Source organism: Abramis brama, assembly GCF_963993115.1.
Source record: "Abramis brama genome assembly, chromosome: 5".
NCBI lineage: Eukaryota > Metazoa > Chordata > Actinopteri > Cypriniformes > Leuciscidae > Abramis > Abramis brama.
The window spans coordinates 40,429,137-40,717,494 of record NC_139967.1 but is presented as its reverse complement, the minus strand read 5'-3'; the positions used below and the strand labels follow the sequence as shown (position 1 = coordinate 40,717,494).

General features: G+C 40.5%; 1 protein-coding gene across 1 annotated transcript; it reads left to right on the top strand.

Moving 5' to 3' along the window:
- The first annotated feature begins 86,476 nt into the window (after positions 1-86,476).
- Positions 86,477-247,165, top strand: drd2b (dopamine receptor D2b). The gene is made up of 8 exons (XM_084113240.1): positions 86,477-86,515; positions 168,951-169,257; positions 223,285-223,394; positions 223,897-224,033; positions 225,433-225,632; positions 227,216-227,302; positions 245,450-245,795; positions 245,898-247,165. The coding sequence occupies exons 2-8, from the start codon at positions 168,979-168,981 to the stop codon at positions 246,092-246,094; spliced, it is 1,356 nt and encodes a 451-aa protein (XP_083969366.1). The 5' UTR covers positions 86,477-86,515; positions 168,951-168,978; the 3' UTR covers positions 246,095-247,165.
- The last annotated feature ends 41,193 nt before the right edge of the window (positions 247,166-288,358 follow it).

The window sequence follows — 288,358 nt, the reverse complement described above, 5'->3', positions numbered from 1 at the left end:
CACTCCAACCGATGCTTTCAGCTGCCCAGGAAAGCATGGCCGTCAGCTCTGGATCTGACTCGACTAATGCTGGCAACTCCCGAGGGAGGCAACGCAGCCGAATCCTCATTTCCAAAGGAATCAAGCCCGCCTTGTGATGCTGTGAGTGACATGAAAACACTGGGTCCCCGAGAGGAACCAGGCACACACTCTTGGCTCTATAACTGCATGTTGCCAGCGTACTTCCTTATATACCTACGAGGTGGGGCGGAGTTCTACTGTGCAAATTCTGCAGACCCATGGCATTTTCTTGCCATTGACTCCTTTTGTATTCTCGAAGGTGAGAGGCTTTCTAAGCAAAACCCCATTCGTCGTCACAACATACTGTAACTCGTAGTGACCATGAAAGGGAACTCAACTTTCTTTTATTCCAAAAGCAGTTGTAAAGATAAAGATTAAAGCATAAATTCAATGTCACTACAAACTACAACAGAACAGTAATTCATATGGCTTTCATAAATGACTACTGGACAGTTATTTAAACCAACTTTTACTACTACCTTAAATTTGAAATTTTCCCATTTTGTTAATTGACAGAATGGAATAGGTTCTGGTAAAACATTTTTTAATTGATTTCAACATAATGTTTTCTGAATAGATCAAAATCTTCTTTTATTCAGATCTTTGTGTAGTTTGAAGCCACATTTCATACTATGCTTTTTTAGACTACGCAGACTTTTTTTTTAGATGATAATTAATAATGTCATTATTAATGAGTGTTTTTAAGATCTGATAATCTAAAGTTGTCATCATATCCTGGCCATCAAAACTATATATTGTCCAATCTGGCTACAGTCATTGTGTTTTGCCCTTTGCAACCCATTTTTTACTTCCATAATGCAATATTTTCAAGTGAAACAAGATATTTCATAAGAATAAATGCTTATTCAAATGACTCAATTATTTTGATTTAAGATCACAAAGGCATTTATTTCTCTATATAAAATGCACAGATTAATTACTCACAATAAGACTAGGAACATTTATAAATGAAATAAGAGTTAGTATTGGGGATAGTGCATTGGGTTGCCAATTGATCCAATTTAAAATTGGGGTCATGAAGCAAAAACAGTTGAGAACCACTGATCTATGTGACAGTCCCAGAGAATTTTCCATCCTAGGAAAGCGAACCCATTAAAGGAATATCGCTGAAAAGGAATTACCAAGAAAATTTCATTCCATGAATCAGTCAAATAAATAGATTTAATCTCAAGCTCTGTGGAATTCATACGTTACAGAACCGAGGCAGCATGGAGCTTAGCTTTCTCCTTGAGTCAATAAAAACTTAATAGTTATTCAAACAAACATGCTACTGCCTTTTCCCAGTAAATGGACCCGTCTTGGTCAATTATTCTTTGATTTCTCTGCCCCCATTGCATGAAATGGTGTTGTCTGGACCCATGAAAGGCAGAGAATTGATTTTTGTTGTAATTTTTCTTCAAGATTTTCTTCTCCAAATAGTTATGGGAATTTTAAAATGGTTACAGTACAGTACAATTGACCTTTTAGGAAAGAACAGTGAAAGAGCAATTGTGTGATGTATTAACATTTTAAATGATTTGTCAGTGCCATTCATGTAAACAACTATGCACAAGAGTTATTATTCAGGAAAGCTGGATATAAGCTACGATATAGTGGAGGGGGGAATCATAATTCTCACAAGAAATTAGATATTTCCAGTGCCAATTATATATTTCCAGGGAAGGGAAAACATAATTCTTGCAAGAACTTTGATATTTTGTGCCATGGGGGAGGGGAAAACATAATATAGGGGAGGAGCAAATGTATGAAAGCTACCACAGAAGCCTTATTAACCATTTCTCTTTGTGCTCTGTGAGCTCTCTCTTTATGCTCCTTCTCAATTGAAAATGACCTCTTAGCAAAGGTTTTCTGTCAATTAGATTTTGTCATAGTTCTTTGAAAGTGATAGTGACAAAGGAGAACGTATCTGAAATAGACGATAATGTCGAGGAGGACCCTTATTATGATATCTCATATGAGCTATGAGCATATCTCCTCAGATGAGCATGAGACTCCTAGTGTTGACCCTCATGTTGTCTAGCAGATAAATTACCTTCCAAAAATGGAACGTTATTATGGTCCCACTTCCCACTTGAATGACAGGGTACAGCTGTGGCCAAATTAGAAATTTTTGCTGCTTCAGTTGACTTAAATCTTTGGGGAAAAAATTATATTCTGGGGGTTTAAATTGCTGGGGTCATTTGCTCAATTGCTGAATTGCTGACCCCAGCTGTGGCCAAATTAGAAATTTTTGCTGCTTCAGTTGTTATGATGTTGATTCAAATTTTTCTAGATTATTGTGCAGAGTGATCAGAGGCATTTTACATAATTTCAAAAAGCTTTATCACAAAACCCCAAATTTCACTGTTTTTGTCCTTGGCACCAAATTACCAGCTAACATCATTTTACTAATCATATCATCAGCACATGATTGCTATAAAAGGAAGGTTCCAATCATTGTGTTCTTCTGTTAGCAATGGTTTCCTCCAAAGAAAGATGGAGGATCATCTTTGCATCAAAATGGCCTCACATGTAAGGAAATAGCTGCAAAGAATTTTGGAACGTTATTAGAAAAAATGGAACGCAAAGAAAAAATGGAACGTTATTATGGTCCCACTTCCCACTTGAATGACAGGGTACAGCTGTGGCCAAATTAGAAATTTTTGCTGCTTCAGTTGTTATGATGTTGATTCAAATTTTTCTAGATTATTGTGCAGAGTGATCAGAGGCATTTTACATAATTTCAAAAAGCTTTATCACAAAACCCCAAATTTCACTGTTTTTGTCCTTGGCACCAAATTACCAGCTAACATCATTTTACTAATCATATCATCAGCACATGATTGCTATAAAAGGAAGGTTCCAATCATTGTGTTCTTCTGTTAGCAATGGTTTCCTCCAAAGAAAGATGGAGGATCATCTTTGCATCAAAATGGCCTCACATGTAAGGAAATAGCTGCAAAGAATTTTGCACCTGAAAGAACCATTTACCAGATCATCAAGAGCTTCAAGAATAGAGGTTCGGCTGCAGTGAAGAAGGCTTTAGGATGTCCCAAAGTGTCCAGCAAGTACCAGGAACTTCTCCTGAGGAATCAGCCAGGGAATCGTGTCACCACCAGTGCAGAACTGCTCAATATTGGCAGCAGGGGGGTGTGAGAGCATCTGCACACACAGCGAGGTCAAGACTTTTGGACAACGACCTGGTGTCAAGAAGGGCAGCGAAGAAGCCACTTCTCTCCAATAAAAACATCAAAGATTGACTGAAATTCTGCAGGAAGTACAAGAATTGGACTGGTGCAAAGTTATTGTATCTGATGACGCATCCTTCTGACTGTTTGGAACATCTGCACTGTAAACCCCAATAAGGTCATAGTACTCAAAACTTTTGTAGAAACCGATTACATAATAACTTTTGAGGTAACTAACTTAATTTTTTTAAGTTCTATTTTTTAAAAAGTTACAATCTAATCAAACTTAAAAAATTTGATTTAATTTTTATTTTTTTTAAGTGCACCGTGCTTAAAAATATTAACACTCAAAATGTTTTAATTTTTTGATACTTAATTATTTTGATCTAATGGAACTTAAATAGAAATATATTAACTCAAAATATACTTTATAACCCACAAGCAAGTTAAAACTACGGTACAAAAAAAAAAACTTCAGCTGTACATTTTCTTTTTTCTTTTTATTCAGTCTTTAAATTGTTTAATACAAACATGTCAGAAATTACTAGTAAAATTACCTCTGAAATGACTCCGCGTTTTAAACAATATAATTAGGAACTGAGGATCTTAAAATGCTTAATGTAAAACGCATGGCCTACATTTTTTAAAACAGCATTAGTAACAGCCATCAAAGTGCAAATGGAATAAGTAAAAAAATAAAAGAGAATAAAAAAAAGTAAATAAATAAATAAAACATATCAAAACAAAACCAAGACATCAAATCTGTCCTGTTAGTAAAAACCTATAAAAACAAAATATAAAAAAGGCACATCTCACATCATTTTAGGATTTAGAGCACCAAGTTGGTGTACAACCAATAATTATAAACAACAGCAGCTACGTTAGATTTTGTAGGCAAGACATAAACCGCCAAATGTAAACAGTTCCAAATGCTTTGACTAACAACAACAACAAACTATATTGTTTGTTCAACAACAAACTATAAATAAAGTGACCATACTGGGAACCCCAAAAACACAACATGTAGGCAAGAAAATACAAGTGTATTTTCTTGTAAACAACTCTTAAGTTAGCCTACTATTTCATTAACAGGTCATTTTTGAGACTCAGTAGGCAGGGTTTAAGTGGTTTACCATCATCAAGACCCATTATGATTTTCTGGATGAATGTAAAAGTGTTAATGAGTTTCTTGGGATAGTCCAGATGTAATGCATACATCAACCCAAGCAACAATGCAAATGCATCAGCCAAGTTAGGGATATCACTCATCACAACATCGTCTTCCACAACAATAGAGATGCTTGTAGGACTGAAATGCACTGGATCTGCAGTCTCTTCTTTCAATATTTGGAGTTAGTTGGTCCTGTCGGCACAGATAAAACAATCAATATGAAACCAGTCAATTTATGCAATCAACCTCTTTACATTAATGATACAAAATATGATACAAAATTTCAAGTGTTAATATAACTTACCGATAAATTTGCTCCTTGGTGACAATGTAGGTCTGCAGACATGCACACAAAAACAGACAGCAAGATATTTAATTTTGATTGATTTACTCAAGTACAGAAAAAGCTCAAATAATTGTCAAAGACTGTGTTTTATAGACACTATTACAACCCACTTTGCAAAAAAACAATCGAAGTCTTCAGTGTCCTTGCATTCACTGCTGACTGCCTAAAATAGCCTAACTAATCTAGACCAGGGAAAGCAGTGAGGCACTTTATGACCAAGAGTACAAATAATGTTATCAGATTTCAAAATACAGGTGGGATCTTATGTGCTTTATGCTTTGATGTTATGAAATCACACAAAGTATTGTCTGTTTCCGCTCTTCCTATACTTTTAACCCTTGTGTTATGTTGTGGGTCAAATTGACCCGTTTAGATTTTATAGTTGTTGGAAATACTGGTTAACCCTTTTTTTTCTTGATATTTTGTGACACTCTCTCATTTATCATCATGAACTTGCATGCAAAGTTTCAACATGCTGGTGTTTTTTGACATATACAAACAAAATTACTATTACATTCGTGATGTTCCGGGTCAATTTGACCCGCATTGGATTCAATACAATTCCTCAAAAATAACACTATGGAAAAACAACAAAGATTCAGGTATAAACTGTAAACTTTTAAAATCAACTTTTGTCATATGTTCCAATAAATATATATATGAAGATATGATTTAATGAAAATGTTTTTAAACCATTTTTAAATAAACAGTATGCTGACTTGGTTTGCATATACATTTTGTAAACTTTTTTTTTTTTTTGCTTTGCTCAGAAAATCATAAATGAACAATTAAATGGAGCTGAAAATGAAAACAGAATGAAAATATTTAGTTTTGTAAACTCATTTCATAAAGTAAAGAAGTTACTTCTGACATGATGAGCACACAGCAAGTGTGTGCTTTTCTACATATGAATTTCTTGCACCCACAGAAAATGGAGTGAACACAGATGATAGGGAAAAACAGAAGAGATGCGAGGTGTGCCCATCCAAGCGTGACAGCAAAACCAGCACCATGTGTGTGAAGTGCAAGAAATACATATGAATTTACGAAATGAGATTATTTTTAATGAGTTTAGTTTATGTTTTATTATACAGCTACATTTATTTGCTTAATTAATTTGTTCTTAAAAAAAGTTTAAAAAAAAAAAATGTACATGCAAAACAAGTCAGCATACTGTTTTTTTTCAACTACTTTTTTAAAAAAAGGTTAAAAAACAGTTTCATTAAATATATTTGGAATATTTGACAAATGTTCACATTAAAAGTTTACAGTCTGAACATGAATCTTTGTTGTTTTTCATAGCGTGATTTTTGAGGAATTTTATTAAATCCAATGCGGATCATAAAGGGAGTGCACAGAATTCCAACATAACAGGAGAGTTAAATGAATTGTCTGACAACACAGAAACCATTTTGTTACACTTAAGAGGGTGGCTAACTTGTTATTCACAAATAATAGCAAAAGAGATATTGTATGGCTAGATTTATATTCTAATCTGAATTTGGCGCCAAATTAAATAAACGGTGAAAAATAGGTTACAGCCTAAATTAACATTTGAGGTAGGCCTACCTTGATTTTGGCGGATGATCACTCTACTCCTTACACTTCGACCTATAATGAAAAAAAAAAACGTTTTTAAATGTTTAATAAAAACTTGCAGAGTTCATTCGGTTACAATTATGTCTATAACCTTAACTTTGTTTGAGTAAAAGTTAAAGCTAACAGCCACTAGCTCATTTGGGTGCATATAGAAATAACATCTCATTGAACTTGCCAGAGCTGGGTGCTTAACACAAAGAGCAGCAACACACTAAAAAACCGCAATGACTATCGTTTCTGAAAAGAATTATTGACTAACGTTAGCATTATTGCCTTGACACGACATTAACAGTAAACTTACACATTATATTACCTTGTCACTAGCACGCGGGCTGACGGTGACGTTAATCGCGCACGTGCGCGCCAACGTGAAGCTCCGCGCTTAAAAAAAAAAACTAATCTAGGCTAACAGTCAAATATCACAGAGCGCTTAACACAAACAGCAGCAACACACTCAAAAACAGAAGGACTATCGCTTGCTGCAAATGGTTATTGACTAACGTTAGTTACATTATTGCCCTGCCACGACATTAACAGTGCACAGGACGGTCATCGCGCCCGCGCCAACTTAAATAGTCAAATATTAGTCTAACAGTCAAATATCATGTGTAACATGATATTGTTACAATATGACAACAAGCAAAGTAGTTTTAAAGTGTTTTGGTTTACTTACGAGTTATTTCATGCTTGATAAACCAGCAGCTCCACTTCGCTCGAGAGGGTAGCCATCTTGAATAGATTTTTCAGATAACGTCAGCTAGGTCCGCACGTCGTGACGTCATATCACGTGATCGACAGTAGACTTAAAAATAGTGAGTGAACCAGCGGGGTTCACTCAGAAATGCTGAGGTACACAACCATAAAAATACATTTTTGTTCATAGACAGTAATAGTTTAAAGGTGGATTAACTCAGCAAGAGCTTTTAACTGTAGTGACCTCAGTCCTTATAAGCTAGTAGTACTGTTCGGGCTTACAGTGTGGAAAATCGATTGTCCAGAGAAGAAAAGGTGAACGCTACCATGAGTCCTGTGTCATGCCAACAATGAGGCATCCTGAGACTATCAATGGGAGTGTCAAATTGACCCCAAACCTTGATAAAAGGGGTGGGGGTTTGGTGGTGTTTTATTTAAAGAGCTATTTAAGTAGTCAACAAAGAAACATTAAGTACCTGACTTAAATCTTTGGGGAAAAAATTATATTCTGGGGGTTTAAATTGCTGGGGTCATTTGCTCAATTGCTGAATTGCTGACCCCAGTGGGTAAAAAATGTTGGTAGATTTGAGGGTAACAGGAAGGTTAATCAGTAGCCAGTGGAGAGAGGTCACAATTGGAGTTATATGGTCTCTCTTCTTAGTATTTGTCAGCAGTCTGGCCGCAGCATTTTGAACTAGTTGTAACCTCGACAAGGATGACTGCACACCCCTGCATATAACGCATTACAGTAGTCCAATAACTTTAAGATCATTCTTCGATAAAACTAACTTCAATTTTGCAATCCTCCTCAATTGAAAGAAACTTGTAGCGTCTGGATGAAATCACGATGACTTATTCATTCTAAACTTCAGAAAGCTTTTAACCTATTGGACTCATTCATGTAAATCACAGTCCTAGTGCCAATGAGTCTGGATCACATTGCTCCATTGACACGTTAGTGTCATGGTAGAAATTAAACAGAAACACCTCCAAACTCCTTCGTGAGCTTCAAACAAATCATAATCACCTCAAATCCCCTCTCATGGCAAGCAAGAAGTGAATGGACCTCTCAGAAATGCTCCAATACACATACACAAACATTCTTTGCATTTAACTCAGAATATAAGTCATTCCAAAATGTATATGATATATTCCTGTGTGTATGTACTGTATGTTTCCCACCTCATATTAGCCTAGTTATGACTTTCTAGTTGTGTTAGTTGAACCTTAATTGCTTGTATTCAAGCATAAGAATGTATCTCTACTTTTGTATCTTCCAGGCATATCTTTCTTGGTACCGAATTAAACCTCTCGGTTTGCCTTAGCTAAATATATATAGTAGGTTATAATAAAATGTATTATATTATGTTTATTATCCTTTGGAGTAGAAATGACAAATTCTGACACCGTCATAAACCATGAAAATTAGGCTGTCAGAAGGAGACAAAGGAACTCTCTCCCGCTCAAAGTTTTCTGAGTGTTATTGGTCAGTTCACCCAAAAAAAAGGTGTGGACTAAGCTTTCCTTAAAGGACGATGACAGTGGCTCATCTTCTCTCTCTGAGTTTTGTTTTGTGTCTTACCTCCATTTCTTAGCTTTTTGTTTTAGTCTTATCTCCGGCTTCTTGCCTCGTTTTAGTCTTGTGCTCATTCATTTCTATCTCCGAGTGAAATGGACTTGCATTTCCGGCAACTTTGCTTACAAGTAAACCGTTTGAACTTCCCGCGAACGACACATGGTCCGGAAGAACCGAGAGAGCTTCAAACTCAGGACCCAGCAAGGATCATCACACACACACGGATTCTTGCTCAGCACCCAAAGATCCATGCAAGCAATATTTCTATCGACATTTAAATGTGTTTAAGATTATCTGCCCCTGCTTTAAGGTGATTTGATTCTTTGCTGACTCTAACTGTTTGTGATATTTTGCCATTCTGTGATCTGCTCTTTCTTTATTTATTTACTGTTGTTATTCTGTTTATATATTCTTTGTTTAAAGGGGTCATATAATGGTACATGCACTTTTACAAGTTGATTGTACTGAAATGTGTGTTGGCAGTGCCTGTACACAACCATCATATAATGATAAAAATCCATCCAGTGTTTTTTTTTTAAATCTCCTTATATGTTTTCCCCTGTCTCAAATAGAGCCGTCTGACCGTGTGACGTCACACGGTCGGACGCCCCTCCCACGACTGTTAATTGACAGCAGCGTTTCAACACAGACCCGCCCTGAGCGAGCTGTCATCATAGTCTGCCATTGTTGATACACTGGAGTAGAATGGCGTCTAAGCAGTTGTGGTGTTCTGTTCTTGGGTGTAATAATGAACACAGCAATCATTTTGAGGTTCCTAAATCCGAACCGCTGAAGACGCAGTGGCTGAGTTTTGTTTTCGAAGGGAATATTCCCCACGATCAACGTCAATGATTTCATGTTTGAAACATAAAACATTTTCGTACTGCACTGGACATAAACATACATTACAACAAATTCTTAGGTGTCCTTCAACTACTGCTAGAAACATTCCTTCCGTGACCTCATGTCAGTGCTTCAGCCCTGACAGTTGTACCTAACACTGCATAGATAACGTTACGCATCACTGACAAGCCTACATTTACCGAAAGAAAGTTTTTCATGACCATTACCCAGCAAACACATTTACGTTGTGGCAACGTCTGTGGCACGTTGCATTTCTGCTATGGCAACATCGCTGTCTACGTGCTCGCAACATTGTAACAATGTAGAATTGTAAGACACGACAGGGCTATAGCAACGTTGTTGCGCGACATTCAGCAACTGAGAGATGACGTTCTGACAATTTTTTGTTTTTATGCTAGATAGGCCTATAAATATCCCCCATTTAGCATTTTATGTTTTGAGGTTAATTTTTAATTAGTCAGATGCTAGATAATTATATAGTTTTTTTTTTTTTTTTTATATTGTTTATCCTTATTATTATTTAATGGGGCTATCAGTAGATTAGCCTAATTATAATCAACAACTGCAAGTGTACACTTTGAAGAGTAAAAATTACAGAAGGTTACGTTAATTCAACTTTATTAAAACTAACTGCATATGTGGTAATCAAATTGCACTTCCAAAAGTCATACATTTGTGAAAAAAAGAAGAAAAAAAAACTAAATAAATGAATATACAAATTTCTTTTAAGTATAATAAATAAAACATAAAAAGCAAAGATCAGAACATTTAATGAACAAAACCGGTTCTGTACATGGCAGACAGTAGTCGAAAGCCGGACGATAAAGTTCGGTAAACGGAATCAGTCCAGGAAACATCCACAAATCCAGAGGAGCAAAGAAATGAATGAGACTAAATAGCAGACAAATAAAATGAAAAACTAAACAGTGCAAGCGAGGCTACATTAGTCACATTAGAAAATGAAGTTGTAGGTTGTGTTTAAATAATTACGTATCTTATTTAGCTGAGGTAAATAAAACGCAATACTCACGTATCCTTGCTCGATGAAGAACGAGACAACACAATGAGCCCAACGGGCGGTTGAAATTTAAAAGGCTGATTTTCGCGCTTCCGGGCAGTGACGAGTACATATGTAGTCCAGTGGTTACCAAGACACCGTTGGCACAACCTTAAGCAATAGCCCTGGGGTGCGTTTCCCGAAAGCATCGTTAGCCAACTATGGTCGCAAGTTCATCGCAATGTCCATTGAACTCTATTGGTAACGACGGAACTTGCGACCATAGTTGGCTAACGATGCTTTCGGGAAACGCACCCCTGAACGGTGGTTTAATGTCAACATTGTGACAACGCTGTAACAACCTTCACCACACAACGTATTTATAGCAACCTTTTGGCCATGTTGATAAAACGTTGTTAGAAGGCTGGGTACGTTGTGCCAACGTTCTGTGTTTGCTGGGTAGCTGTAACATCAATCTGTCAATGAACTAACGTATACATCAGTAAACACATAGCGTTCGTATCTCACTACTCTACCCTGCCAGTAGACTTGTAGTCAAGACCGCCTAAACCGAGACCAAGACACTACCAAGACCAGAGGGTATCGAGACCAAGACAAGACCAAGACCGAGACCAAGACAGACCAAGTCAAGACCAAGACCAAGTCGAGACCAAGACCGAGACCAAGTCGAGACCGGAGGGAAAAAAAACAGACTAGTGTTGAAGCTAAGCAATAACTTGTATGAATTCAAGAACAGCAGCATAGGGTTCAGCCGCAGTTTACATTCAATACATATTAGACGGTATTACTTCAACTACACAGGCAGAACAATACAGAGACAGACCATGTCATGTGTGTGACTGTGAGCTCACTGTAAATGTTTTTGCAGACTGGGTGAGATCAACTATGTGTAGCAATTGCATGACGGCTGTTACTGCACTATTAGAGGACTGAGACTCCCTTAACTTTTGTGTACTGTTGAGGACTGACATGACTGGTACTGACTGGTTCATCTGACAAAACATCAAACACCTCCAACACCATCTTGCTCCTCCAACAACTGTCTAAAGAATGAGAAATATGTAACCAATTGAAATTATACTTAATGTGTAGATGAAATTGTAACATCAAATTAAAGATACACAATTATAAACTTGGATTAGGCCTAATGTTTAGTCAACACAACGGAGATATGCAGATGATATTTAAAAGACCATTTATTTAGTCTAACACCATCTTAAATATACTGTAATCAAACAACACACACACGCACGACACAAATTCATCTAAGCAAATGCCTGCCTATCTCTGCCGATTTCAGAGTCTCCAAATGAATCCATTCTGCAACTTTTAAATACATAATAAAATGTTTAAAAACGAAATTATAGGCTTAAGTGCAGGATCCGAAATTTGGTCGTTTAATTTGTCGCTGTGGTTACACATACACACACACACACATACGTTGGCGGTGCACTCAAAGTCATCTGTCAGTTGTGCAGTTACCCAAAATCTCCTGAATGAAGTTAAAACCCATCATGTCACTGATATGTGTTTTTTAAACCAAGTGATCAAAGTGCTCGTTGCCGCTGCGATCAGTGGCGCGGATAGTGTTTTCTCGTGTGGCTCGAGCACACGCCACACTGTCTTCACTCGGACGCGCGCTACTTGTTCCGTTGCGGATAATAATGTTGCATTATCGAACGTTGTGTCGTCGTGGATATTGTAGTATTGTATTATTGCTAAATCCCCCGACCACTATGTCGGTCTGAGACAGCGAGACCTAGACAAGACCGAGAGGTCCGAGACCAAGACAAGACCAAGACCAAAGACCGTCAAGGCCGTGACAAGACCGAGACCACGTAAAAGTGGTCTCGAGACCGGTCTCGAGACCAAGACCGGTCTCGAGACATACATCACTACCTGCCAGTACAAACAAAGATAGATCAAAGTGACATTACGTTAACCAACCATTCAGAAACGTCCTGTTCGAGCCTTAATTGTCGAACTTCTTCGGGCCGTCATCTTGTTCCGGGTCCGACTCCGGTTCAAATTGATACGGTTGCACAGATGTGTCCTCAGAGACTCCCGCTGCGATTCTTTCTCCAAAATATACCCTCAACTGTTGTCAAGGCAACACTCCACGTGTGTTGTGTCAAAACACCCCACAGAACAGAGGATCCCCAATGCCATCCAAGATGTTCATGTCTTTCTTTCTTCAGTGGAAAATAAATTAAGTTTGAGGAAAACATTTCAGGATTTTTCTCCATACAATGGACTTCAGCGGTAACCAAATTGTTGAAGTCCAAATCAATGCAGTTTCAAAGGGCTTTGAGAAATAAGGGTCTTTCTCACAAGGCCGAATGTAAAATTTTTAAACATTATTGATTCCTTTAACCCTAAAACCGTATTCTGGACAAATGTGGGCAAAATAATTTTGATTTATTTTTAAAAAATACTTCCCTTGATCTGAGCGGTACAAGACACTTTTCCTAAGTTTGCCTCCTGAACACACACAATTTTTTTTGACTCAATTCTACAATGTTAAGTGGGTGAAAAAAAAAAATCCTTAATCTTGTATTTGGGTCAAAAATGGGCACCCATAGAAATGAATGGGAAAAAGTGAAAGTGAAAGTGACAGTGAAAGTGAAAGTGAAAGTAATGTAATTTAGAGCAAAAACTGCATTCTTCTTGTTTTTTTGTAAAAATAAATCAATAGATCCAATACAATGCATATCTAACATACACACAAATGAAGGGCTGATCCTGTACAACATTCTCATCATGCCAAAAACTCACACTCAAAAAAATAAGCATAATTTACATAGAAAATATGTTACTTTTTGAAGTAAATAAATTCAAAAATACCCCCAAAATAAAAAAAACACACCATAAATGGATAGACAAAATTTTATCGAAGACAGTGATATAACATTTATAATAAATAAAAAATAGGGTCACATCTGAGTCCTCTGTGCCCACATTTGTCCACAATTAAAGAATTAAGGGCTATAAAGTGAATACGGTTTGAGGGCTACCTTTTCACAATGTATAACTGGCCCTACTCATCAGCATGGTCACACTCTTGATTTGGTCCTTTGCATGGGTATTTCTGTGTGTAATGTACAGATCTTAGATCATTATTTTTCTGACCATAAGCCTATTGTTTTTAATATTACCCTCTTATGTGGTCTCCCGGAAAAACAGCCTGTTGCTTATTACTCTCATGTGATTACAGTCAGTGACTTTTCATCAGCATTTTATACTCATTCATTAATTGACACTATTGAATCTCCATCTGTTTCAGTGGGTCCAGAAGAATTGATTATCTGTTCAATGATGCTTGTTCTGATATCCTTGACCATGTTGCCCCATACAAATTAAGGAGACATAAGACAAAAACCCAGCCATGGTTAAATGAAAATACTCGGTTACTTAGACGGGAGTGTAGGAGAGCAGAACGGGAACAGAAATGGCAAAAAGATAAGCTTCAGGTATCTTACGAGGTTCTAAGAGAGTGTCTATGCAAATATGAAAAAGCAGTGAAAACATCAAGAGCGGAACATTTTTCAGGGATAATTGCACAAAATGCGCACGGACTGTGCTATTTTCATTGTATATGCTTCCTCTTGGATCTATTTTTAAGAAATATAGTATTTCGTATCATTTTTATGCTGATGACACCCAGATGTATCTGCCCATCCGCAATTCACTTTTTGAGTGTCTAAAATATGTAAAATGCTGGATGAATAATAACTTTCTCCAGTTAAATAAGGAAAAAACAGAAATTATTATATTTGGCCCTAATAGCTGTGCAAATAATATAGATGAAAACCTAGGTCCTCTGTCATCCAATCTGAATACACATGTTAAGAATCTGGGTTTTATCTTTGACACAGAATTAAAGTTTGATAAACATCAATTCAGTGGTGAAGAATAGTTTCTTTCAATTGCGAAATATCGCTAAGCTTAAATCTATCCTATCTTTCAGTGATCTGGAAAAAGTAATTCATGCTTTTATTTCATCGCGTCTTGATTACTGCAATGTTCTGTATCTGGGTGTAAGTCAGTCTTCTCTGTCATGTCTTCAGAGAGTACAAAATGCGGCAGCAAGGTTGCTGACAAATACAAAAAAGAGGGATCATATATCCCCTATTATGGCCTCGTTACACTGGCTTCCAGTTCATTTTAGAATAAAGTACAAGTTGTATACTTTTAAATCTCTGCATGGACTGGCACCAAAATATGTTTCTGAACTTATACATTTTAGTTGCTCACAGAGATCTCTGAGATCCCAAAATCAGCTGCTCCTTGAAATTCCTCGGTCATGCTTAAAAACGCCTCGGTTACGACTGTAACCTCGGTTCCCTGAAGAGGGAACGAGCGTTGCGTCGAGATTGACGCTATGGGGAACGCTTTGCGTGATGACGTCTTGAAGCACATGTAAAATCAGTCCAATGGTGTGGCGGAACATCAGAGGCGGGTGACGTCACGTACCAGGAAGCTATAAAGCCTGCCCGAAAACAGAAAACGAAAGCTTCGTAAAGTCTGAAGTCGTCGCTGACAGGCATGAAGGAGATATGGCAAGGTGACGCAACGCTCGTTCCCTCTTCAGGGAACCGAGGTTACAGTCGTTACCGAGGCGTTCCCTTTCAAGGGAACTCGCGTTGCGTCGAGATTGACGCTATGGGGAACGTCTATACCAACGCCACCATAGCTACAAATGTCTGTCCTGTGTGAAATCGAGTGAGCAGCACTAGGAAGACAAAACCTGAGACCCTGGAGCAGAGTCTAAGTCCAAAGAGTAAAACCTGACGAAGGTGTGCGGTGAGGACCAACCTGCCGCATCACAAACGTCCTGTAAAGACACTCCTGATATAAGGGCCTTAGAGGCCGCCATACTCCTTGTAGAGTGCGACCGGACAGCCATAGGAGAAGGCTGCCCGGCCGCCTCATAAGCAAGTGAAATAGCCTCAACCACCCACTTGCTCATTCTTTGCTTAGACACTGGAAATCCCTTGTTAGGGGACCCAAAGCATACAAACAATTGATCACTTTTACGCCACAGGGCAGCTCTGTGGACATAAGCGTCTAACGCCTGGACTGGGCAAAGCAAATTATTCGCCTCCTGGTCCGCATTTCGAAAGGGAGGAGGACAGAAGGCCTGCAGTACAATAGGTCTAGCCACATTAGTGGGGACCTTGGGGATATAACCCGGTCTTGGATGCAAAAAAGCTTTAACCATACCCGGTGCAAACTCTAAGCATTGCGGAGCAACCGACAATGCTTGAAGATCCCCTATTCTCTTGAGGGAAGAAATAGCTAGAAGGAACAGAGCTTTCAATGTCAAGAACTTCTCCGGAACCTCCTCAATAGGCTCAAAGGGGGCCAGGGAAAGGCCTTGCAGCGCAATGGACAAATCCCATGGTGGCACCCTAGAGCGAACTGCAGGCCTCAGCCTCCAGGTGCCACGAAGGAAACGAGATACCAAGGGGTCTTTCCCCACAGACATTCCACCCAAAGGAATGTGGTAAGCACCTATGGCCGCCACATAAACCTTTAAAGTGGACGGGGTCAGACCTGCAGTGAACCGGTCCTGCAGGAACTCCAGCATTGTACCAATTGGGCAGTTAACTGGGTCCAACCGACGGTCACTACACCAAGAAGTGAATACTCTCCACTTTAGGGCATAAAGTTTCCTCGTGGAGGGAGCTCTGGACTGTAGAATGGTCTCAACAACCTCAGTTGAGAGACCTGACTCTATGAGCTGGGCCCCCTCAGAGGCCAAGCCCACAGGTTCCACAGTTCTGGTCGGGGGTGTAAAATCGAGCCCTCCGCTTGGGACAGATGGTCCCTCCTGACGGGTAGCTCCAGAGGAGGCACAAGGTCGGGAAACCATACTCTGCCCGGCCAGCGTGGGGCTATAAGAAGCAGGCAAACCCGGTCCCTGCAAACTCTCTCCAGAACTCCCGGGAGCAGAGCAACTGGGGGAAAGGCGTACAGACGTAGCCTCGGCCATGTCTGTACCATAGCATCCAGTCCCAGAGGAGCTGGATGCGTGAGGGAGAACCAAAGTGGACAGTGAGACGTCTCTCGAGACGCAAACAGATCCACTTGTGCTTGGCCAAACTCCCTCCATATCAGCTCCACCACCTCGGGGTGGAGCCTCCATTCCCCGGGCCTCAGCCCCTGTCTCGACAGAGTGTCTGCTCCTATATTCTGGACCCCGGGGATGTAAGCTGCCCTGAGTGACAACAGCTTCCCCTGGGACCACAAGAGGATATGGCGTGCCAGATTGCATAATGGACGCGAGCGCAAACCCCCTTGGTGATAGATATAGGCGACTACCGACGTGTTGTCCGTATGTACTAGGACATGGTGTCCCCTGAGATCTGTGATAAAGCTCCTCAGAGCCCGGAAGACAGCTAACATCTCTAGGCGATTGATATGCCAAGAACGATGATGGTCTTCCCACAGACCTTGAGATGAGCGACCCTCTAGGATCGCTCCCCAACCCGTGAGGGAAGCATCCGTCGTTAGCAGTTTGCGACGACAAGGAGCTCCCAACACTGGGCCCTGGGACAGGAACCAAGGTTTCTTCCACATAACCTTGATTGTGCGAAATGGGTTGCCCCTCGGGGAAAACCCCCTGGTCCTGAGCCACCACTGCAGGGGCCTCATGTGCAGCAGTCCAAAAGGTATGACGTTGGAAGCTGCTGCCATGAGACCCAACAGTCTCTGGAACTGTTTGACAGTGAGTAGCTGGCCTAGCTTTACACTTTTCACAGCTGCAAGGATGGACTCTATACGTGGCGGTGACAGGCGCGCCTGCATCGACACTGAATCCCAAACCACGCCTAAGAAAGTGGTCCTCTGAAGTGGAGAAAGCACACTCTTCTTGGCGTTCAGCCGTAACCCCAACTCTTTCATATGGGCGAGAACGACATCTCGATGTCGAACCGCCATCTGATGCGACTGAGCTAAAATCAACCAATCGTCGATGTAGTTCATGATGCGAATACCATGATTTCACCAAATGCGTGGAGCTGCATCCACGCATTTGGTGAAAGTGCAGGGTGATAAAGCTAGGCCGAATGGAAGAACTCGATATTGGTATGCTTTGCCCCCGAAAGCAAACCTCAGGAACTTCCAATGACACAGACGGATGGAAATATGGAAATATGCGTCCTTGAGATCTATCGTGACAAACCAGTCCTCGGACCTGATCTGTGGCACGATTTGTCTCAATGTTAACATTTTGAACTTGAGCTGCATGACTGACTCGTTCAGAACTCGAAGATCTAAAATGGGACGCAATCTCCCGTCCTTCTTTGGAACTATGAAATACCGGCTGTAAAACCCAGTTTCCCTGTTGGAGGGAGGTACATATTCTATGGCCCCTTTCTCTAACAGAGTGTTTACTTCCTGTTCCATAACCAGAACCTGCTCGGGGCCCACCACTGTGGGTAGGACCCCCATAAACTGAGGTGGGCTTTTCTTGAATTGTATTTGATACCCTTTTTCTACGGTCTGCAGGACCCAACGAGAAACATTTGGCAGCAGCTTCCATGCTGTCAAAGATTCTACTAGAGGTACCAGCCTCTCGAGACTGGTTTCTGGATTTTGTTGCTGTTGAGTAGTCGGTTCGGCGCCCTGTAACGGCGCACCGGCAGGGAACGACTGAATGGACTGCTCTAACACCCTCCTCAGAGGGGGCGGGCATCCCGAGGCCACTACGTTTCCGGGTGATCCTTGAGATATGTGCTCGCCGGAGACCGCTGCGCCCTGAAACACCGGAGGCGGCAGGGTTGGCAGAACGGTCCCCTGAGGGCACCGAAGAGAGACGGGCACCGTAAAAAGAGGTGTTAACCGCTCTGCTTCGGGGGGGACTACCCTCATTTGTCCTGAGCCCTCGGACATCAGGACTTTTTCCCAGCAGCCTTCTTGGCGGTAATAACGGTCCGCAGATCCGTCTTACCCCTCGAAGACTGCTGGGTTTGAGAGTGCCCTCCGTGTCCCCGTGATTTTTGTGGGGGAGCACGGGAGGACACGCTCTGTTTTTGAGTGGCACGATGTTCAGCGCTCTTTTTAGATGAGTGAGGCTGCTCCTGCTCAGCAGCCTCATAGAAAGAACGGCGGGGGAGAAGTTTTTGAAGTGCGGCTACCTGCTTAGAAGCTTCTTGAGACTTAACTACAGCACTATTAATCAGTGCATCTCCAAATAATCCTGAAGTAGAAACAGGTGCATCCAAAAGAAAATGTTTTTCTTTGTCCTTTATGTCGCTGAGATTGAGCCACAGATGCCTCTCAGTGGCCACCAGGGCTGCCATAGAGCGGCCGATGGATTTAGCCGTCTCCTTGGTGGCCCTGAGAGACAAATCTGTGGCCCTACGCAGTTCGGACACCACTTCGGGACCAATCCCCCCGCCCTCATCTAAATCACCCAGCAATTCTGCCTGGTATGCTTGCATTAGAGACATTGTATGTAAACACGCTGCAGCTTGACCAGCGGCGGAATATGCTTTATTGATCAGGGAAGATGTGAATCTGACTGGCTTGGTGGGTAACACAGGAGCCTTCAGGGAAGATGCCGTTGCTGGAGAGAGATAGCTCGCAAGCGTCTCCTCCACCTTCGGCATCTCCCCATAACCATGCTCTTTATAATTGGAAATAGTGGAGTAGTGTGATGTTTGTGCACTGTAAACTCTGTATGACATGGGTTTCCCCCACGATCTCGACACCTCGGTGTGGAGATCGGGGAAAAACGGAAGGCTTCTGCGCTGAGGCTCTGCACGAGATGGCAGGAAACGTTTGTCGAGCTTGCTCTTCGAGCGAACGTCCTGCCTATCTTCTGGCCACTCAATTGATAGTCTCTCGACAGCTCTTGTCACTACATCGAGTAATTCTTCAAACGCATGAGACTGAGGTGGCGAATCCTCAGACTCAGCGTCAACACTAACAACGTCCAACTCCTCAGAGCTGGACAATTGCAGTGTTGGTGCCTCCATCGGGGGGGGAAGAAACCGCAGCGCGTGCTTCCACACCCTGATGTACTAACAGTGAAATTAACGCGAGAATGTGCGCTCCTCCACGCCAATTTCATGTCTGGCGTACGTACATTTCTCATTGTTTTGTCCGTTGGCGACTCTTACAGGCAATGAAGTGAAGTTGCAAACATTACACAACGAATTGTTCTACAAGTCTATCGCACCACCACCTGTGGGAACCATTGCTATTAATTTGCAATTTATAAAATAATTGACATATATTGTCACACGAGCCTTATGGGAATATTCTATCAATTATGCAATTAAGTAAGAACACATAAAAGCATATGCAAATTGATACAATCCTTAGTCAATGGCAATGCCAGCTTTGGTTTAATGTCCACCTTTATATCAGACCATTTCTTTTTAAGGTAATTTAGGGTAGACTGTGTACAGTTGAGACATGTGTAGATAGTTGAGACACCTTAAATAACTTGCGTTCGCAGCAAGCACAGGTTGTGATTTTTGCTGTGCACGTGCGTATCAGTGTCCTCTTTGTTTGTGGGAAATTTGAACAGCGGACGCATCTCCGATCCGAAGTTATCGGGAAAAGATTTTTTTTCTAAGATATGACGTTCACTTCACCATGCACTCTACACAATGAATAGCTTATTATCCTTATGTGACTGTTAAACGTAACTGGTATCACCACAAACGTTATTCTGTGCCCTAAAAACTGGCATATTTCAAGGTATTGTGTCATGCAAGGTAATTGCAAAATCTAGAGAAATGTGCGAGGTGGCCAGCGGGGGATAGTTGAGACATGTACCAACTGTACCCCCGATAGAGCTCTATTAGGAAACACACTGTTTAGTTGTTCAGCCAGCAATCACTTTTATGTAGCCAGCATAGGACGCAAATGAAAATAAAATTAGAATTTGTGATATTTAAACTGTGTATTATTAATAAATATTGTTACATATCTTGTTCCTGCTTTATACATTTTAACCAGTGCTAATTTAAATAAAATGAATGAATATAAATGGATGAATAAACAAAAATGTTGCCCAATCGTTATTTTCTTTATTTGTCTTTATTTTTTATATTTACAATGAATGGTAGTTACCTTCACATCATTAGAAATGGGTGTCTCAACTGTACCATGCACTGTCTCAACTGTACCACATATTGGTACAGTTGAGACAAGGTTGAGACAAAAAGCACCTTATTTTTATTAGCTAATTGTGGAAAATATAAACTACTTGTGGGTATTATTGATTGATAATATCTTAGTCTACAAGCTAATCAAATGTTTTTGTGTGAAAAATCAAAACGCAAAAAGTGTCTCAACTGTACTCAGTCTACTCTACAGTGCGACTTTCAGATCCCACCGCATTGACGGCATCAGCCACACTCTCCCACTCATATTTTTTCCTTTTGTTATTAATTCCGGAGGACAAAGTTCCAAATATATATATATATATATTTTCATTTCTACCTCCGATAGTAGCACCTCCAATTCACTTTCTGTAAAGTTTCGTTTCTTGCCGCCATTTTCTTACTGCTTTCTTTTGCCAAAGTGGAGTCATTACCATATTTAAATTAATTTAATTAAGGGAGGAGACTGGGTGGGGCGTTGTGCTCGTGCATGTGCGCTCAATTTTACGTTAACTGGGATGTACAAACAGAATATGCGTGGGATCCTTCGTACGCAGAGATTCATACATCTGGGGTTTTTTGTGCATACGCACATTTACAGCTTTGTCCGTACGCAATGTTTTAGTATGAATTCAACGCAAGTCTTTGTACATGAGGCCCCAGGTCTGAGATCGACGCCGTGCCTCGGCAGCGGCGGGACCAGAGCCCTGGGGAACGCGATCCTGGTTAAATAGAGCCAGGCGGGATCAGAGCGTACGCAATGGAAGCGCGTCGCAATGCACACAGCCAGCACCCTCGAGTGCTGACTGGGCATGCTCTTCACCCAAACAGACAACACAAAGAGTGTGAGTGTCCCCACCCGTTAAATAACGCGGGCAGGGGTGAACACACACTCTAAACTGCTGCTGCTTACTCGCCATACTGAATATATATATATAATATAGACAGACAACACCAAATAACGGGACAGTTCACAAAGAGCGCTACTGAAGACTCAGAAAGCTTTCGTTTTCTGTTTTCGGGCAGGCTTTATAGCTTCCTGGTACGTGACGTCACCCGCCTCTGACGTTCCGCCACACCATTGGACTGATTTTACATGTGCTTCAAGACGTCATCACGCAAAGCGTTCCCCATAGCGTCAATCTCGACGCAACGCGAGTTCCCTTGAAAGGGAACTAAAGGAGATCGTGCTTTCTCAGTCGCTGCTCCTAAGTTGTGGAATGGGTTACCAATGTTTATCAGATCCTCTACTTCTGTAACCATGTTTAAAACTCATCTTAAGACATATTTGTTTGATGAGGCCTTTGCTACTTTGTAAGGACCGTTAGGCTGTGATTTTATGTTTATATTAGTATTATTATTATTTATTTTTTCATTTTTATATTGTATTATTTCAATAATATAAAACTAATAAAACTTTCTTTGTATTTTACTGTTTTATCTAATCCGTTTGAAATTGTACAGCACTTTGGTACACACTGTGTTTTTTAAGGTGCTTTATAAATAAACATTGATTTTATTTTATTTTATTTTATTTGATTCACTCCATTCATCCGGGACCACAATCAATTACCACAATAATAGAATTGGGGCGCTGCAAAGACACTCAATAACAGATTGGTTTGTCAACTCCACAGTTTGCGACAAAGGAAATTCCTTCCTCACTTGAACATGGACCCCTGCACATGTACCTCTTCTCCTGGTGCTATGGCGTTTCTTTTTTCTCTTTGGTTGGTTTGGCAGACACCAAAACTGTGACTGTTAGGACAGCGAATGCCAAGAATATTCATCCCCTTCAGCACTCCGATCTCCATAAATTCTCTAAAAAAGTATTTGTCTTTTCATAATAAATTCTAAGTCAGGGTAAGAAAGGGACCCAACGTTTTCATATACAGCTCATGACGTCTTCACGCATTCATAACATGCAATATTCAACATGAGTTCTATCCATTCATCATACGAGGAAGGCGTGCCTGACTTCCAGTGTCTCAGAATGACATCCATAAACCATATCTAAACGACACCATAGCATCTGTTGCCGAGGCATATGCATATCTTCCAGGATAATACCCAACATACACAGAGCAGGGTTCTTGTATAATAACAGATTAAGGGCCCTATCTTGCACCCAGCGCAACTGACTTTGTACACCGACACGTTTCATTCCTATTTTGCACCCGACGCACAGCGGACTTTTCCCTCGGCAGACGCATGTCGGTAAATTAGTAACCTATTACAGAAATGTGCTTCAAATAGCACAGACCATAACGGAAATGTTTCAAGGGGACCCCAACAAGTGACAAACCTGACTGGGACATGGTTATTGTTCAATGTGTACTCACCAGTGGTGTTGTCGATGATGTAAAAGGGGAGTTCCCTTTCCCTTTTTTTTCGCGTTGTGTCGAGATTCAAGCTATGGGAACGCACTGCGTGATTGCGTCGTGAAGCACTTGTGAAATCAGTCCAATGGTGTATAGGCAGGTGACATCACATGGCAGGAAGCTATAAAGCGCACCCAGACCAAACATTGTCAGCTTCTGTGTCTTCAGCAAGCGCTCTGTGTGAAACTGTCTCTGTCTATTTATTGTTGTTTGTCCACAAGCATATTATATATCTCTGATATTATATATCACAAGCATATTATATAATAGTAGTATAATGGCAAGCAAACAACATTTTGGACCGTGTGTTTCTCCCTGCCCTCGCTTCATTACAAGTTTATGTGTTGTTTGTTTGGGAGTGGAGCATGCACAGTCAGCTCTAGTAAAAGGGGGCTGACAGTGTTCATTCTAATTCCTGACATGTTACATATGCGCTATTGAGAAGAAAGTCAATAAATATTATTTGGTCTGGATCTTGCGTTTGCTGAGGCCTCGGCAAACGCACGATCTAAGCCATTATATTCTTATTGCAAAGATGCAGACCCATAATCTACGCGCTGCCTATGCAAACACACAATCTGAGCCATTAGATTCTTATTGCAAACCCGTAATCTACACGCTGCCTCGGCAAACGTGAGATCCAAGCCACTAGACTCTTATGCAGCCCCACTGCCAATGGTGCCAGAGCTCTGAGGGCAGTCCCCTCTGGGAGGAAGTGGTTCTCATCTCATTCCATTCTGCCAACCCTGCCACCTCGTATGCTCGGGGCGCAGTGGTCTCCAGCGAGACTGTGAGGAAAAGGTCAGGCCAACGAGGGCAGATTTACATGTGATAAATGCAGGGAGATAGTAAAGCTGACGGGGAAGATTTCAGAACTAGAGACACGCATCCAAATTTTAATCGAAGTTAATTGTAAGAGTGCAAGGGCTTTAGATACTGCTTTGGATGCGACTAGCTTAGTGAACTCTGTACACTGTTCGGTTCCAGCTGAAGTAGAACCCATGCAGCAGGGCAATTGGGTGACGGTGAGACGCTGTAGTCGCGGGACAAAACACCGCTCTTCCGTTCTGATTACAACATCAAACAGATTCTCCCCACTCAGCGAAACACACACTGAGAATTTTGTTGATTGTGCCCTAGTTATTGGCGATTCTATTACACGGAACTTGAAAATAGAGACACCAGCCACCATAGTCACATGTTTGCCGGGAGCCAGAGTGCCTGACATCAAAGCAAATTTAAAAGTGCTGTCTAATGCTAATAGTAAAATCTCTTTTTTTAAAAGATAAAAGATTATTATTCACGTCGGCACTAATGATGTTAGACTCCGCCAGTCGGAGATCACAAAAATTAACATTAAAGAGGTGTGTGAGCTTGCAAGTACGATGTCAGGCACTGTAATTTGCTCTGGCCCCCTTCCTGTTCGCAGGAGTGATGAGATAGTTAGTAGATTGTATTCACTTAATGGCTTGCTGTCTAACTGGTGTCCGCGTAATAACATAGAATTCATAGACAATTGGAAAAGTTTTTGGGGCAGACCTGACCTGTTGAAAAGAGATGGTATTCATCCCTCCTGGGATGGTGCTGTTCTTCTCTCTAGTAATATGGCACATAGTCTTAGAGCTCAAACATGACAATCTGGGGCTCAGGTCAGGAAGCAGCAGCCCGTTCTCATCCCAAGGCGTCATATACTGACGCTTTTGACATTTCGTCTACATCGAACACACATGGCACCCTTTAGCGTCAATATGAGACGCAGATAGATATGGGCCAGAAGGCACCTCCTAGCGGTCTAACCCTAACCCTACCCCAGACCTAAACCTACCCATAACTGAACAAAGCTCTGTGCGTGTCATATTGACGCTAAAGGGTGCCATGTGCGTTCGATGTAGACGAAATGTCAAAAGCGTCAGTATATGACGCCCTAGGATGAGAATGCGTTGGAAGCAGACAGACTGGCTTAACCGACCTTAGCTTAGCTGTCTCACGTCACCAAGGTCACATAAATCCCATCACATAGAGCCTCTTTCACCTAGAGGTCATCATATAGAGACTGTGTCTGTTCCCCGAATTAGGACATACAAAAAACTCCTAAACCCATTCAAGGGTAAAAATTTAATTGATGTTCAACAAATAAAAAAACAGATATAATACGGATGAACAAATGATAAAGCTCGGGTTGCTGAATATTCGATTCCTTACTTCAAAAGCACTTATTGTTAATGATAGGATTACAGACTATAACCTAGATGTGCTGTGTTTGACAGAAACCTGGCTAAAACCAGACAATTATATTACTTTAAATGAGTCCACCCTGCAAGATTACCGTTATAAACATGAACCTCGTCTGAAAGGCAAAGGGGGAGGTGTTGCTGTAATTTATAGTAATATCTTCAGAATTACTGAGAAGTCTTGTTTTAAATATAATTCTTTTGAAGTGTTGTTGCTAAATGTAACACTATCTAGTGTAAGTGATAAATCACGTTTAACATTTGTGCTGGCTACTGTATATAGGTGACCAGGGCACCATACAAACTTTATCAAAGAATTTGCTGATTTTCTATCAGAGTTAGTACTGGCTGCAAATAAAGTACTAACTGTTGGTGAATTTAATATACATGTAGATAACGAAAAAGATGCATTGGGATTGGCATTTAAAAACATTCTGAACTCTATTGGAGTTAGACAACATGTGTCAGGACCTACTCATTCTCGAAATCATACTCTAGATCTAATATTATCACATGGAATAGATGTTGATGCCGTTGAAATTCTGCAGCAGAGCGATGACATCTCAGATCATTATTTAGTCTCGTGTAAACTTCATTTAGCCAAGGCTGCAAAGTCGACTCTGTTCTACAAATATGTTAGACCTATCACTTCTGCCACTAAAGATTGCTTTATCAGTAATCTTCCTGATCGGTTTCATCATGATTCTCAGCATCCCAGATAGCTTAGAAGAACTAGATATTGTGACAGAAACTCTTAACTCTCTCTTTTCCAGCACTTTAGACACAGTTGCTCCTTTGCGCTTAAAGAAGATTAAAGAAAATAGTCCAATGCCGTGGTACAGCGAGCACACTCAGGCCCTTAAGAGAGCAGCCAGAAAAATGGATTGCAACTGGAAGAAGACAAAACTAGAGGTGTTTCGCATTTCATGGAAAGACAGTTCGATTGCATACAGAAAGGCCTTAAAAGCTGCTAGATCTGCTTATTTTTCAAACCTATTAGAAGAAAATAAACAAAACCCTAGGTATTTATTTGAAATTGTGGCTAGACTAACGAAAAATAAATCATCATGATATGATTAAACCGCTTGTTAAAAAACTGCAACTTGATCGTACAGAATTAGTCAATTACAGGCCGATCTCGAATCTACCTTTTCTGTCAAAGATACTAGAAAAGGCAGTATTCTCACAACTATGTTCCTTTCTAGAAAGAAATGATATCTGTGAGGATTTCCAGTCAGGATTTAGACCGTACCATAGTACCGAGACTGCTCTCATAAGAGTCACAAATGATTTGCTCCTATCATCTGATCGTGGTTGTATCTCACTATTAGTGTTACTCGATCTTAGTGCTGCATTTGACACTATCGACCATAACATTCTTTTAAATAGACTCGAAAATTATGTTGGCATTAGTGGAATTGCACTAGCATGGTTTAAATCATACTTATCTGACCGTTATCAGTTTGTAGCAGTAAATTAAGAGATGTCTTATCGAAGTTCAGTATGGCGTACCACAAGGCTCAGTACTAGGACCACTGCTGTTCACTCTGTACATGCTACCATTAGGAGATATCATTAGGAAATATGGCATTAGTTTTCACTGTTATGCTGATGATACTCGGCTCTATATTTCTTCACGCCCCGACAAAACTTACCAATTCACAAAATTAACGGAATGCATAGCTGATATAAAAAACTGGATAAATAGTAATTTTCTACTACTAAATTCTGAAAAAACAGAGATTCTAATTATTGGACAAAAAACTTCCACACGTAATAATCTAGAATACTGTTTAACACTTGATGGCTGCTCTGTTAAGTCTTCATCGTCGGTTAGGAACCTGGGTGTGCTCTTTGATACCAATCTTTCATTTGAAAGATTGTGTCTAGTATCTGTAAAACCGCATTTTTCCATCTTAAAATTATATCTAAATTACGCCATATGCTCTCAATGACATATGCGGAACAATTAGTTCATGCGTTCATGACCTCAAGGCTAGATTATTGTAATGCTCTACTGGGTGGTTGTCCTGCACGCTTAATAAACAAACTACAGCTGGTCCAAAACGCAGCAGCTCGAGTTCTTACCAGAACCAGGAAGTATGACTATATTAGCCCAGTCTGTCAACACTGCATTGTGCAATGCACACTGCAAATGCCTATTAAACATCGCATACATTTTAAAATATTGCTGATTACTTACAAAGCACTAAATGGTTTAGCTCCGCAGTACTTGAGCGAGCTCTTAACGCATTATAATCCTTCACGTATATTGCGATCTCAAAATTCCGGCCAGTTAATAATACCTAGAATATCAAAATCGACTGCTGGCGGTAGATCCTTCTCCTATTTAGCACCAAAACTTTGGAACAGTCTTCCTACCATTGTCCGGGAAGCAGACACACTCTGTCAGTTCAAAGCTAGACGAAAAACACATCCCTTTGACCTAGCATACACATAACACATTATAGACTTCTATAATTCCATATTAGGCTGCATAAGCATTAAGTCTATGTAGAGAGAATGGTGTCGTCTTAGCGGCCCCTAATTTTATAACAAATGATCGTTGCGACGGAAGCGAATAAATCAAAACTAACTTTAGCTGGAAAATAACTTTATTAAAGAACCACTATAAAGCCAAACCAATCTCTATTACCTTAAATTATACGTTTATCTCTGTAAAGCTGCTTTGAAACAATCTACATTGTTAAAAGCGCTATATAAATGAGGATGACTTGACTTGACTTGACCGTGGTGGGCCCCAAGCAGGTTCGGGTAATGGAACAAGAAGTGAAAACCCTGTCGGAGAAAGTGGCCATAGAATATGTACCCCCCCTCCAACAGGGAAACCGGGTTCTACAGTCGGTATTTCATAGTTCCAAAGAAGGATGGGGGATTGCATCTCATTTTGCATCTGCAAAGTCAGTCATGCAGGTAAAATTCAAAATGTTAACCTTGAGACAACTCGTGCCACAGATTAGATCCAAGGACTGGTTTGTCACAATATATCTCAAGGACACATACTTCCATACATCCATCCTTTCATATCATAGGAAATTCCTGAGATATGCTTTCGGGGGCAAAGGGTGCCCCCTAACAAAGGGTCCCCTGCATCTAAGCAGAGAATGAGCAAGTGGGTGGTCGAGGCTATCTAACTTGCTTATGAATCGGTCAGACAGCCTTTACCTATGGCTGTCCATTCCCACTCTACTAGGAGTATGGCAGCCTCCAAGGCCCTTATGTCAGGAGTTGCTCTCCAAGATGTCGGTAATGCGGCAGGTTGGTCCTCACCGCACATATTTCTAAGGTTCTACTCTTTGGACATAGACTCTACACCAGGATCCCAGGTGCTCTCGTCCTAGAGCTGCTCCTCGCGATTTCACACAGGACAGACTTACTTCAGACTTTTACGAAGCTAGCGCTGCTTTGTATTGGGCAGGCTTTACAGTTTCCTGGTTTGTGATGTCACCCGCCTCTGGCGTTTCTCGTCCCCTCTTCGGGGAACTGAGGTTACAATCTCTGTAACGAATTCACTGGAGGCAAGTTGAGATGAGGACCCAAACGCAAATTTAAATATCAAACATAAAACAAACACAAAACAAAAGCATGACCAGGCATGGAAAACTCTAAACTAAAACAGGAACACAAAACCAAGACTAGAAAACAAGAAACCGGATCTGGGACATAGAACAAACAATACTCAACCAGGACACAGGGCAAACATGAGGGCTTAAATACATAGAGTAATTACAAGACAAAGAACACCTGTGAACAATGATCAGACTATTAACCAATGACAAGACACAGAAACATGACAATGACAAGAAACAAAACCCAAACCGTGACAATCGTAACAGAGGCATTTTGTGGTGTGTTCGTTGTCACTCAAAAATTTGTTTATTTTTAATTATTAAAAAATGCTATTATTTGATAAGAAAAAGTGAATTGTATTTTATTGACAAAATATTTAATTGTGTCTAGTATATTATTTTATTTGATCAGATAACATTTTAAGCTGTCATATGGTCATGTTACAATGTTATCACATTTCACTTCCATTATTTCGGGGTAAATTAAGAAGAAAAAAAAAAATACACTGGATTAACAAAACAAAACCACATAATTGTACTAGACATGTGGGAAATTAATGTGGGAAAAAATAAATACTCTGAACCCTAAGTGGATTTACACAAAATGAGAAAGTTTTGTCATGCTGTCTAGCCCATCTCAAAGCAAGCTCCTGGTCACGATAATAACGTCACAGTCACACTGGCTTGCACTGGCTTACCCGCTAAAGGCTTTTGGTCAGAGAGAGCAATGTGCTCTGTCCAACGGTGGTGGGCTTGTAAATACTTCAACCATTGCATCAGCAAGCAGTTCTGAAACAAATACGGTGGGGTCTTAGCCATCCTCGTTCCCCTCAGGTGCATTCAGGATATACAGATTAGATCTGTGCGATCTATTCTCCAGATCATCTAGACTCTCCAATAGCAAACTGTTTTGAGCCTTAAGGGAGCTGGATTGTAGATTCGGGATCATGTCTATGTTCCCACAGCCCTATGTTCCCACAAATGGCCTACCCCTGACCCCACCCCTAAACCTACCCGTAACTGGGGTTTAGACAAATCGTAAAAAAAAAAAAATCTTAGAAATGTGGGAACATAGGGCTGTGGGAACATAAGGCTGACCCCGTAGATTCAGCCACAATGAGACATTTAAGATTTTCACCTGCAATGGTTTCTGTTGATGTCAGTCGACTCTGAAAGGAGTTGTCGCATCCACCGAGGTTTAAAGTGGTTTTAAGTTTAGTATCAGGGCAGCAATGTCCTTCTTGAGAATTTCCGGTTTAGCTAGTTCAGAAATAAGTTGCATCATGGACAGAGAGTCAATGTATATATAAAGGAAAAAAAAAATCGTAAGATTGTCTATTCAGCTGCGTTCTCCCACATCACCACACCAGAAGTCTAAAATGGCACTTCTACAGGAGTGATAGGCCTGTGACTCATTGGAGTGGGACACAGGAGCCCATTAGAGGTCAATAAAAATGAAGTTATCATCCAGCAGAAGGAGCAGCTCTGCTCTCAGGGGTCAGTTGGACAAATGAATCGCATTATTCCTTCAAACAAGAACCACCTCAGATATAAAGCACATGCTTAAAAGATATGTGATGCTGGCTGTTTTTCTTTGAGTGTGCTGGCTTGTCATTCTTCCATTTCATTTTAAGAAGAATCAGTGACATATGGAGAATGCTGGATAGGAGGTTTCTTACCAGAGTAAAGGAATTCAAGTTTGCCATCTTTTAAATCCTTCAATATTTTTTAATGCACAGAAGCGCAGTGGCTTTGAGCTTGTCACACTTGTTTACCCCTGAAGTCGAGCATATCTCTGGAGGCCTCAATTGTGCAAGTTTGCAGGATTGTATTGTGATGCTTTTATTACTATGGTGGGAAAACATGTTGAGTATTGTCTGAAAAGATGCTGACATCTGAAATATGAACCAAAGAATAGAAGGTATACGCACAAAGAGCTGCCCTTGCAACATCCTTCTTCAGGTCACTTAATAGTTTTAACAGAACAAAGAATTAACCTTGCCGTAGGTACATGCTAGTATTTTTATCTGAGCCAGAAGAGTATGATGTAAGACAGCAAAAATGGGTACATAGCCATTTTCTGGGTTTCTGGAAATGGGGCAACAACTACTTCCCAATCATATAGGCCTGAAGCTATGTGGGGCTCTTATACAGAAACAAGAACATGATTGTGTGCCGGGGAGTATAAGGGACATTTTCTGTTGCCTGAAACCTGTACCTCAGAGTCAAGCATTTGTCATTACGACATGTCACCCATTAAAGTTAATAAAAGGGGTGTGGCCTAGACAAAAAAAAAAAATTATAGTAAGAACAATAAACCCACATAACTACATCTGGTAACACTATGTTTTACAGTGTCCTTGTTATACGTTACATGTACTTATTGTAGTGATAACAGTAAAGTATGCGTAATTGTATGCAACTAACCCTAAACCAAAACCTTAAGTACATGTTGTTAGTTCATATTACTCGGTACTGAACAGTATAATTACACTTTAACAAAGATACCTTAAAATAAGCAGTAATCCTACATTTGAATTCCAGTTAATGAAAAAATATGATTTCTTTTACTTATATTTACACAGTGTCACAACTAAGTGTGTTTGTTACCCAAAGTAAACCTCTACGGCATTTGCAACAGACTTGCTTTCCGCTCACTGATCTCTCTATATATGTAACAGTTTACAAAGGTTTATTTTGTAAACTACATTAGTTAACGTGAACCAGCAATGATCAATATTTCTACAGCATTTATTAGTCTTACCTCCTGTTTCACAGACAAGGCTTAATCCTAGTCCCAGACTAAAATGCATGTTTGAGCTGTTTTAACTGAAAGTAACTTCCACTGAAATATCTTAAAATTTTGATTAAATATGCCACTCTCAAATCCTATAATATGAATTTAGTCGTTCATCTGCTCAGAGCGTGTAGTTGGGAATTACGATATTTCAGACTCCTCTTGACTGGAACATAAATACACAAAGTAAACGAGGAACTTAAAGTCGTGCTGTAGTCAATAATTTTATCCCTTAAAACTCATATTTGAAATTTTTTATTTCAAAACGTAATTACATATTTCAATGTTTATTCCTGTAAAAAAAAAAAATCATGCCTTAAAATAACTTGAATGTAACTCTACACCCTTGCCTCATTTAGTATATGCGATTCTATGAATATGCAAATGAGCCCTTCCACCACTCACTCACACCAGCTCAGAGATCCACTCGTTGACGTCAGAAAGACCAGCGATTTCAAACCGCGATTTTGAGACTGTCTTTGGTTCACTGCAGTTTTAAGGAGAAAATACTCAGCAATGGTGCTGACTTATGAATTTACACATGGTTTGCCTTAAAGCATAGACACCACATAGACATATAACAACATTAAAAGCTTGATTTCACCACAGGGGGACTGTGGTACAGACACACGTAAGACTAATTGTTAAATATGGAAATCACAATTTCCGGAAATTAATACAGTGAAAATTTAAAAGATGTAACAGAATACAAACTATAAGTATTTGAATGGATCAAACTAAAGTATATGAAAACAAAATAAAAGATAATGCCATTATATTATATTATATTATATTATATTATATTATATTATATTATATTATATTATATTATATTATATTATATTATAGTACTCCAATTGTAAAACATTTATTCTTCTAACTTGACTTGGATGAAAGTGAACCACAAGCAGCTTAATTGCACAACTGAGAAACAGGTATGCAGTTCAGTAAAAAAGTTGCAGTATCAGGAGAAGAATAAACTTGAATCTTTGATTCTTTCACCAGCTGCAGACGGAGACTGGGAGAATGAAAACAGGAGATGAGAAGACAGGATACACAGGTAAGGAGTAGATACAGGAGATCACTGGAGAATCGTAGTAGTAAAAGCTGGAGAAACATGGAAGCGGGTTTGTGAGCCTTAAATTCCCAAAACGAGGCCAGATACAGACTGAAATGTGAGTCTTCTTTTTATAGTGGAGTGAATTGGAGTGATAATGACTGACAATTGTGGTATAGACTGGAGAGTTTGATGGCTGTATGGGTGGAGTGGTGGAGCCTGGTGACAGGATAGGTCTTATTTAACTTAAAAAAATAAATAATAATAATAATAATAAAAAAACACCAGAATAAAGACTGAAAAGCATTAAACTGACATATTTTTTTGTTTAGTTATTTAGTTTTATTACAATAGAAGTAGAGTATCATCGTATGTACTGTCACGAGTGGTTGCATGCAAACAGACGAAGATGAAGAGTAAAGTCAAGTTCCAACATAAAGTTTAATGACAAAAGGCAGAGCAACACACTAAATGTAAGCGTGACTGAACACTGAAATACTGTGAAGGTCTTGACTCAAACAAGCTAATTAATGACGTGCACTTGAACAGAATGAACTAATAACAGTAACCATAGAAACAAAGGAGTGGCATCAAACAAAGGAACGCATAAGATGAATGAAAACAAAGATGGACTAAGATTAATTAGTCCATGAGAACTAAAACAAACTGAACATGACTGTGACGTACATTCTAAAAAATATAAAATATATATATTTATTTAATATATATATATATATATATATATATATATATATATTAATAATTTTGTGGCTTTGTAAATATTACAACAATAAATTAAATTAAATTATCTGAATATCATTTAAGTGGTCACAAAAATAAATTAGTATTTGACTAACAAATTACATTTTTGGGAATGGAGAAATTTGGTTTAGAAAAACGTTTTTTAGAGTGTACCCCATTAGCATCTAGCCCATACAGTATTTACATACAGAATTTAAAAAATGGAGCATGTGTCTGGTTACTATGTGAGAACCAGTGTTATTTTTGTGTCAATGATGCTGACTTCATGTTTTTATCTGGACACAAACACAGGCTAGATATGAATTTTAGCAGAGGGGACACTGCATCAGTAAATATTGAGCTCTAAACAGCCATGAGAATATAGACAGCTTGGTACTATTTTGTTCTCTCCTATGAGGAATAAAACAAAGGTCACACTTTATATTAGGGGGCTTTATACTTATTGTGATCATTTTGTATTGTAAAACACTTCTACTGGGGTTGGATACGGCTGAGACCCTATGGCCAGCCTCTGCGCCATAGTGGCGTGATGAACTGATCTTCAAGCAAAAGGAACTGGATAAATATCTGAATGTTACCAATCCCGATCTGAATTCTGACTTGTGATGCAGCCTGAATCATGACACAGTTGTTGTTCGTTGGCCAGAGGAGAACTGGCCCACTGATTGAGCCTGGTTTCTCCCAAGGTTTTTTCTCCATTCTGTCACCTGATGGAGTTTGATGAACACCTCCACGTTTTCCCTATTTAAATACAGTTACACAAGTAGTTACACGACCAAGTAGTAAAAAGTCACGTTGGTTCTAATGACAGAAGTGAAAGGGAGATGATTTTTCAGGAGTGACTTTTTACTGCGCCGAGTCGAAGTGCTCCCAAGTGCTATTCCGCCATACATTATAGTTATCCTTTTTACCCGCTTAGAAAAGCGCCACGTTTTATTTTGTGTCACCATACTTGGTCGTGTAACTACTCGTGTAACTGTATTTAAATAGGGAAAACGTGGAGGTGTTTGGTCGCTTCTAACTTCATCTCTGTTTGGACCCTAATGAATGAACTGGGATAAGCTAAGTGCTATCAAAGTGTCGCCGCGCCAGAGCGATTGAGTGCACGCACTGAGACGAGAGAGGTATGTATCAACTCGTCTTAGTTAAGGGAATAACATAGTTTAATATGAAATAACGGTGAAGTATCCCTTTAAGCTGACAACAGTAAGGGAAGGGTAAACCTTGTAATTATAGATGGAATTACAGAAATATATGACATATGTAATTATATGCAAGTATTTTTTTGATGTTAGTGTAAAAACTTGTTTGTACATTCTTTGTATAAAATTATTAATTTAAATGTTAGTTAAGGACACCTAATATAAAGTGGGACTGAAATAACCCATGAACAGCCTAAAGCTCTAGTACCAGGTCAAAGACTGCAAGTTCAACAAATGGAGAAATCAGTGAATAAATGTGAGCCTGCATGGTTTTTAAAAAAACAGCACTGATTATGAAATAAAGAAAGTGGGTAAAATGTATACGTATAACCAGCAAAATTCTACTACTTCTTATATAGGGTCTCAAATATAGTGGCTAAATCTAAAATAATAAAACAGCTCTTCACTTACTGCTTGTATAAGATAGATTGCTGCACAATTGTAATATTGTGTGAAAAAGCTCTTTTGGATTCTCCGCACAGGCCGTGGCTGGAACATCTGGCCTGCTGAACATTATCAGATACTCACCGAGCCCTCTATAATGAAAGGCATTATCAGTTGATCACAACATGTTCTGTATAGAGGGACAGCACCTACACATACCCCATCTCTCAGGGTGTCTTAGCAACTGGGATTGCATCCAAGTCACATGACATAGTTTAAAAAAAGGCAGCGTCATTAGTCCAGTCAAACTCAGCTGCACAGCTTGAAAACCAGAATCTGTAGACTTTGTATTTACAGGGGATTTAAAGGTGTTCAGAAGCATGATGCTTTTGTTATTAAATCTCATATGTAATTGTTTTGCATTTTCTTCCCACTATGACCACTTTTACTCCAAGTGTTTGATAACTGGAGAAGAACAAAATGCAATTTCCAAACCGGATTTACCCTGACTGGACCACAATCATGTTACCTTTATTATAATTCTGCTTACGTTTCTGGATTAAACAGATGAAACCTGTCATGAAAGAAAACAAAATGAAAACAAAATGATTATAGGACTTGTAGGAACTGTTGCAATGATCATTATTTCCATTCAACTTCAGCACTGACCTACTTTTATTTTTTAAGTTTTTTATTTTTTTAACTTTTTAATCTAACATCCCTAAAACCAGTTTTTTTTTTCTTGTTTTTTTTTTTTGGTGCAAAATATAATTTCTTTTATTTTTTCTGTTATACTGTATACTTATTTTGCAGTGAAATGTTGCCTGGATATGTTTTGAAGCATTTGCATTACAAATAAGTTTAAAGCAAAAACTTATAAGAAAAAAAACATTTTAATAAAAACTATTGGACAGTTTTTAGCATCTGAATAATACAAAATGTGATTTTTCATATTTCATGGACAATGCTGAACATGGCTTTGTGACATTAAAAACTGAAACTCTCTTTATTATCAGTAACCTTCCACTCAGGCAAATTACCGTGATGAAGTCAGCTGGAATGTGAGGTTATGACTCAGCATTAACTTTCCTACTGTTCACCTTACACAGCATGTGTTCCCCATTCAAATTCACAAGAACACAACATAAGTAGGTACAGAAGGGAGAAATGTGGAGACACCATCAGTGCTCAGGCCAAAGGTCATGTAATAAGCAGATGGTTGACTTCCAACTCACACAGCACAGTGTGAACATAACTTTATCAAAATACTTTAATCATTGTCATCAAAGTGATGACTCAATATAGAAGGACATGCACCAATCAGTGAAAGGGGAGCTCACATTTTAAAATGCCTCAAAGCTCAGACGCACTACCACGGACTCCAGAATACAACCATTGTCTGCATGCAAAGGATAGATGAATCAGTGAGAGCTGCATAGGGAAAGCTTGTTGGAACGTATTGTATTGAAATTTTGTCAGGATTGTTTAACACCCTTATTTCATTTTGATTTTCAGTGAATTACAAAGAGCTGCCAAACAGCTGCTGTTTTGTCTCCAATTTACTTTGCAGTAATAAAGAAAGCCCTCGAGGAAATACTATAACTGACTGAGAGGTTTGTTTTGGCTTAGGAGAGCTGATTTACTGCTTTGCAGTTGCAGATTATTCATGTTGTTCTCTCAAAGCCAAAATACAAAAGTGTCCACTGTGAATTAATGATTTTAATATGATACATGGTAAATCTTGGAACTCAGAGAGTTTTAAGCCAACATGAATGCTGACTGTAAAGCAGACAAAGCAGGATAGCTACAAGCATGCTGGCACGCACAACAGGGGTTCTGTAAAAAAAAAAAAAAAAGTGAGAGCAGCTTTAATAATACAATTATGGGTGTACAATGCATGTGACAATTCCATCAAATGTGGTGAAACACAAAGAAGCCTCTCCTGAGAGCTCTATCGGTATAAGATGTAACACTGTAAAATTTAAAACACTGGAAGCATACAATAGAACAATAGAAGACAGGAAGTTCCCAAACATTTTTTTTTTCTAGCACTTTCATATTGAGATCTTTTAAAATTACTTTGTAGACAACATCAAACATATATTTTGCAATTATAGCGTGGTTTGTTTATTCTTCTTTGGTTGACCATTGGATATTATAATATCACTTTTTGTGCAGTCTTCCTCTGGTGCGAACGTGTGTGACTAAGAAGGCCTTTTCTGGATGTTCACACTCTGGGACAATAAGGGCAGGGAAATGATGTTGTCGGTGGAGCAGTTGTAGGATTTTTTTTCAGTTGTCTGGCAGCCATGGCTTTTTCTCATTGACAGTGTTCAAACATTCTGTAGGCCTGGTTGGTTACTGCATGCCGGCTGGGTCTGTCCTTGGCTCTGGATTCCAGTTCTGCCACAGGGAAGTAAAAATACTTCTGACTATTTATGATACGCTATGTAACCCTTTTTAGGATGACCATTACTCCTATGGCCTTGAGACAGGATGCGGGAACTGTCCATGCATATAACATGGCCTTTCCAGTTAAGTGGTGCCTTCATGGTCATGGCCTTGATACTGACCAGGCTGGCTCTGTCCAGAACCTCTAGATTTGTCACTCTGTCCTGCGATTTGATGCCCATAACTGAGTGCACAATCATCAGCAAACAGTGCATCAAGGATCAGCCGTTTATTTGTCTTGGATTTGGCATTTAGTCTTCGAAAATAGAAGAGGAAGCCATCCAGTCTGTATCACAGGTACACTTCTCTCTCGAGTCCTTGTAGATCGTGTGCCAGGACACAAGTGAAGAACAAGTTGAAGAGGATGGAAGCAAGCACACATCCTTGTTTCACCCTGTTTGAAATGTCAAACAGAAGTGAAATGCAGCCATTTGTCATCCTATCGTGGAAAATGCGGATCAGATTTGTGAACTTTCTGTGGCACCCAAGCTTTGCAAGAATGGCCCATAGCGGCTTAGATATCCTTATGCTGCTCGATGCATTATTCCTGGATATGCCTGACTGTGAAGATCATGCCGACACTGCTTCACCCAGGTCTAAATCCATACTGAGATTTTTTTAAAAAGTTGTTCAGCCTGCTGAGGATCAATCTTGCAAGATTCTTCCCAGCAATTGACAGAAATGAGATGTCTCTGTAGTTGCCACAGTCAGCCTTGTTCCCAGCCTTATAGTCAGCCTTATTTTTAAAGATGGATATAATTGTGGCATCTTTGAATTCTTGTGGCATGATTTCCTCATCCCAGAAGCTGGTCAGAATGTCATTGAATGTGCAGAACATTTCTGGGCTTGTCGTTTTGAAGAGCTCAGTTTTGAAGAGTAATAATTTGTCACTCGTTGGTGTGGACTTGGACAATGGAGTCAAGGTTCTCATACATTTCTTTCCTTCACATCTTTGCTGCTGGTCAGTATAGGGGCATAAGCACTGATGACTGTTATGTGACTAGTATTGGTTAATTGGAAGCAAATCTTCATAAGCTGCTCATTGATGCCAGTAAGGAAATCAGGCAGCAGGTGAAGGAGCTTGGACCGAATGGCAAAGCCAACCTCATGGATTCTACCCTTGTTGTTCGCCTTCTAGAAGAGTGTGTAACCTCCCTTAGGTTCGCAGATGGATCTTTCCTTTGCAAGACGAGTTTCACTGAGAGCAGTGATGTCAATGTTATATTGAGCAAGTTATCTGGCTATAAGTGCTATCCTTCTTTGGGGTCTGAGTGTGTTGTCTCTAGAGGTGGATAGTAACAAAGTGAATTTACTCCTTTACATTTACTTGAATGTTTTTATTTTTTATTTTATTTTTACTTTAAAGAGTAGATGTGGGTACTTTTACTTTAACTCAAGTACATTTCTAATGAATTACTTTTATTTAGTTACGCTGGGCGACTTTCCTCTTACTTTATTTTAATGCAAAAAAATGTTAAGAAATGCATAGTTTATTCCAAGCACGCTATCTCTTTTTTTTCTGGGGCATGAGCGATGTCCCATTCACAAATGAATCACTCTTTTGAGTCAATTCTGTTCAAAGACTTGATCAAACAAGTTGACAAAACTGTCTAAATTAGTTTCATGAATCAGTTTGAAGTATATGTTCAGATCCCTTTCGAGGGAACTCGCACTGCGTCGGTAACGACTGTGATGGATTTTTTAATGAATAAAATAGTATATCAAACTAATCATAATTCTAACATCTATCCTTACTTCTCCTTTAGGCCTAACATTCTACCACTTGAACAAAATGTACTCTGAAGTTTGTGTTGAAACCAGTGGAAAATTCTGAGATGCTGGCTAGACAATATCAAAAATATAACAGTCTACAATAGTCTCATGACATATGGAGTAATCAACTGAACTTCTAACCTTTTCCTCTTCCAACCTTTTGCACATGAAGAACCAATCAAATTGTAGGGAAATTATGTAATATATCATGTCACTTTTGCTATGCTCATATTCGATAAAAACTGTTGTATTCTTTTTGCTGGTGGGATTCTCTCTGATATTTGTCTGAGATCCTCCGGCCGTGATCAAAACATATTCGAAGACATTGTCTGAAGTCTGTCTGGTTATTATTGCTCTGCAGCAAGTTAGTTAGATGTGGTTGCTGGTGCAAATAAAGTGAAATAATAATAATAATAGGCCTAATAATAATAAGAATAATAAGAATACACGTCAAAGAAAATCTCACCGGCTGGTTGATCAGCCCCTTGTGCCGCCGTCCCCTCCTCTCTGAAGTGGGCTATCTGACGTCTGGCCAGCTGAAAGATGTCATCCCTCTCGGCATTGGTGATCATCCTTAACTGACTGAACTTCGGCCATAAGAATATGGCCAGTTTGTGAAGTGGCTGGATGTGGACTTTCTTCATTATCCACTCAAGGTGTCGTTGGCGGATAATTGCTTGGGAAGGAGTGTCCGACACATCTGTCTGGCAATGGTGTTTCAGTTTGTGTAGCAAGGGCACAACGAGGTTTAGTGTTGGGTATTTATCCCCCTCCAACTCCCTTTGTGCGTCGTAGAACGGGCGCAGAAATTGCACTAGGAAGGCCAGCACATCTGGGGATACATTGTGTAGTCGCTGGCTCTCACCACGGCTCTGAAATATCTCCTGTAATTCAGCGTAGACTGACTCAATTGACTCCAGGGTGAGAAATACGGTGCTATATCTGGTTTCTGCCATCTGTTTGACAGTTTTTGACAACCGGCTTGTCAGACCTGACTACTTTAAATAGCGGACTAAAACCTTGGCGGCCTGCAGGGTCTCTGCTACTTCTGGGACTGTTTCTGCAAGCTCATCTGGGTTCAAGGCATGCCGGAGGACAGTGTTGTACAAGTGGTATTGACAGTCCAGGCGCCGGTATGGGCGGAGAGCAGCAACATAATTAGCCCCCTGATCAGTTAGACCCAGACAATATTATTCATCACTGACGCATCAAATCCAAGGACTGAGACTAATTGCTGCTGCAACTCTTTTTGGATATTGTCTGCTGTTTTGGCCTCGTTTGGGAAGCTTGTTGTGGTGAGTACCCTGCTCTTCATGTCATATTGTGTTGTGACATAGTGACATGTGATTGACATGTAGCTTATCTTACGGTGATCATCCGTCCACATGTCAGTTGTCATGCCCACATTTATCAACGGCATGACATGACCCCCTTGATTTCTTCAACCACGTCCCCTCTCTTAGCAGTCGCCATTTCTTTGCACTTTTGGGAGATTATGGTGGGGTCAGGGAGTAAACTTGTTGCTGACAAATGGCCGTGGGTTGCGCCTACATTTATTAGCTCTTGCGCTAAATGGATGAAACCGTTCCCTGCTACCGTTTCAAATGGCTGAATGTCCATAAAACAGAAATTCACGCATCTCACCCCAGAGAGCAGCTTCAGGGGATCAAGAACGCATCTCGAATGATACCCAATATCAGCCTTGAGAGACTGGTTCCCTTAGTAGAATATTTTGAAGAATGGCAAAACCTGCCGAATATTTCTCCTTGGGTCCTGCCAACAATAGAGAAAGGTTACAGGCTGCAGTTCGATTTCCACCAACCGAAATTCAGCGGGGTGGTGTGGACTGCAGTCGACCCAGAGCAGGGTCGGGTATTGGAACAGGAAGTAAACTCCCTGCTGGTAAAGGAGGCTATATAACATGTTCCTCCACCAGACAGGGAGTCCAGGTTCTACAGCTGCTACTTAATAGTTCCTGAGAAGGATGGGGGCTGTGTCCAATTTTAGATCTAAGGCACTTGAATCGTTCTCTGAGGAGATTCAGGTTCAAGATGCTCACTATTCCCATCATCGTGAGTCAGATCAAGATTGGTTTGTCACGATAGATCTAAAGGAGGTATACTTCCACAAATCCATCCTTTCATCTCACAGGAGGTTCCTGAGGTTTGCTTTCGGCGGCGAAGCATTCCAATATCGGGTTTTTCTTTTCGGCCTTGTTCTCTCCCCTCGCACCTTCACCAAGTGCATGAATGCAGCTCCAGCCCCGCTGAGGCTTCAGGGCATCCGGGTGCTAAATTATATCAAACACTGGCTCATTCTGGCCCAGTCACAGGAGCTGGCAGTTCAACATCAAGATGTCGTGCTTGGCAAAAGTGTGTTGGCACCCGTCCAGAGAACTACGTTTCTGGGTGTGGTGTGGGACTCGACTACGATGTGGGCACAAATGTCTCCCACACGTATCGAGTCCATCCTGGCCAGGGTGACCAGGATAAAGCTAGGCCAGGCCATCACTGTGAAACATTTTCAGAGGTTGTTAGGGCTCATGGCAGCTGCGTCCAACGTGATACCATTTGGCCTGCTGCACAGAGGGCCCTGCAGTGGTGGTTAAAAACCAAGGGGTTTTCCTCGAGGGGGAACCCCTTTCCGCATGATCAGGCTTATGCACAGATACATTTGTTTCCTATATATGTGAAAGAAACACCTCGAATGACACAAATTAATTTCTTACATATTTGAGAAAAAAATGCTGCCATCTTTGTGAAAAGAAGCAGTCTACTTGTAAGTGAGATGACATGCTGGATGAGTAGAAGCAGTGACAAGTCACAATTAGCTTCAGTCATGCCTCAACACCACTGACAGCAGTGTTCCTCTTGGCCGCCTGGCCTGAAAAGAGAAGGAAGGCAAAAGGGACAATGATTTGAAAGGAAGATTCTTTATTACAATCCCTATAGGACAGGAACTGTTAGATGCTGCTAATTATAGACACCCTCATTTTTTTTATTTTATTTTTTTTACCTGAGAGATTAATCTTAAAAAAGAAAGAAAAGAGACATCTCAAATCACTTTAAACCATTTGCCTGATCCAAAATAATTTTGTCTAGCTACTGCACAGCACTTTCAAGAATATGAGAACTTAGTGTGGAAAATGAAGGGTGCCTGACCTTCTGTTATATGCTGTTTTTCATTCTCTTCAAAGTTATTTTCTCCCTCATGACTAAAGCTGAGGGGACAGAGACATTACAGGATTACAATGAAGGTCAAGGAATATTTCGTTTGCTCAGCTCAGTCTATTGTTCTATATCTCTGTGCCAATCCGCCATGAAGATGTATTTAATACAGTAGAGTGACTTGTGGTGGACTTCTGAAATGCGGGGGCAAAATCTCCCCTCTCTGCATTTTTTTTTTTCAATCCAATTTCAATTCATGCTCCATTTCCATGTGATGTTCCATTTCCAGATCCATGTTAAAGGCATATCAAACCCAATTTACATTTCTTTATCAACAAGCAACCATCTCAGTCTGTACAATCCTTACACAGCCGCTATGATGTATATGGAAAAGTGAAACTTGAAGATTCTTCAAAAAATGCTACTTTCATTTAAAAGAGAGTTTGGGATGAACTATCCGTTTAAATTAATTTAAATCACATTTTCTCTGATCTCAATTCATGTCTATGAACTGATCCCAAGTCAGCTTTCTCCCTGGCTCAACAATGAGCTAACTGACAATACTGAGATTATCTCTGCTCTTCAGCACTCAGTCTTCCATTATGTTTTCCATTAACAAAACCCCCTAGATTCACTCCAGCCATCATCCATATCTATCAGCAACAATATCTCATTTTGCTCTTTACCTGTCATTACATCAAGCTGAACTACAACCAAAGAGTCTTTACAATGTATTAACCACCTTAGACATGGCTGTTTTTTTGTTTTAATATATTCCCTTAGCTGCCGCTGTCCAACATGATTGATCTGCTCTGTGAGCAGAGTAGCCTTTACTCTTTTGAAGGGCAACACAGCTTGTAGCAGACTTTGGGGAAAACAGTAAATATATTACGCAGATGTGTTACAGGAGATATACAGTTCATCATCTTGTCACACTCAAAATCTTACGTAAATAATACATGGGAGCATGTGGAAAGATGTCCATTATTCTAAGTTGAGATAAGAGTGTCAGTGGCGTGCACAGACCTCTTTAGGGGCGGGGGCAGAAGGACCAAAAAGACAATAATTATTACTTCAAATAACAATTAAATTACAGAATTTAAATGCAATTATTTATTAAATAAATCACCTGTATTTAAAGCAGTACCTTTCTGTTGTGTTTTAAAATATTTTAATGACTTCCTCACAATTAATTGGAATCCCTTACGAAAAAAAAAGTATACTTCAAGTTCATTTTATGAAGTATACTTGAGTAATGTTCAAGTATATTTTTAAGTATACTTTATGTAGTAAGTATACTAATGTCAATATGTACTAGTAGTAAACTTGTAAGTGTACTATTTTAATACCGCTTGGGACTAAATTGGCCCACTTGAAGTATATAAAAGTATATGTTTAAGTGTACTATAAGTGTAACAGTAGTAAACTTTAAGTGCACAACTAGTTCATAATTATGTTTCTCATTTGTACTGCAAGTGAACTTATGAGTATACTAGTAGTTTACTATTTTAATACTTGTAGCAACTTTGAAGTATACTCTCAGTAAACTACTAGTTTAGTAGTTTTATACTACAAGTTTTCTTTTAATGTACTCTCAGTAAACTACCAATTTAGTAGTTTTATACTACAAGTTTTCTTTTAATGTACTCTGAGTAAACTACTAGTTTAGTAGTTTTATACTACAAGTTTTCTTTAAGTGAACTTAACATCATGCTTATAGTTTACCATTTATATATTATTTTTACTCTTTTAGTGTACTCTCAGTAAACTACTAGTTTAGTAGTTTTATTCTACAAGTTTTCTTTAAGTGAACTTAACATTATACTTATAGTTTACTATTTATATACAATTTTTGCAGTTGCAGTAGGCCTACAGTATACTACTATATTCAAATGTTATTTTTTATACTTGAAAAATACCTTTAACTCTACTTTAATTTTAAAAACATTTTATTAGCTTCATGCATCCTTTTTTATCAACACTCGAATGTCAGTAAGTTTCATAAAGAAAGGCAACATTTTGTTAAAATGTTGAGAAAATAGTTGAGAAAATCACATTTTTGTCAAAGACTACGCCTTGATCAGATCCAGAACGATGATCAAAACACAGGTGGAGTAGATCGAGTCCAACACCCCCAAAGCTTCACAGTCGTTTTCTCTTCATGGGTTAGGCCTATGCTTCATTTCATTTGGAAACATTTAGCAGTTTTGATTTACAAGCTGTTTAATGTTTGATGATCACATTATTTTACATTTGAGTGAGGATTCTTCTATCACATGGTTCAGCTTCTTCTTCTCCTGTGTTTTGATCCAGAGATTCTGTACTAGAAGATGTGTCATAGCGCCCCCTACCGTATAACAGTGAAAACATGGATAGCTGGAAAATTCAGTCAATGGTGGGGAAAAGTTTAATTAAAGTAAATATGTACACTACCAGTGAACTAGCCTACACAAAAATTCAGATACGCAGAATTAGAAACATATCTGTTTTATATCAACATTTTAATCAATATTTTCAAACAAAGTTTCATAAGACTGTATATGAAAAACAATGTAAAAAAAAGTATATTTAATAGGCTACTCGATCAAAAGAGTTAACACAACTACAAGCCAAGTATACTTTGAATTTTTTTTTAAATTTTAAGTATATCTCGATCAAAAGATTGTGTACAAGTATAGGCCAAATATACTTGGACTTTTCTCTCAGTATAAGTCAAGTACACTTAAGTGTAATTAAGTATATTTTTGAGAAGTATATAAAATGTAGACTGAAAGTATGCTTTCTTCTTTTTAGTTGAAAAGAAGTATACTAGTAGAACACTTGAATAAACTTATTTTCCATGCTTATTTTATTTACTCTATAAGCTATTCCACCCGAAAGTTCGTTACTATATAAAGCTGAACATGTTAGTTTATAAGACGTTATGTAATATTATGTTTTTAAAAAAGTATTTAATAAGCTACTCAATCAAAATAGTAAACACAAGTACAAGCCAAGAATACTTAGAATACTTAATTATACTTTTAAGTATATCTCGATCAACAAGTATAGGCCAAATATACTTAGATGTTTCTGTCAGTATAAGTCAAGTATACTTAAGTGCAATTTGAAGTATATTTCTGAGAAGTACATAAAGTATATTTCTGAGAAGTATATAAAAAGTAGACTGAAAGTATACTTTCTTATTTTTAGTTTAAAAGAAGTATACTAATAGAACACTTGAATAAACTTCTTTTTCGTAAGGGATATCTTGCTTGATGGAGAGCAGTAGTAGGTCAGAGAGCCTCTCTTCATTACAAAGACTTCGAAGATTGGATTTCTCAAGATTTAACTTTGAAAATGACCGTTCAACTGTAGATGTGGAGACAGGTAATGTTGCATATATTTTAAGGAGTTGAGAAAGAGAGGGGAAAACAGACTCAGGGCCCTATCTTGCACCCAGCGCAATTGACTTTGTACACCGACGCATGTTTCATTCCTATTTTGCACCCGACGCACAGCGGACTTTTCCCTCGGCAGATGCACGTCGGTAAATTAGGAAATGAACTTGTGCTCCCAGGGGAGGTTCAGCGAAAAGAGGAGGTGTGTTCCGGCGCAAATGTTCCCTGGCGCTATTTTCCAGTTCCAGAAACAATTCCGCCACAGACCAGGAAAAACCTAGTCTAAAGTCAGTGGCACGTTTTCAGTGGCGCGTTCAGATGCTATTTTAAGGGCTCATGCTTGGCCATAATGTAGCGTGTGCACAACGCGCATACACTTTGCTTCTCTCATCTACACAGATGCAGCAGTTGACATTTTTGCAAACCATACATAATTACAAGGAAAAATATTCCACACGAGGGAAATCATTGTGGTGTCCATGAAGATGTGAAATAATAGGCATAAATCTAGCTTACACATTTACCCAAATTATTATACGCCTGTTTAACCAAAGCTTATTTGAGTGGGTTTCTCCCATCCCCATACATTGTCACTTCTCTGTCTTTTACGGCCCTGACGAGAACGTCGGTCTCCTCAGCTGTGAACCGCTCCTGGTGTGCGCCTGGCAAATCCGCCGTTATAATAGCAATTCGCCATGGAACAAGCACTCCTGCTTTTAAAGGGAATGTGAGATGATGCTGTGATTGGTTTATTGCACGTTACGCCCAAACCACACCTATGAGTAATGTAGCTACTTCAGACCAACCCATTTTAGATTTGCGTCGGGTGCAAGAGTAATTTATCCCGCCGGTATAATAGCAACAGCGGCCGAGATCCGCCCCCAAAGTTACTTGCGTTTCGCGTTTGATACTTGCGTTTCAGATCGTTAAAATAGGGCCCTCAGTCTCATTGTCTTTTAGGCACTTTAGCATTTCCTGCACATTGCTTTTGGGGAAGAAGTAGGATACATAAAACACTTTAAAGGGATATTTCATGATTCATGAGGTGTATTTAAATTGGGTCATTTATGTCATAGAAATGTTAAATTATTTTAGAAGTTGGTGCCTTCTAGACTGAGAAAATGTATTTTTGGCTCATGTGGATGAAAGACAACAACTCCCAGAATGCACTTGCTTCGCTGTCCTACGAGGCCACTCCCAAGCTATGCCTACCGGTTACAGAGGGCAGTATCGTAAGAAATTATCCAACTAGGCTACTAGTTGACTCAAAACTGAAAAGACTCTCGTCTCAGGGGGACATGAGGGAGGGAAGCACGGTCATTCGAAAATACTACCGGGTTTCTACTGATACAAAGCTTAATGCCAGGGCTGGAAACGTGGCATGGCGGGCCTGGGTCGTGGAGCGGGTAGACCTGGGCCGTGGAGCATGGGCGGACCTGGGCCGTGGAGTGTGGGCGGTGCCGGCAATGAAGGAAGCCAGGGCGGCACCGGCAATGCAATGGGCCAGGGCGGAGCCGGCAGTACAGGGGGGCCAGGCCTCCCTGGCCTTAATCAGGTACCTACTGCTGCCCCCAAAAAAATTCTTGGGACGAGACTCTGGCGTGGCGGCCATCTCGGATGTGGATGTGGTAATATTTCACTGGCATGGCGGCCATCTCGAGACGTGGCGGCCATCTGGAGACGTGGCGGCACTCTGGCGTGGCGGCCACTTCAGGATGAGACTCTGGCGTGGCGGCCATCTTGGGTGAGGGATCACGGGCTGGAGCCGATGTGTGAACCGACACACACACATCATAGCTGTGACGACTATCATAAGTGCTGTATCATCCTGCTGGCCATCTTGTCCGAAGACACGGGCATGGCTGACATGACGTGAACAGTCTCTGGCTTGGCAGGCATGACGTGAAGAGACTCAGGCTTTGCAGGCATGACATGAAGAGACTATGACACATGACAAAGACATGAAACATGACCAAAACGTTACATAAACTGTGTAAGCCTTTGAGGATAATGTTAGTTGAACTGTTATCCTTTCCTTTGAATCATCTGATCATCTCTTGAGTAATGGTATCCAAAAATGTGTAGTATACCCTTGTTAGGTAGAACTCCTCCAAATTATCAGGGTGATGGTCTTCTCCTGTTGACTTAGAACTGTACTTATACCTTGCAGGTATTTTTCTGGGTCTTGTCTCACCAGGTATTTTGTCAGCAAACTCAATTCCAGCAACCTCAGCCTTCTCCTTTGCTTTTTCAAACACAATCTTGAATTCACTTTCTGTCCTCAGTTCCTGAAGCCTTTTTAGCACTCCTTCCACCACTGTGTATGACACTGCCAGATCCACATCTTTACATTGAAGAGCAGCTGATGCAACAGCAGTCTCCTGAAACACTGTCCCTGACCTCCCATAAGCATCAAGGGACCCCCCATAAAGTCCAAAAAAATTACCTTGGGGGTCCCCCAGTTTTTCATTAAAAATAAATACGCCATAAAGTGCGTATCATATGCACGTGAAAACTGCGTATAATGAGGATAGTGATGGGGGACCTAAACGCCAGGGTGGGAAACAGCAACACAGAACACGACAGGGTGATGGGAATGGACGGTTGCAGTGTCATGAATGAGAATGGGGAGAGGTTAGCAGAGTTTTGCACCATGCATGACCTCGTCATTGGGGGAACCCTGTTCCAACACAAGGTCATTCACAAGCTAACATGGTCCTCTCCAAATGGAAAGGATCAAAATCAAAATCTCATGATAAATTGCACTTGGAGACGCTCCTTACTTGATGTCAAGGTCAAATGAGGAGTTGACGTTGATAGTGATCATCACCTGGTCACAGATGTGCTGAGAATGAAGCTTAGGAAAACAGGGAGCAGAAAGACAGCCAGAAAGCAATTAGATGTCGGAAAGCTACATGACACCAAGGTCAGAGTTTATTTTGTGCTACAACTAAAGAACAGATTTCAGGCATTAGCAGATATGTTGGATCATACAGAGCCAAAATCAGATGATATCAACACTATGTGGGAATAGACCAAAGCAGCCTATGTGAAGACCAGTGAAGCCTGTCTTGGATACAAGCACAAGGAAAAGAAGGAATTGTTAAGTGATGACACATGGCAAACTGTAGAAAATAGAAGGGCTGTAACCCTCTGAGGTCGGCAAACGATTTTCTTCACATTGTAGCACAATAGACTTAAATTACTTCATCATTTATACAGAAAAAAAAGATATGAAAAAAGAATCTGTGATATGTCTACTTTTGTATGTGTCCACTTACAATCAAATCAAAACACTGTGCTGTGGCGAGGTCGAGGTCCGTGGGAGGACGGCGCGAGGCCGGTGGCGTGATTGATAATGAGCGACACGTGCGCGACGCACCGTTCTTGTATCTCTCACGGAGGAGCGGAAGCATAAAAGGAGGAGCGACGACAGTGGTGATCGAGAGAGGAACAGGCCTGTACTTATGTTGTGTTTTATTTTATTGTGACAGCCGTCATCCATGAGGGGCTGCTGTCTTTTACTTTCGTTTTGTATTTGTTTTATTTATATCATTAAATGTTTGAATGTTTGCCAGTTCCCGCCTCCTTCTTCCCATAACAACATACCTCGTTGCATGTGCTTTTGTAAAATAAAGAAAATAAACAGGGTGTGCCTCTCCGTCTCGGTGAACTTTTTTTTCTTGAGCACGTCTTTAAACTGAAACAAAACTCAGCGAATACTTGTCACACATTTATGAGCCATATATCTTTATAAACATTTAAGTGTGTACTTTTAAATGATCGGATTCAAACTGAAAACAAATATTCTCTGTTTAAGTAATTTGTATAAAACCAACAAGATGTCCAGTTTCTCAAACCCTTGCTCATTAGTTTTAATTTGACCATGCCCACGCGCGCAAAAAGAGATTGACATGCAAATCTCCACATGAAGGAACGCGAACACGCTCATTACCTCAAACACAAAGCACCAAACTTCATCAGTCTCTGCTTTTTGTCGAGTTTGGAAGACACACTGTGAGCTTACATTGGATTTACCTCAGAAGAAGAAGAACGCGATTTGAGGACAAGAAAGATATAAGGTAAGAAATTCTTAGTTATATTAATGTTATTGTTGCATAAACTTCACATTGCAGTTGAACTGTTGCTAGATATATGGTGAATATTATAATATTTAGCCCCATGTTTACTGTTAAATACTGTGTTTGTGGATATCTGCTCAAACGTAGATATGTATAATATGGTAATCATTATATTTCATATTTTGGAGCGTGCTGTGCGTTTGAATGTTTCATATTCAAAACGTGCTGTGCGTTTGAAAAGCAAAATGCACCAAACATTAGGCTTCATGTTGTTGAAAACTTTTTCTTCATCGAAGCAAGAAACCAGGAGACGTTTGGATCACGTTCAAGAATTTATTCTTTATTGAGGACTTCACGTTGAAGTGGCTGCAGGTCTTCCAAAATCAGTCTGACTAACGTAACTTTACATGGTTTCTTTATAGGCATTTCAGTGGGCTGTCCCTAAAGGTGCTGAACTTATACACAGCCTTTAGGGATGACTACTGCTAAAAACAATAGAGGCAATTACCCCCAACTGAGCTGATGGTACCCCCCAAATTTTATAAATAACACATGGTCACGAGAACGAAGACTTTGTAACATTCACATATAGTTCAACTCTGAGTAGGAAGATTAAAGACTTCCCCAAAAGGTATAAACAACAAATGGTCACGAGAACGAAGACTTTGTAACATTCACATATAGTTCAACTCTGAGTAGGAAGATTAAAGACTTCCCCAAAAGGTATAAACAACAAATGGTCACGAGAGCTAAGACTATGTAACCTTCACACACAGTTCAACACTTAGTTGGAAGATCAAAGACTAACAAAACCCCTGACTATTACAAGGTTTAGACAGCTGACTTAAAGCTGACTTGCATTAAAGAGTAAATTAAATTTGATATTCCACAATGTTTTTACTCTAATCTCATTTCATAACATCATAACGAATAGAAACATTTGAAGTAACATATGATAATCAATATATTTTTCTCTAGCGTAGTTGTTACTGAAGTGCTCCTTTTTAACAATATATAGGCTGCTATAGGTTATTGTTATTATTATTATTTTATGCAGCACTGCGCGTAGCCTATGACTACAAGGCACAACAAACCTGGTGTTCATTATATATTGTTGGAAACATTTGTGTGTGTATTCTGTGAATTTTAAAAAGCAATTTTAACCAGAAAAATCTAAAATCTATTCCCAAAATCATGTAGCCCTATAGTTTCTCTTGATATCAGCATGTTCACAGTTTTTTTTGTTTTTTTTTTGTTTTGTTTTTTGCCCCAGATGCCCCACTGATGAGTCCTGCTGACTTCAACATTCACATGAGTCTCTGTACATGAACATGGTAAAGTGAAAATCAAACACATTGGAAATGAAAGGTATGTACAATGTTTTTAGGAATGTCACAAAGGTCTCTGTCTTTTGATCATTGTTTTCAATAGTGTGCTTTTTTGTCATTTGTTGTGTATCTTTGGATTATGTTGTGTTGTAAATAAATCCAAACAATCAAAAAGCCATTATTTTTTAAATCTCCTCATTCTTTGTGCAAGGTTGCTAAGAATGATAGTGCCTGATAGCACCTAATAGGGCCATTAGGGGAGGGTTTTTGTCTTTCTCAGATGTGAAAAGCCATAAATATTCAGGATGTGTTTACGCCTACTCGCATAAAGCTTTCTTACACAAAACACGTCTTACAAATTTTAAATCAATATATTGTCTTATCTGAATGAGCAGTCAGGATGATTTTCACATAGTTTTGAAGCAAATATTCTAGGCTATGTGATACAATTTTCAAAAGTTGTGTGAAGAAATAATCAGTATGGGTTTCATGACCTTATTTCAGTGACAATTTTTTTAGTTTTTTTCACAAACCACGCATAAATGTCATTATCTCAAAACTACAAACTTTTACATACATGCTGCTGACATATTATTGTAGCAGAGTTTGTGCTAAATACAGTGTAATCAGACTTTAGCCATGAAAATGTCACAAGTAACAGAAATAAGCACAAATGTCAGAGCATGTCAGAACACCTCCAGGGCCAGAAAACACCTCAGACCCCAGAGGGTTAACGTGCGCTTTGTGGTCACGGTATCGCTGGCGATACCAGCTCACTTTTTTTCTTATCAGTACAAAAGAGAGTCTAAATCGTCGGTTGATTTTGATTTTACATGTAAGTTTTATACATCAATCAAAACACTTAAATGTCTTCTTTTATTTGTGTACACTCATAATAAAAACAAAATGTTGTGTTTTTCGTAAAATAAAGAAAATAAACATGATGCGCGTTCTGCCGTCTCTCTCAATGTGAAACTTCTGGCCCTGTCAGAACACCTCCAGGGCCAGAAAACACCTCAGACCCCAGAGGGTTAACGTGCGCTTTGTGGTCACGGTATCGCTGGCGATACCAGCTCACTTTTTTTCTTATCAGTACAAAAGAGAGTCTAAATCGTCGGTTGATTTTGATTTTACATGTAAGTTTTATACATCAATCAAAACACTTAAATGTCTTCTTTTATTTGTGTACAGTCATAATAAAAACAAAATGTTGTGTTTTTCGTAAAATAAAGAAAATAAACATGATGCGCGTTCTGCCGTCTCTCTCAATGTGAAACTCATTCTGAAACGTGACAGAAAATGACCTGTAACTCAGCGAATGTTTGTCACACAGACTTGAAACGCATGTCTATACAACGCTTGGAGTCTCTATTTTTAAAGTCTGTAAATTATATAAAAAACAAATATTCTCTGTTTAAGTAATCTGTATGAAAGCAGCGACATGTACAGTTTCTCAAATGCTTCCTCATTAACTCTAATGTGACCACGCCCACGCACGCACGAGCGATTGACATGCAAATGATCCACGCGGAACGCAGACCTGTAAACGCCCTCATCACCTCAAAACAAAGAATTAGAGACTTCGGTAATCGGTAACTTACTCCTCTGCTTTTCATCGAGTTTGGAAGACTGTTGTGTGCTGTGCTGTGCTGTTTCACTTGGATTTACCTCAGAAGAACTAGAAGAACGCGATTTGAAGATGAGAAGATTTTTAAGGTAAGACATGTTAACCTGGTGGTGCCAAATTAAAATGTATGTTATGAAATGAGATTGAAGTATAAACATGAACTAAGCCTAATATTGTACATGTATATGTATCTATAAATAGACAACATGTTGAAATGTGAACTAGACTGGTAGGCAATACATGTCCGACACAAGGATGTTTTTATATAAAACACAGCATGATAAAAGTAGGCTAGTATGAGTGTATACTATGGTGAATATTATAATGTTTAGAACCGTGTTTACTGTTAAATACTGTGTTTATGGATATCTGCTGAAACATAGATGTATAACAATAATTAGTTTAATAGTTTTGAGCAGCTTGATCGCTTCAGTAAACGTTATCTGCATGCGTTTGGAAAGCAAAATGCGCCAAACAATCGGCATCATTTTTTTTTTTACTCCAAATGTTTATTTTCGTTATGACATTATGAAATGAGATTGAAGTAACATATGATTATCAATATATGTTTCTCTAGTGCAGTGAAGTGTTGAAGTATTCCTTTTTAACGATTTATAGGCTATTATTATTATTATTTTATGCAGCACAGTAGGCTACATAGCTTATGCCTAAGGCACAACAAACCTGGTGTTCATTTTATATATATATATATATATATATATATATATATATATATATGTGTGTGTGTGTGTGTGTGTGTGTGTGTGTTCTGTACATTTTAAAAAGCAATTTTAACCTGAAAAATCTAAAATGTATTCCCCAAATCATGTTTGTGGATATCTGCTCAAACGTAGATATATAGTAACCATAATGTTTTATATTTGAGCGCGATCACGTTTGAATGTATCATATTTTGGATCGCGATCGCGTTTGAAAAGCAAAATTCACCAAACGGCTTCATGTTTTTACTATTATCTCATTTCATATCATCATAACGAATGGAAACATTTGAAGTAACATGATAATCAATATATTTTTCTCTAGCTTAGTTGTTACTGAAATCTTTTGGAAGATTTATAGGCTGCTATAGGTTATTGTTATTATTATTTTATCCAGCACTGCGCATAGCCTATGCCTACAAGGCACAACAAACCTGGTGTTCATTATATTATATATTGTTGGAAACATTTGTGTGTGTGTGTGTGTGTGTATTCTGTGAATTTTAAAAAGCAATTTTAACCAGAAAAATCTAAAATGTATTCCCCAAATCGTGCAGGCCTTTCTCTTGATATCAGTATGTTCACTTTTTTTTTTTTTTCAGGGCCCAGATGCCACTGAGTTTTGTATTTTCACAAACCACGCATAAATGTCATTATCTCAAAACTACAAACTTTTACATACATGCTGCTGATATATTATTGTAGCAGAGTTTGTGCTGAATACAGTGTAATTAGACTTTAGCCATGAAAATGTCACAAGTAACAGAAATAACCACAAATGTCAGAGCATGTCAGAACACCTCCAGGGCCCAGAAAACAGCTCAGACCCCAGAGGGTTAATTAAATAAAATGTAGTAATCTCACCATAATAGCCCAATAGCGTCCAATAGCGTCTTTCAGTGCTTATGCCCACTGCCATAGTGGCCGGGCCTGGGTCCTTGGGCAAGGCCACAAATGCGGATTACCCCAGGTCTCCCGAGCTGGTTTCCAGAACTGCTGGTTCACCCTAGACTCCCGAGCTGCCAGATATGCCATGGTCTCCCAAACTACCAGCTCCACCCTGGTCTCCTGAACTGCCGGATTCGCCCTGGTCTCCCAAACTGCCGGCTCCGCCCTGGAGTCTTCAATACCTGCCTGCACCTCTAATGCTTACCCTCTAGTCTAGACTCCCTCTACACAACCCACCCCACCCCCCACCCCCCACCCCCCCGCTTGGATCATCTACACCACGAGGACGTGCCTAGCGGGAGGGGGGAGTACTGTCACAGATCTGCCAATATTATATTATATAGTATATAATTGAACTATAAGACTGTATCCTCACTGTTGCCTATTTCACCCAATGGTGTACTGACAGTCATCTCGATCCCTTGACACACCAAAAACTCTACATCAGTGGCCAGTCAGTAGAAATTGTCAACAGTTTACCTTGGCGTTGGTTTGGATAATAATTTGAGTTTTGACCATCACATCACAGACATCCATAGACACTGCCAACAAAGACTATTTGTCATACGTAAACTCAGGATTCTCTCAGTCAAACCACACATCTTGCTTCTTTTGTACCAAAGTATCATTGAACCCATTCTCTTGTATTGTGCCTGCTATTTCACCATGCTCTCTCTCACCAATAGAAACATGCTCCTTAAAATCACTAAAACTTCCTCAAAAATAATTGGTCTTCCCACTCCCAACTTGTCGGCTCTCATTGACACTGCTACCATTCGTAGAGCATACACCATAATACAAAATCTCAGCCACCCTCTCCACTCATGCTTCACCCTTCTGCCCTCATGCCGTAGATACAGACAGCTACCCCATAAAAAAACAAGCCTAGGGAAAAGTTATGTACTCTCAGCTATAAGAGCGTTAAATTGACAGAATGCGTAATATTTTACAATTTTACTGTTGTGTTGATGGTGCCATTTTTGTGCAATATGTCTATTTTTATGTGTACAATAATATGTGTATTCTGTGTAGTATGTGCATATGCATGTACAATGTTGCTCCTGGTATAGTCTGTGAAAACAAATTTACTCTATCGAGGACAATAAATAATGCATCTGGAATCTGGAAGACAGAGGATCTTTGTGTCAAAAAATCAGAATTGGACTTGTACAAAAAAGGAAAGATTGTCATTGACAAAAAGCCAAATCAATCAACAAGGCTTTCTGTATCTTAGTCGAAGTCTCTTCACAGTTATTACTGAGATAAATTAAAAAAAAAAAAAACGATTTGAGTGGTGCTGTGACACCTGTTGTTTTGTCCCTCATGGTAAGAATGCTATAAAGTCTAGATTACTACAGTCACTCCCTATGCCAAGCCGTCATTTTAAATGGAGTTACATGTCATCTCATTAAATCCATCTGTTTCAGAAGCTCTAAAAGAATATGTTTCTCATGCCAACAGATGAGAAAAGATCTACATAGGAAAAGAAAGAGTTGGGAGATTCATGATAACTGCAATAATCATGAATACTTGCAAGTATTCACTCTATCCTTGAGGTTTTTCTTTTATTTTTATTCACAGTTCAACAATCAACAGTGCATTTTATGTTCAGACTATTAGTGACTTTGCTATAGATTTCTGATATAACTTTTGTGATCAGTTTTGATTTGTTTTAAGAGTCGTCTATTGACAGCATCTCTTTATTTGCTGTAGAAACATTAATGTGAATAATGGCACAGTGTATTACTGTTAAGAGTCAAAATATATCTACATCATACTGAGAACAAACATGCTTTATTGCTTGAGATGGTATCCATTTCCAGTGACACGATTCACGATTATCTTTTTCTGAGGTCTTCCAGAATTCAATAAAAGTCATTTTCAGCAGTACAACCGGAGATCAACTACGAGTTACTGTTTTGACTGCTTTGAAATTGGAAAAAGAAAGAATCCAGATAAATAGAATGTAATACATCATGTAGACAGAAGTGTTATCATGGGAAAGACTTCAGCATCGCAAGTCAAGAATGAACTTTCAAAGATTAAGAATTGTACAATGTTGCCCAAATCTATATTGAATGCTTGTTTTGAAGCCAACAGAAGTGCAGAAGGTTTTGTGGTGCTACAGTGGAACACTGCGTTAAAGCTATGGCTCTACATATTTGTGTTGTGTAGGTCACAGTAGTAACTGTCTATTCTGAAATCTCATATTTATGTGCTTTGTTGTGTTTACCTCTGACCCTTCTCTAAGGCAAACCCATAATGAAAAATAGAAATCTACAACTGTCAATTATGATAAAACATTTAATGAGCAACATGTTATGCAGGATTTCACCATTACAATTTAATTAGCTAGTAGTTGTTCCCTGTCGATCACATCATGTTTAGTATTCAACATTAGTTTGTACAACAGAGAGTTTAAAACTACACATAAAAAAATGATTTGCTCTTGAATTTTTTAGTGACATCACAGTTTCTCTCTGCATAAATGTCTGACATAAGTTTAAGCATCCTATTTAATTTAAATAAATCAATAAAAAAAAAAAAAAATCACCTATATCAACATATAACCAATATCAACATCTCTAAAACAATTCATCACTACATTCAGTTCACATTCTTTTGTCCATTTATTTTATTCAAAAATAATATACCCCTTCAGCATTTTGTTCACCTTTTAGTGTTGATCTGTCAGTCATTCTAGACAATGAACACAAAACATCTTGGCCTGACCCATACATTTCTTCAGAACTTGTCAGACATCACCCTGTTTTGCATGAGTATTCTCATCTTTCAACATATGTTTTGTATTGGTTGAGCTCAAGGACAAATTACATTGGCCATGTCACATTGGAACCAATCAGATGGAGAAAAGGTTGAGGTGCATGACGAAAACATCACAAATGTGCTTAGTTGTATTGAATGTGAACTTAGTGTACTTCAAATCTTACAAAAACATTTTAAAAACTGTTTAAAGTTAGTATATTTTAAATGTACTAAATTGCATCATCATCATTACAAATGTGTGATTACTAAGATTTCAATACATGATGTTATTGACATGTTTCAATAGAAATGATTTTAGTTTACCATAAATGTTTGTTAGCACATTCAGCAATGCACTTTAACCATATTTCAAAGACAATAGAAGTAATTATGAAAAAAAAAAAAACATATAAAGATGTACTTAAGTCCTACATCATGAGTCAAAAAAACCCTCTTAAGGTCAATTAGTTTAATTTAATATAAATTAAATCTATAATCCATTTTAATTTATTTTTAATTAACATGCAATTAAGTGTCCGACAATATGCAGTTTACAATTACATACAGTGGGGAGAACAAGTATTTGATACACTGCCGATTTTGCAGGTTTTCCCACTTACAAAGCATGTAGAAGTCTGTAAGTTTTATCATAGGTACTCTTCAACTGTGAGTGACGGAATCTAAAACAAAAATCCAGAAAATCACATTGTATGATTTTTAAGTAATTAATTTGCATTTTATTGCATGACATAAGTATTTGATACATCAGAAAAGCAGAACTTAATATTTGGTACAGAAACCTTTGTTTGCAATTACAGAAATCATATGTTTCCTGTGGTTCTTGACCAGGTTTGCACACACTGCAGCAGGGATTTTGGCCCACTCCTCCATACAGACCTTCTCCAGATCCTTCAGGTTTCGGGGCTGTCGCTGGGCAATACGGACTTTCAGCTCCCTCCAAAGATTTTCTATTGGGTTCAGGTCTGGAGACTGGCTAGGCCACTCCAGGACCTTGAGATGCTTCTTACGGAGCCACTCCTTAGTTGCCCTAGCTGTGTGTTTCGGGTCGTTGTCATGCTGGAAGACCCAGCCACGACCCATCTTCAATGCTCTTACTGAGGGAAGGAGGTTGTTGGCCAAGATCTCGCGATACATGGCCCCATCCATCCTCCCCTCAATACGGTGCAGTCGTCCTGTCCCCTTTGCAGAAAAGCATCCCCAAAGAATGATGTTTCCACCTCCATGCTTCACGGTTGGGATGGTGTTCTTGGGGTTGTACTCATCCTTCTTCTTCCTCCAAACATGGCGAGTGGAGTTTAGACCAAAAAGCTCTATTTTTGTCTCATCAGACCACATGACCTTCTCCCATTCCTCCTCTGGATCATCCAGATGGTCATTGGCAAACTTCAGACGGGCCTGGACATGCGCTGGCTTGAGCAGGGGGACCTTGCGTGCGCTGCAGGATTTTAATCCATGACGGCGTAGTGTGTTACTAATGGTTTTCTTTGAGACTGTGGTCCCAGCTCTCTTCAGGTCATTGACCAGGTCCTGCCATGTAGTTCTGGGCTGATCCCTCACCTTCCTCATGATCATTGATGCCCCACGAGGTGAGATCTTGCATGGTGCCCCAGACCGAGGGAGATTGACCGTCATCTTGAACTTCTCCCATTTTCTAATAATTGCGCCAACAGTTGTTGCCTTCTCACCAAGCTGCTTGCCTATTGTCCTGTAGCCCATCCCAGCCCTGTGCAGGTCTACAATTTTATCCCTGATGTCCTTACACAGCTCTCTGGTCTTGGCCATTGTGGAGAGGTTGGAGTCTGTTTGATTGAGTGTGTGGACAGGTGTCTTTTATACAGGTAAGGAGCTCAAACAGGTGCAGTTAATACAGGTAATGAGTGGAGAACAGGAGGGCTTCTTAAAGAAAAACTAACAGGTCTGTGAGAGCTGGAATTCTTACTGGTTGGTAGGTGATCAAATACTTATGTCATGCAATAAAATGCTAATTAATTATTTAAAAATCATACAATGTGATTTTCTGGATTCTTTTAGATTCTGTCTCTCACAGTTGAAGTGTACCTGTGATCAAAATTACAGACCTCTACATGCTTTGCCGACCTGCAAAATCGTCAGTTTATCAAATACTTGTTCTCCCCACTGTATATTTGGTTAAACTTTATTTTAAGGTGTCTTTGTTACAGTGTAATTATACTAATTAACTATATGAACTTATAGTGTATTTACACAAGAAAGTCCTGGTAATATAAGGTAATTACATGGGTTAAGGTTAGGTTTAGGGGTAGGTTCAGGGTTATTATCCTAGTTATTACCCAGTTCTTTTAATTGCTATAATAAGTACATAGTATGTACATGCAGAACAGGACTGTCAAATAAAGTGCTACTGGATTAGGATTAGGTTTGGTTTGGGGTTAGTTGCATGTAATTATGCATAATTTATAGTAATTACTATAGAAACTATATGTTATGTGTAACAAGGACACTGTCAAATAAAGTGTTACCGTATATTTTCTAAAGTATATATTAGGTTAAACTTTATTTTAAGGTGACGTAGTTACATTGTACTCACTTAAATAAGTACTGAGTAATATTAATTAACTACATGTACTTACTATAAAGATACTTGTAATTATGCATAATTTACTGTTATTACTAGTAAGTACATTTTGTAACATGTAACTACGACACCTTAAAATAAAGTTTTACCATATATTGTATCAATATATTATATCCATGCTCTTTTAAATGCTGAAAATATTAAACATGCAAACTTTTTAGTGCTTATTTTCTGATTTTTATGTTGATGTCCATTGGGAGACTTGATCTTATCCTCTTAACCCTCAGGTGCTCCTCATTTATCTTCCCGGTCAGAAGTGACCGGACACCTAAAAATTAAACTTCCTCCACCCCAGTAAAACGAATGCAATTTATTTTTGTTCAATAATATTTTTTCTTTTGTATTTTGTATTTTGAGAGGATTTGATGGTACTTATTAATATTTATGCAATATTTATGGTTAGTTTTTGCAAATGAAAATAATAAAAAAAATGTTTTTTTCTAATTTTTTAAAATATTTTTTTCAATTAATGCAGTATTTCAGATTAATATAGAGACTAGGGGCCCTATTTTAACGATCTGAAATGGAAGTATCAAACACGAAATGCAAGTAACTTTGTGGGCGGATCTCGGGCGCTGTTGCTATTATACCGGCGGGATAAATGACTTTTGCACCCGACGCAAATCTAAAATGGGTTGGTCTGAAGTAGCTACATTACTCATAGGTGTGGTTTGGGTGTAACGTGAAATAAACCAATCAGAGCATCATCTCACATTCCCTTTAAGAGCAGGAGCGCTTGTTCCATGGCAAATTGCTATTATAACGGCGGATTTGTCAGGCACACGCCAGGAGCGGTTCACAGCCGAGGAGACCGACGTTCTTGTCAGGGCCGTAAAAGACAGAGAGGTGACATTGTATGGGGATGGCAGAAACCCACCCAAATAAGCTTCGGTTAAACAGGCGTATAATAATTTGGGTAAATGTGTAAGCAAGATTTATGCCTATTATTTCACATCTTCATGGACACCACAATGATTTCCCTCGTCTGGAATATTTTTCCTTGTAATTATGTATGGTTTGCAAAAATGTCAACTGCTGCATCTGTGTAGATGAGAGAAGCAAAGTGTATGTGCATTGTGCACACGCTACATTATGGCCAAGCATGTGCCCTTAAAATAGCATCTGAACGCGCCACTGAAAACGCACCACTGACTTTAGACTAGGTTTTTCCTGGCCTGTGGCGGAATTGTTTTCTGGAACTGCAAAATAGCACCAGGGAACATTTGCGCCGGAACACGCCTCCTCTTTTCCCTGAACCACCCCCGGAGAGCAAGTTCATTACCTAATTTACGTCTGTGGAGGGAAAAGTCCGCTGTGCGTCGGGTGCAAAATAGGAATGATACATGTGTCGGTGTACAAAGTCAATTGTGCTGGGTGCAAGATAGGGCCCTGGGCCTTTAAAAAAAAAAATTGAAGTCAGATTAGCGCCATCTGTTGATAGAAAATAAAATAAAACATGTCGTTCCATGGTGTTACCTGTATTTTATTTTATCCTTTATTTTACCAGGATAATCCCATTGAGATATAAAATATCTTCTTCCAGGGAGTCCTGGCCAAAATGGCAGCACAAAAAGTTTCACATAAACAACATACAGTACAAACATAAAACTTAGAATCTTACATAAAATTGTATCCAGCACTCAAAAAATAACAACAAAAGCTACTTAACAAAACATGCACACCTTTCCTTTAAATTGGTCAGTAGGCTAAGAGATTTTTAAAAATCTGCCTAACAATGCCTTAGCAATAAACATCAACGTGTATTTTTCTCCTTTGAAACAAAGAAGTCCAACCCATCAATTCGTACAAGGTACAATGATAGCGTAAGGCAGCATGGTATACACAATCTAACTTTTTTAGAGAAGATGAACTTGCATGCATATAAATCACATCACCGTAATCTAATACGGAGAGGAAACAAATTTGAATAATTCTCTTTCTTGCTTCAAAAGGAAAACATTTCTTTAAACGAAAGAGGAAACCCAGTTTTGGTCTAAGCTTTTTCAAGAGATTTTCAATATGTACATTAAAAACAAGTTTTTCATCTAGCCATATGCCTAAGTATTTATAACAATTTACTCTATCTATACAGTCCCCTTCTAAAGTTAAAATCGGGCAACCTGTTTTGATGGAACCACGGGTGAAAAGCATATCATTTTTTTTTTTTTTTTTTTTTTTTTTTTTTTTGTGTGTGTGTGTGTTTAAAACCAATTTCAAACTTGACAATGACAGTTGCAAAGACCGAAAAGAATCTTGCAGAAACTCTATGGCTTGGTTCAAAGAATGTGCTACTGTGTTAATCAGCATATAGATGAATTCTAGCTGGGGTTATCCCACAACCTATGTCATTGATATAAATAGAAAATACAATTGGTGCTAAAACAGAACCCTGTGGGACACCTTTTTTAATTGTTTGTTCTGCTGAAATAAAATTTTCATCTGAGACACATTGAGTTCTTTCAGATAAGTAATTATTAAACCAATTTAGAGCTGTTTCACTAAAACCCACACAGCTAAGTCTCTGCAACAGTAGTTTATGATCTAGAGAATCAAATGCTTTGGAGAGATCTACAAATAAAGCTGCACAATGCTGTTTACTATCCAAACATTTAATAATATCATTTGTGACCATCATGGCTGCTGTTATAGTACTGTGACCTGATCTAAAGCCTGATTGAAATTCATTTAAAATTTTATTTTCAGTTATAAACTGTTTTACTTGATCATTTATAAAAGATTCAAATACTTTTGCCATCACTGACAACCTTGAAATCGGACGGTAATTATTCATCTCAGATGGATCACCACCTTTTAACAAAGGTAGAATCATAGCCGATTTCCATGCACGGGGAATAACATTTGAATTTAAACTTAAATTTAAAATTGAAGTGATGGGCTCTGTTATAAGCTCTGCAGCAATTTTTAAAAAGTAAGACTCTATTTTATCAGACCCCGCTGATTTTTTACAATCCAAGTTTGATAAATCTTTATAAACTTGTGTAGCTAAAATAGGAGTAAAAGTGAACAGCTGAGAACAACACAAAGCGTTTTCCACATTGCCTTCTATATTATGTTCCTTTAAATTACTAAAATCTGTAGTTAAGTCAGCAGTGATAAAATGGTTGTTAAAGGCCTATTACAATATTTTATTTGTCCCGGATTACACTCTCATTTATTTTTAAACAGTCCGGCAGACTGGTGGAGGGTTGTTTTTTTTTACCACAAATTGACTGGGTCAACTTCCAGAAATTAATCGGATTGTTCAAATTTTCATTCATCATATTTATGTAATATTCACATTTAGATTTTTTTTTTTTTACCAATTTTGTACAATTATTTCTTATTGTCCTATAAATTACCCAGTCCATATTATTATTTGTTTTCTTTGCTTTAGCCCATGCATCATCTCTATTTTTTATAAGAGAAGATATTGACTCATTAAACCAGGGATTATCTGTACTTCTTACTCTAAACCTTTTAAAAGGTGCATGTTTGTCACATATAGTCAAAAAAGTACATTTAAAATACTCCCATGCTATATCAACATCGGGTATCTGTGAAACAACATATAAATCACTATTATAAATATCTTGCAAAAAGGCTTGATCGTTAAAATGTTTAAATTGTCGTTTTAAGATAAAACGTGGTTTACTCTTTGGAATCCTGCAATTCCTTACACATACTATTGCACAATGATCACTAACATCATTACAAAAAACTCCAACCGCAGAGAATCTATGAGGAGCATTAGTTAAAATAACATCAAGTATAGCTCTCTATGGAGAGGCTTGTGAATTCTCTAGTTGTTTTTGGACAAAATTACTTACTTTTAAGATGGGATCTGAATGTATTTTTTTTTAAAATTCTCAAATAATACTTTTTTTCAAGGTTTATAAAAAAAATAAAAAATACATTTTGATGTGAAGTATACACGTTTTGTCACGATCCACACTCGGGAAGAAGGGAAAGATCCAAGGGTGCAGTATGAAATGTTTAATAGGGAAATCCTTACTCACAAACAGTCCAGGCAGGGGTCAAAACCAAAGAAGCAATCCAACAAGAACAATACAAACAGACAAGAACAGAACTCTGAAGTGGCATGATACATACAACAAGGACTCCGTAACAAACACTAAACAGGCAGGGTATTTATACACAGGGAAATGACAATGATAATGGGAAACAGGCTGAGTGCAATGATCAGTGATAAGGGACAGCTGAGTGCAATGAAAAGACAAGGATCATGGGGAATGTAGTTCAAGAGTGTGCTGGACACCGTGAGGAAGGAGGACATCTAGTGGTGACCCAAAGAACATAAACCAGACACTGTGACATAACCCCCCCTCTACGGAGTGGCTCCCAGACACTCCAAGACAGGACACGGAACAAAACAAGAGTTCAGGAGGGAGGTGGCACGGTGGAGGATCAGGGGGAGGGACGGGGGGCCAGGTCCATGAAGGGAAACAGAAACAGGGGGTAACAGACTCAAGGGGGCCAGGGTGACACAGACAGTACATCGGGGGAACAGGGCGAAGCAAACAGTCCATCCGGTGGCTGGGGCGAAACGAACAGTCCATCGGGCAGCCGGGGCAAAGCGAACAGTCCATCCGGCGGCCGGGGCGGAGACGACCCCTCGGGCGGCCAGGGCGGAGACTTTCCCTCGGGCGGCCAGGGTGGAGACCTTCCCTCGGGCGGCCAGGGTGGAATCAACAGTCCATCGGGCGGCCAGGGCGGAGACTTTCCCTCGGGCGGCCAGGGTGGAATCAACAGTCCATCGGGCGGCCAGGGCGGAGACTTTCCCTCGGGCGGCCAGGGCGGTGAAGACCCCTCGGGCGGCCATGGCTCAGGAACTGGAACTGGCACCAATGGCTCAGGCACTGGAACTGGCACCACCGGAACTGGCACTGGAACTGGCACTGGAACTGGCACCACCGGAACTGGCACTGGAACTGGCACCACCGGAACTGGCACTGGAACTGGCACCACAGGCTCAGGAACCGACACGGGCTCCGGCTCAGGAACCGACACGGGCTCCGGCTCAGGAACCGACACGGGCTCCGGCTCAGGAACCGACACGGGCTCCGGCTCAGGAACCGACACGGGCTCCGGCTCAGGAACCGACACTGTGGGTCCAAAAGGCATCTCCAGGATTCTGGCCAAACGCTCGAAGTAATCTGACAATGTCCCAGACGCCACCGGCTCAGGAACCGGAACAGACACTGGCTCGACGGCGGCCATCTTGTCAGGGAACACAGGCTCGGCAGACGTGACGTGAACACTCTCGGCGGCGGCCAGCTTGTCTGAAGACACAGGCTCGGCAGACGTGACGTGAACAGTCTCTGGCTGGGCAGACATGACGTGAACAGACTCGGCGGCGGCCATCTTGTCCAAAGACACCGGCTCGGCAGGCGTGACGTGAACAGTCTTGGCACTCTCCAGGATCTGATATAGCCTTTCGAAGTACTCCAACAGAGTTTCAGCTGCCTTGTCTATCTTAGACTGCACGGGGACCTCAGAGACTGGGACCACCGGACTCGGGACCACCGGAACAGGGACCACCAGAACAGGGACCACCAGAACAGGGACCACCAGAACAGGGACCACCGGAACAGGGACCACCGGAACAGGGACCACCGGAACAGGGACCACCGACCTCGGGACCACCGACCTCTGGACCACTGGAACTGGGCTGGAAACCACCAACCCAGGGTCGAAGAGGGGCCAGAGTGGAGAGTGGTGTTGGTCTTTCTCTTGTCCACCTCCTCTAGTGCGGCCTCCACGGGTCCCGCGAAAAATGACCAATCGGGTCCCCTCAAAACCTTGCCCCCTCAAAACCTTGCCCCCTCTCCCGCTCGGTGGCTGGGGAAGAGGCACTGGTAAACATACTGCTGGATCTTGACATGACGGAGTCCTTCTGTCACGATCCACACTCGGGAAGAAGGGAAAGATCCAAGGGTGCAGTATGAAATGTTTAATAGGGAAATCCTTACTCACAAATAGTGTTGTTTTTGGCGGCATGTTTTAATTTTAGTTTTAGTCTAGTCTTTGTGTCAGGCTGTCATTTTAGTTTTTATTAGTTTTAGTCACATTCATACTCTTTTTAGTCTAGTCAAGTTTTAGTCGACGAAAACTGATGACATTTTAGTCTAGTTTTAGTCAACGAAAACTGATGACATTTAGTCTAGTTTTAGTCGACGAAAACTGATGACATTTTAGTCTAGTTTTAGTCAATGAAAATTGTATTTTAGTCTCTTTTTAGTAATGCGATTCTATTTAACCCAGTCAATATAGAATTTCAAACAAGGCTATCTTATAGGCTATTTAGTAGGCCTATATTTAGGGCTGTGACGGTGGCAGGTTTTTTTTTTTACCACCGCGGTAATGGACCAACTACCGGCGGTGAGAGAGAGAATATAGGGCACTATATGTCACTTTGAGTGATTTATTGCCCTTAAGCCCCGCCCCCTTTTGGCCGTGGGAATATTCCCACGCTTGCCCCGCCCCCTTCTACCACCCACCTACCCACCTCCGGACAAGTCACGTGACCGTGAGAATTTTCCCACGCTTGCTCCTCCCACTTCTGGACATGTCATGTGACCGTAGGAAAATCGGACTTACGCCACACCTCCTTTTGGGTTGAACATCTGAAGCGTGGGAAAATTCCCACGCTCAGTAGTTCTAAACAGTGTATATTAAAACTTTTTAAAGAAATGTACAATAAACAGTCAGAGATGAGATCAGTGTTTTTATTAAAGAAGACAGATGTAATTTCATTATTACTGTCCATAGTGTCCATCACTTTTAAAACATTAATGAAATAAGTTAAAATTAATTTTTTCTATAAAAAGAGTTATTAAAAAATTAGTTAGTGTCATTTCAAGATGTTAAAACATTATCTTAAAGCTATCAAAATGTGTCAGTATCAAAACATCTAAAACAACATTTTAAAATGTTAAAACATTGAAAAATCAATGTTCAGTCATTTACAGTTAAGAGAGTTTTTTCATTACAAAAAGATCATTTTTAAAAAATGTTGACCCGTAAGCATTTATCTTTTACGCATTATTTGTAAAATTTTACATTTTACATAAAATATCTTTAAAAAAGTGTCTCAAACACATCATAATATTAAAAACAAGTATTAAAAGCCGAAAGCTGTACTTTCACAATAACATTGTGTTTAAAGATGTATAAACGTTGTATAAAGTTAAAATACACGTCTTTAGTGTTCATACATTGTAAAATGTTAAAACATTATCTCAAACCTATCAAAATCTATTAGTATTAAAACATCTAAAACAACATTTTATGTTAAAACATAAACCGTGGGAAATTTCCCCACGATCCACATTAAAACATCTAAAACAACATGTATTAAAATTATACCGAGCAAATAGATCTATTTTCTAATACATTTGAAGAAAAGTTGTACATTCACAATTACATAGTGTTTAAAGGTGTATGAAACATTGTTTAAAGTTTAAATTATATTTTCTTAAAGATATCTAAATGTGTTATAACATAGTATTAAAACATCTAAAACAACATTTTATGTTAAAACATAAATGTTAAAACATTGAAAATCAATGTTCAGTCATTTACAGAAGAGTATAACGAGTTTTTCATTACAAAAAGATAATTTTTAAAACAAGTTTTTTTTTCATTACAAAAAGATAATTTTTTAAAAATGTAGATCCATAATCATTTAACTTTCACACATTATTTATAAAATGTTACATTTTACATAAAATACCTTTAAAAGTGTGTATTTTCTTAAAGATATAAAAAATGTGTTAGCATTAAAACATCTAAAACAACATTTTATGTTAAAACATAAATGTTAAAACATTGAAAATCAATGTTCAGTCATTTACAGAAAAATATAACAAGTTAAGAGAGTTTTTCATTACAAAAAGATCATTTTTTTAAAAATGTTGATCCATAATCATTTAACTTTCACACATTATTTATAAAACGTTACATTTTACATAAAGTATCTTTAAAAGTGTATATTTTTGTCCATCACTTTTAAAACATTAATGAAATAAGTTAAAATTGCTTTTTTCTCTAAAAGAGTTATTAAAAATGAGTTAGCTATTTTAAGATGTTAAAATCAATAATTTACAGAAAAGTAAATGTATCCATCCACACATTATGTGTAAAATGCTACATTTAATATAAAATATCTTTAAAAGTGTCTCAAACACATATTAAAACCACACCATGTTAAAAATCACAGTATCTAAAAAATAGCCTTACGTTTTTGTAAATCCGTTTGTTGAAAGAGAGCCAAAAGGTATATCCAAAGGTATATTCCACATGAAATGTATATCCGTAATGTATATCCAAAAGGTATATCCAAGACCAAAGGTTTATCCAACAACAAGGATATATCCAAGACCAGAGGTATATCCAAACATATATCCAAAAGGTATATCCAAGACCAAAGGTTTAGAGATTTTAATTCCAAAAGTCACAAAGTCTCGTGAGGAGCTCAATGAAGCACGTCCACACGGTTACATCCCAAAAGTTAGACTGACCTCTGTGACATCTGTCCAGTAGCCACAGGTAGACCACTCCCACAGACCGTGGGAATATTCCTGCGCTTGTCACGCCCCTTCTACCCCCCTACCTCCCACATCCGGACAGGTCATGTGACCACGGAAATTTTTCCCACGATCCATAATAAAATAACTTTAACTGTAATAAAATGATACAGTCCTTTAAAATACAAAAGCTAGTATTTAAAACGCTAGGCCTATCAGAAAAATGTGAACAAGCTAGAATGTCTTTTTTACGAATACAGATTTTAAAACAAGTTCCATTTGATACATCACTCATCGTATAGGTAGACGCATGAACGGGTATAGATCATGTGTAAACACGTGTCTCAGTCCACCTAACACTAAATAATATTTATAAAAAATAATAGTTGTTTAAAGTTTAAGTTAATTCATGTTTTAGTTAAGTTATATTCACTAACTTACTGATTTATTCACTCTTTGATAAGATAATCCACCTATCCCGGTGGAGTAAAAAATAAATAATGATTCTGTTCAAAACTATGTGCTTTTAACTTTAAAACGTAAACGGTAGGCAAACATTTTCCACACATTTAAACAATGTTTCAAACGTGAGCATTTAACATATCGAACAACATCAGTTACAAAATACGTAAAACGAATAGTTTTTAAGCAAACTTTTTAACAATACGACTTCCTACTAAGTTTTGTTTAGTTTTTAGCTAAAATATATCCTTCACTGTCCACAAAACACCCATGCGCACGGAAAGCATAACGTGAATGTGAAATCCTGTCTGTGAAGCCAAGTCTACGTTAGTAAAAAATCCAATAATCAAAACAATGTTTTAAATTGTGTGCGTTTTATTTAATTTAGTTATTAATCCAGTATTAGATCTTTCTAGCCTAATATTGTTTGATGTGTTAAGCCTAGATAACAAGACATATTACATAGCCTACATGACGTGCTCGTGAAAAGTAATATTTATGTAATCTTTGTGAGATCATATCCACGAACACAGAACTCGGTGCTTGGTGATACACTTTACTAAAAGAAAATATTATGGAAGTATACCCTTTTAACTAACATTTCAACATCCTGCACAAATTAAAGAAACATATGAACTAAGATAAACAGATAATGGAATGTTCACAATCTACAGTATATTAGTTATACTTCTACTTAGCGTGTGTGTAAATAGTCGTGCTTAAATCTTTGGATGTATTTTTTACACATCAACATATTTGTCACACCGTAAGTACCATGGTTTTGTACAGCTATACGGGAATCACACACGTCCATACATCTGTGTAAGATTCAAAAGACCAAATCACTAGAAAAGAGGGCTGAAAAGCATAGTTTACGATAAATACACAAAGCTTGCAAATGGTTACGCTGTTCCACATTTTGTATTCTGAATGTACAGAACTTAAGCAATATAATTTTGTATTGTTTAATATTATTAATTGGAATTGTTATAGAGTTACGGTTAGGATTTGACTTATGGTTAGTTACTTGTAACGTAATTTACTGTTATTACTATAGTAAGTAAATGTAGTAACGTATAAATATGTCACCTTAAAATAAACCGTTACCACTGATTCTTAAAAGAATCAACTTTTCTTTTTGTTATAACTGACAAACCGGAGAATGACCATTCAAAAGACCAAATCATTAGGGGTAACAACAAACAGATCCCATTGTGATAAGTGACCCTTCAGTTCAGCGTCTGAGTCGAAATGACATATACATTAGAGGTCCAAGATGGGGTCCAGACTCCTCCCACTAACACACCTCTCAAAACTGAGAGGTCAATTTCGATTTAAGGATGTCCTAAAATGACATCACTCATCCGGGATTACCCCTCCCTCAGTGTGACAAAGTTTAAAAAGGGAATGCAAACATGTCGAGAGTCTAAAGATACTTCTGATTTTGCATACCAGACAACCTGCAATGGCTACTGCTGCACCGAAAACACCTGAAAAAAGCATCGATGTAGCTATGGATGATTTGACTCTAGCTCCACGAAAAAAACGGGAAACGCATGGCCCCTGCTTAACGCGATTTCTTCACGAGCCGGCGGATCGTGTGGAATATACATTCCGCCTATCTGAAGGACGTGCGTGTACGTATGTTTATGACAAAATCAACAGAGAAGTCAGACTGGTTAACGTGGATAATGACGAGAGATTCACCACGAATGCCACGAATGATCCGGACTTAATATTCACAGAAAGAGATTGGATTTTATTCTATTCAAAAGTATGGCCGGACTTGCAGGAAGGTATGGATACGCCTCTTTTTATCGGTGAGTGGAGTGGATTAACCATGGGTACTAGATACCGAATTTTGGCTGACCAAATACATAAGCACTCAGAAGACTATATTTTCATACTTTGTAGCGATTTTGGGAGTTATCCAGAATTCACATGGCCTATATCTGAAAAAGATCATTTAAAATTATATGATCTGAAATTCATGTTCCAATGGAGAGATCTACCTGTGATGGATGGGATTTTTTCCAAGATCAATCAGTTTTTCCAGTGGACCAATGCGTATGAGCGTTACACGAACATTAAGGTGAAGCTCTTCCATCCCGAGTGGGATGTCCCATGTAGGAGGGGCTCCCAAATAACTCCACCCACGATCTACAAACATTAAGAAACTACTCTCCGGGGCTATCTGACTCAGGATACTGGTTCTCCTTCTTCAACGTCTCAACCGTTGGGAACTACTGACGGATACGTACCAACTGGATTACTGACTGCAGCAATGGATTACCGGATGCAGCAAATGGATATCCGCAGAAAAACATCGAATGGTGAAATAAATTCTGCAGCTACTGAACTTGGATGTCATAATTTGGCATTCCCCAAAACTATGGAGTTGCAACACCTGGCCAGAGAGCGAGGCCTCGTCACAACTGTCGATGAGTTGAGCGGATGCCTCGGGATTCACAGGCCATAGGATTATCAAGGTTATTTTGGGTATCATTCTGGAAATGTAATTTTTGTGTGGATAATAGACTATATAATTTGTCAATGTAACCTACTTTTTTAAAAATGCATGAATAAATGTACCTTTGTTTGGACAATATATAATATGTCCTTGAGTGTTTTGTAAAATGATTAAAAATGTTTGTAAAATAATTTTATATTTTAGATGAATACATCATGGAGAAGAATCTTGAAATGTCTGTGAAATTTGTTTGTTTTTTTTGTGTGTGATATAATTCACATTATACATGTTTTTAACTTTCTACTTACATTCTAATAAAAGAAAAAATCATTTTTGTTGTTTGGAAATGTTTTGTAACTTTTATGTAGTGAAAAAAAAAATTTTCTTGGTGACTTTTATATTGTGAAATAAAAAATGTTTTATGACTTTTATATTCTGAAATAAAAATTTTTTTGGTGACTTTTATATTCTGAAATAAAAAATGTTTGTGACTTTTATATTCTGAAATAAAAATAATGTACAACTTTGTAACATAATTCTTATTGATTGAAATCTGACTGTATTGACATGTCTGAACTAATAAAGATATTTGACTATCCTTCGAATTCTTGTGTTTTGTGGATGTAAAGATAGATTAAAACAGATAGTGTTACAGGATTATATGACGTAAGATTATCAGATCTGTCTGTATACATGCATTCTCTAAAGAGAATGTCAATATTAAATATATTCAAACTATTATTGATATTTTCTTGAAATGTGGATGGACGAGGTGTTACGAAATAAATCCTTGTCTGAAGTAACTAAGACCTTTTTAATATAACCTACCTGTAAAGTTACAAACAGATAGGGTGCAGAGTTTTTAATAAACGCATATATTCCTAGTGGGCAATACATGTATCTTTTTCAAACATAATTAATGTATTTTCATTGTGTGAATCAGATTTAAGAAGGCACAACGACTACACTTGTATGGTTCTATTTTACCATAGCAAATCGTCACCCTATAAATCCTATAACATTTTGAACAGAATTTTACATTTTACTTTTGTCGGGTGCTTGTGATTTTTTATGTGAATTGTAACAGAAAACATTTATCTGGGACAATCAGAGCATTTTGTTTTGTTCAATGTAAAATAATAATAATAAAAACATATTCAGAGTAGTGATCATCGTCATTTATTAAAGAAGATAGTTGTAATTTCATTGCGTTAAAATACATCAGTCTTATAGCATTTCATTCATTATGTAAAATGTTAAAACACCAATGAAATAAGTTAACACTAGAACTGCCGGAATTCCATAACAACTAGAACGACCATAGACCTATTTTTAGTCTGCATCACAGAGACGCCGCGTGACTGTGACGTATGCCAACAAAGTACCGCGAGAGCTGCACTGCTACGGTTTCAGGGATGAACGTCATGTTTCCCGGAAACGGTGTGCACCGGTGATCAGTGCGAGATGCATGGCGGTTAGAAATGGGTCCGAGTGCGGTCAGCCTTGCTCTGATGTCATGCTGACGTATGTCAAAAATCACCCACGAGCGCAAGGCTCACCTGGCGGATTCTGAAGCCGCGCGCAGTTGCTCTCCACCGACTGCGCTGATCAAAAGCATGATGGGAAATCACTTACTGACGACACATCTTGATGTTCATTGGTTTAAACAACCGTGATGTATTGTTCTCTTTTAAAATGTTTGATTTTAATAAAACTCTGATATCATGTTTTATGTGTATACGTTATGCGGTAATATTCCCAAACTATCTCAGTGCGATCTCTATGGTTATGCAATGTAATTTTTATTAAAAAAAAAAAAAAAAAAAAAAAAAAATGTCTGTAATAAAGAAAAAGACTGATAAACATGTTTTTGGAATGGAATTAAATAAGTAGGCTACTTTCGGTGTCTTGCTCATTATATTTATTTTCATATAAAAGCAACAGAACTTAAATACAACTTCAAAAGCTTCATGCCGTTTAGGACAGTCCTGTTAGTCTACAATTGAATACGTTGTAAACCTTTCACAACATGCATCACTATACAGTAGACACACACACACACACACACACACACGTCCACTTGGCGACAGAATATCTACAAAGGTGTTATCGCATCACTAACACACACACACACACACACACACACACACATATGCACGCACACATACGCTAACAAAAGATAAGAGGTTGATGATAGATTAAAGGTAGATAGCTAATCGAAAAGTGTGTAAAATAAGATGTACGCTACCAACATTCTTATTTATTTGTACTACTTCAGTTCATTTTACACTATTTCAAATTATATCTGTATCATTTAGATTGGGCCTTTTTAATATAGGGGTGCACGGTTGACAACCTAACGCTGATGTTAGTTGTAACACGTTTGTTTTAAATACTTCAGCACATGTTTGGATGACAAAATTTGTGTACTAGTTGCCATATCAACATCATATAGAAAAATACCAGCGTTTTTTTTTCGGAAGATGTCCATAGACACTTTATTAAACCATAGCAAAGGTAAATTTCTTACTTAACCTAATTTTCATTTCTATTTTTGTGTTTTATTTAAAATAAGACAAATCTGAACATGTTTTATTCTCCTAGATGTTATTTAACAGTTGAGATAGTTATTTAATGCTTCGGTAACTACCTGAAGACACTAGCAGAGTTTAAAACCCAGTTGCGCAGTCGTTTTTATTAATTTTATTGAGAAAACGTGAGAAGAGGTGAATAAAGACTGAAAGTCAATGTTCAGGAATTAATAAATATTTATTTGTTTTGAACTATGATATATAGATGTGTTTTCAAGTGTTTGTAGTCAAAACTCAAAATGAGTTTATATTTAATTATTAAAAATGTTTTTTAATTGTATTTTATTTAGAAAATATTTAGTTTGTTTTGTATATTTTTTATTAGATCAGATAAGATTTTAGAAAAGAAAGAGAAAAAGTATATAGCCTACTGTATTAATAAAACAAAACCATATAATCGTACTAGACATGTGGTAAATTAATGTGGGAAAAATAAATACTCTGAGCCGTTTTACACAAACTGGGAAACCCTCCAGCTCATCCCCACAATTATAAATGTTTTAATACCAGTTGTTTTTATTTCTGATTATTTGTGCACCCTTTTTTATGTAGAGTATCGACTACCCATATGAAATCTACCAAATAAACTTATGTTATGTGATGGCGTCATATTTAAAAGTTTAGAGCAATGAGTTTTTAAGGATTTTTAAACACACACACACACACACACACGCGCAATTGGCGACAATGCGTCTACGTTGGTGTTATTTTCCCTTGTGTTAGCATTCACATATCTTATTTTTTCTCTTTTGCCAGATTTGTGTGAATTAGATTATTACAGATCTTATTAAACGAGATGAGATCAGCTCCGTCATATGTTTTTTCTAGTTATACAATCAGCTTTCAGAATCTCTACCACCTACAGAGATAGACTCCCTTTGAAAATGTGGCGGGAAAAAAGGTGTTTTAAAATGGTTGTACAGCCTTTAAATGAGGTTGTCTAAATCATTTACGGAACTCTATGCGAGCGAAACAGTCGTCGAATCGTAAGTTAGCCTACATCATGTCTGGAAATCAGTGCAATGGAGAAGCTTCACCGGATCAGTCCTTTGATGAAGATTTATCACAAATTCTGGACGAGATTTGTAAGTATTTTCAACAAAAGGTTTATTAATTTTTTATGGAATGAATTTGTCAGTAACCTAGGCCTAATATATCTTTGTTCGGTGATCAGATGACAGTTCATTCCCCGACGGTGTTTTACCCAGCGAATTTTTTCAAGGTGAGGGTTTATTTTTTAGTATCATTTTTCTTAACTTTTTTAAAAAAGAAAAAAACTTACACTCTTTACAATAATTCGACAGATATCTCAGAGGACATAGCTGCTCACAACACTATCAGCACTATCAGTGCTATGCTGCCATTGGCTGATGCTCCCGATGTGTTATTAGTGGATTATGGATACGAGGACATCTCACCATGTTCTAGTCCCACACAATATGTCTGTGGACAATCAGATCATTCTCCGCCGGCTGAATGCAGTCCTGATAGGTTATACGAACCTGATCAGGTACCCTCAAGCAGCTACGGACCAATAACTTCTAGCGACGGCACAAATTTCCGTGTACCCCGAAGAGGTGTGAAACGCCTCCGCGATGTCTATGGGGAATACGATGCGAATAATGATAACCAATTACACTATCCTGACGAAGGTACATTATATTTATGGTATTTATTTTTGTCTTATCATAATATTTTATTCATTGAATTTTAAAATAATAAATGTTATCTTCCAGAACAAAACATTCCTGTAGACCAACTGTGCACATCTGATTACCACGAGGCGTTTGGAGATGCTTATAGAAAACGGATCGTGGGTTCACATTACCTGTGTTCCAGTCCCAGTGTAAACTCATCGGAATATACCGGTAAGTCACTATACATTTTATTGTATTTTATCTATTAAACATTTCATATAATAAATTATCTTTATGTTTGATCCTAGAACAAAATTACGCCGAAAGAGAATTGGAAATATTCTTGGACTCCCAGGCGGCCGTGTTGTGTCAAGTCGACGATTCTGTGTCGGAATCGCCAAACTCCGATGAGGATAACTCTGTACGGAACGATACCCCGTTATTCGGCGAACGAGATCTTCACAGACAGAGTTATGATACATTACGTAGTATTAATAGAAATGTTTTGGGTATTTTAGGTCACGTAACACAACCATTAACCTACGAGCAGATGGAGGAGATTACATCAGAGTCCCAAAGAGACATCGTAACGATTCTTCATAGAATGTTAGATCGACAAAATCAGCACACAAATGAGTTAAGGAACAGTGTTGAATTTTTTGGGGTCTGCCATGGGCAATTATTGGACGAAAACAGACAAGCACACAATGAATTATTAACCGTTCGTCAGGAGATTGAACAGGTGAGAAGCGATCAACAAGTGTTAACAATTGCATTGTCATTAATTTCTGAACGACTAAACGTTGTTCAACGAGTGTTGAGAGAATTATCCTTTTATGGGAAGATAAAATTTGATTGTTATTTTTAAAACAAACCCAATTTATTGATGTTATTTCCTTATGAATTTTGTACGTTACGTATATACGTGACTGTATTTCTACTACATTTTACTGTGTGTAGACATTATTGGTAGTCTAATATTAGACTACTTGTGACGATGTACATTTTAAATAAAACAACCCGAACATGTATTCTAAAAGACTATACCCATTTAGTGGATAAAGTATCATTAAAATGTTATTTAGGCTACATTCGTTACCATCTGTTCAGTTATATTCAGTTCTAGGATTTTGTTGAGTTTTACGTGTTCCTAATTGTCACCACTTATCTGTCATCATGGGAACATACACCGTCATTACACTACAGCAATGTGTTTAAGACCCAGCATATGTTATGTTTATTGATCGGTATATCATGTGTGCTTAACTGTGTATGTTACATACCGTTTGTCCTTCTGCCAGATTATTGTTAATAAACCTTGTGTTGAAATATATTTGTCTACCTTCCAGTTTGTCAGTTATAACAAAAAGAAAAGTTGATTCTTTTAAGAATCAGTGGTAACGGTTTATTTTAAGGTGACATATTTATACGTTACTACATTTACTTACTATAGTAATAACAGTAAATTACGTTACAAGTAACTAACCATAAGTCAAATCCTAACCGTAACTCTATAACAATTCCAATTAATAATATTAAACAATACAAAATTATATTGCTTAAGTTCTGTACATTCAGAATACAAAATGTGGAACAACGTAACCATTTGCAAGCTTTGTGTATTTATCGTAAACTATATATGCTTTTCAGCCCTCTTTTCTAGTGATTTGGTCTTTTGAATCTTACACAAATGTATGGACGTGTGTGATTCCCGTATAGCTGTACAAAACCATGGTACTTATGGTGTGACAAATATGTTGATGTGTAAAAAATACATCCAAAGATTTAAGCACGACTATTTACACAAACGCTAAGTAGAAGTATAACTAATATACTGTAGATTGTGAACATTCCATTATCTGTTTATCTTAGTTCATATGTTTCTTTAATTTGTGCAGGATGTTGAAATGTTAGTTAAAAGGGTATACTTCCATAATATTTTCTTTTAGTAAAGTGTATCACCAAGCACCGAGTTCTGTGTTCGTGGATATGATCTCACAAAGATTACATAAATATTACTTTTCACGAGCACGTCATGTATGTAATATGTCTTGTTATCTAGGCTTAACACATCAAACAATATTAGGCTAGAAAGATCTAATACTGGATTAATAACTAAATTAAATAAAACGCACCCAATTTAAAACATTGTTTTGATTATTGGATTTTTTACTAACGTAGACTTGGCTTCACAGATCGGATTTCACATTCATGTTATGCTTTCCGTGCGCATGGGTGTTTTGTGGACAGTGAAGGATATATTTTAGCTAAAAACTAAACAAAACTTAGTAGGAAGTCGTATTGTTAAAAAGTTTGCTTAAAAACTATTCGTTTTACGTATTTTTTAACTGATGTTGTTCGATATGTTAAATGCTCACGTTTGAAACATTGTTTAAATGTGTGGAAAATGTTTGCCTACCGTTTACGTTTTAAAGTTAAAAGCACATAGTTTTGAACAGAATCATTTTTTTTTACTCCACCGGGATAGGTGGATTATCTTATCAAAGAGTGAATAAATCAGTAAGTTAGTGAATATAACTTAACTAAAACATGAATTAACTTAAACTTTAAACAACTATTATTTTTTATAAATATTATTTAGTGTTAGGTGGACTGAGACACGTGTTTACACATGATCTATACCCGTTCATGCGTCTACCTATACGATGAGTGATGTATCAAATGGAACTTGTTTTAAAATATGTATTCGTAAAAAAGACATTCTAGCTTGTTCACATTTTTCTGATAGGCCTAGCGTTTTAAATACTAGCTTTTGTATTTTAAAGGACTGTATCATTTTATTACAGTTAAAGTTATTTTATTATGGATCGTGGGAAAAATTTCCGTGGTCACATGACCTGTCCGGAGGTGGGAGGTAGGGGGGTAGAAGGGGCGTGACAAGCGCAGGAATATTCCCACGGTCTGTGGGAGTGGTCTACCTGTGGCTACTGGACAGATGTCACAGAGGTCAGTCTAACTTTTGGGATGTAACCGTGTGGACGTGCTTCATTGAGCTCCTCACGAGACTTTGTGACTTTTGGAATTAAAATCTCTAAACCTTTGGTCTTGGATATACCTTTTGGATATATGTTTGGATATACCTCTGGTCATGGATATATCCTTGTTGTTGGATAAACCTTTGGTCTTGGATATACCTTTTGGATATACATTACGGATATACATTTCATGTGGAATATACACTTGTTCTTCTTTCAACAAATGGCATGTAAAAAGCGTAAGACTTTTTAACAATGTTTTAAACTAGTTTGTGTTTTATGTAACAGTTTTACAAATACTGTGTGGATGGATACATTTACTTTTCTGTAAATTATTGATTTTAACATCTTAAAATAGCTAACTCATTTTTAATAACTCTTTTAGAGAAAAATGCAATTTTAACTTATTTCATTAATGTTTTAAAAGTGATGGACAAAAATATACACTTTTAAAGATACTTTATGTAAAATGTAACGTTTTATAAATAATGTGTGAAAGTTAAATGATTATGGATCAACATTTTTAAAAAATTATCTTTTTGTAATGAAAAAAATTGTTATATTTTTCTGTAAATGACTGAACATTGATTTTCAATGTTTTAACATTTATGTTTTAACATAAAATGTTGTTTTAGATGTTTTAATACTATGTTATAACACATTTAGATATCTTTAAGAAAATATAATTTAAACTTTAAACAATGTTTCATACACCTTTAAACACTATGTAATTGTGAATGTACAACTTTTCTTCAAATGTATTAGAAAATAGATCTATTTGCTCGGTATAATTTTAATACATGTTGTTTTAGATGTTTTAATGTGGATCGTGGGGAAATTTCCCACGGTTTATGTTTTAACATAAAATGTTGTTTTAGATGTTTTAATACTAATAGATTTTGATAGGTTTGAGATAATGTTTTAACATTTTACAATGTATGAACACTAAAGACGTGTATTTTAACTTTATACAACGTTTATACATCTTTAAACACAATGTTATTGTGAAAGTACAGCTTTCGGCTTTTAATACTTGTTTTTAATATTATGATGTGTTTGAGACACTTTTTTAAAGATATTTTATGTAAAATGTAAAATTTTACAAATAATGCGTAAAAGATAAATGCTTACGGGTCAACATTTTTTAAAAATGATCTTTTTGTAATGAAAAAACTCTCTTAACTGTAAATGACTGAACATTGATTTTTCAATGTTTTAACATTTTAAAATGTTGTTTTAGATGTTTTGATACTGACACATTTTGATAGCTTTAAGATAATGTTTTAACATCTTGAAATGACACTAACTAATTTTTTAATAACTCTTTTTATAGAAAAAATTAATTTTAACTTATTTCATTAATGTTTTAAAAGTGATGGACACTATGGACAGTAATAATGAAATTACATCTGTCTTCTTTAATAAAAACACTGATCTCATCTCTGACTGTTTATTGTACATTTCTTTAAAAAGTTTTAATATACACTGTTTAGAACTACTGAGCGTGGGAATTTTCCCACGCTTCAGATGTTCAACCCAAAAGGAGGTGTGGCGTAAGTCCGATTTTCCTACGGTCACATGACATGTCCAGAAGTGGGAGGAGCAAGCGTGGGAAAATTCTCACGGTCACGTGACTTGTCCGGAGGTGGGTAGGTGGGTGGTAGAAGGGGGCGGGGCAAGCGTGGGAATATTCCCACGGTCAAAAGGGGGCGTGGCTTAAGGGCAATAAATCACTCAAAGTGACATATAGTGCCCTATATTCTCTCTCTGCAGTGGTTGGGGGGTTATAAAAAAATAAAAAAAACTTGTTTTATATTTCCACACAAAGACGCGTGATATACACTCTGCGCTTTGAGAGGGATGTGGGACACGAGCAGGAAAACACGAAGATATCGATCTCTTTATGATATCTTCGTGTTTTCTACTTGATGTAAATTGGTTTGAAGAGCGAATTTTATCCTCCACAAGGGCGAAATATTTAGGCTATGTTTGAGATTGCGCTGCCAGAGAAAGTGAAACTAAAAATCACCCGCGCGTGTGAAACGCGCTTTACAGCTAAACTCGCGCCCTATGTCTAATATAACAAGCACTGTGTTAAAAAGAATTTGACATGCAAATGTAGGCTATCTGTCCTACAGCGTTTTTCTACTTTACCACAGTAAAGAATACGAATATAATAGGCCTAATTAAAAGCGAACCAAGAAACGTTTATAATACCTTTAGAAAATGGGTGAGTGACACGAGAGAAGATTTGGGAAAAGAAACAAGATATTCCATGCAGGGATGAGTCACGATTTTTGGATATTCGATTAGTTTATTTAATTATAGAATATTGAATAGGTTGTGTGATATTCTCAATAAAATCTCCATGTTCTGGCGCTGAAGCGACGTGTTCATGTAACCAGAGACGCTGCCAATAACATACAGCTTTCACAAAGAACCGGCAAAAGTAATGATATGAATGTGTCAAATATATGAATGAGACATTTTAATAGAATAACTAATGGAGTAATATATTGTTAAATTCGCTGATAATCGGGTGACCAGATCGCAATCCAGAATTTAAAGCCGACAAAGCTATGGGTTCACGCACAACTCTCTCATTCGTCGTGACGTTATAACATTTCGTCTCGTCTCGTTTTGGTCAACGAAAATGAAGAGACATTTTAGCATAGTTTTTATTTTTTAAACCACATTTAGTCTCGTTTTTATTCGTCAACGATATTGCATTATGCATGTATTTTAGTCATCGTCACATGACCATGCATTTACGTCTAGTCTCGTCTCGTTTTCGTCAGGTGATAACGGTTCGTTGACGACAATATTTCGTCATAATTTTCGTTGACGAAAGCAACACTACTCACAAACAGTCCAGGCAGGGGTCAAAACCAAAGAAGCAATCCAACAAGAACAATACAAACAGACAGACAAGAACAGAACTCTGAAGTGGCATGATACATACAACAAGGACTCCGTAACAAACACTAAACAGGCAGGGTATTTATACACAGGGAAATGACAATGATAATGGGAAACAGGCTGAGTGCAATGATCAGTGATAAGGGACAGCTGAGTGCAATGAAAAGACAAGGATCATGGGGAATGTAGTTCAAGAGTGTGCTGGACACCGTGAGGAAGGAGGACATCTAGTGGTGACCCAAAGAACATAAACCAGACACTGTGACACGTTTTTGCATTATTATTACTACAGTCAAACCTGAATACAGAGAATATATATATATATATATATATATATACATTTATATATATATATATATATATATATATATATATATATATATATATTATAATTATTAATTATGTTATGTTTTTCACTATTGATGTTTTAGAGTTTCACCCCTTCATTGCTGAGCACTTTTTTTTTTTGTCAATTTCCCATTCATTTCCTATGGTCGGTCATTTTTAACTGAAGAGCAAAAGTGTGACAATTTTGTTTATGACCACTTAGCCTGCTCGAATCATGCCCTCAATTTTTTTGTGTGTGTTCACATTCCTAATACCATAAAAGTCACCAAGTTTCGTAATATTCTGATGAAGCTGTGATTTAAAAAAATTCAAAACTGTTTTTTTATTTATTTTTTTTATCACAATTCATTAGTGTATGTATATAAGTGTGTTTGTATGTGTGAGTGGGTGTGTCTGTTTTGCAATCTTGATGTTTAAGAGTGTCACCCCTTTATTGTTGAGCACTTTTCTTTCTGCATAGTGGCTGATTTGTAGAGATTTTTTGTGTTTTTATCAATTTCCCATTCATTTCCTACACTGTAAAAAATGATTTCGCATTTTAGTTGTTTCAATGTAATTTTGTAAGTTGATACAACTTGTGGTTTCTGAATTTGTTAATTCAACTTAACATGTTAAGTTTTCACTGTCTCAACTAGTCTGCAAGTTGACATAACTAGAGTATTTGCCGCCTCAACTTAAAAACATATGCTGAACCAGTAAGGTTAGTTCTCATTTTTTATCGCGAGATGAGATCAATAAAACTTAACTGAGTCAAAGCAAAAAAATAACTAAAAAATGTAAGTTGAGTGAACAAATTTTTTTTTACAGTGTATGGTCGGTCATTTTTGACCGAAGAGCACAAAAGGGACAATTTTTTTTACGACCACTTAGCCTGCTCAAATCATGCCCTCATTTTTTTTTGTGTGTTCACATTCCGAATGCCATAATAGTCACCAAGTTTCGTACCATTCCGATTAAGCTGTGATTTTTAAAAATTCAAAACAGAAAATTTTTCGGTCAGAAGTGACCGAATAGCACAATGGGAGTCTTTTGTTTGCACTTGCATTATTGACTACTTTACATGAGTGCTGTCCATAGTGCTGAATAGTATGAGTTTTGCATGACCAAACTTTTAAGGGATAGTTCACCCAGAAATTAAAATTCTGTCTCACACTCATCTTCCAAACCTGTACTTTATTTCTTCCGTTGAACACAAAAAGAGATGTTTAGCATATTGTCAAAGCTGCTCTCTTCCATAGAGTAGAAGTGAAGTTTGAGCTCCATAAAGCACTATAAAGTTTGGGTAGGCTCAGTTGTAACGAGGTACAGTTTTAACACTGTGAATATTTATCTTCTTTTACAAGTTCAAACTGCCATCACAGGCAAATTGGCATTAGAAACCTCTGCCTGTGTGTAACCATCGAAACGCATCGTCCACTTACCTGCGTTGAGTTTGACAGACAAGGCTAAAGCCTGGTCCCAGACAAAAATGCATTTTTTAGCTGTTTTAAATTAAAGCAACTTGCATTGACATATTTAAAAATATGTCACTGCTATTGATTTGTCTCAGGATGCATACCAGTAAATGTCCTAATTGAACTAAATCCTAATCCTGGCTTAATCTAATTCCTGTCTGAGAAACCAGGTCATAAAGCCACAAAAATACTCAACAGATATGCATCATTACAGTTTGAAAACAATTAAAGTATAAATTTCAGGTTACTTCACCTATTAACATGCATGTCTAAACTTGCTCCCGGAGGGTCACTATACTGCAGAATTTAGCTCTAATCCTAATTAAACACACCTGAACCTAATCAATGTCTTCAGGATTACTAGTAACTTCTAGAATACATGGATCAGCCGTGGTCTCCACTTCATGGCTCTGGCCTGTCTTTCCTCTCCCTACTTCTATACACATCCTTCTCCCTCTTCTATTACCTTTTGTTATTCCTTGTGGCATCATGAGCCACGCTTTAAATGTGGGGATTATGTTTTTGGGTCTTTGTGTTTCATTTGAGCTTTTAGTTTGTAGCATTGTCCTGTTTCTTTCTTTTTCATTGATACATTTAAGGGAAAATCTTGCAATTTGGAGATATTCCAATTTACTATTTTACATGTTGGGATGAGAGAAATATTGTAAGTAGTATTAAAAGAGATCTATATCATTATCATCTATTTAACCTCTTTAGGACAGTTTTAAGCAAGGACAAATCCAGATGTGAAGATGCAGAACATGGTGTCCCATGAGAAGCATTAACAGTCTCTAAATTAGAGTGACACATTAAATGACATTGAATCATCCAAAATTACCATGAACTTGTTTTCTTCTCTTCATAGAAAACAACCTTGAACAGTTATAGCATCTGACAGGAGTCTCATTCATATTTTAATCTGATACGGTACAAGGTTAATTTTTTAAGCTATTTTTTCTCCACACAAAATTGCACTCTGGGGATTTTCCAGTGCTGGAGAAAGAGGAAGTGGTGAAAGGATGTCCACTCAAGCCAATATTCCAGCTGTGGCAAATTGGTACTAGAAAAGTTTGACTCTGAAGCCTGTGTTTTGTGACATGAATAGCATGGGTTTCATACTGTGAATGTTATTTTAGTGGTTTATTCCCAGCAGGCTTAATAATTAATCTTATACTTTTGGTATGTATGCCAGAATCTCATTATAATCTTCTGCAAAATGAAGTAGCCTGGTGAAAATGTAAGTAGCGCCTAAATTGTATAATTAAGTCAATTCAATACAATATTTGCACATTGCTTTTTACAATACATGTAGTACAGGAACAGTGGTTTACAAACCCCCCAGTCAGCAAGCCAAAGCCGATATCGGAATGTGAAAAAAAAAAAAAAAAAAAAAAACTCTCTGAGATGTTAAGTAGAGCCAAGAAACCATGGAAGGAGCCGACACAATTAATCAACCTATTTACATTAAATAATTCTGTAATTCTACTTAGCCTGACAGTATTACAGTATTTGAAACTGAAGAGTAATTTCTCTTATTAAAGGATATCAGTCAGATTTAGCAAGAATATATTAAGAACAAAAAATATCAATTTCAGTGATCCATAGAGTGTGCCAGAGGATACACAATGCCCGCATGCATAGTATGAATTTTGCATGATGGAATGGGAACACTGCATGGGCCCTGATTATATTCCGGGCATGCTGTGGATGAATACAAATCAAAATGTAACCAGCAATCATCCTACACAAAAAAACACAATCCATGAATGCAAAGTGTGCTTTCTAGATGTGATATAAACACCGGTGCATATTTGTGACAGGAGATACAGGGCTGTGTTTACAGTATCACTTCCAGCACCCCCTCAAGGTACCCGCCCGTGTGCATTGATAGCTACACCACAGCATGATGATTCACTGTGTGTGTGTGTGTGTGTGTGTGTGTGTGTGTGTGTGTGTGTGTGTGTGTGTGTGTGTGTATGTGTGTCCTTAAAGCAAAATAATTATGTGGGTCAAAGGAAGGAAATTGTTGTAAAGGTATAGGCAGTTTTACAAAAAGACAGATGATGGCAATAATGTGTAACAATACAGCAATAATCTGCCAAGATACCCATAGTGAAGCTTCACTATTTGAAAGTCACTAGAAAAGAGTTAGAAAAGGCTTCATTCATTTGAACGAGAAAAAAAAAAAAAATACATAGACTGTATAATGCTAAAATGCTGTTGATTCTTTAGTATTCCTTTGTTCAGTCATCTTTAATAGCCTAATAGTTTTTAACATTATTCATTTTATTTATAGTAGAAGATACCACATGAAGCATGTTTAAACTTAAAAGGGGAGTGACAAATGAACCAGTGGACTACCTATCTTTTTATGCAGTGATTTTAACCAAATAGTGTCTGCGTGATTTTTAGTGGATGTATGAAGCATTGTACCACCGGAGTAGGCAAGTTCAACACATTACCTCAACTCATTACCTATGAACATGATTCACTAGCCATAGGCTACTGTTTGTCCACCAGAAAGTGTCACAAATACATTTTGCCTTCATTTAAAACAATATATTTGTTCTAAACTTCTTTATTAGAAAAGTGTGCTTGTGCTATAATAATGTGTCACATGGTTTGATATTTGCCTAATGCAAAGGCATTCTTGCTTATTTTTCAGTGTATTTTAGGTGTCCGAAAAAGTGTTTAGGGGTCACTGTACTTTATACAGTATTTTGTTCTGGAACTGGGTTTGTATCGTAGGCTACTTAGTGTTCATTCATTGGATCCTCTGGGCATTTCAACACGCGCTTGTGTTGAGATCAGTCAACTCCGCCTCCTACCTGCCACGCGCTCACAGTTAGGCTACTGCTTCTGCATCTGAGCGCGCTGCACCCGGCATTCGCGCTCTTCTGCTGACAACACGTACTTAATGTAACTATTTTAAACTGCTAATTAAAGTGAGATATAAGACTAGATCTAATACATTTTGTCCAGTACTAGAGAGACCATCACGTTTTATTTAGTCAAGTAAAATTCTTTAGCATCGTCAATAGAGGGAACACTGAACGAACTGGCATAAACGAGTATGGACAGTTTCCATAGCGGGGAAAATATGCTAAACATCAAGAAGTTGTGGATATAAACGCACAGAAGAACAGAGCTCATTCCTAATATCCTATGGCTTGAAGGTGAGGTGCATGTTTTACACAAAACTATTGGATTTATTTAATCTTTGATTGAAATCAGTGATATTAATTACCTTTTTAGGAAAGTGTTTGTCACTGCTTCTCAGTTTGTACAAACATTAGGCTAGTTGGTATTGACTAACGTTTGGCTGTAATAGGCTAATTAAAAATGTTTATACATTTTTTGCTCTCATTACTTCAGCAATTGATGTAACGCTCGAGTGCACTGTCACATTTACGGGGAATAAAACAGCTGTGGTTGCCAGAAATTCTGGTATTATTGGATGGCATGTGGTGCCTGTATATTTAACAGTTCAAAACCACATATAACGTTTATTGCAATAGTAATATACCAACCTGCTCGAACTACTAAAATCTGTGTCTTATCCTACCGCTAAACACTATTATGCCATAATAAATAACTTATAATAAATAAGGTTAACTAAACCTCAGAAAATGTAACTCAAACAACCAAATGAAAATAAAAACAACAAGAATAATATTTAAATATAAATATTATTAATATTATTAAAATTGTTTAAATTATTTTGCTTTTTCACTTAAAAAAAAATATTTTAACAATGCTTCAAAACTAGGCTACATGTAGGCTATTGCCTTTTTGAACGTAGAAGCCTATAGATTTTCCACAGGAATTTATATAGCTGTTCATACTTTTTACTTCCAAAACCACAATACTTTACTGTATTTTACAGGAAAATTCCATTTATTGTCTGTTAAATCAACAATTTTGTATGTTAAAGTAACTTATTAACAGGTTTTAATTTTAGCATTTTTAAATAGTTTTTCAATTACAATTATGAACATTCTTCAAACAGTATATGTTGCAAGTGGTATTGAGTAAATATATGTGTGGGTACAACACAGATTAAACATTGTTTAATAAACAGTCAAGTGAAGAGCACCTTATGTGAACCCTCAAATTTCTCCAAGAGGTTTTCCAGAAGGAAAAAGACACATTCGGAAGTCTGCTGTTTATTGATTTACAATTACGTAATCTTCATATCACATATTCTGAGATCTACCGAGCTGCCTAACCTTAGACAGTTGGCAAAGTGAGCCAATTGGCTGCCAAGAATAATCTGTGCTAAATCACTTACATTCAGTCAGTATGGTGGTGTTCATGTTCACGGAGTGCTGGTCTGTGTACAGATCATAGTAGTATTCTGTAGTACCTGCTGGTTTTAATATTCATCTCTGCAAGTGTGGAATGTGTGAAATTGACTCAGTTTGACATAAGGGTAGAAAATATTATGAATGGAATGGTCTGTATCCACTACAAAATTGATCTCTCGGTTAGAATGACCATGTAGCCTATTGAAGAATTCAAAGAATGCCATTAAGCGTAAAGCACACAAGAAATACTTTTATAAGGAAAAATGAAAGTGACTGAAAATTTCTGTGGAAGACTTTCTTCCCTTGGGGCTTCTTGCGTGAAGAGGTGTGGCCCTGAGAGCATTTTCTTGACATTTCCATGGAGGAAGAGGCAGACACCACAGACTGCCCTTTTGTTATTTAACAGAGCCTGTTTTTAGGAGCTTGTAGAACAGGGGGCAGTGTTTCACAAGAGCTTTCAACAAGAAAACATTAAACCTTTGAGAACAAGAAAAATAGGTAATGAACCTTATTACCAGTAATCCGTGATAGTTAGTTAAATTGATAAAAAATCTTCCTGGTGTTGATGCAAGTTTCAGCTAGAATTAAAGATATAGCAACAAATACCAGAGGCGGTTGACCATTCTGTGTATCTCCATTCCAGATGCTGGGCTCTGACTGCAACATTTTGTATTTGCTTTTTGTGCACAGACTGAAAATACACCCATGTATTTCTCTGATTTTATGAGAGGCAAACAAATAAAAGTCTCTGATTTTATGATCTTTCTTTGGAAGTGCAGCGCATTATGGTCTAAATATATTTGGTAGCAGATGGTGGGATAGACATTATTAATGCTGAACACAAGGCGCCCCTGAAATTGGTGTCTCGGAAATGTCACCACTGTGGCATTTAATGTGTTTAATGGTTACAACAGTACAACTCACAATAGGTTGCTATTTAAGCACTATAATGAAAGTGTAACAAATGTCACAGTGGGCAAGACTATGCCCTTATACCTTTATGTAATCCAGGACATGACATCTAACTCGTAGGAAGACCAAATTTAATGTATTCATTTTTGACTCAGACAAAATCTTTCATGACATTTCTAGCTTTGTTTACCTTGCTGCCCACTATGTGATTCTGCTTAATTTAGAAGACAGGGCAGAGACATAAGGGGCTTTAGACCATGAATAATGTTATGGATCATAACCATAGGCAAACTTAAATAAATACTGTCTCTAAAATGTGCATGCTTCAGCAAAAGCAGGCCCAGTTGGAAAGTCGTTCAGACATTTTTACAACTATTTTAAACCCAAAACTATGATGCACATTTCTGGAAGAAACTTCTCCAGAGTTTATGTCTAGGATGTACAGCTCTAAAGTTACATTGGAAGAAATTTTGAATACAGAATAAAGTATAATTCTAATTATTATTTTAATCAAAACTTAATAATTGTTATGATAATTGAATTGCTTATTAATAATAAATGTGTCATTATTCACTGAAATCAAATACAACACTATTAAACACGTCAATGCAGATTTGACATCAGTGACATTTGATAAGTCCGTGGCACAGGCAGAGTGACGACTGACCAAGGTGAAGCTGGAGGGACGACGGAGCCTGGTGGAGCCGTAAGGACGATGGTCCCAGGTTGAGCCAAGGGAGGCAGAAGCCAACGTCATGCCGACTGGTTGACGAGCCGAGGTGGAGCTGGAGACTGGAAGACCCTAGGCAGATCCACGAAGCAAAGTGGAGTTAGAGAAGGAGCCAAGGGATTGAAGGGAACCAGCAGAGGTGGGCCCAAGGAACTGGCTGCCATTGGTAGAGGAGGTGGAAGAGGGAGGCTGGGCGGGATCATTGGAGACGCAGGAGACTTGGAGCTGGGCAGAACCAGTGGAGACACAGAAGACTTGGAGCTGGGCAGGACCAGTGGATACACAATTGACATGGAACTGGGTGGAACCAGCAGAGACCAGGAACCAGGAGACTACAGGGATAATCTTCTTCCAAATCCTCATCAAAAATGACAAAGGCCAGCTTCAGCTCACCCTCAGCGGCGGGAGTGTGGGCGGGGCTTCCACTAGCACACCCACTGGTACTGACAATGTTGCCGGCTCTCACACCTGGTCAGACTCTTGTTTGTGCCCTGGCTCCAGGGCAATGATCATCTAAGACTTTGTTTCTAGTGCTGGCATTGCGGCAGTCTTAGGCTCCATGTCTGCGGTGGGCTCAGGTGTTTCGTCTGTTAGAACGAAAGGAAGGTGACGGCTTGCTGGGTCCGGAGTGGGGCAGGTGATGTCCTCCTCAGCGGGGCAAATGAACGGGGACCTGTTTTTCACCAGCACCCACTCCACATACACAGCAAAATCCCACGAGGACCATTCACAATCATGCCTTGGACAGCTCACTTAGGCTGGTGTGGAAAAATATGCAAAGCAAGTGATCCGGATAGTGGGTAAGGCAGGCCAGATCTAAAAAGTTCCTTGTGTGGTCCTCAAGTGAGTGCTATCCTTGCTCCAAACAGAGCAACTGGACAGCTGGTAATTGTTTTTTAAAGAAAAAAACGCTGCAGAAATGTGTAGGCTCTGTGTTCTGTAATGAAGTGTGATTGTAATGAGCACACAATGATCAGAGAATTTAACAAACAAAGTTTTTGAAATCCAAAAGGAACATTTTAATTTAAGTGTTCTGAAGAAACATGATTACTTGTTTGATTTGTTTGTATGATTTAACAGGTTTAGGCTTAGGCACATTCATAGAGCACATCAAGGCCTGGTTTCACAGACAGACAGAGGAGTAGGAGTAGACCTTAGTTAAATTAAGACATTTAAGTAGCTTGTATACATGTGCCTTAGAAAAAAAAAAAAAAGAAAAAAGAAAAAAAAACATTACTGGTGGTCATCTTGAGACAAAACAATATTTTAAGATATGTCACTGCAAGTTGCTTTCAGTTAAGACAGATCAAACATGCATTTTAGTCTGGGACTAGATTTAAGCATTGTCTGTGAAACCGGGCACAAATATGGTAAACAGAAATTCAAACGTGTATGCTTGACACTAAAGAACAAACCTTATTGATTTTTGTGAAATGAAAGTCTTTTGAATAGCATGAGAGTGAATTAATTTTCATTTCTAAGGGTCAACAAATTCTTTTGTTATTTACTCACTCTCATGTTGAGTAAACATTTTTTTTTTTTTCACTTTGTATGGTGTCATTGGGATTTAGCCACACTTAAAAAAACGGTAACATCTAAATTAACTGATTTTATTCAAGTCAAAATCAGGTAGATATAGCTCTTTAAAGTAACAAATGTAGGTTACCACATTTTGCAGTGCATTACATGAAGTTGTTTGGTCTTCTGGTAAGTTGTTAGAGAAAGCACTGATCACATTTAGCTATGACCTTTAACTAACAAACTTGACAAACAAAAGAAAAATGCTTCATACATATGTGTCCACTAAAGACTTGATTAATGGCTCACATCTGTTACATGTTAATGGTATGTTGTTAATTACCTCAGGTCGCATTCATCATCATGTCCTCATGTTTTTAATATGGATGAACTTTACACACTGCCTGCCCTGGATAAATAAATTCTGCCTTTGGCCTTGATGATTTAACATGCTGTACAAAATTGTCTAAAACGGCCTTCAATATATCAGGTTGCTCTAGTTGTCAGCCAACTGTTATATTAAAATCACCCTAAAACACTGGCCAGGAAGCCATCAGGGGTGTTCCAGCCCCACATCATCATCATCCGTTTCATGCCGCTTCCCATACTGCCATGGCAGGAGAGCTCTTGCTTTACCCTTGAGGCTTGGAGACACCCTCCTATATTGGAAACAGGCACGGGCTGCTCAAGACATGGTTGTTAGGATACACACTGGAAAAAAGGCCACTCCAAAAATAAGCAAAAAAATAATAATACAAGATATTTTTGCTTGTAATAAGCAAAAAAATCTGCCAATGGAACAAGTAAAAATTCTCTTGGTAAGATTTCTTGAAATAAGACATTATTATTTAAGCCTTACAAGATATGGGTGATCTTGAAATTAGCTGGGAAAACTCATTTTTAGCTATATTTTACTAGTATTGTGATGTTTTTTGTCTCATAATAAGCTTGTCATGCTCAAAAATAGTATTTTCCCCTCAAAAGTAGCATTTTGTTTTGTCATCCTGTTTGTTTCAAGTGTATTTAACTAATTTTTAGTTCTATAATTGTTACACTGTTCTAGATTTAAGTCACCACCAACTTGAAATAAGATTGGAAACTGGCATTTTTGAGACAAAATGTCTTGAAATTAGCATTCCTGACTCGTATTAGGCAGTGCTCTTTTGCCATAATAAGCCATAATTTACCATCCTGTCATCATCTCAAGTGTATTTACCTTATTATAAGCTCAACAAAAGTAATACTGTTCTAGATTCAAGACATTTTACCTAACGTTACTAGATTCAAGACATTAACTAACGTTACTGTTTACTAGACAGAAAAAGTAAAAAATAGACTTGCATTTAACCATTTTTTTTTATTATTTAAACAGCAAAAAGTCCCAGAGGACTGCATAAAAGGGAAACAGCTTCATTTTTCTCAACATTATGGCTCACAGTATTTATGGAACTGCAATATGAAAACATAGTAGAACATTTTATAGATTATAAATGTAAGATCCCTTAACCCTACTCCCACACCTAAACATACCCATTTTATAGACAATATTAAAAGGATAAAACGTAATGGACATAATGTGTAGGGAAATGGCAGTTTTATTAACAATACAGCATTAAAAGATTATAGTTTGAGCCACTAATCCTACCCCTACCCCTAACCATTTCTTAAAACTACGTAACGTTAGGCTACAATTATAAAGAAAAACAACAGACATAACATTACACGTTTAATCACAATAATTTATTTAGTGAGAAAATGTCAAAGCCGGTACCAAAATGTGTCGCAGTCCTCCTGGCAATATATAATAGTTTTGTATGAGTTAGCGTTACAGAGCAGAATTGAAGTTATTAATCCATGAAAACGTTAATCCGGTTTCGGTTCGCTCACGCTGTTCGCTCTGTGAAGGCGCGCGCGCTTCTCCATTTCAAATGTAGTACACCAATTTAAACACGGCATGTCGCAATCTGTGACGAAGCATGCGAGAGCCAATGAGCGTTTGATATCTCTGCAGTAAAACATGTCGTAACGCTTCGGGCGCAATTTTTGAATTTTAATTCACCACGAGCGCGGGATGCCAGGATTTGACGTTTACGGTCTCTGCTGAGAAATGATGAAGATCACTGGATAAAGGGCTGAATTTGGATCTGTTTCTTGCAAACAACGCATGGATTCTAAAGATTTGGATTACACCAAGCTAATAAAATTGATGTCTTTTGTGAATTTATGTTGTGTTTTAGTGTATTATGGGTCTGGAGAAAACGCCTTTTGTGTCTCACGGTAAATAAACCAAATATTACAAAATGGTTAAACGATTAAAGAAGGTATTTTTAAGGTTTTAAAGTGTATTCTTGTTTAACACCATGTAGTCTAATCCTCCAAAACGAGTTTGCAGCAGAAGGCATGAACAGAGCGAAATGTTATTATTTATGAGTAATGTTAAACTATTAATAAATGCGGCTGAAAATTTAATTGATAAGACAATTGAATGCAATAGAGTCAAAACCACGATTTTAATATGCATAAGTTAAATAGGAATACATACAAAATTGTACGTCGGTAAAGTTGTTTATACGTAAATAAATTACGTTTTTTTGCTGTCAATACGTAAATATTATACATACTCACTGTACTCTGCATTGTGAGTTGTTGTGAGTTGGGCATGTTGACCTGCAGTTTTCAATAAAGCAGATTTGTTGTCTCAATTCAAGTCAAGTCTGTTTCTTGAAACAATACGATTCATCTTTTACAAATAACACAGCAGCTTAAAAACCTTATGACATGTCAAAAAAGCTTGTTTCATCTGAGATATGACTCAAAACAAGATATTTTCAAGACAGTTTCACTTAAGATATTCAAGATGCACTGTCTAAAAACAAGCTCCTTTATCTCACTTAAATCTTGGTTTTTAGGTGATTTTGTCTTATATTAAGTGTGATGGGATATTTTGACTAGAAATTAGAAAAATATACTTGGCAAGATTTTGAGTTTTTGCAGTGCAGCATGGGCTTACAGTCCTAATGAGCTCATCTGAGGCTTGTTATGGTGCTTCTCCACTGCTGCTCTCCAAGAAGCAGACGTTTCCACCGTTTCCCTAATGGTTGCTTCAGAATGAGTGAGTGCTGGAACAGACATAACTGGAACACTGGAATAATGTGGGTTTGACACACAGCGATAGTTTCGTCGATGTTATCTAACAAACGTTGCTCTGTGTGTTTATTTAATTCAGATTATGTGGAGAAGCGCCTTTGTTCTAGTAAACCTTTGATTACCTGAGGGTGGAGCAGACACTCCAGACTGTGGCCTTTGGAATCAATTTATTTTTTATTTTTCATCATGAAATGCCAGAGTAGTAATTTTAGGCCAAAGCATAAAAATTAAATCACAAATCCTTGAAAGTGAATTTTCAATTATGTTAAAAGAAAATGACTTTTCATTGCATTTTGTTGTTTGTTTGTTTGATTATTTTAAAAGCTCAGAATATTATTATTGATGAGTTTTTGTATCAAACTGCAAACTTTTCTTTAAAATTGAGTCCTGAAAGATTAAGGGATTTTACAAGGATTTTTTTCTGTGGAAATCTGCTCTTAGATTTTTCAACATTTGTCAAATCTCTTGACACACTGTATGGAATTACGTCAAGGTCAATTTGAGCCTATAGTTATAGTAAGTAGTTTCACAATAGAAATCTTTTCTCTACAGGGTTCACAAACACACCATAGCAATTGCAATGTACATTGTTATACATATGAAAATGCTTCCTGTTTTTCCGCATAAATGAATGTTTCAGTACGGTAAGACAACATTTGCATACATTTGAATGTGATCGTCTCTCTCTCTCTCTCTCTCTCTCTCTCTCTCTCTCTCTCTCTCTCTCTTATTTCTGTGATTTTAATATTTTATTTTATTTTATTTTTTTTATTACAATGTGTGTTTATCTGAAATATAAATAGGTTTAATCATTAAATCCTTTTCCTGGGGCTTAACCAATGTTATCTGTTATGTATAGCTGTTATTGAATTACCCTTAAAAGCATTGTTTAAAGATATTTTTGCATGACAAGATATTAGATCAAAATCTGTGTTTTTAAATATTCATATTGCCTTACCTTTCTGCACAACAATTGATGGTACCCAAAGGTAAAAAAATAAATAAAAAATTGCACTATATTATACTGCATAATGACCATTATCATAATTTTGTGATTCCACCAGCTTGTTCAGTGGGGGGAAAAAAAGAAAAAAAATATTATATTAACCTTTATATCAAGGCTGCTGGGGTGAATCCAGCAAAGCACTGTCTTTTTCTGTCCTAGTAACTTAATCCAGCAAGGACATTCAGGGGAAATGGCATGGTCACTTTTTTATTTTATTTTTATTTTTTTATCAGAAACACTGCTGCCCATACAGTATTAAATGGAAGTTTTAAACTTAGAGATTAAGAAAATTGCTTATTGATTTGGACTTTTCAGTACTGATAGTCCCCGTTTATCTATCTGACAGGACTTTTTAGATTACACTTACAATCTAAAGTTTAGAAGGTCAGTTGTACAGTTATAGAAATATAGTTTGGTATGATTTAGGGCTGATTGATTATTCTTTAGTTTATGTAACCGGTCCTACTCGACCTGCCCCGAGCAGGATTTGAACTGTGGTCTTTGGTGTGGGAGGCAGGCGCTCTAAAGACCGCAGCCTCTAGCATCAGTTGCTAGAGCACCACTTGAGATCAGGAGACCCTAAACCTTACTTCCATCCGGGTCACGACACCAAATGTAACCCATCCTACTCGACCCGCTCTGAGCGGGATTCAAACCGTGGTCATGGCGTGGGAGACAGGCGTTCTAACAAGGCGGCTAAAGACTGCAGCCTCTAGCGTCAGTTGCTAGAGCGCCTCTTGAAATCAGGGGAGAGAGGCTTACACGCACAGCTCTTACTGGCCTACGACAGGTCCATTTAGTTTGACAAAATATATGCTTTAATATTTTTTATTTTTTTCGCATGTAAATATCATGGCACAATTATAATCTCATACTTCCAACAGCTTGTTCAATAAAAAGATATTTACATTAACCCTCTGTGTCGAGGTTGCTAGAGTGCATCTGGCAATTTCTCAACCATTTTGGAAAACAATTCACTTCAAGATCACATGGAAGCAGAGAACTAGAGAGTCATTATGTCTGTGTAACGTGCAGGGTCAGCAAGGGTGACGTCTCTTATATTGAATCAAACTGACTGTTTGTAGTTAAATGTTAGGATTTCCACCTTTTCACACAGGTCACTTTGCTTCATTTTATGTTCAGCTACAGCTCCATGTTAAACTGTAGCAGCGAAAGGAGAAATTCAGAATATGTCTATGGGATGAATTCTATAATTAACCATCCAGCAGTATGAATGCAGTCATACTTCCATGTATTGTAGAAATGGCCATAGATGGATTTAATTTGATGGAGGAGCAGATGGTTTTTCAAATTTAATTTCAATATCAATTGGTTGAAAGGACCCATTTTCAATATCCATTTCTCTAGTTTCTCATCATATATTATAGTGGTATGGGTGCAATATTGTATCTTTCTCTTAAAATATAAGACCTCCTCCCTCTTTTTTTCTTTTTCTAGGTTGCTTTTGAAGTCTGCATGCTTTTTTAGAGCTGTACTGCATCCATATGTGTTTCTTTTTTGTGCGTGGAGATTTAGATTGAATTCATATATTTATGCACAGACCTTTTTATATCTCTGTGTTTGTGTGTTTGAAGTACAAAGTGTATCAGCTAAACACTGGAAAAACCACTCCCTATCCTTCATCAAGGTTTAGCACCTGCAGAATTATCCTTTCTGTGTATCTCGATACGGTGAATTTTGCCTTGTCATTTCAATTGGGAAAGACTGCCAGTCAAGAGCCTTAAACATTGAATGTACTGGTAACTTAATCTACCTAGGACATACAGGGGGAAATGGTGCTGTTAGTTGGTTTTCAGAAACACTTTGCTTACTGTACAGCATTTATAAGAGTGTTTTTATACTCAAAGATTAAAAAAATGCTTATTGATTTTGATTTTTCAGTACTGATAGCCTTCATTTATATCTAGCCTTATAGAAAACTGAAATGTACTGTAGATAAAAAATTCAGATGTGATCCTCCCTAAGATTCATATTGAATAAGTAGATGTAAATTAATGACAAACATCTTTGAAACAAACAAACAAACAAAGCATGTTGAACTGCACTAAAAAAAAAAAACTAAAAAAAAAACTATGCATTAACAGTGCACAAAAGAAGATATTTTGAAGAATTCCCTTTGACTTCTGTTCTTTTTTAGTGCATACAACTAAAGTCAGTGGGATACTTTGCTTTGCTTAGGAGACCACAAGACAATTTGGAATGCACACAATACACTGAATAATTAAAATACAATAACCAGAGGTAGACCCAGTGCATTCTAGATATCAGTGATATAGAACCTGACAGTGTCAACTCTGGTATAACTTAAGGCACTATGAAATGTCCAGAGTCAAGGTTAATCTGTTTGGTGACCTTCCATATAAGGACACATTCTTGTTGAGGTAAAAGGTTGTGTGTCAGACAAGGTGATACATTTCATACTGCAGCTTGCTCTTACAGTATATACTACAGATGTACTATTAATGACTTAAATACATTGCTGCAGGTACAAATTGCTACAGTTTCTATGTGAAGTGTTCACTAGTGGTGCTGAAAACTGAAGTTTACTCCAATCAAGATTAGACTCCAATCTGTTACTCACAAAAAGCTATCATATGGATTCAGAATACCTGGAAATAGCACACAAGTCATTTGAAAAAGAGCAGCCCGAGGGTGAGCTGTATACATATGTTGTTGTGAACTTTTTAAGGGCTTCCTATAGCTGTACAAATGGAGCATAGCACTACCAACAACATGGTCATGACATCGACTCCCAGATCGCATAGAATGAAACTTGAATATTCTGTAAGTGGCTTAAATGCATCAGAAAATGCTGCACTCTCCTCTGAGGTTGAATTTTGGATCTAAAATTAGATTTGAATCCAGGTAGGGATAGGTTTAAGGTTATGGGGCAAAGCATAGATAGATAGATAGATAGATAGATAGATAGATAGATAGATAGATAGATAGATAGAATTTTAAAGTGAAGATTGTAATGACTATGGTAACTATGACATCTATAAAATTAATATTGCATTACTCATTTGTTCCTGTGTAGTTATTCCTTAATGATGGAACAGTATTCTAAAGTGTTACTGGATCAGCTTTTTAAAATCTTATTAAAGCCTCATTTTGAAACTCGCATGTGTACAGCAATTTATACATTTAGCAACCTATTTCGGGTATTGTAAAAACGTATATGAATGAATGAATTAAAGAATGAATGAATGAAGTTGCTTTAGAGATTTATTTTTTGCTGACAGCTTCCCACCTTGTCCTGAGTAACAGCTTGAATGGCTGTTAGATAGAAAATGAAACATTGTCTGAAGAATGTCTCGGTTGAATGGAGTTGTTAAATTATTGAATGGTTATGATTTCTAGCATGTCATTCTACACCCAATATACAATTGAAGATTAGTTGTTCATGCTTCCCTTGAATATTTCTCATCTTGGTCTGGTAATTTAAGATTGGGAAAAAATGTAATGCTCCTCCTGTGAAACAGGCATTGTCAGTGAATTGGCTGCCTGAATATATTTGTGCTAAATTACCTGGCTATAGCTTTTAAAGGGAAAATTGACTCTTGGTTAAATATATAAGGTGTGATGTTTTGTGGTGTTACATTACTTTAAGTACTCTCTTTACTCTGGCCCTCCTTCACTCCGCCATGGAATTAGGTGTGTTCCGGAACAGGGACGGTGGGACAACAACAAATCGGTTGTAAAAGGATATCGTCGGCATCAAGGATGAACAAAGTGGTAGTGGTCTTTCTAACAGAGGAGCAACTTGTTGCAAAACTTATCAAAAGTGGTGTCGTGATTAATGGAAGGATTTGTCCAATAATTCCACCGGCAACGTTAACATCTAAGGTAATTATCTCAAATGTGCCGCCGTTTATCCCTGATGAAGTTATTGAGAGAGAACTCATTAGGTTCGGAAGAATTGCCAGCCCGATAAAAGCCATATCACTGGGTTGTAAAAGTTCTGAATTAAAACATGTTATGTCGTTTCGAAAACAAGTTTTCATGTTTTTGAAAGAGCCAACATTGGATCGTTTCGCGTTTCGTAATGAAGGTAAGACGTTTATGCTTCAACTGTTGGATTTAAATGTTTTGAATTTGGTGACGTTGGTCACAAACAGTTTGCTTGTCCTCAAAAAGTTCAAGTGAATACTAATGAGGAGAACAATGTTGACAAGGTAACGTTAGAATGTGCAGAGAATGAGTTTTGTTGGAGAGAATACTCAAATTGAATGAACTGAAACAGTGACTGAGCAGGCCATAGCTGAAGTACATGAGTGTGATAATGAAGGGATTGAGGTTCAGGAAATTGTTGTACAAGATGAAAATCAGTCTGTAGAAGTATAAGATATTATTGATGAGAATGTTTTGAGTTCTGAGATTGCGAGTACAAGTGGAGTATGGATGCTTACATATGAGAAAATGCAAAATACTGTGGTAGGCCTACTAGAGGATGAAAGTAAAGTAGAAATGAGGGATGATGATACATTATCTCAAATGTCAGGTGTTTCTGAAACGTGAAAATGATTTTCTGGATAAGACATTTGGAAGAATGGTAGAAATTAGAGATTTTTTTTCCGGACAGTGAAAAGTTTGTGAAATCGGTGGTCAAATTGCAGCGAACTATTGGAATGGATGAATTGAATGAAAAAAAGAGGTTTCGATTGAGGAAAATGCTTACAAAACTAAGAAAGCGTAAAGGTACGTCTTCAAACAAATAGAAAAATGAGTCTGCTGCACTGGGTGTTCCCTTTCGTAAAGGAATTCACACTGCGTCGAAACGCATTCAATCAATCAATCAATTTTTATTTATAAAGCGCTTTACAACAACCAAAGTTGATCAAAGCGCTGGACAGAGACAAAAATAATGGCAAAAAAAATAAATGAGTGAAATACAAAACAATACAATAAAATAAAATACAACACATCTATAAAATCATTATGCTAATCAGTTGTCCATCAGGTGTCAAAGGCTGACCTAAAGAGATGGTGCTTCAGCCTGGCCTTGAACAGGGGCAGGTCCATGATGGAGCGTAATTCCAGGGGCAGAACGTTCCAGAGTTTTGGCCCCGCTACCGCAAAGGCGCGATCACCCCACTTTTTGCACCTGGACCGTGGGACCACCAGCAGATGTTGTTCAGAGGAGCGCAGGGCTCTGCTGGGCTGGTAGGGGGTCAGCATGTTACACAGATAAAGAGGTGCAAGGCCATGGATGGAGCAGAAAACAAACAGTAGGATCTTAAACTGGATTCTGAACTCGACCGGGAGCCAGTGGAGAGAGTACAGGACAGGAGTGATGTGGTCATGTTTACGGGTGTTGGTAAGAAACCGGGCTGCTGCATTCTGCACAAGCTGTAGACGGTGCAGAGAGGCCTGATTTAACACGATGTAGAGGGCATTGCAGTAGTCCAAGCGTGAACTAATAAAAGCGTGGATTGTTTTCTCAAGGTCACTATGGCTGAGAAATGGTTTGACTTTGGCCAATCGACGAAGCTGGAAGAAACTTGCCCTGATCACAGAGTCTACCTGTTTATCGAGCTTCAGACTGCTGTCCAAAATCACTCCAAGATTCCTGACTACAAGACTGAGGTGGGTGGTCAGAGGTGCAAGATCGGGAGCTGCCTTTGTTGAACTAGAGGCATCAAAGAGGATAAATTCAGTCTTTGATTCATTTAGACAGAGGAAATTTTGTGACAGCCAATGTTTAATGTCATGCAGACATGTCTGGAAGGACTGTGTGTCTGGGAAGTTCTGGGCAACTGGCAGATAGATTTGTACATCGTCTGCATACAGATGGAAAGAGACATTATGCCGGGATATCACAGAACCTAAGGGGAGCATGTACAAGGAAAATAAAGCAGGGCCGAGCATGGAACCCTGTGGCACACCAGAGGAAAATGGGGCTGGAGAGGAAGAGAGATCATTGATCATCACAGAAAAAGTTCTATCTGCTAAATATGACTTGAACCACTGCAGCACGGGTCCTTGAAGGCCCACCTGCTGGGCCAGACGGGTCAGGAGGATAGAATGGTCCACCGTATCAAATGCTGCAGTAAGGTCCAGCATTACCAACAGCACAGGTTTTTTAGCGTCCAAGGATAGCAGGATGTCGTTCTGCACTTTTAACAGTGCAGATTCTGTGCTGTGGCGTGCCCTGAAACCGGATTGAAATTTTTCAAAAATGTGGTTTTGATCCAAAAATGATTGAAGTTGTATGAAGACGAGCTTTTCCAGAACTTTAGAGAGAAAAGGCAGATGGGACACTGGTCTGAAATTTGAGAGAACTGATGGGTCAAGATTAGGTTTTTTGATTAGTGGCCTGACCACAGCCTGCTTAAAAACAGTTGGGACAGACCCTGAGCTAAGGCTGGCATTGAAAAAAGAGAGAAGACATGGTCCTACTGTGTCAAAAACCTGTTTAAGCACTCTAGATGGAACAATGTCCAGGGAATAGTTGGTAGATCTCAGCTTCTGGACAACTTTGGAGAGCTGAACGAGTGACACTGGCTCAAACACATCAAAAACAGCAGGAGGAGAAGGTGGTGGTAGGTGCACGTATGAACCAACAGCTATACTGCTGTTTAAACTCTGTCTAACTGAGGCCACTTTATCAATAAAGTAATGGAGAAACTCGTCACAGGTTGATTTAGATACATTTTCAAACACGTTAACAGATGGATTTGTAACAGACTGAATTGTACTAAACAAGACTTGGGGCCGATTACAGCTATTGGAAATGACATTTGAGAGGTATTTACATTTGGCTTCTTTAACAGCATTTTGATAGTCAGAAAGACAGACTCTCAGAATACCCAGGGACACATGCAGCTTGTCCTTTTTCCACCTCCGTTCAGCCTGTCTGCAGCGCCTCCTCAGGGCGCGTGTGGTGTCATTCAACCAGCAATCTGGTTTAGGTTTGATGGACCTCAGCTTCAAGGGTGCAACTGAGTCCAAAATCTCTGAACAGGTGGAATAAAAAGAAGAGATGAATTCCTCAGGGCACAGAGGTGGACTTTCGCAAAGGGCATGAAAACCTGAATTCATGAAGGCAGTAGCAAATTCATCAGCTGTAGTAGAAGTGATGATACGGCGGCTACAAGCTGGGGCAAGGGATTTTGCTGGAGGTGAGGGAGGCGTGAAATCAAATATAATGGGGAAGTGGTCTGAAATGCAAATGTCCAATATTTCTATGTTTAATATTGGGAGGCCATGTGAAATTATGAGGTCTAGCGTGTGACCATGTTTGTGTGTGGGAGCATTCACTGACTGAGTTAGGTCAAAGGAGGTTAGCAGGTTTTGAAAATCATTAACTAATTGACTGGATGGACAGCAAACATGAATATTTAAGTCCCCACAAATAAGAAAATTATTATATTTTGGCATTACATCAGCAAGAAAAACAGTAAATTCAGAAATGAAATCCTTATTATATTTAGGAGGGCGATATAGAACAGCACACAGTGTGGGGGGTGTGTCAATTGTATCAGGAATAACTGCAGTTCAAAGCTACTGTAGTTCTTACATGGGATGGAGCGACAGTTTATGTTCTTCTGATTGTACACTGTGGCAAGCCCGCCTCCACGGCTTGTCACTCTCGGAGTATTCAGGAAAGAATAGCCAGGGGGGAGGAGCTCAGAAAAAGCGCTGTTGTCACCTGGTTTGATCCAGGTCTCCGTCAGAAAGAAGACATCTAACTCGCGAGTGGAGATGAAGTCATTCAGGACAAACGTCTTGTTTGTGACTGAGCGAGCGTTCAACAGAGCTGCACGCACCGGTCTGTTGTTTCCAGTCTGGCGAGGAACTGCACGGCTGAGAGGGAGATTCTCTTTCACGCTGCCCTGCCGGTGGATCCGTGCAGGCCGGCGAAGAGTAAGCGGACAGCAGGTGTCTGGGAGAACCGGTGGGAGCCATCGGCAGCTGTACTGTAGAAAGCGATGTAGATCAAACCCTCCATAACCTTCGGATATATTCTTGAAGCAGCCGGAAACACCCATGTTGACAGAACAAGATGCCAGGTATTCTTTGATTTTTACATGAAAACCGCCTCTCTTTCCTCGTCTCCTGCGTCTCCCGTTGCAAGGCAGCGGACAAATAGGACGCCACAGATAGACCGGCACGGAAGCTAGGAATGGCGGTAGATTTGAATCCCCGGCAAATCCAGGCAAATTGGTGGTCATATTACCGCGTATTTGTAACAGTGTCAGGCGGTCGTACACAAATATCGATGACACATTGCGGATGAAAACATGGATTAGCACAATGATCGCTAGCAAACATAACGGAAAAGGACGGCGTACCAAACACAGCGGCGCCATCTTGCACAGGAAGTTACACAAGCATTGTGGAATGCGTCAGGCGTGACAGGTGTCTGAAACTGCTATCGAATCATGGCAATGCTATTGACCTGCGACAGCCCATGATGTCATCATCGTGCAACCCGGAAATATAAAAGGGGCGCCTTGCAAACATAACATTCAACTTTTTCGACTTCAAGGACTGTTCTGTTTGTAAACGCTGAAGGATTGTTTTCAGAAGTGTGCTGACCCGTGGCCAAGATATTTGACGCTGAGTGACACATATGAACTGTGCTTTTTCTGTCTGGGTGAAGAGCACGCACAGGCGGTTCTCAAGGGAGCCGCCTTTGCAAACTTTGAGCGTTTTTCTCTTAGAACGCTCCACTCTCGTCAGGCCCTCTTCTCGAGTGAGGAGGGCTCAGCATATGGACCTCGTGGTTCAGGTCTTGCTCGTGCTGAGGCAGAGCAGCGACTTGCATCATGGGGTTCCCAGAAAGACCTTGCCGATTGCCTTGAGATGGGTGTAAACCTCTCAGACGATTCGACGGCTGATGAGAGTGAGCTGCAGGTGGATGAGGAAGACTATTCTCCTACTGTTCCTGCAGCGAGTGCTTTTCAGGATAAGCAGGAGATGGCTGATGAGGGTGATAATCAGGTAGATCCTGAACCCTCTCAGCCACCCTGCCCCGTGAATGCTGAGCTGGTGGATGTTATGGAACGCGCCGCTGGCAGGCTGCAGCTACCGTGACAGCGCATTAGAGGATAGACCACTCGCGTCAGGCTTGACGATCGGTTTCTCCCCGACCATAGACCACCAGCTCAGCTTTACGAGATGTTTGCGAACTATCTCACGTCTGGGCGGGCGTTGACACTGAGACCTCCAAACCTGCCATCCAAACCACTGAAGACTACAGCATGTTTGAATGACAGAGCATACATGGTAGCGGGTCAGGCCGGTGCTGCCCTGCACAACATGGTGGTGTTGCAGGCATACCAGGCCGACCTGCTACGGGATCTCGACCAGGGGGCAGGGATGTCCGCTGAGGCTGTTGCTGAGCTGCGCTGCACCACAGATCTTGCTCTCCGGGCTACTAAACATACTGCCGCCGCGATCGGTTGGCCCATCTGTGGTTAAACCTGGCTGACATCGGGGAAAAAGAGAAGGCCTTTCTCCTCGACTCGCTGGTTTCGCCCTCTGAACTTTTTGGCACCTCCGTGGAGGCGGTGGTTGGAAAGTTCAGGGAGGTGAAGGCATGCCTAGCTGCTTTCAGGACTTGCATACTGCTGAGATCCTGGCCCTTCACGGTCCGAGGATCATAGACAGGGCCAGAGAGCCAGCGTCACCTCTCGTGTGCCCCCTCCATGGAGGAGCAGGTCGCAGAAGATGCGTGACTCCCGCAAGAAGAGAGACCTGAGGTAGAGCTTAGATTCTCTGCCCGGGCTGATATTTCGGACTCCGGCCGGGCCGGGCCCTTGATCAAGCATTTGTGTTACAAAATGCAACACGTCACGTGTCATGCACAGCATCTCCTCCACTCGCACGCATCACACCGGGATAATAGGATGCAAGCCGGGATAATAGGCTTTAAAAATATATATATATATATATTTAAAAAAATATTCTATATTCTAAAACCTTGTTGAATTATAGAGTAGCCTAGTAGGCCTACTCCTCGTAGGCCATCCAAAGGTCATTCTTGTTCATTTTCTGTGTTCATCATTGTTCACGTTTTTTTTCTTTTCTTTTTTTTTTCCGTTTCTTCATTCGGATCCATTTGCGATCCATTCCATTCTGAATAAACAAACAATGCAGTTTACATGCTTGGTCCTTGTTGCATTATTCATTATCCGTGAACTTGATAAATGTTGGAGATATGTTTTACTATGCACAAATAAATGCCTTTCAACTTATGTGTGCAAAATTCAGAATTAAATGAATGTTCAAATTTCAATTCAATTCAATTCAAATTTATTTGTATAGCGCTTTTCACAATACATATTGTTTCAAAGCAGCTTTACAGAAAGTGCATTTCAGAAATGTACATAGAAAAATACAGTTAGTTAATCATGTATTAATTTAGGGCATAGACATATCACCAGCGTCGAGTCGTCTCTTCACAGGCGTCGAATCATCTCTTCACAGGCTTCGAGTCGTCTCTGCACGGGTGTTGGGGCATCTGTAGTTTCCATGGGAGGCTGGATACAAACTGGAGCTGACAATCTGTATTTACCTCGGGACTATCTGTCACGACATGCACACACAGGGAATTAGAGATCCAAAAGCAGTGTTTTATTAAAGGGTAATCCGTACTCACAACCAGTCCAGGCAAAGGTCATAATCCAAAAGGCAATCCAAAAACATAAAAGATAAACACTAGAAACAGGCTCGAAATAACAACGGAAGTGTGGGGACAATATACAAGGACTCCGTGACAAACACTGAAACAGACAGGGTATATATACACAAGTGCTAACAAGGTGATGAGAAACAGCTGTAAGGCAATGAACAATCAGTGACAGACAGGATCATGGGAATTGTAGTGAGAATGCATAGACACCGTGAAAACTGAGGACCTCTAGTGTTTAACCCAGGGAACCACCAGACACTGTGACATAACCCCTCCTCTACGGAGCAGCTACCAGATGCTCCACGACAGAAAACAAAACTCGACAAAAGTCCAGGAGGGAGGTGGAACTGTGGGGGATTAGGGGGAGGGACGGAGGGCCAGGACCATGGGAGGGAATGGACACAGGGGATGACAGTTCATGGGGCGGCCTGGGCGGAGACGACCCTTCAGGCGACCAGGGCGGAACAGATAGTCCATCGGGCGGTCTGGGCGGAGACGACCCTTCAGGTGGCCAGGGTGGAGCAGGTAGTCCATCGGGCGGCCAGGGCGGAGACGACCCCTCGGGCGGCTACGGCGGCGACGACCCTTCAGGCGGCCATGGCACAGGAACAGACACCGGCTCAGGAACTGGAACAGACAGACACTCGGCGGCGGCCATCTTGTCCGAAGACCCAGGCTCGGCAGGCGTGACGTGAACAGGCTCGGCGGCAGCCATCTTGTCCGAAGACACAGGCTCGGCAGACGTGACGTGAACAATCTCTGTGGCGGCCATCTTGTCTGAAGACACAGGCTCGGCAGACGTGACGTGAACAATCTCTGTGGCGGCCATCTTGTCTGAAGACACAGGCTCGACAGACGTGATGTGAACAGGCTCGGCAGACGTGACGTGAACAGTCTCTGTGGCGGCCATCTTGTCCGAAGACACAGGCTCAGGAACAGTCTCTGGCTGGGCAGACGTAACGTGAACAGTCTCAGGATCAGCAGAACTCATCTGCTTCCTCCATGCCTGCAGAACTGCCACTACATAAAAAAGGAACACAGCCTTCCTGGCCATGGCAGGACTGATGATGGGGAGTTCTGGGACAACCTCCGGGAAGACAGCGGGCCGTTCGGGGACGACCTCCAGGGAGACAGCGGGCCGTTCGGGGACGACCTCCAGGGAGACAGCGGGCTGTTCGGGGACGACCTCCAGGGAGACAGCGGGCTGTTCGGGGACGTCAGGAGTGCAGGAAGCTCTCCCTCTCCTTCTCCTCTGCCGCCTCTGATAGCGACAGGCAGGCTCTGGACTGGATGGGATCGGCGGCGGATGGAAGTCTGGGCTGGATCTCACCACCTCAGGTTCCATGAAGGATCGAGGTGGAGAGTGATACCTGGACTCCCCTCTAGTACCTCCTCTTCTATGACCTCCGCGGGTCCCAGAAAATTTTGCCAGCCGGGTTCCCTCGAACGACTCTCTGGGATGATCTGAAGGGGGTGTGGAAGCTTTCTTCAAATCAGCTTCCTCAGTCAATCGGGCCCACAGTGCAAAACACTCAAAGATGTTCATACGAGGAGGAATCTCTTTAGGTTGAGAATTCCCCCTCTGCTGTTTCCTCCCCTTCTCAGTGGCTGGAGATTTTGGAGACGTAGCCTAGAATATTTGCTCTAAAACTATGTGAAAATCACCCTGACTGCTCATTCAGATAAGACAATATATTGATTTAAAATTTTTACAACGGGTTTTGTGTGAGAAAGCTCTATGCGGAAGGTCATTAATATGTAAGCTTTTCAAAATACAAAATATGTGGGGCATCTGGTCCCTGTAAAAAAAAAAACAATAAAAAAACACCTGTGAACATACTGATATCAAGAGAAACTATAGGGCTGCATGATTTTGGGAATAGATTTTAGATTTTTCTGGTTAAAATTGCTTTTTAAAATTCACAGAATACACACACACACACACACACAAATGTTTCCAACAATATATAATATAATGAACACCAGGTTTGTTGTGCCTTGTAGGCATAAGCTATGCGCAGTGCTGGATAAAATAATAATAACAATAACCTATAGCAGTATAAATCTTCCAAAAGATTTCAGTAACAACTAAGCTAGAGAAAAATATATTGATTATCATGTTACTTCAAATGTTTCCATTCGTTATGATGATATGAAATGAGATAATAGTAAAAACATGAAGCCGTTTGGTGCGTTTTGCTTTCATCCAAAATATGATACATTCAAACGCGATCGCGCTGCAAAATATGATACATTCAAACGCGATCGCGATCCAAAATATGATACATTCAAACGCGATCGCGCTCAAATATAAAACATTATGGTTACCATATACATATCTACGTTTGAGCAGATATCCACAAACACAGTAACAGTAAACACGGGTCTAAATATTATAATATTCCCCATATATCTAGCAACAGTTCAACTGCAACGTGACATTTATGCAACAATAACAAACTAATATGTAAGAATTTCTTACCTTAAATCTTTCTTGTCTTCAAATCGCGTTCTTCTTCTTCTGAGGTAAATCCAATGTAAGCTCATGCGCGTCTTTCAAACTCGACGAAAAGTGAAGTGAAGTGTTTTGGTGTTTTGTTGTTGAGGTAATGAGCGAGTTCGCATTCCATGTGGAGATTTGCATGTGAATCTCTTTTGCGCGAGTGGGCGTGGCCAAATTAAATATAATGAGCAAGCGTTTGAGAAGCTGGACATCTTGTTGGTTTTATACAAATTACTTAAACAGAGAATATTTGTTTTCGTTTTGAATCTGATCATTTAAAAGTACACACTTAAATGTTTATAAAGGTATATGGCTCATAAATGTGTGACAAGTATTCGCTGAGTTTTGTTTCAGTTTATAGATGTGCTCAAGAAAAAAAAGTTCACCGCAACGGAGAGGCAGAACGCACACCCTGTTTATTTTCTTTATTTTACAAAAGCACAATGTTTTGATTTGATTGTAAGTGGACACATACAAAAGTAGAAATATCACAGATTCTTTTTTTATATTTCTTTTTTCTGTATGACCATAAATGACGGAGTAATTTAAGTTTATAGTGCTACAATGTGGAGAAAATCCAGCAAAACGCGCCCGCGCGTTTGCCGACCTCAGAGGGTTAAATACCCAGGAGCTAAACCATTTAGGGATTTATATTTATCTGAATTTAATAGCAGAAAATTACACATCATCCAGTATTTTATATCTTTAACACACTCTGTCAATTTAGATAATTTATTGTTTTCATCTGGTCGTGATGAAATATATAATTGAGTGTCATCAACATAACAGTGGAAATTAATTCCATGTTTTGTAGTCTATCTAAGAGTATTTTGTGATCTATAGTGTCGAACGCAGCACTAAGATCGAGTAAAACTAGTATTGAGATACAGCCTTGGTCAGAAGCTAGAAGTAAATCATTTGTAATTTTAACGAGCGTAGTTTCTGTGCTATGATGCGGTCTGAATCCTGACTGAAATTTTTCATAGATATCATTTTCTTGCAAGAAAGAGCACAATTGAGCGGACACAACTTTTTCTAGTATTTTAGACATAAATGGAAGATTTGAAATGGGTCTGTAATTTGCTAGATTATTATGATCTAATTGTGGTTTCTTAATAAGAGGTTTTATAACTGCCAACTTGAATATTCTTGGAACATGACCTAAAGATAAAGACGAGTTAATAATATTTAGAAGAGGCTCTTCCACTACAGGTAACACTTCTTTCAGTAGTTTAGTGGGTATTGGATCTAATAAACATGTTGTTGGTTTAGATGCAATGATAAATTTATTTAGCTCTTCCTGTCCTATAGTTGTAAAGCGCTGTAGTTTTTCTTGAGGGGCGATAATTGAGGCTGAATCATAAGACACCATTAAAGATTGTACATTTACAATTGTGTTTCTGATGCTTTCTATTTTCTCAGTGAAGAAATTCATAAAATCATTACTACTAAACTGTAACGGAATATTTTGCTCAGGTGATGTCTGTTTATGTGTTAGTCTAGCCACGGTGTTAAATAAAAACCTTGGATTATTTTGGTTATTTTCTATTAGTTTGCGGAGATGCTCAGCCCTGGCTGCTTTTAGGGCCTTTTTATAACGTGACATACTGTCTTTCCACGCGATTCTAAAGACCTCTAAATTAGTTTGTTTCCATTTACGCTCTAAATTACGAGTTTCTCTCTTGATAACATGCGTAGCACTGTTGTACCATGGTGCTTTAGTTTTCTCTCTAACCTTTTTTAATCTAATTGGTGCAACAATGTTTAATGTACTAGAGAAAATGGTGCTCATAGTGCTAGTCATTTCCTCTAGTTCATCTGTTTGTTTGGGTTCACTGAGCAGCTGAGATGGATCAGGTAAGCTATTTGAGAATCTATCTATAGTTGTTAGAAGGATTGTTCTGCCTGGTCGATAACGTGGCGCAACGTGACAAATTTCAGCAGTACGTAGTATGCAAGTGACCATGATCAGTGACTTCATCACTTTGCGGTATAATATCTATATCGGTTGGATTGGTTCCATGTGATATAATTAAATCTAGCGTATGATTAAGACGATGAGTGGGACCAGTGACGTTTTGCTTGACCCCAAAGGAGTTTAATAAATCTGTAAATGCAGCCCCTAACGCATCATTTGTGTTATCTACGTGTATGTTAAAATCTCCAACAATTAATGCTTTATCGACATTGACCAATAGATCTGAGAGAAAGTCTGCAAACTCTTTTAAGAAATCAGCATAGGGCCCTGAAGGTCTATATACAGTAGCCAAGGCTAGAGATAATAGGGATTTCTTTCTTACATCTAAGAGAGTAACATTTAGCACAAGTACTTCAAACGAATTAAACCTGTGACCTGTTTTCTGAGTAACATTAAGAATATCTCTATAGATTGATGCAACACCGCCGCCACAACCTATCAGACGGGGCTCATGCTTATAACAGTATCCTGGAGAAGTAGACTCATTAAGACCGAAATAATCATTTGGTTTAAGCCAGGTTTCAGTAAGGCAAAGTACATCGAAACTATTATCTGTGACCATTTCATTTACAATAACCACCTTAGGTGTGAGCGATCTAATGTTAAGAAGACCTAGCTTTATAAATTGTTTTTGTTCACTAATATTGAGATTTTCTGGTTTAATCACAATTAGATTTTTCCTGGATCCTACAGTAGATTTAATGTTTGACCTCACTAAACGAGGAATAGACACAGTTTCAATATAATGTTCTACATTGGTACTTATATCAATTAAGTTTGGACAGCAAAGAGTGTGATTTGGACTTTGACTTACTAGTCATATGGTGTGTAACGTCTTGGAGATGTTGTCCGACAGAAGAGCCGCTCCGATTCTGCTGGGGTGAAGGCCATCAGCATGGAAGAGCCTAGGTCGCTCCCAGAACAGATTCCAATTATTTACAAAGAGCAGTCTCTGTTCATTACACCATGACATTAACCATTCATTTAGAGCAAATAATCTACTGAACCTTTCATGTCCTAGTCGGTACGTGGGAAGCGGTCCAGACATGATGATCGTTGTTTCAGGCGATGTGCTGCGTACCGTCTCGATCAGGCTCCTGTAGTCCTTCTTCAGAACCTCCGTCTGCCGCAGCCTGATGTCGTTCGTTCCCGCGTGCAGCACGACAGCTCCGACGCGCTTGTCACTGTTCAGGATCTCGGGGACCTGCGCAGCTACATCGAGAACACGAGCACCAGGAAAGCAGTGAGTGCGCACTTTACCTTTACCTGAGGTAGCATGGACATGCCGGACGATGGAACTACCGATGATCACAGCGTTGCGTTCCGTCTCACGTAGAGGGGAGAAGCGGTTCCGGGTGGAGATCTCGAAGGCCGGGAGGAGCGGAGAGGTCCTTGCTCTGGTCCTGGCTCGCGTCTTCCGCTGTGGAATCACCCAGGGTCCATGGTGTTGTGTCAGTGCCAGAGTGAACGAAACCAGGGATGATCGCGTCCTGGCTGCTCGGGTCCTGTGCAGAGAAACACACGGAGTAGACGAGGTCGGAGTCAAAAGGTTACTAACCACTGACTTGTGAGCATCGGCGCGTGATGTTTCAAGCGCGGATCGCCGATCTCGCAGCTCGGCCTGCCTCTCTAGTAGGTCGCGGATCTGCTTCTCCACGGACTCAAGGTGTCCTCACCTGCACTCAAAGGTAACGTTAGACACACATCCGTTATATTCTATATATAGCAGATGTGCTATAATGGCGAATTATAGCTTTCAGTGATACGGGTGTAAATAAGACGATCGATAGGCGCAACCACGCGTGCAATGCTAGCGGGCTAAGGCTAGTAGTGGAAGTTCGGAAGGTTGGATATAAGTAGCAATATCAGAGCGATCCGATTGTTTTTTAAAGAGAACAGTATTCCAGATATGTTCACACGCTATAAAAATGAAAATGTTCGTTTGTAAAAGAGTGTAAAGAAGAAAATCAAGGTTTCTGAATTAATTTGACGGAGCTCCAAACACAACAACGCACTCAGTCACCGAAATGTGCAGAAATTTTTACAAATAGGGAGTCTGTAGGCCTACTATATGCGGTGTAGCCATTAAATAAGCGCATTTAGTTTCATATTTGTTAAAATATTATAATGTTATTTTTTCCATCTATGTTGATTATGGAGTGGGTCAGGAGACATGGATATTGAGACATGGAATGGGTCAGACATGATTTTGACCACCTCTTAATGACGTGGTCAAAATCATGTCTGACCCACTCCATGTCTCCCGATATATTGTGCATCCTATCTTACTCATGCTGTTCACTTTTCATAATCAACATAGATGGAAAAAAATAACATTATAATATTTTAACAAATATGATTTGTTTTGTAGAAATAATTTCTTTCAAGTGAATTTCATTTGTATAAATTGTATCTGAATTTTAATCAATTTTTCATCAACCAGTTGCCTGTATTTAATAAATAAGAAGCAAATATAGCAGACAATATAATCATGACATGGAGGCGCCGGCGTGCCGCGGTCACTTGCATTGCACGTGAACTGGAGCACATCTCATCATAAATTAACCAAAACTCAGTGTATGCCTCACAGACATGAAAAATGTATCTAAAGAAAGCTTGAAATGTCTTTAAATGAAACAATTCAAAATTAAAAGAAATAGGCTACTAGGCGCATTCACTATGGAGATGGCGAACGTCAACTTCATCTTTGCAGTTGACACTGACAGAAACACTATTTATTAATAAAAATCAATGCATGCATGTCACCGGATTTACAAATGCACATCTTGCTTGTTGCACGGACACATATTAAGTCAAAATAACGAGATATTATGTTGAAATAACATTATTAATAATAATACATCTTTAAGAATATTTGATTGAATGCTGAATGTTGTGCTTGGTCAATTTAATAAAATTAATACTTGTGATAGTATTATCACATTAATAATTGTGATAATTAAAATTGAATATTAAATATTAAGTGGCCAATGTTTGCTCATTTATTAATAGTATGTATATATCAGGGGTGCCCAATCCTGCTCCTGCCGATCAACTGTCCTGCACAGTTCATCTCCAACCCTAATCAAACACACCTGAAGCAACCAATTAACGTCTTCAGGATCACTTGAAAATTAAAGGCAGGTGTGTTTGATTAGGGTTGGAGATGAACTGTGTAGGACAGTTGATCGGCAGGAGCAGGATTGGGCACCCCTGGTATATATAATATATCTAGCACCCCCTCAGCACCTGCGTTAAAAATTATCTGGCACCGCCCCTGGTTATAACGGCCCACTGTAATATTGACAAAAATGGGTTTAAATCGGGCTCGGGCTCATAATTACAGTTTTGTGTCGGGCTGGTCCGGGCTAGGACACAACGTGCACGGGCACGGGTTGGGTCGGGCTTGATTTTTTGGGCCCGATCTAAGCTCTAACTTGAGGGAGGTGATCCAGCACAAATGCACGCAGCGTCGGTGATAGATCATCTCCCTGGAGGGCGTTACATCTCAGCCCTCTCCTCTCTTCCCGACTCCCCGTTTCTTACATCAGGCCTGGGGCGGGGCCTGTGATGAGAACAATGTTCTGATGGCCCGCCTTGGCTTGGTTAGTGAGAGTGCCTCTTTCAGGTATTTAAAGTGGTAGACCCCATGTTCATAGAGAACCGTCTGGTGAGTCTTCACTCCGCACGCTGCAGGTGAGCTGAGTGGTCTTCTTTAAGAATTTTTTTATTTGTTTTTTGTGTGCAACTAACACTAAAATGTATTTCTCTACAGACCTTTTGTACCCTGTGTAGAGTTATGGGGTCATGTTATTGTACATTAAGGTAAGGTAAAGTAAACTTGGATATTAGGGCCCTGAAGTTCCCCTGTTAGGTGGCTAGAACGATATAAAGAAGCACCAATTATATGTGCATCTTTTGAGAGTATGTGATGGCTTCCTTTTTGTGTATACACGGAGTGTGCCATCGCTCATTCTAGTTGTAAGGAACTATATTAATAGCTTAGGCTTCCTCTCATGATGAGAGCTTTTTGAGGCCACCGCACATTCACATAAATGGAATGTTAGCGGAGCGCTAAGTGGCAGAAAGCCATTCTAGAAAGAATGGAAAAAATGGTTTTGTAGTGTAGACTGATGCTGGAGTTTCAGATAGATCTTATGTCCGTCTGACATTGTTTGGTCCTGAGTACATCGCTCCCCTGAGCTCTGTTTAGATTTTCATACAGGCTGAGCGTTTTTTGCAGCCCTCATATGAGACATTTCTGTCTTGAGGCTGTGGCTCCTCCGAGCCCTGAGGCAGATCTATGCTTACAGGCTGGCCCTCACCAGGGTCTCCGTAGTAGCTGGCCTAGGCTATACTAGGGATATTGGAGGCATTCTGCTAAAGCATTTCTGCCTCTGGCCCTTCACTATGTGAATGTAGGCTATGTGTTTAAGCATCCCTATATGACAGCATCCTCCCATGGTGGGAGTCGTTCGGCCAAGGCCCGCCCCCTTCTCTGCAATCGGGGGTGAGAAAAGTACTGTAGGTTGGTGCAGAGGCATGAGTAGTAAAGACCTAGGGTTAGCCCAGATAGCATGTAACCATTGAAACAATGTTGAGTCAGTGTTGATGCGTCAACGCTGATTACATTGAAATGACGTTAGAAAGTGATGTTGTTTTACCATCACTCTTGCACCCTCAGTTAATATTGAAATAATGTTCAGATTTCAATCACAAATCAATGGTGTTAATATTGCTTCAACATTACAAAGTGATGTTGTTTCAATGTCACTTTTGCACCCTCGGTTAATATTGAAATAATGTTCAGATTTCAATCACAAATCAATGGTGTTAATATTGCTTCAACATTACAAAGTGATGTTGTTTTTGCATCACTTTTGCACCCTCAGTTAATGCTGAAGCAATGTTGAGATTTCAACCAAAAATCAACGGTAATAGTATTGATTCAACATTACAAAGTGATTTTTTATCAACATCACTTTTGCACCCTCAGTTAATGTTGAAACTGTTGAACAAAAAATCAATAGTAATGCTAATGAATCAACATTACACTATGATTGATTCTACATCACGATGCTGAATCAATACTGAAATTAACACAAATAATCAATGGTAATATTGAATCAACGTTACACTAAGATGTTGAATCTACATCACTGCTATTAAATCAACACTGAAATTAACTAAAATAAATCGATGTTAATATTATTGAATCAACGTTACACTATGATGTTGAATCTACATCACTGCTGTTGAATCAACACTGAAATTAACAGAAATAATCTTTGGTAATATGGTTTGATCAATGTTACAATGTGATGCTGATTCTGTTGAAACACAGAAAATACAACTGAAAAGGAATGTCAACCAATTTTGCCATCTGATGTACTAAGTTAATGTTGAAACAACATTAATATTTCAACTACACTTCAATGACGCGTCAAATTCCTGACCAAAAATTTGGCAAAAACCTTTTAAAATATAAATGACACATTTCCAGCAGTTGAGTTAATTTATTTTATTCAATCAATCAATGACACAAATATATTAAAAGATCATTCTTTAAAAAAGAAAGGGGGAGAAATAGGACAAAAGCATTTCAACCTTTAAAAATAAAATTGGCTTCAGAAGTCTGATGTCATAACTACAGGTGGTCCAACGGTTCAGGTTTTTAAAAATCTGTCATACATCAGACTACTGCCTCTTTTCCTTTGGGTTCTCTGAAATCTGAAAAAGAAAGCATGATGTTACTCGAGAACAAGTCAATTCAGTTGCCACATTCAAGAATGTTAATATACTAAACACAATACGATTCACTTTTTAAAAAAAGTTGCTGAACACAAAATATTCTAACTATGATTAAAGTATTGTTAAATTCTGATTATTTCATTTATTTTTCTAAAATCTATTAATGCTTCAATATCAAAAGAAATCACTATGGCAGGGGTGTCCGATTTTATCTCCAGCCCTAATTAAACACACCTGAAGCAGCTAATCAAGCTAATCAAGGTCATTAGGATCAATGGAAACTTCCAGGCAGGTGTTGGAGCTAAACTCATGACTTCATGAAGAGGAACAACCACAAATAGTAATATCAAGGATGAGATTTGGACATACAAGATTAAACGGTACACTTTATAAAATGGGTAAACATGATACGGGAAGGTGTACATTTTGTGGGCAAGAAGAAACTGTGGAACATGTTATGATATACTGTCAGAAATACGAGTTTGAAAGAAGGATTTTAATAGAAAAATTAAGAAAAATAAAAATGCAATTTATACTAGGGGATATTTTACAAAATAAATCTGGAAATGAATGTTATAGTTTTATTTTTCAGTATCTTAGAATAAATAATTTGTATGAGAGGATATAAAATGTCATTTTGATCCACACTCCATACCAGTTGGTGGCGGTAATACACCATTTTGTTGCTTGTCAACCGCCAATAAAACCTTAAGAAGAAGAAGAAGAAGAGGAACAACCACTTATGAGCTATAACCATTAACTATATCTCAGTTCATTTTCTGTGAAACTACATAGCGTTCAAGTAACAAGTTTATCTTGTAGAATAAAAGAACTTAGGTTTTTTCAATGAAAATTTCTTTAAAGGGATGGTTCAGCCCGTAATGAAAATTCTGTCATCATTTACTCACCCTCAAGTTGTTCCAAACCTGTATGAGTTTCTTTCTTCTGTTGAACACAAAAGAAGATATTTTAAAGAATGTTGGTAACCAGAAAGTTGACGGTGGCCATTGATTTCCATAGTAGAAAATAAATACCATGGAAGTCAATGGCTACCATCAACTGTCTGGATGCCAACATTCTTCACTCTATCTTCTTTTGTGTGCAGCAGAAGAAAGAAATTCATACAGGTTTGGAACAACTTGAGGGTGAGTAAATGACGACAGAATTTTCATTTCGGGCTGAACTATCCCTTTAAAGCTGCAGATTCACCTTATGTAGACCTTAATCTCTTTAAATATAACAAAATAGCCATGTCAGTCACTTTCTTAATAAACACAAGATGTTTTTTGTTATTGTGTTTCAGTGGAAACAAGTTAAACTGATTGGAAATCAGTTACATTTCTCAAATTTAATACAGATTCAGGAATATGAATGATTACCTGATTAAGCAGTGATAAGGCACAGGATATCATCAAGTCCCAGGTCAGGTGATTATGCTGTCGACAACAACTCGGTGTATAATCAATGTCAGCATTATCTGGAGGGGGGTGCTTTTTTTTTATTGTCCATCTTCGTCAGCCTTCATTCCTACTAAAGGAGCAATGTGCTCTGCATGCAAACACTGATGGATGCAAGACATGGGCTATGTTTGCAGTGTAACTTTCTTGCTTATGTTCATGTCTCCTGCACTTCAAGAAATGTGTTAAATGACGTTAGAACTTTATTCAGGAAATTCGTAATAAACTTTACTAAAGCAATGTGCATTTAAGTATGTAGATGCACCATTGTTTGAAACTGTGCTAGAGAAGTCATTTAAGTATGTCAGGTGCTTCAACAAACAAGACTTCTGTATAGGATGCACCTATGTTTTCTCTCTAATGAGGAAGCGTTACACTACTGAGAAGTGCGCATGCAAAACCAAAATGGGCGTTTACCAATCAGTGGCCAATTTCAAACTACAATAAATGTTTTTCAACCATTTTTCAACAGACTTGCTAAACCAAGTCCCCAATGGATTAGAGCAAATCAGGTAAAGCGGTTGAAAATGCCCATTGTGGTTTGAAAACGCCCCACTGATAGAGAAACACCCACCTAGTGTTCTGCAGAGATACATGCCTGAATGATCTTGTGCTCATCAACTACAAATCACTGTTAGTTCAATGTCACTGTCTCCACCCATGTGTGCTGTTGGCTTTCATTAAAATTTCAATGCTGATCCAACACACTTTAAACACTGAAACAATCTCAACCAAAATTATGGTTTGGATCAAAACTCAACATTGTATCAATGTTCCCATGCTATCTGTGCGATTTATTTCAACACTTTACTTACTTTGAAAATTAATGTATGTTAGTAGATTTAGTAACAATAAATAAAATGCAAGTAAAAAGCATGCTAAAAACAGAAATACATTATATGCACCATTGTTTGAAACTCGGAGAGTTCATGCATGTCAAACACACAAGACTTCCGTATAGGATGCACCTTGTGTTTTCTCTCTAATAAGGAAGCATCAATTAACTACTGAGAAGCCCACATGCAAAACCAAAATGGGCGTATACCAATTAGTGCCAATTTTCAAACTATAATTGGTGTTTTTCAACCATTTTCAAAAGACTTGCTAAAATCATGAGGGCCCACCCCTAAACCAAACCCCCAATGTATTAGAGCAAATGAGGTAACACCATTGAAAGTGCCCATCATGAACTGAAACGCCCCACTGATTGGGAAACACCCAGTAGTGTTTTGCACAGATACATGCCTGCAAGATATTGTGCTCATAAACTAAGACTCACTGTTAGTTCAATGTCACTGTCTTCACCCATGTGTGCTGTTCACTTTCATCAACATTTCAATGCTGATCCAACACACTTTAAACACTGAAATTTTGATGTCAACCAAAATGATGGTTTGGATCAAAACTCAATATTGAATCAATGTTACCATGCTGTCTGGGTAGGCCTTCAATAAGGCCTCCCCGGTACAATATGTCTTTTTTGAACAGGGTTTAGGCCGTCTTTCACCTCACTAAGAGACTGATTTGTTGTTTGCCCGACTCCGCTGTGCAGAACTAGTATATGGGCCACCAGAATAAGCTCCACTCAGCTCGCTGAGCTACCTGCTCGAGCAATGGGTTGTAGGTGGGTGGCTTGCAATCAAGCCCCACTTCCCTAGGCTGGGCACAGATAAGGTTCTGTTACCCCTAGAGCCACTGGTAGGGCCGAACCCTGTTGAATCTCAGGGTTAGGTGGTGGTACTCCCCTGTTGATACAGGGTAGGTAGTGAGTACCCCACTCTCAGTTCTGTATTATTCTGTATTATTCTACCTCACCCTTGTGAAAAAAAAGTGCACTTTAGTGTACTTTTATAAAGTGTACTTATTATACAAATAATATACTTTAAATGTATACACTTAAGTGTGACTTAAATGCAATGTTTTCGGTGCACTGAATGCACATTAAGTATAATTGATTTCAAATATATCACATATTAAGTTGAAATAAAATGCAATAAGTTGTCATTAAGAGTGATTTTTTGGTACCACTTAAGTACAACTTTAATACAACTTTATATTTATTCATAATTGCTTCTAGTGTCTTTAAAATTGATTTAAAGTGCACTGACAAGCAATTAATGTGAACTAAAATATACTTTAATGTCAGTTAACAATACACTTAAGTGTGAATTAAATGTAATGTTTTCACCGCTTAAGTGCATTTTATTTGTATTTAATTTCAAATGTATCACAAATTAAGTTCATATTAAATGCAATTAGTTGAACTTTTGAATGCTTTTTTTAAACATAAATGGGACTTTAATACATATTAATAAGTACTTTCATAATTGCAAAAAGTGTTTTTTAAAATATAGTTAAAGTGTAGTTTAATGAACTGACAAGCAATTAATGTGAACTAAAATATACTTTAATGTCAGTTAACAATACACTTAAATGTGAATTAAGTATAATGTTTTCAACAAACGTATTGCATATTATATGTAATTGATTTGAATACGCATATGACCCGGAGGGGGGCTGTGTATGGAAAAACACTGGGGTGTCCAGCCCGCAGGGTGTAATGTTTCAACCCCAGGGGTGGCAAGGTAGCTTGCCAAGGGAAAGACACATGCTCGAGAGAGGCTTACAGTGGAAATACACATGTGGGGGTCGCCCAGAGGGGGAACCATGCACATGGAGGCACCTGGCCAACGCGAAAGCTGCCGGAGGCATAACTCTGGCGTTGATGTCAACCAGTGATGCGCGGGTCAATGTATAAACAACCCGCACCCGACCGACGTTTTCAACTAACCCGCCCGCAACTCGGACCGCAAAAAAAGAAAAAGAAAATATTGTACCCGACCCGCTCTGCTCACTCATTCATTCCGTAGGGTCGCTCGCTCAACCCAGAATGGCCTGCTGGTTCGAAAATATGTGGAATAAGGGTTGCCTCCGACAATTTATTTATTTTTTATTTATTTTCTAGTCGACTAGTAGTTGTTCATTTAAGCCATTCGTGGACAAATCACCCCTTTATATTAACTGAATTACTTAAATAGGCTATAGCCTACAGGATAATAAGCGTTATGACCGCACGCATAAAGCTTGCCACAAAGAACCGGTTAAAGTAAAGATTATGAATGTGTCTAAATTAGCAAGGAGACATTTAATTGTTTAGTAATAAACTAGTGTTTTCTGTGTCGCTGCAAAGATGAAGTTGACGATTCGGACTCGCCATGAACGCCAGAGAGAAATGCACATTTCATATGGATTACATAATCAGAGAGTAGCCTATTTATTTTCGTTTGAATATTTTCGTTTAAAAGTAGACATTTCAAGCTTTCTGTAATATATAGCCTATATTTCTCAAATCTGTGAGGCACAAGCTGAGTTTCGGCGCCCTCCAGTTCACATGCAATGCAAGTGATCGTGCCTGCGCCTTATTACATTGCCTGCTATATATTTGCTTCTTATTCATTAAATACAGGCAATTGATTGATAAAACATTGATCAAAATTAAGATACAATTTATACAAAACGAAAATCTTTTAAAAAGAGTTTTCTATAAAACAAAACTTAATGAAGTCGTCAAAATCATGTTTTACCAAAAACAGCGCCGTTGCTAGGAGGGCGCCAGCGCCAGGTCAGGCCTTCCTGGTGGCATTTCGGGTGAGTATGTTCCCCTGAATAGTGACTGGCTAGAGCTCCTTCGGGTTACTTAGCCACATTCCCTAGAAGGGACCCCTTCTAATTTGAAGCTGTGGTTCCAGGCCCTTGAGCAGGCCCAGGAAGGCCTTTCGGTAAACAATGTTTATGGAAATTTTCCTGTGAGGCTTATAGCTTGGGATATGACCATAGGGAATGCTGTCACTGACAGCCCAGTGTGACCTGAGAGTGAGTGTTTTTAGCGTTTTATTTGAATTTGCTGGTTCTGACAGTTGTCACTGCCACTTGGCATGCACTTCCCTAAGCATGGTGATGTTGGTATATCGTTTCCCAATGCGTTTCAATACCGTGTGAGTTCCCTTTCAAAAGGGAACGTCTAGGTTACGACTGTAACCTCTGTTCCCTTAGAACAGGGAAAGAGACACTGCCTCTCCTTGCCATGCCTCGGGGCCTGCCTACCAAACAGTCCCTTCAGACGATAAGGTGAATGTCATGTTTGCAAGGCGCCCCTTTTATACTTCCAGGTCGCACGATGATGACATCATGGGCTGTCGCAGGTCAATAGGATTACCATGATTCGATAGCAGTTTCAGATGTCTGTCACACCTGAAGCGTTCCCCAATGCGTTTCAACGCAGTGTCTCGTTCCCTGTTCTCAGGGAACAGAGGTTACAGTCGTAACCTAGACGTTTTTTCTCTCCTATCTTTTTCTGCTCGTTGCTGTCATTTTTCCTTTTATTAAAATTATGCTTATGAGAATAGGCTCTTTTAAAAATGGAGTGAGAGATCCAACTAAAAGGGCAGTACTATCAGAATTTATAACAGTTAGGAATATTGATATAGTAATGTTACAAGAGACTCATTCTGATAGGTGTAATGAAATAGAATGGGGTTTATGGTGGGAGGGGAAGTATACACTCAGTCATGGGTCAAATACTAGTGCTGGCGTTGCTGTTCTATTTTCAAAACAATTAACTGTTGATATTTTAAAAATTGAAGAAGTAGTAACTGGGAGAGCATTATTTGTTCATGCAGAAGTTGAAGGAATAACTTTTTTATTTATCAATGTTCATGCACCAAATGTTGGCTCAGAGCGGGTTGAACTACTTTTGAATATTGAGAGTCACATTTCGAATTATAATAAAAATATTTGTATAATTATGGCTGGAGACTGGAACTGTACTGAAGATTTTGAAGTTGACAGGACTGGTGAAGAACCTCATTTTCAATCAGTTGTAGTACTTTCTAAGGTGATTCAAGAACATGATTTGAGTGATGTCTGGAGAAATAGAAATAACGGGATAAAACAGTATACATTTATCAAAGTAAATAACAATTGAAGTTAAGGGGGCTAGCTTAGACAGGTTTTATACAAGTAAATCTTTTAATACTAGAGTGATGGATGCTGCTTTCATTCCTAGTGGTTTCTCTGACCACCATATGGTAACTATAGATATAAACAATAAAACAACTTTTAGATCACAGTTTTATTGGCATTTTAATAGGAAATTATTAAATAATAAGCTTTTTTGTGAGAGTTCTACTCATCTTTGGGAAAATGGAGGTTACAGAAAAATAATTATGAGATGAAAAGTCAATGGTGGAAGGTTGGAAAGGTGCATATCAAATTATTCTGTCAAAGTTATGAGTCTCAAATTTCACTTAAAGTTAAAGAAACAGTTAAAAATTTGCAATGTGAAAGAGGAGAAATGGAAAAGATGTTGATGGACAATGAAGAAGGGATCAATAAAAGTGGTGAATTAAGTAAAAAGAAGCTATAATTGAAACATCTATTGCAAGAGCAAGTTAAAAGTGGTTTAATAAGGTCACGGTTTTGTTCAATTTAGGATATGCATGCTCATAGCACTTATTTCTTTAAATTGGAGTGAAATGTGGTGCAACATAATCCTATGCTTTATTTAAAATGTCCAGATGGGATAATTACGGACAATCCAAGATAAATGCGAAAAATTGCAGTTGACTTACTCTGGACTTTTTAATGCTGGACAATGTGATGAGGACAATGCCACAGACATCTTTCAAAATCTTCCTAAATTGCAACCTAAACAGAAAGAAACTTTGGACTGCGACATTACTTTAAGAGAGCTCACAGATGCAGTTGAACAACTTTCATTGGGACGTTCGCCTGGGATTGATGGAATCACCACAGATTTCTGTCGTCATTTCTGGAACATTTAGGGACAAGATTTCTATGAAGTAACAAAAGAGTGTTTTGCAAATGGTTGTCTTCCAAACAGCTGTAGACGAGCAGTATTATCCGTGTTACCTAAAAAAGGGGATTTAGGTTTTTTGAAGAATTGGAGACCTGTTTCTCTTTTATGTACGGATTACAAAATTTTGACCAAATTTTTGGCAAAAAGGTTGAAACGCTATCTGGACACAATTATTCATAGTGATCAGACTTATTGTGTACCCGAGTGATTTATTATAGATAATCTGTTTATTTTAAGAGGTGCTATTTATTTGAGTTTTAAAGAGAATATTAATATGTTTTTTCATCATGATAGATCAGGAAAAAGCCTTTGGTAGGGTGGACCATGGATATCTTTTCAAAGTTTTGAGTGCCTTTGGTTTTGGTGATAAGTTTATTTCTTGGATAAAACTGTTATATTGTGATGTTTCTGTACTGGTGAAGGTGGGAGCAGGGTTGAGTGCCTCAATCCCTGTAAAAAGAGGAATCAGACAAGGGTGCCCACTCTCTGGTCAATTATACATCATTGCCATTGAACCATTATTAAGTCAAGTAAAGTTACCTTCATTTATATAGCGCTTTTAACAATATGGACTGTTTCAAAGCAGCTTTACAGTGATAAAAGGAAATTAAATTGATAGGAAATCAAAGTAACAGAAATTGTTTTGGCTTTACAGCAGCTCTAGAATAAAGTTATTGTCCAGCTAAAGTTAGTTTTGATCGATTCACTTCCATTGCAAAGATCATTATTTATTAACTTAGGGGCCACTTACACAACACCGTTCTAACAGAAAACACTTAACGTGCTCCGGCCCGCTCATTCACAGAATTATTTATTGCTTCCAAGTAGCCATGTGAACCGGAACTATTTTGACAACGTTTTATCTGTACAGAGGTAAAGGGAAGGAGAAGGGGGCCTTCACAGGGGAGAGACTAGTTGACACTTCAGGACTGCGTTGTCGTCGTGTCCAGGCGCAGGTCCTTCATCAGATCTGGATACGGCCTGGATCCGGCAGACTGCGGTAAACCTCGGGATAAACAGAGAGACTAATATTAGCGTAGACGCCATTTCTCTTATGATGTAACGAGTACATTGGGTTTCATGGGGAGTGTTCCCCGTTCTGACTGAGCTAATCTATGCAGCCTAACATTGAATTATAGAAGTTTATAATGTGTTATGTGTATGCTAGGTCAGAGAGACTAATATTAGCGTAGACGTCATTTCTCTTATGATGTAACGAGTACATTGGGTTTCATGGGGAGTGTTCCCCGTTCTGACTGAGCTAATCTATGCAGCCTAACATTGAATTATAGAAGTTTATAATGTGTTATGTGTATGCTAGGTCAAATAGATGTGTTTTTAGTCTAGATTTGAACTGACAGAGTGTGTCTGCTTCCTGGACAATGTTAGTGTTATGTACCCTGCGATTATTAAAGGGGTATTGGGAATAACATTAACTGTCGGAGTTTGACTCCGTACCAATGTAAATGCAGGCAAAGAAGACCACAGCTCTAAAGGCAATCAAGACGTGTTTATTTACAAAAATATAGTGGGAAGAACCCATAAACCAAACCAACTTACAATGATATTTACAGGAAAGAAAATAACAAAAAGGTACCCAGGCAAGGGAAAAGAAGAAGGGAATTGGGCGGCAATCAAATAAATGAAATAATCAAAACATAACCCTCTAACTCATAAATCAGTACTAAACTGACTAAAAAAGAAAAAGAAAAGAAAAATCTTCAGTATCCGAAGATACCCTATAAACTATACTCACTAAATCCAAACAAAAATACAACAAGTGATGCACGCCCCTAACCCACACTGTTAAAAAAATCTGTAGAAATTACAGTATTATTGGCAGCTACTTGCCAGTAACTTACTGTAGATTTAAATTGATGTTATTTACTGGCAACAGTTTGTTCAAAGTTAAATGAACATTAAACATTAACAAGTCTTTATCTTTACAGAATAAAACTAAAATAACAGCCTCATGCAAAGCATTCTGGGAACCAAAATCTGAAGGAAAAAAACAGAAAAAGGTTGATGAAGATTTCTGGTTCCCAGAATGCTTTGCATTAGGTTGTTATTTTATAGTTTTATTCTGTAAAGACAAAGACTTGTTAATGTTTAATGTTCATTTAACTTTGAGCAAACTGTTGTCAGTAAATAACATCGATTTAAATCTACAGTAAGTTACTGGCAAACATCTGCAAAACTACAGCAAATTTTTTACAGTGTAGTGTTTCTAACACAATAACGAACAACACAAAACGGCACTAGCCGTAACAGTTAGGAAGACTGTTCCAGAGTTTTGGTGCTAATTAGGAAAAGGATCTACCGCCAAAAGGATCTACCGCTTCTATTAAGAAGAATGAGAAGAGATGTTAACCCTTTCGCATGTACGATCACACCGGTGTGATCAGTCTAGGTTGGTCCCTGGAGCGTACGATCACACCGGTGTGATTAGAACGGTCAGTACATCCCAGGGGGGGGGGGGGGGGGGTCTTCTAAATTTCAGGAGAAAAACTGGGAGGGACTGCTGGAGAAGGTGGTTGCCCGATTATCTTGATGACGAAGGCTGTTACCACAACTATCTTATAAGGGGAGAGTTTTGGTCATTAATAATTTGGCTGCTTCCACATGGCATAAGCTAATGGTGGTTGAACTGCCAGAAGAATTGATGGTTTCTATACAAAAGACACTAGTAGATTTCTTCTGGAATGGTCAACACTGGATTCGTGCTGGGCAACTTTATTTGCCTCCGTGTGAAGGAGGACAAGGTTTGATCGATATTAAGAGCAGAATTCAAGCTTTCAGATTGATTTCGACACAAAAACTGTTGTGTAGAAAATAATTGACATGGACTCGTACAGCAGGTGCAATTCTGCAAAGAGCAGAGGGGTTGGAATATGATGTACATCTTTTCTAAAGAGATGGACCTGACAGAGACTAATGGAGCATGGGATACAACTTTCAAAATTAAAAGAGTTTTCGAGATCCCTAAAAACTTGGGCTTTGGGTATTATTCAAACAGTTGTTTGAATGCTTATCTTCGCGTGTCTGCTTCATCTATACCATTGGTTGGATATCGAACTGTTACTGTGACTATTTTTCCTGTTATAACAACTGATCTTGTACACGTCAAACGCTGCAGATATATACAGTTAATAAAAAAAAAGAATGAACCATCGTTGTGCAACAAACAACACGTGAGCCGCACCAGACGAGTAGATTCGCCCGTCCAATCCAGCAATTGAGGATTTGGTGAAACTTTTTCTGAATGCATTTTTATAGGTGTAAAGTATAGAATGTCAAAAAAGACAATATTTTGTCTCCTGAACTATGTTATGGGCATAGCAAATGTTGAAGGCGTTAATTTTAAATAGATTAAAAATTGAGTTTGCTTATTATGACTTGGGAGGAGATTTAATGACTTTTACAGAAAAGTGGTGTGTAATAGAAGTTTTATGTTGTATTTATGAGGAACAGCTTATTTTAAATTTTTAAAAGAATGTCTTTTAACCCTCTACTGCATAGCGTTGCCCCCAGGCAACGGAAAGTTTTCTTAAGCCCTATGTTCAGTACATTTTTCTTTAAATGATTGCAACCAATTACAATGTTTGAAAAAGTATCAAAGAACAGTCCAATAAGGTTTGGGAGTCACTATCAAGCACCATTTGAAGGCGGGACGTCCTTTTCTGACACATGGTCACTGGAGCACATGGTGTGAGATGAAAGCAAGATTATTTGCTTTAGTAATCTTATTTAAAATGACATGAACTGTACATAAAAAATATGTGTGTGTGTATGAAGGTGTAGAGAAGCCTTTTGGCAGGTTTTGTGAAGTTTTTTTTATTTTGCATGTTCACAAATTCAGTTTTTCTTTTTGTTGCCTCAGGGCAACGTTGTGCGATAAGGGGTACTTTTCAAGGATGTCTTGGACAATACCTCACAATGGCAAATAATGTGTTACAAGTAGGGAAGATGTAGGGTTCCTGGGTGCACAGGAACACCCAAAGTCACCAAAGTGACACCAATGTGCAGCATCCACCTGGATGATGCGAAGGCAGCCATATTGCACCAGAACGCCCACAACACACCAGCTTATTGGTGGAGAGGAGACTCTGCTCTAATTCATCCCAAAGGTGTTCTATCAGGTTGAGGTCAGGACTGGTGCGCAGTCATGTTAGAACAGAAAGGGGCCATCTACAAACTGTTCCCACAAAGTTGGGAGCATGAAATTGTCCAAATTGTCTTGGTATGCTAAAGCATTAGGAGTTCCTTTCACTGGACCTAAGGGGCAAAGCCCAACCCCTGAAAAACAACCCCACACCCTAATCCCCCCCTCCACCAAACAACCCCACACCATAATCCCCCCTCTACAAAACTTTACACTTGGCACAATGCAGTCAGGCAAGTACCGTTTTCCTGGCAGCCACCAAACCCAGACTCGTCCATTGGATTGCCAGTCAGAGAAGCGTGATTGGTCACTCCAGAGTCCAGTGGCGGCGTGCTTTACACCACTGCATCCCACGCTTTGCATTGCACTTGGTGATGTAAGGCTTGGAAGCAGCTGCTCAGCCATGGAAACTCATTCCATGAAGCTCTCTACAAATTTTGGAGGTCTGTAGCTATTGACTCTGCAGAAAGTTGGCGACTTCTGTGCGCCTCAGCATGTACTGACCCCACTCTGTCGCCTGTTTGCTGTTGTTCCCAATTGCTTCCACTTTGTTATAATACCACTAACAGTTGACCGTGGAATATTTTGTAGTGAGGAAATTTCACGAATGGACTTATTGTACAGGTGGCAACCTATCACCGCGCTTGAATTCACTGAGCGCCTTAGAATGTTTGTTGCCTAGGTTCTTGATTTTATACAATTGTGGCCATGGAAGTGATTGGAACACCTGAATTCAATGATTTGGAGGGGTGTCCCAATACTTTTGTCAATATACAGTAGTGTATATGGGGATGATTAGGATACATGAAGTACATGATATGACATGACGCACTACATGATACAAACTTATGTCTGTATCAAATATTTTTCAATAAATCAATAAAATGTTCCCAAATGAGCCAAGAAATGATATGGAATAATTTTTATCATGTGCCATCAAAATGCATGCAGTAGAGGGTTAAAAACATTTGTACTAAAAGGTTATGAGAGAATGTGATATGAATGAGCAATTTATTGAATAAACAATGACATATTGAACAGGAATCGTATTTAATAAAGATGTTTTAAACCTCTCTTCTCTTCTATATTGGTATTAAATTGGCTATATTATGATTACAATTAAGCTTTGATATTAATATTTAAATCAGCATTTAAATGGTCAAGAAGTGAAACAGCTTAACCTTTACAGTTTTTTTTTTTTTTTTTTTTTTTTTTTCGCTTTGGTACTATTTTCACAAGTAAGGTGTACATTTTCAAAACTTAGTACAAAAATCCAAACTGATCACACTTGTAAAACAGCTAGTCATTCTTTAAAAACCTGATCCCATGCTTTCATTACAGTTATACACATTTCAGTCCACATATTTATTGTTTCAAACACAAGATTATTGTAATATGTAATGAGAACATTTGGTTTAAATCAACACCATGTAGTTTTTCAGCCTTCATAATATATTTCCAAGACTCTTGTGATGGTACATCGACTTACAATAGGTTGAATGACACATCTGCCATAGCCTGACGGGGTCTGTATCACTTTTACTGGCACTACGGAACTTCGGGGTTTGGGTAGTAACCCGAGCACAAAAAGAACTACAAAATTCTACTGCTTTACGGCATACCTCACTTCCCCCTCAACCCCCACCCCCCATTTCCTCAAATTCGGACGTGAGAGCCCAACTAGCGTTTGTTTCCCGGCTGGTATAGCATGTGTATGTTGTTGTCATGGCCGAAGCAGCAACGAAACCGAAGAAGGCAAAGGTTTTGTCGGAGGAGACTAGGAAGAGAAAAAGGGAGAGTGACAAAATCAAAGGCTGGAAGAGGATCAATATTGGTCCAGCGTTCGCTCCCTGGCGTGAGCTAAAGGAGGAGGAGGGGTGCACGACCGATGCTGACTTGGCCGTCATGCTGTTGGACTAGTAAGTATATTGACAAAAAAAAAAAGTCAGAAGTAAGCCTATGTCTAAACGGCGTCTACAAGTTTGGTAGGGGCTACATTCTTGCAAGTAAATAATACATGATTAGACGGACAAAATCATCTTTTAGGCTAACTAGCCTAATGACTGCAGGCTGATAGTCATGTTTGTTTATTTATTTTTCTGGTGAAAGTGTCTTGCCTCAGGCTATAATGCAAATCGATTTTTCAACTTTGCAGATTCATCTATGGTAGCTTGATATTATAATATTGACGATATATGGCTATTAGCCTACCTACCACACAAACATTGAATTGAATTAGCATATCCATTCTGTAAAACAGTAGCCAATAGGCTACTATAATGACGCTGGCTTGTAAACGTGAGCTACGCGATCTTTTGGCGTTTGAAAAAAATAAACCCATGAAATTATATTCATATGACATGCTGAAATATATGCCACTGTACCTGGGATGAAGACATTTCACACGCAACGCAGGCAGTCTGCCCAAGACGTGAGAACTCCTGCAGAGTTCGGGGGTATCGGCTTGTCAGCAAATGCACATGTATCCCCTGGTGTAACCATGACAGATTTTACGACAGTAGTAGAAGACAATACTGTTTCCCAACTGTAGGGGGACTCTGAGAGCAAAAGTTACATGGTGTTGCTTTAATCACCGAAACACAAACAGTATGATCTTCTTTCAATTTAGTACTTTTAACAATCAATTAATTCAACAGCAAACAATGCAAGATACATGTTTCAATTCACCCTCGTTGCTGAAATATTTACAGTATTACAGGCTACAGTTGCCACATTAGAAAATACACTTACATTGCATAACTTATGAAATTGAATCCATAATGTTTGTAATAGTATCTCTCTAGTGTGTTATCAAAAGGTGTGATGAAGTTATGAATCTGCCATGAGGTTTTGTGAACAGAGTTTGCTGGTGTGGCAAGAGCAGTAGGGGGAGTTACTGTCACAATTGACTGACATAAAGTGTCAAAGGTGGGTCTTGAACCCGGGTCTCCCAGTCAGAGAAAGAAATTACAGTAACAGAGATTGGTTTTGGCTTTACAGCAGCTCTAGGATAAGTTATTGTCCAGCTAAAGTTAGTTTTGATTGATTGATTCACTTCCGTTGCGAAGATCATTAGTTATTAACTTAGGGGCTGCTAACACGACACAGTTCTAACAGAAAACCCTCAACGCGCTCCATCCTCACAAAACAGTGCCTGGTGGCTTGAGAACGCACTCCCGGAAATAGGTTCCAAGGTGCAAACGATTATCAGTTATCTCTGCACAAACCTACGCAACCTCTGCACAAACACCGACGTCGCGCACATGCATCATGTGTTCAGTCGATAGGTATGCACGTTTTAATAGATATGTGCGCAGGCGTGTAGTCCTTTTTTACAAATCAACCCTCAATAAACTATTGTCTGATAAACTAAACTAACGTTTTATTTGTACAGAGGTAAAGGGAAGGGAAGGGAAGGGAAGGGAAGGGAAGGGAAGGGAAGGGAAGGGAAGGAGGCCTTCACAGGGGAGAGCCTAGCTGACACTTCAGGACTGCGTTGTCGTTGTTGTCGTCGTGTCCAGGCGCAGGTCCTTCATCAGATCTGGAGACAGATCTGCGCTGACCGTTCTAATCACACCGGTGTGATTGTACTCTCCAGGACTGATCACACGGGTGTGATCCTACTAGGGGTGACCTCGAATAGTCGAAGATTCGATGCTTCGATAGGAGGAGCCTGATTCGACTACCGATCTCACGGTCGAATCTTCGCAGAGGTGTTATGCCACTTTGGCTATATGAGTGCGCTCAATGTCTGATTTCACATAGAACTAGCTTTTATGTCAATACGTTAATATTCAGCCTATTGTGATAATGCTGTAGGCCTATATAAAAATGTGCAAAGAAAGAAGCTTTTAATAAATATTTTTTAACGTGCGTGAAAAAATCCAAACACCCCGCGTCCGTGTGACAGATTTAAGTTTCACTTTCAATCCGTGACCGACAGAGGAGCGTCTTCGCGGCAAGGATTTAAATCTTTAACAATGTCTGGGATAAGAAAATCTAAAGCGTGGATGTACACCATCAGAAACGATATTCTCCAAGGCTGGATTTAGCATCAGGAAAACCATGATCGCACTTCTGCCGGCCAGCGTTAACATGTTTCACGCATAGACTGGGTTTCACGTTAGAATGTATTTTATCCGCGCGCACAATTTGAAAAGACTCCAACGGACACAGACAGAGTGAAAGATTGGATTTGTTCTCTCGATCAGGTAGGGGTACAAGTGATTTCAAAACTTTTCAGCCGGTTCTAATTTTATGTTTGGATGCTGTTAACATTTTTAGCTAAAAAGACTGCCTCTCCAGTTTAGCATTTATTGTTGTTTCTGCAGTTAAAAAGACAAAGTTGAAAATTCTGGCTACTATCGTTATTTTAATAATTTCTTTATTTTAATTTTATTTATTGATCTGTCAGGGTTATCTAATCTAACTATTTGTGGCTTGTGTTTTGAATATATGTTCCCCTGCACTTTAGGCATTTTGCACACATTTGCTCCTCATCCTGTGACTTGATTCTGATTTATTTCGTTTTGTATTTTTATTTATTAGAAAGGTAGGCCTATATTCTGTTCTAATTTAATTTAGTAAATTAATTGTTTATTTTTTCGGTGCATCGATGTTGTGCTGTAGGCTAGCCTGCTTGCACAGGTAATTTAGCCGATTTAATTTGATTTGCATGTGAAATGCAAATCTGCAGTGTGGCCTTTCTGGAGTTATTTATGTTATTTCTTAGTTTTATCGATCAAAAATGTTTTTATACATTTTCTTCTATATCTTTGTGTGATTTTCTGTACATCGCGGCTTTGAAACGTTAAAGCCCCGCCCCCAGCCCCACCCCCACCCCCACACACATGATTCGACTATTAGTCGACTATAGGCAAGACATGACGATTCTGATTCGACTATGAAAATCCATAGTCGGGGACAGCCCTAGATCCTACATGTGAAAGGGTTAAGCGTGCAGAGCAACGCTGCATTACAATAATCTAGCCTTGATGTCATGAACGCATGAACTAATTGTTCTGCATTTGTCATTGAGAGCATATGATGTAATTTAGATATATTTTTAAGATGGAAAAATGTGGTTCCCTTTCAAGGGAACTCGCGTTGCGTTGAGAATGACGCTATGGGGAACGCTTTGCGTGATGACGTCTTGAAGCACATGTAAAATCAGTCCAATGGTGTGGCGGAACGTCAGAGGCGGGTGACGTCACGTACCAGGAAGCTATAAAAGCCGGCCTGAAACAGAAAACGAAAGCTTTCTGAGTCTTCAGTCACGCTCTGTGTTGAAATCTGTCCTTGTTATTTGGTGTTGTCTGTCTATATATATATATATATATTCAGTATGGCGAGCAAGCAGCAGTTTAGAGTGTGTGTTCATCCTTGCCCGCGTTATATAACGGGAGGTGATACTCACACTCTTTGTGTTGTTTGTTTGGGAGAGGAGCATGCCCAGTCAGCACTCGAGGGTGGTGACTGTGTGCATTGCTGTGCGCTTCCATTGCGTACGCTCCGATCCCGCTTGGCTCGGTTCAATCCCGACCACGTTCCCCAGGGCTCGGGTCCCGCCGCGGCTGAGGCTCGGCGGCGATCTCAGACCTGGGGTTCGCAAATGGATCTGTCAGTGGATGTTGAGACGGGCTCTGCCTTATCTCAGCCTCCTTCTGACAGATCCAGTGCCTCTCATCAGGGTGTGGAAGCACGCGCTGCGGTTTCTTCCCCCCCGATGGAGGTACCAGTACTGCAAATATCCAGCTCTGAGGAGTTGGATGTTGTGAGTATTGACGCTGATTCTGAGGATTCGCCACCTCAGTCTCATGCGTTTGAAGAATTGCTCGATGTGGTAACTAGAGCTGTTGACAGACTTTCAATTGAGTGGCCAGAGGATAGGCAGGACGTTCGTTCGAAAAGCAAGCTCGACGAACGCTTCCTGCCATCTCGTGCACAGCCTCAGCGCAGGAGCCTTCCGTTTTTCCCCGATCTCCACACCGAGGTGTGGAGATCGTGGGGGAAACCCATGTCATATAGAGTGTACACACCACAGACATCACACTACTCCTCCATTTATAAATATAAAGAGTATGGTTCTGGGGAGATGCCGAAGGTGGAGGAGACGCTTGCGAGCTATCTCTCTCCAGCAACGGCATCTTCCTTGAAGGCTCCTTCACTTCCCTCTAAGCCAGTTAAATTTACATAATCACTGGTTCATAAATCGTATGCAGCCGCTGGTCAAGCTGCAGCGTGTCTGCATACGATGTCCCTTATGCAGGCTTATCAGGCTGAATTATTGGGTGATTTAGAGGAAGGCGGGGGAATTGGTCCTGACACGGTGGCCGAACTACGCAGAGCCACAGATCTGTCTCTCAGGGCCACCAAGGAGACCGCTAAATCTATCGGGCGGTCTATGGCAGCCCTGGTGGCCACTGAGAGGCATCTGTGGCTCAATCTGAGCGATATAAAAGATAAAGAAAAACACGTTCTCTTAGATGCTCCGGTCTCCACCGTTGGTTTGTTTGGTGATGCAGTTAACAGTGCGGTAGCTAAATCTCAAGAAGCTTCTAAACAGGCAGCTGCACTTCAAAAGCTTCTCCCCCGCCGTTCTTCCTTTGAGACTGCTGAGCGGGAGCAGCCTCACTCCTCTAAAAAGAGTGCTGAGCACCGTGCCACTCAAAAACAGAGTGTGTCCTCCCGTGCTCCCCCACAAAAATCACGGGGACACGGAGGACGCTCTCAAACCCAGCAGTCTTCGAGGGGTAAGACGGATCTGCGGACCGTCATTACCGCCAAGAAGGCTGCTGGGAAAAAGTCCTGATGTCCGAGGGCTCAGGACAAATGAGGGTAGTCCCCCCCGAAGCAGAGCGGTTAACACCTCTTTTTACGGTGCCCGTCTCTCTTCGGTACCCTCAGGGGACCGTTCTGCCAACCCTGCCGCCTCCGGTGTTACAGGGCGCAGCGGTCTCCGGCGAGCACATATCTCAAGGACCACCCGGAAACGTAGTGGCCTCGGGATGCCCGCCCCCTCCGAGGAGGGTGTTAGAGCAGTCTGTTCGGTTGTTCCCTGCCGGTGCGCCATTACAGGGCGACGAATTGACTACTCAACAGCAACAAAATCCAGAAACCAGTCTCGAGAGGCTGGTACCTCTAGTAGAATCTTTGACAGCGTGGAAGCTACTGTCAAATGTTTCTCGTTGGGTCCTGCAGACCGTGGAAAAAGGGTATCAGATACAATTCAAGAAACGCCCACCTCGGTTTATGGGGGTCCTGCCCACAGTGGTGGCCCCCGAGCAGGTTCTGGTTATGGAACAGGAAGTAAACACTCTGTTAGAGAAAGGGGCCATAGAATGTGTACCCCCCTCCAACAGGGAAACCGGGTTTTACAGCCGGTACTTCATAGTTCCGAAGAAGGACGGGGGATTGCGTCCCATTTTAGATCTTCGAGTTCTGAACGAGTCAGTCATGCAGCTCAAGTTCAAAATGTTAACATTGAGACAGATCGTGCCACAGATCAGGTCCGAGGATTGGTTTGTCACGATAGACCTCAAGGACGCATATTTCCATATTTCCATCCGTCCGTGTCATTGGAAGTTCCTGAGGTTTGCTTTCGGGGGCAAAGCATACCAATATCGTGTTCTTCCATTCGGCCTAGCTTTATCACCCCGCACTTTCACCAAATGCATGGATGCAGCTCTGGCGCCGCTGCGCCTCCAGGGTATTCGCATCATGAACTACATCGACGATTGGTTGATTTTAGCTCAGTCGCATCAGTTGGCGGTTCAACATCGAGATGTTGTTCTCGCCCACATGAAAGAGTTGGGGTTACGGCTGAACGCCAAGAAGAGTGTGCTTTCTCCACTCCAGAGGACCACTTTTTTAGGCGTGGTTTGGGACTCAGTGTCGATGCAGGCGCGCCTGTCACCGCCACGTATAGAGTCCATCCTTGCAGCTGTGAAAAGTGTAAAGCTAGGCCAGCTACTCACTGTCAAACAGTTCCAGAGACTGTTGGGTCTCATGGCAGCAGCTTCCAACGTGATACCTTTTGGACTACTGCACATGAGGCCCCTGCAGTGGTGGCTCAGGACCAGGGGGTTTTCCCCGAGGGGCAACCCATTTCGCACAATCAAGGTCACGCGGCGATGCTTACGTGCCCTGGTTATGTGGAAGAAACCTTGGTTCCTGTCCCAGGGCCCAGTGTTGGGAGCTCCTTGTCGTCGCAAACTGCTAACGACGGATGCTTCCCTCACGGGTTAGGGAGCGATCCTGGAGGGTCGCTCATCTCAAGGTCTGTGGGAAGACCATCATCGTTCCTGGCATATAAATCGCCTAGAGATGTTAGCTGTCTTCCGGGCTCTGAGGAGCTTTATCACAGATCTCAGGGGACACCATGTGTTAGTACACACGGACAACACGTCGGTAGTCGCCTATATCAACCACCAAGGGGGTTTGCGCTCGCGCCCGTTATCCAACTTGGCACGCCATATCCTCTTGTGGTCCCAGGGGAAGTTACTGTCACTCAGGGCAGCTTACATCCCCGGGGTCCAGAATATAGGAGCAGACACTCTGTCGAGACAGGGGCCGAGGCCCGGGGAATGGAGGCTCCACCCCGAGGTGGTGGAGCTGATATGGAGGGAGTTTGGCCAAGCTCAAGTGGATCTGTTTGCGTCTCGAGAGACGTCTCACTGTCCACTTTGGTTCTCCCTCACGCATCCAGCTCCTCTGGGACTGGATGCTATGGTACAGGCGTGGCCGAGGCTACGTCTGTACGCCTTTCCCCCAGTTGCTCTGCTCCCGGGAGTTCTGGAGAGAGTTCGCAGGGACCGGGTTTGCCTGCTTCTTATAGCCCCGCGCTGGCTGGGCAGAGTATGGTTTCCCGATCTTGTGTCCCTCCTCGACGGGCATCCTCTGGAGCTTCCTGTCAGGAGGGACCTTCTGTCCCAAGCAGGGGGCTCAATATTTCACCCCCGCCCAGAACTGTGGAACCTGTGGGCTTGGCCTCTGAGGGGGCCCAGCTCATAGAGTCAGGTCTCTCAACTGAGGTTGTTGAGACCATTCTACAGTCCAGAGCTCCCTCCACGAGGAAACTTTATGCCCTGAAGTGGAGAGTATTCACTTCTTGGTGTAGTGACCGTCGGTTGGATCCAGTCAACTGCCCAATTGGTACAGTTCTGGAGTTCCTGCAGGACCGGTTCACTGCAGGTCTGACCCCGTCCACTTTAAAGGTTTATGTGGCGGCCATAGGTGCTTACCACATTCCTTTGGGTGGAATGTCTGTGGGGAAAGACCCTTTGGTATCTCGTTTCCTTCGTGGCACTTGGAGGCTGAGGCCTGCAGTTCGCTCTAGGGTACCACCATGGGACTTGTCCATTGCATTACAAGGCTTGTCCCTGGCCCCCTTTGAGCCCATTGAGGAGGTTCCTGAGAAGTTTTTAACTCTGAAAGCTCTTTTCCTTCTTGCTATTTCTTCTCTCAGGAGAATAGGGGATCTGCAAGCATTGTCGGTTGCTCCGTCATGCTTAGAGTTTGCTCCGGGTATGGTTAAAGCTTTTCTTCATCCGAGACCGGGTTATATCCCCAAGGTCCCCACTAATGTGGTCAGACCTATTGTTCTGCAGGCCTTCTGTCCTCCTCCTTTTCAAAATGCTGACCAGGAGGCTAATAATTTGCTTTGCCCTGTTCGGGCGTTAGACGCTTATGTCCACAGAGCTGCCCTGTGGCGTAAAAGTGATCAATTATTTGTGTGCTTTGGGTCTCCTAACAAGGGAGGTCCAGTGTCTAAGCAGAGGATGAGCAAGTGGGTGGTCGAGGCTATCTCACTTGCTTATGAGGCGGCTGGACAGCCTTCTCCTATGGCTGTCCGGTCCCATTCTACAAGGAGTATGGCGGCCTCTAAGGCCCTTATATCAGGAGTATCGTTACAGGACGTCTGTGATGCGGCAGGCTGGTCCTCACCGCACACTTTCGTCAGGTTCTACTCTCTGGATCTAGACTCTGCTCCAGGGTCTCATGTTTTGTCTTCCTAGTGCTGCTCACCAGATTTCACACGGGACAGACACTTGTAGCTATGGAGGCGTTGGTATAGACGTTCCCCATAGCGTCATTCTCGACGCAACGCGAGTTCCCTTGAAAGGGAACGCCTCGGTAACGACTGTAACCTCGGTTCCCTGAAGAGGGAACGAGCGCTGCGTCGCCCTGCCATATCTCCTTCATGCCTGTCAGCCCGACTTCAGACTATACGAAGCTTTCGTTTTCTGTTTCAGGCCGGCTTTTATAGCTTCCTGGTACGTGACGTCACCCGCCTCTGACGTTCCGCCACACCATTGGACTGATTTTACATGTGCTTCAAGACGTCATCACGCAAAGCGTTCCCCATAGCGTCATTCTCGACGCAACGCTCGTTCCCTCTTCAGGGAACCGAGGTTACAGTCGTAACCGAGGCGTTTTACAGATACTAGACACGTGACTTTTAAATGAAAGATTGGTATCAAAGAGCACACTCAGGTTCCTAACCGTCGACGAAGACTTGACAGAGCAGCCATCAAGTGTTAGACAGTATTCTAGGTTATTATGTGAGGATGTTTTTTGTCCAATAATTAGAATCTCTGTTTTTTTCAGAATTAAGTAGTAGGAAATTACTAGTCATCCAGTTTTTTATATCAGCTAAGCATTCTGTTAATTTTGTGAATTGGTAAGTTTCGTCAGGGCGTTAAGAAATATAGAGCTGAGTATCATCAGCATAGCAGTGAAAACTAATGCCATGCCTCCTAATGATATCTCCTAAGGGTAGCATGTACAGAGTGAACAGCAACAGTCCTAGTACTGAGCCTTGTGGTACGCCATACTGAACTTTTGATCGATAAGACATCTTTACTGCTACAAACTGATAATGGTCAGATAAGATTTAAACCATGCTAATGCAATTCCACTAATGCCAACATCATTTTCGAGTCTATTTAAAAGAATGTTGTGGTCGATAGTATCAAATGCAGCACTAAGATTGAGTAACACTAATAGAGAGATACAACCATGATCGGATGATAAGAGCAAATCATTTGTGACTCTAATGAGAGCTGTCTCAGTACTATAATATGGTCTAAATCCTGACTGGAAATCCTCGCAGATATCATTTCTTTCTAAAAAGGAACATATTTGTGAGGATACTGCCTTTTCTAGTATCTTTGACAGAAAAGGTAGATTCGAGATCGGCCTGTAATTGATTAATTCTGTAGGATGAAGTTGCTTTTTTTAACAAGTGGTTTAATCATAGCCAGCTTAAAAGTTTTTGGTACGTATCCTAATGACAAAGACGAATTAATGATATTAAGAAGAGGATCTATGACCTCTGGAAGCATCTCTTTCAGTAGCTTAGTCGGAATAGTCGGTCTAACATACATGTTGTCAATTTAGATGATTTAACGAGTTTAGTAAATTCTTCCTCTCCTATAGCAATGAATGAATAGATTTTTTCCTCAAGGAAACTACAATGCACTGCCTGATGCTGTAGTAGACGGTTGCATAGTTATAATCTTCTCTCTGATATTCTCAATCTTGTAAGTAAAGAAGTTCATAAAGTCATTACTGCTGTGCTGCTTGGAAACGTCTGGGCTTGAAGCTTTATTTTTTGCTAGTTTAGCCACTGTTTCAAATAAATACCTAGGGTTTTGTTTATACCTAGGGCACTTCTATGATAGCATCAAAAATCACTATTTTTAAAACACTAATAATAATAATAATAATTCGTTACATTTATATAGCACTTTTCTAGGTACTCAAAGTGCTTTACATGGAAGGGGGGAATCTCCTCAACCACCACCAATGTGCAGCATCCACCTGGATGATGCGACGGCAGCCATATTGCGCCAGAACGCCCACCACACGTGTACCAGCTTACTGGTGGGTAAGAAGGCTCGACACAACATGAAACTTTGCTCGAAGTATCACCAGGGGCTCTTCACATGAACTCTCTGAATGTGATCTCCGAATGTGAATGAACTGACTCTGAATTTTAGTATATGAGCATCCTTTTTCAAATACAAGGTCAATATTGATTTTCAATATTGACAAAACAACAAATTATCAGTGAATTTATATGGAACTAAGCTTTAGGAGCTTTCCATCTTTACTCTCCTCCCTATTACGTTGCATTCGGAGATTGACTATTTTTGACTGTCAAAATGCTGGCGGACACAGCTACAGTGAGTTGTTCAAAATCTTTCTTTTTAGTACACTCTGTTTAGTAAACAATGTTCTCATTGCTCCAGTTCATGTGTAGAGCCCCTGGTGATACTTCGAGCAAAGTTTCATGTTGTGTCGAGCCTTCTTAGTGTTTTAAAAATGGCGATTTTTGATGCTATCATAGAAGTGCCCCAAGCACTCCCATTCAAAGGAAATTTGACCGAAAACGAAAATACGGTCAAACTTAAAAGTCGCGTTTCCATTCTAATTATGCTTTTAAATGAAAGTTTGCCTCGGGTAGATTAACAAAAAGACCCTAGGTTGCATTTTGCCGAGAGTTACCCTTTAAGGCCTGTTGTAAAGTTTTCTTTCATCGAAGCAGAGACCAGGAGACAGTTGGGATCGCGTTCAACGGAAGTTATTCTTTATTGAGAACTCCGCTGTACGTTGCTGTAGTACTTCCAACATGATTTGACTCTAATACAGTATGCATTGTAGTTATATACATTCAAAGGGGGAGGGATTACATAGAGGCGGGAACTCTGAATAAAGCATGCAAATGAAGTGGGAACACACCCTACTCTGAGTCCAATTGAATCAGCATAACTATTCACATGCTGATACTGGCCAGGAACTCCAATTCCAAGAGCCATCCGAGAGCCATTAAAGACAAAAGGTGAAAGTCAATCAACCTAATGATTCAATGTCTGGGCTCCGAAAGGTGAGAATCTCAGTGATCTGACTCATTTAAAACACAATAGAGAAAAACAGGACTGGCAGAAACTGTTGTTACTATTATCCGAACCTAACCTTAAAATGCTAACTTCAATGTACTCAACTTTTACTGTTGCAAACTAAATTAAACATTTAATAAATTTGTAATCCAACAGGCCTCTCTGTATGCAATCGTGCTCTCTTTCCGTGAAATGCAAAATGCCTCTATTTTTGTTTTCTTCCAGTTGTGCTCCATTTTTCTGGCTGCTCTCTTAAGGGCCTGAGTGTGCTCGTTGTACCACCTAGGAAGTATTGGACCCTTCCACGGACTTGACGAGAATCCAGCAGTCGACGGACAGTGTACACTGCCTGCCCACCAATGATCTGGGGTAATAGTGGGGGGCTTGTTGGCTGTGGACAGAGGAGAGCAAACAACAGGCTTCAAATGTGAAATGTGAAAAGTGAAAAGTGGGGTGGATGCGCATAGACCTGGGTAGGGTAGCCGGTATGACACAGGGTTGATCTTACTAAGGATCTTAAAAGGACCAATGAATCATGGGGCCAGTTTCAGAGACTCTAGATGAAGTGGAAGATTCTTAGTTGACAACCACACTCTCTGACCCAAATGTAGTGATGGCCCGATTCTATGGCGCCGGTTGGCCTGTTTCTGCTGCCGTTACGATACTCTCACTAAGGCTGTGCGTGCTTTCTGCCAGGCCTGTAGGCACCTCTGGACTAATTGGTTTGTGGCTGGAACCTGGACCTCCAGTTCCTGTTCAGGAAACAAATTGACATTCCCATTGACATGCCCAAGGATGAATGGTGTAGAGTTTTACGAGCAAACTCAGCCCACATCAGACGGGAGCTCCAGGTGCTTTGGTTATTGGAGACCAGGCACCTGAGAGTCTTCTCAATCTCCTGGGGCCTCATTTATAAAACTTTGGGTAGGATTTGCGTCAGAAGTGGCGTACGGATGAAACATAGGACGTGCGTACGCACAGAAATATTCGGATTTATAAAACTGTGCGCACGCACATCCTACGCAGTTTTCCCTTAATAAATCACAATCAATTCTAAATGTAGCGCAGCTTTTGCGGCTTCATGTCACGCCCATAGTTGCCTATAAATAGGACCAATGAGCGATGGGCTGAATCTTTAACTGTGATTCCCTGCAGCACCAGTCTATGAAAGCCATGAGCTCATGACGTTCATTGCCCCAGGAGAGTGAGACATCAATGGAAACACCTGTAGCTGCTGGTCGGGGGTAAGTGATTAATCTCGTCCCAGGCCCCCTCTTCTTGGGCGAGAGCTGCCTTTTCCCAACAGTTCAGGGCAGTTGGCTCAGAAGTGATCTGACTCACCGCAATACAGGCAGCACTTATCTCTCATCCGTCTCTCCCTCTCCGCCTGTGACAACTGGGTTCTCCCCAGCTGCATTGGTTCCTCAGAACACCCAATCAGTAAGGAAGGCTCCATAAAACCAGTGGAGGTGTTAAACCCGGGCAGTCGAGTCTCACAACGACGTTCACCTTGTCGATCCCAGATGCAGTTGTCCAGTCTGATGGCAACATCGTTCAGAGACTCCAAATCAGGGCCTGGGTCTCTGTAGGCCAATTTATCCGTTAATTCATGTGAACGATGGAATGCAGCTTTCAGGGCTCGCTGATCCCACTCACTCTCTGCAGTTAGGGTGCGGAACTCGATAGCAAACTCTGCAACACTGCGTATTCCTTGTGTGAGTTGAAGCAGTCGATGATCAACCTCTGCTCCACTAATAGGGTGGTGGAATACTTTCCTCATCTCTGATATGAAGAGGTCGCTGCTGGTCGTGAGAGGAGACTGCCGCTCTCAGAGAGCTGTAGCCCAATCTAGCGCCTTTCCTACTTTCCTAGCGCCAATATACAGGGTTTTTCCTGCATAGAGAATTATGAGGCGGCCGCCTCCGTCAAATTTCGTGCCACCTCCGGCTTTCGACAAAACTTGGATAGATAGTCACATGTTCAGAAACACTTTTTCCACCGTGACATTTCTGTTGCGGGTTGTGGGCTTTTGTCCATTCTCAAACCGTATAGTTGGCCGATAGTGCTGCGCGGATCATCATAATCCGCGGGTCGGGCGGGCCAAGTAATAAAAACATAACATTCAAATTAATCGAGGGTGGATGACAGATAAATCATGATAATGGAACTCTCATCACAGTAAAACACAATGAACGTGTGTCACTCTTTTACTTTCGTTTTCAACAACGTAATTCTCTTCAGGGAAAACCAATCAAGGAAAACATATCAGGGCTTGACATTAACGCTTGTCCGGGACATGTGTGCATTTTTTTTTTTTTTTTTTTTTTTTTTTTTTTTTGAAGGCACAAGTGAAAGAGTATTTAAAATATTTTAAACAATGTCATAATCTCATTTAATTCAGTTGTAATTTTTCAATGTAAATTATTTAATTTGATTGGTAACAGCCTAGTGTCTTATTATTCTAATTGAATGTATTGATCAAATTTAAGATTTTGAAATGAAAGATGGAGCACACATTTAATAAAATTATGGGAAAAATGCCCTTTATAAAGGAAAAAAAATAAAATAAAATCTGCTAAGAGTGTTTTCTAACAGTGATGTAATGAAACATAGACATTTTAAGTTTGAAGGGAGTAAAGCCTCTGTTTAGGCTATTAAATAAATGTAATTTTGCCAAAAGAAGAACTTTTATTTTAAATGAATGTTAATTTTAAATCAGCCTACTTCAGTGTGATATTTTACCATATTATCATGCTTAACACTGATTATTTGAATAATTGTAATGTGATGATCAGATGCAGGTGGTTGGCGGGTGGATTATTTTTTTTTAACAGCGGATTCGGGTGACTCAAAGTGCACTAGATTAATGAATTTATCTTTAAAACGTACAAAAGTTTCTTCTGCCTCGCCTCAACTCGCCTCGGCTTTGTTTGGTTTTCCAATGTGTAAAAGTTGTACCTGTACCTGCTTCCAGGTACTTTTTTTCGTACCACCTCCGGCGAGGTTCTGAGCGAGCTGAGGCGATACTAAAATGTGACGTGAAAAGACGGCAGACTGCTGATTGGTCAGAGAGAATCATCACTATTCACTGCGTCATCATCGCACGCACCAGTCGGAGTATCCTGAATAAAAAACAGCAAAAACAAAAACATCCAAAAACAGCATCGATTTCCTCCATTGTCCTGTGTGTGTGGTTAGCGGGTGTGTCTTGCGTAGTTTCCTGCGGCGTCGCTATGACGACCAGGTACCAGAGGTGGACGAAGTACACAACTTCCTTACTTGAGTAAAAGTATAGATACTACTGGTCAAATATTACAAGTAAAAGTTGTAAAGACCTATTTTTACTTAAGTAAAAGTACAGAAGTACTCGTTTTTAAAAATACTTAAGTATCAAAAGTAAAAAGTAAATGTCAATGCATTGTTTTATTATTGTTGCATTGTTGTATGTAATACTTAAAGTACCGTATGCCTCTGAATCTACGCCTGCCTACCTACCATCATATCAATATCAAATTTATTTCTAGAACACAGTTCCAGTAGTGGGATTGAATGTGAGATTGAATAAGTGCACTCAATAACGTCCACAATGGTTTCGGACACACAAATGGCTGTTCCCTCAAATATTGCCCTATTTAAAGTTTTTTGGCTTTTAGTATGAATATGTTAACCTTACTGTTATCTATAAGCTAGTGTGCTCCAAAAAAGTGACAAAAGTCGCATTTAGAAGACCAAACCCAACGTTGAAAATGAAAATCAGGTTTATGTCAGAATCCAATGTCAGTTTGACGTTGATCTCCAACGTTGAACAGACGTTGTATTGTGGCTGAAAATGAAAATCGGGTTGACGTCAGAAACCAACATCAGTCAGGTTCTGACGTCAACCCGACTTTTATTTTCAATCAATATCCAACGTCAATCTGACGTCGGGTTCTGATGTCAATGAGATGCAGGGTTCTGACGTCAACCCGACTTTCATTTCCAACCAAAATGCAACCCCTGCAACCAAAATCATCCACTGACTGATGTTACTTTCTACTCAAGGACCTTGACAGAATTGTAGTGGAGTAAAAAGTACAATATTTGTCTTTCAAATGTAGTGAAGTTAAAGTAAAAAGTTTCCAGAAAAAATAATACTCAAGTAAAGTACAGATACTCAAAAAGTGTACTTAAGTACAGTACTCAAGTAAATGTACTTTGTTACTGTCCACCTCTGCCAGGTACTATTGTGGAGGTACTATCTGCAATGGAAAATGGAGCGAAAAGCAAGCCGAGCCGAGACAAGGCGAGTCGAGTTGAGTCGAGTTGAGCTGGTACTGGTAATGGAAAAGCGCCATTAGGAACTGATGAGAAATTTGATAACTTTTAGAGAAAACTGGTGTTTAGGAAAAATATTGATTTACTGATGAAGAGCTTCTTGTTTTAAATAAGTACAAACCTTTATTTTTTAAAAGTTGTTTTTGTTTTTGGAATGAGAGTCTAACTGTGTAAGGTATTTATGTATTAGAGAGCAATTGTCTTCTCTAGTCTTTTCTTATTTATTGTCCTCTACTCTGCATATCACTTCTTTCTTTTGCTTGCCTACCCTGTCTTCTTCCCCATCACTTCTCTCTTCTCCTCTCATTCTTTCTTTCTTTCCTTCCTTTCACCCCAGCTAACTAATGAGTTTAGACAGAGCAGGGGCGTCAGTGGGGCAAAGCCAGAGCTCCAGTGGCCTGGGGCACAAGCATATTCCAACACACTGCTCACAGAGAGAGAGAGAGAGAGACAGAGAGAGAGAGAGAGAGAGAGAGAGAGAGAGAGAGAGAGAGAGAGAGAGAGAGAGAGAGAGAGAGAGAGAGAGAGAGAGAGAGAGAGAGAGAGAGAGAGAGAGAGAGTTCTATGGGTAGACTCTCTGATGTGACCCCAGACACAGAACACTCTTACAGAACTTAGAGGAGGTGCATTATCATGTTTGGATGCAGGATGCCTGCTATGAAGTCCCAGATGAGTTGTTTTCTGAGCCAACACACAGCAAGACATGAGCACTCAAATATATTCTGTGCTGCTCGATATTGTATTATTGTCTGAAGCTAAAAACAGTCTGCACCTATCATACGCTATGTTATTTTCTGTACAAACAATCAAATCCACCTGCCCAAAATCTGCAGACTGGATCTGACTTTCAGCAACTAGGGTCAATTTGTCTAGACTGTAAATCTGGGCAAAAGCCTCAAGTTGTCAAGTGATATCTAAATGGATTTATTTGAATGTGTTCATGTTACACATACTACATGTGTTTACTATACAGTAAATGATACGTAATTACAAGCAACTAACACTAAACCAACCCCTAAACCTACAGTATAAGTAAATGTTGTTAATCAGAATTACTCAGTAATTATTTGTGTAATTGAGAGACATGCCATTGGAATACAAGAAACAGTTTAATTGTGAGGGAAGCAATCACGTTTATTTTCTAAAAAGAAATTAAAACTGAACACCTCAAAAAGTAAACCAATATCCTTCAAGAAGATCTCTTCAATATAATGGATATATAAAATAATGTTAATTAAAATCAAATAGTCAAAGCCTACTTTCACTTGACGTGCTCGTTTTGGCCTCCTCGCCGGTTGCAGCCACGTTCTCAGCTCATATGTGAAACACTTGCAATTCAGCCATTCATTCACATAAAGTAGCCTTGTTGACAAGTTTGGGTAAGGGCAAAACCCACAAGATATAGAACCTTCAATGCCCAGTAGATGGTAATATCACTTCTTTTGTAGCAGAAATAAACTTCTGCAGAAAACTCATCACAAATGTACTTAAGTAGTGAGTGAAAGTTTCTAATATATTTAATAATAATAACAAAAAATACAGAGTAGCCAAAAAGATACTGGAGTACAATAACAAATTACATTTACTCAAATACTTTACACCACTGGACGTGGACCTGTTCTTGCGCACACAATAAACTTGCTAACATTCAGTACATGCTACAGCTTTCATCCCATTCATATATATATATATATATATATATATATATATATATATATATATATATATATATATATATATATACACACACACACACACTTTAATCTATATATTTTAGAATATCAACAATCAGCACCGTTTTTTTTAAGACTGTTCTTGTGCATAAATTCGTATAGGGAAGCCTGGAGGATGACATAATAAGGGAACCAGTGATGAATCAAACATCAAATAAAGTAAAACGACAGATCAAAAATAGTGAAGTATAGTCCTCAGACCATTACAGTAGCATTTTGGAAAAATATGTTGTGGAGAAAGCTGCTGACTAAAGTGTATGCCAGTTGCATACTGCATGTTAATGTGATTAAAAAATGAACTGCTTTCTGTAACTTTTCGAACAATGCATCATACTACTGTGTTAGTTCAGCAGCGAGTTACATTGTTGTACTAGAAACGCACCCCAGAACAATGAGATTGCAAAGAGTTTAAAATTGTATTACAAAAAAATTACAATTTGGTCTATTTTCTTTGGTTTTATATTTGTTTCTATGTAAAAATGCACTTGACGGACATCTTTGACTGTTATACTGTCTCACTGCTGTGTCTTGCTGATTTTATCATCTTTCACATAAGCTCTGTGTTTTTAAGACAGCGTGTTAAGAAGACTCTGTCTTCTTTTTCATTCATCAGTGTTGCGGCTCTCCATTTGAATTAGCTAATAGTGTGTGGTGTATTGCAGTTTTAAAGGCAAAAATGCGTTCTGTGTGAATGGCCCCTAGCACTAGTAGATTTTGGCATTTAACTCATCCTGCTACCGACATAAATGATTCCACAAGACTTGAGGAAAGGTGTGCTATTACTTTTCTGACTTAACAGATTGTATGCAGTTTACACCACCCGCAACATCCTTGCACCACTCACATTCTCTTCAGTAAATGTAAAAAGCTAGTTTCTTTTACTCTGCTCTTGGATCACCAGGACCTAACAAACAAATGTTTACTTGATACATTGATACTCTTGAGTGCCATTACTGCAAACAGACCCTGGGAAGATGTCAGCTGTTTCCCCTCAATATTAAGTGGGATATCCCCCTCATAATATGGCAGATGAGATAAGATACAAATGTGGGGAAACATTTTGCAGGTCTAAATGCACTTTTGTGGTTATCTAAGATCAACATTCCTTCTCTGTGTTGACCTTAACAGTTCTGAGAGGAATTTAAAAACTGCTCTCCACTGCAGATTATACTTCTTCATATATACTTCTGGCACGCTTTAGGACCCAAGACAAGCAAAGGTCACTGCATCATTATACAAATATGCCCTTTAAACAGCAAGTACAGCACTTAACAAATTGTGCTTTGAGCTCGGTTTACCATTTAAAAAAATATTTGTAATAAAACAAATTCATACTATTTATACAATGTCTATATTTTCTTGCACATTAACTTTCTAGGTGAGTTCTCTCTCTATATTCTCATGTGTAAACAGCATTGGAAACACAAAACAAGTATGCTAGCCTGTATGGACGCGCCCAAAGCTGAATAGCTTATTCGGAAAGGCAAAGATAATGCGATTTTTACCCCATTTTATTTAACATTTATTATTATTGTTTTAATTAAAAGATATTTAGATACATTTTACAATTATAATAAAATAATATATTAGGAGTTATACAAGGCATATTTCTTTAATGAAAATAATGAAGGGAACAGAATTACATTTAAAGGGGTCATATATGCTATTTTAAAAGTTCACTTTTGATTATTGGGTGTAGTAGAATAGGTTTACATGCTTTAAAGTAAAAAAACAAACAAACAAAAAACATTATTTTTCACATACTGCAACTGTACATTATTGCAGCTCCGCTATTCCTGTCACGTTATGTCAGTTGTGTTTGTTAGTTTCGTTTTCATGGACTCCTTCGTTCCTTTGTTTTCATTAATCACATGTATTCCTTTGAGTTTTCCCGACACTCATCTGTTTCGATGATCTAATTTATTTTATATTATATTATATTATATTATATTATATTATATTATATTATATTATAATATAATATATGTATTAACATACATGTGTATATTCCTCACCTTCACGCAGTGTTTGTCTGATCTCGTTTTGCGTTAGGGTTTATTCTGTATCACCTTTTGGATGCGAATTAAACTCTGCATTTGAACTTTAATCCTGATCGTCATCTGTCTGTCTGCACCTTTCTAACAATAGACCGGACCAATAATTTCACATGTGCTTCATGGCCTCGTTTACACTGTCAGTGAGATGTGACCCAATTTCGATTTTTGGCTCATATGTGACACAGATCGGATGTGTTCTATGACTGTGTAAACAGAAAGGAAAAAAAAACGCATGCATTAGAATATTTCGAGATCGGTTTCAGGCCTCATTCATAATAAATAAGATATAAATCAGATATGTGCCAATGCAACTGTCATGTAAACAGGCAGATCGGATTTTCTGAGACATTAGGCTACGTCTCCGCAGTTTAATGACGAGAGCAACCCTGACGCGCATCGGCAAAACGTCGTGTCATAGTAGGAGAGGAATGTGGACAAACACTGACACAACATATCAAAGGTTGGTTTGCTCATCATAAAATTTCGGACCCACTGCTCCTCGTTAAAGCCCACCACAATGTGCTCCCACCAATCCTGAGATCTCTCTCGCACACAATAATTGAAGCATATGCGCAGGCTGCAATGATAGTCCTTTTCCTCCGACTCAAAATCATGGTGATGTTTGGCGAACTTCACATATATCGCAGAGCTAGCATAAAGCATATTTCTCATTCGTCCATCTGTGCAAGATCCCCCTTTTAAGCATACACAAAGTTTCAGATAGTATGTCAAGTGTAAACACATAAATCGGATATGGGTCACAATTGAAAGAACGTGTAAACGGACGGTCAAAAAAATTGGATATAGGCAACAAATCAGAATTGGGCATCAATATACACCAATATACTGTATATAAATATATATTGTATAATATAATATAATAATCAGGATTATTTATATGTAAACGAGGCCCATGACGCAATCAATGCAGCGCGAGTTCCCTTTAAAGGGAACAGTCTTATACAATGTCTGCCTTCAACCTCAACCTCAACATTTCTCTCCCATGCAAACACAATGTAGAAAGGGAAGAGAGAGGAACAGAGAAATAAATCAATAAAATAAAGATTTAACAACATGAATTACAAAAAACATACCTGATAAAGATTTAAAACAGTCTTAATGTTTGACTTCGCCCTCAGCATTTCTGTAAAATAAATTTCAAGTGCAATGCAATTAGCACATGCTTCAAATTCACAGATGACAGAAAATTAGTCAAACTTAAAGCGAAAACATGAAAATAATCAAACATACATGGAAAGTATTGTCACAAATATGATTTAGAAGAATAATGTAAGTATAAATGTGATTTTTAAGGCAAAGATGAAATTACATGAATAAGAGCTTATTAGAAACCTATAGACCTTATATAGCCCCACCCCTTTTCAGTGCTGCGCTCGTTGTCTTTTGACTTCGGGTCTGTATTTTCACAGCGATCTTGTGTATTTATGAATGAACGGCTTGTTTCAAAATCTTCCCGGTCTACTGACATTTGTTAAGACATCTGCTTTAAACATTACAATCCTCATGATAACTTTTGTTAACTTTACATTAAGTAAATCCACTTCAAAAGCTAATTACTCCTGGTCAGCAATGCCATAGAAATATACAGAGCGACTGCAAAAACGGAAGTTCAAAGACAATATTCTAAAGATGGCGGCGCCCTCATTTCTCTGGCGCATAAGGTCTATACCTCTCCCATGCAAACACAGTGCAGAAAGGGAAGATGGGGTGCAAAGACAGGAAATTAAGATTAACGCTGCAGTCAGAAAATTAAAGGAGAAGATGTACATATTTACAGACAGTCACTTCAGGTATTCAGAGATTAACACAATTCAATATATTTGTTTGTTTGGTCTGTTAAACAACAAAAACTTTATCAGAACTCAAAAAGATATTCACTCTGAGGTTTTGAAATTAATTTCACAACCCAGTATATCTCCATTCGCAATATCACTCCTGCAATATATCCTTCATCAGAGACCAATGCCACGGACTGCACATATTGGTGAGATAGAGTTGAATGATTCTTTGCCAGCAGAAATTGCAATACAATCTTTCTTACCCATCATATGTTCAAGTGTGTATCACGAAAAGACCACTTTTATTGTTGGTGGGGGCGGATATGAGGAAAATGACACTGAAATTGCTTTTTTCTTTATAGTTTCCACACTGTCCTATTGCTGGATCTATTCCCACTGTGTTTTGTGATATCTTACCACCCACTGGTTTGCGAGTCAGTTCTCATTTATGTGATTATGATCATACACTGCCAGAAACAGGGCTCTCTGCCTCTATAGCCCATGAAAAACATGTCAAATACTGTATCCAACTAGAGCGAGATGTATTGGACGCAGGTAATTAGGGAGCACTGAAATATCAAAGATCCTCTGTGCTGGAGGAAACCAGCCTTCATTCAGTCAAATCAAAGTATAACGTGATATTGATTGGTAAAAGATGTTTGAGGCTAATTGTTACCTAGCAGAGACTGAAATCACATTGTTCATGCCAAGTATTCATTTTAATTCAAAAGCTTAATCGGTAACACTCTACAATATTAGTTAATGTATTAATTGTAAAACCAGAGTGATGGGACAACAGTAGGAACCAGACGATGAGAAATACAGCTGTTCATTGTTTGTTCATGTTAGTTCATGTTCATAGTGCATTAACTAATGTTAACTAATACAACCTTTGATTTCAATAACGTATTAGTAAATGTTGAAATTAATATTAACTAAGATTAATAAATGCTGAAGAAGTATTGTTCATTCTTAGTGTCATGATTCCTGTCTTGTTCTTAGTGTCATGATTCCTGTCTTGTGTTCCCTTGTCTTCTGTGGACGTTTTGTTATATCCTGTCTTGTGCCATGTTTTGTAGTTATTTGTAGTTTTTCATGTTAATTAGTCTTCCCCAGGTGTGTCTTGTTAACTTATTAAGCTTGTTTGCCCCTGTGTATTTAAACCACTGTGTTTATAGCAAAAAAATGCTATATTTCTATTTCAAATAAATAATTATTAAAATAAATATATCCCGGAAAAAAATGTATCATGGTTTCAACTTTCAACAACAATATTAAGCAGCACAAGAATTGCCAATATGAATAAAAATAAGAAATGTTTCTTGAGCACCAAATCAGTATATTAAAATAATTTCTGAAGGATAATGTGAGGCTGAAGACTGGAGTAATAACTGCTGAAAATTCAGCTTTGCCATCACAGGAATAAATTTAAATATTTTAAAATTAGAAAACAGTTTTTAAATTGTAGTAATATTTCACAATATTGCTGTTTTATTGTATTTTTGATCAAATGTATGCAGCCTTGGTAAGCATAAGATACTTTCAAAAATCTTGCCGACCCTAATATATATATATGGAAATAAGCAAAACACGCCATTCAAATCAGCAATCCTGAGCAAAGGGAAGACACTCAGTGGTTCAAAGTGATTCATTGATTCTTGTTGGTTAAAGCCGGATGGAGGGTCCTCTTTGCTGTGTTTGACATAGACATAATTTTGTCAGGCAGTTTGCATCAGTCAGCAGCCCTCACTTGCTCCATTGGGTTTGTGGCGTCAGCGTCACACACAAATTCAGCTACAGAGGTAATGCTGGGTAAGGGTGGAGGGCAATGAATATAGATTGTTGCTATAAAAGGACCAGGGAGATTGCTTCTGTTAAAGGCCATTTGTTTCGCTTTTCTTTCTTTGCTTGTAGTTTTGTCTTACATTTTGGTTTCTATGGGAATGAAGAAGATGAAGCACTATGTAGTGATTTTTTTGTTTGTTTGTTTGTTTGTTTTTTTTTGGGGGGGGGGGGGGCCTTGAACATGTGTGTTTTTCTGGGTTCATTAGACTTTTCTGTTATCATTTGTATGTCTTACAGTTCATCTGTACACTGACTTGCCATCACAAGAAAACATTTTATTATTGATTGACTGAGTTTAACAAGACATAAAATTATGACTCTCTTGAGATTTCAGTGCCTTAATTAGAAGCCAAATATTCTAAAGCTCAGAAATACAAAGCTTTAGACTATAGGCAAATGTTAGAAAACCTGTGTAACAGAGTGGATAAGCACAAGGAGGCGGTGACATGCCGGATTAGATAAACTGTCATTCACAAGTGCAAAGCACTGGACTGATGAACATAGATCTGAATTTCCACACCAAAATGCATTTCTAATTCAGGATATACAGGAGAATGGAAGACTGTAAGTTCACTACCAAGTTAACTAGTATGATAATATCACAATTTTATATTACAATGAATATTGTCAGGATGGGGCCCTTTTTGAAAGTCAGTTTCTTTTTAGGACATTAGTTATAAGCTGTCAAACATTTCCCCCCATTATTGCCTACAAAGAAAAAGTTCATTACACATTAATTGACACATTCACAAGTGTTGAACACTTATGTACAGCACAGTGTTGTGCATGTTCATAAAAAAAATGCAACCTCAAAAGTCTGTTATAGGCTTTCCAGCTAAATTTAGAGTGAAACAATCATGAAACACAAAACAATTAATGAAACAGCAAAAATGTAAAAGGTGATATACAAAATACCAAAGCATTGTTTTGTCCAAAAGAAATTAGAAATGAAGGAATTTTATTAACTTTATCCTGAGAACACAATTATAGTTGACTCTTTTGTAATGTATACTATTTTATTGTGTTCACATGTTTCTCAATTATATAGCAAACATAAGATGATACTATAATTTTAGATTAGAGGACAGAATTTACAGAAACATTTCTAATTCAAGAAATAAATTTTTGAAACCAACATGGATTTCTGACTGAGATAGTTACTGAGATATAGACTTTATCACAACCATAATTTCCCTTGTAACAATTAGACCTGGACATACTAGAAAAAAGGCATTTTTTTAGGTAGGCATTTGAACATTATTTGAGTAAAAATTATAAACTTATGATATACTGTATGCTAATTGTCTGTAAGCTTTAGCTTGTACCCTCATTCTCAATGCTCTTTCTGGTTGGATATAGATGTTGATTTTGGAGCAGGAAAAGATATTGCTGTGTAAATTCAAAATCAATATAAGACAGCTATATGCCACTATTCACACAGAAAAATCAATCTTGTTTCAGCAGCTGTCCAATGTTATAGCGCTTAGAGCAGAAATTGGAGGAAGGATGGAAGATATATTCTGTAATTTGAGTGTATCAAATATTATACATGGCAAATGAAGATGGGTGTAATTGTGAGAGTGTTTGCTGAATGTTGTGATTGTGCTTACTGTTCATTTACAATACAAGGTCACCCAGGTTGTGTGAGTGTGCTCATGATCCCCATTGTCATTCGTTTTCTTTTTCTGAGCATTTCAACACTTTTATAACTGCATCAAATTGAATGTCCTCAAACAGTTACAAACCATTTTGTGTGAATTTAAATAACCTTCCATCAAATGGATGTTTAATTCTTTAATTCAGTTAAAGGGAAAGTTCACCCCCAAAAAATAATTCTGTCATCATTTGCTTACCCTTAAGTTGTTTCTACTGTTGAACACAAAATAAGATATTTAAAAAAAAAAAATACTGTAACCAGACAGTTGATGGTAGCCATTGACTTCCATAGTATTTTTTTTCCTACTAAGGAAGTCATTGGCTACCGTCAACTTCTTGGTTACCAGCATTATTCAAAATATCTTCTTTTGTTTTCAGCAGAAGAAAGAAACTCACCCAGATTTGGAACAACTTGAGTGTGAGTAAATGATGACAAAACATTTGGATGAACTATCCCTTTAAGTTTAGTTCCCTTTCGAAAGGGAACTTGTGTTGCGTCCCCTAGAGGGCGCTATGGGGAATCCCTCCTGCATGACCGGTGTCAGCAGCATGAGTCTTAACACGGCAATGAACTTAGGCAGGCGTCAGCCTATGACGTCACTACTGGTGCGACCGTGAGTATAAAAGGGCACCTGTAAAATATGTCATCCTCTTTCTTGTCTTCAGGAGACCGTTTATTGTACATAAGTGAGGGGCATGTGCGTTTAACTCCTGAGGGAGTTGAATGCAAGCATTGTGAGGATTTCTCATTTAAAAGCTCTGTTCACTCGAGGGATATGGGTTGCACATTTGGGTGGAATGCTGTCTTCTCTTCGAGCAAGCTGGATGTGCTAGGTATGATGCATTAACGAGACTGACTACAAGAGACAGGTAAGGAGCTTTTTCCTATCTGCTCTCTCCTGAGGGATAGTAGTTAACGTTAGCACAAGCGTGCTCTGTACTCGAGGGAGATGCATTCGTGTCCGTTTTCATATGATTCTTTACAGAGTGATAGAATCTGATGTTTGAACTAGTGCACCTGAGGTTAAATGCGTACTTTTGCTGATGTGGTCGCAGTAATTGGTTCCACCTGGGCTTGACTCTTTCTTAAGGGATGAGAGTTGAGTGTCTGCACTCCGTGGTTCGGTCCCATGGCCACCATTACAGTGAGGTGGGATTGAGCGTGGGGGTTGTAGGCACGGAGGAGTCAAACATGAAGTTTTTCTTTTTTTAGCTCCCCTTCTTGACTCAAATAATACTATTGTTCTATGTTATGTATCTAATTTTAAAGAAGAAAGTTACAAACAGAAAAAGTGTAGAATTGTTATTGTAATTACAAATATTAGTAGTTGTGGAAAGGTATAGCCTGCGTCAATGAAAGATTTGCTCTGGTTTGGAGGATGAGACAGATTTTGTGGAAAACAATGTCTGTCTGGACATAACTACCCCGCTTATGTGAGCCTTCTGTTTTTCCTTTTGATCTCCATGCTGTGGCTGATCATCAAGGGAATCCATATTCTACCCGCACTTATCCTTTTATCATGGAATTGTGAAAGGATTGTGTGAGGTTGAAAATGTGTGAGGCTCTCTGTTAGCCTCCTTGGCTACTGCCTTTACAGTAGGGAAACGTTGTTAGGCCTCTTCTCATTATAGAGAGTCATTCTTCTCAAGCCTCCGCTCCATTGAGAACCACCTGAATAGCAGGTCTGAGTTATTAGGCTTTGCGAAGCCTCCTTGGTAAGCTGTTCTGAGCCGGCTAGGCAGTAGGGTATTATGATAAGGGCGCACGGTCGAAAGCGTACGGCGCAAGTTCACTTAGGGCGTGTCCGAATCCACTTTTGCTAGTTTAACGGCGGGAAAAATGGTTGGCGCGTCAGGCGCATGGTCTAAAAGGGTTGTCCCTATTCTCATAATAAGGGGGGGCGCGGGAGCGGATATGCTTTGAGGTGAATAAAGATGCATAAAATGTTCCACTAATAATTTTATATAAAAATATTTTTTCAAAGTTTTTAAAAAAACCATATGCTTAAGCATACAATGCCAAGATAAGGCAGTCAAAAATGATCTCTTATATAAAATAATTATTTAAATTTTGCGCGCACACCGTCACTTGCTCAATGTGCTTGTTGTCATAGTAACGGCAAAAACAAAAGGAAAATGGCAGAGGAACGTAAATGCTGTGATTCTTCATCAGAGGCGAAGAAAAAGTTAAGACACTATGACAAAACCTACATAAATTTTGGTTTTATTGAAGGCCAAGACAAGTCTCGGCCAGAATGTGTCTTTTGTGGTGAAAAACTGGCAAACGACAGCATGAAACCAAGCAAGATGAAAAGACACCAGGAAACGAAGCATCCAGAGACAATCGGCAAAGATAAGGAATTCTTAGAGAGAAAAAAAGAGATGGCTCTGTCAAAAAGATCGACAGACATCAGAAAAGCCCGCAAGCAGCTGAAAAGGTTAAATCTGTCCCACTTTCTAACAACACTGTTAAAGACAGAATTGATAAAATGGCAGAAAACTGCAAAAAACAGTTTGCTATAGTCCAATTTGCTATACAGCTGGATGAAACGACCACAGTAGCGGGAGAGTCTGTGCTTATCGTATATGTACAGTATGTGGACGGAGATGAGTTGAAACGGGACATACTTATGTCTACCAATTTACCCACAACAACTACAGGTCAGGATATTTTTATGGCTGTTGATTCATACCTCGCATCGTACAATCTGCCCTACACAAATATCGTTGCTTTCTGCACGGATGGAGCTGCCGCGATGATGGGTAGAAATAAGGGATTTAACAGCCGTTTGATGGAAAAGGCTCCAGACTGTGTAATTTTCCACTGTATGATACATCGCCAGGCACTCGCCAGTAAAAAACTGTCAAGAGACCTTGGTGACACACTGGCAACAATTGTAAAAGTCGTAAACTTCATTAAAGCTCGCCCAACCAACCAGAGATTATTTGCACAACTGTGTGAGGATGAAGCGCACCAAACTCTACTGCTACACACGGAGGTGCGCTGGCTTTCGCGTGGCAAAGTGCTTGTGCGCTTTCTAGAACTGCAGGATAAAATCCTGGAATTTCTGCGAAATCAAAACACACTGTTGGAGCAGCTGACTGATGGGTTCTGGATCAAAACCGCATACCTTGCTGACATATTCACTCTTTATAATGAGACCAACAAGAGACTGCAGGGCTCTGAGTCAAACATCTTGGGAGTGCAAAGAAGCAATCAATGCTTTTATGCGCAAGCTGGAGTACAGGGCTGGAAAAATGTCACAGGGGTATTTACAACACTTTCCACTGCTGCTTCAACATTCTGGGGGTACCGTGAGTGCATCTTTGCGCGCCGAGTTTTGCCGTCACATGACTGCGCTACAGGAGGAATTAAAGTCCCGCTTTGCGGATGTTGACGCATTATCCAAGGAGTCGTGGGTTATGGATCCCTTCACATCCAGGCCTGAAGATGTGGAATACCTTGGCTGTGAAGATGAGCTCGCTGAACTACAAACTGATTCACTGTCAAAACTGTACTTCCAGGAGAATGGATTCAAAAGGCTTTGGATAGCCAGGGGACCTGTTGTCGCACTTAAACTCGCAAACTATGCCATTACAAAGATCATTCTTCCTTTCAGTACCACCTACCTCTCTGAGACAGCCTTCAGTGCCCTTGTGGCTATAGGCCTTTTCAGAAAGTTTGTAAACAATAGGCGCCGAGTAACTTCCGGGTGGCAGAACGCGAGCGGCTTCCACTGACTAATGCTGCGTTCCAGGCAACCTGTAACCCGTGTTTTTCCAACCTTATACCCGTGAAAGTGCACTGGAACGGCAGTCAAACCCGTGACTTCCCACCCGTGAACTCGTACTAGATCGATGTACTCCCAGTTACGAGCTCTGACGTCACATAGCCCGCGAAACCATATAAAACAACAATGGCAGCCCCTATGGATGCAGTGTTTCTGCATGCGGTACACGATGAGAATACACTTTAGGACAATATAACGTTGCAGTCAAATTAATAATAATATAATAATAATGATAATAATACACACACGATTATGTATTACAATGTTATGTGTCTGAAACAATAAGTATGTCGTGAAAGTGTATTACCGCATGGAAATGTTAAGGTGACGTAAACCTGAACTTGACAGGTAGTTTGGCGTGACTGGCCTGGAACGCTACAAAGTCGTGAGTCGTGGTTTGAAGTCGTGATTTACGTGCTCAAAAACCTGCCTGGAACGCAGCATAACTGAAGAGATCCAGCCGGCGACTGCAACAGTTACATAGTTAAAAACATTGTTGTTGATCAAAGTTGAAACGATGATGAAAACGTATTGTGTTTGGGTTTGCGCTGCCAGATATACAGCAAAATGTGTAGGGTTTTATCGATCTCCTGTGGGTGAGGAGGTTATAGTGACGTCGTGTCGTCAAAAGTAGGAAATCTTAACGATCCCCTAAATTATATGATTCATCCAACGTTTACATTTCTGCTGCCAACCCTGCTTGCCCTTCAACTCTGCTTCGTGTATTCTCAAAACGGTCCATCTACAAAATCACAGCAGAGCATTTATCTTCCGCCGGCGAAATTCGAGACTAATATTAGTAAATTGTCTCTTTTGATGAAGAGACTCATTGCCAGTCAGTCACTGCCTGAAGTAAAAGAAGGCTGCCCACTCTCACGCACTGACCGTGAGACTCCCGCAATTGTATGAGGCGCCACGTAGGATTTAAATCAAACTTCGCTTATCAATACATACATAACACACTTGCATATACACCTATAAATTACCCGCATATACATGTAGGCTATACTATTGGATGTTCAAAATACATATATGAAATACACGTGCACACTAATATGAAATTCATACCAATACATATTATGTTAGTAATGAATGCATATACACTTGTGAATATTGCATATAAACTTGACGCACGCATACACCTATAAATACTCGCATACATAGGCTATAGCCTACACAACTAAAGCATGCATCCACTTTTTATTTTGTATGTACGCGCGAGTGTTATATGGATGTGTATGCGCGCATCGAGTTTATATGTGCGAGTGTTTATAGGTGTGTCTGCGTGCTGCGAGTGTATATGTATGTGCGAGACGAGTGTTTATAGGTGTATATGCATGGAAGTTTAAAAGTATTTATAGGTGTATGCGTGCGTCAAGTTTATATGTAGCCTATATGCAAGTTATTCACAAGCATTCATTACCAACATAATATGTATTGGTATGGATTTCATATTAGTGTGCACGAGTATTTCATATATGTATTTTGAACATCCAATAGTATAGCCTACATGTATATGCGGGTAATTTATAGGTGTATATGCACGTGTGTTATGTATGTACTGATAAGCGAAGTTTGATTTAAATCCTACGTGGCGCCTCATACAATTGTCACTTTTCACACGCTCTCACTACACATCCATTTTCTCACGCAACTTACCTAAATGTATATTCCTCATACATAATATCGACCAATCAGTGTTTTTCAACCGCGCAAAGGTCGATATAACAGCTGGAGAACAATTGTCACATAACATTTACCTCAGGAAAGCCATTTAATGACCATGATAGGCTATATAGCACGTTATTTTGGCTAGAAAAAAGAGCTATAGAGAGTATTTTGCTAATTATGTGTATGCCTACTATATTACATATTTATTATATGTTTTACTTATATCATTAAACACAGTTGTTATTATGATAAAAAATGCATTATATTAAATAAATTGTTTTATTTTTATTACATTTTTACTGTCGATGGTGGGCCTCCCTTCCAAGCAATTTACTAGCGTTGTCATAGGAACGCTTCGGCTTTTGCCACCCGGAAGAACGTCTATTACTGTTGTGACGTCATGGTGAATTGTCGTATAAAAACAAAGTCACGCAACAGACTGGAAGTCCACAGCGATTTTAGACTGGCTGTCACTGGCATTACACCTGACATTCCATCACTAGTGAAAGGCATGCAAGCCCAAGGTGGACATTAGCGTTATGTGTTTATGCTGACGTTATGATTAGCCTTGTAAAAAAATAAGGATCTGTGCATGCATGCATGTAAGTACATACAGCATTCTACCGTTCATATTTAACATTACGTTCATAACATTCAGTATTCTATGTTTATACACAAAATCCTGAAAAAAGAGAAACAACTGCGTTTTACTAGTTGTGTAAAAATGAAAATATTAGGCTAAAAGGAAACATTTGAAGTTGAAAGCAACATTTCCTGTGTATTCATGTAATAAAATGTCATTAAAAATCATTAAATGTCATTAAAAAAACTACATTTAGTTACTATATACAGTGTGTGTGTGTGTGTGTGTTTATGTGCATAGCATTAATATATATATATATATATATATATATATATATATATATATGGGGGGGGGGTCACGGATTGTTAAATATTTACATAGGGGGGGCCCCAAGGAAAAAGGTTGGGAACCACTGATCTACGGGACAGTGTACACACATTGTGGACCCGCCTATAGGCACACATTACTAACGCGCTCATTAAATAAAAATAAAAAAATATTGCGCCATTGACTTTAGAACAGGTTTCAGTTGGTCAATGGTGCAGTCTATTTCTGTTGCCTCAAAATAGCAATGTGCCAACCATGCGCCAGAACAAGTTGTTAGGCTCTCTGGGACCCTCTTTGGTTACTGAATGTAGTTAGGCTTTCTCTCTTTAGAGTCATCCTATTGAGGGCTCCGTTCTTGAGAAGCTCCGGTCTATGATGATTAAATGGAGTGAAATTAAATGGACAGCAACTAGAGACTTTTGCTTCTCAGATATTTTTGCTCTTCTTAAAAACGAGAGGAGGCCTGCAACACCCAACGCTCAGGACATCTTGCAAGGAGGCTCACAGAGGCCTACCTGTCACAATGCTATCCTAGCGGAGCTCTGTAGAGTGGAAGCTACAGTAAATAACTCTCTCAGCTCAACTCTCTCAACCAAGGAGGCTCACAGAAAGCCTAACAACTTGGCATGCAATGGGCGAGCTCTGAGGACAGTCTAAAAGTGCCTACTATGTCCTACACCTAGGACAGCTACCAAGGAGGGTTCACAGAAAGCCTAACTACTTGATATCGCTATCCAGGTGGATCTCTGAGGAGCGAAGGCCTCTATAACTCAACTCTCTATTGCGAGAGGAAGCCTGACAACGCTCCATCTGAAAGCAGTAACCAAAGAGGCTCAGAGAGAGCCTAACTACTCAGCCCTGCTGCCTGATCAAGCTCTGAGGATGGAGGCCTCAACATGACGACTCCCAAAATTGAGAGGAGGTCTAACTACGTCCTACACTTATGACAGTTTACAAGGAGGCTCACAGAGCCTACTACTTGATATCGCTATCCTGGTGGAGCTCTGAGGACCGGGGGCCTCTATAACTTGACTCTCAATAGCGAGAGGAGGCCTGGCAATGCTCCACGTCCTGTGAACGGTGGATGTGTGCAAAATATGGCTTTTTCCAAGACCTCCGCATCTCATTGTGAAGATCTGGGAAAAAGGTGGATTATGAAAAAGGCTTGTACGAGCTGGTGGATTATGCCCCAAGAGAAAACGGTCATCGAGGCGGCCGCATGAGGGTGCGCTTATCGAGTTTCCACGGCAGATCTAACCTCATATGCAATATACCACGGCAGATCTAACCAACTCGTCATATGTGGGACAGGTGGGGCGAGAGCGCTCAGAAACATCGTCGTCCTCATCAGCCTCACCCTGCATAGCTTGGCCTGGGGCGAGGAATGCGCTCGCTGCTGAATCAGATGGCACACGAGAGAGTTGGTCAGCCACCAACGAGCGAGAGACACTCAAACCCCTCTCAAACATCGGCGAGCTCCATCTGCCAGCCCCACGACTTCAGTTTCCTGCTGGCCTCAGCTGCAGCAGGTCCTGAACCGCGGGGCACAGATGGCTGTCCCGATTCCCTCAAGAAAAGGGGCAAACAAGAGCAAAGTTTCCTCAGAGGAGAGCGTTCTCAATGCACGCAAAGACTGAGCGTGTATGCTCCTCACCCATACACATAACGCACATATCGTGTGTGTCATCAGGTGTCAGAAAACGCTGACACAGATGAACACACATTCTAAAATTTGCAGTGCTAGTGCTGGTCATATTATAAACTTGCCTGTTCAGATCGCACGTTCAAACACACGGCCTCCTGAAGAAAATAAGAGGATGACGTATTGCACAGGGGCACTTTTATACTCTCAATCTCACCTGTAGTTTCGTCATAGGCTGCCGCCTGCCAATGTCAAGTTCATTGTCATGTTTAAATTTCCACTTCAGACACCAGTCACGCCCAAGGCATTCCTCATAGTGACTCCTAGAGGACACAGCGCAAGTTCCCTTTTGAAAGGGAACTGTGCTATAAACATGAGAGCCCTATACTGTATATTTTTTTTTCCATTTAATAAATACTTATAACTTCATCACTTAATGTGGATAAAAATGTACAGTTTAGTAAACTATTTGTATGTTGATTTTCAAGTAAAGTCAAGTCTTTCTGAAGTGCTTTATACAACACCGAATGTTTCAGAGAAGCTTTACAGTAATAAACAGGAAATGATCAATGATTAAAACTTCATCAAATATGAAACAAATCAAATTCTGCACTAAAGCTGCTTTACAGAAGACAATAGTGTTATTATTCAGCTCAAGTCAGTTCAGTGTTGATTCAGTTCAGTTCAATAACTGTGTAAAGTTCATCAATTATGAAATGAGTTCAATTCAGCTATAAGCAGCTTTTCAGAAGACAATAGAACCGTTATTCAGCTCAATTCAGTTCAATGTGGATTCAATCTAGTTCAGTAGCATTGTCAATGTTGCATGATTAGTTAATAATGAAACAAAGTTGAATTAGCTATAAATCAGATAATCATTCAAGTTTTGTTCTCATTCAACAGTGTCAGTGCAGTCAAATATATAACATTGTTGAATTTTAAGTGTCTTTTAAACCCCAACTAAGCAAGCCGAAGGCGACAGTGGCAAGGAACCCAAACTCCATCAGGTGACAGAAATGGAAAAAAAAACCTTGGGGGAAAACCAGGCTCAGTTGGGGGTTTTCCTCTGGCCAGTTCTCGTTTTGCCAGCTCAAGACAGAGTTGGACTTTCTGTTTTCAAACCAATGGAAGACTTGAGGGTTGTTCAGGAAAGCAGTTTGAAAACAATCATAATTAAAGCTGCAAGCAGCATTTATCAGGGTTCAAGCAATTAAGGCCTTTAAGGCCTTAAAGCACAAAAGCATCAAAAGCTATTAAGTTTTATTTAGCAAGCATGTAACCACTGACATAATAGATGGAAAAGACCATTTACAGCCAATACAGGCAATGTACCATAGGAAATACATGGTTTTCAAAGCTTTTTTTCTACATGAAATTTTCGTGAAGTTCTGAGTTTTTGTTTAGGATTTATAGGCTTTTGAGTGCATTTTGCCACGCCCATTTTCTTTATGACCCAATATACCCATACGAAAAATGCAAAAGTTCAACTTTTTTTTGATAATTATTGATCTAGAGAGTCCATAGAATTGTCCTAGACTCGTTTGGTTCCGATCGGGCGAAAAACCTAGGACTAGTTCGCAAAAGTAGGTTTTTAACATAATTACAAATATTTAATGAATTGTTTGATTGACAGCAATGGTTCTTGAGGCAAAGTTGTTCAGTATGAGCAGATCTATCAAATGATATGCATTTTGTGACAATAAGTGTAACACCACGTGATTACAGAGCCATAAAACTCGTTAGCGCCAACTAGTGGCTGATTTCTTTCAAAATTCTTACAGACCTCTAAGGCCATGAGTTGAACATGCCCACCGAGTTTCGTTCCGATCGGCCTCCGTTAACCTTGTCTAATAGGTGCTCAAACTTCATTGGCCGATGGCGGCCATGTTTTTTGAGATACACCAATGTCCTCATAGACATACATGACACCTTGGAACAAGACACTGCATACCAATTTTCAAGTCAATCGGACTAATGGTCAGGTGGTTATAGCCTGTTTTATGTTTTTTTTTCATGTTATAGCGCCACCATGTGGCCAATCGCCGCAAGCTACTGTGAGCTCAGATTGATGTCTTACACATGTGTACCAAGTTTGGTGAAGATACCTCATTTACTTCTGGAGTTATAGCCATTTTAGTAAAATAGGCCCCTCCCACAACGTACGTTTTGGCGCCCCTTAGCGTCCGTGAATCGAAATTTTGAGCTTGATCTTTTTTTCGATAATTATTGATCTTCAGTCTCTAGAGAACATTTCTGCACTGGTTTGGTTCCGATCGGGCGAAAAACCTAGGACTAGTTCGCAAAAGTAGGTTTTTGACAAAATTCAAAATGGCGGAAGAATTTGCATACCAGAAATGAAATCGGACATATACGTTTTGATCTTCAGGAGTCCAGCTTTCTATTGATATAAGACACTTGATTCTACAACATACGGTCTAGGAGTTATGAGCAGTTTCGCGCTTTTGGTCGCTATAGCGCCACCTATGGGCCAATCGGGGTCATACTCTCTGAACCTCTCCTCGATTTTTGTACTACCATCTTGCAAAGTTTCAAGGTTCCAGCTCTTACGGTTTGGGCTGCACGATGCGTTTTACGGCGGAAGAAAAATAATAATAAAAATCCTTACAATTACAATAGGGTTTCAGCACTTCGTGCTTGAACCCCTAAAAATCAGGACAATTACAATAGGGTTTCAGCACTTCGTGCTTGAACCCCTAACAAGCAGCATTTATCGGGGTTCAAGCAGTTAAGGCCTTTAAGGCATTTAAGCACAAAAGCATCAAAAGTTATTAAGATTTATTTATCAAGCATGTAACCACTGATATAATAGATGGAAAACACCATTTACAGCCAATACCGGCAGTTTACCATGGAAAATATATGGTTTTAAAGCTTTCTAACAGTTATAGTGCCACCTATGGTCTGATCTCCATAAAATTGTTTACTGTGACCTCAAATTGAACCAATACACATGTGTACTGAGTTTGGTGAAGATATCTCATTTACTTCTTGAGTTATAGCCATTTTGGTAAAATAGGCCCCTCCCACAACAATTTACCATATTTAGTATTATTTACTATGATTCTAGCATGATTTACATAGTTTACCATGATTTTATCATAGTTTACCTTGATTTACCATATTCTAGCATGGTTTACCATGATATACTACATTCTAGTATGATTTACTATTGTTCACTGTGATTCTAGCATGGTTTACCATAGTTTATCATGATTTATCATAGTTTACCATGATTTACCCTATTCTAGCATAGTTTACCATGATTTACCATGTTCTAGCATGATTTACCATGATATACCACGTTCTAGAATGATTTGCCAGGATTCTAGCATGATTTACCTTGATACACCACATTCTAGTATTATTTACTATGATTTACCATGTTTCTAGTGTGATTTACCATGATTTACCACATTACTAGCAATTATGTGAAGTGTCAGTGCAAATGAAGTGATAAACACTGACGAAATATGATTGTGTTATAATAGTTATTGTTATATAAGTGATTTTTAGAGTCTAAATATGAACGTGAGCACATGTGAAAAGCACATGTGAAAAGACTTCATTAATAGGTAGAATGGCCAGCAGAGGGCAGTAGAAGACCACTTATTGGCTCACTTTCACTTTAAACTTCATGATTTTCACCAGTTTTCTGCACTAAAGCAAACCAGTTTTTCCATGTTAAGTCAATAATGCATGCTTACACACACACACACACACACACACACACACACACACATTTTCAATGTTTTTGGGATATGTTATTGAGAAAATATATTTAATTGTCTATAGGCATTTCTTTGTGATCTAATAATATAAAACTTCATCATAATCATAATAAAAAAATAAAATAAAATAAAAATATACAAATATCATAACAAAATAAAAAACATCATAATAAAAATGATTGCTTTTTAAAGCATTTGTTTGTTTCCCAATACTGAAAGCTAATGAAAAGATAATGTGTAATCCTGCTGCTCCCTCAAGTGGACAAAAGTGGTATTATAGCTTACATTTTACAATTGAAGTGTTTGAATGAATGAGTGAATGAATGGGAATTTGGTTTTTCACTTATATCTCGGTAACCAGAACGCGAAAAATTCTGAAACTCAGAGCATAGATGGTGCTCGAGGAGCCCTGTTGAATGAGACCATCACTTTGTTCAAATGCATATCTTTTGGGGCTTTTATCTCTGGAATGCCCAGGGCAAATAGCACCACATTTGAATTGAAGCTAGCCAACGATGGGCCCTTTCCAACGAGCTCTCACACAAGGTTCGAGGTGGTCTGGGTCAGGAGTTACGGCCGTTCAAAGTCGGGGGTCCCGCCGACTAGCGATCCCCGGGGGGCGCGCTCCTGAGGCCCACGACGACACGTTTCGATCAAGAGCCTGGAGAGGACCTTACCATCAAAATTTGAGCGTGCAACGACTTTCCGTTTTTGAGTTATGAGTGAATTTGTATTCGGGGGCATGGCTTAAATGGACGTTTTACTTTCTGTTTGTGACTCAGCTGTCAATAGTAATATTCCAAAAGATGAATTTTGACAAAATGTGATTGTAAATGTTAGAATAATGATTTTATAAAGTCTAAATATGAATTATATAGCAATATTAGGGAGTAGTATGATGAAATGACAGCAGGGCGCAGTAAAATACCACTTATTGGCTTAATATGCCATGTTATATCATTTTCACCTTTTTAACTGTTATAGAGGCAAATTTTGTCCGATCTGTCTGAAATTTTTCATGCTTATCAAGAGTCATATCATGTTCTGACTTGTTTTTAAGAAGATCTGATGGCTTTCGGGGACATTGGTCAAGGCTACATTTTGATGTGACCCTATTATAGCCATCCAAATGAAGAAATTCAAATTTTTCTGATAATTATTGATCTAGAGAGTCCAGAGAATTGTGCTGCACTGGTTTTGAAAATTATTATATGAAAATGATATGATCATAGATGGAAAAGACCATTCACAGCCAATACAGGCAATTTACCATAGGAAATATATGGTTTTAAAGCTTTTTAATAGTTATAGCGCCACCTTTGGTCCGATCTCCATAAAGTTTCCCATGCTTCTTTAGCATGTTATGACACATATACTCATTGATTTTTGTGAAGTTCTGAGTTTTTGTTTAGGATTTATAGGCTTTTGAGTGTATTTTGCCACGCCCAATTTCTATATGACCCTATTATAGCCATGTGAAAAATGCAAAAGTTCAACTTTTTTTGGATAATTATTTATCTAGAGAGTCCATAGAATTGTCCTAGATTGGTTTGATTCCGATCGGGCGAAAAACCTAGGACTAGTTCGCAATAGTAGGTTTTTAACATAATTGCAAATATTTAATGAACGGTTTGATTGACAGCAGTGGTTCTTGAGGCAAAGTTGTTCAGTATGAGGAGATCTATCAAATGATATGCATTTTGTGACAATAAGTGTAACACCACGTGATTACAGAGCCATAAAACTCGTTAGCGCCAACTAGTGGCCGATTTCTTTCAAAATTCTTACAGACCTCTAGGGCCATGAGTCAAACATGCCTATCGAGTTTCGTTCCGATCGACCTCCGTTAACCTTGTCTAATAGGTGCTCAAATTTCATTGGCCGATGGCAGCCATGTTTTTCGAGATACACCAATGTCCTCATAGATATACATGGCACCTTGGACCAAGACACTGCATACCAATTTCCAAGTCTTGGACGGCGAGAGCGGCGAGAAGAGTTGAAATCAAGTCAACTTTATGGTAATAAGCTATGACGCGGTCCGGCGGCAACCAGCGGCAACCAATCGGAATGTAGAAGTCCTCCGCCTGAGAGGATACAAGAGAACACAATCCTGTAAACTTTGGTTCCGACCGCATTAGTTCCTAAGCAAAATGGAGGAAAAATTAATAATTTCTGTTCCGGCTTTCCCGTTATTGTACGACTTGTCATCCCTAGTGTTGTCAGTTTGATTAGAAAAAGCCGTGCAACACTATTTATAGGCAACATTTTCGCGCTAGAACTTCTTTGAACTAAAAACGCTTGTTTTTTCAGCGGGAATGCAATTCATTTGCTCAAAATAATAATGATTTTGACCAATTGCAGCTACGGTTTTTGCGGCCCCTTTAAATAAAGTTTTTTTTTAAAAATCACGCATTCTAATCTAATCTACATCAGAGCGTCCCCGAATCTTTCTACGGCGTCGGTGGCAGGGCGGCGAGAGCAAATTTTGCCGCTCTCGCCGGCGGCGGTGTGAACGTACAGTAATAGGTGATCAAACTTCATTGGCCGATGGCGGCCATGTTTTTTGATATACGCCAATATCCTTTTAGACCTACATGGCACCTTGGACCAAGATGCTGCATACCAAATTTCAAGTCATTCGGACAAACGGTTGGGTGTTTATGTGTTTTTTTAGTCTTATAGCGCCACCATGTGGCCAATCGACGCGATTCTTTTACTGTGACCCCAGACTGACCTCCTACATAGGTGTATCGAGATTGGTGAAGCCAGCTCATTTACTTCTCGAGTTATAGTCATTTTAGTCAAATAGGCTCCTCCCACAACGTTAATTTTGCGCCCCCTAGCGAACGTGAATGGATATACTTGTATATCCAAAGTATGGAATACTTTCTTTCCGATAATTATTAATATTCAGACTCCAAAGAACATTTCTGCACTGGTTTGGTTCCGATCGGGCGAAAAACCACGGACTAGTTCGCAAAAGTAGGTTTTTGACAAAATTCAAAATGGCGGAAAAATTTGCATTGAAATCGGAGATATACATTTTATTCTCCAGGTGTACAGCTTTCCAATGATATAAGACACTTGAGTCTACAACATACAGTCTAGGAGTTATGACCAGTTTCACGCTTTTGGTCGCTATAGCGCCACCTATGGGCCAATCGAGGTCATAATTTGATAACCTCTCCTCGATTTTTGTACTACCATATGGCAAAGTTTCAATGCTCTAGCCCTTACGGTTTGGGCTGCACAATGCGTTTTACGGCAGAAGAAAAATAATACAAATCAGGGCAATTACAACAGGGTTTCAGCACTTCGTGCTTGAACCCCTAAATAATTGTTGTTTCATTTGGTGAAGTGAAATTCTGGCCTAGAAATTACACACTTCTGCTTAAAATAAAACATAAATCAAAAACTCTACTGAGATATGATAAAGCAACCTCTGATCAATAACATATTCCTTTGTGTTGACATAATGCTGTTTGGTTTCATTCCGTGTGGCTTCACTGACAGTGAATTATGTCTCTCAGTTTCAGGCATCTTCCCTGGCAACAGCTCATGGATTTCCTCACGGAGTATCCCTACAATGACACTTATTTTGACAACGGAACTGGGGCCCTCAACAGCACAAGCTGTGAGGCCAAGCATCAGTATAACTACTATGCCATGCTCCTGACTCTCCTCATCTTTGTCATTGTCTTCGGCAACGTGTTGGTGTGTATGGCAGTCTCCCGAGAGAAAGCGCTGCAGACCACCACTAATTACCTCATTGTCAGCCTGGCGGTGGCAGATCTTCTCGTGGCCACATTAGTTATGCCCTGGGTGGTGTATCTTGAGGTAAGGAACTTTTTTTTTTTTTTTCATATGGAGCCACATTTCAGGTTGCTGGAAGTTAAAAATTACCTCAGACTGTATACCAAAAATGAGCCTCAAAATTGAGGATACGAGGCATGATTCAAAGTGTCTTGCTATTGTTTAAATATGTGCTGTTCAATTAATTTAATTGGGTAATCGCCTAACAACACCTTCGGGACATGTCCCAGTGGCTGCAGTGAGCTGGCACCTTACAGCTTTTGGTTTACAATGAACATGGCACCGCAGGGCTTTTGTGTCAGCTGTGTGATTTCCAACTCACAGAAAGCCAATTGATCTGTCCTTGAAACATAATGCACCTAAGACAATATGTTAAAGCCCCACAAAGGTTTCACAGGAAATAGAGGACTAAATGAGTTGTAGCTATGCATCAAGTAGGGTCATTTCACTTTTTCTCCTTAGTCTTTAGGTGTTACTATAAGATTACAAAAAAGCATAGGTGCTATCATGAAATTGTGATGAAGATATTTTTTTTTATTTTTTAGTATTACACAGCTGAAATGATTCACTTTGCAAAAAAAAAAATAGAGAAGAAGTTAAAAAGGTAACATGAGTTCTTTGAGTTTCAGTTGCTTTCTTGATATTTTGCCACATTGAGGTTTTCTATAAAAAGACATGCATAAATCAAGATATTTATATTTTGTCCAATAATTTCTTGCTCCATATTATGGCCGATAAACGATAAATGGCAGATATTATAATAGATGTGCATGGTAACCAACTGCTTACTATTGCTCTCGAAATACAAAGGGTTGTCCTGTTGACATTGTAATGTTTATAAGTCTAAAAAACTCTAATTTTGCTGGCTAAATTAGCTGCTGAAATATCTTGGCCTCCTCTGATAGATTACTGCTGCAGGTAATTTGATAATGGTATAATAACCTCCACCCATAGATTATTGCAAGAAAATAGAATTACAACAAATTAATCCAATATTAATCTAATCTTAAAAAGCAGTGCCTTTTTAGTATTATTGAGATACAATTATAGTTTTTATCAATAATTTGAATTTGATTTATTTTCATATTTTCCATTTTAATTTTAATTTAAATGAAACAAAAAACATAATTGTGTTGTTGTTTTTTTCATATATATATATATATATATATATATATATATATATATATATATATATATATATATAATCATTTTATTAATTATATTTCAGTTTAAGTTAAATCAAGTTAAACTAAGTAAAATGAAGAAATGTTGCCTTAGAAAATATCTGAAAGTTTTTCATTTCTTTGTTTGTTTTTCGCTTTGGTTTTAGTTGTAGTTAACTATAATAACCATGGTTGGCAGAGACTGAGTGACTGAGAAACATTTTGATGTATGTAGCTGTTGGATTTATTCAAATTCAGTTTGTGCTTAGGGCAATATTATCTCAAAAGCCTACAATCCCATTGCTAAAGCTCAACAGGCATTCTCTGTTGAACTCTTTGCTTGCACTATTAACAAGAAAAAATATATATATAATAGTCCTGAGAATGTAGGGAATGTGTGCATTTTTGCGCATCTTTTAGGCCATTCAGTATTATTGAGATATCAATGAAACAAGTCTAACAGGCATTAGAAAAGACCACAAAACAGTTATTAATGGAGCTAAAATGTTGAATCCATAAAAAATAAATTTCTCACAATGAAGAATAATAATAATCCAAGTGCCATCAAACCTTACAAACTCTCTGCATAAATGTTCATGTGGCCTTAAAATTAAAATATCATCCAGATCAAGTTTCACTCTAACCTCAGATGTGCAAAAAACTCACTGGTAGCACAGCGTTATTAAAGATACAAGAGAAGCCTTATCATGGTTAAAATGAAAGCATGCTGACATTTTCCTTCAGTGGTAACTTTGAAATTCTTTGTCTCTGCACAATTGGCTTTTCATGTACGGCAGGTCAAGAGAAAAGGAGAGACTCACTTGGCATCATTGCCATGTCGCTTACCAATGTCCATCTCACTCCGCATCAGTCTGTGAAAATGGCCTTTGGCTGCACTTTGTTGGATCAGCTCAGCTGCTCTTTCACCCTCCATAAAAATATTGTGGCCACCGTATTGCTTACGGTGAATGATTAGAAGGGTTTATTGTTTTCTGGAAATATTGTTACAATTAAGCCCTAAAGTAGCTCACAATTCAAAACAGATATATGAATGGTTATCCTCCATTCTTGGACAGTGAAAGCTTAATTTGCTTTAAAAAAAAAAAAAAAAAAAACTATTTTTATTGGAAAACATGAAGAGGACTATCAAGGACTGTGACATTCTACATGTGTCTACATGTTCATAGTTAATTATACAACCATGAATTATACAACCCAGAATTTTGGCCCAACATAGATGATTGAATTAGCAAATACCTTTTGTTTGGCAGCTGGGAATAACGTAGTCTCTTGAAGTATGAATTTGGCTGCGGCAGAAAGAGTATTTTGTAATAATTAAAACAGATAGTAATTACACAGTAACAAAAAGCACCATGGTACTTTTTTTTTTTTTTTTAGACATAATATTTCACATTCCATGGTATTACTATCTGATGCCATATCACTGTACCATGATGCTGCCACAAAATGTATTTGTAACCGTTTCAGAAGAAGTCAAGACTAAAACTCTATATTTCTATTACAAATGACAAATATACTGTACGATGACAATTTCAGACCCCTCCATGATTTCCAAGTGGGAGAACTTGCAAAATAGCAGGGTGTTCAAATACTTATTTTCCTCACTGTAGATGCGGTCATGTTAGTAAAAATACCAGCATACAGGATGAATAAAGAACATCTATACAGTACATAAAACTTTTTAAGACAAGATAAAACCTTTTATACAGCAAAGTGCAACAAGAAGATCACAGTATGCCATCTAAAACAGTGAGTTCTATACTATATTTTTTGAAAAGTAGAACCAAAAACTAAAAAATAAATGTTTTAAAATTGTAGGTATTGCCTTCTAAATTACATTTAAATCACATTAAAGATTCAGCAAGTTACACATCCACTGTGCTGACAACCCAGGCAAAAGATAACATCTTGGTTACTCTTGTAATCTCCATTCCCTGATGCAGGGATCAAGACATTTTGTCGATGTACTGACACTAGGGGTCGCACTTGGGAGCCCCAGACACCTTGAGAAAAGGCCAATGAGAATTGGCGAGTGGAATTTGCATGTGCCACTCCTCTGAACATACGGGTATAAAAAGAAGATAGCGTGTATCCTCTCATTCAGGTTTGTGTTGAGGAGCCAAGAGCGTGTCCCAGCAATTCAGAGGGTAGTTCAATGTTGTAGCAGGATGGGCACAATGTCTTGTTCCCTCCATCAGGGAACAGAGGTTACAATATTAACCAAGATGTTCCCTAGCTGTCAGTCACTTCGACATTGTGTCGATATACTGACACTAGGGGTCCCTTGGGATAGTGCCACAACCAGCTGAACTGTGTTACAAGGTCTTGGCGGTGCAGATTTCAGCAAGCTACTGCACTCGCAACGTCGAGAAGGAACTCGAAGGAACGCTATTGCGTCGAGAAGGAACTCGAAAGGAACGCTATTGCGAGGAACATGAGATCTGAGAACCAAGTCCATGTGGGGCAATATGGTGTAACCAACGTCTGTGAAATCAGGCTCACTGGGGGGAATGAATATTTGCATAGGCCCAAGGCCCAGCTGTGTGCTATTGCATCTGTGCCAAGAGGGGCCTCGGTCAGGGAATACAACAGCGGGCATTGGGAGTATTCTTGGGAAGTTAACAGGTCTACCTGTGCTTCGCCGAATTTACTCCAGATCAGCTGGACCACCTGGGGATGGAGTCTCCACTCTCCCTGGAGCATCACTCAACTGCACAATTGTGTCCACTGCGCATCTGAGTTTGCCTGGGATGTGAGCGGCCTGCAGTGACATCATGCAACATGAGTGTAAACTGCCTTGGCAAGTTGTATATGTCGACTTTGCCGTGTTTTTCGTTTTGACCAAAACGTGCTTGCCCTGGATCAATGGCCTAAACCTCCGCAGGGCCAGCAATACTGCAAAGAGAACTCCTGCCCATAGAAATGCAAGGTCTGTCCAAAGGCTAAATGTGCAGCAAAAGATCGGCATGATAGCCATGCAGTGTCTACCACTGCACCATGCCCATCTCTGGACTCGAGTCTGAAGCAAGTGCTGAAGCGGTCTCATATGCATCAACCCGCCACCGCCAAGGACGGCACATGACCCAGGAGCCTCTGAAATTGTTTCTGTCAGACCGCTGTTTTTCCCCTGAATGACTTCAGGCAGTTCAGCACTGACTGGGCGAGCTTGGTCACTTGTTCCTTGATTCCGAGATGCTCTGCACTGGAAAGAGCGTGCTTTTTTCCCAGTTGACCTGAAGTCCCAATAGGCTGAGATGTCTGAGCACCAGGTACCTGTGTGCACACAATAAATCTCAAGAGTGAGCTAGAATTAGCCAGTTGTTGAAATAATTGAGGATACGGATGCCCACTTCCCTTACTGGGGAGAGGGCGGCCTCTGCGACTTACGTGAAGATGCGAGGTGACAGGGATAGCCCGAAAGGGAGGAAGTTGTATTGACATATGTGACCTTCGAAAGCAAGCTGAAGAAACTGTCTGTTTTAAGGCAGAATCAAAACATGAAAGTACCCGTCTTTCAGGTATATTGCCTGATGACAAACGCATCAAAATGTGTTTCTGCATTAACATCTTGAACAGGAGCTTGTGCAGGGCCTGATTCAAAACTTGCAGATCTAAGATTGGTCATAACCCATCATCTTTCTTTAGCACTATGAAATAAGGGCTGTAAAACCCTTACTTCACAGTGGCTGGAGCAAGCGTGCAGTACAAGTTCTGAAAAGTGAAGCCAAAGCATCTCGATCGCCACCAGGTGGTTGGTCCCAGTAATAAGTCGTAAACCCCACCCATGTAATGTAATGGATGTGAGGCAAACTAAACAATCAAATTACACTTCAAATATTATTATTTTTTCATTTTAGGTTGGTTTTATCACGCTGATGTAAGTCTAAGTGTTAATTTTTCTAAATATGTTTGGTCTTAGTTATTTGATGCTATAAAAACAGGAGTGACACTCCTGATGAGTGTCCATGATTGACAGCCATGATTGACAATTTTCTGAGCGGAGTAGTCACTGAGGCACCAACAGACTTTTTTGGGGATTTTCGGGAGGAGATTGGAGCTTCAACTTTAAGGTGAGACACGGTAGGCAAAAACATCGTTTTTTTTTTTTACAGGTCAATTTTGAGATTTGTCTTCAATAACATGTCTTCTTTCAGACTTGTGGTGAAAAAAAGTCCGAAATACACATTTAGGTCTTTATTTTATTACACTTTGTCTGTTTGCGTCTGTAGATTTCTCATAAATTCAACAAAAGTTGGCGTTCTTAATCAACATGCTGCTCCGCGATCACTGTCTGCTCCCTGTCATCACATGCACCGCTGGAAAGCTCTCTCTGTCCTGTACAATGCTGTTGGATCCAAATATGGTCATTTCCTTTTTATCAGCAACCAATCGCGAAAGTAAAAGGGCTGAATGCGCAATCTCATTGGCTGATGATAAATATTTAAAGCCTGTTTTCTCAAAATGACTTTTCTCTCATACTCCAAGTCCAAAATCTCCACTTCAGTAGCACCTATATACACCAAACTTTCCAGTCTTGTACCTAGTTATATTATGAAGACATTTACAGAGGGATTTGTAAATATATTATTCCTAGCCTGATTTATATAACATTTTATTCCAAACAACATGGTGAAAATCTTTTTTAAGGCTATTGACAGTATATTCTGATTTACAGGATAACAAAAGTAGATATCCATAAATTTCCCATCTAATATGTGAACACAATCAAAAAAAAAATGTAACCTGGCTTTATCCAATACTCAGATTTCGTTTTTTAAAATATATGCAAATTAGCACATATTTAATTAGATATTGCCTAATTTGCATATTTAAACATTAAATTACAGAAAACTTGTAATACATTTTTTTCTCATCTTAATGTAGGTAATCAACTGGGAAAGTTTCATGGTGATATCTGCTAGTTAAAAATGTCACCCTATTCACCTGTAGTGTCTCGCCTTAATTTCTAAATTTCTATAACTGTTACATCTATAAGATGTCAGCGCCATATTGGGACATTGGCGAATTCTCTTTTCTACAATGGAAGAGAGTGAATGTGCGTCATCCATCTTTTTTTACAGTCCATGGGCTGGAGGGATAGGTTCTATTGCATCCTTCGCCAAGAAGACTGCAATCTCTGCATGCAGGACACAAATGTCTTTGCCTTCCACCGAGGTAAAAGAGGACACCGGTTAACCTGGGTAGGCGCCTGGCGAACTGAATCACATTGTCAAGTCTGACTGTCCTGATAAGCCAGCGCGATGGGTTGGGGAACACTAACCATGCTTCCAAGCTCCGAATGGCACCACCGGGACAATTTGTTTTTGGAGGTGCTGCGACAGTGTAGCAAAGTGGAGTGTTGGCCACCATTTCGGGAAGAATCACGTCCCGACCCTGTGGTTGCACTTCTGGGTACACCTACCTTGCTTCTTGTACCCCAACTAGAATCCGACCTAAGATGGGTGAACATCTAAGAAGCTGCACATCCTTATGACACGTCACACGGCCCTTGTCTGATAGGCCATCGGTTTTATGCAGGGGACTTGACACTGCAGGTGGGCTGTGGGCTCGTACTGCAGCGGAGCTGGCGAAGCCCTTGGCGACGAGCAGACAGAGCACCCGACCTGGTGGAGTCATGACGAGGCAAGATGAGTTTGATGGCCTCTGTCTGCTTCTTGACTGTCAAGAACTACTGGGCAAAGTTCTCAACAGTGTTGCCAAAGAGGCCATATTGATAGATGGGGGTGCCAAGAAAGTGAACCTTGAGGGTGTCCATCATCTCATTAAGGTTGAGCCAGAGATGGCATTCCGGCATTCCTGGACCCTTCATGGTAGACATTGTCTGGCCGTGAGCCCACGCTGTGACCTTCAACGATCAAAGTTGGTTGCTTAGATCAGTTCCTGCATCAATCCTGGCTCAGAACTAGCCTTATACAGGTCTCTTAATGCTGTGGCCTGATGGACTTTCAGGATGGCTCTGGCACGCAGAGCGGAGGCGGCCTTTCCAGTGGCACTGTAAGCTTTCGCCATCAGAGACAAATTAAACTTATAGGCCCTGGACAGTTTAGTAGAAGATTCCCTACCTGGGAAACCTCTGTATACCCCCTGGCCCCTCCACCGTTGAGGAGAGTGAGGGTGGAAGAGCTCATGAAGTGAGCCCTGGCAATAAAAGGTGCCTTCCACCACTTTGTGAGCTCTTCATGCTCTTCCGGGAAGAAAGGCACTTGGGCGGGGCACAGTTATGAGACATGCTCTGAGCCCAGATACCAATCATCCAGCCCCAAATGCTCAGGACAGGGTGGAGGGTTCCACTCCAGACTGATGTTTGCAGCAGCCCAGGCAAGCATGGCTGCCAACTCTGCGTCGAACTCGGACTGGGCTACCGCACCTTTGGGCGGGAGTCCAGCCGAGTCCTCAGCCTCAATAGGCATAAGCCTGCCCTCCTATGCTGCAATCGACACTTCATCCCCATTTGGAGCCTCGTTTGAGAAATTGGGCTCTTCACAAGATGAGCCTCCTAACACATCAAGGAATTCGACAAGGCACAACGAGCATGATGAGGAATGGGAGGCCTGTGGGGACTGACCCGGCAGAAATGCTCCCATTGTTGTCCCCACATCGCCCTCAGTGCTTGCTGTCACAGCCTTGTGCATAGCAGAAGGACCTGGACAGGGACTGTCTGAAGTGACTCCTTCTTTAATTTCTCTAACGCAAAGTTGCCATGGTCATTTTCTCACAATGAGAACATGAGCCATTCATTCTCATCGTGGGTATGACCCAAACATGTGAGACAGAGATTGTGGTCCATCCAAGGATGAGAGATATCGACCGCACTCATAAACACACAAAGGCATCCTTAAAAAAGACACTCTCTGTCTGTGCTTGCTCTTTTAGGGAAAATTGCTCTTTCGCTGAAGCACCCAGGGGAGCTCACTGCCCTTATCTGTGCATTGCAGAGGAGAGAGAACCAGCTGTAATAAGCTGTAAACACCAGTTTCGAATCAAGGTTCCCTTGTGTAGAAGTGAATGGATTGAGTGCTTGCATAAACAACCACTTGACTCAGAAGAACTAATCTAAATGAGTGAATGCACATAAATTCCATTCGTCAATTTTTTTTGGCCTTTTCTCAAAGTATTAGAGGTGTTTGGGGCTCCAAAGTGCAACCCCTAGTCTCAGTACATTAACACAACGTCAGTAGGGCACAGAACAGATGATGTTGAGGTAAAGAGAGCAACTGAGCAACATTTACTTAAATGACATCAACTAGTAAAGTAAAAACAAAGACCGACACACAGTATGGGAACAAAATAATGTCACCCCTCAAAATATTGCAATTAACCACAAAATTCCCAAAGTAATACAAATCCACATACATGACACTGTGTGATTAATATGGTACTATACACATGTAATGTGTTTACTAACTGTATTATGCTGTCATGAAACAGGAGGTAAATGCAACAGTTCTTTATTAAAGGGTTGGTGGTGATCTGGAAGATCTTCAGACAGGTGAGTGATCAACCTGATAGTTGATTCAATTCAAAGGACAGTCACGACAAGCATGATGATGATAACTGGTCGGAGTAAACGAGTCTCTGGAAGAGGACAATGAAGGTAGGCATTAAAAGGTGAGTATTCAGGGAAGTTTCTCTCATGTAGAGACTGACGAGACCGGCCACTAGCTGTGTCCCAATTCAGGGGCTGCATCCTTTGAAGGCCACGTCCTTCGAACTGCGCTGCTGACGCGGTCATCAAAGGACGCACTTGTTTAATTTCTGCCAATTTCTGCTCATATGTTAAAAATATAATATGGGATGTTTTGTCAAAAATAAAGTAGGTATATTGAATTATCAATTAAGATGTTATTATAGTGTTTGTTCCAATTGCAACAAATAATTAATTTTCCTGTGAAAACTTTTAATAAAATAGCAAACAATATATTTACAAGATAGATGTAAACAAAATCTTATTAGGTCAATATAAGCCTTCTCATTAAATTATATATTATTGTGTTTCATTAGTGACAAATTTGAGGAGAGGAAAAATATTCCAAAACTTTCTGAAAATACAGTATGAGAATTAACTGCACAATTACTAGAAATGTGTACCTTGGATATTATGCAATTTGCATTTACAATTTACACAATTTGTGGAAAGATATATATTTTTTCAAGATGTTTCCTACTCTAACTTTGAACCAATTCTGTAGAATGGGCCATATAGCCTATATTTGAGAAGACAGACCTGCACGTCATCTGGCTCGACCTTGCTAATGCGTATGGATCAGTCCCACACCAACTGATAATCTACGCCATGGAGTTCTTCCATATGCCTTCCTTCATAAAGAACATGGTTGCATCCTACTTCAATGACCTGCAGATGTGCTTTGCCCTCCAAGATTTTTACACCGGGTGGCAACAGTTAGAAGTAGGAATCGCCATGGTTTGTGCCATCTCTCCCATCCTGTTCCTGTCAGCCTTTGAGGTAATCCTTGTCGGAGCAAGACAGATGGTTGGGGGGGATCAAGCTACCATCTGGGCAGAGACTACCCCCACTGAGGACTGGCAGAGATCAATCAAAGCCAACTCCCAGGGAAGTACAAGTCTGGTGCTAGCAGTTTATGCTCTACAGGAGGGTGATGTTGCCACTGAAAATGAGTGAGATCCCCTCGTCCACCGCAAGCAAGATGGATGGAAAAGCCAACGCATTCATCCGAAAGTGGTTGGGGTTGCCACGGTGCCTCTCTGAAACGGGCCTCTTCGGAAGGAACACCCTGCAGCTGCCGCTTCAATCTATCAGTTTGGGCTACAAGCCGGAAAAGACCAGGCTTGTTCTCGAGTTGAGAGAGTCCGGTGACCAGGCTGTAAGGAACGCAAACCCTAAGGTTCTGACAGGCCGAAAGTGGAACGCCCAAACTGAGGTCGACCAAGCCGTCAGTCGTCTGCAACATCAAGAGATTGTCGGCAGAGTCCAGGCAGGAAAAGCAGGGCTAGAGTGGGGAGAAGCACCACAGTTCTGGTCCAAGGCCAACCACAAAGAGAGGAAGGAGATGGTGGTGGCAGAGGTGACAAGAAGATGGGGTGAGAAGAAACCTCAGGCCAAGAGAAACATCTAGGCCAGGAGTGTCGATCTCGACAGGCAGCTTCGTTTCCCGGTTGAGATTACTGCTACATCTCTCCGCCCCGACGTAGTGGTGTGGTCTACCAAGGCAAAATCCGTGCTCCTCATTGAGCTGACAATACCAGCAGAGAAGAGGGTGGAGGCCGCCTACCAACGCAAGAAGGCCAAGTACTTAGAGCTGGCTGCTGAGTGCCGGGAGGCTGGCTGGAAGACCACCATCTATCCAGTGGAGGTTGGATATCGAGGCTACGTGGGGCTGTCAACCACACGCCTTCTGAGGGAAGTAGGAGTTACCGGAGGGAACCTAAAGAAGGCAACCAAAGAGCTAGAGGAAGAGGCAGAGAAGGGGAGCTTTAGGCTCTGGTTGAGGAGGAAAGACAAGAGCTCGTCCCCTTGGAATTATAAGGTTCTATCTGCGTTCTGAGCAGTTTTGAGATATTGAGCTTTCTAAATAAAAAGTTCCAAAATGTACACAACTTAAAAAACAACATCACATAATGTAAAAAAGTGGTCACAGAATAAGAATATGTGAATAACTAAATTTTGACAAAAATTTCAGATAGAACCTTTTAGATTCAACATTTAGATTTAGATTTAGATTTAACATTTAGATTTAGATTTAATATTTAGATTTAACATTTAGATTTAGATTTAGATTTAACATTTAGATTTAGCATTTAGATTTAACATTTAACATTTAGGTATAACATTTAATATTTAGATTGAACTATTTAAAATATCTCTAAGTTGACAAATATTGTTATAAATGTGCTAAAAAGTGACCGTAAAAAATTCATACCAGTTTTTTAAACATTGTTTGAAGCTAAATGTGACAAAATGTTGCTGTTATTTTCAGCGTGAGCCGCTTTACAAACGGTGCCCCATAGTCATGGACTTAAAATGTCCTTTCACTAGATGTATTTCCCCAAGCTAATAACACATGCTATGGCCTTGGATAAAAAAGAATGACATTATCAGACTCAGAATGCGGATGAAATTGATTTATACTTTTATGATTGTTAAGCATAACTCACATGCTGCCGCAACTTTTACAGTAGCATGGTAGGATAAATGTAACTTTTCCGTATTAGCTTAAAGGGGTCATATAATGGTACATGCACTTTTACAAGTTGATTGTACTGAAATTTGTGTTGGCAGTGCCTGTACACAACCATCATAAAATGATAAAAATCCATCCAGTGTTTTTTTTTTTAATCTTCTTATATGTTTTCCCCTCTCTCAAATCAAGCCGTTCGACCTTGTGACGTCACACGGTCGGACGCCCCTTCCACAATTGTTAGTCCGATCATAGTCCGCGCTGACCGGCACGGTCATTGTTGATACGCTGGAGCACTGTCTATGAGCAGAATGGCGTCTAAGCGATTGAGGTGTTCTGTTCTTGGGTGTAATAAGGAACACAGCAGTCATTTTGATGTTCCTAAATCCGAACCGCTGAAGACGCAGTGGCTGAGTTTCTTTTCGAAGGGAATATTCCCCACGATCAACGTCAATGCTTTCATGTTTGTGCGAATCATTTCACACACCAGACTGCTTTACAAACGAGGGTCAGTAATGTTATAAAGCTGGTTTTGCTAAGAAGCTGCTCCTGAAAAAAGGATTGGTACCAACTATTCGTGTTCCTGCTGCACCTCCAGAATAACTGAAGTGAATGTAACGTTTTATTAACCTTTATATTAATATTTATATTCATCTTTGCAAATCGCTTGCTGCACGCTTCACGATGAATGTGGCTGTTTACACTCAGGGTACATTACAGCATGTTTTATATGTACGACATTCTCAATATAATTCATAATCCCACGTTTATAATGAACAACGCGTTATGGTTATTGTGTTATTATTACAAACGGTGTACGCACAGAACAGAGGGGTGGGGTGAACAAAGCTCATTATCATTTAAAGACACGTGCTGAAAAAAGAGCTGTTTTTGACCAGGTAAAATGAGTGTTTTCTTACAATACTAATGAGAATTTTTAATTAAAGTATATTACAAACTTTTAGTTTAGACCCTAAAGAATCATATTAGCTTGTACAAAAATGCATTATATAACCCCTTTAATGTTACCTGCTGCCTGTGCAGTTTGAAGACTTGCGGCAAACTGCTGCGTATATAGAGCTGCAAAGGAAACTCCGCCTACTACCACTTCACCTCCGCCAAATGCTTCCGCCAATTTTTTTTATTTTTTTATATTTATTTGTATTATTATTGTTAGTGGCAATAGTGTATAAGTGTATTGTTATTTATTATAATATTTATTTTAATAATTATTATTATTTACATTTATCAGAGAGGGGCACAATACATTTTGAGACAAAAGGGGCAGGGGCAGGGGCTTGAGCCCCCCCGGCCCCCCACTGCATATATGTATACATATATCTTCAATCACTCTAGAGTTTCCTGACAGTGTTGCAGACACACTGTATTGAGCTTTCGACAGGGATAGAGAGTCTGGCCATACAAAATAAGTGTCGTCCTGTTACCATTTACCTGTAAAAAATGAATGGCTTTATAAAGATGTGCTTTGGTAGCAGTAACGTGCGGTGAAATCTTGTCATGGGTAGGCTGTGACCTATCAATGTGGCATATATTCATTCAGTTAATGTAGCAACCCAAGTTCATATCAGGCATCATCACATCGCTGCCTGCATACAGCAAAGTCAGTCATATGTGAGGCTAATGCACAATCAAATCTAATAATCAAATTAATGGACACATCTATCTTATGACTTATACAACAAAACAAATGTTTTGTGCGGGACACTAAGAGGGAGGCGGCGCAGTGTCAGCGAACCGACAAGCAGCCTAGTCACTATTGTGTAGTTTGTATTAATGCCATGGTTCAACAAATAATGTAAAGGTTAAATAATAATTCACTTAGACTTTATAAGAAGCAATTGCGACTTTATTTCACACAATTCTGACTTTATATCTCGCAATTCTGACTTTATAACACGCAACTGTGACTTTATTTCACGCAATTCTGAGAAATAATGACAGAATTGCGAGATGTAAACTCGCAATTGTGAGATAAAAAGTCGCAATTATCTTTTAAAATGTTTTATTCTGTGGCGGAAACAAGCTTCCATACCTCCTGGCCTCTTCCTCCCATCCATCCTCCCTGACGCATAGCTACCGGGCCGGCCCAGCTATCGGTAGGCGCCGGCGGTGCCGCGGTAGTTACCTGAGAAAACGTTTTGGAAAAGACGGGCTATGGACCCAACCAACTCTATAGGAGGGGAGGGGAGAACTCCCTCACATGGTACAACCTATGCAGAGGCTGCGCGCTGCGGTGTCAGAATGCGGAACGTGTGTATAGCCTAATGTAACTAACGTGACATATGTGAAAAAAAAAAAATCCTCGACCGGCCCAAAAGTGAAGCGGCCCACTGGGAATTCTCCCGATTACCCACCCCAGGCCTGTTGACAGCCAACACTAGGTGCCGCTAGATCGGGAAGCGCGGATTGAGTGAGAGTGAGTGGATCACGTGACATGAAGCAAGCTCGGTCTCTGCCTCAATGTTGATAATTCAAGACAGCATGAGAACTGACTGCGCATGCGCAAACCTACGTAAACTACGTTTAACTACCTAAACTACCAAAGAGGCACTGCTAACCTCTGCTTCAATGGCCATGGCCTTGAATTTCCTGCATGAAACAATGGTTTTAGGAGCAAACAATGGCAAAATGAGTATATTATATGTGTATTCCTGAGAATTTTTGTTACAAAAATTAATATTTGGAATAAAATAAATCATAATGTGGTGAATTAATAAAGTTCTTGGAATTAATAAATGCAATGTCAACATTTCCTTTGGTGAGGCACTGCCTACCCTGCCTACCCTGACCGCACGTCCCTGTTTGGTAGACATGGTCTCACCGTGATTTCTGCATCTAATGATGGACTGAGAAAGGGAAGGATGATAAATTATGTCAGCATTGATTTATAAAACTAAGTCAAGTTAATGGGATCCGTGTTGCAGTGGTGGAAAGTAACTAATTACAAATACTTTCGTTACAGTACTTGAGTAGATTTTTGATTTTTTGAGTATAATTAAATTGTGGTACTTTTACTTTTACTTGAGTAGAATAAAAATAAAGTATTCAACTTCACTACATTTATTTTTCACCAAAAGTACAGAGTACTTTGATGCCGACGGAGCTACAGGGCGAGCTAACATTTCACAAACACTTTTCAAACTACTGCGTGCGGTGGAGGCTGAGCCCTCAGCCCTGCGCTTCAGCCAATAACAGACAGTTCTGAAAGCGCTTCAGCCAATAACAGACAGGTCTGACTCGGGTGCAAAACCAATCAAAACTTCCAGTTCAGCTGGGGGGCGGGGCGTTCAAACCGCGCTTTGACATTCAATCACTGGCGCTCATGTTTAGAATCTGTATCGCTAACGTTTCCATATTTTAGTGAATGTAAGTGTGAGCTATGCTCATATTCTGATTTTAAAATGTAATTATGGCAAATCCTGAAATGGGTCATCCCATTGATATTACCAGAGCACTGAGCATTTGAAGTAAATAAAAAACTCGGCTCATAACATGGACACCGTTGTTGCATGGACGGAGCAAGAACAATGTAAGTGTCTTGAAAACATTAACACAGTTCAATTGAAAGGTAAGCTCGCCCTCTTAAACAATACAATTAAACTAAATGTACGAAGCAAACTTTGTACAAAGCTGAAAAACCCTCAACAACAGTGAAATGAGATTGCATGATTTATCTGTCAATCAGATGCATGTAAAAGTGTAGTTCGTTACTATAGCAATAGTTGGCTCCCAGCACATTTTCGGTAGAACGGGAAAAAAAAGAGCATTTAATTTTACATGTTATACCCCACTTATTTTTTATTTTATTTTTACTGGCACTTTTTTATTCATAGCCTACTACATCTCTCTCTTTTTTATCAGACCTTTCACTTAACCTTCTTTGCTTTTCAATTATGAAATGATTCAAATGATCGTACCTGGACTTACTTTTAAAGATTAGTAATAAAACATTTGCTCTTGACAACAGGGAAAGCTAGTATGTTTGCTTAACATACCATCAAAAACTACAATTTATGAGTTTAATATCATGTTTTGCTTCGAAATCAAAATGACTTAAAATCACTTATGTGGTTTCATGTAGGAGAATATATTATTTTATTAAATTCTATAATACAGGCTATGTTGATTAGCATTGCATTAATGGGTTCTCTTACGAGAGGTTCTCTCGTATTGCGTAAGCTCTGCTTACGCAGCGGGAAAAGCCTTCTTTTCTCGAGATACTGAAACCAAAAATTATCCTTAATTTCATATATTGTCAACGCAGTGCGGCTGCAGGCAGCTGAGCTAGAGCGGCATACTGCGCGCTCATTGGCTGCCGCGCGGCAACTGCTTAAGCCTACCAGTGAGCCTGGCGTGACGTCACGCCCAATGAGGGCGCGCGCGACCTCGCGCGTCACAGCCCGCCAGAATGGGCGGCGTCAGAGCGTATATAAGGAAGGCTCGTAGGCTATATTCTCTGATTTCTGTCTTTTCAGCGAAGCACTCGCATCGCTGGTCTCTGAGAGGAAACCGTCGCCGTGGCCTTCTTGGATCAAGCTAACGAGCCAGCTTAGGACAGCCTGAGGAAGCCGGACGATCTCTTCGCCGCCTTCAGCCTGCCGTGCCAGCTCAGCTATCCGGCGATACATATCCTTCCGTGTTAAGCTCTTGTGTGTATTGCTTTTCTCCGCAGCACTCTAAAAGAGCACGAGGCGTTGTTTCAAATGCCTCGCACCACGTGCGGCTCATGCCGCTCACCGCTCAGCGACGGAGACCGCCATCTTCTCTGCGCTCTCTGCCTGGGACGGGATCATGCAGTCGTCGCGTTTTCCTCGGGCGGCTGCGAATGCTGTGAAGAGCTGCAGATGTCGACCCTGCGGGCTCGACTCGCCCTCTTTTCAGACGCCGCTCCTGCCGTTGCTGGGCCGCGAAAGAAAAAACGCCGCTCACAACGCCCACCGGAGCCTGAGACACGAGCCAAGGCCTCGCCGGAGCCTCTCCCGCGAGCCTCGCTCTCTCCCTCTCCGCCCCCGCTCCCCGACGCGCAGCCGACGGCTCTCGCCCTCGATGCCGTCGACACAGCGGATGAAGCGGACGACAACGATCGGCTGGACACATGCTCATTGTTAGCGTCGGACAGCGAGGCGTGGTCCGGCTCCGCCCGATCCGCCTCCTCCACCAGAGCTTCCAGCAGGGCTCCCGCCGGAGTGGAGGCCGAGCTTCTCCACCTCCTCACTATGGCGGTCGAGCGTTTGGGCCTCGAGTGGTCTGCGCCGGAGGTACCCCCGCCTAACAGACTTGATGGATGCTTCCTGACCACCAGTCGCCAGGCTCCAGCGTCTAGACCGGCGCCGTTTCTGCCTGAGCTCCACGACGAGCTTTCTAAATCCTGGAACGCTCCAGTTTCGGCCAGACTCCGCTCTCCGGCCTCATCGACTCTCTCCCGCGTGGACGGAGCCACGGAGAAGGGGTATGACCGGATTCCACCGGTCGAACAGGCGGTTGCAGCGCATCTTTGCCCCCCATCCGCGAGATGGCGCTCAAAGGTTGCCCTCCCGTCCAAAGCCTGCAGGACTACTTCGGCGTTCGCCAGCCGCGCTTTCTCCGCCGCTGGGCAAGCCGCCTCAGCTCTGCACACAATGGCGGTCCTTCAAGTTCTCCAGGCGGACCTCCTCCGCCAGCTTGACGAGGGAGAACTGGACAGATCGGCCCTAACCAACCTGCGCAGTGCGACGGACCTTTCCCTTCGCACGACTAAAACAGCAGCCCAAGCGATCGGACGATCCATGGCTTCGCTGACCGTCATCGAGCGCCACCTTTGGTTAACTCTCGCCGATATGGGGGAACAAGAGCGATCCGTCTTCCTGAACGCCCCGCTCTCGCCTACTGGTCTCTTCGGCCCGGCAGTGAGCGGCCTCGTGGACCGTTTTTCTGAGGTACAGAAAGCGTCACAGGCCATGAACCTCTTCCTGCCCCGCCGCTCGAGCTCCGCTGCAGGCCGCTCTAGCCAGCCTCCTGCACGCAGCTCCGCACAGCGGCCGTCTCGACCCCCAGACTCTAAGCAGCGCCAGCGCGGCCGCCCCAGGTCCCGCTCCACCAGCCAGCACAGGCCGCCGCCCCCGCGTGGGCCTCGGCCTAAGGTAACGCTGAAGCCCGAGCCTGCTAAGTCCTCCTAGCACCCGTCGGGAGGAAAAGACGGGCGGCTCCCGCCGCGGCCGGACCACCGTCAAAACTAAGATGTATCCCTCTGCCAGTCCCCTTGTCAAAGGCTACTGCAGTAGTGCCCACAGCAGCCAACGAGCCAGTTTCGCAACTCTCTCGCCTGCACACAAACGCCGTTTTTACGGCGACCCAGATAAATCGAATAAAGAGTGTAATGTCTGGTCAGACGGCTCACGCCGTCAGTGTTATGAGTGTAGTAAACATGCCCACTTCCCAGTGCTCATCACTACACACAAGCACAAATTCCCCTGTGTACCCCACAGAGTGCACTCACATAAAGCGCGCTACGGCCGCTCGAGTGATAACTGTAGGTCACGTGCCCACACTTCAGTGCTCACACCTACACAGTGCTCGCTCTGTCTCACACGCTTGGGTAACGGAACATTCTGCCACTGGCCGCGTGTTAATACAGAGCCCTGTGCCCGCTACACAGCACGCACACTCTCAGTTAAACATGTACGAGCCAGCCACCGGCTGTGTGTTAATAAAGAGCCCTGTGCCCGCTACACAGCACGCACACTCTCAGCTAAACATGCACGAGCCAGCCACCGGCGGTGTGTTAATAAAGAGCCCTGTGCCCGCTACACAGCGCGCGCACCCTCATGTACACACGCACAAGTCAGCCACCGGCTGTGTGATAATAAAGAGCTCTGTGCCCGCTTTACAGCACGCACACTCTCCGATAAACATGCACGAGCCCGCCCCGCTTCTGCGCCGCGAGCCGTCTCACAAAACGCTCTCTCACAGCGCTGTTCAGCCGGCTGCCGCCATCTGCGAACCCCCGTTCCCCCTCACTGCCACTGCGCGATGCGCGCTTACACCGCCACAGATTCCCCGTCCCGCGCTGTGCGACGGGCGAGAGTCAGAGGCGATTCGACCCCTAGCTATGAGTGCGAATGCATGGAAAGCTATCCAGGGTGTGTCGAAGTGGGTACTGAACACAGTGATAAAGGGCTATTCGCTTCAATTCGCTCGCCGCCCTCCGCGCTATCGCGCTCGGGCCGAGACTACAGTGAAAGCGGATGCAGCGCATCTGCTTCACACAGAAATAGCGAATTTGCTGCGCAAAGGGGCGATAGAACGGGTTCTCCCTCCGGGTTCCGAGGCAGGCGTATACAGCCGCTATTTCCTCGTACCCAAGAAGGGCGGAGCACTCAGACCTATATTGGATCTGAGATATTTGAACAAAACGCTTATGAAACGGCCGTTCAAAATGCTCACAACCAGTCAAATCCTCGCGCAGATTCGCCCGGGGGACTGGTTCATATCTCTCGACCTGAAAGACGCGTACTTTCAGATTCAGATTATACCCCGTCACAGGCCATTCTTGAGATTCGCCTTCGACGGCCAGGTATATCAGTACACCGTCCTGCCGTTCGGCCTATCCCTGGCACCCCGTACATTTACGAAGTGCATGGATGCGGCTCTCGCACCCCTGAGATCGAGGGGAATGCGAATCCTGAACTATCTGGACGATTGGCTCATTATAGCGCACTCGGCGGAGGAACTAGTTTCCCACAGAGAAGCGCTTCTCGGTCACCTGCAAAGCTTGGGTCTTTCCGTGAACTGGGACAAGAGCTCTTTAGCCCCCAGCCAGTCTATCACTTTTCTGGGTATAGATCTGGACTCGGCGGCAATGACAGCCAGACTGTCCGCACAGCGCGCGCGCTGTGTTCGACACCTCGCCGCCTCCTTTCAGGAGGGAAAAGTTTTTCCATTGAAAACTTTTCAGAGGTTGCTGGGCCACATGGCATCAGCAGCAGCTGTCCTGCAGCTGGGTTTACTCCGAATGCGTCCGCTTCAACGCTGGCTAAAAACGGAGACGCCCCGCAAAGCATGGATTTCAGGCCGTACTCCAATCAGAGTGACTCAGCGCTGTGTTACAGCCCTGCAGCCCTGGCTGACGGCCGAATGGTATCAGCGGGGAGTGTCGATGGGAACCATCGCACACCGCAAAGTGATCTCGACAGACGCGTCCAACATGGGTTGGGGAGCGACTCACGAAGGCAGTCCGATTTGCGGCCCGTGGTCGAATACGGAGAAAGACCTTCACATAAACTGTCTAGAGATGCTGGCGGTCGAGAAAGCGTTGAAGCACTTTCTACCGCTTATACGGGGACACCATGTGCTAGTTCGCTCGGACAACATGTCAGTGGTGTCGTACGTGAACCGCCAGGGTGGAATCAAATCCAGAACCCTGTGCGCGCTCGCAGAGCGCCTCCTATCCTGGGCTCAAGGCCCGTTGCGCTCCCTAAGGGCAGCTCATGTACCCGGTCGTTTGAACGACGGCCCGGACAGACTGTCCAGGGACAACGTTCCCCCAGGGGAATGGTCTCTACACCGCCAGACGATACAGACGCTTTGGCGTCGTTTCGGCGAAGCGAAGATCGACCTCTTCGCCACGAGCGAGAATGCTCAGTGCCAGAGGTTCTTCTCGAAAAGGGAAGACGCGCTGGCCCAGACCTGGCCCAGCGCCCCGCTGTACGCGTTCCCACCGATCTCGATGCTACCTCAAGTGCTAGCGAGGATCAGGAGTTTGAACTGCGCAGTGCTCCTCATAGCCCCGCGTTGGGAAAACCAACCATGGTTCCCCGAGCTAATGAGACTGGCAGACACAGCCCCATGGCCGATTCCGGTGAGGAGAGATCTCCTCTCTCAAGCCCGAGGCTCAATTCTGCATCCCCATCCAGAGCACTGGTCTCTGCATGCGTGGATAATCAACGATTACTCGTTGGCTTGCCAGAAGGGGTAATTAACACGATCACGCAGTCCAGAGCCCCCTCGACGAGGCGGCTCTATGCGTCTAAATGGTCAGTGTTTAACAAGTGGTGTGTGAATACGGGTTCTAATGCTCGAACCTGTGGAGTTCCACAGGTACTGAAATTTCTCCAAGAGATGTTGGACGCGGGCAGGTCCCCCTCCACGCTCAAGGTTTATGTCGCGGCCATAGCAGCGTTCGCTGAGTCGGCGCGCGGCCGTGCACTGGGCAGAAATGAACTCATTACCCGCTTTCTACGCGGGGCCAGGAGAATGAACCCTCCACGGCCCCCGACGGTTCCTATTTGGGACCTGTCCCTGGTCCTGGAGTCCTTAAAAGCGCATCCCTTTGAGCCTTTGGACTCAGTGGAGTTGAAATACTTGACGCTTAAGACCGTTTTTCTGCTAGCTCTGGCTTCAGTTAAACGTGTGGGAGATTTACACGCGCTGTCCATCAGCGCGTCGTGCCTCGAGTTTGGACCTAACGACTCGTTAGCCATTCTCAAACCGAAGCACGGCTATGTCCCCAAAGTGTTAGGCACTCCCTTCAGGACTCAGGTCGTTACCCTATCGGCTCTGCCGTCCTCCAGCAGTGAGGAAGGGGTTAACTGCCTTTGCCCGGTCAGGGCGTTAAGGTGTTATGTGACGCGCTCTGCAGCCTTCAGGTTCTCAGAGCAGCTTTTCGTTTCGTTTGGCGGGCGCACCAAGGGTCGCGCCGCTTCGAAACAGACACTGTCCAGATGGATAGTAGACGCTATTGCAGCAGCTTATGCGTCAAAAGACCTGCAATGTCCGTTAGGCATACGGGCTCATTCCACCAGAGGCATGGCCTCATCGTGGGCATGGTCCAGTGGGATTTCCATTGATGACATTTGTAAGGCGGCGGGCTGGGCGTCCCCCTCCACATTTGTTAGGTTTTATAACCTGGAAGTTCCCGCTATGCAGGCTAAACTTCTGTCAGTCTAGTCGTGATTCGTGTCCTGCCCAAGGGTCAGGCTGTATTTCCGATTAGCTTGTCTGTTGAGCTGCACGCTCAGGGTATCAGTTAACATGAACCGGCAGTGCCGTTCTGTGTTTTTTCCCTATGTGTGCTTATGAACATGTGTTGGCCCGCACCGCTGGCCACCTGTTTAATCACCTCTATGTTTTTCTATGAGTCATATGTGATTGTTAGGCTCGCACGGCGTGGACAAAGGGTTCCCGCTGCGTAAGCAGAGCTTACGCAATACGAGAGAACCTCTCGTAAGAGAACGATACTTGGTTACTCACGTAACCTCGGTTCTCTCTAGAGAGGGAACGAGTATTGCGTTCCCTGACCGTGCTGAGCCTATCGCTCGCGTCGCTTCAGTCGACAGAAAACAGAGAATATAGCCTACGAGCCTTCCTTATATACGCTCTGACGCCGCCCATTCTGGCGGGCTGTGACGCGCGAGGTCGCGCGCGCCCTCATTGGGCGTGACGTCACGCCAGGCTCACTGGTAGGCTTAAGCAGTTGCCGCGCGGCAGCCAATGAGCGCGCAGTATGCCGCTCTAGCTCAGCTGCCTGCAGCCGCACTGCGTTGACAATATATGAAATTAAGGATAATTTTTGGTTTCAGTATCTCGAGAAAAGAAGGCTTTTCCCGCTGCGTAAGCAGAGCTTACGCAATACTCGTTCCCTCTCTAGAGAGAACCGAGGTTACGTGAGTAACCAAGTATCGTTAGTTCACCCAAAAATAAAAATTAGCCCGTGATTTACTCTCAAGTCATGGTGTATATGACATTCTTCTTTCAGACGAATAGTTATATTAATTAATATAAATGTCCTGGCTCCTCTAAGCTTTATAATGGGAGTGAATGGCTGGAAAAAATTTAAGACCCAAAAAAGTGCATCCATTCATGATAAAAAAAAAAAATACTCCACACGGCTCCCGTGGGTTAATAAAGGCCTTCGGAAGTGAAGCCATGGGTTTTTGAAAAATACCCATATTTATAACTTTATAATCTAAAATAACTAGCTTCCGCCAGAGGCATCCTACCCAAATTGACTTGCGCCACAAGAGTAACCTGTGAGACATGTATGACGTAGGATGTACTGTAGGAGTATCGTGAGCTTAGACGCCTCTCACGGCGCAAACAAATAGGGCTGTGCAACAAACTGAAGCTGCTCTTCTATAATATATATACATTGTGTGTCGGGTCAGGGGTTAGTCTTCCACAGTAAATTGATGCGTATGGTCGGTCGTCTGGCTGAAGCTAGTTATTTTAGATTATAAAGTTTTAAATATGGCTATTTTCCTTACACAAACACATGGCTTCACTTCAGAAGGCCTTTATTAACCCCCTGGAGTAAAAGTGGAGCACATTTATCATGGATGGATGCACTTTTTTGGGCTTCAAATTTTCTCCAGCCATTCACTGCCATAAAGCTTGGAAGAGCCAGGACATTTTTAATATAACTCTGATTGTGTTCGTCTGAAAGAAGAATGTCATATACACCTAGGATGACTTGAGGGTGAATAAATCTGGGGCTAATTTTTCTTTTTGGGTGAACTATCCCTTTAAAGACATACATCATTCTTATGAAAATACCTGAGATAGCTTGATGAACACAGATATATTATCACTATCATGTGTTTGTCTTCAGTTTCATCTCTATTTGCATGTTATTATATCCATATTGGCATTTCCTGAAACGTCATAAGTGAATCATTCTATGAATCTCACTTGTGGACTTTCTGCGTGAGGTATGAATCAGTATGTACTGGGCTTCCAGTATGAATGAAACAGAATTGACATGAGAGTGTTTAGCGCTCCTATCGCTATCATCTCCCCATTTTGAGTAAAAATAGAAAAATAATACTAAAGTACTTTGTAACGTAGTTACTTGAGTAGTTTTTAAGTAAACTACTTATTTACTCTTACTTGAGTCATATTATTTTTCAGTACTTCTACTTGTACTCAAGTAAATTATTACTTAAGTAGCAATACTTTTACTTAAGTACAGTTTTTTAGTACTCTTTCCACCACTGCCGTGTTGAGAAAAACCAAAGATATAGTGACAAAGAGCAAAAGAACACTGAGAGAATTAATGCTGAGTTATGTTGACAGTTCCAGCTGACAGGATGTGATTTATAGAATAGAGTGATGATTTTGCACAAAGTGTTAATTGTTGGATTCAGGTTTTCATCCAAGGGATTTGTAAGTGGCTAGGCTGAAGCAGTGAGATAACACCAAATCAATGACTACTCCCAAGTGTAAACCTCCTTCATTTCCTTCTTGCAGAAGGGACATCCATAACAGAAGAATATTAAATGCAATGTCAGAGAAAACAGGCCAACTTTTACATCAGCTACAGTATTGGAAGATAATACTTGGACTTATTTACAACAAAAGTTTTTCACTATTGCGTATATGGTAACAAAAACATGTCTTATTCACTAACCACACACAAACCAATCTGCATTTTTTAAACTACTTTCTCAGAATTAAAGAATTGGCTCCTGCTCAATTAAAAGAAATTGAGCACAGACACTGCATTCAGAGTTCATTTACTAAATATGAGAGAAGAAAAAAAAAATGTTTTGCAGAATGTTTTTTTTTGTTTTTTTTGGCCACTCATGGGCAAAAGTGAGTGGGGATGTTCATGTATGGTCCTTCACTAGCCTATACAGTATATTATTAGCCTTATTTCCATAAGCAAACTAACAGAATAAAAGCAAACTAATATTCAGTCTATTTCATTGTTCTGTTCTTTGCCTTGCTTATTGAAACAGAACACAAGCACATTACAGCAAAAACTGTTAATGGACATGCTTTTTCCCTAGGGAGTACAGAGTTAAAATCCCTTAAAGGCCATGCAATATTACTTTTGTGTTTATTTGCCCTCATAATCTTTAATCAAAATAGCTTTACCTTGCAGCAACATCTCTTCTCTTTGATGATGTGTTTTCTGGTGCAAGGGCAGGACAACTTGTCACTCACATGAGATCACAATAGCAAACCACAATGATCCAACCATCCAATCAATTCCCCATGGACAAAATTAAGTCCTGCCCTACATTTCTTCTTGTTTCACTCAGATATAGATCAAAATAGGAATAAAAGACAATTGCAACTTCCATTTCATGCTGACATTAAATCAAGCATTAAAGCAACACAGGCAGTGTTCACAAATATACAGTACAATCAGTGGGTGCATTCTTAGTGAATTACAAGGGTTTTGCATGAGTGAAGATACTCTTTTGATTTATTTGCATGTCTCTAATAGTACAAAAGTTTGCGGACTGCGTGGACATGATGACTACAATTAAGTCAACTTTTTGGACTGTCAGTTTCAAAGATTCCTTTCATTTCTGCAATCTGCTGTTGTTGGAAATGATGGGTAGATCAGATATGACAGGTTGCATTGATAAAAGGAGGAGAATTATTCTTTATTTCTCCAGAGATAAAGAAGAAAGCAGACTGACTCTGATTGTTACTATATAGCGTTGTTTTGGAAAATATTTCTCTTTCTATTTGTTCACTCAGTCTTCCACCCTCCTCTGTTCCCCTGGTACCTGCTACTGCTGTCTAATGTGGTGCAACATGAGTACTAATAAGCTCTCAGTTTTAAAGGGCATGCAACTCTATTAAGAAAACACTTTTTGAGGAGGATCTTTATTTAACATAAGAAAAATGGCATTTTCAGAGAAAACCTACACAGTTGTGTTTGTTTAACCAGATTTTTGGGTGGATACAAATGTTTTATGAGGTGATACAATGGAGGCCAATGCTCCTGTCATTTACAACATTAGGCATTTAAAATGTAGCACCAGTTATATTACAGTTTTTCTCAATTGCTAAAACACTAAAACCCATTGGCTGAACAAAGTTCTCAGTTGCCTGAACTCATTTAGCTAATTGTGCAGTCTGTTGTCAATACCTTAAACCATTTCACATGGTAAAACACAATTTGCAGATCTCACTTAGACTTTTCAGCAAAACTCTAAACACATTCTCATTCTCAAAACACATTCTGCACTCTAATGCATCCATACTGTTAAACACAAGTGGCAACAATCAAATACAAATAGAGAACACACGTCATTGATTGAACACAACCACTCAAAACTGATTTAACCGTTTTCAAATGATGCCCAAAGACAAGAAGATGCACACTGATCACATGTTTACTCCTTTGATTTTAGTACTGTATACTGTAGTGCAGTGCATTGTAGGCTGTATACTGTACAATGAACAAATTGTATGGCCCTGAACATTGTGCTTTCCATTTGTTAACAGCACTGACTGCTCAATAGATTTTGACTGGTTGCAGGTTCATATCAACAAAGAACAAGAATTACAGTATCACAGAGACAAAGGACAAGTTTGTGAGATGCAGGGTACAGTACTGTAAAAATAGGGGTACAAGTAGGAGGAAGAACAAACAAAAAAAAAAAAAAAGGCAAAGAGCAAAGCAGATAAGTAATTTCTGATCAATTTTGGGCTACTATGATGTTTTCGTTCATCAAAAGACAATGACGGAAAAATATGAAATTTGTTTTGAGATTACAGTATTTCACAATTGCTAAAACACTAAACCCCATTCTCTGAACCCAATGCCCAGTGGCCTATACCCATTTGTCGAATTAGTCACTCAGTAGGCAAAACCTTAAACAAGTTCAGGTAGTTAAGACACTGTTTGCAAATCTCATCCACTCTTTTTGCAAAACTCTAAACACATTCTCACTCACTAAAACACATTTTGCACTGTGTTGCAAAATGGTAAATACATGTGGCAAAAGTTAAACACCTACAACACCGCTGTCATCGTTTACACACAACAACTCAATTGTTCACACTTGTTTTTAACAGTTTTTCTCAATTGCTTAAACACATTTGCCCACTCTGAAATCACATTTTCAAAACAGTTAACACACAGGATAAAACCGAAGCTCAATGGCCAAAATGACTCATTTTGTTAGCAAAATGCTTTAACACTCACAAAACATTAAAAGCATGCAACCTAAGCAAATATTTCCATTAAACACCACAACTTGGTCAAATTAATTTATTCTTTCAATCAATCATTACACAATGGACAACACAAAACAAAATACAGCCATCAATATGAAATATGACACTTTACAAACTCAAATGGATACGGAGGGAAAAAAAAGAAAAGAAAAAACCTACCAAAGGAAACTTATGGGTGGAAATACCTTTAAAAAAAAAAAGATATTTTATCTTTCACATTTAGTCCATTCGTTCTTGATGATTATGCCACAGGTTCTCATCAACATCGCATTGAATGTTTTCCCTTGCAATGCACCGAGGGAAATACCTCCTTGCATGGCGTATCCATCCCTGGCAGTCCTATGCACCTATTGCCAGGCAACCAGCATTTATTGCCTCCAGGAGGGGCATCTGCTCATATGGCCGGTGATCATACACCTTCCACCTCCAAGCAGAGAAGAACTCCTCGATTGGGTTCAGAAAAGGGGAGTATGCAGGAAGGAATTGCATCATAATACGAGGCTGTGCTGCAAACCATTCGTTCACAAGGCGAGAGTGACATACAGAGAGTCCAAATTATGACATACAGAGTCATGCCAGGCCTCAACAGCCCGCTCTCTTCGGGTGGAATCAGTATTTCTTTCAATGCATCAAGAAATGTGATGAGGCGTTCTGTATTGTATGGGCCAATGGTTGGTATGTGGCAAAGGACCCCATCATTGGAGATGGCAGCACACATGGTGATATTGGCACCCCTCTGACCTGGCACTGTGACAGTGGCCCTCTGCCCAATGATGTTCCTCCCGCATCTCCTCACTTTACAGAGGTTGAAGCCAGCTTCACCCACAAAAATGAATTTGTGATGTGCCCCTTCAGCTTCAAGCTCCATTATTCTCTAAGAAAAAGAGCAAATTCATAGAGCAAATTACAGTATTCCAGTTGCATGTAACTATGGTAAACAAGGCATTACAATAAAAAAATCTGTACCTGCACATACTGGAATCGTGCCTCCTTTACGATGTCAGAGTTTCTTTGAAATGGAACTCTGTACAGCTGCTTCATTCTGACATGGTTTCGTTTAAGGACTCGATCTATAGTTGCCAAACTCACACTGTTTATATTTCTAAATATTCCCTGATCTGCAATTACTGCTGCCTGGATTTCACGCAGTCTGATTGCATTGTTTGCCACTACCATATCTGCAATGGCAGACTCCTGTTCAATACTAAATATCTTTCCTCTGCCACCAGTGTGTGGTAATGTGTGGATCCTATAAAGTAAAAGTAAAAAGCATGTCAAAATTGACATTACTGTATGACAGTCACATAAATGGGATTGATAAAACATCTGCATTACTGGACACAGTTTGTTCTGCTAACAGGGCAATACAGTAAAGCTAAAATACACAGTGGTATACATTACAGTAACACTGTGAATTACCTGTTCTCATTCCGAAAAAGCCTGACAATAGATGCCACAGTGCTCCGGCTCAGAATGGGCTGGACCCTTTGTCCAGCCTCTCTAAAGGACAAGCCATGATTGATGACATGGTCAATAATTGTTGCCCGAATTTCATTTGAAACTTGAGCTCGATTTTGTCCTCTTGCTGCTGCAGCTGCTGCAGCTCCTCCACCATGCATACGGGCTCCTCTTCCTCTGGCCCCCTCAGCCATGGCCTCTTACTCTATGGCCTCTTTGATCCATGCTTGCAAATAGCAACACAGAGGTGGCATCTTTTATAGATGGATGAGGACTGATTGCTGATTGAAGAGTTGTGCAAATGAGTTTCACACAGGTGCATAGAGTTTTATAATTATGCAAGTACTTTCTATCAGCTGTGAATAGATGTTTTCCTTTTGTTCAACACAGTGAATCCAATAGAGTTCGGGGTCTTTCAATGAGATCTGTGGTAACTGTTTTGACAAAGGGTGTGAAAAATGTGTGAAACAAATGAAAAAGTGTTAAAACATTTGCAAGAGAAGACTTCTGCTGTGCTAATAATGTGATGATGAAGATAAAGCAGATCCCAGTTTCATTTAGTGTGTCTTAGCAAATGAGAAAAACTGTAATGATGTGATCAAATCAGCTGTCTAGAATATAAGCCAGTTCAGAGTACACAGGGGGCCCAGGTACGTTGAATGTTGATTCCAACAATGGATGGAAACAATGTGAGAGGCAGAGGAGGACGAGTTCGTGTAAGAGGTGGTGGACGAGGAGGAAAAGTACAAGGACAACGAAGAGCAAGATCAAGAATAGTAATTTCAGATCAAATTCGGGCAACTGTGATAGACCATGTTCTTGTTCATGGAATGACAATGAGGGAAGCAGGACAAAGAGTACAACCCAATTTGAGCAGATTCTCTGTGGCCACCATAATCAGGACATTCAGAGAAGAGAACAGGTAAATGTATTGTTTTTCTAATTTGTGCGACTGAAAGTTTACTGTATACATTTGATACAGTGCATCAGTTTGTCAGGGGACTGGGGAAAAAAGAAAAAAAAGATTTACAATACATTTTACATATGAATGTGATGTCCATTAGCCTACTATTGTTACTGTATGTATACATTTGTAAGAGCATTTTCCCTTTTGTAGAATTGCAAGACTACCAAATGAGGGTGGAAGGACTCCTTTGTTCTCCCATTAGCAAGAGGCTCTCATTGACTTTGATTTTGCAATTGCACAATATTTTGTGTAATACGCTTTTCATTTAGAGTTGTCTTTCTTCTTTGGGCTTACTTTATTTTTATACTGAAAATACAGACATTCAATACTGTATTACTTGCAGTACTTACAGTATGCAATATATTTGCTGTACTGAGTTGTGAATTATTTACTTTTATTTATGGCAAAATTATTTTCTATATGCAATAAACATTTTTTTCTCTGTAACTACATGCCCTGGACGCTGTGTTCTCAATTTTATGATGTGGTGTCTAATGAATGCTGATGAGTGGTTATATATTGACTGGCTGTGTTTATGTTTTGAAAGCATTGTTTGATTTTGAGCACAGATCAAATGGTTTTGAGGCAAGTGTTTGATTTTGCCAGAAGAGTCAGGGGTTTTGTGAATATAGTTTAAAGACTGGGTTTTGTGTTTAAAGTTTTGAGAATATGGGTAAAGGTTTCAAGAAATGTGTCTTAGCAATTGTGAAATACTGTAAAAATGTACTTCTCCCTGAGAACTATATGTTTTTTTTGTTTTTTTTTTATCAAGTGCAGTCATACAGTATGTCACAAATGAACTTTTTGATGGTACAGTAAGTCTACAAACAGAATAGCAGTCCATAGATATTTTTCGAGAACTATATGTTTTGAACAATGTGTTTTCTGTTTTTTGGTGTATTGTTTACTGACTGCTTGATAGTGTATATAATTTTTATCACTTTGTTTATGATTTGAGAGCAGTGTTTGATTTTGAACACAGGTAAAACTGTTTTGAGGCGAAAGTTTCATTTTGCAAGAGGAGTCAGAGGTTTTGTAAATAGTGCTTGAAGATGAGGTTTTGTGTTTAATGTTTTCAGAAAAAGGAGCAAGGTTTCAGAAATTGTGTTTTAGCAATTGAGAAAAACTGTAATACATTTTATATTTGTAATGAATGATAACACCTAAAATGACCGATTGAACCAGACATGAGCAGAGCCGGCGCCAACGGAACACTAAAGAGGGGAGTCTGGCAAAAGGGGGCGGTGATGTAATGCAAAGTATCCCTAGCTAGAAAAACATGGACCATTCACCTATGTTACGTCCCTAAGGTGGCTGAGGGTATGAGGGAATAAAACATTAAATAAGTAAATTCCCGGATCTTTTAACCCTGGTTGACATTAATCAATGTGCTGGTACAAAATGAACACAAGAACAGAGGGAGTTTCAATTGAGAAAAGGGAGACATTTATTCACAATAAAGCAAATGGTTACACTCAATTAAGAGGATGAAAATAGAACAAATGCCAATCACAGGGAGTAAGAACCTGAGCGGGGCTAAATCAAAGAAAAAAATTAAACAAAGAAAGAGAAAAAAAAAGTCGTCAGCATTCAATGCCCTACATAATCTACACTAACTGAAACCCCAAAACATACAATGATGGAACCCACTTCTTACCTAGTGTGTTGACAACACACTTCTCTACGTGTTGCGAGATGGAAGACAAATGACATGCTTTGCTGTTTACTATCCCCTGGTTGGTTGTAATACATTGAAAGAATAACGAAAAAAAAAAAAGAATACAATTTTGAAGTAACATAAGAAGCTACTTATAGTCATTCTACTGACTATAAGTAACTTTGCAAGTACTTGTCAACTTATTCTAACCCTAACCCCATGAGCCTACTAATACTCTACTAATACTCTACTAACACTCTAATGAGAGTTATTAGAAATGTAGGTTCAATGTTACTTATAGTCAACAGAATGTGTTCAAGGGACCGTCATAATAAAATGAAACCGCCTGAACTGCAACTGGGGACAAACAATAACAACACAGTGAAACAATCAATTACAACCATTATCTATCCCTCTAACATAAAAAAAGAGCTTCATTCTTTGTGTCAAATGTGTCAATCATAATGTAACGTCTCGGTTACGTATGTAACCCTCGTTCCCTGAGTAGGGAACGGAGACGTTACGTCGGATGACGACGAATGGGGTTTCGCTTAGAAAGCCTCTCACCTTCGAGTATACAAAACGAGCCAATGGCAATGAAATGCCATGGGTCTGCAGAATTTGCATAGCGTAAGTCCGCCCCAAGTCGTGGGTATATAAGGAAGTACACTGGCAACATGCAGATATGTTTCTTCGCTGAGGAGCCGAGACTTGGAATACACATATGACCCCGAGGGGCTGCATATGGAGTATCACTGGGGTGTCCAGCCGCAGGTGGAATATTTCAACCCCAGGGGTGGCAAGGTGGCTTGCCGAGGGAAAGACACATGCTCAGAGAGGCTTACAGTGGAAATACACATGTGGGGGGTCGCCCAGAGGGGGAACCATGCACATGGAGGCACCTAGCCAAGTGCGAAAGCTGCCGGTGGCATAACTCTGGCGTTGACGTCAGCAGTGCTGGAGGAGACTCAGGGCTTATTAGGCTCACCTGGGGAAAATATTGCACGTATCCCGTCCGTGGAGAGGAATGGCGAGCAAGCGAAGACACCTGAGCAGAATCTAGTACCGGCTAGTTGAAGCGAGTACATAAGAAGAAACTGGCTCCACTCGGAGATTATAGAATCTCGCGAATGTGTTAGGTGTCGCCCAGCCTGCAGCTCTACAAATGTCTGTTAGCGAGGCGCCATGCACTAGATCCCAAGAGGATGCCACACTCCGAGTGGAGTGGGCCATCACACCAAGGGGGCATGGTTGACCTTGCTGCTGGTATGCCAAAGCAATGGCGCCCACTATCCAGTGAGACAACCTTTGCTTGGAGAGAGCCTTTCCCTTCAGCTTCCCACCATAACAGACAAAGAGCTGGTCTGAGGTCCTGAAACACTGCGTTCTGTCTATGTAAGCACGGAGGGCACATACTGGACAGAGCAGTGCCAAGGCTGGGTCTGCCTCCTCCAAGGGCAGCGCTTGCAGGTTCACCACCTGGTCTCGAAAGGGTGTGGTGGGAACCTTGGGCACATATCCAGGCCGGGGTCTCAGGATCACGTGAGAGTTAACCGGCCGAATTCCAGGCACGCTTCGTCAACCGAAAAATGCCTGCAGGTCCCCTACCCTCTTGATGGAGGCCAATGCAACCAGGAGCACTGTCTTCATTGACAGGAACTTAAGCTCCACTGATTGCAGAGGCTCAAAGGGAGTACTCTGCAGGGCAGTTAAAACCACTAAGAGGTCCCAAGAGGGTACAAGCGGAGGACGAGGAGGATTCAGTCTCCTCGCTCCCCTCAGGAACCTGATGATCAGGTTGTGCTTCCCCAGAGACTTACCATCAACTGCGTCGTGATGTGCGGCAATAGCGGTAACATACACTTTTAGGGTTGAGGGAGACAGCCTTCGCTCCAACCCTTCTTGCAGGAAGGAAAGCACGACACTGATCGGGCATTTCATGGGTTCTTGATGTTTAGAAGAACACCAGTTGACGAAGAGGTTCCACTTCAACGCATAGCATGTCTCGTGGACGATGCTCTAGCAGAAGTGATGGTAGCCACCACCGCAGGTGGTAGGGTACTCAAACCTGCCTCGTCCCATCCAGGAGCCACACATGGAGGTTCCAAAGATCGGGACGAGGGTGCCAAAGGGTGCCCCGTCCCTGAGAAAGCAGGTCCTTCCTCAGAGGGATTGCCCAGGGAGGTGCTGTCGCGTGGAGTACTAGTTCTGGGAACCAGGTCCGGCTGTGCCAGTACGGGGCAACCAAAATGACCTGCTCCTCGTCCTCCCTGATCTTGCGCAAGGTCTGCGCAAGAAGGCTCACTGGGGGAAACGCATAATTGTGTAGGCTCCGCGGCCAGCTGTGCGCCAGTGCATCCGTGCCGAGCGTGCCCTCGGTCAGGGAATAAAACAGGTCGCAGTGGGACGAGTCGTGGGAAGCAAACAGATCTACCTGTGCGTCCCCGAACTGATCCCAAATCAGCTGAACCGACTGGGGATGGAGTCTCCATTCTCCAGGGAGAGGCCGAAGCCGAGACAGCTCGTTGGCCGCAAGGTTCAGGTCTCCCGGGATATAAATGGCTCGAAGCGACCTCAGATGCTTCTGACTCCATATGAGGAGGTGGCGAGCAAGTTGGGACATACGGCGGTAATGTAGACCACCTTGATGGTTGATGTACGCTACTGTCGCGGTATTGTCTGATCGGACTAGTACGTGCTGACCCTTGAGCAACGCACGGAAGCGGTGCAGGGCGAGACGTACAGCCAGCAACTCGAGGCAATTGACATGCCAAAGGCGCTGGGGTCCTGTCCAGGAGCCTGCAGCAGCATGTCCATTGCACATGGCACCCCAGCCCATGGCGGAGGCATCTGTTGATACAACAACATGCCGGGAAACTCGTTCTAAGGGCACTCCGGCCCATAGAAAACTGAGGTTCGTCCACGGGGTGAAGGACTGACGGAAGGCCGGAGTCACTGGGACTTGGAGCGTGCCGTGTTGCCATGCCCACCTCGGGACTCGATCACGAAGCCAAAGCTGAAGCAGTCTCATATGAAGTAATCCGAGCGGCGTTACTGCGGCTGCGGATGCCATATGCCCCAGGAGCCTCTGAAATAGTTTCAGTGGAACCGCACTCTTGTCCTCGAACTGGCGAAGACAAGTCAGCAGTGACTGCGCGCGCTCGCTCGTAAGCTGCGCGCACATGGCGACTGAGTCGATCTCCATATCGAGAAAGGAGATCCTCTAGACGGGGCAGAGTTTGCTCTTCTCCCAGTTGACCCGAAGGCCCAGACGAGCTAGGTGCCGGAGCACTAGGTCCCTGTGTTCGCAAACCTGGTCTCGAGAGTGAGCTAGAATCAGCCAGTCGTCGAGATAGTTCAGGATGCGAACCCCGTGTTCCCGGAGGGGAACAAGGGCTGCCTCGACGACTTTCGTGAAGACGCGAGGAGACAGGGCTAGCCCGAATGGGAGAACCGCGTACTGGTATGCCAGCCCCTCGAAAGCAAACCGAAGAACGGTCTGTGTCGAGGTAAAATGGAGACATGGAAGTAGGCGTCCTTCAGGTCGATCGCTGCAACCCAATCCTGCGGCTGCACGCACTGGAGGATGCGTTTGGCTGTGAGCATCTTAAATGGCAGCTTGTGAAGGGAGCGGTTCAAGACGCGCAGGTCGAGGATTGGCCGTAACCCACCGGATTTCTTCGGTACAATGAAATAGGGGCTGTAGAAGCCAGACTTCATTTCGGCTGGAGGGACAGTCTCGATCACACCCTTCACCAGTAGGGTGGCGACCGCCGCTCTCATGACAGGGGCATTGCCACTGACCATAGTGAAGCGGACTCCCCTGAAGCGGGGAGGAGACCGCGCAAACTGAATCGCATAGCCGAGCCTGATGGTTCTCGCGACCCAGCGGGACAGTCTGGGAAGCTCTAGCCAGGCTCCCAGAAACTGCGCGCCAGCGTGGTCATTCGAACCACAGACGTACCATCGGTGGTGCAGCGAGGCAGAATGACCGGCCCAGGCGAGGGTGGCATAGCGGCCCTGTGCGGGGGCACGGTCATTAACCCTCTGGGGTCTGAGCTGTTTTCTGGCCCTGGAGGTGTTCTGACATGCTCTGACATTTGTGCTTATTTCTGTTACTTGTGACATTTTCATGGCTAAAGTCTGATTACACTGTATTTAGCACAAACTCTGCTACAATAATATATCAGCAGCATGTATGTAAAAGTTTGTAGTTTTGAGATAATGACATTTATGCGTGGTTTGTGAAAATACAAAAAAATAAGTGAAATAAGGCCATGAAATCCATACTGATTATTTCTTCACAAGACTTTTGAAAATTGTATCACGTAGCCTAGAATATTTGCTCCAAAACTATGTGAAAATCATCCTGACTGCTCATTCAGATAAGACAATATATTGATTTAAAATTTGTAAGACGTGTTTTCTGTAATAAAGCTTTATGCGAAGAGGCGTGATCACATCATTAACCCTCTGAGGTCGGCAATCACGCCGGCGTGATCTGCTCGCTTTTTTCCTTATCAGTTGAATTGAGACCCGAAATACTCTTTTGACTTTGATTTTACAAACGAGTTTCATACATCAATCGATTCTGTTAAAATGTGTATTATTTTTGTGTATACTCACAATAAAAACAAAGTGTTGTGTTTTTTGCCAAATAAAGAAAAATAAACACGAAGCGAGTTCTGCCTTCTCTCTGTCAGTGTAGTCCATTCCGAAACGCGTCCGAAAATGAACAATAACTCAGCGAATACTCAGTCAAACAGACATACAGACACACAGGCATGAAGCTTGAATTCTCTTCTTTTAAATGAAGTAATTTATATAAAAAACAAATATTCTCATCTTGTGAAATCTGTATTAAAAGAGAGCGATTCCAGTCGAGCTCATTAGAGCTCATTCAAATGTACTGTGACCACGCCCCGGAGAGCGCGCGCTATTCAAACGCAAATGTCTGAGGCAATCCACGCAAACCTGTGAACGCCCCCATATCAGCTCGAGAAAACACAAGTTTATTCAGATCATTACTTGTTTACACCGTCTCGCAGCGCTGTGAGGAATAATAATAATGGAAAATGTCCCTCAGAAGTGCGGGTATTTCGAGGAGCAAGGATCCGACTGAGCTAAGGAATGCTGTAGTAAGTTTTTTTTCCTTCTCAAGTGATTCACGTTTCTGTGTGAATGAATGAACGGCAGAGATGCGCTGTTTACCACAGCTCGCACACTCGCGTTTCTGTGTGAATGAATGATGATGTTTTAGCAAACTGTATTGCTATACTGAGATGAGTAAAAATCGACTGAAATATGTTGAAATAAAATGTAGGCTATTTGTATAAGCAACGTATTAAACTGCAAATTAACATTTATATGCCCTAATATTTCATAAAAACAACGTTACAGGCGAAATATGAAAGACAACATTTTGTTGACTAGATTTGGGTACAGTTTTTACTGTAGAATATACTGCCACATCAAATAAGCTTTTGTTTAGCAATTTCTGCTCATACTGTATATATATATATATATATATATATATATATATATATATATATATATATATATATATACATGTACGTATGTATGTATGTATGTATGTGTGTGTATATATATATATATATATTATATATAATATATATATACACACACATACATATATATATATATATATATATATATATATATATATATATATATATATATATATACTATTATATATATATATACTATTTTTGTCAAAAATAAAGTCATCAACTAAGATGTTAGCTGTTCCAATGTTGGCTATATTCAAACTAATGAATACATAATAAAATGTAGGCCTATAATATTTTTTTTACAAAGAAAGAGTACATTTGAAATATTGTTGAAATTGTAATTATTGTTGTAATTGTAACCTTTTTAATAAAATAGCAAAAGATATTTACAAGATAGATGTAAGCAAAATCTTAAATGGTCAATATAAGTCTTCTTCTAAATATATCTTTTGTCCTTGCATTGTGGCTCAGTCAGTGTCACACCTGAATGAATGGCTCATTATGCAGAGTGGGTGGGACATTGTATTCTAAGGTGTAAACCATTCCTCGTTCACGCCCCCCTCGCATATTGGCTTTCCAAGCAAAATCTGTCTTACCCAATTTAAATCAATGTATTGTTTTATGTGAACGATAAAGCAAGACTATTTTCACATAATTTTGAAGCCAGAACTAGTAGCAACAACATCCATTAGTCAAAAGTCTTATTGACACATATTTAGTATGAGTTTTGTGGTCTTATTTCAGCAACTTTCATTTTTATTTTTTTCAATAACCACGCATAAACATTATTCTCTTAAAAATACAAACATCTACATACACAATGCTTACATATTATGGTAGCCCCTTTTTGTGTTATATAGAGTGAATTTACACCTTTGCCATTATCATGTTTATAAATTACTGAAAAAAGCACAAATGTCAGGGCATGTCAAAACATCCCAAGGGCCCCAAAAACACCCCAGACCCCAGAGGGTTAATATGTATGGCTTTCACACCTGAGAAAGACAAAGACACTCCCCTAATGGCCCTATTAGGAGCTATCAGGCCCTATCATTCTGAGCAACCTTGCACAAAGAATGAGGAGAATTAAAAAAGAATGGTTTTTAGATTGTTCTGATTTATTTACAACACAACATAATCCAAAGATACACAACAAATGACAAAAAAGCACATTATTAAAAACAATGATCCAAAGACAGAAACCTTTGTGCCATTCCTAAAAACATTGTACATACCTTTCATTTCCAAGGTGTTTGATTTTCACTTTACCATGTTCATGTACAGAGACTCATCCGTGGGGCATCTGGTCCCTGTAAAAAAAAAAACAATAAAAAAAACACCTGTGAACATACTGATATCAAGAGAAACTATAGGGCTGCACGATTTTGGGAATAGATTTTAGATTTTTCTGGTTAAAATTGCTTTTTAAAATTCACAGAATACACACACAAATGTTGTACATGGCTCATAAATATGTGAATAGTATTTGCTGAGTTTTGTTTCAGTTTATACTGTAGACTTGCTCAAGAAAAAAAAGTTCACCGCGACGGAGAGGCAGAAAGCACACCCTGTTTATTTTCTTTATTTTACAAAAGCACAGTGTTTTGATTTGATTGTAAGTGGGCACATACAAAAGTAGAAATCCCTGCATGGGGGCGTGGTCGAGTTTCCGCATTCTGTCAGTGTTGGCCAGTGTTGGCCAGGTTCTGACAGAACTCCCGAGTCAGCACTGCCTCGAAGGCGAAGGCGACGCACAGCACTGCATGCCTGTGCAACGATAGTGACAGAGAACATACAGCCCATGATCGCCACGCGATCGAGTGCAGCGGAGGACGCCCACGGGCCGCGATAAGTCACGGGGACTCTCGCGAGCCGGAGGCGTCCTGATGCACATCCGGGAGAAAGGCACTGGGAGCGAGTGCTGTAGAGCAACACGCGCCCAGGAACCAATCGTAAGCCTACAGCGCTCGGGGGGAGAGCACCACTCCAACCGATGCTTTCAGCTGCCCGGGAAAGCATGGCCATCAGCTCTGGATCTGACTCGACTAATGCTGACACTCCCGAGGGAGGCAACGCAGTCGAATCCTCATTTCCAGAGGAATCAAGCCCGCCTTGTGATGCTGTGAGTGACATGACACCATCTGCTGGAGTCCCGAATGAAACACTGGGTCCCTGAGAGGAACCAGGCACACACGGAAGCCCCACGGTCTGCGATGTGGAGGGAGGCGTGGCCCGAGGAAAGCTCGTCGGAATTAAGCCACACCATAACCCTCAGATCACCCTGGCCACCAGCCAGAGTATCCCCTCTCGAGGAAGAGATAGATTTGGGTGTGGCAGAGGGGACTCTCACACAGAGATCATTGAGTCTCGATCTATAAACATCGCATTGGTCATGTTCCCGCAATGAAAACATGACTCATCCACGAACGCTGCCAAGCGTGATTAAGCCCAACACACGAAACAGCGCTCGTGACCGTTAGGCAGATGAATCACGTGCCCACATCCAGTAAATACACGGGCGAGCCGTCTTGAAAAAGAAGTGCCGCGTGCAGCTCTTTTAGAGAGAGGAAAAAGCTCAGCAGAGTGCTGAAGCGCCCAGGGAGAAACACACACACTGTCGGCAGATCACTGCACAGATCAGCAGCAGGAATGCGATCTCGCTGGAACACGCCATCACTCCAACATTCTGAAGAGCCGCTCGTCTCGTAGAGTGAAGATGATTCAGAATGGCTTGCAGGAGTAAAGAGAACTCTTGGCTCCGAAGCGAAAACATACCTGCTTGCTTACGCTATGCAAATTCCGCAGACCCATGGCATTTCATTGCCATTGGCTCGTTTTGTATACTCGAAGGTGAGAGGCTTTCTAAGCGAAACCCCATTCATCGTCATCCGACGTAACTCGGAGTGACCACGAAAGGGAACTTTGCATTCCCTAGCATTCCCTAAAACAGTCCCTAGCTAAAATGTTGCTAGAGTAGCCTAAAATTAATCATAGAAAGCCTATGTCAAGTCAAGTCATCTTCATTTATATAGCGCTTTTAACAATGTAGATTGTTCCAAAGCGGCTTTACAGTGATAATAGGAAATTAAAGTAACAGAGATTGTTTTGGCTTTATAGCAGCTAGAATAAAGTTATTGTCCAGCTAAAGTTAGTTTTGATTGATTCACTTCCGTCGCAACGATCATTAGTTATTAACTTAGGGGCCACTAACACAACACCGTTTTAACAGAAAACTCTTAAGTTCTTTCTGCGCAAACTTCAAAAACGTGAACCTGTGAGAACACTGATGGCGTGCACATGCGTATTACGAGTTCAGTCTATAGGTATGCGCGTTTGAATATATGTGCGCTGTCATGAAGTCCTTCCCTTCAAACCAACACTCAACAAACTACTTGTCTGGCCTTAAAATGTATAATACAGAATTTGTATCGCTTCCGCATAGCCACGCGAACCGGAATTATCCCGACAACTCTTTATCTTTAGAGAGGTAAAGGGAGGGGAGGGAGGCCTTCACAGGGGAGAGACTAGTTGACACTTCAGGACTGCGTTGTCGTCGTGTCCAGGCGCAGGTCCTTCATCAGATCTGGATACAGCAACCTCGGGATAAACAGAGAGACTAATATTAGTGTAGACGCCATTCTTCTTATGATGGAACGAGTACATCAGGATTTATGGGAAGTGTTCCCAGTTCCGGCTGACCTAATCTATGCAGCCTAACATTGAATTATAGAAGTCTATAATGTGTTATGTGTATGCTAGGTCAAAGAGATGTGTTTTAGTCCAGCTTTGAGTGTGTCTGCTTCCCGGACAATGTTAGGAAGAGTGTTCCAAAGTTTTGGTGCTAAATCTACCGCCAGCAGTCGATTTTGATATACTAGGTATTATCAACTGGCCGGAATTTTGAGATCGCAATAGACATGAAGGACTATAATGCGTTAAGAGCTCGCTCAAGTATTGGGGAGCTAAACCATTTAGTGCTTTGTAAGTAATCAGCAATATTTTCAAATTTATATGATGTTTAATAGGGACCCAATGCAGTGTTGACAGAACAGTGCTAATATGGTCATACTTCCTCATTCTGATAAGAACTCGAGCTGCTGCGTTTTGGACCAGCTGTAATTTGTTTATTAAAGGTGCCCTAGAATTTGAAATTGAATTTATCTTGGCATAGTTAAAAAACAAGAGTTCAGTACATGGACATGACATACAGTGAGTCTCAAACACCATTGTTTTCTCCTTCTTATTTAAATCTCATTTTTGAAAAAAACGCAAACAGTCGGGATCATTAATATGTACGCCTCCAAATATTTGCATATGCTAGCCCATGTTCAATACCAGGCGGAACTGCGCCCTCCCAGGAATCTATAACGTTACCTAGGCTACTTTCACTTTTAAAAATTCATCATAACCGTGCGCACGCGCGATCTGCTTGCAGTCGTCGAGATGGATGCATGTGTGTGGGAGAAATTTGGAGTTATCTGAAGAAAATATTGTGAAAGGCTTATTTGCTGCATGCATTTTCGTGTTGGATAGCCGCAAATGTGGAACTTCATCGCCGAGGAAGCACACAGATAACTGTGGTAACAAAGCAGTTCTATCGAACAGTATTTTTCAAATTTAACACTGTTAAGTATGTGTGTTGTACAGGGCGTGTTTGAACCCAAAATTGTCAAATGTAGGCTAGACGAAATTGCGTGGCATATAGTGTTGTAGCCGCGTCTGTTCTATTGGTAAAATGTGATAAGGCTACTCAGTTTTGTGGTAACGTTAGCCATGTTCTTCATGTACCGGCCTTTTTACAGCTTTGGCTTAAGTTGTCCTTGTGTTAATTGTCGTGTAATAACTTCTGTATGACCTGGCAATAAACATTTTTGTAATTGTGTCTATAATGTGATTGGCTAAACTTATTTTATTTCGGGTGCGGGTCGGGTGTCGGTTCTATTTTAAGCGGGTCGGGTGCAGATTTTAATTAGTGCTGCTGCCGGAAAACGGGTCGGATGCGGTTTGAAGCACTGCGGGTACGGGCGGGTGCAGATTTACAAAATCGGACCCATGCAGGACTCTGATGTACGGTTGAAAGCCTAATCTCTCCATTGTCACGCTGGACATCAGGGACCTTTTTGCTGTCACTGAGCTACTGTTATGAGCCCGCAGTGAAACAGCCAATCAGAGCAGAACTCCTCATTACTATTCATGACCCTTCCAAATAAGGTAAAAACAGACCATTTCATTCTAGGGCCAATTTCTAGGGTTGAAAATGGACCTGTAAAACCATATCTGGACATTTTAAATGCCCTTAAATAAGCCATACCCTCTATGTAGATATCAGAGACAATTAAATTAAAATATTATTTCAACACATTCTAGGGCACCTTTAAGCGTGCAGGTCAACCACCCAGAAGAGCATTACAATAATTCTAGCCTTGATGTCATGAACGCATGAACTAATTGTTCCGCATTTGTCAATGAGAGCATATGACATATTTTTAAGATGGAAAAATGCGGTTTTACAGATACTAGACATTGGTATCAAAGAGCACACCCAGGTTCCTAACCGACGACGAAGACATGACAGAGCAGCCATCAAGTGTTAGATAGTATTCTAGGTTAGTACGTGAGGACGTTTTTTGTCCACTAATTAGAATCTCTGTTTTTTTCAGAATTAAGTAGTAGGAAATTACTAGTCATCCAATTATTTTATTTCAGCTATGCATTCCGTTAATTTTGTGAATTGGTAAGTTTCGTAAGGGCGTGAAGAAATATAGAGCTGAGTATCATCAGCATAACAGTGAAAACTAATTCCATGCTTCCTAATGATATCTCCCAAGGGTAGCATGTACAGAGTGAAAAGCAACGGTCCTAGTACTGAGCCTTGTGGTACGCCATACTGAACTTGTGTTCGATGAGACACCTCTTCATTTACTGCTACAAACTGATAACGGTCAGATAAGTATGATTTAAATCATGCTAATGCAATTCCACTAATGCCAACATAATTTTCGAGTGTATTTAAAAGAATGTTGTGGTCAATAGTATCAAATGCAGCACTAAGATCAAGTAACACTAATAGCGAGATACAACCACGATCGGATGATAAGAGCAAATAATTTGTAACTCTAATGAGAACAGTCGCAGTACTATGGTACGGTCTAAATCCTGACTGAAAATCCTCGCAGATATCATTTCTTTGTAAAAAGGAACATAGTTGTGAGGATACCGCCTTTTCTAGTATCTTTGACAGAAAAGGTAGATTTGAGATCGGCCTGTAATTGACTAATTCTGTACGATCAAGTTGCGTTTTTTTAACAAGCGGTATAATCATAGCCAGCTTAAAAGTTTTTGGTACGTATCATAATGACAAAGATGAATTAATGATATTAAGAAGAGGATCTATGACCTCTGGAAGCATCTCTTTCAATAGCTTCAGTGTCTAACATACATGTTGTCGATTTAGATGATTTAAAGAGTTTAGGAATTCTTCCTCTCCTATAGCAATGAATGAATCAAATTTTTCCTTAGGGAGACTGCAATGCACTCCCTGATGCGATACTGTAATAGACGGTTGCATAGTTATAATTTTCTCCCTGATATTATCAATCTTATAAGTGAAGTCATTACTGCTGTGCTGTTTGGAAACTTTTGGGCTTGAAGCTTTATTTTTCGTTAGTTTAGCCACTGTTTCAAATAAATACCTAGGGTTTTGTTTATTTTCTTCTAATAGGGTTGCAAAATAATGCAGTCGAGCTTTCCTTCCATGAAATGCGAAATACCTCTAGTTTTGTTTTCTTCCAGTTGCGCTCCATTTTTCTGGCTGCTCTCTTAAGGGCCTAAGTGTGCTCGTTGTACCACGACGTTGGACTATTTTCTTTACACGTTCCGTGTAATAGCATTGCCAATAACTCAGGCACATTCAACAGGATTCTCAGTGGGTGTTTCACTGAGTGGGGAGAATCTGTTTAATGTTGTTATCGGAACAGAAGAGCGGTGTTTTGTCCCCCGACTCACCTAAGGTTTGATGAACTTGTAAAAGGTGCGGGCGAAAAATAAATAAAGAGTGCACGGATGGCACGCTAACAGGCTAGCAAATTACTAGCATGTTGTGCTAGCAATAACAATTTAGATTGAAGCTAGCGATGTCAGGTTAATGTGTGATGTTGAGTAAGCTATATTTAGCAGTATAAACAACAAGGAATGATAGTAAATAATGATTCAAAACAGAAAGATATACAAAGCTTACAGACGCAAGCCAACTCAGCAGCAGCAACAAGGCAGAGAGAAAAAAAATCACATAATTAGTGTATTATACTATGCTTAGCATTTTAAATATGAATACTTCAAATACAGTTAAGTACCTCTTTACTAATTCATACTAAGAGCTTAAGAGCTCCACTAAGAGCTTGTTGAATGCACTTGAATTGAAAGGTAGACTTTAAAGCATGCATTAGGAAATAAATTGTAAAACCAAAGCTAAATAACCACAGAATGTGTTTTTCTCTTATTTATGAACAATTCAAAAAGAGATCAGATTATACTGTGTAAGAAACTGAATGCAATCCATTTCATAATACATTATATAAAATGTAGTACAATTACAGGAAGTAAATGAAGCATATGCTAATGCCTTCAAATCATGTATAATACATTCATTTGTTCAAATCAATGGGCTTATGGTTGAGAAAATAGCCTTTCATTTAACATTATTAAGGCATGAATATATCTCCCACCTCTCAAGAGCTGTTATCTCTGTTACATTTCTGTGAGCTATCATTTAATTTTCTGCTTTGTAAAACTGCTAACTTGAATATTTTATAGAGATGGTGCTGTTTGTCGTCACACTGATTTGTGTGTGTCAATGCCTTCACAAGAGTATTGCTAAAGCGGGGTGTTAAATTCTCTCCATACACAAGGAGGCCTTAAATGAGAGGTTTTGTGGAAAAACAACTTGACATTCCTTACATAATATATATATATATATATATATATATATATATAAACAATATTGTTTTTTTATTCATGAGTAATTTTATTTGAAAAGCTTTTTAGGTTCATGCACCACTATTAATCCAAAACGTCTCAGGTTACAACTGTAACTATGGTTCCCTGAGAAGGGAAACTGCATCATGAGTTGATGCAATGGGAATGCTCCTCATGAGCCAGTGTCTGAGGCACGTGTGCTACACAATTGATTGGCAACTGTGGTCAGGTGACGTCACTGGCATGACTGCAGGGTATGTAAGAGCACTTAGAGAGAACATCATCAGCTTCAATTTTCTGAAGGAAGACGTCCATGCATGCCGTAAGTATGGCAACACGACGCAGTGTCTCGTTTCCATTCTCAGGGAACCATGGTTAAAGTCTTAACCTTAGACATTCCCTTTCGAACTCTACACTGCGTCATGAATCGAAGCTATGGGAACGAAATCCCCACTATGCCATACTGACAAAATACCTTCTCACTGTGCTTGTGAATTATCCAGTGAACTAAGCTGTAGCCAAAAGCATTGTCATACATCGCAGAGATGACTAAAAAACTAGATAGCCTGAGGTTACATCCACAGCTCAAATACCACCCGTTATCCCTGACCTATCACTGAATCTGGGGCTGAACAGCCTAGATAGCTGACATACTCGCACCATCTGTTCAGTAGCGGTTAAGTTTTGCTACAAGCCTGAATCTCGAGCCAAGACTCAAATTTGGGTTGCTGTGTGCACAACTGCATTGTTTGCAGCACATATTCCACAAAGCTATTCTGACTTCTATCCGGACCCTTGGCCAGAGCAAAGCATTAAGCATCCTGTCCTCAGGACTGACTAGAAGTAGATTATTGCTTCACATTGCCATGCCTCCGAAGGAGATAGCCAAGGAAGTGGGATGCTAAAGCAGTATTGCCCAATCTTCCTGTACTGTCTACCGTCTTGACATGTGATCGCAGAGGGAGCACATAGCTAACACCTCTGTACTTCTAGTGCGGGAGGGAGAAGGGTTACCAATGATAATGTGGTATGAAATTGCGTTATTTGCCCCTCATCTGCATTTATCACAACTTAACTGTTATAGAGGAAGCAGATCGCTACCACCTCGAAACTGCTGGCACTCGGACATAACAGACAGAAAGAAGTGCGGGACACAAGCAGCTTAACTGCTCATCATTTCCTTCTTCTGCCCATAACCAAGGACTACACAAATTGCACCAAATAATAGAGTAAAATTTACAAACACTGTGGTGTGGCAGATAGCACTCAGGACCCCTGACAACACCACATACAGCAAGGTGGATAAACAGTACCTGAGTGGCACCAGAGTAATGGGACGATGGATACAGTAAAAGTCATAAACACTTTACAATAAAATGACGAACAATGATAGAGCAACACGTGTGACAAACCAAACCTGAAAGTACAGGTTCAAGGCGAGCACTGTTAGCAAAAGAAAAGATGCAGCACAAAGCACAAACAAAAAGAAAAACAAAACTATACTTGGGAGCAAATCAACAAACTAATACCAAACGTACCTGAGAGCAGACTCCGCCAGAATCTTACCACAACGCCAATGTCACCAGCTCCGCTCTAATTAAACTATAAATAGAGCATATTAGCCTCGAACTGTTCACATCATTACACTGTCAGCAGAGTCTCAACATATGTACCTGAATAGGAATGGGAACAGAACGGGAATGAAACAGAAATGCCAGGGAGAGGAGAACCCAGAATCACCAGGACACGTACACACTTGCCAAAATAAAGGTCCTTAAATAGTATGGCCGCTTCCACCTTATTGGTTTGCCAAAACCATAATCACTTATCCTGCCACATCTGTATTCAGATAAATCCAGAAATGGGTGGGGCTTTCCCAGGAAGTTTGTGAAATTTCATGAGAAGCCAGTTTTTTCCAATAGTATCTAGCTGCAGACCCGCAGCACTACCACTTTCAGAACCTCAGCACCAGAACCCCAGCCACAGAACCGGAAGTGAGGGGCGCAGCTTACATTCTAAACCGAGTAGCGCCACCTTAGGTTTTGGAGCATAATTTGCTTTTATTACACATGAAACGTCATACTTTATATGTATGTTATAATGATATATTAAGGTACAGTACAATAAGCATTTTAAAACATTGATATTGTATAATATAATTGTATGTAGTTATCCGTTTCATTGTATTATGAGAGTTCCCTTTCGAGGGAACTCGAACTGCGTCGACTACACACTTTGGGGAACGTCCTTAGCGTAGCCGCTCTGAAGCATGAATGAAGCCAATCTTGATTGGTGTTGCGTCATGACGTGTGACGGCATACACGGAAGCTACAAAGGGATGCCGGCACACAACAGAGTTAGCTTTTTGCTCTTCAGCAAACGCTCTGTGTGAAACTGTCTGTCCTATTTGGTGTTGTTTGTCCCATAAGAATTGTCCCAAATAAGGTCTGTATTGCAATATAGAATCTAGTGGCTCGGATCTCGCGTTTGCCGAGGCAGCGCGTAGATTATGGGTCTACTCTGCAATAAAGATTCTGTGACTGGGATCTCACGTTTGCCGAGGCAGTGCGTAGATTAAAGGTCTGCATTGCAATACAGAATCTATAATGGCTCAGATCTCGCATTTGCCGAGGTAGCACGTAGATTACGGGGCTACTCTGCAATAAAGATTCTGTGTGGGTGCGAGGCATGCACAGTCAAATATATTGTAACGGCTCGAATCTTGCGTTTGCCGAGGCAGCGTGTAGATTACGAGACCGTATAAATAAATATTAAAACAGTATTGTCTGGTGATTATGGCTGCATTTAATTATATGGAATTAAAATGATGGAATATTATCTGACTTTAAGAAGTTAGATATTTTAATTCAGCCTACCATCCAGACCGTGTTTCACTTATCCAGTGTTTTTGGCTGCATTTAATTCTGAGGAATTAAAATAATGAGCAGCGAACGTCGAAAATCGTAAAACGAGATGAAAATGGCGGTCCCCCCCGTGAAGGGACGAGCGAGAATCGCTCCTCCGCGGAGCCCTCAGGAATTCAATGTTTGTATCCAGCGTCAAGTGCGCTACGGAACACAACGGTTTTCAGCGAATGCATGGTGTAGTGCCCGCCCAAAAGGCTTGCGGCCAGGCAGTGTTCGCGTCCGCACATCGGAAATTGTTTTTGATTATTCCCTGCCGGTCCTCCGCTTCAGGGTGTCGAGAACGAAACCGAAAGAGCTTCCCCTCTGGGGATCCCTCAGGAAATCTATGTCTGTATACCGCCGTAAAGTGCGCTTGCGGCCAGGCAGCGCTCCCGTCCGCACATCGAGAATCGTTTCGACCAAACCCTGTCGGAGAGCCGCTTCAGGGGATTGAGAACGAATCTCAAATGATACCTGAAATCAGTCTCGAGAGGCTGGTTCCCTTAGTAGAATATTTCAAAGCATGGTAAGACCTGCCAAATATTTCTCCATAGGTCCTGCACACAATGGGCAGTTCGATTCCGCCCACCGAAATTCAACGGGTCGGTGTGGAATGCAGCCAACCCAGTGCAGGGTCGGGTATTGGAACAGGAAGTAAACTCCCTGCTGGTAAAAGAGGCCACAGAGTGTGTTCCTCTGCCGGACAGGGAGTCCGGGTTCTACAGCCGCTACTTCATAGTTCCTAAGAAGGATGGAGGGTTGTGCCTACTTTAGATCTAAGGCATTTGAATCGGTCTCTGAGGAGATTCAGGTTTAAGATGCTCACTATTTCCATCATCGTGAGTCAGATCAAATCTGAGGATTGGTTTGTCACGATAGAGATACTAAATAGGAAATAGAAAATAGATAGGCGCATACTTCCACATATCCATCCTTCCATCTCACAGGAAGTTCCTGAGGTTCGCTTTCGGGGGCGAAGCATTCCAACATTGGGTTCTTCTGTACGGCCTAGCTATGGATGCAGCTCTAGCTCCGCTGAGGCTTCAGAAAGGGGTGTCAGGGTGCTAAATTATATCGATGACTGGCTTATTATGGCCCAGTCTCAAGAACTGGCAGTTCGGCATCGAGATGTCGTCCTTGCCCACATCCAGAGCCTGGGGTTTAGACTCAACACGAAAAAAGCGTGTTGGCACGAGCCCAGAGAACCATGTTCCTGGGAGTGGCGTGGGACTCGGTCACAATGCGGGCACAATTGTCTCCTGCACAGATCGAGTCCATCCTGGCCACGGTGACCAGTATAAAGCTAGGCCAATCCATCACTGTAAAACATTTTTAGAGAGTGTTAGGGCTCATGGCAGCAGCGTCCAACGTCATTCCATTCGGCCTGCTGCACATGAGGGCCATGCAGTGGTGGTTGAAAACCAAGGGATTTTCCCCAAGGGGGAACCCGTTCTGCATGAACAGGGTTATGCGCAGATGCCTTCGTTCCCTATCTATGTGGAAAAAAAGCTTGGTTTCTGTCCCAAGGCCCCGTGCTGGGAGCGTCATGTCGCCGGAAAGCCGCTTCAACAGACGCCTCCCTCACGGGCTGGGGCGTGGTCATGGATGGCAGGGCTCTGAGGAGCTTCCTCCCAGACCTCAGGGGTCACCACGTAGACAACGTGTCGGTGTTCTCCTACTTGATTCATAAGGGGGTTCTGAGATTGTGCCCTCTATCCAGATTGGCGCATCAGATCCTCCTGTGGTCCCAAGGGAAACTGTTATCTCTCAGAGCAATGCACGTCCCAGGGGACCAGAATCAGTGAGCAGACATCCTGTCAAGGCAGGGGCTGAGGCCCGTGGGAATGGAGACTTCACACTGAGGAGGGACCTGCTTCCACAGGCCGGGGGCTCAATATTCACCCTCGACCAGACCTGTGGAAACTTTGGGCCTGGCCCCTGAGGGGGCTCAGTACCTAGAGGTTGGCCTGTTGGCTGGAGTGGTTTAAACCATACTCAGTTCCAGAGCTCCTTCCATAAAGAGATTCCACGTGTCACTGATTCCTCTTGGCTTGTCTTACCCCGTCCACACTCAAGGTGTACGTGGCTGCCATTGTGGCTTTCCACGCTCCTCTGGGTGATGGGCCTCTGGGGAGACATCAGCTGGTCGTACGTTTCCTCCATGGGGCTGGGAGGATGAGACCTGCGGCTCGTACTGGAGTTCCCACATGGGACCTGGCAGTGGTTCTCGAAGGGCTGGTCGAGGCCCCCTTCAAACCTCTGGAGTCGGCTGAGGCCAAGAACCTTCCCTCAAGGTAGCTTTTTTATTAGCCTTTACTTCTCTGAGGAGAGTAGGAGATCTTCAGGTGCTCTCTATATCTAATGGGTGCCTGGAGTTTTCTCCAGGCGACATTAAGGCTATCTTGCATCCCAGGCCGGGCAATGTGCCTAAGTGCCATTTAATGTTGCACGGCTTACGGTTCTGCAGGTTTTTCATCCTCCACCTCACGTGACGGCGGATGAAGAAAGGCTTCATTTATTCTGCCCTGTCAGAGCTCAAGATTTATGTCCAGAGGTCTTCTTCATGGCGGAAGTCAGACCAGTTGCTGGTGTGCTTCGGGTTGCCCAAGAAGGGGCTTCCCGCATCCAAACAGACTATCAGTAACTGGGTCATTCAGGCTATCTCTATGGCCTATCAGGTGCGCAGCTTGCCTTCACCTTTGGCCATGAGGGCTCATTCAACCAGAGGCATGGCGTCCTCTAGAGCCCTCCTTTCAGGGGCCCCGATGCAAGAAGTGTGGGATGCAGCAGGATGGGTCACCGCACCCCTCATACTTTTATTAGATTCTATAGTGCTCTCGTCCTAAGTGTGCCTGTGCGCAGCTTCACACTGGGACAGGCAGGGCTCGTTGTGGCATAGTGGGTACTCGTTATAAGTGTCTTATCAATGCAGTTTGAGTTCCCTCGAAAGGGAACGTCTCGGGTTACGACTGTAACCCTTGTTCCCTGAGAAAGGGAACGAGAACTGCGTTCCTCCGCCACGCCTTCCCCTGCCTGGGAGCGACTTGCTTCATCGCAGAAACTAACTCTGTTGTGTGCCGGCATCCCTTTGTAGCTTCCGTGTATGCAGTCACACGTTACGTCATGAGGCAACACCAATCAAGATTGGCTTAGTTTCATTCATGCTTCAGAGCCGCTATGCTAAGGGCGTTCCCCAAAGTGTCGTAGTCGACGCAGTGTCTCGTTCCCTTCTCAGGGAACAAGGGTTACAGCCATAACCCGAGACGTTACTTCCTGATCATGATGATGAAAAATAATGCTTGAAACTTATGGGCATTTTATATGAAATATACTTTATTCACAAGACTCAAAATAAAAATGTACTCCAAAGCCAAGAACATGTGCAGCATGCATTTTTCTATATGTAAACTAAAACATTTCAATACAAATCTAAAATGTATACAACAAATAATTAAATTGAAATGTATCAATTGAACAATTCACTCCTAGGCCCATTTTGTCATGACAGTCCTGCATAAATTCAAATTTACAAAATTAACAATTCACTCCTAGGCCCATTTTATCATGACAATCCTGCATGAATTAAACTTAAAATGAATCAAATGAAGAATTCACTCTTAGGCCCATTTTGTCCTTACGTTCCTGTAAAAATAACTCCATGTCATCCCTGAACACAAAATGAAATACGAAAGGGGTCTCTGGAAGCTTCTGTTCCAGGAGATTGTTGAGGGTCTTTTCCTTGTCTTCTTCATCCATTCTAATGAAACAAGGTTCTTCCACTGGACCCCTGAGCAGATGACTGGAATGGAATGGAGCCATTTCACAGCTTCTTTCATGTGTCGGATTATTGGGAGCTCCTTCATTACAGAATATTAAAAGGAAAATGTGACTTTAATATTTCTTATAAATGTATTATATGTTAAAACACTAGAACTCCCAAGGCGGTCATTTTGACCGTTTTTAAATTTTACAGTTTAATAACTTTGTTAAAATAAAATAAATGTGGCAATAGGACTCTGACTTTTCCTAAATATGTGTATATTTTATTCTGACACTGTTATTTTATTAAAATCACAAAACACACAACAGTTCTGACTATTTCTACCTAGAATGACCATAACGGTCATTTTGACCGCACGCATTATAAATATCATAAGTCCGCTACATTGCAAGTTTTGCGGAGGGACTTCATCACACGACTGGCGAGCGAACTTCGCTCCGACCACATGGAATCAAAAGCCATACAACTGGAGGAACTGCAAACAAAATAAAACCAAGGAGACATGTGCCAAATGTCACAAAGTGTGTGGGAGCAAATGTTTGTTCGTTAATATTTTTTGTTCACTGAAACTAATCGTTCTAAAGCAGTTCGTTTTCTTGTTTAGCTAATGTTCACGTTTTTTTCTTAGCCTGTTTGTATACATTTTCACATTCATTTGAATTAAAATTTTGTGTCCTGTTTATTATTACCTATCATTGTATATCCATTTATTTTTAGATTTTGTATTGATTATTGAACTTATTTACAAACAAGGCTGTACTAAACGGTATGAAGCTTTGACGTTTCCTAACTTTTGTGCATGTCTATTCACGTCGTGAGTGCGGTGAAAAAAATATTATTTTGACGCAAAACGTTCCTCAAATAGAGGCAGCACGTGTCGGGGGAATCTTTCTTTTGTGCTTGTTTTAAGGGCTATGACGACAGGAATTAAAAGCTTCATTGGAAAAGAGAAGGTTAACATGTACAATAGATATGACATGACGAAAATGAAGTTCAGTACGGCCATATGAACGTCAAAGTATGAACGGTCAGAATGACCGCTATGGTCGTTCTAGTAGTTATGGAATTCTGGTAGTTCTAATATATATATATATATATATATATATATATATATATATATATGTATATATATATATGTATATATATATATATGCGTGTGTTTATATTTGAGACATGCCTCACTGTTGCTAAGCGTAGCTTGTTCTTCACTTGGAAGGGACTCTTGTAGGGTTTCTGCACTGGAATATCCCCTTCCTCATCACCCCCAATTTTGGCAAGTGATGCATATGTTACCGGCAAAGTGTGAAATCCTGGTATTGTATAGAATGCCTAGGCAATGTATAGAATTCCTGATGTTTTTTGCAAAAAATACATTACCTAATTCTATACATTACCTAGGCATTCTATAGAATGCCGGATTACACACTTTGCCAGTAACACATGTATGACATACCCAAAATAAAAAGGTTGCTGCTCATAAGTCATTCTGAATAGACACATAACCAACATATATTTAGAAAGCCAATTAACCTTGAGAGTTTACAGTTCAAGACTCAAAATTAACCAGACTGTTATTAACTAGTTATTAACTACTGTTAACTACTAAGGAAGATGTGTTAACTAATCAGTATGTAAAATAATTTTATGATTGTGTTAAGTAACAGTTAGTTAATCAATAACTAATTAACTCTGTCATACCGCCTGAAGAACTACTATTAATTATCTACTAATTAAGGTTCAAGAAGAATAATTAAGAAGTAACTAATGAACAGTCATACAAACTACATTGAGTTGTGACCTTCCTTATTTACTAATGTTATTAATAGAAGTAGTATTACAATTTTAACAAATGCATACAATGTTAAAGAGGTTTTTACCTGTGTGTTTTTTTGAGTGTGTTCTGTAAGAAATCAACTTCAGAAAGGAACCCCACTCAATTTACCTCAGATTAGTTTTTTATATTTTATATACCTGTAAAGTACTGTGTGTGTCTGTTTTCCTCAGCATATGCCATTGAGTAAATTCATGTATTTGAGGCAACGACTGAGGGAAACTGAAAGGGAGCTTATTAGTAATTCATAAATAATTGTCAAATAATTCTGCAGGAATTACTTATAACCTGATTAGTAATTAATAAAGAACTATCAAATAATTATCCAGGAATTAGGCTACTTTTAACCTGAAACAGTATTCTAAAGTGAAAATATAGGGAACTTATTAGTAATTAATAAAGAATTATTAGATCATTCTTCAGGAATTACTTAGAACCTGATACAGTATTCTAAAGTGTAAATATAGGGAACCCATTAGTAATTAATAAAGAATTACCAGACCGCCGCCCTGCGTTTCACTCATAGCCAAAATATGCTGTTACTGACTCCATAACCTGCCCATAAACAAACAGTGCACAGCTCTAAGAACATATTTTAACATCTGATGTTTTAGTACCTTTAGAAATAAAAACATTTGTTTTATGCAAGGAATCAGGCGTTTCCATCACGCAAAAAAGACAGACTCGTTAGATAGCTAACTGACATTGTGTCCTTGTATGTTGTCTTGCATAAAATAACATGATTTACAGCACAGTAATGATTTTATAGATTCAATAAAACGTACACAAACCTGTATTTCGCTGAAGAAATGCACCATATCGGCATTGTATGTTAGTTACTTCTTAGTTATTTTTCTTGAACCTTAATTAGTAGATAATTAATAATAGCTCATATGGAGGTATGACAGAATTCATTAGTTATTGATTAACTAACTGTTACTTAACACAACAATAAAATTATATTACCTACTGATTAGTTAACACAACTTCCTTAGTAGTTAACAATAGTGAAGAAGTAGTTAATGAAGAATTACCTATTAGTACTTCAATAATTCCTTATAAGTTATGCAGTAAGTAAGATACAGTATTCTAAAGTGTTACCGATATTACTCTTGTCCAAGCTCTGATTTCTGAGATACGCACTGAGACGGCAACAGTGAGACAGCAAATCAACTATTTGATTTGCAATCACGCGTTGCTCATTTCATTCATAAAGTTTACACACTTTCATATGTTTATGTATAATATCATGTTATGCTATCCCCTGGCTCACCTGTTATTTGGAAGCCATTATTCTCTTACGAATAAGGTATTCGGATATGGGCACATCCCTAATAATATTTCACAATAGTATTGTTGACTGTATTTTTGAACAAATAAATGCAGCCTTTTTTAACTTTTCATCAGTGTACCATGTAGCATGTGTACCGCTAGGCCTATACTTTTTTTTTTTTTTGTATTTGTATTCAGGTTCTCCCAGTGAATTCTATATTCTTCATTATTAATTTATTTATCTGACAAGTAGTATTGTTGTTGTTGTCCTCAGTAAATAATTTAACTTGTCTTTTCAAAACTTATTGTCTGTATGCGCATGTGTCTGTGTTGCAGGTGGTGGGGGAGTGGCGTTTCAGTAAGATCCATTGTGACATTTTCGTCACATTGGACGTCATGATGTGCACGGCGAGCATTCTTAATCTTTGTGCTATTAGTATTGACAGGTAGGTTCTTCTATCAGTTCAGGAAAAGTATAATTGAGTAATTCATCAAATGATGACCATTTGATAAAAATAACATTATAAACAGCCACTTTTTCAATGTTGGAGCAATTACGCAAAATAAAGTATGTCAGATTACAGTAGTTTGCTGCAAAGATCAGGGAATTCTGCCATGCAAATTACATTGAGTGCTACATTCGGTGCTAAAACAATGCAGACAGCACTATTAAACAACACTTTCAGTGAGCATAATGCATGCTTGGTAAACTCAAGCATTTTGTTAGAGTAGGAAGACCCCTGAAGCTTTGGAAATTATGATGAGGTTTAGGTTTATTACAGTCACAAAAGGAAGAGAGATGATGGCACAATAATGGCAGCTGGTAGCAGAAGCAGCTTGTCAGGTGTGACCAACATTGTTATTTACTCTGTTTCTCTGCTTAAATTCGAAATCACCCTATCCCACCCACCCCCTTTTCATCTCCTTCCCTCTGGGCTTCTTGTGCAGGTACACGGCTGTTGCCATGCCGATGTTGTACAACACACGCTACAGCTCCAAGAGACGTGTCACTGTAATGATCTCGGTGGTTTGGGTGCTTTCGTTCGCTATTTCTTGCCCCCTGCTGTTTGGATTAAATAACACAGGTAAACGACAGGTTTGTATATAATGACCAGTGCCTAATTTGTAAATTAATAATTGCCAAAAACAGCAATGAAATGGCGCTGTGAACTTACAATGTGGAAAATACAATGACGTCACTAAACAGTGACACTTCATAGGTTTCTGCATTTCTGCTTTACTGTGCTCAAAAATATATATGCTGAGGGCCAATAGCAAAACATAACCTCCAAATACATCTGCATAAACATGTGCTCGCTTTGTCTCTCACATGCACATGTGGCAACCGATCTGGGGTGTAACTCGCTGCTTAACTACCATAGTACGATGCATCGTTGAAGAAATCTAGAACCTAGTCACGACTTTTTCCCGAAACCGTATTGTCGCAAAGTGGTTCAACCATGTTGGTTTTTGACGTCACGCATGTGGTGGAGTAATAACTTCTTTTAATGAATCTGTTTGAGATCGAATTAATGCTAGATGTGTTGCTATAAATTACAGACATGGCATCTGAGGACTATTTCTAATTTTTCTCAGTTATTTTGCTTTATTTCCAAATTCAATCATAGGCTCGTTCTTACATAGTAGAGCACGTTCGCACATTTGCACTCTTCAAAAACAGTGCTTTAAATCTCTTGACAAACTAAAAGACGTAAATGACATTTGTTTGTATTCTAAATAAAAGACACAGATTGTACTGAATGTCAGCTTGCTTATTTTGCTCAAGATAAGGATTTATTAAGTCCACATGTCCTGCAAACTAGAAACTATGTTTCTAACCAAAGGTCGAGAGCTATCGTTCCAACCACACAACTTTGCGATGCTGTTTGCGAATGTTCGTTAGAATGATGGTTTTGGGAAACACTGACTCGTTGAACTATGCTGATAATGACGGAACTTGCGGACATAGTTGGCTAACAATGCTTTTGGGAAACGCACCCCAGCATGCTCAGCGCCCAAGTCCCACCCTCAAAAGTTCATAAACAAAGTTGCTAGTTCCTAGGGAAAGTTCCTGCAGGGGAAACGCGGCAAACATTAAAAACTGTTAACATGCTGCTTAATATTTTTGAAGAAACTGTGAAACATTTTTTTCAGGATTCTTTGATTAAAAGATAGCATTCATTTGAAATAAGAATCTTTTGTAAAATTAGAAAGTTGTTTACTGTCACTTTTTAATGCATCCTATGTATGTATACTTACATATACTAGAACAACATTTTGTATTCAGTTTTGAGCTTACTCAACACTGTTGTCATATTGTTATACATTTCCCAGTATGTTTCTGATCTAATTATAATATGGAGCTAATCTGCACTTGTTATGGGACATTTTCCCATACAGGCATTTGCCAATGCCTCACTGATCTAATTAGTTTTGCAACCATAATTAATTGTGTAACCATATTTTACTCACTCTCTCTCTTAGCTACACGGGATGGTGCCGTTTGTGAAATCGCCAACCCCGCTTTTGTTGTCTACTCCTCCATCATGTCATTCTACGTGCCCTTCATCATCACCCTTCTCGTCTACGTGCAGATCTATGTGGTTCTTCGCAAGCGCCGGAAACGGGTCAACACTAAACGGAGCTGCCAGAAGACAGATGTTGATGCTCAGCCCTCTCTCAAGGTGATGTGCACTATGTGCGACAGTAGCCTCAGGGAAAATACCCAGCACTCCCCACAGGACAAGACATGGTGTCAGTGTCATTTTACAAAAGGACTTGGCCTTTTTCTAGAAAATATGGGGAGCATCTGTCAGTGTTAATTAGAATCTCTGGGGTAATAACAGGACCTGCAGGACACTACTGGAGATATAGTAACCCCAAAACCTTTACTCGCTCCTGGAATCAGTATTATGTTACAGTATTCTGTTCAGTTTTAGGTTTAATTTAATGCTTGATTTTGGCTAATGGCAGATATGTATCTTAATAGGGATGCAAATGAAAATGAACAGTTTTATCTTTAGGCTACATATACATAAATCCGGATACATTCGGAAATGGTGTTTTTTATTTCAAAATGCAAATTTCAATTCAAAATCTCTGTCCACACTTGCATTTTCAAGCATTTGCCATACGTTTCTCATCCACACTGAAATGTCAGAAACTTTAAATCATTGTGTATATGCGTAAAACTGACTGAGATGATACAAATTTCTCATTCTATTCTTTCTGGAACAATCATTTTATTAGCTAAATATCCCACCACTTACTGGTACATCCAGGGCACACTCAATTACCATTCTATGTGTGGTCTAAAACACAATTACCATCATATTTTTTGTAGGACAGCAATTTTCTGTAATCTTTCCAGGAATGTAATATGAAAATTGTACAAAGTAACATTTATCTTTACCAACACTGTGAACATGAATAGCACATAGCAGGGACATAACGGTATAAACAGATATCAATTGGTACAATATGGGCCACGACTAAACGTGTCATCATTTTCGAATTCCTCCATTCCCAGACTACAAAGTGAAAATGCGTTTACAAATGTATGTGTCTTCAAAAAGCTCAGTTTTCACAGGACAAAAACGGAAGGCCAAAACGTGGGGAAAATATTGCTTTATCAAATGTGTCCATATAAGTCCAGATAAGATCCAGTCCAGATAGTGGAGATACTGAAATTAATCTGTGTATTTAGTTGAATATGCTGATGTTGAATATGCATTACCCACTGGACGCTGTGAGAGTAAAGCCATTAAAGCAAATTAAACCATCACCATGCCAACAATTAGAAGACATTTTTTCCTGAGCTGTAAAGTTTTTAAACAATTCCCCATGCAATCTGTGTCAGAGCAGATTATGTATATTATAGGCTATACTGGCTTCATTCATATTTTATTTTTATCACAATACTGAATTATTTCAATTATTTCTTTCTTCTGACCTTTGTGCTCTTTCATCATCGATTTCCTGCACCTGCTGTTTTTTTATTGGCCACTTTGGATCAATGGGTTCAAGCCATCTAGTTTTAAAGAGTCCCAATGACTTTTTTGGTACTTACAAATTACTGAAGCAATCACTTTTTCATTCCACTTTTAGCGCAAGAAAGGCTCTTTTGTGCTCTTTTTGTGATATATTTGCATTGTGTGTCATCAAGAGGCACCAAATATACCTGTGAATGATTTTCAAGGCTCCATGCTGTCTTTGAAATTTAATGTCGACCACATGCTGAATTAAATTATTATTACCTCTGCCACAGGAAAAGTGCACTCATCCTGAAGATGTGAAACTGTGCACACTTATCATTAAGACCAACGGGGGTTTACCTGCCAAAAACAAGAAAGCAGTAAGTGTATTTTACTTATAAATCAACTCAAAATGTTATGTAAAATATTTGTAGATTAATGTATGCAGCTGCCTATACATTAACAGAATTACATCCAAGTGCTATTTGGCTCATTATGCAGTTATAAAAAAAATCTACTGAAAAATTAGCTGGTTTTGGAAGTCTAAGTACCACATAGTTTTGGTGGTATTAATTAAAATATTTAGGTTGATTCAGCTATATTACATAATATTTTTTATTTGAATTAAATCAGTTAATTGAGATGTTACCATTTTTAGGTTACCATTTTTTTTTTTCTTTTGACATGTCCTATGCATAGCCTGTGCGTTTATTTTTGAGCTATGTTTAGATGTCTATTACATTTTCACTGATAGCCCAAATTTTGCCTTGTTTTAGCCTAGACGTCAGGGCTGTTTTTGGATGGCTATTAGATGGCTATTAGACATCTTTTAAATGCAAAATTGCTTGCTGAGATCAAGCACCTAGCCAGCAGCTTGCATTTACAAATGTGTGAAAAAATGGGTCGTTCTGAAAAGCTCTGTGAATTCAAGAGTGGTACTGTGATAGGATACCACCTTTGCAATAAGTCAGTTCCCTATCGTTCGGTCACTACGACGTACGTCGTGGTGAACGACGAATAGGAATCTCGCTAGAGAGGCCAATCTACTTCGAGTGAAACTAAACAAGCCAATGTACATTGGCGTGCAATCATTTGCATCAGCTGTGCAGCCTCGCAGCGCGGGTATTTAACGAGCAGCTGGTGAGATTGCACTTCAGCTTTTTGCTTCGGAGCCAAGCACTTCGATGCGTTCTACACAGAGTGACTTTGACAAGCCTTATTTGGACCTCTCCTTCCGGTGCGGGCGGTACAACACGGCAGCGCGAGCAGTCTTCTTTTTCCTCTCTCTTCTTTTCTCTGTCTTTTTTGTTTTTGTTACAAACTGAGCAAACAAAAAAGCTGTTATAACAGCTGGTAAGACCTGCCAGCGAGAGAGAGAGAGACAGCGCACAGACAGGTGCACATTCCTGTCTGTGTTCGCAGTGACTGTTCCCCTGCGTGTTTCAGCACCAGTGAGAGCAGTCCCTAAAAGAGCTTACACAGATAGAGAGCGTCTTTTTCAAAAAGAGAAAAAAATGACTTTCTATCTGTGTGTTTCTGGATGCGGTCGTTACCTGGGCTCACAGGATGGTCACAAACGCTGCCTCGTGTGTCTGGGCATTGAACACGCTGAGGCAGCGCTTGTGGATGAGTCATGTACCCATTGTGGGAAGATGACCATCGCGGAGCTGCGGTCGAGACTCACGTTCCTGCAAAGGGGCGGAGTCCCCGTGCCGCTGCCTCGATCCAATCCTCCTCAGAGGGTTGCTTCGGGCAGTGACATGGGTGACCTGATGATCACGGTGAGCGCGTCTCCTTCGGGGAACCAACCCCCTAGGAGCCCTCACCCCTCTCATGCTCCGCAGCCAGTTGAGCCCCCATTGGAGAAAGCTGGACCATCCTCGCGGTGTGTACCGGTTGTCTCCTTTGGGGCTCCCTGTGAGGATCAGATGTCGATCGCTGCATCGGAGGGTGGGTCAGACTTCTCTGCGGATGACGACTCGGCGCCGTTGCCTCCTTCGGGGGTGTCAATGGTGCCTGAGACGGACCCGGAGATGATGGCCATGCTTTCCCGGGCCGCCAACGGAGTCGGGCTCGTGTGGAATCCTCCACCGTGTCCCGAACCCTCGAGGTTGGACGATTGGTATCTCGGGGTGGCGCGCGCTGGTTCTCAGCAACCCACCCCAGTGCCTTTCTTCCCGGAAGTGCATGAGGAGCTTACGGGGACGTGGACGGCACCTTTTACTGCCAGAAACCGTTCCGGTGGCTCCTCCTCCCTCACCACCCTTGATGGCGGGGCAGCTAAGGGATACACGCGCATCCCGCCAGTGGAACGGGCCGTTGCTATGCAACTGTGCCCTAACTCCACTTGGCGCGGAGAACCGTGTCTCCCTTCACGGGCCTGTAAGTACTCGTCGGATTTAACCGGCAAGGCTTACAAGGCCTGTGGGGAAGCTGCCTCTGCCGTGCACGCCATGGCGTTGCTGCAGGTTCATCAGGCCAAGGCACTGAAGAACCTGCACGAGGGTGGTCATGATCCCCAAGTTCTTCAGGAACTTCGTATCGCGACGGACCTCGCGCTTCGTGCGACGAAGGTGACCGCGCGGTCGGTGGGTCGTGCGATGTCCACCATGGTGGTCCAGGAACGCCATCTCTGGCTGTGTCTGGCGGACATGCGGGAGACCGATAAGCTCCGGTTCCTGAACTCCCCCGTGTCCCAGACCGGCCTCTTCGGCGACGCGGTCGAGAACTTCGCCCAGCAGTTCTCGGCTGTACAAAAGCAGACTGAGGCCATCCGTCACATCCTGCCGCGGCGGCCAGCTGCTGCTCCCACCCCTCCGTCTGCGGCTCCTCAGTCTGCTCGTCGCCGAGGGCGGCCTCCTGCATCTGCCCCTGCTCCCGCGCCGCAGCAGCAGCCTCCATCCAAACGGCGCCGTGGAGCCAGTCGCAGGCGGTCCGCCCCGCCCGTCCAGGACCCCACCAAGAAGGGCGGCAAGGCCAAGGGCAAGCGGCCCTAGGACGGGCGACCCAGAGATGGCAGGGACTGCTCTCCAGGAGACGATGACGGCATCGCTCCATCCCCCGGAAGAGGGCCGGGTGGAAAATCCTTGTTTTCCTTTTCTTTTTGTTCCGCCGCTGGCCTCAAAACCAGCGGTACCCAAAATTTCAATAAAAGAGCAGTTTCTTCCGTCTCTGGGTCCGAAGAGGGCCCGGAGAGCAGTGGGGGGAGAGAATCCTTACCACTCTCATCCACCTCTTCTATCGCCAGCAGGCAGCAGTGTGCAGCTCGAGAACACAACCAAGCCGTCTCCTGCACCTCCCGCCTCGTGGAACCAGGTAAGTGTTGCGCAGCACACTCAGACTCCGCTACGGGCCGCCTCCCAGAGAGAGCCTCCCGAGCCGAGCCCCTGTGTTCCACCTCGCTGCCCCACTCCGGGTATGCCTACGGTCCCTTTGGTCCCGCTTGTACGGTCTCTGCGAGCCTGGCTAGCGCTCCCCAGTCCGTCTCGCTGGCTCATTCGGACCATCAGGCTCGGCTATGCGATTCAGTTCGCCCGGCGTCCCCCCAAGTTTCGGGCCATCCACTCCACTACAGTGAGAGCAGCCGATGCCCATGTCTTGCGCGCGGAGATCGCAGTCCTACTGGCGAAGGACGCGATAGAGCCGGTCCCTCCAGCCGATATGAGGTCAGGGCACTACAGTCCCTACTTCATTGTACCCAAGAAAGGTGGTGGGTTACGACCGATCTTGGACCTGCGAGTTTTGAATCGGAGCCTTCACAGGCTACCGTTCAAAATGCTCACGCAGAAACGCATTTTCGAATGCATCCGTCCCCAAGATTGGTTTGCAGCGATCGACCTGAAGGACGCGTACTTTCATGTCTCGATTCTTCCTCGACACAGGCCGTTTCTGCGCTTTGCGTTCGAGGGTCGAGCATATCAGTACAAGGTCCTACCCTTCGGGCTGGCCCTGTCCCCCCGTGTCTTCACGAAAGTCACGGAGGGGGCCCTTGTTCCCATGAGAGAACAGGGCGTTCGCATTCTCAACTATCTCGACGACTGGCTCATATTAGCACACTCTCGAGATCAGTTATGCGAACACAGGGACCTCGTGCTCAGGCACCTCAGCCAGCTGGGCCTTCAGGTCAACTGGGAGAAGAGCAAACTCGCCCCTGTGCAGAGGATCTCTTATCTCGGTATGGAGTTGGATTCGGTCGCACAGACAGCGCGCCTCACAGAGCAACGCGCTCAGTCGGTGCTGAACTGCTTGAACACGTTCAAGGGCAGGACGGCGGTCCCACTGAAATTCTTTCAGAGGCTCCTGGGGCATATGGCAGCGGCAGCAGCGGTAACTCCGCTCGGCCTGCTCCATATGAGACCGCTTCAGCACTGGCTTCACGGCCGAGTCCCGAGATGGGCGTGGCATCACGGCACTCACCGGGTGGCAATCACACCGGCGTGCCGCCAGACCTTCAGTCCGTGGTCAGGCCCCTCGTTCCTCCGGGCAGGAGTCCCCTTGGAACAGGTGTCCAGGCATGCTGTGGGTTTCACAGATGCCTCTGCCACCGGCTGGGGTGCCACGTACAACGGGCATGCAGTGTCAGGGGTGTGGACGGGCCCCCAACTGCAGTGGCACATCAACTGCCTCGAGTTGCTAGCAGTACGTCTCGCTTTGAGCCGCCTGAAAAGGCCGCTACAGGGCAGAGACGTGCTGGTCCGTACAGACAACACTGTGACCGTTGCGTACATCAACCGTCAAGGTGGTCTACGCTCCCGTCGCATGTCGCAACTCGCCCGCCATCTCCTCCTTTGGAGTCAGAAGCGTCTGAGGTCGCTTCGAGCCATGTATGTCCCCGGTGTGCTCAACCGTGTGGCCGACGAGCTATCACGAGCTGTGCTCCCGGGAGAATGGCGACTCCACCCCCAGGCGGTTCAGCTGATCTGGAGAGAGTTCGGGGAGGCTCAGGTAGACCTGTTTGCCTCCTCAGAGACCTCCCACTGCCAGCTGTTTTACTCCCTGACCGAGGGAACACTCGGCACGGACGCACTGGCTCACAGCTGGCCCCGGGGCCTCTGCAAATATGCATTTCCCCCAGTGAGCCTACTTGCACAGACCCTGTGCAAAGTCAGGAAGGACGAGGAGCAGGTCCTTCTGGTGGCTCCCTATTGGCCCACCCGGACTTGGTTCCCAGAACTCATGCTCCTCGTGACAGTCCCTCCCTGGCCAATTCCTCTGAGGAAGGATCTTCTGACTCAGAGACGGGGCACCCTATGGCACCCGCGTCCAGACCTCTGGAAACTCCATGTCTGGTCCCTGGACGGGACGCGGAGGTTCTAGGTGACTTACCCCCAGAGGTACTTAACACCATCACTTCTGCGCGAGCGCCGTCTACGAGACGTGCGTACGCCTTGAAGTGGAACCTGTTCGTCGAGTGGTGTTCCTCCCGCAGAGAGGACCCCCGAAGATGTTCGATTGGGTCAGTGCTTTCCTTCTTGCAGCAAGGGTTGGAGCGGAGGCTGTCTCCCTCCACCCTTAAAGTACATGCTGCTGCTATTTCAGCCTATCATGACCACATAGATGGCAAAACAGTTGGAAAGCACGACCTGGTCGTCAGGTTCCTTAGGGGGGCGAGACGATTAAATCCTCCTCGTCCCCCCTCCATACCCTCTTGGGACCTTTCCCTGGTGCTCCGAGCACTTCAGGATGCTCCCTTTGAGCCTTTGCAGTCAGCAGACTTAAAGCTTCTCTCCTTGAAGACTTTGCTGCTGATTGCACTGGCCTCGATCAAGAGGGTAGGGGACCTACAAGCATTTTCGGTCGACGAGTCGTGCCTAGAGTTCGGGCCGGGTGACAACCATGTTGTACTGAGACCCCGGCCTGGCTATGTGCCCAAGGTTCCTACCACTCCCTTTAGAGATCAGGTAGTGAACCTGCAAGCGCTGCCCCTGGAGGAGGCAGACCCAGCCCTGGCTTTGCTCTGTCCCGTTCGCGCTCTGCGTATGTACGTGGACAGAACCCAAAGCGTCAGGACCTCAGACCAGCTCTTTGTCTGTTACGGAGGCCAGCAGAAGGGAAAGGCTGTCTCCAAGCAGAGGATGGCCCACTGGATAGTGGATGCCATCGCCTTGGCTTACGAAGCTCAAGGCGTGCCCTGCCCGCTCAGGTTGCATGCACACTCCACGAGAGGCGTTGCATCCTCCTGGGCGCTGGCACGTGGCTCCTCGCTAACAGATATCTGTAGAGCTGCGGGCTGGGCGACACCTAACACGTTCGCTAGATACTATAGCCTACGTGTAGAGCCCGTGTCCTCCCGTGTTCTCACCCTAACGGGTAGAAGCACTGAGAGTACCGGCTCTGTCGGCTTGCTGCACCCTACTGTGCACCCTTATTGCTCCAGAGTCAAAACCTGTCGAGTCCTCCAAACACCCTCGGCCCGGATGTGGCGGAGCGTCCGGTGCCAGGCCTTTATCCGCTGAATCCCTGAGAACCGGATCTAGGCTGGGTCCCATATGTGTGACCCTACAGGGATCCCATATGTGTATATCTTCCACGGCTGCTCCTAACGGAAGCCCGTGTCTTTCCCTTGGGCTAAGTCACCCATTATTCATATGCAGTACAACCCTTGGGTTAGTCCATATGTGTTTCCCACATAACTCTTCTTAAGAATGTGGTTCCCGCAGCGTTCCCCTCCCTCAGTTCGGGCACGCTTTCCCAGTGTTATCCAATATCTCACTGTAGGGGTTATCATGGAACAACAGTGTGGATACTCTTGGGGTAAGCCCTCTCCTATCGTCCTTCCAGGCAAGAAGGTGTAGAGGCTTGCCCAGGGCGCTGGATGGGGTGCAGCAGCTGTGGCACTTTGGTAGGGATTCCTATTCGTCGTTCACCACGACGTACGTCGTAGTGACCGAACGATAGGGAACGTCTCGGTTACATATGGTAACCCTCGTTCCCTGAGGGAGGGAACGGAGACGTACGTCCCGTTGCCACATCTGCCGCTACCCGCCGGGGCGACCAGCTTTTTCAGGCTTGGCTCCTCAGCAAAAAACTGAAGTGCAATCTCACCAGCTGCTCGTTAAATACCCGCGCTGCGAGGCTGCACAGCTGATGCAAATGATTGCACGCCAATGTACATTGGCTTGTTTAGTTTCACTCGAAGTAGATTGGCCTCTCTAGCGAGATTCCTATTCGTCGTTCACCACGACGTACGTCTCCGTTCCCTCCCTCAGGGAACGAGGGTTACCATATGTAACCGAGACGTTCATGACAATTCATCCATGGTAGGTATTCCACGGTCAACTGTAAGTGGTATTATTGGAAAATTGATGCACCTCTTGATGGAAATAAATGTTGTGATGTTATTTCCATCAAGAGGTGCATACATTTTTGGTCATGATATTGCATTGACAATGCAAGAGTCAAGCACTCTGTAAAGTCTTTCCCAGCACATCCCAAAGACTTTAAATTAATTTAAGGTCTGGACTGGAGGTGTCAATTCATGTGTGAAAATGATTATTCATGCTCCCTCCCAACCATTCTTTCACAATTTGAGCCTGATCAATCTTGGCATTGTCATCCTGGAATATGGACATGATGTGTCTTCCTACATGATTGTTTAAGAAATGAACAGCTCACTATATCAATTAGGGTTAGAAGAACTGTTGCCAATCTGTTACATGTGATTTAAAAAAATTGGAACTATTGTGACAGACAACAAACACATGCATACAAATTAGTAAATGAGTGAAACACACACCACAATATAAACAATGTACTTATTTTACACTTGCTAATGATTTATTAGTTTCAGTCTTACAAAAAGTGCAACTTATTTTGCTTTTGTTAGTCTCCTCTGTATTTCATTACATTAAAATGCACTTTATTTCTTCCTCATTTTTTCAGAAACGAGAGTCCAGCTATGTGATTGTGTCTGAGTTTTCGGAAGTATTTCTTAAATTGTACATTAATAAATGTATATTTTAGATGCAGTTGATCTTGTATTGTTATTCAAACACACAGAGACCCTAACAGTACATGGTGATGGACAAATATGAGATGGAAGGAAAAATTATTTTTCAATGCATATGCATTTTGTCACGGAACATACTTGGGAAACAGAGAGATCCATGAACAGTATTTTTAATATCAGGGCAATCCAACTCATAGTCGTCCATGCAAGGGTCAAAATCCATCATAGCAGTCCAAATACAAAAGAAACAACCAACAACAGACCAGAAACGCAGAACAGAAGTGTTGTGACATATAATAACGACTCCGTGACAAACACTAAAACAGACAGGCTTATATACACAGGGAAATGACAATGCCAATGGGGAATAGGCTGAGTGCAATGATTAGTGACAAGGGACAGCTGAGTGCAATGAGGAAACAAGGATCGTTGGGGAATGTAGTTCAGAATGTGACAGACACCGTGGGGAAGGAGGACATCTAGTGGTAACCAGGGAACACAAACCAGACACTGTGACACATTTAAGTTTTTTGAGTGAACGTAAAGTTTCTCGACGGAACGTAAAACTTTTGTGAGTACAGACGTTCAGAAACGTTAACTGCATGAAAAGTAACAATGTAAAATGTATTAAAATAATTTCATGCATCACATTTAAATCTGCAGCATAATGCGAGACCGTCAAACCGCCAAATCATTTCATTGCGTTTTACATCAGGAGCAGTTGTGCAGTACATTGAGATTTGAAGCACGCAGACACAATCGGCAGAGAAATGTTACGGATGGTTTTATTCCATCTGCACGCACTGAAACACAAGCAGTTCTGCACGTTCACGTATTCCACCAACAAACAGAACTGTCCATATTTTAGTGCATGCAAAAGAATAAAACTAATGTTATGCCGGTTTATGCAATTGCTTCCTGCAGCGTTAATGACAGATCATGTCAGGTAAAAGGGAAGCAAAACATTCTGCAGTCTGCTGGCTTTATTTCTTCAGCAGCTTCAAGTTTACGCACTTTCATGTTCTATCCAGTTTTGCGTTTATTTTCATGCACCGCTAACTGTAGGGCTGCCCCTTAATAGTTGAATAATCGTTAGTCCACTAGAAGAGGCTTAGTCGACCAAAATATTTATTAGCGGTTAGTTGAAGAAGGAAAAAAACTTGTGGCGAAGTCACGCAGTCCGTGAGGGACTGATCGCTAATGGTGGATCCTTGTGGTAATTATGGTATGTGCAGGAAAACATCTACCTCAAATAAGGCTTATCATTTGAAACATGTAAGTAGTAGCGACTTACATGGCTTCTGGCTTTAATGTTAACCTATATAAATGTGCGCTATTATTAGGCGTATATTCAAGTGTTTGTGCAGACTGTGGATAGCACGCTTACTGCGCCGGATCCAGGCTGTATCCAGATCTGATGAAGGACCTGCACCTGGACGCGACGACAGCGCAGTCCTGAAATGTCAACTAGGCTCATCCCTGTGAAAACAATCAGGAATCGCTTTCTACCACTTCGGTCTGTGAACTTGAGCACGTCAAAAAATAAACTGAAACTCAGCGTTGTAACAATATTAGCTCAAAGGGGAAATATTAATAATAATCCATAATTACCAATTATCAGTTAATTAGGTCAGTTAATTAGATTAACTTTTAAGGTAAGCTAAATTAATATTACAATCAATTAATCAGTTCCAACAAACTCTTTGATTATTCATTTATTCTAAGAAAAGTGTATCTTTCATGGTCACCGAAAAATTATTATTTCTTAGCATGTACAGCACTTAGAGCATGTAACAAGATCAAGAATATAAAAGGGACTTTGTTGCAAGCAGAGGCTCAGAAATCAAATACACAATTGTGCACAAGTTTTATTAACTAAATCACAAACATAACTAAACTAAACAAACATACATACATTCATACATACATACATGCATAGGTAAAATGGCGAGTGTTATGGAGCCGGAAGCAGGAAATAGAACTATGGAAGAGATCTGTTTAACTATGAAAATAACCATCAGCTTATCACTTTCAGAGCACCTCATTAAATTGATACTTGCATGGTCGGTGCAGTGGATAAAATTCTTGAAGTGGTTGAAAATTGAGTTTGTTGATGGGTCCGTGAGTGTCAAAAGTCACTGTACAAGTTGCAGTCGTTTTCTTCTCTGCTGGGTGGAGAAGATATGATGAACTTGCATGGTGGTTTCGAGCACATGGCTGTTGTGAGTCGAAGCTTGCTGCCCTGGCCTGTTGAGGGCATGCTGGACGGCATCCTGAAGTGCCGAGAAGGCCAAGAGTTGATTGGATTGAAGACAAGGCAGTCGGACTCCCTTTGGGAGTATGAAAGCATGGCAGATGGTGCTCAGGTCTGCTGGGGCCCTTGGGGCCCTTGTGGGGGGGTGTCTGATGACAAAACTAAGAAAGATTCTTGTAATACTCATACAGTATGTTGCACAGCTATCGCCATATCATGTACACGATCATTTCAAAATTCAAAGTACCAATTTATAGAGACCAAACATGGTATAAGTGGGGTTACATTGACCGTTGGTTCTATAATAAAATACATAGTATCAAAGAGATAATAGTATCAACAGATAATAGTATTAAAAGACACAACACAAGACAGTAAATCATTCACAAAATGTTCTGGAATGCATGTTAATTTCATGTTAGTCAGTTCATCGATAAATGAATACAGGAGAGTCTGTTCTAATAGCTATGGGTCTTGCAGCAGAGGTTGCAGCAGAGGCCCTGTCCACATTACTAAGAGCCATAAAACTCCTTATCTGATTGTTGCCGGGGTGACTAAGATCTTCTTGCCCTGTTTGGGGGGATGGGGCCACAGATTCCCAGAGTGAGTTCTAAATATCAGTTGTTAAACTATAACAAATACTTGTGTCTGACTTGTCTCAGTCGTTACAGCGTGAACTTTCCTCACAGACATGAGAAATTCATCTGTTGAAAGCTTGAAATTTTTAAATGAACCGATTCAAATGGAGAACAAATATTCTCAGATTATGTTATGAAACGTGCAAATAGGTGCATGCACTACAGCAGAGATGACGAGTCAGTATAATCAACTTTATCAACTTCATCACTGCAGCCAAAAACACAGAAAACACTAGTTTATCTAGGCAGTCTCCTTGCTGTTTTTTCACGACACATTCATAATCATTACATTTGCCGGTGCACTGTGGCAAGCTTTATGCGTGCGTTTCTAATTAGCCTATGTATAGGCAATTAAAGCTCATTATTATGATTTGGCTCAATAATATACACGTGCGATTAGTCGACTAATCACTTAAATGAACGACTAATAGTTGACTAGAAAGATCTTTGGTCGAGGGCAGCCCTAGCTTACTGTGCCTATTTTAAGGCTTTTCTCTGCGATTCACAGTCTTTAAATCCATATAATTTGTGCTGTCATTGATGGAAAAATCTGTTTGCTTATAGTAGTACTTGTAACAGTATAGAAAGAACTCAAAGTAACCCCAGTTTTGCGTGGTGCATATCTGTGTGGTGATGTAACTCGTAAACCGAGTGCACTTGTGTGGCAGCGACCCGGGTTCAAATCCAGTCTGTAGTGGTTCCTACATTCAATGTACATACTGTTCTCAATGTCTCACTGATGTTCTCCAGATAAGCGAGTTACTGGTATACTGGGCACCCTCAGTATAATGTCAGTAAAAGGTAAATTCTTAAGCTGTGCCATTATAAATATTATTTTATTGTAGCCTATTTGAAGCACATGATAATGATGCCATTAGCACACTTCAAGTTTACTTGAAATGTCATTGCAATGTGTTTTAAAATCACTAAAAGTTTAGTTTAGTTTAGTTAGTTTGGTAAGTTTTGCATGTAATCTACTGCTGACGCGCAAATTAAAGAACACAGACGCAGTCAAATAATTTACATAATGACCAACGCAATCTACCAAAATCAGCGCAAATCTGCGTTGGGTCGCAAATTAGCAGAGCTGGAATTTGCATAGCGTAAGTCCGCCCCACGTCGTGGGTATATAAGGAAGTACGCTGGCAACATGCAGGTATGTTTTCGCTTCGGAGCCAAGAGTTCTCTTCACTCCTGCAAGCCATTCTGAATCATCTTCACTCTACGAGACGAGCAGCTCTTCAGTGTGTTGGAGTGATGGCGCGTTCCAGCGAGATCGCATTGCCTGCTGCTGATCTGTGCAGTGATCTGCCGACTGTGTGTGTTTCTCCCTGGGCGCTTCAGCACTCTGCTGAGCTTTTTCCTCTCTCTAAAAGAGCTGCACGCGGTACGTCTTTTTCAAGACGGCTCGCCCATGTATTTACTGGATGTGGGCGCGTGATTCATCTGCCTAACGGTCACGAGCGCTGTTTCGCGTGTTGGGCTTAATCACGCTCGGCAGCGCTCGTGGATGAGACATGTTTTCATTGTGGGAACATGACCATCGCGATGTTTATAGATCGAGACTCTGATCTCTGTGTGAGAGTCCCCTCTGCCACACCCCAATCTATCTCTTCCTCGAGAGGGGATACTTTGGCTGGTGGCCAGGGTGATCTGAGGGTTATGGTGTGGCATAATTCCGACGAGCTTTCCTCGGGCCACGCCCCCCTCCACATCGCAAACCGTGGGGCTTCCGTATTATTATTATTATTATTATTATTATTATACATTTTATTTATAGGCGCCTTTCTTGACACTCAAGGTCACCTTACATCATCATCAACAACAATAACAATATTTAAAAACAATGAGATACAATACAATTAAAAGAAAATGCAGTTGTGGTCAAAGGGAGTAAGCTATTCTAAACAAATGAGTTTTGAGTTTGGATTTGAAAAGTGTGAGAGAATCAATATTACGGAGGTCCGGTGGAAGCGAATTCCAGTGCTGAGGAGCAGAGAAACTGAAAGCTCTACTCCCCATAGTAACAAGGCGGACACGGGGAACGGTGAAATGAATAGAAGAAGAGGATCTAAGAGTACGAACGTGTGTAGGTATATGGAGGAGATCAAAAAGATACGAAGGGGCTAGATTATGAATGACTTTAAAAGTAAGGAGAAGTATTTTATAGTTGATACGATAAATGATAGGGAGCCAATGGAGCTGTTGTAAAATAGGAGTGATGTGATGAATAGAAGGGGTACAAGTAATGATACAAGCAGCTGAGTTTTGGACCAGTTGAAGTTTATGAAGAGTTTTATGTGGAAGGCCAAACAAAAGAGAATTACAATAATCTAAACGGGAGGTGACTAAGCTGTGAACAAGAATGGCAGTAGAGTGAGGCGTGAGGAAAGGACGCAGACGGTTGATATTACGAAGATGATAGACCGGGTAACATTATTAACATGAGATGTAAAAGAGAGGGTGCTATCGAAGATGACACCCAGACTCTTAACCTGAGGGGAGGGAGAGATAAAGGAACTATCAATGGGAAGAGAAAAATTATGGAGTTTGTTTAATGTTGATTTTGTACCTATAAGAAGCAATTCTGTTTTATTGGCATTTAATTTAAGGAAGTTTGAAGTGAACCAGGATTTTATGTCAAGAAGACAGTTAGTAAGGGAAGATGGTGGGAGTGTGGAATTAGGTTTGGTTGAAAAATAGAGCTGGGTGTCATCTGCGTAGCAATGGAAATTAATCTGATATTTACGGAAGATGTAACCGAGGGGAAGAAGATAAATAATAAACAATAGGGGCCCCAGAACAGAGCCCTGGGGCACACCTGTAATGACAGGGACAGAATGTCAGGGACAGACACGTATGTGCCTGGTTCCTCTCGGGGACCCAGTGTTTTCATTCGGGACTCCAGCAGATGGTGTCATGTCACTCACAGCATCACAAGGCGGGCTTGATTCCTCTGGAAATGAGGATTCAACTGTGTTGCCTCCCTCGGGAGTGTCAACGTTAGTCGAGTCAGATCCAGAGCTGATGGCCATGCTTTCCCGGGCAGCTGAAAGCATCGGTTGGAGTGGCGCCCTCCCCCCGAGCGCTGTAGGCTTACGATTGGTTACTGGGCACGTGTTGCTCTACAGCAGTTTCTGGGAGCCTGGCTAGAGCTTTCCAGACTGTCCCGTTGGGTCGTGAGAACCATCAGGCTCGGCTACGCGATTCAGTTCGCGTGGTCTCCTCCCCGCTTCAGGGGAGTCCGCTTCACTATGGTCAGTGATAATGCCCCTGTCATGAGAGCGGAAGTCGCCACCCTACTGGCGAAGGGTGCGATCGAGACTGTCCCTCCAGCCGAAATGAAGTCCGGCTTCTACAGCCCCTACTTCATTGTACCAAAGAAATCCGGTGGGTTACGGCCAATCCTCGACCTGCGCATCTTGAACCGATCCCTTTACAGGCTGCCATTCAAGATGCTTACGGCCAAACGCATCCTCCAGTGCGTGCGACCGCAGGATTGGTTTGCAGTGATCGACCTGAAGGACGCCTACTTCCATGTCTCCATTTTACCTCGACACAGACCGTTCCTACGGTTTGCTTCCGAGGGGCGGACATACCAGTACGCAGTTCTCCCATTCGGGCTAGCCCTGTCTCCTCGCGTCTTCACGAAAGTCGTCGAGGCAGCCCTTGTTCCCCTCCGGGAACACGGGGTTCGCATCCTGAACTATCTTGACGACTGGCTGATCCTAGCTCACTCTCGAGACCAGGTTTGCGAACACAGGGACCTAGTGCTCCGGCACCTAGCTCGTCTGGGCCTTCGGGTCAACTGGGAGAAGAGCAAACTCTGCCCCGTGCAGAGGATCTCTTTTCTCGGTATGGAGATCGACTCGGTCGCCATGTGCACGCAGCTTACGAGCAAGCGCGCGCAGTCACTGCTGACTTGTCTTCGCCAGTTCGAGGGCAAGAGTGCGGTTCCACTGAAACTATTTCAGAGGCTCCTGGGGCATATGGCATCCGCAGCCACAGTAACGTCGCTCGGATTGCTTCATATGAGACCGCTTCAGCTTTGGCTTCGCGATCGAGTCCCGAGGTGGGCATGGCAACACGGCACGCTCCAAGTCCCAGTGACTCCAGCCTGCCGTCAGACCTTCACCCCGTGGACGAACCTCAGTTTTCTACGGGCCGGAGTGCCCTTAGATCGAGTTTCCCGGCATGTTGTATCAACAGTTGCCTCCACCACGGGCTGGGGTGCCATGTGCAATGGACATGCTGCCGCGGGCTCCTGGACAGGACCCCAATGCCTTAGGCATGTCAATTGCCTCGAGTTGCCTGCTGTACGTCTCGCCCTGCACCGCTTCCGTGCGTTGCTCAAGGGTCAGCACGTACTAGTCCGATCAGACAATACCGCGACAGTAGCGTACATCAACCATCAAGGTGGTCTACGCTCCCGGCGTATGTCACAACTCGCTCGCCACCTCCTCATATGGAGTCAGAAGCATCTGAGGTCGCTTCGAGCCATTTATATCCCGGGAGACCTGAACCTTGCGGCCGACGAGCTGTCTCGACTTCAGCCTCTCGCTGGAGAATGGAGACTCCATCCCCAGACGGTCCAGCTGATTTGGGATCAGTTCGGGACGCACAGGTAGATCTATTTGCCTCCCACGACTCGTCCCACTGCGACCTGTATTATTCCCTGACCGAGGGCACGCTCGGCACGGATGCACTGGCGCACAGCTGGCCGCGGAGCCTACGCAAGTATGCGTTCCCCCAGTGAGCCTTCTTGCGCAGACCTTGCACAAGATCAGGGAGGACGAGGAGCAGGTCATTTTGGTTGCCCCGTATTGGCACAACCGGACCTGGTTCTCAGAACTAGTTCTCCTCGCGACAGCACCTCCCTGGCCAATTCCTCTGAGGAAGGACCTGCTTTCTCAGGGACGGGGCACCCTATGGCACCCTGTGATGGTAGCGGTGGTGGCTACCATCACTTCCGCTAGAGCATCATCCACAAGACATGCCCACGCGTTGAAGTGGAACCTCTTCGTCAACTGGTGTTCTTCTAAACATCAAGAACCCACGAAATGCCCGATCAGTGTCGTGCTTTCCTTCCTGCAAGAAGGGTTGGAGCGAAGGCTGTCTCCCTCCACCCTGAAAGTGTATGTTGCCGCCATTGCCGCACATAATGACGCAGTTGATGGTAAGTCTCTGGGAAAGCACGACCTGATCATCAGGTTCCTGAGGGGGGCGAGGAGACTGAATCCTCCTCGTCCTCCCCTCGTACCCTCTTGGGACCTCTCAGTGGTTTTAACTGCCCTGCAGAGTGCTCCCTTTGAGCCTCTGAAATCAGTGGAGCTTAAGTTCCTGTCAATTAAGACAGCGCTCCTGGTTGCATTGTCCTCCATCAAGAGGGTAGGGGACCTGCAGGCATTTTCGGTTGACGAAGCATGCCTGGAATTCGGGCCGGCTAACTCTCACGTGATCCTGAGACCCCGGCCTGGATATGTGGCCAAGGTTCCCACCACTCCTTTTCGAGACCAGGTGGTGAACCTGCAAGCACTGCCCTTGGAGGAGGCAGACCCAGCCTTGGCACTGCTCTGTCCAGTACGCGCCCTCCGTACTTACGTAGACAGAATGCAGTGTTTCAGGACCTCAGACCAGCTCTTTGTCTGTGATGGTGGGAAGCTGAAGGGAAAGGCTTTCTCCAAGCAAAGGTTGTCTCACTGGATAGTGGACGCCATTGCTTTGGCATACCAGCAGCAAGGTCGACCATGCCCCCTTGGTGTGACGGCCCACTCCACTCAGAGTGTGGCATCCTCTTGGGCTCTAGCGCATGGCGCCTCGCTAACAGACATCTGTAGAGCTGCAGGCTGGGCGACACCTAACACATTAGCGAGATTCTATAATCTCCGAGTGGAGCCAGTTTCTTCTCATGTACTCGCTTCAACTAGCCGGTACTAGATTCTGCTCAGGTGTCTTCGCTTGCTCGCCATTCCTCTCCACGGACGGGATACGTGCAATATTTTCCTCAGGTGAGCCTAATAAGCCCTGAGTCTCCTCCAGCACTGTCGACGTCAATGCCAGAGTTATGCCGCTGGCAGCTTTCGCGCTTGGCTAGGTGCCTCCATGTGCATGGTTCCCCCTCTGGGCGACCCCCCACATGTGTATTTCCACTGTAAGCCTCTCTGAGCATGTGTCTTTCCCTCGGCAAGCCACCTTGCCACCCCTGGGGTTGAAATATTCCACCTGCGGCTGGACACCCCAGTGATACTCCATATGCAGCCCTTTGGGGTCATATGTGTATTCTAAGTCCCCCCCCCCTTCGGGCTGGGCATAATTGCATATTTCCGCTGAGATATGCTTCCCAGTGTACCTTGGTATTCCTGTGTTAAGTAGGACTCCTTCGTCCGTGCTAGTCTCACGACAGGGAGCTCAGACTTACGCAGGGCACTGGAAGACAGCCGAGATGGCGTGATTAGACTGGGGTCCCCATTCGTCGTCATCCGACGTAACTCGGAGTGACACACGAAAGGGAACATCTCGGTTACGTATGTAACCCTTGTTACGTTATGTCTCCCTGCCACTTCCGCTGTACCGCTGGAACGCCGGAGTTCAGTCTCGGCTCCTCAGCGAAGAAACACGTCGTGGGGCGGACTTACACTATGCAAATTCCGCAGACCCATGGCATTTCATTGCCATTGGCTCGTTTTGTATACTCGAAGGTGGGAGGCTTTCTAAGCAAAACCCCATTCGTCGTCATCCGACGTAACGTCTCCGTTCCCTACTCAGGGAACGAGGGTTACATACGTAACCGAGACGTTCTCTGCGGTGTCTCCTCCTAGTAGCAACAATTGCAGCCATGTCAGAAAATGTGTAAAGACATGCTTTTTGGGGGTGTTAAATAATGGCGCAAATACCATTAAATTGACTAGTGCAAACATTAGTAAATCACGTTGTGTTATTCATTTAAATACTCTCCTCCCATAAATTTTGCGTCTGAAAGGGAAACTCCTATAAATCCATATGCAATAAGGTCAGCCACAAAAACAACTCAGTCCGCACCTTTTCAGCCTAATTTTGCACTGCGTCTTTAGTTAATCTTACTTTGTCAGTAATTTTTTTACTTGGAATAATTTCTCTTTAGCACAAACAAGTATATTTAATACAACTTTAGTTGAACTTCAGCACTGCTTTTGGACAACTAAAATGCATTTAGTACAAAATTAGTTGTTCCAATTTAACAGACTTTAAGTATACCAATTTATTGTGTGCCACAAATACATTTAGATATACTAAAGTACATGAATAAATTCTGCTTAAGTATACTATTTCTTCACTAGGGAGGTAAATTGTTCTCTTTCATGAACTGCATGTTTGTTACATTTGGGTTACTGTGAGTCATATATCACATCATATGGATTATACTTGGATTACTGTGAGTCATACATCCATGTTGACAACCTGCCTGTGTTAAATACGCATTGATTTAAATGTGAATAGTTAATGAGAGGCCATAAGGTCACCAATTACCACTGTCAGAAACTGCCAGGTTAGGGCAAATAAGCTTGAATGTCCTTTTTATTTTCACACATAACATCATTTTCAGTTATTTATCTTGTTTACTTTTTTCCTACGTTGGTCTACTAGTACATGACATACTGTACAGATTCAAAGTGTCATTATACATTAATGATAAACATATCTTCAACAGAAACTGATAAAGGAGGTCCTGCACCAGGGTTGTGATGTGGGGGTGGATATTGTGGCCGGCACCAGCCCTCTAGAGAAAAAGAAACAGGCATCCACTCTGGTCGTTGACCTATTGGCCAACCCAAGCCCCATCCATGGCTCTCCCTCCCACGATGAATGTCAGTCAAATGGAGATGAGAAAAATGGCCATGCCAAGGAGGTCCAGACCCCTAAAGAAGCCAAACCTGTTGAAACTCAGGCACTGCCCAATGGCAAAACGCGAACTACAGTGACCAAAACCATGAGCAAGAGGAAGATTTCTCAGCATAAAGAGAAGAAGGCTACTCAGATGCTGGCCATTGTTCTAGGTGAGATCACAATGCTGTCATTTTATAGAAGTATTGCTTAGCCATAAGTCCTAGATTGAGGTCTTGTCCTCAGAATACCACAGCTTATTTTCTCTGTTGCAGGTGTCTTCATTATTTGCTGGCTGCCCTTTTTTATTACTCACATTTTGAAAACTCACTGCACCAGCTGCGTGGTGCCACTGGAAATGTACAATGCGTTCACTTGGCTGGGATATGTGAACAGCGCCGTCAACCCCATCATATATACCACTTTCAATGTGGAGTTCAGAAAGGCTTTCATAAAGATATTGCACTGCTGAGGACATTATTCATTGCACACGAAGATGAGGAGAGATGTAAGATTTCACAGGAGGTTAGTGCCATCTTTCACTGCCATGTGAAATGACGGATTTACAAAGCCACGCTTTTAAGGCAGAATGGAAAAACTCATTACAGAAAATGGAGGTTCAAATGAATGTAAAAGTAGAGTTTTATTTGTGTCTCCATTATTTATGGCAGTAGACTGAATGTGCAAGCACGTTTATTCTCTTTGGAGTTGGAGTGTGAATGTGATTAAATATTGAGAAAAAAATGTAAGCGAATTTGAGATCGGAAATTGGATCTTGCCACACAGACTTTTATGCAAGCAGGGACCTGAATGTCAAAATCACCATATTATATCAATTTAGAGGAGAGCAACTGGTTACAAAATGCTAATAGCTCTGTATATTCAAGTATTTATTTAGTCAATAATATTTATTTGTTTTGAGAAATTGTTAATAAAGGGATAGCTATTGTAAAGTATAAATAAGGTGGAAATACCAACAGCGGTTTTATAAAGCCAGAACACAAAGATATTATACAAAGGTGCTCTATGTAATGTTTTGTTTATGTTGCACTGGTCATCTTGGACGTATACTGACACCTACGGGCCTGGAGCATAGAATTATACAATTTAAGCTAAAGGCTTCAGAAATGTGCTGTTCGCAGTCAGATGTAATTAATTTATTTCTTGAAGAAAGTGTCTGATAACAGCCAAGATAAAGTAGTATCTATAGTAGTATGCCCAACATGTCCATGAGGTAACCCACACTATGTAAAATAAAACAGCTTTTAGCAGAGCATCAATACTTTTTCAATAATTACTTCATGTGTAAAATTTTAAGAAATTATAACCTTTTTTTATTATTATTACTGAGTGTACCTTTAAGCAAACATAAATGAATGCCTTTGACTTACCGACTATGAAGGACAATGTAAATAAGAATTAAATTGTTTTATTGAAGCCCATGACAAAAATCATGCATGTTACATTGGTACTTCACATTAAATTGCAGCCAATGTATGTCCCTTGTATTTTTTGTGTACATCACAAGTACACAAAAAATGTATCTGAGCTATATGAAGTTGTGTCTGTTTTTTTCTGTCTGATACTAGTATGTTCACTGAAATAGGTGTTTGATTTGACATGTGACCATTTTTATTTATATATTTTTGTGGTTGGGAAAAAAATTAAGCACAAATCATTTACGAAAAAAGGACATCTCCAATGATAAAAGCTTTATTCCATTTTAAAAATGGCCAGAAAATATCCCCTGCTGGATCTACACATTATCTAAAATGTTAATGTTTTGAGGGAGCCTTCATGAAAGTACGTCTCAGGTTACGCATGTAACCATGATTTCCTGAGAAGGGGAACGAGACACTGCGTCCTCTAGAGGGCACTATGGGAAATGCTTCCAGCATGACTGGTGTCTGGCCAGAGACAACCTATAAAGTTATTACTGGTGTGACCATGAGTATAAAACCTGAGGAACACGGCAGATGGGAGTTTTACTTACTCAAACGTGTTCTGAGGGCAGAAAGGAAAATGATTGGTTTACAGCTTCAACCAATGAAACTGAAGCCAGGGCGGGGTTTAGACGTTTGAACTTGAGGTGCGGGGGGATTGAGGAATAATCGGAAAACAAGACAGATGTTCGTGGGAGAACGCATTTATTGCAAGGTAAGTGAATTTACTACTATATTTTGTTACAATTCAACATCCTCTAACGTTTACTAAGATAATAAGCGAACATTTAAAAATGCACAGAACTAATAATCATCGTCTAAATATCGTATTGTATGCATTTAGATTTGACTGTTTCATCAGTCGACCAAAACAAAGCTGCTTATGGGGTAACTGGTGTAAAACATGCTTTTCCAATGCTACCTCGCTGTCTGTTAAATTGATGTGCGAGAACAGAACTCGTTCAAATTTTCCACGATATTTCAACGGTCAAAATGATACATCTCCCGCCTTAGCGCTGCTCTCAGGACAGGAGTACTCAAGAGATTAAAATCGCTGTTATTTTTAGTGTATTACGCGCTGCTCTCAGGGCAGGAGTACCCAATAGATTCAAATCGCTGTTATTTTTAGTGTATTACGCGCTGCTCTCAGGGCAGGAGTACTCAATAGATTCAAATCGCTGTTATTTTTAGTGTAGCCTATTAAGCGCTGCTCTCAGGGCAGGAGTACTCAATAGATTCAAATCGTTTTTATTTTTAGTGTATTATGCGCTGCTCTCAGGGCAGGAGTACTCAATAGATTCAAATCAATGTTATTTTTAGTGTATTACGCGCTGCTCTCAGGGCAGGAGTACTCAGTAGATTCAAATCGCTGTTATTTTAGTGTATTACGCGCTGCTCTCAGGGCAGGAGTACTCAATAGATTCAAATCGCTGTTATTTTAGTTTATTACGCGCTGCTCTTAGGGCAGGAGTACTCAATAGATTCAAATCGCTGTTATTTTAGAGTATTACGCGCTGCTCTCAGGGCAGGAGTACTCAATAGATTAAAATCGCTGTTATTTTTAGTGTATTACGCGCTGCTCTCAGGGCAGGAGTACTCAATAGATTCAAATCGCTGTTATTTTTAGTGTATTACGCGCTGCTCTCAGGGCAGGAGTACTCAATAGATTCAAATCGCTGTTATTTTAGTGTATTACACGCTGCTCTCAGGGCAGGAGTACTCAATAGATTCAAATCACTGTTATTTTTAGTGTATTACGCACTGCTCTCAGGGCAGGAGTACTCAATAGATTAAAATCGCTTTTATTTTTAGTGTATTACGCGCTGCTCTCAGGGCAGGAGTACTCTAGATTCAAATCGCTTTCATTTTAGTGTATTATGCGCTGCTCTCAGGGCAGGAGTACTCAATAGATTCAAATCGCTGTTATTTTAGTGTATTACGCGCTGCTCTCAGGGAGGGCAGGAGTACTCAATAGATTCAAATCGCTGTTATTTTAGTGCAATACTCGATGCTGTCGGGGCAGGAGTACTCAATAGATTCAAATCGCTTTTATTTTAGTGTATTACGCGCTGCTCTCAGGGCAGGAGTACTCAATAGATTCAAATCGCTTTTATTTTTAGTGTATTACGCGCTGCTCTCAGGGCAGGAGTACTCAATAGATTCAAATCGCTTTTATTTTTAGTGTATTACGCGCTGCTCTCAGGGCAGGAGTACTCAATAGATTCAAATCGCTTTTATTTTTAGTGTATTACGCGCTGCTCTCAGGGCAGGAGTACTCAATAGATTCAAATCGCTTTTATTTTTAGTGTATTACGCGCTGCTCTCAGGGCAGGAGTACTCAATAGATTCAAATCGCTGTTATTTTAGTGTATTACGTGCTGCTCTCAGGGCAGGAGTACTAAAGAGATTCAAAGCGCTGTTATTTTAGTGCAATACTCGATGCTGTCGGGGCAGGAGTACTCAAGAGATTCAAATCGCTTTTATTTTAGTGTATTATGCGCTGCTCTCAGGGCAGGAGTACTCAATAGATTCAAATCGCTGTTATTTTAGTGTATTACGCACTGCTCGATCTATTGAATTGAATTGAATTGAATCTATTGAGTACTCCTGCCCTGAGAGCAGCGCGTAATACACTAAAAATAACAGCGATTTGAATCTCTTGAGTACTTCTGCCCTGAGAGCAGCGCATAATACACTAAAATAAAAGCGATTTGAATCTATTGAGTACTCCTGCCCTGAGAGCAGCGCGTAATACACTAAAAATTAAAGCGATTTGAATCTATTGAGTACTCCTGCCATGAGAGCAGCGCGTAATACACTAAAATAAAAGCGATTTGAATCTATTGAGTACTCCTGCCCTGAGAGCTGTCGGGGCAGGAGTACTCAAGAGATTCTAATTGCTTTGCATTTTCCTAGAAATGAGGTCCTGTAATATTCCTGTATTGCAGGAATATACAGTAGTATTGATACTATGTGCTGCAATAATTTTCGTTACACTAAGCTCAGTTCTAGAATAATTATCTTTTCTCTATAACTAATCATTGTTAATTCTTTAAAAAAAAAAATCCCTCATAAAAACATTCAGTAAACATGGCTGTCAGCTCCCAGGGCATTCTTCAGGGCATCACTTTTGTAAAACTAAAGCAAAGTTGTCCCACAATACCAAAATATACAGTGTACAAAATACTCTTTTTTTTCTGTTTATATTTTTGCTGGTTTTATAGTCTAGTAAATCTATAGCCCTATACATTTTTAAGGGTATTTGATTATTTTTAATCGTTTCGTTGTTACATAGACAATTTCTTTTCGGTCTATTATTAACTTGTTCTTTTATCTCATTCTTCAGTTACCTGAATGAGCTGGAAGAAACTGGATGAATAAAAGGAGCCAACACTGAAGATGCCTCTGATGCTACCCAGTCTATGATTAAGGCCTGGATGCAAAGATGAAGAGCGTTTGGTTCCACCTGATACAAGCACACAATCTCAGTGTTGACTTTGTGATGCAATGTGATTGCAAAAGATCCCAATGTGGATCTATGTTCAAATACTTCATTTTCCACTGAGTACTGCAGATAAACAAAGACTTTTAATTTCAGGGTTCCTACGCAATTTGGAAAAGTTTGGCATTTGATTTGAGTAATTTCCAAGTATGGAAAAATATTTTTGTTTCCATACTTTTCTGACCATTCTGTTTTCTAAAATATAAAATTAAGATTTTCTAAAAATACATTTATCAAAAGCAGATTGAATTCATGGCAAAAGTTTAGTGATCATTTAGAGATTGTTTGTCTTTATCATAAGCGAGTCTCTTTTGAATATCACTAAATTAATGTGCATTTGCCCCTCTACCAGCAACAGATAAAGGAGCAGACTACCATTTACCAGTACACACAGGTTATATAAAGCATTTTAGGTTTCTTCTCATCCTGTTAGTGCTTATCACTTCCAGAAAACTTTTGTACTGATTGTACTGTATACCAAATATAATGTTTTATGAATCATTTGTTTAATATGGTTAGAAAAATCTAGAGAGAGGATTGGAATTTTAAGTCTGTGTGGAAAAGTGTAAGATTGAAAAAGATTGAAAATGAACAAAAACATTTTTTTATTTACTGTTTCAATTCCCCTTTCTTACCCCAGGGTACCATTTGGAATTCCTAAAGGCAGAGGAGCTGATAGTGCTCAAGGCCTGTAGGTCAAAATGCCTGTACTTCAGGGGTCTATGAATTGTCACACCTTTTACAATGGGGGAAATTGTAATTATCTGATTGGTCGATTTGAACGTCTCACATTTGGGTTACAGACACATCGTCAAGGAAGGCATCAAATATTATAACAGTTTCTCTGTCCCTTTTATTCTCTAGCTCTCTTTCTTTGTCTCTTTCTACACCCTCTCCCTCTCTTTATATCTCTCAGGTAACACTTTACATATATGGGGGGTACAATTAATGGTATAAGTTTTTATCATCACATCTATTTTGTAACTTTAAGTGTAACCATATATAGGGCCCTATTTTAACGATCTGAAACGCAAGTGTCAAAGCGCAAAGCGCAAGTAACTTTGTGGGCGGGTCTTGGCGCTGTTGCTATTTTCCCAGCGGAATAAATAACTCTTGCGCCAGGCGCAAATCTAAAATGGGTTGGTCTGAAGTAGCTTCATTATTCATAGGTGTGGTTTGGGCGTAACGTGAAATAAACCAATCAGAGCGTCATCTCACATTCCCTTTAAGAGCAGACGCGCTTTGCTCTAAAGCGGATTCCTATTATAACGGCGGATTTGCCAGGCGCGCGCCAGGAGCGGTTCACAGCCAAGGAGAGCAACGCTCTCGTCAGGGACGTTGGGGATGGAGAAACCCACCCAAATTAACTTCGGTTAAAAAGGTGTATGATAATTTGGGTAAATGTGTAAGCTAGATGTATGCTTTTATAATAAATTGTCTATCTATCTATCTATCTATCTATCTATCTATCTATCTATCTATCTATCTATCATAATAATGTATGATTTGCAAAAATGAAAACTGCTGCTTCTGTGTAGATGAGAGAATCAAAGTGTATGCGCGTTGTGCACACGCTACATTCATTATGGCCAAGCATGCGCCCTTAAAATAGCATATGAATAACATGCGCAACGCGCCACTGACTTTAAACTATTTTTTCCTGGTTAGTGGCGCAATTGTTTTCTAAACCTGCAAAATAGCATGAAGGAACGTTTGCGCCGGAACACGCCTCCTTTTTTGCGCTGAACCGCCCAGGGAGCGCAAGTTCATTCCCTAGTTTAGCGACGTGCTTCTGTGGAGGGAAAAGCGCGCTTTGCGCGGGTGCAAAATAGGAATGATACATGCGTCAGCGTACAAAGTCAATTGCGCTGGGTGCAAGATAGGGCCCATAGTGTCATTAGACCCTTTCAATTACATATAATGTGCTAACTAGTTTTGATTAGGTATTGACTTTGCAATTACCTATTGCAAAACAATATCGTCACTCTATAGCAGCAATCTACCACATATTTAGCTATTGTAACTGCGCTTATTTCCGTCGTTGATATAAGTAGCAGTGAGTGGTAAGAGACAAGAAATCTACAGTTTTCCACCATCTTACTGATAACGTTTCTTTAGTCATTTGGCAGTCTTGCAGCCTGAACCCCTGTAGGAAATCCATCCTTACAAAAGTATGGAATTTTGATTTCATTTAATGACTGAACAAACATTGATTGTAAATAACTAGTTTACTAATTATATTTTTATTGAACTGTCTTTTGGTCTAATTTTGCAACAAAATAATCAATTCAAGCATAATTATGACTTTCCTTTTTTATACTATTATAAAACTTTTCCAGTGAATTAAATGTATAAAACAGAAACATCACAAAAAAATGCAGAGCAAAATGTAGCCTATCATTAAACTGTTGTACTTTTAACTAGCTCATATAATTATTCTTAGAGGTTTTTAATTGCTTTATTATTTTTCTTTTAGACGGGTGTCATTGAACTTGAATGGGCTTCCCGTTAAACCAGGCCCAATGCTATACGGGTCGCCTGGTCAAATGTCTGTCAGTTCCTCCTTAAATTCTCCAGAAGTGTAGGTCTTCCTGCAAATTAATTACATAAAGATGTTGGTTTCAATGTAAGCTGATAGTCATAAAAAACAAAACGTAAAATGTATTTCACCTGAAAGCTTCAGTTTTGGATATTGCACAATGAACATCCTCATTTTAAAATATTTCCTGGAATATTTCTTTTGCGGAGTAAACTTGGTGCAAGGGACATTAATGAAACCTAATAGAATTACTCAAATAGAATTCAAATAGAATCAAATGGAATTACTTGTAAAAATCTTAAAAACTTTAAGCTTATACATTTATAATGCCCTCAAAACAGCACTAAGGACACAGTTATATTGTCACATGCTTATCACAGTTAAAGGTAGGGTAGGTAGGAATTTTATAAAAAAAACTTTTTTCCAAATTTGTTTAAACTTTCTATATCAATACATAATTAAAATGTAAGTACTCTGAAAAAAAGAGTATAAAAATCGAGTGACTCTAGACCGTTTAATCTGCATTAAACACAGCTCATTATTTCCATTCGGGACGAAACAAAGGATTGGCTTAGGCGACTGTCACTCTCTCTCGCAACCATGGCAACCACCCTTTTGCTAAAGGATCTGCCCACTTGCGCACACCCATTTGATTTGAGGAATTCAAGAGGCACAGAACCTAGGAATAGGAGATGCAAAACTCGACGCAGGTCCTCTTGTCCAAGAAGTGCTCCTTGCCCTGCACTTCGACCACCCCGTCCTCGGCCTCTACTTCCTCGGACCCTAGTTGCACGGCCTCTTGCACAACCTCCTCTGCTTCGCCCTCGACCCCGGACCTGTCCTCGAGCTGACGATGCGGTACTTGTCTCTGGAGTGTAGTCCTCATCAGAGTCAACAATGCTTTCATCATGGAAACTCTTACATGCAGAACACCATATATGTTATGAATCTTACACGAAATTCATCTTCATCACAGTGTAACTGATGGTAATGGAAAAACGTGTATCAATGCAACCTGTTTTTAGCTTTGCCTTATAGATATAACTAGCTCGTTAGCGAATCAAAAAAAATATATTTTAAACTTTACCAATATCAATATGCTAGCTTGATAGTGAGTACTAAAAACCATCTTATTTGTTTATATTCATAATGATAAAGTTAGATTTTTTTATTACATGTGATTCTGACATGATGTCACTACATGCACTGCGCTCCTTCCTCTCCGCTCGTCTCAGGTAAATAATGCGTCTTCTAGCTCAGCGGTCGAGTCGCGCGTTCATGTGTTTTGGGGGCGTGGCTTTGGAAGGAGCCCAGAATGGAGGGGGTGGAGTGAATGGAAATAATGAGCTGTCTTTAAAACAGTCGTGAGAGGTCTACAGACACTCGATTTTTATACTTTCTTTTTCAGAGTACTTACATTTTAATTATGCATTTATATATAAATAAAGTTTAAACAAATTTGGAAAAGAAGTTTTTTAGACAATTCCTACCTACCCTACCTTTAAGTGCAAAGTCAGTTTGGTGTGCCTGGAAGGCTAAAATTTGAATCTGAGTACTCCTGCCCTGAGAGCAGCGTGTAATACACTTAAATAAAAGCGATTTGAATATATTGAGTACTCCTGCTCTGAGAGCAGCGCGTAATACACTAAAAATAAAAGCGATTTGAATCTATTGAGTACTCCTGCCCTAGGAGCAGCACGTAATACACTAAAAATAACAGCGATTTGAATCTATTGAGTACTCCTGCCCTGAGAGCAGCGCGTAATACACAAAAATAACAGCGATTTGAATCTATTGAGTACTCCTGCCCTGAGAGCAGCGCTAAGGCGGGAGATGTATCATTTTGACCGTTGAAATATCGCGGAAAATTTGAACGAGTTCTGTTCTCGCACATCAATTTAACAGACAGCGAGGTAGCATTGGAAAAGCATGTTTTACACCAGTTACCCCATAAGCAGCTTTGTTTTGGTCGACTGATGAAACAGTCAAATCTAAATGCATACAATACGATATTTAGACGATGATTATTAGTTCTTTGCATTTTTAAATGTTCGCTTATTATCTTAGTAAACGTTAGAGGATGTTGAATTGTAACAAAATATACTACTAAATTCACTTACCTTGCAATAAATGTGTTCTCCCACGAACATCTGTCTTGTTTTCCGATTATTCCTCAATCCCTCTGCACCTCAAGTTCAAACGTCTAAACCCCGCCCTTGCTTCAGTTTCATTGGTTGAAGCTGTAAACCAATCATTTTCCTTTCTGCCCTCAGAACATGTTTGAGTAAGTAAAACTCCCATCTGCGAGGAACACGTCACCCACTTCTTTGTCTGAAGGAGACGTTGCGGGCATCAAAGAAGCATGGCAACGAGACACAGTGTCTCGTTTCCCTTTTCAGGGAACCATGATTACATGCGTAACCTGAGACATTCCCTTTCGAATGGGACCTTGTACTGCGTCCACTAAAGGACACTATTGGGAACAAATAACCACTCCACTATGCTGAGGGGAGTGTATGCCTTGTAACATAAGCCTCAACATTGGCCAACCTGTGGGAGTCGAAAATTCCCCAAAGGACGCACCAGTTGGTTGTCAGTTACACCATTCCCTTAGGCCACTACTTAAACTAAATACTCTAAATGAGGAAGATACAGTACCTTGCTCTATTCCTCGAAGGGTCAAATAAGTTTGGCCCAAGGGTAAAGTTGAAAAGGTTTGGAATCATACTTAAAATTAGATTCCTTAAAGGAAATCTGGCAAGGGCGAAAGTACATTAACCCCAGCCTGTCACCTCAAGGGGACAACAATGTCACCCCTAAAACCACCAGGGAGGCTGGTTCCACTGTCTTAGCAGAAAAAGCCTATGACCTGTCTGCTTAAGCAGAAACTCTAGATTAGCACTCTCACAGAGGACCCCAATGAGAAGGGATTGCATTCCTAAAGACAATACCACTTCACACCAGAATCCAGAGATGACAGTCCTGGAAAGTAGATTGACTCTACCAGGTCGCCGAGAGGCCTCCTCAGGATCTATACATCAAGGAGGCTCACAGAGACCCTAACAACAATAAGTGCACGGAGCTGTAGGGAGTGGAGTACTCTGTCTAATAGCCCTTTAAAGCGATGGGAGTACTAGCCAGACTCTACCTTGAGAACAGCTCATCAAGGAGACTCAAAAAATTTATCAACTTGATATGACCATCAATCAGAGCTCTAGAGATCGAAGTACTCTGCATAACAATCCTCAAGAGCGAGGGGAGTACTACTGCACTCAACCATATGCACTAAACAGAGCCCAAAGAGTGGAAGCCTTAGCAAAATGACTCTCTAACCGAGAGGAGCCCTAACTACACTCTAACTCAGAAGATTATCAAAGAGGTTCTTCTTTCTTTACCAAAAGAGTCAAACACCTTTACATTACTACTTGTGCAAAGCCCTGGGGTGGAGGCCTCAGCAGGATGACTCAAAAATTAAAGGAGGCCTAATAACCCACACCCTAAGGCAGTAACTGAGGAGGCTTCACAAAGCCTACATCTCTACTCATCTCTGTTACTGTCTGCGCAAAGCTCTAGGAGAAGCAAAATGACTCTATAAATGAGAGGAGGCCTCACAACACTCTGCACTTGAGACAGTCTCAAAAAAAGCCAACATACTAATGACACTGCTCTGCGGAGCGAAAGCCTCAGCACAACGACTTTCTGTAATAAGAGGGGGCCTAACGATACTCAACATTAAAGACAGTATCCTAGGAGGCTACAAAAGGGCCTACAATTTCTAGTACAACAGCCTGTATTGTTTAATGAATATGGCTCTGAGAACGCAGGCCTCAGTATAATGACTCTCTACAGCGAGTGGAGGCCTAACTACATTCTACGAGACAGCTTCCAAGGAGGTACAAGCCTAACAACTTGGAATAGTTTTTAGGCAGAGCACTGGGGAGCGGAGACCTCAAAATGATCGCTCTCTATAGCGAGAGGAGGCCTAGCAATGCTTTAAATCAAAACGGTAGCATCATTGAATGTTCACAGAGAGCCTAACAACTTAGCACTACTGCTTAGTAGAGCTCTAAGGACAGAAGCCTCAAAATAACTACTCTCTAAAGAGAGGAGGCCTAACTATGCCCTGTGCTAAGAATAACTATCAAGGAGTCACACATAGTGTCTAACAACTTGCTACTGCTGCCCACATGGAGTTCCGAGGAGCGGAGGCCTCAACAAGATGACTCTCTAAAATGAGAGGAGGCCTAACTCTATGCCGGGGACAGTCTCATCAAAGAGGCCATAGAGAGAGCCATATTTATTGAAAAGACTGTCTGTACGGAGCTCTGGAGAGCAGAGGCCTCAACAGAACGACTCTCTGAGTGAAAGGAGGCCTTACTACACTCAACCCAAAAGACAGTAACTGAAGAGGGTCCCAAAGAGCCTAACACTCCAATACCACTGCTTATACAAAGCTCTTAGAGCGGAGGCCTCAGCACAAAGACGTCTAAATGAGAGGAGGTCTGAGTACACTCAATTGATAATAATAAGAACCACTCAATTGATAATACTGCCTGTGCGGAGCTCTATTGAGCGGAGGCCTCAGCAGAATGGCTCTCTGAACGAGAGAGGGCCTAATAACTCTCAGCTTACTGTCTATATGGAGCTCTGAGAGTGGAGGCCTAAGCAAGACCACTCTCTCAAAAAAAAAAAAAACCTAACTCCACCCTATGCCAACAATAATCTCATCAAAAAGAGCTAAATGATAATATTGTCTGTGCGGATACTATTGTCTCAGCAGAACGATTCTCTAAATGAGAGAAGGCAAAATGACACTTGGCCCTAATAGACAGTTACAGCTTCAGTACTACTGTTTATACAGAGCTTTAAGAGCAGAGGCTTCAACAAAACTACTCTCTAAACGAGAGAAAGCCTAACCACACCCATAACCAGAACAGTACATGATTAGATCCAAAAAGACCATTACATAAATAGCGCTGTCTGCTGAGCTCTGGCGAGCGGAGACCTCAAAGAACAACTCTCTATAATGAGAGTATACCTAACAACTCTCAACCTAAACAAACAGTATTCTGACCTAAGAGGCTCTAAGAGCCTATATTAAAACACTACACTCACAGAGCTCTAAGACCAGCAGCCTAACTCTCTCCATCAAGATAATTTCACAAAGAAGTCACCCAGAGCCATATTTACTGATAATACTGTTTGTGTGGGGCTCTGGCAAGTGGAGGCCTCGGCAAGAGGGAGGGCAAAATGTTATAACCATTGTAATGGATTTTTTTCTAAATCTGTCTATCTAGAATAAAACTATTGCGTCTACTCATCGACACAGAACGTCTACAAATCGACACTTAATAACTTTTATACTCCAGCTCTTGCATCTTCAGTCGACAACTGGCCGAGTCTAATAACCTAATTTCTTTGCTGCGCAGCATAAATAATAAACAAGACAGACTTCAGTAAATGTCCCTCAGATGGTTTATTCAAATGGCCGGGAGTTCTCGAGCAATACTCAGAGATTCTCGGCCCAACATAAGAATACAACAGGCTTTATAGGGTAAAGCCAGACACATCAAAATAGAATCATCATGACTAACATGTCACACTCTATCAATATGATTGGTTAAATTGTTTAAAGCAAACCTATATTTAAGTTGAGCTAGTTGACCAGCAGCGGAGGTACCTGGAGGCACGGGCTAGCTGCCTCAATTAGAAGAACCCCAGTAACCCAAACACACACCCGCACACACACGTGAGGATTGGATACAAGAAAACACACGGCACTAGGTGTAATCACCACACACCATACGATAACAGCTAGCCTCCCCGCTCCAGAAACCCCCAGCTCCTGCAAAGAAAATAAATACAAAACAAATACAAAAAAACAACAAGCTTATAAAAGACAATTTAGGTATAACACAGCAAAAGAAAACAACAAAATACAAATTACTTATCTCAAGAAAAGAAAAACAAATTAAAAGCACACACTTCACTCAGACTCAGCAGTTATAAATTACAATGCCCAGAATGAAGTATGAACCATAACAAAAAAAATAAACATTCATAAACAAACTCAATATACTGATGCACAATCAGAAGATCAAGCAAGTGGCAGCTGGTGAAGACAGACCAGCCAGCAAGCCGCACCAGCCCCGACCAAGGCGCGTCACGACACCACAACGTGCACACAGTTACTATAAACTAGACGTAGAGGCAAAACAGCAACGTAGTCACAATTAGACGCTTCACGATTTAATATTGGCGCTCAATCCCATTGAATAGGCAGGGAGGACCCTCAGATCTGCAGAGCATAACAACAATATGTAAAAGAGAGTAACAAATTACTAAACAACAAGGCTATAATTATACATACCGCGGGATGGTCAATGTAAACAAACCATTCATGGTCGCGCACCATGCGGGAATACAGCCGCTCGATCCAAAACATACCGCTGTAAATAACACACTATAATTATTTACTGGAAAGAGAACAGATAGCAGCTTAACACGGTCAACACTTGTTTATAATAAGGCTGAATATACCTGTGATAAGTAGGCAGCGAGCGCACAGCAGACAGGAAGACAAGAACACAGTCTAAACCTTCGGCGGCAACAGATGACATGACATCACGGCAATACCAGGACGCATATCCGGTCGGCAAAACCCACTTCTTTTATACTCCATACAAGGGCAGACAATAAGCCACACGCATGCGCACGACCTCCCAATAGGTGGAGTTACTCCTCCCTGCTACAGTTAGATCATATCGAAAGTTCGTCTGGTGGCTACATCCTAAATAAAAGGAAGTAAAAGTTATCCTGTTTTATTGTTAGATCTGGAATGGAAAGTTAGTCACCATCAGACATAAAAAGGGGAAGTGTAATAAAAAGTTTATCATAAGATGAAAATCTAAAGTCAGATTTTCATGGTTAGTAACATAATTAATCTTATCTAATTAAAATCCACCGCACCATCAAACAGGGAAGGAGGGTAGATGTTATTTACCTATACAAGCTCCGGAGCACTGACCGCGTCTCCACTGGATCACATCCCTGAGGTCTTACTTTTTCTTCCTCAACTCACTCGGAGGAGGAGGGGCATGGGTAGTCACATTTGCTTTCTGGCCTTGGCCCTGTCAGAAAACTGAGACAGGCCAGGTCCCCCCACTGGTTTGGGTGTGGACTCGGACCGGCTCGGAATGAAAGTCTTGTAAGCCGCTGAGCACATCTTCACCTCCTTGAATTTGCCGAACAACTCCAGAGGTGAAACCTATGCATTGAGGAGAAAGCCCTTCTCTTTCTCCCTGATGTTATTATCTAGTTCTTTCGTTGCTTACTGTGTCACAACAAACGGTCCCTGAAAACAAAGAAGAGGATGACATGTTCCTCAGGTGCCCTTTTATATTCACTGTTGCACCGGTAATGACATCATAGGCTGTCACTGGCCAATGCAATTGTTACGTTTAGATACATGCTGGAAGTATTTCCCATAGAGTCCTCTAGAGGACACAGTGCGAGTTCCCATTCAAAAGGTTTTTTTTTTTTTTTTAAAGTGTTAGTACATAGTGTTGTAATATTCAGGATAATGAACATAACCTATCTTGCAGGTAAAAGGGTTATTATTGCACTATAGTTAAGTTTCCTTTTTTTTTTTTTTTGCTGAGAAAGATAAGCCATTACTGGTGTCATTTATAATATTTTATCCAGTATAACCCCATTTGAGAAGTAGTCAGCAGAAAGAAAAGGATTCTATAGTTTAAAAAAATACCCATAGATATAAATCATTTTAATGATGAAGTGTGTAATTTTTTTTCGATGGCAAAATTACAATATTTTTACAATATCCTATCACAGCTTATTATGCAGAGACAACAATAAGCAAGCTATATTTATAAATGCTGTGGTGCTATCAAAAAATCGCCAACCAGCTGGGCACAGCAACACTGGCTACACCAATAGCATGAGTTTAGCGTAAGCTTGTTTGACCACAGGAAGATGGGGGAAGTATCTGAGGAAACAGTCATTTTCTTGCAATTCCATTTTGTGACTCACATGGCACAAAAATTACACACTTCAGCTCTATGTCCTCATTTGCTTATTATTGCAATGTGAATATCTGTAAACATGCAGATCCTGTAGATGACTAAGACATTTCAATTAGTGCCTACAGTTAGGTGTTTTATGTAACTAATGTCTGACTCTGAAATAGATGCAATTTGGCACTGTTCTTTGAGTGCTAAAGCTATTCAATTTATTTACTTCATGCATGGGTTGGCAACTCTTTTGTCATGAAGTGCCATTTTTATTTTTTCTATTTAACCCCCCCAAAAAATTTGTATATCATTATAAATATATGTTTTTAAAAGTTTATTTATATTTAATGGAAAAATTAACACATTTTATATTTGAAGCCTGATGATACATGTTGCCCATCATAACATGATTAATCATAACTTATTTGATGAGTATCATATAAATAGTGTAGAATCTTAAATATTTCTGAAGCAATTTTTTCATAAAATGGGTTTTAATGTTGTTGTTTTTTTGTTTTTGTTTTTTTGAATGCAATGGATTCTGTATACTGAGTTTAAGTACTTCATTCAATCTACAATAGGTGACAAAAAGCACGGAAGAAGCTTTTAGCAAAAATGTCTGTGACCTTTTATTAACACTGTTTTTAAATTGAATAAAGTAACTTGAGAGTGCAGAACATTTTATTTTATTTTTTAATCTTGGTATTGACATCATACAGCTGGGAGAATGTGGTGATTATTTGAATTTTGAAAGAAAATAATACATATTGTTTGTGTGCAGAGGTCTGCGAATGGTGTTGTCAGAGCTGTGCACTTTTGTTGAATAGCACAGGTTAAAATCTTACACTTTAATAGCATTTATAGCTCCTAACTTGGTTGCTGACCCCTGATTTACACCATAGGTTGCTGACTCCTGATTAACTTAGTTTTTGTTTCTTTATTTATTTGTTTGTTTGCTTGTTTGTTTTTCTTTAATGGCGCTTTTATTTAAATAATTCGCTGTTGATAAAGTGACCAACAATACCCATTTCTTTCATGATGTGCAATTCCTATGGTATGTCAGATTTTTTGTAATAGCTATGTAAATAGTGAATGAATAAAAATACATGTCAGGTATTGCCAGTAGTGATCTTTTTGTGTAAAAAGGCCTGCTACACATTTGCTACTTTGATATTTAAGTCAAAGAAAATAAGTGTTGGGTAGGTATTAATAGGCTTCTAATAATGCTTAAAGGGGCAATCTGCCATACATTGATCATATCTGCTGGCATGTAAATGGTGTGACATTGCTTGAAAAAAAAGGCTAATGCAAGAAAAGGTCAATGTTTGACAGAGAGTGGAGATGAAAAGCAACTGGCATTATGGGTAATCTGAACACACAGTGGCAGAAAGCATTTTATTAACCCAGCATATTCGGGAAATACAGATTTGATCATGTAGGCTACTTGAAGCATCTAATTCTCAGTAACCAGGTTGTTTTTAATGACAGTTTCACAATTTTCAACAATAATTACAATCAGAACCTTATTGATTAAAAAAGTTTTTAAGGATAAGGGGTTATAAGTATAAATTAATGTGCTGTATGTGAGTGGTCAGAGAGTCTTGTATGAGGGCAGGTGGGGGTTTTGGAGGCTTAGCTATGATTAGATTGTGAGATGCAGCAAGTCACAGAGACAGCTTGTAATTACGGCCCACCATCTAAAAGTACACACCCACTTCAGTGATGGATTGAAGCTAATTATAGTGGAGGCCTTGAAACTAAAATTGCTTTCAGTCACTGATTATTCTCACTGATTATTGACAGCTTTAGGACATTGGGATCAACAATGTGCATTTGAAAATCTTCCAATTCTCCTGAAGCCATATGAACAGACCTACATTTAAAGTCCATTTAATATTGGTTTAAACGAAATTCATGATTTTTTTTTTTTTTTTTTACAGAAAATATGATGCATATTTAAAAAAAATCCATCACAATAAACATTTGCAAAGGTAACATTTTTCAGTTTAAGTTGAAGTTTAAGTACTAAAATAACTAATAAACTAAAACTAAATCATAACTATATTTACATATATAGAAAATATAACAGAAAATATAACAAAATATTAACAAAAACTATAACAGTATATCAATGATAATAAAATAACACTGTTAAGTATGTCCGAAGTCCAATATTATGGCAAAACCAAATTATCGTTGACTGTCCGAAATGGAGCCTACCCACACAGACTGAAGCTGTAAATACAGCGAGACATAAAAGTGATTATAGTGTGCAAGTCCACATATCAAGTTCACAGTCACTGCACAGAAGATTTCAATGCACCTCTTGACAATTAAACTCCCCCACATGCGTGTCTATGGACACTTTCCACATGATAGTCTGATGAAAGTCTGAGACATATGCTTCCTGTGCTACCACTTGGATTGTCAAGCTGTTCATCTCTGAAGTTGTCTTATCATCGCGATTAAACCTCAGATGAATGCCTCAGAGATTGACAGATCGAGAGGTGGAGAATGGAGGCTTGACTGGAAGATAGTACATTTCTGTACATTAAAGGGAGATGTCAAGTTCAACCAATTTTCCCCAGTCAATATCTCTAGGGACTGACCCTTGGAGGCCACATGATCTGATCTAATCCTTTAGTAATTCAACCAAACCTTCTCAAACAATCCCCAGTTTTTCAAATTATGTGTCAACAGCAGACCTTAATCCTTATAAGCTTCATGGCAAAGAGAGACCTGAGAATCTCTAGCTCCAGGTAACAACCTGCACAGCATAGTAAGACAGTTGTACACATCTTTGTGAGATTAGTTCTACTTTACCACTAGTAGTGGCTTTACTTAGGAAAGAAAAACATTTTTTTTTTCTTGGTTGTGTCTCCAAGCCAGCATTGAGATCAAATGGGCAAATGGCATGGCACCCATTTTTTACATTTATTTCGTAGAATTAACATGTGCTTTTATATAAAATGACTTGAATAGACCTTCTATTTCTAAGGGGGAAACAACGTTTTTTAAAAACAAAATTAGGGGACACAAAGTCAAAATGGGAACAATTTCAACTGACCTGATATCATGAAGATAAAACTTCATTAAATGAGTGAAATTTTTGAGGATGAAAACAATTTAAGTAGTTTGGCATAATTGTATTATTATTATTTCCTAGAGAGAAAAAAACTGCCTCACTCCTTAATGATATTTGATAAACATTTGTCTACCAAATCAAAGTAATGAGATGCAACCAATATTTAGGAGAAAAAAAAGTCTCTTAAGAAATCAGGGGCTGTATTCACAAAATATCTTAAGGCTAAAAGTAGCTCCTAACTTGCTGATTTAGGAGAAGCACTTAAAAATTAATGGGCATGTCAGTCCTAATTTTATTTCACAAAGCATTTGGTGCTAAAACCAGCTTTGTGAAAAGATAGGGGTAGTCAAGAGGACTCTTAAGTCAATAAAACAAAATCATAAACAATCCTAAAATGGCTGCTGCTGGCAATCCACCCAAAGACACTGTACACCATTGAGGCAATAGGCGATATAGCCTTGGGTCCTGAGCTTTTCCCCTTATAAATGCAATAAATATTTTGATTTATAGGTTTTAATCTGCGATGACATAACATAAAGGTACATTTATGAACAGGCAATACACATTGAATGATGGAGAATAAAACATAATTCGCAGTCAAGTTGAAAATAATGTCCTATCATCAGCGCTGATAGCCTTGTGGGTAGCTCGGGTGACCCGAGTTTGAGGTTTGAGTTCTGGCTTGTGGACCTCCTGTCCCCCCTTTCTCTCTCCCACTTTGCTTCCTGTCTACTCACTGTCCTATCATAATAAAAAGACAAAAATGACAAAAATAAATCTTAATAAATAAATAAATAATCCCCTATTACCTTTGGAAGTTGTTTCACAAGTTCACACTTACTTATTCATTAAGCAGACGCTTTTATCTAAATGAGAACAATAGAAGCAGTTAAACTAACAATAGGACAACAATATGCAAGTGCTATGACCCTTCCCAGTTTAATCTAACGCAGTACCTGTTTTTTTTTTGTTGTTGTTGTTTTTTTCAAGAAACGGCTGAAGATGCATCTTTTTCTGCAACACTTGATCTATACATGATACGTTAATTACGTAATCTAATTAATCACATTTATTTTCTGGGAACATGAAGAAAAGATAATTTAAAAGACATTACATTATTATAGCAGAAGTGTAAAGTACATGGATATGCATTATAAACAGTGGCTTTAGAATTTAATATTATTTGTTAAGAATTGCTACGATATTCTGTTGCATTTTACAGCTGCTTTTCTCCATATTGACTTGCATTGCATTCAAGGTATACATTTTTTACAGTTCATGCATTCCCTGGTATTCAAAACCATAAACTTACCACTGGTAAATGCTCTACAGTTTGAGCTACATGAATTGCGATATAAAATCAAAAAGTACACAAAATAGTTGTAATTGCAGGTTTATTTTGTAAAATATTTATCTCACAATTGCGATTTAAATTAAAAGTTGCGATTTATATCTTGGAATTTTCTAAAAAAAAATAATTATTTTTTTGTATCTTGCAGCTGAGACTTTACTTTTAGCAATTGCTACTTTATATTGTATCTCAGTATTGTGACTTCATTTCTAAATTTCACAATAACTTTTTATTTTTTATCTTCCACAATTTTAACTTTAAATCTTACCATGTGACTTTATTTCTTATTGTAAACTCAATCTCACAATTAGGCTACTTCTTTTATAGTTGATTCTGAGGTGCATGGAATGAGGCTTGCATGTAACAACATGTTAAATTAATAAGCTAAACGGACAGTCTTTTTCCTGTTGTCTTCATGGCATTTTGTAGAACGAGCTGATACTCCTTTCTGCATGCCTAATACATCAGTAGGATCTCGTTTGTTCCTTACATGCTTCATTGTGGGAATGCCAGGACACTCAGTAAAACAAAGCATCCTTACAGCACTTTCTTCAGAAATGATTAAACTGCTCTCCTGGCTAAAAATACCAGTGTGCATTCTCCTGCTTGGCTGAGAAGCCATTCTTTCAGTCCTGTCATAATTATCTGCCTTAAAGTAATGTGGAGCATACTGTGCTTGTTACAGAGACTAGCAAGACATGCCATGCACTGTTTAATGAAGAACATTAATCATTTATTACTTGTGTTTAATTATTTACAAACCACTGTAAACAATTACTTGAATTATCCTATGTTTTTGGTTCTTTATTATTAAGTATTCATTGACAATAATATAAAGGGGTTTGGTCGTGTACAGTAATCCCACCGTAGCATATTAACATCAACATCATGTCAAGAGGGCAATGTTAATTATTTTAATATGTATACCATTTTTCATCCTTCAGTGATGTCCAGAAAGGTTTTAAGATGCATCCCACAGGCACATGCATTCCTGACAGTTACACATCAGTGTTAGAAAGTAAAAGAGTAAAAGTAGCAATGTTACTAACTTTTTTCAGTTGCATTACTTCTTCAATCTCATGACTTCCAGTAACAAACTACAGTTCCCTTTCGGGCAGGCTATAATTGCACATTTCCACTGAGATATGCTTCCCAGTGTACCTTGGTATTCCTGTGTTTAGTAGGAGTCCTTCGTCCGTGCCAGTATCACGACAGGGAGCTCAGACTTACGCAGGGCACTGGAAGACAGCCGAGGTGGTGTGATTAGACTGGGGACCCCATTTTGTAGTGACCACGATAGGGAATGTCTCGGTTACGTATGTAACCCTTGTTCCCTGAGTAGGGAACGGAGACGTTACGTCTCCCTGCCACTTTCGCTGGAACGCTGGAAGGCCGGAGTTCAGTCTCGGGTCCTCAGCGAGAAAACATAACTGCATGTAGCCAGCATACTTCCTTATCCATGAGGTGGGGCGGAGTTACGGTATGCAAATTCCGCAGACCCATGGCATTTTCTTGCCATTGGTTTGTTTTTTATTCTCGAAGGTGAGAGGCTTTCTAAGCGAAACCCCATTCGTCGTCAGGACGTAACGTCTCCGTTCCCTACTCAGTCCATTTCTTAAAAGAACTTTAAGAAAAAATGCTTTAAGCTAAAGCATTCCTATAATGTCTACCAATTATTTCAACATGAGAATGTAGTTCTAAAGTCTGTCCATTTAGAGCAAATCAATGTCTAATATTACAATGTACTAAGGACAATGTTATTTAGCAAAATCAATGTCATCAATTCAGTTTCTATAACGTCTGTCGGTTAGGATGTAAATCATGCCATTCCTTCCACTGTGCACTCCAGTGGAGTAGCCCTCTTCAAGCGGAATAATAGTTAAATATCATGCATGCAGAGGTCTGATTGCTTTCCTCGCGTACATCTTGTTTAAAATGTCAGCCCCTGATTTCACTAAACTCTAATCAGGGCTTTAGAGGAAAACAAATGCAATAAAGCTACAGCATTTAGCTTCAATTAGCATCCATGCTCTTTGAAAATGGCGATAGAAAATGGCATTTTAATTGGATAATGAATGATTAAAGCATCTCTCCATGCAAGTGGTTATTTGTATTGAGCGATATGTCAATAGTTTGTGCCTTGGAGATATACAAATTAGCTTTGTTGGAGGACCAGTAATGCGACTGAAGGAAGCAGGACACCCAGATTAAGAGAGTGATGACCTTTAAAACCTGCAGTGCAGTTTGCTACATTTCTTTATTTTAACCAAAGTTTTTGGGAGGCGACAAAAATGGACATTTACATGTGGCAATTGGACAAAGGACAGATAACAGTCTTGCTGTGCAATAATTCTGATATCTGTTTGTCTGTTTGTGGTTAAAGGGTAAATAGAGCATGAAGTCAAATGTCTGTCTGACTAATGTTTTTATATATTGCACGAATACCAAGTTGTTGACATAAATAAAGTTACAAAGCATTAAGCAATATTATATATATTTATTACATGGCTTGGCTGAATTCTAATGTAGAATGCAGTCTGTTATTTCTTAATAACAGGCCGCTGCTAAGTATAACACACGTTGCCATGAAAAACAGAGCATTGCTATGGACGCAGGATTCTAACCATAGAGACGGAACGGACTATTTTCTTTAGCGGAAGCAATACAATCGTTTTTAAATCAATAAACTCCTTTTTAAATCAATATTTTGGGTCAAATTATTGATTTATTTGGTAGGTAGCCATGTAATAAGTGGGATAATGTAGAGCGAGGCGGTTGTTATAGCGAATACAGCCCCTTCAGGCTGATTCAAGACCCCGACGCAGCCTGTCTGGGTTGTATTCGCTATAACAACCGCCTCGCTCTACATAATCCCTTACATAATGGTTAATGGTGAGCATTGTCATTTCCAGCATATCATGCAAGTCATGCAATGACGCCCATGATCGACTTACATAGGACCCTGTGCGACCTTATTTAGTTTTACAACGTTTTTATGGGGGGAATAATTCATTACCTGAAATAATGTTAATATTCCAAATTACTATAATATTTTTAATTACTATAATATAATATACTATAATATTCAGTTTTTTACCTTTATAATAATCTGACAACCACCTTCTTAACAAGAGGCATAAAGAGAAAGCCAATGAAAGTTAATCACAAGTAGCTTTTCCACAATCTGAGGTAAATATTGTATATTTACATTTACGTTTATGTATTTGGCAGACGCTTTTATCTAAAGCGACTTACAAAAGAGGAACAAAGCATTCAACAAAGAGCCAACAATCGTTGTAGTACACAATACCAGGTTATTATACCAATGTAGATGGAACAGCACACAACTACAAAACACCATCATGGTAACACACAACACAAACATAATGGGTTACACTTTATTTCGATGGTTCACTTTAGACACTCCATTAACTATAAGTAACTTTGCAACTAAGCCAACTAACACTCATTAGTATTTGTAGACTGTTAGGTTAGGGTTAGGTGTTAGAGTCGGGGTTAATAAGTTGACATGAAGTTGCAAAGTTACTTATAGTCAGTAGAATTTCTGTTGGGGGACCATCAAAATAAAGTGTTAGCAGACAGTCTACTAATACTCTAATGAGAGTTGATTGATATGTAGTTGCAAAGATACTTATTGTTAGTAGAATGTCTAAAGTGGGCCATTGAAATAAATTGTAACCAAATAGTGCAATAAACATTCCTTTCTGTCAGGACCACTATCGTCAAATACGATTTACAATTAGCATACAGTTTGGATTGGCGGTATGGTTCCGTTCTGGGCGAGAACTACCTGCGCATCCATGCAGCCTAGCATGATAACAGCAGGGAGAGCAGCAATACAAAACCATATGCCAACAAAACCATATGCCAATATCCCCCAAACCCAACTGACAGCGCAATTCTGGATGTGAGTGAGCCAAGGCAACAAGCATGTTGCCAATACCTGAAAAGCTTGAGCAACAGCATGTTACCAACAATACCGGAAAGCCTTAAGCAACAAGTATGTTACCCTTACCTGGATGACCTAAACAATTATGTTGCCAATACCCTCATGAGCCATAGCAACAAGCATGTTGTCAATACCTGAAATGCTTAACACTAGAACTACTATTCCATAACTACTAGAACGACCATAGCGGTCATTCTGACCGTTCATACTTTGACGTTCATATGGCCGTACTGAACGTAATTTTCGTCATGTCATATCTATTGTACATGTTAACCTTCTCTTTTCCAATGAAGCTTTTAATTCCTGTCGTCATAGCCCTTAAAACAAGCACAAAAGAAAGATTCCCCCGACAGATGCTGCCTCTATTTGAGGAACGTTTTGCGTCAAAATAATATTTTTTTCACCGCACTCACCATGTGAATAGACATGCACAAAAGTTAGTAAACGTCAAAGCTTCATACCGTTTAGTTCAGCCCTGTAAATAAGTTCAATAATCAATACAAAATCTAAAAATAAATGGATCTACAGGTAATAGTAATCTATAGGTAATAATAAACAGGACACAAAATTTTAATTCAAATGAATGTGAAAATGTATACAAACAGGCTAAGGAAAAACATGAACATTAGCTAAACAAGATAACGAACTGCTTTAGAACGATTAGTTTCAGTGAACAAAAAATATTAACGAACAAAATCAGGTTAACTGCCCATTTGAACGGCGCAAACAGCCCACATCGTTGACGCTTACGCACATTCCACACAGGTAAACACCGCCTTTCGTGTGCAGCTCCCACACACTTTGTGACATTTGGCACGTCTCCTTGGTTTTATTTTGTTTGCAGTTCCTCCAGTTGTATGGCTTTTGATTCCATGTGGTCGGAGCGAAGTTCGCTCACCAGTCGTGTGATGAAGTCCCTCCGCGAAACTTGCAATGTAGCGGACTTATGATATTTATAATGCGTGCGGTCAAAATGACCGTTATGGTCATTCTAGGTAGAAATAGTCAGAACTGCTGTGTGTTTTGTGATTTTAATAAAATAACAGTGTCAGAATAAAATATACACATATTTTGGAAAAGTCAGAGTCCTACAGCCACATTTATTTTATTTTAACAAAGTTATTACACTGTAAAATTTAAAAACGGTCAAAATGACCGCCTTGGGAGTTCTAGTGTTAAGCAGTAATATTGGCATGCCGTCTGAAATGAAGAAATGAAAACTGAGATATCAAAATGAATCAGCTACTTGCTTGTGGTTGTATATCCGCAGTCCAGATCCAGTTTCTTTTGAGTGCCGACTGTAAGCTAGAGATGAGAGATGGAGATTTTCTTTTCAATTATCCTTTTCATTGGAAATACGTCACAATACTGAGTAATTTTGGTGGAAACTTCCAGTTTACGTAGAATTAAGCAACATGTCATTAATACAGCTGGATAATTTAATGCAACAAGCATGATTTTGATACTTAGATATATTTAGGCACAAATATGTAGGTTTGCAAAAACTGCGTACACTGACATCTGTCAATGATGTCATAACATTGTTATACTTGCTTGTATTTTACTTCTGTAGAAACCAAGAAAATATGTTTGTTTTTTGTTGTTGTTGTTGTTGTTGTTTTTTACACACTAACCCAGAACACGACTGAGGCTGATAGAATGGTTAATACATCCTGATGTTAGAGGCATATGTTGAGCACTATAGATCCAATCTTATGGGGGAAACATTTATTTCAATAAGGCCTCCCCGGTACAATGGGTCTTTCTTGAGCAGGGTTAGGCCGTCTTTTGCCTCATGAAGAGACTGGGTTTTGTCTGCCCGTAGGCCCAACCAGGACTGATGGCGAGTCCCCGGCAGTATGAATTTTGCTGACAAACAGTGGTGTTGATGGTCAGGTGTTGACCTTAGCAAGGCCTCCCTGACCCTGAGCCCCATCATGGGATGCTCGACGGTTAATTCACTGACCAATCAGAAAATTGACTTCAGTGGGCCTCTCGGGAGGCTAGCTGAATAGAATTGACCACTGTCAGGCGGTTGGCCTTATCAGGCCACCATGTAGCTCAGCCCCCAACCTTACGGCCATGGCAGTCAGTTTCTTACCTAAAGAAAACTTTCAGACAACCGGCTTTAACAGGCTGCTCCAAGACTGAGCCCCAAGATTGGCAGGCCTTAGCAGGCCGCCTTGGGACTGACACCCGGAATCAGGGTTCATAGCAATAACCAGTTTTTAGCTAGCTATCAGGTAGTAGGCCTCTCCAGGCCTCTCTGAAGGCGAAGTCCCAAGGATGGGCAACTGTACAGCTAGCTTTACTGGTTGCCAGGTAGTAGGCCTCACTAGGCCTCTCTAAAGGCGAGTTCCCAAATATGGGTACTAGGTAGCCAGCCCTCTGGTTATAAGGTAGGAGGCCTCACCAGGCCTCCTTGTAAGTGGTCTTCCCAGCGGCACTGGTTTCTGGCAGCTAGTGGCCGCTTGCTATCAGTTCAGCTGGCCTTAGCAGGCAGCTTCTGAAGGCGAGCTTGCGCCCAAGCATGACTAATGGTCATTTTTTCTGCTACTGGTTCCCTCTCGGAACCTCTTTTATCTAGCCTACATCCTGGTTTGCCTACCAGGCAAGCCATGTGCTCCCCTCACTGAGGGTCACTATGAGTACTCAGCCTCCTGAGTCTGGTCAGACGGTCCCAGTTAGATCAGGCCTCCTCCGTGGATGGAGCAGAGAAACTCCCCTCGCTAGCAAGGGTTGTAAGCACTATGCTGAGTCATGTTCTCCGGGATACCCCGTCTCTGAGATCTGGGCCGAGTGGTTCACTCTCAGCTTCGCAGTCCCTCGGGTTGGATGCCTTACCTAAAGGCAAGTGTCCAGAGGCTCTGTCTTCGGACAGACAGGAAGTTGGTCAGACTGAAGTGTCCATTTGTATGGTCCTTTGAGCAGGCCCAGGTAGGCATTTCATTAAACAATGTTTATGGAGGTTTTCCTGTGGAATGTATAGCTTGGGCTATGACCGTAGGGAATGCAGTCACTGACAGCCCAGTGTGACCTGAGGGTGAGTGGTTCTGGCATTTCATTTGAATTTGCTGGTTTTGACAGTTGTCACTGCCAATGGGTATGCACTCCCCTTAGCATGGTGGCCTTGGTATATCGTTCCCCTTAGCGTCAATCGACGCAGTGTGAGTTCCCTTTCGAAAGGGAACGTCTAGGTTACAACTGTAACCTCTGTTCCCTGAGAACAGGGAACGAGACACTGCGTTTTTTCGCCATGCCTCGGGGCCTGCCTACCAAACAGTCCCTTCAGACGAAAAGGTGATTATCATGTTTGCAAGGCGCCCTTATATTTATCACACGTTAATGATTCATGGGCTGTCGCCAGTCAGTAGGATTGCTGTGATTTGATTGTGATTTCAGACACCTGTCACGCCTGAGGCGTTCCCTTAGCGTCAATCGACGCAGTGTCTCGTTCCCTGTTCTCTGGGAACAGAGGTTACAGTCGTAACCTAGACGTTTTCACCATTATAAAAAATTATCATAAACAGTGCACTTCTCTTCTAAATTATTATTTCAACACAACTTGAGCTAATACATACAACAGTATGGGATCTTCTTATCAGAGCTGGTTGAAGCCCATCAAAGAGATTTAAAAGGTCAATATTTCTGGAGACATAGTACAAATCTCCCCAAACACACTCGACAGGAGGTCACAGGAGGTCGTCCTTCAAATTCCAACATCCTCAGAAATTCCAAATGCAGATACTCTGAGTCCTACATTTCCCCCCAGCAGAGAGATAACTGTCACTTAAATACCATACTCAAGGTTAATCGTACCTCAAGGCCAATGCTTCTATTTATTTCACACTGCTGATCTTTTAATAAATCCCCTCATGCTAAAACTCACTCAAAGGAACTGAATAAAGATCTTGGCTGCTGTCCTGGAGGGAGGGATTTGTGGACGGCTTGACTGAAATTTTCTTCCTCGCCAGTCCGCTACACTGTTTGATTTATTACCCCTGGTCTCCCTTCCACTTTATCACCCACCTCCCCCATACAGTCTTATCCCAGCGGCTTTACCATATTTGTTTGGAGCCCATCTGTACATCCGCTCGACGCACTCGCTTTACCTCTTGTCCATATGAATCTAGCAAGCTGTCAGCGCTCTCACAGGCACGGTATCAAGGACGCCATAATTAGGTACTCTCTATTGTTTTCCTCACCTGCTCTTAGCTGACAAAGCCCCACAAAGGGTGTTTGGGTTTGTTCTGAATTAAAAAGGTTGAGAGGAAGGGACAACAGTAGTACTGCAAAACGCAATTCAGAAAAGGGCACTTATAAATTTGAGAGGTTGAGAAAGTGGCATCACATGGAGATACTGAACCTCTCCATTTGCCACTAGAAGTGAAATACTTTCTCAATAATAATGGCAAAAAAATTCAATTAAACTCAGCAGCAAACTCGTGCCATGTATGCTGCATATACTACTGGTCAAAAGTTTGGAATAATTCATATTAAATCAAATTAAATATATTAAGAAGCAACACTAATAATAAGAATACATTTTTCTTGAGCACCAAATCAGCAAATTAAAATGATTTCTGAAGGATCGTGTGACACTGCAGAATTTACATTTAATATATATTTAAACAGAAAGGTTATTTTAAAGGGGACCTATTATGCAAAATTCATATTTGCGTGGTGTTAGAACATAAATGTGTCTGCATTGTGTGTACACAACCACCCTATAATGGTTAAAATCCACCCACTCCTCTTTTTTTTAAATTCCCATAAATCATAAACAGTGTCTCAGAACAATCCATTTGCATATTCTAGCAATGTGACATCGCACATGCTTAGGCCCCGCCCATGACTGCTGACAAACTCTGATATATTAGCATAGACCACACCCCGAGTGAGCTGTACATAGTTCACCATGTTTATCTCCTTGCCAGAGTATTTAATAGCAGCATTCAAGTAAGAAATAATTATTCAATTCAAGTAAGAATTATTCTTATTAAAGCTACTAAAGTTATTCAATCTAGAGCAGTGAGTTTTTCACTGTTTTTCTTTTGTTTGATCCATAACAGCATATATAGCAGGTACTGTATTTTACGCTGCTTTCACTTTAATACACAGATCTAATATACTCACGGGATTTCTTTCCCTGCTTTTTAATCTTCACTATTGCTATTTGCTATTGCTTCAATGCAAATGAACAAGTGTGCCATTATATATTGCGTAGTGACGGGAATGTTCAAGTAAGCCAGATACGAGCAGATTCTGCGTTAATGCGCTGTATTTGATATATCATGATGACTCACGAGTTGAGTATTTGTGCTAAATCTGTGCAGATTTGTCTTACCCGAACTTCCCCAGCAAAGTGAGTAAACATCATCAGTTGCATAGTTTTTTTTTTTTTTTTTTTTTTTTTTTTACATTGATGTTAAAATGACATTGTCAAATTTGTGACATTACTATTGACCTAATACTAAAACACTGCTGTTCACTTTCTGAAGTTGTAGTGATGCTTTCTTTTCCCAGAAATAAAGTGAAACATATATATATATATATATATATATATATATATATATATATATATATATATATATATATATATATATATATTGGTTGTATCATTTTCAGTTTTTAAATATATTTAAATGTAATAAAAATGTATTTACACACTTAAAGCAATATCATATCGCATATCGCATTAGGTTATCACTTATCGCATTTTTTTCCTATATATATATATATATATATATATATATATATATATATATATATATATATATATATATACAGTATATATATATATATATATATATATATATATATATATATTATATATTATTGCCCTTTATTCATTTTAGATATAGTTCTTTAAATTTTGTCTTAATTTATTTAAATGTATTTGTACTCTTTTTCAAATGATCCTCTTCAGAAATAATATTATATATTTGTTCTAATCCTAAGTAGCAAAAGCAAGCCCCTAATAAGAAAGAAGAATGCCGTGCCAGAAACCAGCAAGATTTTGTTTAGTTGCAAGTTGCCCTTTGCCTCAAAACTTTGTCTATCATAAGTTTATTATATAATTGTGGGTAAAAACTAATTTATGGACTGGCTAATGCAGAATAAGTGAAATACACTCATGTAGCATGGACACTACACTGTTTTTCTTGGTATGAAACATGCAAATGTGGTCAGTGTATAAATAGTAGTGGTATCACCGCTGTCCCTTTTCCACATAATAATGGGGACAAATGCAAAGCTTGTTTAGTGGTAACAGTCCTAATGAACCGCAAAGCTTCTTAAACAATAATTAAGAGTCCAGAGACCCTTTAACCTTGATCTGTCAATCGACACAGAGAATGAACTCACAAAGTATTTAAATTTTCCCAGTCAATATGAAGCATAATTTGAAGACATCAGTGGGTAAATGTATATCAAGTCATACATAATCTGCAGAAGGATTAATTTTGTCTAAACAAGATGCTGACAGCATACAGTACATCTCCCATGTTTCATTTAATCAAGGTTCTTAACTCTCATTCACAACTCATGCTCATTGGAAAAACATGCCTGTGGCAATATTCCTGCAAAGTGATATAACACTGCTTCGTGCACATTTTGCAATACTTTCAAAGAGAAATGTCCAGTGATTGGTGCTGCAAGCATTTTCAGTTTTATAGATGTTACAGATTAACGTGAATCTAGCAACATTTTATCACGTTGGTTGATATATATCATGGTAGTTCAGAAATGAAATGTTCAGTGAGTGATGCTAAAAGGTTAATGCTCTGTTGAATTTGAAAATAACTTACCACGTACACTAAACCCTACCCTAAACCTAACCGACAGTGTTGGTTCAGTGTTGTATAGAAAATATTGAGAACATTTCACTAATAAAACCAAGAGATACATTTTCCTATTTTTTTTTAAGGAAACATACACAGTTTTGAGGCTTGAATTGAGGAACCAATAAAGGCTAGGAAAAAATTGAGGAAAAAAAGGCTACCTATTGGCTAGGCTATTTTAAGATAATTAGCTCAATTATGCAGTTTTATTTAGAGACACCATTGTTAGTTCCCAGCATGCTTTGCACATGGCTGGAAATGGAGAGTAAATATAAGTGTTATTTAATTTATTTAATGTGTTACCATTGTGCAAAAGAGTAGGGCTTATGGCTAGGTTGTAAATAACTGCATATATTAATACTTAAGGATGTTGCTTTGTTCATTGAGCAATAACTTTGCTAATGATAGTGCAATAACAAGTTTGTTTATGTGCTGTGCTAGCAGCATACAGTCTTTTAATTATACAATATAACTCAAAGTCAAATATAAACAGGTCATTTCCATTCACTCGAATTCACACAATTTTGAGAGTTAACTTAAAATAAAAAAGCATATTTCACTAAAAATATAAAATTAATTGTGTCATAGACTAATAAATTTGGGGATTGATTTATTCAGGTAGATTCCATGACAGAAATCAAGCCTTCACTACTAAAATATCATGTGTAATATTGTTACCATAATTTGTTTTAAGTAAATAGCAGTAAAAAATAAATAAAAAAATTACAGTGAAGGGCGTGCATCTCTTGGGCGTGTCTGCCATGAGCTTCAAATCTCTTGTTGCTCTTGTGAATTTTCGTTCGTTTAGTCACTTTGCTGTTTGGCCATCTGGGGTAAAATGCACCCCAGAAAACAGCAGAGGACGATTACATCCTTTTTTCAAACACACACTGTGAGTATGTGTTACAATATGTCGTGATGACATGAATCACGCGTAAAGTTTCCTTGTTATGATTTAAAGGGATACTTCACCTCTGGAAAGATGAATGTGTATTTAAAATGGGTCATTTATGTAGAAGAAATGTGAAATTATTTTTGAATTTGGAGCTTTCTAGACTGAGAAAAGCCAAAAAAAATATTTTTGGCTTATGTGGATGAAAGACAACAACTCCCAGAATGCACTTGCTTCGCTGCCCTAGGAGGCCACTCCCAAGCCAGGCCTACCGGTAAGAGAGTGCACAGTTAAACAACAACAAGGCTAGGCTACTAGTGAGTCTCCGTGGACCATGACGAGTCTGCACGGGATTTCGAGATCGCCCAAAATGTCCGGGATTCGGCTTTTGTGTTCTACAGTCGCCATTCATTATGTTTACTGTGGCGAGCAAGACGAGGCTGAGGGCCGTGAGAGAAAGGCGCGAGGCCGGTGGCGTGATTACTGTTGAGCGTGTGAGACGCAGCGGTCTCGTGGGCTATCTCTCACGGAGGAGCGGGAATTTTCTTAGCAATGTTAAAACGCACATCAACCGATCACTTGTTTAGCGTTCATGTAAACACTACATTCAGATTCACCAATCGGAATGAATTCAGTTAGATTGAAACAAAAGGTGTGCATGTAAACAATGAATGGCGACTGCAGAAAGCAAAAGAGGATGGTAACCCCTACTACTCAGCTTTCTCCACAGAACAAGAGCCTGCTAGCTTAGCTTCCAAAAAAAGATGGCTGACACTATGTGTACATTCTGTGAGTGAGATTCCACCCTCTATGGGCGGGTTGAAAACATGCGGGACAGCCCCTACTGCTGGCTGTAGTCTTTAGCCTCTGGCCAAAAAATCCTCCGATGACTCAAAATGACGATTTTTGCGTCATCGGAGGATTTTTTTCCAGACAAAAAATACATAAATCTCTCCTCTCAGGGGGATATGAGGGTGGAAAGCACGGTAATTCGAAAATACTACAGGTTTTCTACTAATACAAAGCTTAATGCTAAATCCTGAAGTATCCCTTTAACCTACTGTAACGCAGTAAGACGTGTAAGACAACAGAACCCGTATGGACCTCGTCACGCGCCGGATTGTGCCGAGTGTGTATTAAATGCTCTTCTACTTGTCACTTTTGGATAAAAGCGTCTGTTAAATGAGACATAACAGATTATCCGCAGCAGGTACACAACGTCATAAGACGTTGATATTTGGTTAAATTTCGGTTGCGACGTCGGGTGACCAAAATTCAATGTAAATTCAAAATCTAATGTCAATGTTAAATTGATGTCCAATACCAACGTCAGCTGACTTTGAGATTTTGTTTTGTTTTTTGCGTAACCAAAATCCAACGTTAAGTCAACGTCAAATTGACTTGACTTCAACCCGATTTTCATTTTCAAGGTTTTATTGATATATTTTTATACTCATTCAACTGTATACTCATTGAACACTTTTTTTTGGTCCAACTGTTAAGAAGTAAGATAAAAGTTATTGTTCAAGTGTAGTGTAACTGAAATATTGTAAATATCATAAAATATCTTTATTTCATAAAGAAATAAAGTATAGATGTCCACAGTGGTCTGAAAGTCCCAAGTCCTGCAGTATTTTTTTGGGTCACATCACCATACAGCTTTTGTCAAATTCTGTCAATTGTGGAAGGGTGTAATTTAAGCGGATTAAATTTTTGGAGTCTAGCATACAGCATCAGAGAGAAGTCTGCCATTTGACCAACCATATGACCTCTGTAACCTACAGGTGTTCACACTTATGTTGAATGTAAAGACAAAGTGCTTAAATTTAACGGGGCACTGAAAAGGATCGATGACCTGTATGTATGGTTCATGGTAACAGCAAAAACACTGTGACATTTACTGAATGACTTTGACATTTTGAATTCTTTCATGACACCAAGGTGTGAGAAATGGGGATTTTTATTACTTCAACAGCCTGCAACATAAAAATATAGTTGTGTTGCTGTGTTAAACATAAAAAGACATGAGGAAAGAAATAAGATACATTCTGAAATCTTTTTCCAAGATTTCCAGCAGTGGAATTTCTTTCACCATTAAGCGGGGAAGACAAGGAGTTCAATGGTAGGATGTAAGGAAGTACATAATTTTAAATTAATTTACAATTTTTAACAAATGCTTATAGTTTTGATGGCTCTTATAGTTTTATAGTAGAAAACAGTAATAATGAAAACTTGTCCTGCACATTTTGATTGGAGGTGTATTGTCATGTTTTGATGTGTTGAGTTCTATTCTGTGATCTTGTTTTCCCCTGTCTTTGTGATTTTGGTTTAATCCTGTTAGTTTTTCCCTGTCTATTTAATTAGAAATTCCCATCACCTGTGTCTTGTTAACTATCCCGTTAGCCCCAGTACATTTAAACCCTGTGTTTTCCCTCAGTGTTTATTGGTCGTCGTCCACGTATGGTTGTGTGTACTGAAGTCCTGGAGTTTTTCCTGTATGTTTCTGGAAGCTTAGTTTGTAAATAAATCAACTACATTGAAGTCCCTGTGTCCTCGTCTTCAGCATCCTGCAACAACCCTGACATGTATAAATGTAGACAGGAGGAAATCACAACCATTTGCTTGTAATGACCATACAAGTTTGATTAAACCAATACAATATGTTATTGTAATTTTGGTTCTTCTTTGCTTTAAAAAGGTGCTGCGTGCCTTCATTGAGTGGTCTGTTTGGGATCTTTATTGTGTTTGAAATTACACATTCAATCTCCAAACAGATCCTATTTGCTTGCGGTGCGAGATGAAACTGGAGGTTCCTCACAATTGCATGTATCATCCAAGACTTTGGAAGATATTCTAAAGCAGTCACACATTGAGGTGATATTCAGCCTCCTGACAAAATGCTCACTAGTCTTCTTTGATTAGCCCAGCACTTTACATAATGCTCGGTACCATTTCTCACTGTGATATTGGTAACACTTTACAATAAGGTTCATTAGTTAACTACATTAGTTAACATTAACTAATAATGAACTGCACTTATACAGCATTTGTTCATCTTTGTTAATGTTAATTTCAACATTTACTAATACTTTATTAAAATCTTGTTAACATTAGGTAATGCACTGTGAACTAACATGAACAAACAATGAACAGCTTTATTTTCATTAACTAACATTAACAAAGATTAACAAAAACAGTAGTAAATGTATTGCTCATTGTTAGTTCATGTTAGTTAATACATTTACTAATGTTTAATAAAGGAACCTTATTGTAAAGTGTTACCGTGATATTTAATAATTATGTGGACTAATCCAGCAAACAAGTAAAATCCAAAGTCAACTGACCAGATTTAATATGGAATCAAAATAATGCCAAGGTCCCACTTTATATTAAATGGCTTTAAGTACTATGTACTTACATTGAAATTAATAATTTGATACAATGGACTTATTCTGTACAATTTTTACATTGTACTTATATTTTAAAAATACCTGCATGTAATTACAGCTGTAATTAATTTATGTAATTACATTTGTAATTACACTGTTGACCCTCCCCTTACACCTTAACTCACCCTTAAACCTATACAATCCACCACACCTGTCCCTAACCTTACCTGTATCACACCTCAATAGCAGCAAAAGTGTTTTACAATACAACATGAACACAATAAGTACATTGTACTTATTTTTTTATGTAAGTACATAGTACTTAAAGCCACATAATATAAAGTGGGATCCAAATGGGGTATTTTTGGTATTTCTTGGTATTTTTCCAAACGGGCTTGACCAAAAATGATGTCTGCACAATTTGGCATGTTTCATAAATGAAACAATTGAAATGGAATATGCAATATCTTTCAAATATTTCATACATTTTTAATAATATGTTTGAATAAAGGACAACTAGGTAAATGTTTCTAGTATGGATATCATGTTTGGCCACTGCTGTATATTTTGTCTTCAAATTGAATATGCAAAGATATGCAAAAGTTCATCAACTGTGATAGTGTCAGGATTCAGGCACGGAGATTGAGGTAAGTGAATTTCAAACACAACTTTATTTACAGGTGACAAAAGTGCAAGGTGAGTATTATGTGAATTCAGGTGCAGATTCTGTGAAGATCTCTCGGCACGGGGATAACAGCAGGTAAGCCAGATAACTTCAGGAATGTTGAAACAACACAGTCTCAGTTCGTTAATCCTTATCTTCTTTCTATCAGATGTGATCGGAGTCAATCGGTTTCGATGAGGATTTGGAAACTCAGGAGAACGCTGGATTACAGACATCAGATCTGGAGACAGCAGAACAAAGTCACAAAGGTTAGTGTTTCTCGAGAGGGTATACATTACATCCAGGAAACTCAGGGGAAGCAATGGTTCAGGATACAACGGAATAAGGTCAGTTCCTGTTGGAGGCTTGACATAGACTGGAGCTATCATGAGTGTTTTAAGTGTTGGTTAATGAGGTTGTTGATAGTGATCAGGTGTGGGTGATTAGTACTCTGGAGAGAGCGATCTCTGTGTGGTGGATGGAACCGAGCTTGATTGGTCCCTGACAGGTTAAGGTTAGGGTACCTGTTATACGTTTGGATACCTGCATATATTTGAATAATAATTATTTATTACATTTGACATGTATCTCAATGCTCTGCATAGGAACATAATTCATAAGAGGATTTTTTTTTTTTTTTTACAAAGAGCATTATTTAAAGCAGATGGAATGTTTCACACATACATTTAAGATCAGCATCAATCATGCATACAGAAGCGTTTTGGTGTGAGGGGTTTTCAATCATCCACATGTGGCAGAGCGGGTGTGAACTGACTCAAATTGATGTGATTTCCGACTACGCCACCTGGGGAATTTCACCCCAAGAATTAAACAACCTCTAAAGGCATGCACAGGTCCTAATCACCATTGGAGTCAGAGACATAAGTAATCGTACAAAAATATTTTATTAACAGTTAAAAGAGGCATTGACCAGCAATCACACTCATCTCAAATTGTTAAGTTCAATCATTAGTGGTAAAGGAACCTAGGCTTACCAACAGGGGCAGTCTCAGAATATCACCCTTAATGAAAATCACTCAAATCACAGTGCACACACACTAGCACACACACCGCGACTAATGTCAGAGAAGACCACGGCACACAGTAAAGGATGCCACCACCAGAAAGTCACTCGTCTGCCCCCGGGTGCCCAGGTCCTGCCAACAACCAGAAAGAAAAAGACATTAAGGTAGAGCAGAGATATGCATAAACAAAATAATAACATAACAATATAAAGAGTAACTTAATGCAGTTCCAGGAAGGACCCAACCACCCGGTTTCGCCCGGATCGTCACAAATCAAGATCAAAAATAACAAAAGGAAAGCATAAACTCAAATTAAATATAAACAAATGATTAAATAAATTGGCAGTATAACTCAACCGTACAAATGGTTAGATGAAAGCAATATATATATATTCAGTAATCACAATAAATTAATTGAAACCAAAATACAAATTCAGAAATACCCAACCATTGAAATCAATTAAAGAAATAAACCAAAAAAAGGAAAACAAAGAAACTCAAAACATATCCCTGAGACACAGCTTAGGAAGCACGACAAAGTCCACTTAGAACACAGATGAAAACTCATTGAGAGCGTCCCAGTCTCGTGGAAACAAAAGACGGAATAATCCAATGGAAACAGAACAGCAACTATGATGAGAGACGGAGGATCGGAGCGACCAGCAACTCTATGATGAAGCACGGAACATTGGAGCGAACAGCAACTCTATGATGAAGCACGGAGCGTCGGAGCGTCGGAGCGACCAGCAACTCTATGATGAGGCACAGAGCATATAACAATTGACCAGAACGCCGCCATTGCCCTTGTCACGCGCCTATAAACAAAACAGAAAGTGTTACACTGCAATTCATTCTCCCCCTGGCTTCCGGCTCGAGCAAACATACTCACAATAACAGATGCTGCACTGGGATTAATATCCCGAATTCCTAGCGATGCATGGAGCCAGATATCTCATCGGCAGAGAGCGCGGATGAACTTTAGACTACATAAAGCATACAGATTAGTACCCGCTCGATTAAAGCAAATTAAAAAATTAGGAGGGGTAATAACCCATCCTGCCACACACATATCCGGCAACTTGGAGCTATTGCAAGCAGTGGAAGCTCTAATTTACATATTAAAATTGGGGTAGCATTTTAAAAAGATCCACTGTCACTATTAGTGTCAGAACTGGTAAAACATCTAAGACAAGATCCTCCCCCACTGTGGAAGAGATACGTGTGGAAAAATATTTCACTTCATGATCTTTAATTTGCCATGAATGCACCACTGCATTGTACAAGGTCAGCTCACACATAATGAAGATTCAACAAAGGCAGTCCTTGAAATGACTGAAGAAATAATTGTCCTGACATAGGTTTCCCTGGCAGGTAGTGCCCCATGGCGGCTTTACCAGAGGGAGGAGCAATGGTGGTACAGCATCCAACGCCTCCATGGGGACGGACGATGAGGACGTTGCCGATGGGGAAACAGTGTCTGGCGTGGACGGAGGGTTGATGGATCCGTGCAACGCTGTGGGCATTGGAACTAGAGAACCAGAGGGCTGCAGTGGAACTGGCACGACTGAGGATTGACGTGCAGCCTGAGGGAGGGCGGAGCCAGACTTAGCCGCAGGGGAGAGCTGGAGCGTAGAGGCAGGTCGAAGAAGCCCGGTGATGTTGTGGGCCCGATGGTTGACGGTGGAGCCGAGGGAGGGTTGGAGGAGTGGTGGCGGAGGAATTAGGGCGACAGGCCTAGGTAGAGTGGCGGGGACAGCGGCCAGAGGCAGAGCCAGGGAATCTCCCAGTCTGGTCGAGGATGGCTCATTGGATGCCTCAGGTGATTCCCCGATGCAGTGAGGAGGTGAACGGTGAACAATTGGGCAAACAGGAGACGACGAAGACAGGGCCCAAACTAGAAGTGGTGGTGGTGGTGGTGGAAGAGGGAGAGAGGGAGAGAGGGAGAGAGGGAGAGAGGGAGAGAGGGAGGGAGAGAGGGAGAGAGGGAGAGAGGGAGGGAGGGTGGGTCCAACGTATCTAGTATCTCCCAGTCCAGTATGCACTCACTCACTGCGGCGAGGTAGTGGGCAGGGAACTTCACTATTCCCTCAATCTCCACTAATATCTCCTCTGTCACAAGGGATTGTTGGCCGGCTTGCATGCCGTGTCAGACAAAAAGGGCTCAGGCTCCGGTGCAATGTTTTTGCAATAATGATTGTTTACAATTCTCCCTGTCTGTAATTGGTCAGCCAATAGCCACACCCAAACTCACATACTGGTTTAGTGTTGCTGTGTTGAGCTGGTCAGGATGCACAAACCAATGAGACAAGGTTGCACTGTAAACCAGCTCCATGTTGATTAATCAGAAGGTCGTGGTCCAGCTGAGCAACTGTCATTGAGATTAATGGGAATGCTAACAGATTTCTCAAAGTTGTTGCATATGTTATAATAGTAAAAATTATAACTTCAGCTTTAAGAATCATTTTGTTTTTGGGGGGAAATTGTTGTTAAAGAGCATGTAGGAAGCTGCACACCATCCAGAATGAGTCTTATTGACTCTCAACGGCACGATGCTACCAACATATCAGTGTTATAATAGAGCAAAGCAGGAAATTATTTCCTGCTACAGCTCATAAAACACATTCAAAACATCCCTGTGCTAATGAACAGATGTATGCGACTGGATTGTTGATAAAAACCTTTGCAATATTCAAATGAGGCCTTTGTAGGCAACAACAATAGGGACTGATTTATGATATTTACACACAATTTGATCTTACTTTGATTTACAACTGCACTCCCATCTTTCAAAATATGACATTTCAATAATTAACTACATACAACAGGAAATTACAAGTGGAAATCACAGAGGTACTATCCTGCAGAGAAAAAAAAAACATTGTATCACTTTAAGTAAGTTATTCAATATTTTACAGTTATGATGAGCTAATCAGAAATACATGTAGGAACAATTCTAACATATATCTACATTTTCAGCAATGTACAAAGATGCTGCTAGTTGGACTTTCAGTAGGTCTTCCCAGAATCCAGAACCCAGAATTTGATAGCAAATGTTGGTATCTTGACAAATCTGAGCACAGTTTGTGAGACTCTTTTAAATTGTAGAGGAGAAACATGTGAGGTTACTGTGGGCTAAACAAATTAGATATTACTCACCAAAAATCGTTTGACAGTAACAATCACACACAAGAGGCAAATATTTTGCTTAACTTGTCATTAAGCTTTCTGAGGCTAAGGGGAAGACTTTTCACAGAAAACCAACTTAAATTCTGTTCATCACACACAAGGCTGTCAAATGAGAATTTGAATACAACATATATACTAATATAAGCACACACTAAGGTACAGTATGTCTGTCATTTTTGGAGCATAACAATAAAAATGTTCCGACTCGGTTCCGACTGGAACCTCGGTTCCCTGAGGAGTGAACAAGACTCTGCGTCGATTGATGCTAAGGGAATGCTTTGCATGATGATGTCTTGAAGCACATGTAAAATCAGTCCAATGGTGTGGCGGAATGTCAGAGGCGGGTGACATCATGAACCAGGAAACCATAAAGCCTGTCCAAACAAAGCAGCGCTAGCGTCTTAAGGTCTGAGCAAGTCACTTACAGGCACGTTAGAGAAATGGCAGGTGACGCAGTGTCTTGTTCCCTCTTCAGGGAACCGAGGTTACAGTTGTAACCAAGGTGTTCCTTTTCAAGGGAACTCGCACTGCATCGATTGATGCTAAGGGAACGTCTATACCAACGCCACCATAGCAAGAAGTGTCTGCCCTGTGTGATATCATAAGAGCAACATTAGGACAAAAGCACCCAAGACCCCGGCGTAGAGTCCAGGTCCAAAGAGTAAAACCTGACAAATGTATGCGGTGAGGACCACCCTGCCGCATCACAAATGTCCTGGAGGGGCGCTCCTGACATTAGAGCCTTAGAGGCCACCATACTCCTAGTAGAGTGGGACCTGACAGCCATAGGTGAAGGTTGTCCGGTCGACTCATAAGCAAGTGAGATTCAACCACCCACTTGCTCATTCTCTGCTTAGATGCTGGGGACCCTTTGTTAGGGGGCCCAAAACACACAAACAATTGTTCAGCTTTATGCCACAGGGCAGCTCTGTGGACATAGACATCCAGTGCCCTAATTGGGCACAGCAGATTGTTCTTTCCCTGGTCCGAATCTTGAAAAGGAGGAGGACAGGAGGCCTGCAGTACTATAGATCTAGCCACATTAGTGGGGACCTTGGGAATATAGCCTGGTCTAGGGTGAAGGAATGCTTTAACCATACCTGGTGCACATTCTAAGCACGAGGGTGTAACCGACTGTTACATCCCTTTTGGTCTGTCTGTGTTTTTATGCTGTTGTGGGAGGTGTTTGTTTTTATCCAGGAAGAAGACCGGATTGGTTCCTGCAGTCTGATTGGTGCCATGCCCTGACTGATCAGCTGACACCTGGACGTGTATAAATGCCTCCTTTGTTACTGCTTCATTAGCCCTTTTGTGCTCGCATGCTGTGTTTTGCTTGCCTGACTTTGTTAACTGCTGCTAGAGTGTAATGATTGTTGAGAGTGTTTATCTTTGGAGTGTTCATTTGAGTGTTTGGACCACCACCTGTTTAACGACTTTGAGTACAGATTACCCCCTTACATTTCTCTGTTAGCACTTATAATTGTGTATATATTGTACATAGTAATTTGGGAGGTAAGGAGACCGACGCCACCTTTTTAGTTTGATATTTTTTTGTGCCTGTTTTGGATTAGGGAGTTAGAGAAGTAATTGTATTTTCTTTTCTTTTCTATTGTGGATTAGGGCAGTAAGAGGTATATTCCAAATTAGTTGTTTTTGTTTGTTATTTTGGCCTTGTTGGCTTCTGAGGTAAAATCCCATGGTATCATAAACGTTAAAACTCAATAAATACTGTTTCATTCATTTTTCCATAAAAGAAACCGCATTGTTGTTGTTGTTTTTTCATGTTAAGTCCTTTACCCTAAACGGGGCGTAACACCGACAATGCCTGTAGATCTCCTATTCTTTTAAGAGATGAAATGGTGAGGAGGAACAAAGCTTTCAAAGTAAGAAATCTAGCTGGCACCTCCTCCAAAACCTCAAAGGGAGCCTGGGAAAGGCCTTGAAGGACAATGGCCAGATCCCATGTCGGCATCCTGGTGCGAGCTGCAGGCCTCAGCCTCAGAGTACCACGGAGGAAACGAGATACCAAGAGGTCTTTAGCCAAAGACATTCCACCTAAAGGAATGTGGTAAGCACCTATGGCCGCCACATAAACCTTTAAAAAGGACGGGGATAGACCTGCAGTGAACGTTCCTGCAGGAAGTCCAGCAAACTACACCATGAAGTGAAGACTCTCCACTTCAGAGCATAAAGTTTCCTTGTGGAGGGAAGATCTGGATTGTAGAATGGTCTCCACAACCTTGGTTGAGAGACCTGTCCCTATGAGCTGGGCCAGCTCAGAGGCCAAGCCCACAGGTTCCACAGTTCTGGTCGAGAGTGAATGATTGAGCCCTCTGCTTGGGACAGAAGGTCCCTCCTGACGGGTAACTCCAGGTGAGGCCTGTCGAGGAGAGACACTAAATCGGGGAACCAAACTCTGCCTGGCCACCGTGGGGCTATAAGAAGTAGGCGTATATGGTCCCTGCAAACTCTCTCCAGAACTCCCGGGAGCAGAGCGATCGGGGGAAAAGCATACAAGGTAGCCTCGGCCATGTCTGTACCATCGCATCCAGTCCGAGAGGAGCTGGATGTGTGAGGGAGAACCAGAGTGGACAGTGAGACGTCTCTCGAGAATCAAACAGATCCACTTGAGCCTGGCCGAACACCCTCCATATCTGCTCCACCACCTCAGGGGGGACTATATTCTGGACTCCAGGGATGTAAGCTGCTCTAAGTGACAGCAACATCTCCTGAGACCACAAGAGGATTTGGTGCGCCAGTTTGCATAGCGGACGCCAGCGCAAACCCCCCTGATGATTTATATAGGCGACCACCAATGT

Excerpts from the sequence above, each read along its gene's own strand:
- drd2b (XM_084113240.1), top strand. The coding sequence starts at position 168,979 with ATGGATTTCCTCACGGAGTATCCCTACAATGACACTTATTTTGACAAC. Across the intron at positions 169,258-223,284 it reads CCTGGGTGGTGTATCTTGAG|GTGGTGGGGGAGTGGCGTTT; the intron begins GTAAGGAACTTT and ends TCTGTGTTGCAG. Across the intron at positions 227,303-245,449 it reads CTGCCAAAAACAAGAAAGCA|AAACTGATAAAGGAGGTCCT; the intron begins GTAAGTGTATTT and ends TATCTTCAACAG.